The sequence below is a fragment of the Argentina anserina genome, chromosome 7 (genome assembly GCF_933775445.1).
Source record: "Argentina anserina chromosome 7, drPotAnse1.1, whole genome shotgun sequence".
NCBI classification, from domain to species: Eukaryota; Viridiplantae; Streptophyta; class Magnoliopsida; order Rosales; family Rosaceae; genus Argentina; species Argentina anserina.
In genome coordinates this window covers 19,797,267-20,042,271 of record NC_065878.1, presented here as the reverse complement: position 1 = coordinate 20,042,271, position 245,005 = coordinate 19,797,267, and the positions used below count along the sequence as shown (strand labels likewise).

The following is a 245,005-nucleotide window of genomic DNA, read 5'->3' as shown; positions in this document are numbered from 1 at the left end:
AACCAATGTGCATCGAGTAATTTTTGTGGATTTGCGACTTCACAAAATAAAATTATTGTTACAAATAGTTGACGGATTTGAGGTGCTGATCCTATATATGAAGATTCTGTTAAGGCATCACTCCATTCTTTATCATCTCCAATTAAACCAAGAACTCGACATGCTTCTTGATAAGTAGAGTATGTAGTTCCATTGACTGTTTTTATGGAGTCAAAGCTCTTACAACCCTTTTGAATCGCCAATAATATTCTCATGTAATATGTTTCACCTCTTCTTGGATGAACATGAGCCATTCGTCCAATAGTTTTGTATTTTTGTCTTGGCGTCCATAATTTCTTTTGTGAATCCCACACAAATTTGGTAGGAAATTCGGTATAAGTTAAGTTTCTTGCTTCATTATTAGTTCTATTAACTTTAAACCAGCCCGTTAGTGTAGTGTCATCAGTGGCTTGATACTTTATGACAGATTCAATGGTTTTTTTTTCACTAAAAACAACGTTGTGTTCTGAAGGCAGGTGGACAACCAAATATTGAACTGCAGGATATCTTTCGTGAATTGTATAGTCAAACAATCTCCATGCAGATTCATGTGGACTTAGATAACGACAATTAAGATATGTTTGGATCTCATCATGTTTATCTTCATTTAATAAAATTCTAGCTCGATCTGGACCTTTGTTGATATATTTAAACAAATATTTTACTAACATGGATTGAGAGCATAATTCAACATTAATGTGAGCTTTGTATCTCAATAATAATTTAGAATTATAAGGCACAATAAAATTATTTCCAAGATGAACTCCATGTTTTATCACGTATTTTGTATCATCTTTGCGTCTCTTGTAAATCGGTGGTTCAATTCTCTCAAAGGTTGTATTGGCATTAAATGGTCGAGGAAAAGATTTAGAACATTTTCCATCTCTCATGCAAGGAGCTTTTGAATTTGTTGGTCCGCAAGGGCCATGAATCATAAACTGACTAACAATTTTGAAGAGTTCAGGATCAACATTTTTATTAGGTAGTTCAGCTGAAATTATAGAATCTACATCAGTTGGAGTATAACATTTATAGTTTTTTTTCAACCAAAACAACATGTGAGCATGTGGTAATCCTCTTTTCTGAAATTCAATTGTGCATACGTGCGCCTCCACTTCTCCAAAAGGTTCTCCAGATTTAATGTATGTAATCATATCTTTTAACTTAATTTGGAAAATTCTTGAAGTTATATCAGGCCTATCTTCTGGTTTACACATATGATTGTTTTGAAAAAATCTTGTGATCTCCGGCCATTTCACGTTGCAAGTAAAAGTTATAAATAGATCTGGATTACCGTAATGTCTGCAAATTGCCATTGCATCATGGTAATTATTAATCATATCCCGAGGACCACCAGTATGAGAACTTGGAAGGTAAATCTTTTGTCCTATATCACGACTCTCAGTAATTCCAGATGAGGATGCAGTAAAAATATCTTTGCATTTTTCAATTCTATAGTCACCCTGATGAGTTCTAATATAATCCAATTTACTTTCTTCCACAGTTGCGTAAGCATCAACTAAATATTGTTGGAATAGTCTTCCGCCCTTTAGTAAAGTACTTGATTCGTTACTTCTATCATGAATTTGGTATGCAACAAAACTGCGCATTGACATATTTTTTCTCTTATTATTTTTATTCGTAGAAGTTGTTTGAAATTTCAAATTAATTTTAAATCCATCTTCACCATATGGAAATAGTATTGGATACTGTAATGACATGTATTTTGGATGAATTTTTGAAATTCGTTGTAGGTAGTTGTCATAAGATTGGACAATAATATCTTTATTGGAATTAAATTCTCCTATATCACCAACAACCAAACCCGCTAGTTGATCGTATGTGGGTTTTTCGTATTGTTTGCTATCAAATGGTTGTCTATCTATCATTGTCATACTCAATGAAGGTAATGAATCATTTTCAAATTTGTCTCTAACAGATCGAAATTTTTTTGTTAGTTCATTGGTTTGATCAAACATTTGTATTAGCCCTTTCACAATATCTGGATCTATTTTTGGATTTTTATGAGATGGATCAATAGCATTGATACGATTTGAAATTTCATTATGTGTATCATAAACGTATAGTTGTGCGAATTTAGGCGATTCACCATCGGAAGGTAATACAGATCCCATTAAGTGATGCACTTGTCCACATATTTTGAAAACATAAGGAGCAGATCCATCATTAATCTTATAATCAACTTTTGCACCCATTGAAGTGAAACAGAACATGGAGTTGTACACACGTATATTTTCTCGAAAAAGTATACTTTTGGGACCATTTTTTGGATTTAATAGATGTTCGAGAAATGGTGGAGTCGGAAATGGTGTTGGCAATTTCACTTGTCCTTGTTGACAACAACCAGTGTACACTCCTCGTGTAGTCTTTTCATTCTCCCAATAATATGCATTGCAATAAGCACATTCTAAGGCATTATCACCAAAATCCTTGTAGTTAACAATAGCGCCTGCGATATAGATAACAGTGTGTATTACTTTGCTAAATACATTGCCTAACTGATTTTCTATTGTAAGCGATCTGGTTTGATATGCAGAAAATGACAGTGGGTTCATTTTTTATTGGTATATATTTTAGATATAAGTGGAAGAGTGTTATTATAAGCATTGATACTGTATTTGAACATTGCTAGTTCAAATACTTAGATGTAGTGTAGTTTGGTTTGTATATTTATGTTTATATTTGATTTTATTCTAATGTTATAAAAAAGTAGAGTTACATATGGTTATCGACCTTAAAATTGATCACAAAATTTTAAAGTGATTTTAAAATTTCAGTCATGAACTAATTGATGAGTTTTTATTGTCTTATAGGAAAGAAAAGAGCGATGGCTTCTACAAAGTTAGAAATTAATTGTGAAATTGGAATACTATTAACTATATTTTAATTTGATATGTCACATTAATTAATTAGTCATCATGGGATAGACGTCTAACCTTGTTTGCTTTTTTGATAATAAGCTTGACCATATGGAGAAAGATTGCCGAATACATTTCTAACTGCAATTGATGCAAATGTAAACATACATATCAGTATATATGTTGTTATACTATTAAAATGAATTTCAAAAGTAATTGAAATGTTTTGAATGTAGATATGTAATAGGCATTAATGGATACCTGTTATGTTTTCATCATCATTTGACATATTTACATGGCTTGAGACATGTTCAGTTCCTGTCAAACATGAATTTGGAAGGCTATGTTGAATTCCTGCACCGACTAAATTTTCCTCATTTCCTGACATTTGTAGCCGTCTTTTTTTAGTATCAAGTTTGCTTTGAGGTTGCATATCTACAACATAAACAATCATTCCAAATTGTTTTAGAAGAATGCAATAGCAGTTGAAATAAAAAATACATAAAAGATGAATGCATATAAATTACAACTGTGATTAATTCTATATTTAATAACACTGTCAGAACTAAATAATATCTACCTGGCTGTTGGTAGAACTAAGGAAAATCAAACCAAATTAAGGACAAAAAAATCCGGTTAACTTAATTCATCACACCTGTTACGACATTGTCTACTGCCTCTCCAAGTTGTTGTGCAGCAGCATGTTCATTCGTAAAAGTGTATTCTTGGAAAAATTTCATTCTTGCAGACTGTCGTTTTTCAGGAGCCATACCTGTAAACCAAATATATATAATATGATATAAAAAACTGATATCTCATTAAGACGATATAGTCCAAATATTTGCCTTTGTTCCATGTATAATGTCTTTAAATCTAGTACTGATTTGTTCTTGCTCCATTTTTTTATAAATTTATTAGGAATGTCTCTAATTAACTAATAATGATGCAAATACAAATAAGCACATAAACTAATGAACTAACAATTAGCAATGGAATTGAGCAACATATAGTAATGAAAAACCATTTGATAGAAACACTCTTAATCAGACAACTTGTTCAAAGCCTAATAACAGAATGTACATGATTTTATCAAAAGACTATTAACTGACATAAACTCAATAAGTTTCAAAGAACTCAAAGGCTTCCTTGTAAACAATATACAATTTGAACCTGAGTACATGAATTGGGAAATGCAGAACCAATGAGAAAGAATAATAATACCCAAAGAGCTCTGTAAACAGTAATAACTATTAGCATACCAGTTCTTAAGATAAAGATAATGGCAGAACATTGATAAACATACAATTCCTTATTCATTCCTAAAAAGTAATCCTAACATTGTCTCCCTTACTGAAAACCCAAACCGAAGCAGAAAATTAACAATTCAATGCCCACAATGCCTATATCAACAACTATAAATATTGAGCAACTCACCAAGAAACAGAGGTAGCCGTTCAAGAACCAATCAACACAAAATTATCAATTTGTTTAACAGACTCATTATTGAAGAACTCTAAGTGTCTAACCTATCTTATATATTTAAACAACAAAAGGCAACTCTCATTTTTTTCATCCCTAAATACATCGCATAGAAGCGAGAAAAAAAAAGGTAGAAGAACCAATTGAATCCAATGAAATACGGGCTCTTGGAATAGTGCAACAGAAACTAAAATGCAAATTAATTGCACCATTATAGTTAATTAGTTCTATTTGTTAGATCTAGTTAAGATAGCCTTGTTATTTGTATGCAATTTCCAATTTTCTAGTTCATGAAAAACTGAGTTGTACATATCAGCTGAAAACTAACCAAAATCCAAACTCTCAATAATTAGGCCTAAAAAAAGATCACATAAACCACTAATTAAAGACAAACCTAGAGTTGAAGAGAAGCTGAAAAGAAGAAGACTGAGAAGAATGTTCTTACTATAAGCGTCACAGAGAGCTTTACTGAGAAAAATCTTTGGAAGTGGCTTTTGGGTTAATCATGCAAATTCCCTGTCATCTCTGTAGATCAAAGCAATACACAGTAATGAAAACAAATGCAAATGATGACCATCACAAAATAACAACTGAAAATGAAAACCCGGAATTTATCATGCCCATAATTCATCAGTGAAACTCATGAGTTGACCAAATGGGTATGCACTGAAATTCAATCTATAATCACCAAACAAATGAAAGGGTTTTTTGAGAGGAGAAAGACGTCGAGAGAAGGGAGAGAGACGCAAATGGAGATCTAAAGTAAAAGCATTAGTAAAGCCCAGAACCCATAACTTATCATTTGCAACTCCCTCACTTTCTCTCCCTCTCTATCAGAAATAGAACAGACCGAAAAGGAAAAATACATGTATGCTTACAGCTTGTCCTTTTCACCTGTGATAATACAAAGATGAGAAGTAGAAAGAAATCTTGGTATCAGAGGCGAGGAGGTGATCTTGGTCTTCGGATGCAGAAGGTCGAGAAGGAAGCGGCGAGAAGCTGCTGGAATTTGGAAAGAAGCTTGACGCGTGGAGGGCTTAATACTTAGGCTAATGGTGAATTTGTAATTTCCAAGTGAGCCAAGCCGGCACTGTTCATAAGCCGATGAACAGTGTATCACCAAATAATAAGATTTAAATATGCAAAAATTTCACCATCCATAGTTAGTGATGCCTTCTGTCAGCTTGTTTCTCTCACAAGATCAAGAAGCACAAGCCTCACCTGTGAGCCAATCCCTGGCGACATTTTGCTGGTTAGAAGGTTTCCTGATGCTTTGAAAGAAAGTCAGGTTGACTAGAATATAATCCTTCCTTTAACATTCTGTTTCTGTGACTCAGACGCAGCAGATGGAACAAATGATCAACTTGCTGTTGAATCTGGTCAGAGAAGTTGTTAATTCCAAGGTTGATGAACCTTAGAGAAGAGAGGTAGCTAGCCGATGTAAGGTGATGATATGGTTATATGCAGATTATGGCTTCTTAGGTTCAAGGGAGTCACAAGAGTGCCACAAGTAACTCCATGCCATTTGCAGAAGTGCACTGATTTATTTCAGGTTCTATTGCCAATACGATTGGCAATAAGTTATAGGTGATTAAAGTATGGGATCTTCATTCGTGCATCATCAACAGCCCGATTCTTCTGATTCTACTGAGTATTGGTGTCCTTTTACGGAACAAAGAAACAGATTACTAATTCAAGGCACGAATACGAAGTTACAAACCGCTGGAGGCCATAAGGTACCACTCAGATCATCAATCATAGAAGAAATGGCAGAAAGGGTCTTATTGGGCAGTAAATAAACCACAACTCTTGATGTTAATCAATGAACAAGGAACCCTTTGTTGATATATATCCAAGTATTATTGGCGCGCAGATATGAATTCCTCTTTGTAGTTTTCACTTCTTGCCAAACTCTCACTGCTACCCTATGAATCTATGATGTCTATATTACTTGAGGCAAGGGGAAATGGTCTTACTGTAAAGAGGAGCCACAGCTCTTTATGTTAATGAAGCACTAATCATCTTATCAGGAATTCAGGATAGGAAGCCCTTTTACAACTAAGTCTGTAGCCCAAGCTTGTCTGTCAATGAGCTACAAAAGGCAAAGGCTACCCTTCTTGTTCCTCTTTCATTCATTCTGAAATTAATTTATTCTCAAATTTAGTAATTGACTATTGCCCATAACTTTGAATGCATCACGTTTTCATAATTGTCCTCAATAATAATGTATCATTTCCATGTTTTCTGGACACAAGTTTCAGTGCCTTGCAGAGAAAGGCCAACTTTGTATCATTATGTTTGTATGATTGAGATTTCATTCTGAACCCATTTGTATAGTTTAGGAGAAGGTTTGTAATATTGTATTTGAAGATGATAATTACGTTAGATATATGATCCACGTACTTGTGTACATTACTACAGTATTATCCTTGATTCATTGTTTTTTTTTTCTTCTATTTTATTTTTATCAGAGACCATCTATTTTCAGTTTTCTTTTACTCGTTAAACGTCGTGATGTTAATAGAAGTCTTGAATGGCAATGGCATGGGCCGTCAGAGATTCTAAAGAACAGTGCAATTCGTAATGTTCAGTTGAATTATATATTTGTTTTCATTACCTTTGTTACATATTCGAAGTGACACATTATCTAATTTCGCCAGTTGGACTAGCTACCTCACTACTGTCCTCCATTCATGGAAGACGTCCACATAATATGCACACTTCTTAGGTCACAACAACAATATCATCCATTTCTGAGGATAGATAACATCACAAAACTATAGATTATAGATGATATGGAAATGAGTTGAATACATTGTGCTTGTTTTCATATCATATAAGAATAAAGCTTTCCAATGTAGAATTTGTTTGGTCTGAATTTTGTGTGCGTATTAACTATTAACCAAAGTGATGAGGCGAGATTAAATGCTCATAAAAGGAACAAAGCTCATCCTCAAACTCAAAGGACAGTGAGTTACTTATTATATACAGTATTGATCAACAAAATTATTTATTTATTTATTTTTGTTACAATAGAGACCTAAAAGGCCCATAAAACAAAAACAAAAAAACTAAATGTAAGGAGCAGGCTCCAGATCAACAGAATTAATTTAGTAAACTAGGATTAATGAAAATTTCATTAGGATGGAAAATGATTTTGAATTATTTAGTCAACTAGGATTAAAAAGACAATCCCTGACTCGTGAAATTTGCAGAATGCTGCTCACCCCTTCTAGAGGGCTCTATCGAACTTGTTTAACTATATTCAAAACAAAAAGAAAACTACAGAATTTCAAGCCACGAAAAAAGACCCAGTTTAATAATTTTCTTTATCTTTCCTCTATCCAATTAACGTTAATTGACACATTACTAAAAGCACTACAATCCAATTATGCTAATTATAGGTGTTTGAATACCAAATGAATAGTGTATTTATACGCCACGCACTGAAGATTTATCTTCATCACGATTATTGACCTTTTTGCTTTGACGTATCTTGCTCTTTTTCTCCTAAGCCAGAAACATTAAAGGATCTCAATATGTATTTTCTTTTCCTACCAAAGATCTCGATAATCAAAATGAAATCCATGGTTTTGCAGAAATGGATGCCCTCGTGCTTGGACCTCTGAGGAGCCTAGCCACATTTATTTTCGTTCTTCACACACGTGTTGACGTGTTGTGCTTCTTGAAGCTACTATTTGGTCATCTTTGGTTTTCTGTTGGATATGGAGAAACAAATACACATACTTCTAAATCTATAACACGTGTTTTTTTATTCTTCTTATTTAATTATGTTTTAATCATAATTATTAATATAAAATTATAATAATAAATTATAATATATTGTAATTTTTACTTGAATATAAAGAAAATATAATTTTATTGTTATAAACTATTATCACTTAATCATAATTAAATAAAAATACACGTGTCGTAGATTTATGAGAATGGATATGAGTGGGCAAAATTTGGGTGGTCGACAAATTTGATTTTTTGGCTATGTTGCTTTACAACATGCTTAATACTCTTCTTTAGGTTGTACATGAATTCTGGTTTTGTAAATGACAATGGACTTTACATGTTAGCGATCACATTTAAATTCAAATTTAGAGAATCAAGAATTGTAATTATCATCAAAAACACTTTGGTTTTATGTTGGTTATCATATGGTCTGTACTCTTTTATGTAAACATTATCCGGTAAAACGACAATAAATTATATGTCATCTCACGTCTAAAGTTGTATTTACTTTTCAAATTCACTTTTTAATTATTAAACTTATCACGTTTTCTCTTCAAAATTTTTACTTATAAGACAACAAACTTTATTTTATCAATTGAATATTGCGTTTCTTTTGTGTCGAAATCAAAATTAAATAACAATGTGTTTTTCATCTACATTTCCATGTCTTTTGTCATCATACATGTAATCATGATTCCAACAAAACTTATCTATATATTAAATATTTGTATATTCTGATAATTGTCACACGTACAAATAACCGATAGAGATACATTTAGAGAATAATTCAATAGCATATCGTGTTTACAATTTCAATAAATTTCATGAAACTACATGATAATGGCCGTTGCATCTTTACTTCTTCAATATTACAAGCAATTACACTTCCAACAAAACGTAATCTACCTCTTAACTATTCGTATATCCTAAACGCGTACTAATCATATGCAAAATTATTGGAACAACAGTTCAACTTTTCTTTATCTCTTCAAATCAAAACTCATAAATCTCTACTTCACAATGTCTTTAAATGAACATGAAAATCTCATAACCATGCTCGTATTCCACCTTCATTATCATACTTTACACTTCCATAACACTCGATATCTTCTTCAATAATTCAGAGATATCTAGAATTCTACTTGCCTCAAGTTTTCTTTTCCTCCATACAAAGCTTATTATTTTCTCTTTCAGGAAATAAAAAAGCTTATTGTTTTTTAAACACCAAAAAGGGAAAGTCAATCAAGGGTAGAAGAATGATCAACGAATCAATATATAAACGCTGCCTAAGTTAAGAAAAGAAGCCCTGTTACTCTATTTACTACTAGCACCACTTTTCTGAACCTGAAAAATTCTCTCTGCCCCCAAAATCTCTAGACCTTCTTCTTCTTCTTCTTCTCCAATGAAACAAACCAGACGACTTAACCCCACCACTGATGCCGTCAATCCCAATATTTGTACATGACGAAACTACCCTTCTCCGTTCTCATTTCCCTCTTCACCATTTTCTCCACCGTCCCATTCTCCCATGCACTCGGCTCCGGCGCCACTCTCGCCGTCATCTCCGCCTCCGGCGCCGTCTGCGGCCTGGTCTCCGGCCAGCCCACGCAGCGTATAGTCTGCTACCGGCGAGGCCAAACCATCAACGTCGAGCCCAACATCTCCTTCTCGTCCATCTCCGGCGGCCGGACCTCCCTCTGCGGCCTCCGCTCCGGCGGCTACGCCCTCCTCTGTTACGACAATCTCGTCTCCCAAGACTCAACCTTTCTCTCCAAAAGAGTCTACTTTAACGAAACTGGTGTACTGGATAACATATCCGCCGGAGAAGACCATATCTGCGCCACCGTGTCCGGCGCCGGCGCCGTGAAATGCTGGCGGGGAGATACAAGAACATTCAAACTTCCATCTGAGTCGGGCCAATTCGGGTCCGTCTCATCTGGGTCGGGCTTCTCTTGCGGAATCTCGACGAACGGTTCAAGAGTCCGGTGCTGGGGGACCAGTGCTTCTATGGCCGCCGAGATTGAAACTGGGTTCGGAGCAACGGCCATGGCGAGCATTGAAGCAGGTGCTAATCACGTGTGTGGAGTCAACAGTACCGGGTCAATAGTCTGCAGAGGCAACAACGACTCTGGTCAATTAAATGCACCGCCGGGAATTTACACCAGTTTGGCTCTCGGAGATAAACACAGCTGTGCGATCAGGGCTTCAAATCAGTCTGTGGTCTGCTGGGGCGGCGGAGGAGGAGAGTTTGAGTCTAATGTGACTGCTGCGACGTCGTTTCAGGTGATTGTTTCAGGGTCTAACTTCACTTGTGGATTAACTACTAGTAACTTTTCAATTATATGTTGGGGTGTTGGTTGGCCTAGTTCAGAGGTTGAAGCTGAGCTCGGGTTGCCGGAGATTCTTCCTGGTCGTTGTGTACAGTCTTCTTCTTGTAGTGAATGTGGTATCTATCCTCAATCTGAAAAGCTCTGTTATGGTTCTGGGGAGATTTGTAATCATTGTCCGCCGAAGATTTTGGTGCCATTGTTGCCTCCGTCTCCGGCGGTTTCACCGCCACCGGATTCTCCATCCAAACCTTTGAAGACGGGGTTGTTAGTGTTCTGCATTGTGGGTTCTGTAGGAGGGTTTTCGGGGATTTGTAGTGTGATTTATTGTTTGTGGAGGGGTGGTTGTTTTGGGCACAAGAAAGTTCATAATTCAGTTCAGCCTACTATTACTAGAGGTGGTAGTTCCAACAATGGGAACATATCGAATAGCAGCCCTCCTTCGAGGTCCGCCACCATTAGAAGGCAGGGCTCGAGGATCATGAGGCGGCAGAGGAGTGGGACTTCGTCGAAGCACACAGAGAGGGCGGAGGAGTTTTCATTTGCTGAGCTTGCTGCTGCTACGAATGGTTTTGCATTGGAGAACAAGATTGGAGCAGGGAGCTTTGGGGTGGTGTACAGAGGGAAATTAGATGACGGGCGCGAGGTAGCTATTAAGAGAGGGGAAACAGCAACCAAGATGAAGAAGTATCAGGAGAAAGAGAGTGCTTTTGATTCAGAGTTGGCATTCTTGTCGAGGCTTCATCATAAGCATTTGGTTAGGCTTGTTGGATATTGTGAGGAGAAGGAGGAGAGGCTGTTGGTCTATGAGTATATGAAGAATGGGGCGCTCTATGATCATTTACATGACAAGAACAATGTTGAGAAGAATAGTAGTTCGATTAATTCTTGGAAAATGAGGATCAAAGTGGCTCTAGATGCTGCACGAGGCATTGAGTATCTCCACAACTATGCTGTACCTCCTATTATTCACAGAGATATAAAGTCCTCCAATATTTTGATAGACGGAAATTGGACTGGAAGAGTATCAGATTTTGGATTATCACTATTAGGTCCGGAACATGACAGTGAATATAGACCAATGAAGGCAGCTGGAACTGTTGGCTACATTGATCCAGAGTACTATGGTTTAAACTTATTAACAGCAAAGAGTGATGTGTATGGGCTTGGAGTGGTATTGTTAGAGCTGTTGACAGGAAAAAGAGCAATCTTTAGGAACAGTGAAGACGGAGGAACACCCACCAGTGTTGTGGACTACACTGTGCCGCTGATCATGACCGGAGAGTTAGAGAAGGTTTTGGATCCGAGGGTAGGACCTCCGGAAATCAATGAAGCAGAGGCGGTTGAGTTGGTGGCGTATACTGCAATGCATTGTGTGAACTTGGAAGGTAAAGATAGACCAACCATGACTGACATTGTGGCCAATTTAGAGCGAGCTTTAACTCTCTGCGAGGAAAGCCCTGGTGGCAGCATATCTAGTGGCTCAATCGTCTCTACCAAATAGCTGCCTGAGCAACGTCCTTCCCCAAAACCAAGTAGCCAGACACAGTAATTCTTTTGTTCAGTCATTTTTATTTATTCATGTTATTGAAATGGCACCTTTTGGGTTTGGGGTGTAAAGAGTAGAGTTCCCGTCTAACATTGAGCTGTAGTGTAGGATTTCCTGTGCAATGACACCTTAAACAACATGAATTGCAGTGTTGGTTGTCCATTGGGGTGAAATTTCTCTTCATCATTTCCATGCTTTTTAATTCCCCTAAATGCTAGCCTATTAAAATGACAAACCGAGAGCGAGAGTAACGTTGTTCTTGAATGTTTCGGATGAGTACATGAAAACGACATGCTTGGGTGCAAAGAAATGTGAAATCTTGACCATGATGATTGTCCAATTCACACAAATGTGCAAGACACGGTTGTCTGGCGAAGTATGAAGCGGGAAAGGGTCAAAGATTGTGAACACTAGTGTCGCTTTCCAGTTTTGTAAAACCATAAATGTGCTTTGTGCTGCTTTGAGAGAGCCCCCGATTGATGGAACTTTTTCAATCCCCAAACCAATGGGTCAGCATGGTCCAGCAAGGAAAAAGAAGCAACCGAGTTGCAGTCTTTGACTTTGAAATCTAAGAACACCAAATAATAGAGGGAACTAAAAATAGAATAGTACGATCAACCCAACAAAACAATAACAAGTTTGGACAATCATGTTTTTATAGGTGTCTTCATGAAATTTCGTCGCAATTTTCTCAATTAGATGATAAATTATGTATAATTGTCACGGACATAACAAGTAGAAAACGTTCACGTAAACGAAATCCGATAGTTTCATGAAGAAATTAACAAAGAAGAAGGTTGTTCAATAGAAAAAAAAAATCGGTGGCCCTGTTGTTAGAAGGAATGGATTAATTGAAGAAGATGGCAATAGCATGCTGGAGTTTTATATACCCAATAAATTTACCTATTTATTAAACTGTAGAAGAAGTATGAACTCTGGAGATTTGGGATTGGCCGGTGACACCCCACCTCCTCCCTCGTTCGTATTTATTAAAATGTAGAATCAGTTCCCATGTGAATTTGCAATGAATATGAATTTTGTGTAGGGTATTGTTAATCATTATTGTAGTTTATCCCCCTTCTAGCTAATACAATATACATTGCAACTAATTAAAACAGAACATGTATCATGTCATTTATATGTGACAGCCGAAAGGGAAGAGAATGTAAAACTTGGACTTTTGAGGTCGATAACTGAATCTGATTACAAATTTGGAAGATTAAAAATAGTAGCTAGAATCATCAACAGGTGTAGTAGACCAGAATCTGGAAGATAAATGTCCATATTTACCAACTCCCAATGACCCTGGTAACTTAAAAGACTTTCCTTGTTGTTCCAGTCTTGTTTTGATTTCACCCTTCTTTACCGGTTTAGTTCGTCCCGCATGAAATGTATTTTTCTTCTACCAAAGATACAAAAATACAACAACTAGCCAATTGCCACCCCCCCCCCTTACGAATAGAGACTGATGTTACTAAACCAAATGATGTCGGTCTGGTATGAACAATGTTGATCGATTGATTTGTACCCAGATTTACACACAATCACTGCTATATATTTAGAATTTTATAACTAATAGAGAATATAAGTAGCTTCGTTATTTTTAACCATCAGACTCGCTTAAGCAAGACTGAGTACAAAATCGACTAATCAGATGAAAGGGGTTGTTGGCTTCAGGTAATCACCTTTTGACTTTAGAAACTAATGTTGCAAGGAAAATAAAATTTTGATAGCAAGAAAAATGTAGCATCGACGAAGTCAAACTCGTGTAGCAAAACGAACGTGTAAACATTTAACCGAAAATTCAGAACGTATCAAAAAAAAAACCGAAACTCAGTTCAGAAAATTCAACTTTCATTCGAGTCTGCGCCGTCGAAAATAAGCTAAGCAGATTCAGAGATCACAACAGACTAATCAAATCTACTAGAAAACAGAAAAAAGAAAAGCTGCTAGAAATTGAAAGTTCCCCAGACTCGCACAAGACCATTCTACACCAGAAATCACGTTAAAGCTTGGTAACGTCTTGGCTCCAACAACTTGATTTGTATAATCGAAAAACAACAATGACTAGTTGTCTGAGTGTGTGTTGACTCAGACTAACTAGTCAAATTTCTGTTCAAATTGGCTGGATTCTACATGTCACATCAAATCCAGATTATTGTAACAGTTGGGACTTGGGAGTGTAAATTACTTCCGATATACATGGATGTGTGTGAATGAACGAACGATATAAATGAATAGAAACAGTATCAAAATTCTGCCCATGTAAGGCTAGTCTCTTGGCAGCAAGGAAAAGACATGTTTAGTACTCAAGTTCAGTATTGGAGTATAATGTATTACCCTTGTCGATCAGATTCGGGGGTGTCTTCTTTGCCTCCTCTCTTCTACTTCATTCATCCAATCTGAGAGCCACAAAAGACCCTTGTAGCCATAATATGAAACTGCAACTAGGAGCACCATAAAGATGACAACCAGAAGAAATCGCTTCATGCAGGCAACAATTTTCTGTTGAGATAGAAGTCACAGTTAGCTAAACAATAAAGAGGCAGTCTAGGGATTTTCATTTCCAAAGTAAAAGAAAACATACTTGTAGTGTCGAGATCTGTGTCACTTCTTGCCCCCGTTCACGCCTTCTCTTCCTCTTTGGTGCGGCCTTATCAGTCTCTGGCCCCTTCACCTTCAAGATATATGATGGCATTAGGATGATGAAGGGAAGGTCAAATACAAATTTGAAGTTTAACACTCATTGCTGTTCACAAGCAAATATTTTATGTATGATCTAATGGTCTTACCTCCACAACTTTAGGTCTGCGCAAATGTAATTCAGAATCAACAATCTTTTGTTTGCTTTTACAGTTAGATTCACAAGGGAGGAGTCCAAGTCCAAATTGATTCTTAGGTATATCTTTGGGATCACTACCAGCATTGCGATAGGCTGCCTGCACATCATGACATAACCGCTCCCTTTTCAAGGTCTGGCATCCACAACGAACAGTAACCTTGCAGATAAAGTCATAAATCACATCAGATAGATAACGCACATGAAATAGTAATGTTTATTGCTATTTTCCGGACTGAGAACAAAGGAATTGTTCACTCTTCTCCCTAGGTTAAAAAACATGGTATGTTTTGAATTGAAATTACTTCTCTCATACCTTTTTAGAACACTTCTCAGGTGATGGGCATTGACCAGGATGACAAGTCTCTGGGCACAGATGCGTACAATAAGGCAACTTCCTGCATTATCAGCATAAATTCTGAGAGCTCAGTTTTTTATATTTTGGGTAATGCGCTTTTTGTTTTTGTAGGAGATACAATTTTTTTTAAATCAAAACTAAAAAGCATAAAGTGAACAAGACTAACACTCACATTAAGCAAAAACCAAGTTATGTTTTGCAGGACTAAGAAAGAGAACTGATATTAGGATTACCTATGACAAGGGCCCTTACAGGAACGAGCAGCTGTTTGCTCCTCTTCAGATAAGCTAGTATAGTACATGCACTCAAAAACATGGACCATGGAACCACAGTGACATGAACGCTTTATGAGCACTTTGCATGGAGGGCAATCTCCAGGATGACATGACAAGGGGCATCGATGTATACATGCAGGCACCCTCTCCTGAATGGCCACATTTAACAATAATTAGAACAGAGGGGAGAATATAGTAGGGGTCCTAAAGAATTTTCAGTTAAAGTTTTAGTTTCCCTGAATGTGCTCCTAAAAATATACATAAAAGAGGTTCTACAAGAATCAATAATCTGGTCTTCAGTCTAGATACAAAGGAATGAATAACACCTTTTCGCAAGGAAGATGACACACTTCACAAGGCTCACTTCTTGCTTGCGGTCCTGATGGCAAAGACTGATTCTTTAGCGGGTGGCAAGTTTTAGTGCAAAAGTGGTTACCACAAGGTAGAGGATTTCCACACAAGTTATCACAGGCAAATAGTGATTTATCTGAACAGATCATCTGAAACAACAAACAAACAAAAGATGATGGAACTTAGGATGATGGGGCCAAGATGATATAGCAAGACATTAGTGGAAATGATCTGCAAGCAAAAACCAACCATTCTTTCCGCTGCGAAGTGCTGGCCCACACATGATCTCCAAACAAGCTCTGGGCATGGAGGGCATGGAGAACCAGGAGTGCACTCAGTCTGATAAAAAGCCTTCTTTTTCTTTGGTTTCAATGTAAATTCTGGATTTGGAGGAGGTTTAGGACCATGACACCTAAAATTAGGAGAAAAATAAATGAAATTATGAGAATTTCATTGTTAAGAGCAGTATATTACAAGCATAAAACAGAATATTTCAAAAATTAAGACAATGAACTAAAATTCTGCAAACCTTAGTTTGCACTTGTGACCACATGGATATTCTTCTTCACATAGTAGTTTACACGGGTGACAAGCTCCATAATGGCATTTATGCGGCTGCAGAAGGAAACAGCGGAAGTACCATAACATGACTCGTGAGACACATCATCAAAAAGGGCTAACTTTATCTGTAGCTAAAAAAAAATTAGAAAAACTCACAAAACAGATCCAGACTACTAAAAAAATGCAACCTAAACCAGCTGTTCAGCTAGAGTACAATTTAGCTAACAGTTAAGACAAACTGCTTGTGATCACTCCATAAGTTTCAAACTTTCAAGCACCTGGACATCTGTAGGAGAACACCTAAGACAGTATCATAAAGCTCTGATGCTAAGAAGTAAGAACAGGATAACAGAGAGAAATTAAGCCAAAGTAGCTAAACGTACCTTGCTATTTGGTCCATGCCTGCATAAAGGAGTAATAGGGCATGGCTTACGACACCGAGGAGGCTTCTGATCCATCTCAGTACCACATGGAACCTGAATTAAACGCATTAATAATATTGTAAATACATGTTTAGACCAATTATTTAGAGCAAATTAAATGTAGTAAAAATTTATAATCAAACTTCTCTTTTTGGTCAGGCAGTCATCATGCAACAGTGCAACACAAAACGAATTACCACCCAGATCTTGATATAAAAAAGATAAGCTTTTGCATGAGGAAGAAAAAGTTGCAATGCTTTTGCAGCACTCGGAATCAAGTCCACCATTCATATACCAAGTGCATATAGCCTGACAAGGCACTTATTATAACACTAATGTATAGATGAACAAATTGAACAATGATAAAACTCGCACCTCAAAGTGTGTGGCACCACATAAACATGCGATTGTCACCATCACTGGGCAAGGAGCACAAGCACCTCTGCACAAACACTTACAATTATAATCCAGAAATTTTGAATAAGGCTTCACACGTAGCAAGCTGGCATACTACTTAAAGAGAATTACTTGATACGAACACATACCTATGGCAGGGAGATGGGCATTTGTGGTTCCTACAGCGAAGCTTTCTGCCACAAATCTAACAGTTCAACATATCAGTACAAGTTCAACATATCAGTACAAGATACAATTGATTTGTAGACTCATGAAATCCAGTATAAAGGCTAAAAGAAACATACAAACCTCTGAGCACGGTGGACAATCCCCATCACAGCAGCGACGTTTACAAGGATGGCGTCCACAGTCTCTTAATGTCTGACACTTCCTCTCACAAGTCAAATCTTGATGACACGGAACCTATTCTAGACCCAAATACACTAACTTATCAGCTAACTCACAAATAATGCAAACAACCCATTGACAGAACCAAAACATTTAGAGAAAACCAGCAGACACACTACCTCCTTCTTCAAGCTCCCGCAGCGACACCACTTAGTGACAACTCTTCTGCAAGTCTCAACGCACTGCCCGCGATGACACCTCTCCGGGCACCTATGGAATCCACAGCTAAGCATCTTATCGCAAGTCGCCCCACACAGCGGCACCACATCCTTGCAAGACAATCCTTCATGCACTCTCTTCCCACAGGGACAAGTCCTCTTCCCCTGCAACGGACACGGCCCACACTCCCCCTCATGACACCCTTTACTACATTTATGCTGCCCACACCCCAGCATTTTCTCACACTCCTCCTCACACCGAAAATTCAACCTCTCACAACACTCCCTCTCCTCCTCCCTCTTCCCACATTGGCACCTATACCTCGCCCTCACTCGACAGGGAGGGCATTCCCCCACGTGGCAAATCTCCGCGCAGTAATGAACTTCACACAATAGTTTCTTGTTGCACGCATTGTTACACGAGAAGTCCTTAAACCCGCACCGCCTCACGTCTTTCACACCTCCGCAGAAGCAGCGAGCTTCGACGAGCTTCGGGCACGACGGGCAGGGGCCCGGGTGGCACAGCAGAAGGCAACGGTGGCCGCAATTGTGCTTCAGAGGCCGATCACAGACCTCGCCGCACGAATGAGGAAGAATCCACGGGTCATCACTCGCCGGATTCTCGAGCTTTCCACAGAAGCAGCGGTATATCTTAGGGATTTGAGCCTGAGTGTACTCTACTCTACACTTGGGGCAGTTCCAGAGCGACACCTCCGCCGCTTTGCTCTGCGAAATCGGGAGGCGCGTGGAGGCGCGTAGCGCGGATAAGTCGGAGGCCTGGCGCGCCCAGCTCTGGATGCAGAAGAGGTGGAAGACGGAGAAGCAGACGGAAGTGCATGACCAGGTCGGGTCTGCGGGTCGGATCCGCTCTAGGCATATTAAACATGACAGGGCGCCGGAGGAGGATGACGTCAGGAACGATTGGATCTTGGAGAGGTCGGCGGTGGTGGCGGAGGCTTTTCCGGTGAAATCTAAGTAGGATCGGAAAATGGAGTCGGATAGGTCCGAGTGGCGGTGGGCCGATCCGGATTTGGATCCGGATTGGCTGTGATCGGAGTCGGTGTCGGAGTCTGAGTTCATTTTGGGGATTTTAAGGGGAGGAGGAAGAAATATTGGGATCGATTTTTGTGTGAGCGCGGCAGATATTAGAGCCTAGAGTTGAGCGCCAAATGGGCCTTTACATAATAACCCAACAGGCCCAATACAAAAAAATCAGTTGTAAAAAGCCGAATACATTTTAAACCAAATACAGTGTATTTTTAAATGGTCCAGATAAAATTCAGATTGTTATATGGATTATATCGATAATTATGCTATAATACATAATTTTAAAGCTTTAGTGTTATTGTATAATTATGATAAATTTTGTTTTGTTCTTGCATATATGATTTGAAACATTTTTTGATAGTTTTTTTTATTAGATTTAATTAAGAAAATCTGAATTTTGTTATTCTTTGATATAATTTAAAAGTATAAATGTGAACTAATTAAAATAAAAGTTTAAGGGGTGAATTGATTTGAAGTGTTAAATTTAAGGGGATAAACTGAAATTAATTTTTTTACATTAGCAATGACAATCTGATTTGTTTGAAACACTCCATTTTCATCGTACTCCACATCCTCCAGATGGATCAAGTATTTATCAAACGACGCTCTTCGTTCATAAGATATTGAGCATTTTGGACAAGCAGAACGAAACAATATTGGCACGGCAGATGTAACTTCATCTTCTCCAGCTCCTTAATTTCTCAGCTCTTTCACCTTTTCAAAATGGTACATATATTTCCACCACAGTTCCCTCACTGTCCAAAACTACATTCACCTTAAGCCATAAGAATTAATGTATCTCGGTTAACACGAACAATTTGTAGTGTATCACCACTGCGTATGTTGGTGTACGTAGAAGATGACCTGCCCTTCAGCAAGCGAGTGAACGTTGGACCCTTAGATGTCATCAGTACATGCAGTACTTGCGGTACTTGAATTACATCTATTGTATGACCTCGGCGAACCTTATGAAAATGTAACGATTGTTTCTCGAACATGACAGACATTTGATGCATAAAGAGGTAATATGGAGGGAGAGGGATGTCTGCCACATCCAGATGCTTCCGCAGTTCCCTTACAGCTCTGTACTTGTTAACTCTCAACTCCACCGATGCCACCTCTGAGTCCATGATGACAAGCCTCACATAAAACCTGATGTCTTCATCAAACCCTGAGTATGGATTTGATGAGAAAAAGATGTGATTCCCTAAGCACCCCGAATCTCTTTAGTAGACTCTGAGAAGTTAATGCAGTACCCACAAATAAACTTCAATCTTTCTTCAAGGTTTTAATTTCAACTCATAGCTTCTCGCGTCGCAACTTGTAAACCTTGCATCCATAGCTCACAAATGTCTTCACCAATCTCAACACTTCCACTGAGTTCGCAGTAGTATAGTTTTGTCGTTTTTATCACCATGATCATGATGGCATGCCAATCAGGATCAGAGGATATGACCACCTTCTTTTCGGCCAGGGTGGATTTTGAGTTCCGCAGACTATAACACATCTTGCCAATTCCGATGCCTGAAAATCCAACACATTCAGTTTACCTGGTAACGACTCGGGATTCAGCTCTAAGGGCAACGATGTGGAAAGTCGATGCAACAGCAGACAACGGTTTTGGGGCTCGACTTCTCGGACTTTAACAATCCATTCCATTGAACTCGAATTAGAAGCTTTTGAAGCCGGTTGTGCAAGATCATGATGCTCTTGACGAGTGTGTAGACTGAACAATCTTGACCCTGAAGGCGAACTTGGATCGGAACCTTGATCTCATATGGAGGAATAGACGATCGCATGTCTTGACAAATAGAACGAAATCGAGTAGCATCAAACTTAGTATGTGAAAACTGCATGATCCTCTCGATTAATTCATTCGGAAGTTTATCCATCCTTCGGCACTAGGAATAATCGTCTTCGTTCTCACTTTGAGTTAACAGAGGTATTAATTGAAACAAGAGCTGTGTTCTCAAATCATCTTCAATCTTACAACTTTACACACTGGGAAAGCAATTCTTTTACAATAAAATGCATACACTCCTCACTAAAATTTACAAGCTGATTGGAACTCCATAGACGGCTTTGTACTTATTGTTGTTCTCCCTTGCGGTATGTAACTACATCAAACTAAATCGAAGTGCATAAGAAGCTTAACAGATTTGTATTTCTCTCCCTTATGGTCGTGTAAGGGAACTGCTCGGATTCCCCTTTTCAGCTCCGATAGTGGTAGACTCGTCTGTCCTCCAAAGTCATCCTTTTCTGACATGTCATACTCGTGAACTTCAATACGAATCACAGCCAGGTCAGGACAAGTTAATGGAAATTCAAATTCTTCATCCCAAGCAGGGATCCAGTTGTCCTCCAGGGTTTTTGTTTTCTTCATCACAGTATCGGCAGCAACTCCAGCAATGCCCACCTGAAAATGTACATCACCCACAACAGTTCCAATCATTAGATCACGATATCTAGAACGAGTGAAAGCAGAAGGAAACAACAAAACCACAAGACACAGGAAAGTAGGTCCATGCTGAAGTAGATGCATAGTCATATGTCAGAACAGAGATCACATAGCCACAGGAATCAAAGTGATATTTTTGATTAAGGAAGCAAGGATGATAATAGTCATGTAGTTTGTTTCCACTTACCCTTGCATAAAAATCCGGAGGTGAGTATGCATCAAAGTGTGTGTGCTTGAAATCATAATACCACCCTTCTCCCATATAGACTTTCACCTGTCAAGGCAAAATGAAAACGTAACTATTTAGCTCTGGGTAAACTAACATTACAGCATGAAAATTTGACTACAATAAGAAGCCTGGCGATAAAGCCCTCACCTTCAATGTTTTCACAACTGGTAACTTATGTTTAGGATCAAAGACCTCATTATTTGGACCAGCCGTCAACAGAAAATCTGGTTTTTTCACATAGCCACATCCACCATTAGCTCTAAACATTCCTTGCATCACCCACAATGATCTTCCGTATCCCTGTCACAAGGACCGCTAAACGTTCAGATTCCCATATGATGGTAAGGTATATAAGAACAACTATTTTCCTGCTTTTGCACATTGGTCATCCTCTTTGTTCGATAGGCATACAATAATAATATAAGCATGTCACACATAAGAACATAACCTAAGTTCTAATGGTTAACTCCCGAACTTTCACCGGCTCAAATTTATTCCAAAAGGGGAAGCAGTGGTTCATAGTTTGAATTGCCAATAGGGATAAGAAGTTTAACCATTTTAACATGAGTAAATTCCTTACCTGCATATTAAATGCAACCATTTGAGCACCATGTGACCACCCAATCATTGGGTTATAATTTGACGAGTCTACACGTATACCCTTTGGGTACACCCTCAGAATATTCCTCTGGGTAAATCTGGAAAGAATTCAAGATCAGAATGGAAATATTTTTTTTTATCAATTATCAAGCATACAAATCTGCATCACCAAATATCATGATTTTTTTAATTCAAAAAAAGAAAAAGAAAAATGTGACTGCATACTACAAGCATGAAAGTAATACAAGACTGGAGAACATATAACATAAAGAGCACGCAGGTTAAACTTGGCCAAAACTCAATATCTTTATAAAATCTATGTGTGACAGTAATTTAATCTAACGAATGAAGTGTAATATTATCATAGAGACCTCAAAATGATTCCTTTGTAGATAAAGGACTGGTACTGCATAGTATCTATTGTTGCATCCATCCAAATCATGACAATGCATATATTAATGCTTACAGCTATAAGAGTGTACCGCTAAAATCAACTTGTTCACGTACTCATTTTAGATAATATAACACTAATCCAACATGTTCCTTAATGCTGTCATGTATGGTTTGACATATATGTGAGCCAGAAAAGGAATGCAGCACAGTTCATAGAAGATTTTTCTTAAATACCTGACTATATCTTTTCCATAAGTGTCGGATGCCTTTTCAAGCTGTTGCTCACTTAAGCTCAGACGCCGAACTTTATTAGGATCCACTTTGAGACACTCACTTAATCCACCTTTGGGTTTCCCTGCATGAATGGCAATTAATCGCTTATATTCGGGAGCTACATTTTGTGGGGACTTGGACTCTACATCCTCAACATCTTCCTCCTCTTTACTCTCTTCTTCATCCAACTCAATCTGCAAAACATATAAATTGAGTAAGAAATTTGGACATCAAATCAGCAATGTAGCAAGTTACACACACAGCCTCACCACCTTGTCATCTTCTGCAACCGCTCTTTTCAGTTCTGGGACTTCTCTACCCCAGGCTTCCTCATCAGGAGCTAAACTCTTTCCCCTCTTCAGGTCTCCAGCCGCAGCAGCTTTTTCGGCAGCAGCTTTAGCCTCAAGATATTCCTGAGGCGGTTTGGTTGATATAATAACCCTCCTCTTTAGTGATTCCGGGGAGGGAAACTCTTTAAGACACTCGGATCCCGGGGGAGAAAACAGCACATCTCCAAATGTTTCAGTAATCATCTAAAAATCAAACACACAACAGTACATATCACCACTCACCAGTAAACAAAAGGTATGAAGTCCCTGATAAGTGATAACAATCAATAACAAAACAACCTACCTTCGCCACTTTAGCTTGAAGATTAGGGGTTAGATGATCCTCTAAGGTAATCACAACAGGGTACTCAGATGCAACAAAAGCATGTTCCTTTATAGACTGGAAGCATTTGTCAAGTGCCACTGGAGCAGTCAATGTCCTATAACAAAACAACAAACCTAATTCACCTATACAATTCACTATCACATTATTACATCTTTCAATCAGTCCAAATTACACAAAAGATATAAACACATACCCTCCATGAAGTACATCCACATCATCTTTGTTCGAATTGGGCCAAATATCAAGCTCAATCACCCTCACTCCTCTATGCAGCGCTTGTATGATCGGCACATCGCTGCAGTCGCTGCTCAGCTGATTCCCGGTCAAGTAGGAGTTGTGGCCGGTGTGTATGAAATAGTGCGACAAAGGCGCATTCATGTCGTGGTGGACCTAAATCACCACGAAGATTCAGCCCAACAAAATCACCAAAACCACTCACACAAACAAAAAACGAAACCATCCAACGTTGGGGAGGAGATCAAGTGCAATACCTTGGTGTTGATAGGGGAGTTGGTGTTGCCGAAGAGGTACTTGAAGAAGGCCTCGAGGTTGAGAGCCTTGCGGTGGAAGATACTGAGATGGCGGAAGTCGTGGAGGCTGTGATCCAGTACGGCCTGGGCCTCCTCTTTAGTGAGGTCCTCCTTCTGGACGTCAGTGAGGAAGCGGTGGAGGTGATCGAGGGTCATGAGGCCATTCTCGGAGTACTGGTCGAAGAGGGTCTTGATCTCGGCCGGGGCTTCGGAGACGGTGAGGCGGAAGCGGCGGCGGAAGCAGAAGCACACTCGGTAGGTCTGCTTGGACATCGGAGACGGTGAGGGTGACCGGAGAAGACTTCTTTCTTCTTCTTCTTTGTTTCAGGTGAAGGACTGTGAAAAAGAGTGAGGTGAAATGTTGAGAGTGGGGAGAAATCCGGAACCGTGGGAGGAGAATGGGGGAAGAAGTGAAGAACTGAAGGAGAATGGGGTGGGGTCCAGTAACAATTTTGGTTACATTGGAGTTTAATTAGTTTACAACTGCCCTCTGCCACCAACACAATCATTGAGTTGTTCTCTTCTTCTGTATTCATCCATCTATAAATTCTCCTCTAATTAAAAAGGCTAGAACGCTCTTTTTATCCCTTTAGATTTTTTAAATTCTTTTTCCTTTTATTTTCCATATCGGGGAACGTCCTTTTTAATAGAAATGTTAGAAAATGAGAAGTACATTTACTTAGTTAGAGTGGAAATGATTCTGTGTATCATGTATGTGTACTAGTTGTTTACAATGAGTTGTAATGAGATTATCGATCGTCTTCTACTTATTGGAAAATTGATAAATAATTCAAAAATTCTTAGGAAATGTTTGTTTACTTGGGAGGAATAGTTCCGAGGTAAATCAAATTATGTGTATACACATATAAAAACTGCAATTGATTATGCGCAAAATATTCAAATTATAATAGATACAGGAATCCCTTCATTTCCCGTTAGTTTATTGTTGAGTAACTCCTAATTTAATACCCAAGATGGTACACGGGTTCATGAATACTTTACTCATTCCACCTCTATTCTCGTCTCCGATTCATGGCATCTCTGTCTCATATTCAATGAATTTTTATATTCCAATTGAGTAAAATAATAAACGTGGTCAGTAGTCAAATATCCAAATCTTAATAATATTGTAACAATGGATCTTTACCACAACACATGATACACGTGGTGACGGTGGGTCTGAAGTGACAGTGAGCCTAAACTACTTGTATGGATTAACCCCTGACTTCATAACAGCATCTCCAATCAACTAGCCAAATTTTTTGCCGAACTCAAAATTTGATATATGAGATGGAAGAGCCATTTTTAACATAAGTTTGTTCCAATGGATAAGTTAAATTTGAAAATTTTATATTATTATTATTATTTTATTTAAAAAGAAAACAGCTTCTCTCTCCCTTTTCCATCTCAATGATATTCGTCTTCTTCTTTTTCAGTTACATGACTTGCATCTCTATTTTATTTATTCTTCTGGTTTCATTATCAACTCTTTAAAATCAATACCGATAGATAATCATGTTGGATATTTGAGAGATACTGCCTACGATTGTTCAAGGAGTGAGTGGTTTTGGATCATCATCATGGCCGTTTTACCCATGGCTGGGTAAATTTATGATGTTAATCTTTATCCCCAAATCTAAATGAAAATTTAATATCTGCATCTTGTATTGTTTTGATTTGGGTGTTTTGTTGAAACTCAAAATCCAAACTTTGGAGGTGATTTGAGTACATAAATAGGAAACAAAAGCTGAAGTGGCTAAATTGGCAGAGTGTTCCTTTTGGAAATTGATGAAGGATGAGCAAAAATATATAGGACATTTCTTCGTCTTGGCAAATTCCATGATCGAGTATTTTTTTTTTGTTTCAATGAGTCTGGTCAGAGTAGTTCTCAGAGTGGAAGACGAATATGGTATGGGTAGGTCTAAAAGAGATTTATTTTGTTCTATGGTCTGAGATGAAGACGAGGGAGGTAGAGAGATGAGAGAAGACCAAAGAAAGAATAAAAACAATTTGACTCATTCGGTGGCTTGAGTCAAATTTGACATGAAGCTAGATTAGTTAAATTACATGTGTGTATGACTAATGTGTTGGAGTCAGTAGACTTTAGCCAAAAGTAGCCGTGGAGCTGATACGTCAAATATGGCTCTTCGGCTGGAGATGCTCTAACAGAAATGTAATTATAAGTCGGCAAAAGATGAGCAACGCTGGCAAATTCCAACAGGTTAATCAAGGAATAATTGAACGGCATATCCACAATATTTCCACTGTGAGGACAACAACGCATATGCTCATGCTACATCGACCATAGTGGTCTGGTAGCTGGTGCATGTTACCAATTTTAATTGCTTTCAATACTCGTATGAATCCATACTACCAGACATTGACTTCAACATCCAATACAACGACCTTGACGGATCCATCAACATCCTCCTCCTTATGTCGGTAACCTTCTTCTTGTATAATGATTGCTGATCAAGCAGGTGAATTTGTAAAATGGAAAAACACCACTTCCCATTAGCAGTTTTCCTGAGAGAATGTCATGGCTTCAGTACAAAGTAATCCCTCTATAGTGCACAATCAACAATCTCAAACTAATTACACACGGAATAATTATTCAAGTAAATTTATAATGTGGGATCTATTTGTATTATGATTGTGTTTTGGAACAGCATCACTATTTACCCCTAATCATTTCATATAACCAAGCATGCCGTACTTTACAAAAGAATTGATCCTGGATAGTGTTCTCTACTGATTTAGCCTGATTAGATAAAGCCATCACTGATTTGCAAAAGGGGAAAACCCCACTTTCCACTGGCAGTAGTTTTGCTGAGACGATGTCATGGCTTCAACACAAAGTAATATTTTCCAAGACCATGATCAACAGTCTCACTTATTACACATCGAGTACCTGTATATGCTATCGAAACCATGACAAATTGGCCCCCAAAGCCATGATGAAGAAGGATGACCGCTGTGGGGTGTGGTCGTGTGGACTAGGCAGGTGCCAGATTCGACTCGAACTGAAACCGCATCAGGAGCCTTACAGATGTGTATTTCTGGCCCTTATGATCGTAAAGTGGGACTGATCGGATCCCAGCTTTTAGCTCCGAGACAGGCAAACACGTCTGGCCGCCGAAGTCATCTTTATCAGACCTGTCATACTCTCGGACTTCAATCCGAAGTACAGCCAGCTCTGGAACGGTCATACCGAATGTAAATTCTTCATCCCAAACCGGTATCCATTCGTCGTCGATTATCTCTGTTTTGTGCTTGGCACAATCTGCAGGCACTCCAACGATATAGACCTGCGTGTATGCATCCATGAAAATTGGAGTACTTTCAGTACTAGCCAGACACTACTAGACATACCCTTTTCCTAGTAGAATATTCGTCTACAATATCTTGTGGAATAGGCTAGCAGTTCCTAGTTTCCTACTACTATATGATGCCATATACATTAAATATGCTTCTACATTCATGATCAGAGTCCATAGAACACTAACAATTCAGGGTGTTTTCATATAGGAAATGCTCAAATCCATATCCAAAGTCCGAAAACTCAAAGACGACTCTTAAAGGTGGGTGATGCCGCTGATCATTGAGGAGTGAGGACGTTCTAAATATGCTAAGATAATGGAATGAGCATTTTCAGAGACTACTAACTGGGGATTACCAACATGGGGAAAGAAAGAAAAGGCAAAACAGCAACAAACATAGGACAACAAAACAGCAACTTATTATCAGAAAACACAAAACAGATCTTACTGACTTTTGTATAGAAGTCTGGAGGTGAGAATGTATCGAAGTGTGTTCGACTAAAATCCAAGTGCCATCCATTTCCCATGTATACTTTCACCTGTCAATTGACATCAATGCTCTGAGATAATTGCCAATATGCCGAAAAACTCAAGTAAAGTTCCACAAATTGTGCCCACCTTCAATGTCTTTGTCACTCTCAGGGTCCTTTTAGGATCGAAAACCTCATTATTTGGGCCCTTGTGTATCAAAAGGCCAGGCTTTTTCAAGTAACCGCACCCTCCATTCGCGCTAAACATCCCATGCATCAGCTCAAGTAATTTGTCACGTCCCTATTATAAAATTTTATATGCAGAGATCGATTATATTTTTTCTTATGTCATGGATCATTAGGTTCCGTTAAGATTAGCCATGAAACTTCAAAGCTAACCTGCATATTAAACGCAACCATTTGAGCTCCATGCATCCATCCAACATGTGGTTTGTAATTCGAGGAGGTCACTCGTGTACCTTTGGGGTAGATCCTTAAAATGTTCCTCTGTGTGAACCTAGAGACCGTAACACAAAACCAAGTATCAGAATCATTACCTAACAACAACTGCTAAAGAACACAGATAACAGAAGGCTAAGATAACTGCCTGCTGCAGATATTACCTTACAATATCAGCTCCATGATCTTCAGCAGCATTTTCGAGTTTTTGTTCACTCAAACTGAGACGTCTTACTTTTTCTCCAACCTCTAGAGCCTCTTTCAAACCACCCCGCGGTTTTCCGGCGTGGATTGTTATAAGTTCCGCATACTCAGGTGCTTCTGACTGAATAGGTTTGATGTCAACTGCAGTTTTGCTCTCAGTTTCTTTATCACTGTCACTCTGCACCCATTGAAAGAAGTAATGTTAAGAAGCACACACTGATAAACCAACGTGAAGAGAACATAAACTTCATTACTCAGCTCACCGTTTCCGATTCTTCAGATGAATCATTGTCATTACCCTCTCCTACTACTGGTGGCTTGGTTGAGATAACAATGCGATATTTTAAAGCCTCAGGTGATATAAATTCTGTCATAGGGTCTTCTGGCTTTGGATAATACAGTATGTCTCCAAATATTTGGATAACCAACTACACATTAAATCAACAATCCTAGGTAAGACTAGAAACATTGGCAAAGCAACAGAGTTGAACCTTTAACTGAAATAACCATCTTCAAGAACAAATGAAAGCAAGGTACCTCAGCAACTTTAACCCGAAGCTTGGTCGTAAGGTGGTCTTCAAAAGTAATAACAACAGGGTAGGGAGATTTAACAAAAGCATGTTCTTTAATGGATTTCAAGCATTTGACTAGTGTCACAGGAGCCGTCAAGGTCCTGCGTTGTGCAAAATTGGTTCTTACATTGTAACGAAAATTCGAAAGAAAGAACAACAATTCTCAGTTCAACTCGACTTTACTAAGCTGATTAGTACCTTCCATGATAAACTTGAACATCATCTTTGGAAGACGTTGGCCATAGATCAAGCTCTATAACTTTGACCCCTCTCTCCAAAGCCTTGATGATTGGGACATCACTACAGTCACTGCTGAGTTGATTCCCAGTCAGGTACGAATTGTGCCCTGTATATATGAAATAATGCGACAACGGAGCAGTCATGTCATGGTGTACCTGAAACTCCAAAAAAGCACCAAAATTTCCAAACCACATTCAACACAATCTCACCCACCACCAAAATCAACAAACAAAAACAAACACAATCCCGATCGGTCCCTTAAATTCTCATCCTTGATAAACATGTCAGCAATATTTTTTTAAAAAAAAATCAGCAATTCGAAAATTAATGACAGCAACCTCTGGTTTAATGGGGCCGTTGAATTCGTCCTCGAATAGGAAGTTGAAGAACTCCTCCAACGTGACACCGTGTTCGCCGGCGGTTTTGTTCTCTTTGTCGTCTTTGCAGTCTTTCTTGTCCTTCTCGTCTTTCTTGGGTTTCATAGTATGCCGTCGCCGGAGCAAGAACTCATGTAAGATGTGCTTGGCATCGGCCAACGAAACCTTCTCGTTCTGGTGTTCGATCAAGAACGTACAGAACTGGTCAGGGGACATGACGTCAGCGCCGGCGGCGAACTTGGAGAAGATATCCTTGACGTCGGGAGGCGGGCTCAACTCGCTGATCTTGAACTTGCGGTTGAAGAACTTGAACATCTTGTAGTTGTTGGTGGAGGCACTCCCGTCGCCCATTTTGTCCTTCTTCTTGTTGTGTTTCTCCGATGATGAGTCGGAAGCAGGAGTCTTGGTGTCTCCGGTTTTGGATCTTGGGTTTTCCGACGATGATCGGTGGACGTGTGACATTGGTTTTTTCTGAGTTTGTGGATTGAGAGTAGCAGAGGAAGAGGGCCTAGGATTCAGCTGGTTCATTCGAAGCTAACCACCGGCGTCAAACTACGATCGAATACTTCCCTCTTTCACTCTTCAATCTTCTTTCTCTACTCTGTCGTATTGGAAATTAAAAACAAAGAAAATAATGAAAACGATATAATACAAAACTTACAAAGTAGGGGTGGTTGAGTGGAGATGAACCGGCACCGCCTTTAAAAAAAGGAGGGAGCTTTCAATGACGTGCTTCGAAACCTCAACAAAAGTCCTCGAGTCCCATAAAACCGAATCGTACTTGTTGTAATATCTGTTCTTTAGTCATGGGGGTGATGGAGTTGGATCTCACTGATTAACTAATGCAACGATCCATGTTTCCATGACCAAAATTAAAATTAGCAGCAATATTGGTTAGTGAAATAGGTGATGGGAGCATCTCATATATGGAGTTAACACCACCTATTTGTTGAAGGAAAAGATTGTGAAGTTTCACTCGTTTTTCTTTGGATGCTAAAGAGTTAAGACATTAGGTATTTAGTGTGCAATGTTCATTATTATTTGGTTATAGAGGCCCAACAAACAGAAAATTCAAAAGATTAAATATTAGAGCAAGCTCCAGTTTGCAATGTTCATTATTTTGAAATTTGATTGTGATGCAGGATGAAATAATTATATATTATTGAATGATATGGTAGCCTATATATAGGCATTTACAAAACCACAATCCCGTAGGATTCGGAGTCCTAATCTATTACGGAGATGCTAATCTATCTCCTAACAGGAAACCTATTAGGCTAAGACACACATAAGGGTAGAATAGTAATTCTCCCGGAACACTCCCCCTTGTGTCGCATGCCTAGGTTGCATGGTGCACATATTGTTGCCTCGGTAAAAACCTTGTCAAGCAAAACAAAAACCTCTTGGATAAAACAAAAGCTTGATCGAAGGGAAAAAGAGCACAACGCACCAACTACTTAAAGATCTTAACATGTGATGTAGACTCCCCCTGAAGTCTACCAAACTCTAATGTTCCGATAAACGACGCATGCCAATGCTCTTCACATGTTTCACAAAAGTAGATTTAGACAAAGACTTGGTGAACAAATCCGCAACATTGGATTCTGAACTCACTTGATTGATCTGAACATTCAAGAACTTCTGTTGTTGAACGTTGTAGAAGAACTTAGGCGAAATATGGTTCGTGTTGTCTCCCTTGATGAAACCTAACTTCGTCTGCTCTATGCAAGCAGCATTATCTTCATAAATGCACGTAGGTTGATCAGTTGTAGAGACTAATCCACAATAATCACGAATATGGCGAACAAGTGATCGTAGCCAAACACATTCTTTAACTGCTTCATGGAGAGCGATGATCTCCGCGTGATTCGAAGAAGTAGCAACAAGAGTTTGCTTTGTGGATCTCCAAGATATCGCCGTATTTCCAATGGTAAACACATAACCGGTTTGAGAACGAGCCTTGTGAGGGTCAGAGAGGTACCATGCGTCGGCATAACCAACTAACAAGTTGTTTGGAGTCTTTGCATCGGGGGAAAGAGCTGCACAGGACCGGTTGCTGCTCTTGGCACCGCGCACGGTCTCCACGCCATGGCGGCCGGCGGCGTCGCTGTGGCGTACGGCAGCAAGGCCGGGGTCGGCGACGGCGGTGGTGTGGGGAGATACCGTGGCGGTGTTCTCAATAGGGGTAGAACAATCCCATGTCAAGGGAACCTTTCAAGTATCGAAACAAATGCTTGATTCCATTCCAATGACGTAGCGTAGGTGCGGAGCTAAATCTAGCTAATAAGTTCACTGCGAAAGATATGTCAGGTCTAGTGCATTGAGCAAGATACAATAGTTCCCCAATTGCACTAAGGTATGGAACTTCAAGACCAAGAACTTCTTCATCATCCTCTTTAGGACGGAAGGGATCCTTCTTGATATCTAGACTTCGGACGACCATGGGAGTAGACAATGGACTGCATAGATCCATATTGAAACGTCGAAGCATCTTCTGCGTGTAATTTGACTGATGCACCAAGATGCCGTCGACCCTATGCACAAGCTCAAGGCCGAGACAGAATTTCGTCCTCCCTAGGTCTTTCATCTCAAATTCCGACCTTAAATAAGACACGGTCTCTTCAATCTCATCAAGAGTACCGATTATGTTCATGTCATCAACGTAGACCGCAACGATGACGAATCCGGAATTTGTCTTTCGTATGAACACGCATGGGCATAGTTCATCATTCTTGTAACCCCTTTTCACCAAGTATTGATGCAACTGATTGTACCACATTCTTCTGGATTGCTTTAACCCGTACAACGAACGACGTAATCTGACTGCATGAGCACTCCGTGGTCTGGAGGCACTTGATGGAGGTAAAGGTAGTCCCTCTGGAGCTTTCATGTATATCTTTGCGTCAAGATCCCCATAGAGATAAGTTGTGACCACATCCATAAGCTGCATGTTTAGTCTTTCGGACACTACCAGACTAATAAGGTAGCGGAAGGTAATGATGTCCATAACAGGAGAATAAGTCTCTTCATAGTCAATACAAGGTCGTTGTGAGAATCCTTGCGCCACGAGTCTTGCCTTATAGCGCACGATCTCGTTCATCTCATTTCGCTTACGAACGAAGACTCATTTATGTCCAACAGGTTTGACATCTCTTGGAGTCAATTCAACCTTTCCGAAGACTTCTCGCTTCGCTAATGAGTCAAGTTCTGCCTGGATTGCTTCCTTCCACTTCGGCCAATCTGCTCTGCGTTCGCATTCAGCTACAGAGCGAGGTTCAACGTCGTCTTCAGATATGATCTCATGTGCGACGGAATAAGCGAAAACGTCATCAATGCATGTAGTGGCTCGGTTTCGGACCGACTGCTCACTTGTGTAGTTCACTGAGATTTCGTTGTTCTCTGGCATCAAACAAGGTTCCATAGCGTCCCACGGTAACACTTGAGTTGATTCATGGACATAGCTGTAATCAGAGACAACTTCATACGATGGTGATTCATCGTTGATGACGCGCTGTGCCTTAGTCATTCGCTTCTTTCTAGGTTTTGAATCCCTAGAGTTTATCGGTCTCCCCTTTTTTCTTTGAGGAGCCGAGGCCGAAGCTGCTCCATGCTGGGCCATCTCGGCATCGTCGCCACAAGGGGCGCCGGCAACACCACGGCGTACGGTGGTGCCGCCGCCGGCCTCCGTCCCACTGTCAGGGGCGGTACCAACGTTGCAAGGTCCAGGAGCCTGTCTTCCACGCCCGTATTTCGGGACATCCAACCGTGCCGGTACGTTCGCAGCGGGTATGTTTGATCTCGTCACTTTAGCAATATCTATAAAGCCGTCGAGCATCGAATCCGCGACTTTCTGGAGGTCGATAATGCGTTGCACTTCTAACTCGCTTTGAGCAGTGCAGGGATCATAATGAGACATAGTGGGGACACACCACATCAATTCCTGACGTTCATTTGGAATGATAACATTCCCATCTCCCCCTAACGACGGGAAGCATGTCTCATCAAAGTGACAATCTGCAAATCTTGCAGTAAAGAGATCTCCGGTGGTTGGTTCTAAGTAGCGGACAATCGTTGGGGAATTATAGCCAACATAGATACCTAATCGTCTCTGAGGACCCATCTTAGTACGCAGCGGAGGTGTAATAGGCACATAAACGACGCAACCAAAGATGCGTAAGTGTGAAATATTGGGTTCGTAACCAGTCACCATCTGGTACGCACTAAACGCTTGGTTAGCCGCGGGTCGGAAACGAATAAATGTCGCTGCATGCAACACTACATATCCCCACGCAGAGACCGGCAGGTTAGTACCCATAACCATTGCCCGAGCAACAAGCTGAATATGCTTGATGGTAGCCTCTGCTAGACCGTTCTGTGAATGAACATGAGGAACGGGATGTTCAACTTCGATCCCAATAGACATGCAATAATCATCAAAAGTTTTGGAGGTGAATTCTCCAGCATTATCCAAACGAATGGATTTGATAGGATAATCGGGGTGGTGAGCCCGAAGTTTGATGATCTCAGCTAATAACTTAGCAAATGCAGCATTCCTTGTGGATAGCAATGCGACGTGTGACCAACGCGTCGATGCATCAACCAATACCATAAAATATCGAAAAGGTCCGCATTCTGGTTGAATAGGTCCACAAATGTCACCTTGGATACGTTGTAAGAATGGAATGTTCTCGGTTGAAGCCTTAGCAAAAGAAGGACTTCCTTGAAATTTAGCAAGAGAACAAGCTTTGCAAAACGAGCGATGGGCATCAGAAATTGCCATGGAGACATGTGAAAGCACGGGAGGCATCACAAGCTCCTGTGAAGGAGGGGATGCCGCCACCGACGACATGAAAGCCGTGGAGCTGCCGAGTGGGGCATGCTCGGCCACACCATGCGGTGCATGGGTAGGCACGGCCTCACCGTGCGGAGCACGGGTGAGGTGATCCATCAATCGCTTCCGGAACTTGAAAAATGGATGACCATGTGAATTCTTAAGAATTCTAATCATCATATCACGTCCAGGGTGCCCGAGACGGGCATGCCAAAGCATATAAGAGTCAGAATCACAAAAGTTGCGTTCAACCGCATATGATTGAAAGATCCGAATGGAAGTAAGATACAAACCATTCCCAAGACTCTTCATCTTTTCTAAGATGCGGCGATGGCCTGCTTTCTCAGAGGTAACACAAAGATATTCCGCTCCATTCTCAACATAAGTATCTAGGTGAAAACCATTGGCACGTATGTCCTTAAAACTTAGCAAGGTGCGGGGAGACTTCGGCGCATAAAGAGCGTCTACGACGTTAAGAGTCGTACCATTAGGCAACATGAAAGAAGCAGTGCCTCTTCCTTGAATGATGGATTTTGAGCCAATCATTGTAGTCATCGAAGAAGTCGAAAACACTAGATCCGTGAACAACTGCATGTGCCGTAGGACAGTGTGGGTGGTTCCGCAATCAGCAAGACATTCGATTTCACCGCGGGACATCTACAAAATAACAATTAAGAGAGTCAGCCACACGGGAACAATTCTATACAATACGCCGTAGGATATTGTAAGAATGGGAATCGGAACAAAGGTCGATCCCATCGAATGTATCACATGGCAATAATACTACATTCTTCAACTAAAGAGTTGGAAAACATGGTATTGAAGCAGTGAAATACCAAACAGTAAACTAGGGTGGTATAAACCATCTAAAAATGGTGTGGAAAACACACACAAAGAGTACCGTTGAGTGCATATAACGGACTTGGAGAAAACCGGAAAACCATATCAAAAGAACTCAAACCCGGGTGAATTTTGGACGAGGAAAACGTGGCAGCAGGGACTGCTGCAATATGCCGGAAAAATGACGAGAAACGACGGAAAAAAAAAACCGTCGAAAAACTCGTTGGAAAACCGGCGGCACCGATTGTCTGAAAACCAGCCGGCGGCGGTCGGAACTGGCCGGTATGGAGGCCGGAACTTCAGGTCCGACAGGAAACGCCGGCAGGAACTGGGTGGCGGTGCCGGAAACGCCGGGAAATGGCCTTAAGATGGCGAATACGCCGGCAAAACGTGCCGGAAACGCCTGAATAGTAACCGGGTCCGGCTAAGGCAAAACGACGTCATTTTCCGATGTTCTGAGGTTCGTTTTCCGAATTTTAAGTTCCAAATTCACAATGTAGTGCTATTGGGGTCTCATGTGACCCAAAAAGCATCCAATTTAAAAACCACGTAAGTTGCACACGTTGATCATCATGCTAAGTGTCGGATAAATAAAATTCTCAAAGAGATCGTCTTGTAAGCAAGAAATGAGAAATTTTATTGAATGCCAATCTTTAATACATCACACATGAACTTCTAATTCCAAAATCAAAAGACTATTACAAAGTCAATGAAAATAACAATGGCGATCGGCCATAACAATACTTGAATCATAAAGCTAAAGAAGCTAAAACGACTAATCAAATTCGGGAGTATCCATGGTAGCAACCGGAGGCCTAGCCTTAGAAGCAAGGGGCTCGGGTTTCATGGAGATATGGTGAGTCTCGATCTCAGGGTCCTCATCCACATGATTCGATTCGGGTTGTAGAAACTTCTTGTAGGCGGAGTAAGCCTTGATCATCTCTTTGCTAGCGCGACAATCGCGATTAAAGTGCTTGAAGGAGCCACATTTGAAGCATGGAGACTTGCCATTACCGGAAGTGGAGGCATTAGGAGGCGCACGGCCTCCTTGGAGTTTGGGACGGGGACGGCCTCCCCCGGAGGGTGCGGCGCCGCCACCATCACGGGTCCAAGTATTGGACCGAGGCCGAGATCGACCTTGTTGCCTCCCACCACGAGAGTTGTTATTTTGGTGCTGATATGGAGCGTTCCTTGATTGATTCTTTTGCTTAGGAGCTTTCCCATAGTTAGACTGTGGCGTATAAATTCTTTTAGTGCCAACAGGTCTATTGTTGTTGTTGAGGAGAATCTCAGAATGTCTCTCATTCTTAGCCAAGAGTGCCATTAAGTCGGCAAAAGACCGGATCTTTCCTTCCTCTACATGAGTGCGGTACGTATGAGCTTGAACCTCATAGTTGATTGGAAACGTGTCCAATGTCTTATTGAGAAGATCTAGGTCGGTCTTGATGACACCAACAGTGCCAAGATTGGATTGCAAGCATAGCATATCCTGATTGAAATCATCCACTCTCTTATAGTCCAATAGACGGATGTTATCCCATCTAACGGTCAATTCAGGAAGAAGCTTATCATGAACGTTGTTGTACCGCAAGCGTAGTTTGTCCCATAATTCTTTAGGATCTTTTACGTTCAAGTATTGCCTCTTGAGAGTTGCATGGATGTGACGTCTCATGAAGATGAGAGTCTGAGTCTTAGCCATGGGTGGGAAATCAGCATGAGGGTCGGCAAACATGCCTTCAATCCCTCGGCTCTCGAAAGCGAGTTCCATGTCGGAAACCCAGCGGTGGTATTCCTTTCCTTCTAGATCAAGAAGGCCAAATTCCGGTCGAGATGGCGATGACATCTACAAAACGAATACGGAATCGATTAGATTCAAGTATAATAGGAATTAGAAGGGGTGACGTATATGGTCACAAGAAAAATCTATGCAAGCGGCGATACTCATGATCGCACCCAAAACAGCGGTGCACTCAGGCGACCACACGAAAATCGATTAACTTCCCTTTCAAAACAATCGTGACTCCCCCAAGACCGTCACACAGAAAACATCGACCAAGAGGGGAAACCCATCCCTCTATAGTCTCATCGGCGTTATAAGAAAGGCCGGAATTAAGACAAGAAGAAGGCTAATAGTGCCCGATATAATATATCTATACGTTCAAAAGCGGGAACGTTTATGAAAAATTTACCTTTGAAGGTTTGTAGTATACGGGAGTAGCTTCTCTTGAGCGAAGTCATTGTTTGTGAATTTCACGTCTCTTGTGTGAATATGCGGGAGGAGCAATTTTGAAGGCTTTGATGTGGGGACTTGCGGGGCAAAAAGATGTTTTTGCGGAGCGAATGCGGAGGAGACCCTGCGGTGCTGCGGGGCTGCGTGCAGGGCTTGCAGGCAGGGGCTGCAGGGGGGGGTTGTGGCAGGGGTTGCGGCAGGGGCTGCAGGGGGGGCTGCGGGGAGGGGGTGCGGCGGCAGCGATGCGGCGGCGAGCAGGAGGTGCGCCGGCGAGGAGATGCCGGAGCTGGGAATCGACGGCGGCCGGCGGAGGAGAGAGAGAGAGAGAGAATAGGGCTCTAAAAGTTCAGGGTTTTAGGGCAAAGTGCGTGATAACGTGATGCAGGATGAAATAATTGTGTATTATTGAATGATATGGTGGCCTATATATAGGCATTTACAAAACCACAATCCCGTAGGATTCAGAGTCCTAATCTATTACGGAGATGTTAATCTATCTCCTAACAGGAAACCTATTAGGCTAAGACACACATAAGGGTAGAATAGTAATTCTCCCGGAACAGATTGAAGATTTTAAATGTAAAATTACAAAATATTGAAACCGTTAAGATATGACTCATATGATGTTCTTGTTCCTACTAAATTCAGGCAAGTTCGTGCTTTAACTCGACAGAGTCAGGAACCACCTACTACTAAATTTCGGTATTAGGCTTTGGTCGAGCAATTTATGTGACCAAATAAGTAGTGATCATTGGCCTAGCTAGCTAATTCTTGTTTTCGATACTATTGACTACGAACTCATAAATAGCATTACCATGGCTTAACTGCTTAAGTGAAATGAATCACACATTATCCTCACAAATGTTTCGTCAACTTTGTACCAAATCATTTATCAAGAATCTGTATTCTCGTTAGAAAATAGCATATTGGAGTAGAGGAAGACAGAGACAAGAGAAGGCATATGAAGAAAATTAGAAAAATATGAAGAACCAAACAAAAGAAGAAGGTCATAGTCTTGGACTATTGGTACAATATATATATTTTTTGGGGTCATTCTCAAGTCTTTCCAATTTTGTCTGCGGAAGACTGGAAGTCGAAAGCAGGAGAGAGATGCCCAGAAGGTTGGTTTCTGCCGCAGCTCTTTTGTGGGGTTTGCTTCTCTTGGCGACATTAGTTATCATTCTGGTACCTCTCCATCTCTTAGCTTAGCTCCTTCTGATTCTCATTTCAAAGAACTTAGATTTACTCTGTGTTTTAATAATAATTTGTCTAAATTTCAATAAATTTCATATCAGAATCGCTTTAGCAATGATAAAGTCCTATCAGAACCAAACACCCTCAAAAGCAAAAGTGAGATTGTTGAGGTGAGAATAGACTCTTGCTTTAAAGCACCCTATTTTTTTGTGGAAGCAAACATAGCTCATGGTTTGTGTTTCTGGGTTTGGCAGGACAGTGATGATTTGGAACAAGTGACCCACCAAGTTTTCTTCGACATTCAAATCGGTGGAAAACCCGTTGGTATGAATTCTTTAACATATCAGCCAAGTTTTTCGGTGTAGATGCTAATTTGGTCCAGCTTTAGAAAAAAATGTTGAGTCATGGATGTCTGTCTTGTTAAATTGGTGTTGTTTTCTTGATTTCTTCTCATTGTATTGTCTTTCAGGTCGCATAGTGATGGGTCTCTTTGGAAAAACAGTTCCAAAAACCATTGGTAGGTATCTGGGAATCTATATAGTGACACAGTGTAATGTACTAATATTGTCTCTACATGGATAAGAGTTAACCAGAGATTTTTGTTTCAAATGCAGAGAACTTTCGAGCACTTTGCACTGGTAGCCAAGTAACTTTAGCTCCCTTCCCTTACTGTGATCCTATGATATTTTGCTGCTTTTATTCTGTGTTTTCTATGATCAAATGGAAGTGATCGCTTTTGTGTTGTTGTTTTTGAGTTTAACAAGCGCTCGGGTTGCAGGGGAAAAGGGAATTGGGAAGAGTATGAAGCCTCTGCACTACAAAGGGAGTACATTTCATAGGATTATTCCCAGTTTCATGATTCAGGGAGGTGATTTCACTCTTGGGGATGGAAGAGGAGGAGAATCGATATATGGGGAAAAGTTTGCAGATGAAAACTTCAAAGTGAAGCACACTGGTCCTGGCAAGCTAATCTCTTTCTAGTTTCCGAGTTGTTAATCTTGCAGAAGTTCATTTCAAAATGTGGAAACTGCAAATATGTATACACCAATGGCAAATTCTTTGTGACAAACAGGTTATCTATCAATGGCAAATTCTGGCCAAGACACCAATGGATCACAGTTCTTCATCACAACTGTCACAACTAGCTGGTATATTTTCTTCTTTCCAACTAGCCGGGATATCTTTATAATTAAATCTTGCAAATATGGTGTTCTCAAACTGGCAACTTGGTCAATTCAGTAGTAAGCAAGGCTACTACTTTGAGTTTGGACATGAAAATGTCTGAGGGTTTAATGAGATCCTGTTAACAGTTTGCTCTTTTCAGTAGGTTACATTCTTGCATTTGGTGATCCACATTTAGCTCCTTTCGGTAACTTATATTCTTGCATTTGGTGATCCTCTTCTTCACAGGTTGGATGGTCACCATGTTGTATTTGGCAAGGTGCTTTCTGGAATGGATGTTGTGTACAAGGTTGAACAAGTAGGTGGACTGGACGGGGTACCTAAGAGCGAGGTCATTATCAAAGATAGTGGTGCACTTCCGATGTGACCACCCTACCTTAAGTCAGTGATGAAAATGTTAAGATGGCAATGTCAGTGAACTTCCGATGTGAACATGCTACTGTTGTTACAAATGATAAGCACCTATCGTCTTGTTGAGATATTGATTCATTGATTCATACTATCTGCTTATGTTGGGCGTTATTGGCTTAATATTTAGAAAGAAATCTGGTTTAATTACTCGCCCAACAGATTGAGTTGCGCACAAGTCAAAACTTATAGTCCATGAAGATAGCATTTGAATCACTCAATCACGGTATTGTTCATAACGCTTGTAAATTCATTGGCAAAACAATCCAAGAAAAGAAGCACAAGTAATAAGCTTGGAGCCTTGGACGAATAGTGGACCGTTCTTAACAGCTAATTTGTCATTGAACCACAACAAAGCCTGAAATGAGACTAGCAGGATCTAGTAGCCCCAAAATCGAATACGACAGGTAATGAAAAGTAAGGAATCTTGTAGCCAGAAACCAGAATTACCAATCTGCTCACACTTTGAAGTGTTCTGATCATAGTGATTAAATCACAAGTTTCCTGAAACAGAGACACTACAGAGAGTTCAGGAACTAAGAGGTCTAAACTTCTGATGCTCATATCATATCTGGTAAAAGATATGATAATCTCGAATTCTTAAATGGCAACAAAAAGAGTTTCTTCCTTACTATACCTGCAATCAGTGTTTGGTAAGAACATCATCGCAGGTTGATAAAAAACTGATATAGTGATCTTCTACAATACAAGGCAGAGAGCAGATCCCAAATACAATATAACCAAAAAGTATCAGAAATTGCAATTGCGATGATAGTGAATTCCCCTCATAAGAATAGGCGAGAGAAGTTGCCCTCTACTGTCTGCAGCACCGCCAGCACATATTTTTTGTCACCACCCGAACTCAGAGCCTAACTAATAACAAGCTAATTATCTGAAGTTCTGAGCATTCCATGTTAACCTGCTGAGAAGATTTTGCTTACCTTGCAACAAACAAAGCATTGAGCGAAAATATGTACAATCTCTTGGCCATTTGAGCATAACTCGAGCTAAAGAAACGTGCATTGGCATCAAATAAAGTACATGAGCTACAAATATCAAACCATAACTGCCAGAAATGTTCGAAATCAAAGCTCAAAGTAAAAAGCACAAACAATTCCATAAGCCAACACGAATATCCCCCACCAATTCAGCACATGGAAAACAAATCATAGCATCACCCAGTTCATCGACTTATTCACACACACAAGTGACACAAGTCAATCCATCATTCAGAAACTCTAGAATGAAAGGCATTTGATGGGGGCAGATTAGTAATTATACTTCAAAAAACTACTGGCGGCTCTTGTCGTCGTCCTTGTTGCTGTGAAAGACGGTGGAGAAATCAGACGACAGGTCGGAGTAGAGGGAGACGACCTTGGAGATGTTGCCGTTGATCTCCTGGATGAGGGCGACGTTCTTGACCATGTTGGCGGGAAGGCGGGACTGGTGGTTGTCGTTGACTTGCTGGATGAGGGCGCGGTTGCGGTCGAGGACGGCCTGGACCTGGCGGAAGCTGCGGTTGAAATTGTCGGCCCAGAGCTCGCCGCCGGGTTGGGGATCTAGTGAAACGGTGCGTTTAAGGGAGGGTTGGTCGTCCATGCTGATGCTGGAAGAGTCGAGCCCGGAGGAGGAGTCGCGGGTGGTCATGTGAGCTGCTGCATGGAAATTAAGTCGGTTTCTTTTGTCTGTTTTAGACAATAAATACAACTTAAAGGAAAAAAATTTAATAATAGGTATTACGTACTGAAATCAACAACGTCATCCTCCCGTCCGATTTGGCCTCGTAGAAAAAGTTGAGAAGCGTCGGCTGGATTTGGACCTGGATGATTCTCGCACGAAGATTTTATCAGCTCGGCCACTTTTGATCGTTGATTCATTCTATCATATTCATTATGTACGTCAGGAGGCTAATGTCGTGGCTAATCATTTAACGGATTTCGCTCATAATCTTTACTAGCCAAACATTGTTCTCCGTATTCAATGTTCCTTGCATTCTGCTTGGATGAACTATACATGAGTTTTGCTTTGTTTTGTAGAATTGTAGTTTTGCTTCTTTTCTTCTTCTTTTTTTGTGTCAAAAAACAAAATTATGATTAAAAATTTGAGCTATTATCGTGAACGTGTGAGACATGCATTGTAGCATCAGGTTGATGAGCGTAGCTATAAGCTACTAGGGCACTTCCAGTTTGTACTGTAATATTTGTTGACGTAGATTACTATTTATTCCTTTCGGTGAGCTAAATACCTCGTCGATAAATTGCTCTTCACAATGTTATGTTGGGACGAGAGGGGTTACATTCTTTGGAACTTTGGATCTGCAAGAGTGCAAGTACAGAGTTTAACTTAACGAATGAAGTACTGCTCTCAAGCTTATGAAGTTATGTTACATAATAGTGATAATACAGACTTACTATGATTATACACGCGCCAAAAGTGTGTATCAAATTGCTACAATGTTTCAGACAAGGTGAAGCAGAGTAAATATTTCAATATTTCAACTAGTCAGTTGATTTCCTCTTCCTCCCAAGTACGTTAGCTCTCTGTAATCTAGGGCCACCCATCCGCCACTTCTTAAAGGCTGCCATGGAGGATTGAGCCGCTTCATATACTGCAATTATATCCATAACAATTGTCAGCATTCATATAAGAGGTTGAGAAACAATTTTAGAAGATGTGATCAAAACAGTGATAACTCACAGTTGATTTCTTCTTTTGTTAGGAGCGTCAAGAGTTTTGAAGCTGCTGTATATGCTGCAGAATGTGCCTTGGCCAGGACTTCCTGGTACCTGTTCCTAAATGCAGATAATAGGAATGACCCCATATCTCTGTCCCCAACCCTATCCATGATTGAAGAAGAACAAATAATATTTCAGGCTACGAAAACATGGACAGCATATAGTACATAAACTAGGAGGTCAAACAAAATTAGATGCGACAGCACAGCTTAATCATATGCCCAACTTATCACCAAAACAACATAAATAAGGAAATCATCAGGATGCATTGCTTTGATTTTGACATAATATTCAGTTACTCACCATTAAAGTGAATTTGAGTAGCCTATTTCCAACATCCGTTAAAAACATATATTTACCAGTATAACATATAAATTCGAGCTAATTGCATAAATAGAGTGAAAGGGGGCAGGTGATGGAGCAATAAGAGATAGATATCTTTTCCTCAGTATAATGCGAGGAATGTTTTTATTTTATTTTTGCTGATTAGCATAGGAAATAACTTTCCTTTCCCTGACAATTTTGAATAGCATCAATATAAGTACCTAGGAAATTGAGTTTCCTTAGAATAATCTTCACATCCACATTGACAAAGAACCAAACTCACAGTAACAAATAAGTTAATCCATAATTGATTTCTAGGCATGTACACTATCACCCCTCTATCATCAAAGAACATACATATACCCATTGTAACATCACCTAAAGGAATACCCCCAGAAGAAGAAAGTACTGCGAAAATTATGCACACTGAAAGAGAGACTCACAGTGGTGCTATCTTGCATCCAAATTCATAGAAGTATAAACATCGAGATCTCAAGTTCACAGCTTTACCGTCAGCCCCCAGTTCTAGCCTTGTTCTGATAAAGAATAAACCACTGGTGTTAACTGTATAATCCAATTACTATGTACTTAGTCAGACAAGCCATTCTTCATAGTCACACTAAATTTCTAACAATTTTTCAGGTCTACCAATTTATACCATTCCATTATGTAACAACAGAAACATAAACTATCAGACTTGGAATTTCTAGAAATCACATTTCAGAACCTAATAGTATTTTAATGACTGTAAACCAGATAATGGCTAAAAGGGGAAAGAAGCTCAACCCTACAACTTGGCAACTTAAAATGTTAAAATTGAAGTATAAGGATCATTACTGTTGACTGAAACACGCAGGAAGCTTCATCGTTACTACTTGTCGGACGTGTAATTCGTAAGCAAGCCAAAACGGCAGCTTGACTTTTGAACCTGGTTCAACCTGAAAACACACACCCAAGAAGATATAAGAAATGACCATTTCCCCAAGTACCACCTATTCCAAATCAACTGCGGTCACTCACACCATAGGCATCAGCACTAGGATCAATCCCAACCCCATTTGCCCCTTTCTGGAAAACGGCCGACACAAGCTGCGATTGAAACAACAAAGACATTCAGAACACATGTAAACAAAGCAGATGAAATTCACTAATCCGCAGTACAACGAGACGAGAACTAACCTCTTCCTCGGCAAGAATATCGTCAATGTCATAGTAATTTCCCATTATACCAACAAAAAGTTCCACTTGCAGGGTCCTCAAAATCTTCCTTGCATCTCTCCAAGACAAATTCCTGAAGCAACGAACCGGCTAATATATCACACAAAGCACCAAAACCCAAAACGTGGTACAGTTAATATATTACAACTTTCACACTCATTCAACAATCAATACTCTAAACCAATCCGACTTTCTTCGAAATTCTCATATCTCAGTGACACATTAAGGCAGCATTATGACTTTACGGGCTCATATTCAATTACCACCAATTGAATATGTATGAACTAACGCCAATAACCCAGAATGATGAACACCAATATCAATAAGTTGTGAATTCCACGAAGCATTTCCAGATTCAAATTGGGAGCGAAACCCCCCAGAAGCATGCAAAAATCGAGCTGAATACTTAAGTCTCTCAGGGAAAAGAGCTTGAGCCCAGAAAAACCCAACCGGTAAAACATACACATCCCGACTTAAAAACAAGAACCGCAATCGAACAAACCCCAATTGATTCTCGGAAACCCAAAGCCAGATCGGAAATGGGAGAATACAAATATGAAACTGAAATTGATGAGGGTAAAATTCAACACATTGAATCGAAGCTGAGACTTACCTGAATAGTCGCTCGAAATCTGAGAGAGATAGATAGATAGAAATAGAAAGGGAGGGAAGAAATAGGGATCTCAAATTTTTGAGGTTAAAAAAAGGGAGGGAAACTCCAAATTATAGGGCGTTCTCACTTTAAACTATTTTGCTTTTGCTTTGCTTCGCTTCAATTTGGGCCTAACACCGAACCCGATTTATTAAAGCTCGGGTCGGGTACAAGTAGCCTTCTACCTTTGTTAATTCCAACGTTGTTGGCTTCACATTTCTGAGAGTAGTAATTAGGAACAATGAATTACTACGAGAATCTAGAGGCAAACAAGCGAGAATGATTGTCAATATGGGAAAGGAACAGTAGTCTGTTACAAATCAAGTCTTTTACCAAGCTATGCCTAGAATATAACTCTACTAGAACCAAATTGCAGACGCATTAAATATAATGAGACTAATGTTGAGCTACATTATGAGCAGCACCGTGATCAAACTTGTGTTCCGTGCAATACTGCATGAGTTTAGAGTTCAATATGCAACTACACAGCCCCTAAGAGGTGCTCTCTATTTTAAGGAGTTTCACTGGAACTCTCTTTAGCTGATATTTCTATTTTTTTAGAGAGAGTTCCAGTGAAGGTCTCTATAAAACGTCCATTCTGAGGGATTTAACGTCGTCAATCCATCGGCCGCAACGAGATCATATGGTGAATCCTCTGCAAATTCTGTTGGCATGGATTTCCAGTGTAAACTTGGATTCCAATCAGCTTCTCTCAGTACTTTTAGTATCTCCTCCGCCACTATTTTGCTCCCTTCAGCTGATAAATGAATCCCATCTCTGAAAATCAAAATAAAAAACTCCAAGTTAGATGTACAGGGATCACAATATTTCTAACCACATGAAAACAGTTTATTGAGATTTATTTCACCTGCCAAATCATACAATCCAGTGGATATCAGTGCATGTCAAAGAGTGACCATTAGTCTTTTTAAGCAATATGGGATAGAAAATAAAAACCTTCTATTTGGAGAAAGCAGACATTTAGTATTCATGTTTTCAATAGACAGTGTATGAGCTATAAACTAAAAACCACTTCATAGAGGAATAAAGAGTGGTTATATTATTTAAAAAAAGGTTCTTAGAGAGGCATACATGTAAGCCAACATCTGAAGATATAACAGCAAACCAACTGTAAAAAAGTGGCTGCATACCAATAAGTAATCAACCTAATAGGGAATAAAGTGGATTTTGCCGAGTTTGAGGGAACTGAGACCTTATGTCAGACAGTGGATGGTACAAGAATATATCAGCATGACAATGCAAATGTCAAAGGCAGAATGGAAAAGGTGAGAGAGCAACGTAGTCAGGCTAACTTACGTAAAACAGTTCTCTCCTTTCTGTATTGCTGTAAATAGATCAACCACCTTGATATCCATTTCCTGGCATAGCTTTATACAAGCTTCTGAATAATGTTGGCATAGCTCATTCGTTCTTACTAACTCGCTGAGATACGGACTGTTTTTGTTTGTGCAAGAGCAAACACATGCTTTAGGATATCAGATATACGAGAAAAGGTAAAATACCAGTACAAGAGTTGCATCTGAGCACCTTTTATTTGCACGAATCGTAGCCTCATTCACAGGAGGTGAACTAAGAATAATGATGCGTGTTGACTCAGAAAGGCTCTGTTTACAAATACATTGTGTTACAAACTTACAATGCTGAACCATTGTCAGTTATATCTCTGATAATATTTCATAAAGGGTTCTGAATTGAAACATGTTGCAGACATATGCACTTATGCAGAAGTCAATAGATGGTCTAATCCTACATGTACGTTCAGACCTATCTGCGCTCGCTCCACTAAACTGTATAACTAATCAACTGAAAAGCTGAAATATTTTACGAGTGAATAATGTACCTGGAGATGAGTTGCAATCTTCCTCATGTTCTCGACATACTCAGGCAGTGGTACATGAGGTCCTAGCCCAGATGGATGAGGCCCCATAGAATCATTACCGCCAAAATAGACTATCACCAAAGAAGGTTGAACAGCTGCATCCTATATATACATCACTGAGATCAGACAATCTCCATGTAGGTTTTTTTTTTTTCTGTGACAAATGTATCTTACAGGCTTTTAGTAGTACGATACTTTGATGTTTGTGGCAACTGTGGGCTTTGGCAAGATGGGAAAGTGGTTTTAGCCTTTTAGCAATCAATTATAACACACCAGATGGATACAAATTATAAAACTAATAAGGAGCACAAACAAAGAACAAGGTCTCATAAAATGTGTTCAGTCTTCATGTCATCCTATGCTTAAAAGCAACTTCAGCAGACAACCAGAGTACCAGACATGCACAAACTCTGTTATTGGTGTATTAAAATTTCGACAAAATTCTCCAAAACCCATATCATGTTCCTCTCAAGATGGGAAATTGACCAATAATAGTTTTATACTCCCGTGTAAAAGGGTGTTCTCCTCACAAGTTGCCTCCAAATATCATTAATATATGAATTAACATAAGCTTTGAAACACGGCAGTCTGAATTCACCGGAAAAAAAATTACCTTGGGAAAAACTTGATCAAGCACCTCTACAGCACGCCGTGAATTCCATCCGAAGTAACCACGCAGCAATACGTCTGCCTGCAACAACATCACAAACCCAACAAAGGTTTCAAAGATTAGAGCAAAACCCAAAATGAGAGTGAAAATTCCAGGACAGTCTTAAATGGTTCCCACATTCATATACAAAGGAAGAAAGAACAATGAGATTGGGCCTCAAGATTGTTACTTTGCGGGCGTAGAGGTCGGAGAGAATGGCGCCCCAACCGCCGTGGATGAAGCTGAGCTGGACTATGGAGGATCCGAATAGAACAAACTGAGGCCTCGCCGGTCCCACCATTTTTCTCAGACTCTCTCTCTCTCTCTCTCTCTCTGAGCGAATAAGAAAGTGGGAAATGGGTGAAGAAGAAGACTCGCCGATGACTGGTGCTCTTTGTAGTAATGTAAGATATAGGCAGGCACCTAACTCTTTGTTTCGATTCTTACTTTTAGTGTTTGTTTTACTCTTGTTTTTATCGGTGTAACACTATCAATCTGCCATGCGACTCATGCGAGACCATTCAGTTTTCTGATGACACGGGTGAAATTTAGTGATTTACAAGGAAAGCCTAGGCCCGGTTTATATAGAGAGAGGGTAATTAGTAAATACACAGACGCACAAATACACGACTCCTTGTGAATACAGATGTACAAGCGGTCTCATCATATAAATGACTAAGATTATACGTCTATTTGCATGTAGTAAGAATTTCTAACATGACTTAAACCTTCAAGCCTACAATTATGGTGTGTCAACTCTACTAGGGATAGATTCATCTCTAGATATTTAGTTACTATGCTACAAAGTTTCATTCTTTGAAACATACGACATTCTAGGTTATGAGAATATTTTTACTGTATGTATGCACATACCATAACAAAGATTATTAAGTTTTCTCCATTGATTTGAGAACCCCACATGTTGGAGTTTGAAAATCGAGGCTACTGCGGTCGTCTGATGGCAAGAGAAACATAATAATCTTTAAACAGCTCAAAACCCCTCACAATTTACAACCACAATAAGAGTACACATTGGCAGTTTTTTTCTCGAATGATTGTGGTTAATTTTTTTTTTTGAGAAGGCAATGATTGGAGTTAATTGGAACCATACTCAACCTAAAACCCACAGAAAACCTCAGGCATGAACTATATAGCAAAAGAAAAAAGAACGACTTGTAGACCCTTTCTTCAATTATTAGTTGGCATTTACTCTACAAGGAAAACCGTCATGAAAATAAAGCCTACAGTCAGACTGTCAGAGGATCTGATAGGGAAGATGAAGCAGGTGAATGATAGGCCACCCAACCATGCATACACATTAATGTACCTTATATTGGTTCAACGAGTACCAACTACCAGCCAAGGCTGTGACCATGAAATAAATTGTGAATCATATGGTGATCCACATTCTCATCACTTGAGTCACTTCGATCGCAAACAGGTTCAAAATTAGTCAAGCAGTACCTGACGCCATCAGGGTCTCTGCGTCATTAGCTACTTACCCTTTATATTTTCCCTGCAGACATGTTCCATGAGAGAAGCAGATATGCAGCTGTTATATTAGGAAAGTTCAGAAAGAGATGAACCAATGTACAAGAACAGAGCTATAGTCCAGAGCAAACGAAAGCCTTTCCAGCATAGTAAAAAGTAGCAAACTAGCACTAGACAATAGACAATATTGATTGGGAAAGGATAGAAAGGGACAGTAAAAGCCTGCTGGAATTAATAAACAAACTAACAGAAAGTGCGGCATTTATTCTATTTATTTTCATACTCATAAGATCCTGAACAACAAAGGACAGCCAGTGTGCTTGAACAGATAAACCAACCATTGTAATTATTCCATCCAATGCTTTGTTTAGATAAACATGCAATATGCAGCTTGTATGGTAATTCAATAGGATCATTTTTCCACATAAGAATACAATAGTCAAGTTATCACTAAAAGAATCAGTTTCAAAAGTTAATAGGATTCTATGCTTATAAGCATATAAATGAATTCCTGGACAAATAGCCAGTCCATTTTGGTGAGTTTCTGCAACATTGATCAAGTCCCAGAGGATTTTGTCAAGTTTTATATGCACACAAGAATGGTAATGGAATGCAGTTTATGCATTCCTTCATCACGTCAAAAAATCACCTGTCAATCCATACTCAAGAGACCCTTCATGTAGATGGAGATGCTTGGATTATGGAGACAAAAAATGTGTAACCCATTTTTGGGTGAGAACAGAAATGATTTTAGTATCACCAATCCCGAGTTTGTGAGCCATATCTATATATTGAATATCCGCATCATTATTTCAGTGCCAACTGCCAAGACAATCTCCTGAGTCGCAAAAACCACAAGGCTACTCGCATTATAAAGAGGCGAGCTTCTAACCGCATTTCATCTAAGCAGGCGCTCAACCAAGAGAAAATGGACCTCTTTTGTAGTTTTGCCTCAATGATGGCTTCAGAAGAAATCCTTCCAACAATCATGAATGTCTCGAGAGAAGGTTCCTGCAACTGTTTGAAGAAAATTTCAATAAACTGGTTCAAAATTTAGTCATAACTCCTAATATAGACAGATAGGTGAGAGCAATATCATACCAAAGCGTTGCTCACTGATCGTAAACAATCATTAGTTTTCAGCATTAAGAGAATTACACGTGGCAGCCTCCTTAGAAGCTCTGTAATTTGGGGGAAGTACTGAGAGGCATACATCTGCCAAATAAGATACCAAAGTAGTTTAAGCAAGCTATCTAGATCAACCACAAAGTGTTGTTGTATGTTTAAGCTATCCACCTCAAACAGATAGCATAAAAAAAGATTTGAAATTGCAAGGATTGTAACCCTCCTCCATAAGTTGATTCCAGTCCTTGAAAACATTCTGAATATCTAGATTTGTACTATGAGTTAGTACATATTGGGTAATGATATAGCAGCATATGACACAAGTCTGAAACGATAACCACTATGAAATGCACTTTTACCCAATACAAGAGCTCACCTGAAGTTCAGACCGGTCACTGTCATTTCCTTGTATAACCAAGTGATCAACGGATGTGTCAATGACCCTATTCCAAGGCCTCATAGTAAGAATTCCTGCAAACAAAGCATACAGATCCTCTCCGGCACCTAATTTCGCACTATATTTCTTTATTGCATTAGCATCAGAAAATATTAATCCCTGCAATAAATTAGAGAAGACAGCAAAGTAAGTGCCTATAAAATCAAAGAAAGTCACTCCAAGAAAAGCAAAGATGTACCTTCCAAAGTTCAGCATAGTTTGTTCTGGTCTCATCGTCAAGTTCTTTATAAAGACCATGGTCTAGAAGTACCAACTGTGGTTTTCTCTTGCCTGTACATGAGAAGTGGAGGGAAACATATGAGATACCCATGGTGTAGGCAATATTACACTTTCCTAGAAGATATTTCAACAACAGAAATACAACAGTGGTAATACTTTTCCAGTCCACAGCAATATCTGATCATGCAAAATTTCGGGAAATAAATTTATTATGGTTTAAACATTAATTAGTTCTAAACACTCTTCCTGATTTATAGCATATATCATAAATGCTACCAAATTCCATACGAAGTACCAAATAAATTGTCAGCAGATTATAGTCGTGCTCATGATCTAGAAACTATTGCATATCAAAATATCAGAATGCATGAAAACATCTTCTCAAAGGAGTGGGTAGCATCTAACCAATCAGAAATACAAAGCCATGGTTACTAATTAAAATATAAATGATAAATTACTCTTGACAGTGTTTAAAAGCCTTACCTAGAATACTCCTTCTGCTAGATGGTAGAGGACGAACTATCAAATTGGCAGCATGTGGATCACAATGCACAAACCCATGTTTGAACATCATATCAGCAAAGGTTTCACTGACCTGCAGAAAGAACATGGAATCATACTTGTCAGAAGCTATAAAGGCTAAGATTTTATTCTCAAAAGGTAATTGAAGAATCAGATAATGTATCATCTTTACGGTCCTTGGTATCATATCCTTAGATCTACAATCAAAACAATGAATATAATGCACACGACTTGGAAGAACCAACGGTGGGTAGTCAAAGTTGGGCTTTCAATGTCTCCACCACTTAATTAATAGCACAGTCAGTTCTTTATGCGCATAGTTTCTGATCTTGATCTTAAAATGGGAAGTATGTAACTCTAGATGGACCAATCAATTTCTCAGAAACAAGGTCGCCTTAACAGCCAACACCTATTGTCAAAATATGAGAGGAAGATCTTGAACTTACCAGTCTCGCAACTTCATCAGGTCGGATCCCGAGTTTCTTTAGCGTCTTGACATCATTTACATGTGCTCCATCAATAAATTCCATGGTCAACAACTTTGAGGTGCTTAGATTCCAATACACCTTTGGTGCATATACATAAGCTGCAATTCGAGGAGAAAGCTTCAGAAAATTATGCAGGCATTTCTCACTGTTCTTGGCTTCGTTTAAGAAATCTAGTTCCTGATTGCCACAATGACACAGTCAATTGACAATACTGCTATTAAAATTCCCAGGTAAACACATCTATCATGAGACAATGTTCAAATACAACATTAAGACAACATTTAAGATCCTCAGAAACAATTTTATTGAAATTTATTGAATATGAAAGATTTTCTAAAAGACATGTCACAATTTCCCATCATCAAAGAAAATACAAATGGTTAAACACATGAAAAAGAGTGGCAGATATGCCAATTAGATTTCTACCAATTAATGAAGAAGTCAATCAGTTTACGATAGTTAGTAACTTGCCTTGGGTAAACTTTCACGCATCTCCACAATCAACCACCTGTAAATGAAAGCAAGAATGAGAACCAGCAACCACTACCAGTGAAGTTTCATATCTGAAATAGATGCCTCACAATAAAAAAGATGAAACTGCCTCATAAGGTTTACACTTTTTACATGCATGTAAGAAACAACTATGGAATTTAGCATTATGAAACTGGTGTCCCACCAGACCTTGTTATTATTAATCAGAAATCAAGTGAGATGATAAACCGGCAGTTTACTTTAGTCTACATACCTGTAATCAAAAGAAGGGAATACCCGGTGCAACGTGTTCACAATTACATCCACAGTAGCACAGTCTGCAGCTGCAGTGTCTGTCATGTGAGTGTGCTGAACCTGAATGGTGAAATATAAGAAAAGAAATAAACTATTAATATTTTGCAAGAAGCATCCGTGTTTTGAAGTTTCTATACATCTAATATACTACTCAATTGCACTTAGCATAAAAAAACTACTACTCAAGTTGACATTGAGATACTGAACCTTCACAGCAACTTTTTTGCCATCATGTGTGCGAGCGACATGGACTTGTGCGAGAGAAGCACTTGCTATTGGAACAGGATCAAATTCAGAAAATATCTGCATCAAAAAAAAAACTTAGCTCAGTACACCAGAGTTCCATATATTCAATATATACTAACACTCGCCAAAAAAATAAATTCTAGTAAAAATAATCAATCACATACTTTCTCCGGCTTATCTCCAAGCTCTTTCTCGATGACCTCACACACTTGCTCATATGAAGATACCGGACATTTATTCAACATCGACTCTCTCATTGTATGTACATACTCCTCCGGCACCAAATATTCCTATATAGAATCAAACAAACATTAAAAAAAACAAATCACCCAATACTTCTTTAGTCGAAAACTTAAACGGCTCTACAAAGATCACACGAAACTTAAACTAACCCATCTCTATACACAGAAACCGAAAGCATTACCAGTTGTCCGATATGTTGACCGAGCTTGATATATATTCCTCCATTTTTGAAACACAGCTCCTGTAATTTACGCGCAGACCTGAGGTGAACTTCATGCTTAGCCTTCAATCTCTCACTGCTTCCTTCAGCCAATCCCCACAGTGAATACTCATAATCTAAATCACAACGCAATGTCGAAAACTCTGTTACAATCTAACACCACAGCTACTAGCAATGCAATCATATCAAACTAATAAGTACTATTAACTCTATAACAACACCTAATCACATTTATATAATCAAAATTTCACTGCAATTTTTACTTTACAGTTTGCACCAAAACGGCGACGTATTTGTGGAATTGAAGAGCTGATATTGACGAGGTTAAAGAAAGCGGAGAGAGAGGTTTAGAGGTAGTACCGAAGGCGATGGCGGCGGCTGTGACGGAGTCGCGGAAGAGGCGGGCGGGGACGGTGGAGTAGAGCTTCATAGTCATGGAGGGGTCTTCGGAGGTGGTGATTGTCGCCGCGGCAGCGCCGCCGAAGAGGGCGGTTGCGGACAAAGCAAGCTTTGCGCGCCATAAGGATCGCGTGGCCATTTCGTTGGGAACGTCGCTAAATGACGAGAGGATGGAGCCAAATGCATTGCTTATATGACTAATCGCCTTCTTTGTTTTTCTCGAACATTTTTTAGTTTTGGGCTTTTGAAATGACTGTTATCGGGCTTGAGGTGGGCTGGGATCTTTACAAATTACAAATAGTTTTCTTTAGAACGTTCAGAAGTTTATCCAAAAACTCATAAAATTGAAGATTTAGAGGTATAGTCTCATTTACTCAACGAGTGGAAGGGTGTGAGTTCGATTCTTAAAAGACTCGTATGTAAGTGTGTAGGGTATGCGGTGTTTAGGGCACATCAGATTGAGTATATAGTTATCAGTCCTCGAGTCTTGACTAACACATTACGCGAATTAGAAGTTCACTAATATGTAGGGTGGGCATAAACCAAATTAAACACAAAAAATGAACCAAATTGAACCGAAAATATGGTCCAAATAACTGAACCGAAGAGATATAGTTTAGAAAATAAAGAAAATTGAACCGAAACAAGTTTAAACGGTTTGAAAATGGTTTACGTCATCAAACCAAACGATTTAAAACTGAATCGACCGAATTTAATTTAATGATTTAAACAATAATAAATAATGAGTATTAGTACAAAAAATAACATAGAATGTTGTTTAGTGCAGTTAGTAGAACGCATGGTTTTTATATTCTAGGTCAGGAGTTTGAATTCCAACATTGACATTTTGATGTTTTATTAAATATATCTATCAAATGAGGATAAATATAATCTTTACAATGCGTGTGATGTGGTGATTTGTTGCATCATCTTTGGGTATGAGTTCGAGTCTCACATCTTAAAAAATAAAATAAAAATACATATGAGGTGTGAACTGAAATCGAACCGAATTTCGGTTATACCGATTATTTCAGTTCAGACTAATTCATTTTGGTGAATGGTTTGAATGTCTAGAAAACCGAACCGAACTAAAATATGCCCAACCCTACTAATATGTCGTTGAAGTTTGTCTTCTTCCCTATCACATATAATTGCTCCACGATTACTAAAAGGCTGACTAATATGTTGTGTGAGTTAGAAAATTACTTTGTGTTACCGAAGTTAATTTGCCTTCTTCCTTAATCATGTACACTCACTCCACAGTTACTTAGAGTGTACAAACTACGAAGGGCTTATCCTTTATAAAATTAATTCATTTATCACCATTAATATTACAAGAACATAATTATGCTTTCTTCTTTAGGCTCAATGCCTCAATGGACAAGTTAACCTCCTTGCTCCCAAGAGTACGTTATCTAAAATAAATGTCAAAGCTAACAATGAAATTGTCAACTCATATGCTTACTTTCTTTCTTATCATAAACTATGAAAGTTTGCTCATCTTTTCCATGAAAACTGCTTTCCTTCCGTACAACCATGGCGCAAGTGTCATATTCTTATAATGAAAATTTAAAAGTTTATGAAAGAAAATCATTTTGGATTAACATACAAGTTACACATCTCATGACTTCATTAGTAACATATCTCCTACCTAGTTGTATATAGTCCAAGGCTCGATGACCATCATACCTTAAGTATGAGTCACCTTCATTAAAAAAACACATACACTAAAAAAAATTAAAAATCCAATTTGAAAAGCCAATTAGTTGCTTAACACGGCTCCTTATGCAATTATCCACGTTGCTTTCTAGAAATTGTCTAATCGGCTAAGTTATCTCTTTGTCCCCTAATCCAATAGTAGTCTCTATCTTCCGATTGATTTGATTTTCCCGCGTGCTGTGCGCGTAGCCAAGTAAGTACGAGCCCTAGTTTCCCTAACCCAGAATATTATTACAACGCGAAAGCGAAAGGAACACCAGCTTTTCCCAGAGGGAGACAAGTTTTGCTTGTGTTTTTCTCACTTTTCCTTCCATTTTCGAAAGATTAATTCCTCATATGTTACTTAAAGTATGACTATTTGGATAATTTGGTACCTAATGTATGAAAACGAACAATTTGGTACTTGAAGTTCTCATTTGTAAGCCATTTTGGTAATAAGATCAATTTTTATCATATTTTTAGAGTTATTTTCGTCATTTTAGCCATAAACACATTAAATTCACATTTTTCTTCATTTCTGCATATAATTGCCTCTCTTTAGAGATAATTAAATTGATATATCTACTCTACATAGCATCTACTTCGCATATATCAAAAATAAATTTTTGTCTTAATATACTTATTGTATCCTAATTATGTTATGCAAAGGAAATAAATTGCTTTTATGTAATTGTAATTTTTTATTAAAATGTATTTTTTAAATTACTTATAATTAAAATTAATTTAGATTGATAGCTACATTATTAAAAATTATATACGTAAATCATCACATATACTAAGTGAATGAGTTATCAAATTTTTAGTGATAATTTAGAGGCAATTTGGAGGTATTATGAAAAAATGAAGTAAAGTAGAGATAAGATGACGGAAATAACCATGAAAATATGGTCAAAATTGACATAATTACCAAAATGACTTAAATTTGAGAACTTTAGGTACCAAATTGTCCGTTTTCATACATCATATACCAAATTGTCTAAGTAGCCAAATATCAGGTACCATAAGACGAATTTACCCTTCGAAAATTCTTAACTATCATCTAATTTTACAGTCGTGTTAGCATTTCATCCACAAATTTAAGTCCATTCTTTTATTTGACTAACAGAGTTTTATATGTGAGTTATTGATACAAAATGGACACAAGTTAATAGAAGAAAAAAGTTCACTATCGGTACCCAAACTATTGTGGCAAGATAAACGTAGTACCTCAACTCTGAGTTGTACCAATGTAGTACCCAAACTTATAATTCGCTATCAACGAAGGGTCTGAGCCAAATTTCTGTTACGGCTCCGTTATCTCGGTCACATGTCATGCACGTGACCACACAAAAAATTCAACAGCGGTACCCAAACTCTTGTGACAAGGTCAATGTAGTACCCAAATTTTGAGTTGTACAAATGTAGTACCCATACTCGTTTTTCGCTATCAATGAGAGGTCTGAGGCCAATTTACGTCACGGTTTCGTCATATGGATCAAAATAAAAAGGGTATTTACCTAAATAACTCTATATGGGTTCTAAGGCCCTAAATAATAAACTCTTACATTAAATATCTAGAATTAAGAAACAACTTACAAATTGGGAAAAACACTAACTCATTCTCATTATGCTCCAGACACCTCACCACCACAATGTAGCATAGAGGAGCTACACCTCCTCCTTCACCACCAACACCATCTTCGAGCTCCTCCACCTCTCCTTGAAACCCCCGATCCATCGACACGTCATGATCGCAGACATTCACTCTGAGATTCTCGACTGCCGACTGCACCGCTTTACATGCCTCGAATGTCGTAAGTGGAGAGAGAGAAGGTCGTAGGTGGAGGATGTGAGGGAGACGATGTTGTGGCTCAAGGCGGAGCTGCCGAGCTGGGAGAAGTTGTCATCGTGATTGAAGAGTTTTGAAAAAAACACAACCCGTAGTGTTGCTTTGCCTCGAAATCTGAGCTCATAAATACAGTGTGGAAAGAGTGAGACTGAAGGAGAATGAGAAGAAAATGAGAAAAGACAATAAGTTATGACACGTGACCCAGAAGATGGAGTTGTAATAGAAATTGGCTTCAGACCCCTCGTTAATAGAGAAAAACGAGTTTTGGTACTACATTGGTACAACTCAAAGTTGGGGTACTACATTGATCTTGTCACAAGAGTTTGGGTACCGATGTTGAAATTTTGTGTGTGGTCACGTGCGAGACACGTGACCGAGATAACGAAGCCGTAACGAAAATTGGGCTCAGACCCTTCGTTAATAGCGAATTACAAGTTTGGGTACTACATTGTTACAACTCAGAGTTGGGATACTACATTGACCTTGACACATTAGTTTGAATACCGATGACGAAATTAACTCTTAATAGAATGGTGGGTGAAGGTCCACTAGGTGGACTGAAGAACCTTCGATTCTCTTTCTCTGTTTACACACACATTTCCGAGGTCGGTTTCGCCGATAAGGGGAATCGTAATCTTAATACAACACAAATGAATCTATCAATGTGTCATTCTTACTGTTGCTGGTTCTGTTTGAGATTCCTGAAAGCTACAGGAAACAGAATGGCTTGCATTTTCGAGTTTCTTAATCCTCTGGATCGAACACTGTGGTGTGTCTTTCTTTGGTCATTTTGGTTATATGTTGCTTTAAGATATTAAAATCTTGAGGTGGAAGATCCCCGTTTTGTTTCATAGTGCACGAGTAAAGTTTTTGGGGTGAATCAGATTCCGAAACCTGTGACAGCCTCACTCACAGGTCATTGTTGACAGAAGCTAATCAAAATTGGCCGCATGTGTAGGTTATGTAACTAGCTAGTGACTCGAGAGCAAAGTAACAGCTAGGTAGGAAGTTTATGCAACACAAAATATTTTAGTAATCATTAGGCGTACTCGTCACACTACGTGACACTGTTATACGGTATACTCAATCAATCATATTGTGTTATAGTATAATTAACATGCACGCGGTGAAAACGACAAAAGTTTATTTATATATAAGAACCAATCAGAAACAATCACAATAAAAAATGGACCAATAACATTCAAAAAATATGTCACATAATATATATAATAATTTCTGGAAAATGCAACTATATATCAATCAATTTTCACATACTTTCCTTGAAAATAACAAGTAGTGTGTCCGCTTACTCCGCTGTCTACTCTTGATAGATTGTCTTGTTTATGAAAGATATTTTCTGTTTTGTTCTAGAAACAAATGAATCAAATTATGGTTACCAACTGCAAGAATAGTGCATGGTTTCACACCAAAAACAAAAAAGAATAGTGCATGGTTTGAATTGATGAAAGAATGGTGGTTACATTATAAAATGGCATTTTCTAAGTGTACTGTATATGGGTAGCTAGGTAAAACCAACTACAGCATTCAACATTACGATACTACCAAATGGAGTATAATATCATACAAATCCTTAATTAATTAGCAAACCTTTTTAAATGGTACCAAATGGCACGCCATGTTGTTTTCACAGACCCCTCACATGATGTATTTCTAGAATTTGGCCATTAGATTTCTCACATTTGACTCGTTAATTATATTTAACCCGTGCAAAGGCGGCTCCAGAAACAAATGGAAATCACAAATTAAATATGTAAGCCAGACACAGATGACTTCCACTTGGCCAAATTAGCAATAGATTCTCCACCACAAGGGAAGGAACCCAGATCGATTGCTTTGGATTGTTCAAAAATATGAAAACAGCCTTAATTTAGGGTTTTGACAAATGCTTAGGGCTGCTGAGGTAGTCCACCGGGCAAAAGGGACGGAGATTTATCTAACTTGAAGTTTCTTATTACGTAAAAGGGTTTTGCTCTTATCCGGGTTAGTGGTTATATATATATTGATAATTTGATATCTCGATTCATATGTCAAACGCAGTGACGTGATACAGAAATATTTTGTTTGACTAGTGGGATCAGAGCAAGACTGCAGTAGAAATCGATCTAATTAACGTGATTCCACGCATTCAAATCGTCAGTTGGTTTTAAAGGTGCAGACCATGCCATGCGAAGAGGAATCAGGACTGTGTTCTTTTCGATTTACGCTTTCTGCGCTAAATAATATTTTGTAATCCCGCTCTAATCTTTTATTATTTAGATGTAATCTTGTTGTAATCCTTGCTGAAGTACATTTTTGTTATATAATTTACAGGTGATTAAGGTTAAATATTCTTGGGGTGTAGAAATGGTGTGTCAAAACTTCAGATGGAGCTAGAAGGCATGCCTATATTCAAACGAGCTGATAATCTATATTACTATATACGTATAAACAAATGATTGCAAAGATTAATTACTAAGGCCCTATTCAAGCATATGAAATACAAATATGCCTTCTTTTGAGTTTAATTGTAAAGATTAATTACTAAAGCCCTATTCGAGCATATGAAATACAAATATGCCTTCTTTTGTGTTTAATTGTAAAGATTAAGCATATGAAATACAAATATGCATTCTCTTGTGTTTAATTCCATCGTGATGCTCTTGTTCATATTGAATTTGGAGCTCGTTTTCTAGCTAGCTATTTGGTTTGAGGAATAAAGGATGTAGTTGGATGCACTTGCCAAGCACACTTGCTCTGTTTATTTGTGTTATCAGGGATTAATTCCATTGGGATTTCAGATCGAGAATGTTTAGTTGAAACGCTTATGCATTCTAAATTTCAACAGTCAATGGACAAAAAGAAACAAAATTGAAAATCCTGGGTCTGCTAAAAAACAAGTCAACAAAAGGCGCCAATTGGCATTGGTCACTGGCCTCACTAAGTCACTATATCAACACTCCTGCTGTACTCACTTCAAAGCCATCAAAATATTCAAGCTGCTGGTGCTGCTAGCCTTGTAGGGTTACTGTTTCGTAGCACATTTTAAACACCGGCCGATTTGTAAACAGGAAAGCTTATATTCAGAGCTGTATATCTCATTCAAAGTCGAAGCAGAGAAAGCACTAACTCCACTAAGTAATAAGTTGGCTTTGTTTATGTAAACCTAGCTGGAGGTTGATGGAGGACAAATATTCGATATTCATGTTGGTAGCTTCATTATTCCAATATAGTATATTGCATGCAGGCGCCATATTCCTTATTATCTATACAAAGAGAGAGCAGGAAGATAATACAGTATACTTTCACTAGCCGATGTCTAAGGAATCTCATCATAAAACTCTTCACCCGCCAAAGCAACTGCCAGGATAGCATAGGGTCACCCGGCCACAACATATGTAGACATTAGGTGCTTGATAGTTGGCAATATAGTGTTCATTTAGGTCAATCGGTCCCCAATTTCCAATTTGTTGATTTCTTATATTGTAGTGTATCAAGTTAATACTATTGCATTCAAAATCTCTCGTGTATGACCATTTAAATGAAATTTTAGTACTACGAGTATTTCAACTTAACATTGTTTTCGAGGATAAATTATTATTTATACTCGTTACATAGTTTATGTGGCCGTACTCTTTTATTGTTATTAGTTCATTTTTATTGTGTTTGTTTCTGATTAATTACTTGTATTTAAATAATTTTTTATTTTTTCACCACGTGCATATTTACCACATCATGTAGTAATATAAGGGTGCGGCTATTACCATCCTACGATCTACTTTGTTCACCATCTCTATTCATTTCACCCCTCATTTTAAATTTAATATTAAATTTGTTTATTTCACCCACATCTTTTTCTAAGCGTGTCCTTGTTACGACCTTATATGACACATCAAATTTAAAAATAAATTTTTTAAAGATTTTTTTCAATTAATTTACATCAATATAAAAGGAATAATAAAGTTTTCCAATTATGATTCTAGTAATCTAATTCATATATTTCTTCTTCAAATATTTATTTTTATTTTTACAAAAAATAAGTTTAAATGTTTATCTTATATAAATGTCAAAAAAATTCATAGTGTAACAACTTTGAGTTGTAGAAAAAAGTTGTAGATTATCAACTTTGAGCAATGAAAAGAATATTAATTTTGGTGTTAAATTTTTTTTTCCAGATGTTCATAAGGTATTATAAAGATTTTATTAAGTTAATAGCAATTTTTATGATTTATAGTGAATTACGTATAATTATTGAACAAACAAATAAAATTAAAATCGATAAAAATATATAAATATTTTTCAGATTCAGGTGGAAAAGATCAATATTTAATGACAATTTAAATATATTTGTATACATATGATTAATAATTATGTAATTTAGAAAATGAGTGTACTTAGTAGTCATTTTGTATTTGGGTAATATAGTCTTTCAATACTTGAAATATTTGTAGGGCGAACAAATGAGTTGATGAGGTGACAATAGATACACCCGTAATATAATTGACTGGGTACACCACATGAAAATATCACGTGGTGTTTTGGGTACACAAAAATAATTACTAGTTTTCCACATATACATATATACAACCGTGCAACTTAGCTTAGCAAGTACGTACATTCTTTAATTGCGCACTTGTTATAGATATTTAACCTCGATGCGCTTGAAAATGCTTTCACTATTCTCACTACATCACTAATGATGAATAAATCACGTACATATATTTTGCGGTTGAAGATTGATATTAGTTTCAAAGCCGGACATTAGCAGAATTATCGCACTACATGATACATTTTCATGATATCAAACCTCAATACTTTCTTCATAAGATTTCACCGTTTGTTATATGCACATCGCGGAAAGCCGGAAACAATGCTCGGATTTAATTATATTGCATTGGTCAATACTCGGTAACAAAAAATTGAGGATGTATAACGTTATTCAAGTATTGTATCAACTACTCCTGATTATTTCAAATTTTCCTGACCAAACTTTTAAATGCCAACGTGACATTGTATACTTTATTGCTCGATGGCCTTAATTGCAGCAGATATTAGATTGGATTATTGCTCTTTTGCGGTTGCAGATTAGATTAATTGGATTATAATTAGTATTTGGTGTGCACTGTAACGGTTAATGAATACTGGTGGTTGTTATTTAAGAACTTAGCCTCCGAATTACACAATCAAAATTGAATCAAAGCAACCCTCCATATGATTCGAAATGACAAAATGGTAGCATGTGATCACATGCTCTGGAATCGGTCGGTACCCCCATCCCCGGTTCATTTATTGGCAGAATAATCCGAAATGGTAAACCAGTTGTTTGAAGAAAATGGATAAACAAAGTTCAGGGTAGGGCTTTGGAAAAATATTCATGTACACCTCGAATCCATCTGGAAAGTCCCCTGTAAATGGGGCACACGTCAACATCCAATAATAAGCACAATGTACTGACTTTCACCACGTAATTAGAAGAAACTCGGAAATTTGAGTTTGCAGTGGTGTGTAAGGTTATGAAATAAAGGAAGTTATGAAATAACGGAGTCTTCATTACATTGATATTCAATTTCTTTCAGAACCTCCGCGGGCGTCAATATGATATTTGCATTGCTTTTTCCAACGGTCGACTTTTCTTAGATTTTCCCAAAAAACACCTCGTAATCTGACTGGCCGGGTCAGGTTTGGTGTCTGTCCCTCGAAGATATAGAAGTTAATAGTGCCCGGCAAACTTATATTTCAATCTAAAATGCATAATTGAGAGAGTTAAAATAAATGTTTCTACTTAACGAGTTGTGTTTTCAAGTGTCGTAAATGACTAAATTTTAGAGGGTTAAATCACAATCCAATATGTATCTCTATCCGATCAGATCGTCATTGTCCCCCATAGAGCGGAAAACAATGTTCAATTCGCGTAAATGCCCAAGGGAGTTTCAGCTAACCCTTATGGCCACATGCCCACGCAAGCACAGACGATAATCTTCTCAACAATCAAAAACCACATCAAATAAACAATTCGTAGTTGATTGTCGCTTCAAGGGATTTAGGTATTGCCGTTAGCTTCGTGATGAGAGAGAGAGAAAGAGAAGAGGAAGAGAAGAAGAACTGAAGAAGAAAGACTCTTCTATATATATTTGACCGGTAACCCTGCGCGTATAAGATCCCGAGTATCTTTCACCACTCTCCCTCTCGTTTAGCCCTAAGTCCAGTCAAAACATTGCACCTTGAAGCCTGCACACCTCATCTTTCTCCCCTCTCTTCCGATTCTACCCCTCCCCTTAATTCCCCCAAACCCTGCTTTTATTTAGCTCCACCCCATTCAACTTCCCTATATACGCACTACTTCCTTTACATGTATAAACCCCCCTTGATTCCCTCCCACTCTCTCTCTTCCTCAAACATATCTCTCATCGTGTTCTATACCACCCAGAAGTTGTTTTGGAGTTGAAGATCCAACATGGGGTTTATACTGAAGGAGGAGAAGTCGAAGAAGGTTCTCAGGGGCGTGAAGACTGTGTTCTTCTTGATCACCATGTTGATCTCTCTGCTTCTGTTCTCGGCGCCGATTCTTCTCGTCATGGCCGACACGCTTCTCCCCTCGGTTCTTCTCTCGGCTTCTTCCTCCGCCTCTTTCTCTTTCGAAGCTCTATCTTCCCATTTGAGCAACTACGATTTCCGGTACTCGCTCGTTGATATTCCTCTCATCTCCATTATAAGATCCGCCGTTATATTCTGTAAGTACAAAGCTCCAATACATTCTTTGAGCATCACTTGGTTATTTTCTGGTCGAATATCTGTACTGATCAAGTTTTCCGTTTAAAGGTGTGTATAGCTTCTGTGACGGACCGGGACTTTCACACGGGCCCTATTTGGGGATCACGACCATATGCTCTGTTCTATCACTCGTGTTCGTCTCGTTCAAGGCTTCCTTTGTGTTCGGAGCTCCGGCGGTTTCGGGTTCGGAGCAAGGGGGCGAGTATTTGAGAGCCTCGGAGATAGCTCTGTTCCTCTGCTCGTTTGCTTTGGCCGTCGGGCATATTGTGGTGGCGTATAGGACGAGTTGCAGAGAAAGAAGGAAGCTTTGGGTTTACAAAATTGACATCGAAGCTGTAAGTTTCTTGTTTCTCAACTTCTCCATCGGTGGGGCATATATGTCATATTGTCATTGTAGTTGGAAGTATTAGGAGAACTTGTTCCAAAAGGGAAATACCTAAAACTAAAACATGTTCATAGGAAATATCCAGGAAAAATCTTGCCAACCCAAGTTTTTGTTCTTACTTTTGGTACACAACCCACTTTTAGATTTTTCATACATACTTACAAGATAGTCTATGTTTGATTTAAATGTAAATAATGGTTTCTTGGGGAGATAATATCCTCGTTAGCTATCAGAGTTCTAAGCTCTTACCGTAATAGTTTTACACGTTGAAAAATCTTATGTAATTCTGTAATTACATGTGTTTTAATTGTTGGTTTTATTGCTGATTGTGAAAGGGTTGAATTCGAAGTTTTCTTTCTGGAAGGTCAAAGTTTCATTTTTCTTCAAGACCAAGCCAACTTTGGGAGACCTCCATTTTTCCTTTCTTTTTTTGAGGTTGTTGTGAGTTGTGACCATGTTCTTTGTCGAAAATCCCTTGCATTTTTCATGCCTTAGTTTATATCTTCTTGGTGGCATTGTCAAAACAGCATGTCATAGATTTTGCAGTATTCGAGTAAATCCGTGATGGGTGGCCGCTTTCAGTGATGGGCAAGCATTTAGCAACTTGCCCGGCCAACTTGTTCTTCATTTTTATAATTGGCCTATTATCACCACATGACTAGTGCAGCAAAAATCCCTTCTGATATTTTTTTTGTCATAATCAGAATAAACAACTCCCCCAAACAATGAGAATCTCCCTAGATTCATGAGTACCCCATGTTGCTCTGCTCCTGAACCCAAAGTCCATTATTATAAACTAGTAGATGGTCATTATCTTTAGAACAAAGTTTATGATTTATCAAATTCTGATCTGAAAATGCCATATATCTGCAGATTTCAGCTTGCAAAAACGGGTTTCCAAGATACCAGAAGAAGCTTCAAGAGGCCGAAAAGGTGAAGTCATTAGTATAGTAGCCGACTAATCGCCCATGAAGCTATTTTCGTTGCGTGATTCCTTCATTATACAGGTACTTTTCGACTGGTTTTTTTTTCCTTCTTCATCAATTATGCAGTGATTAATTTGCATTATTGCTAATCAATTGTGTTCTTCTAATTTGGTGCAGATATTTATTAGGTGGAATCAGAAATTCACAATACTAGTGGAGGCAAAATGTATGGAAAATTCTAGTAGAAAAAAGCTATAGCAGCCACCCGCAGTTACACGTTGTCAACCGGTGGTTGTGATCATTCATCACATAGTAGAGATCGATGATAGAGCTAGGCTACCATTTCCGGCAGATATTATCAATTTTTGTTTCTATTCACATCAAATGTACAGATAAAAGTTTGTATATAAAGGATAGGATACTAAGGAAGTACGTAGCCGAAGGCTGTTGAGAACTTCTCTGTGAAATTAATGGAATCAGTGTATTCTCATACCGTTTCTCATTTTTAGAAATTACTCGCATGGTGTGATCTTCTTACGAACTTCCCTATTAGCAGGGCTCAAGTGAAAGCTAGAAGCGTTGATGAAAAATTATTGGCCGAGCATAGTCATCAGAATCTGATGATCTGATCAACTCTTCTCACACAGAATGTTTTAGATTCAACATTCAGGGAAAACTGTTGCACAATATTACTAAGCAAAGACGCAGAATCAGTGCTAGAGAGAGCCTAGCTCCCCCTAGCCATACTAACTAACTCTGATAATTCCCGCCTAGCCATACAAATTCGTTCCGCCTAGCGCGCCTAATCATCTCATTTCACTTTTTTACAACCTTAGTAGGTTGGTTTATCTAACCCCTCAAAACGACGCCGTCCGCTCTTTAACTTTCCTCTCTCTGTAAACAAAACCCCAGAAGGGTTCAAACCACAAGCGCCAGAGAGCTCGAGAGAGAAATAGAGCCACTGTTCTACAATGAGGTTCAGCTTCGACTCTGAAGAAACCAAACCGGACCCGACCCGGTCCGCGACGCCCAAAGACGAACTGGAATGGGTCCCACTCCAGCACCACCCTCTCTTCACCTCCACCGCGGGCCCGGCCCACCCGCTCGCCGACTCTCCGCCGCTCCGAAACCTCTTAGCCTGGGACGGAGCCTCTCGGCTTTACCTCTGGGACTCCAACGAGCTCTGCCTTCACCGGATCTCCGTCCGCCTCGGCGAGCCTGAGCCGACCTCCGTCTTCGCCGCCTCGCCCTCCAAGGTTGAACCTCTCTTTTCCCCCTCAGTAATTTTTCAACTTTCATTTCAGAAATTGTAGTAATTTTTAGCAATGCCTGTAGTTATCTTACTAAATTTACCTTGATTAGGTTAAAATGATGATAAAAAGTGTTGGAATTATGTGTAATGAGTTTGTTTACAATGATCTGAATGTATAGAATTTACTACTTATCCAATTCGAAACCGAAAGATAGTGTTAATTGTAAGATTGGGGATATGATTACTGTGTGGTTTTGACTTTGAAATGCTTGGAATTCGATAGATACTGAAACCAGATGTAAAGCTGCACTTTGCTGTTTACAAAATCTCCATCAATAGCAACGCGACGGCGATGCTTCTCTACGGTTCTGACGGTCTCTGCATTATGTATCTTTACGGGCGCACTTCCGCCAGAGATGGTGCCACAATTTGCAGGTATGAACAGAAATGGCAATGTGCATATAATTTATGCGTTTTGATTTTGATGATTTATTTTAAACATGTTGGGTTAAGCTTTATCAGAAAGCAACTTGATCGTGTAATGAGTCCTAATGTGGTTAGATTCTACTGTGGAGTCTCCATTGAGGTTTGGTTTGCAGTAGCAGTAATTTTTGCAAGTCTTGCGTTTGTTCTATAGTAAGCTTGTGGGGGCCTGGAATATTATTTTGGGATCTTATTTATAAGATCAGTTACATTCCCTGGCGATTTCTTACACTAAGTTTGTCTCCCCTAAGCTAAGAATGTCCTTGTGGATGTAGTGCATAGTTTTTTTTTTTTTTTTTCATTTGGCTTGTATTGCAATGGATTTACTTGTTTTCCAATCTGTAAAATTTGGTGATTTTCTTATCTAATTCGAAATGTAAAACTGCAGGACTGTTACTGTTGGCTCACAAATATACTTAAGTGGAACCAATGTCATACGGATACTGCAAGTTTCATGGCACCCTTGCAGTGATACTCATCTGGGAATTCTTTCTTCTGACTCAGTTTTCAGGTAACATGCATTGTGTCGGGAAACTCAGGATAGTTTTGTTTTGTAGTTTCGTCTTTCTTTTAATTCTTCTGTATTGACATTAAAGTGAAAGCAATGTTAATATGACCTGTAATAAGTGAACATGACATGATTGTAGTAACAATAGACTAAATTGGTCAATGTTCACAGCTCGGTACTAGTATGATTTATGAGAAGTATTTTCATATGCTTGGATGCCAACTAGAAAACTTTAGCATGATATTCTCGGAAATGAAACACCTGACTTAGTTTCATTTATGCTATCAAAGTGGGTTAATTGTATAAATACTAACAAATCAGGTTCATCTTAAAGATGCATTCTGTAGAATGTGATTTTGTTATAAATTTAGGAGACGTGGTTTGATAATGCCCACTTCCCAACTTATATCAGCTTGTAACTAGGGTTCCATGGAATAGAGAAATGCATGCACCCAATGGGTATCAACCTATAGGATTCGTCACAAACCTAAGTGGTTAGGGGCCGTAGAAGAAAGGGATAGAGACTTAATCTTGTATTTATGGTTTTCACAAGTGCAAACCTTTTGTTTGAATTCTGTTGGTATACTTTTGCGTTATCTTTCATGCTTCTGTTTGATTAATATCTACCTCTATCTTTTGTAGATTATTTCATTTGTCTTCAGATCTTATTCAACCAGAGCAGGCGTATTATCTGCAGCCTGTGCAACCAGGTAGATCCAGGAATGCCACATCAATTTGCCCAGTGGATTTTTCATTTGGTGGCGATCACTTGTGGGACATATTTAGTGTAAGTTCGTCAAAAACATTTAACACAATTATCTTTTGATATGTTCTTGTATGCATTATATTTCCCCTACCACATACTTAAACTTCTCATGATCATCTCTTTGCCACCACATGTTGTGTGAATTGAATTATAGTGTTTGGTCTGTTCATTTGTAATATATTTTACCCATGAAAGATGTTGCAATGCTTTGTCCATGTTCTCGCTCTGCCAATACTTTTCAAGACAAGTTCTCTTCTTTACTCTAATCTTGTTGCCTTTTACTATCAGCTAAGTGATGAAGAGTTCAAATGACGTTCTACTGTAATTAGTGATGCCCATAGCTTATCTTTGATTTGCAATAGTGTTTATGGTCCCTAATCATATTCTATTATGTTTCAAATTCATTCTATTAGTTGAATCAAATTTGTATTTACACGGTTTAAATACTTTATCACATGCTCAATGCTCATTTATACGCTGCTGCAGGTTTTCATTTTGTTCACCGATGGTTCAGTTTATATCCTTTGTCCAATTGTTCCATTTGGAAGGTAATGTATTCATCATGTGTGGCCCTTTTGCATATATTAGCATATCTTTTCAATTTTATCTAATTTAGAAAGGTGTTTTCTCCATAAGGGCAACTACAGTTACATAGTATGGGTTTTATAGGTTTAAGGTACAAGGCTCTGATTAATGATACCATGAGGGCAATATGGTTTTTACTATTGGTGGTGTGACAGATGTCTGTATGCATCAATTGTAGTCCTATTGGAACCCTTTGAGTATCTAATCTCACTTTCTTTTCTTACTTACTTTTTTTTTACTCTCTCTCTCTCTCTCTCTCTCTCTCTCTCTCATATGTCTTTTATGTCATCTTGAAACAGTGTCTATAAATGGGAATCTATAGTAGATCTATACAGTGATGCTCAGATGTTTGGCCTGAAGTCGCCGAACTCAACGGCTGTTAGTAATTCGAATCAGGCTATTTCATGGTTAGAAGCAACATTTCCGGAAATGGCAGAGCAAACAGATGGAGCAAATCAATCAGTCATAAGAGCTCGTCCTTTTGCTTTATTTGATGCATCTCTCTCCTTGCAGGTAAATATTTTCTAACCTTTGGCTTCATCTATGAGTGTTGTGTGTGAATAGAAATGTCAAACAAGGCATGATAGTCATGGTTAGTAGCATTTTTTTGGGACATCCACCTATTCAGCATCATCTGTCAGTCTGCTAATGTGAGTTTTATGAAACTATGTTTCTGCTACAAGCTTTTATTACAATCATGCCAATCTCAAAGCTGAAAAAACGGTTCCAAAATTTTATAAGCATAGACTGCATTATTTACTGAAAAAAAAAACAAATATTTTCATTTAAAAGTCGCATGGATTGTGAATTAGTAGTCTATGAGCTCTTGATCAGAGTCAGGTATATAGGTGAGAGTCATGGAACTAGCTATAATTGTTGAGAATATTATTTCATCTAGTACTTTCCTGATATGAAAAATGTAATTCATTTGTTAGATTGAGTTGCCTAGTGTAAAAGGTTGGTTGCCTTAACAGATTGTGATTATCTCTGTATTTGTGATTATGAAATGGTCATACCAGATTGTGATTCTCCTTTACGTTGCCAATTTGTTTTCAACAACATGATTGTGGACATAATAATATCTTAGGGGCCTTTGAGGAAAGCATCTCATGGTGAGGATGAAGCAGATGTAGCATTTCGGGGTGCAGAATGTGAAGGTCGAGCGGTCAGTTTTCTTTATAATCTAGTCAGCAAAGATTCAATTATTGTGACTGCTTGGAGTGGTGGGCAGTTGCAAATTGATGCCCTGGCTGATGAAATCCAACCGGTCTGGAATGTCGGTTGTCCTCCTCGCCTGCGTGTTGATTCCCATGACAATATTCATGGTCTTGCAATGATCTGTGAGTCAACCCCAGATAAGCTTTCAACTGTGAAGCTTGATCAACCAGTTGATAGTACTCTTTGGTTGGGCCATCCTCCCCCTCTGCTGAGACTGGCTGTTGTGGATTTGGCTCTGCCTACGAAAACAGGAAGTGATTCTCTTATTATGATGCATATTGATCCCCTCATGCTGGAAAGAATATACACCCTTCATGATGGAGGGATAGATTCAATAGTGCTGCACTATCTCCCATTTACTAGTCAGACCAGTGGCAAGAATGAGACCATGAGAACTCCTTCTGTGCATCCTGTCCTAAGTACTTGCCAGGGAGAATTCTCTTCGCACTCTCCGCTTTCTGGTTTTGTGTCACTATCAGATTCATTTGGGTATTCATGGATAGTTGCAGTCACTGGTTCTCAGGAATGTATCGTGTTAGAAATGAAGACCTTGAACCTGTTGCTTCCCCTTCATGTTGATACGGAGAAGAAATCCATTCCCCTGCAAGAGTCAAAAGCGAAAGATGCACCAGATATTATCATAAGTAAAGAACTCTTAGGTGGACCTAAGGTGGTTCTTGTTCCTCAAACATCACCAAATTTGCGTTCTGTTTCTGCTGATTCAATTGAAGGTCGATCAATGCTTCGTGAATACTTCAAGCTTTTCCATGAAAATTATGTGGAATATGCACACAAGGTAAGATTATGCTAGCAGTTTCCATAAAACCACTTTGTTTACAGTATACACTGATGTACTTGACCGTGTTTTTTTTTGCAAATGCACAAGGGGAGATGTCATCATTTTAGTACTTCCGAAAAGAACTTTTAGTATAATGCCAAGGGATGATGGTTCATCTCTTTGTATAAACTAATATACTTGATGGTTTTTGTGTTTGATGATGCACAAGGAAGATGGTTCATTTGTTAATACTTGCTGTGCATTTAGTAATGTAAAGTCCAGATCATGATTGTCTAATCTAATTTTATAGGTTTACTTTGAACTCAAGCATCATGGTCCGCACTTGAAGAGGATAATCGACAATCAACATGATCGTTTAGGTGGCGCAAAGCAGAGGCTTTTGCAAGTTGAGGAAAAATACTCGGACTTGGAAGACCGCATTAATGATGCAGTGCAGATGCAGAATGATTTGGAGGAGCGCCTGAGACGCTTGCGGAGCTTACCGGGGGTTCATAAGAAACCACTTTCCACGGCTGAACGGGACTTCAAATCTCAGCTTGGTAATGATCCATTTTTCACAAGTTTTATTATTTAACTCATTTCCCTGTAAATGAGCCTGTTAATTATGTCCTATTTCTTGGAAAAGTCCCGCTCACTCTTCTTTCTAGTCCCCTCAATTATATTTCTGCCCTAGCCTTTCTTTTTCTTTTCTCTTTTACCGAAGAATAATTATGGTTACATTGTATAGCTGCATAGCTGCAACTACATTCTTACTAAATGCATTTTGATGTAAGCAGACCAATTTTCTGGAGTTGAGTTGGACGCATTACGCTCTACTGTTAATGCGTTAAGTGCAAGGATGAGAAGACACGCACAAACACCTAAGGGCAATCTATCAAACCAAAAGAAGCTAGTATCAAGGAGGAAAGATCCTGTGCAAGAGTCTCAAATTTCCCAGCTGAAATCGTGCCTGGAGAAACTATCTCTGGTCAATAGTGAGAATACAAAAAAGGTTAAGCTTGTTGAATCTGCATTACGAAGTGAAGAAAGCAGCATATGATGAGATCGCATCTGTTTCCAAATCTGCGGTTAAACTACACCCAATTCCCAGTTTTGAACCTATGCCTGTCAGAGTACAAGTTGAAGAGTTGAAGCCACCAGCCTCTGTAGTTATTCTGCCATGTTAAAGGGGGCCTTGTCCTGTATTGTAGGTAGTGGTTTAGGATATCATATTTTAACAGTAAATCCAAAAAGAGGATCCTAGTGTGAGGGTGCTCTTCATGCCTTTTGTACTACCGAACACTGATTATTTTCGTTCCCGATATGAGAAATGTGGTAGCATCTAAAAACAGCATTGAAAATGTTGACATGGGTCCTTGAAGCATTTGGCCTCTTTTCTTTTTGAACGATTCTACAGAAGTAACATGCATTGGATTGATCTGAGCTTGAAACTCTCAACCCTGGTAGGCCCTGCCACAGCCGGCCGGCGGCCGCCCTAATGATGATAGTGGGGGTGCGGCTGGATACCCTATCGGCTGCAGCAACAAGTGGTTTTGCAGCAGTCCACATGCTTAAAGTTGTGCCTCACTGACCCAAGGGAGAAAAAGAAGATAGAAACTAGAAAGGAGATGGGGTTTTGTTGTCTTGGTGGGGATGCATTAGGCAAATGAAGGTTCGCATTAGAATACCCCCAACCTACATGTTGATCATGTTCTCCTCTTTAGGTGTTGGGGAATATTGCATTGGTCCACGTTTGCATCCAGTACTGAACCACTCATGAATCTCGACCCCCTTTTCCACACCTCAGAAATTCAAATTATCATTTGATACACAATCTCATCTGATGATGAATCCTGAGTGTGAGAATCAAGTGACTCACGATACTGTTATAGCCTGTGCAGCAACCCTCAACTTTGAATCATAGGAGGACTGGCTGAAGAACAACAAAGTTTTCAGTAGCCTCTTCGCGAATGAACCAAAAAGATGCCAACATAGACTTGCTATTGATGCTCTAAAGTCTAAACAGACTAATTTGATTTACATTTACTGATTGGATTTGATCTACAATTTGATCAAATTTATTACAGCTCCGCCCTAGATTCCCTGCCTGCTCGATCAACATGCTCTCCTCTTGTGTCACCGACTCACCGTCTGTTTGCTCTCACTCTCGGCGTTTTAGACTTTACATGTTCTCAGCATCGACATTCCGGGGATACACATTGATAGGGTACTTCTTCTGTGTTCTTGTGGTTGGAAAGAACACCAACTTATCATCCTCAGCAGGAACCCAACTGTGTAAACAATCACAAAATTCAGTTATGTTAATTACAGAATATAGACCTACACACATGACAGTATCATTAAATAAATGAGTTCATAATCTCATATACATACCTAAAACGGGTGACTAGGTGGTGAAGAAAAACTGAAAGTTCTACTCTAGCTAGCTCGTAACCAGGGCACAGTCTCGGCCCTCCTCCAAATGGTGTGAACACACTAATCGGGCTTGGGGGAGCACCACCATTGTTCTGTTAATTCATTTCCGGTCACTCAATATCAGATATAGAATGAAGTATGTTCATCTGCATTGAAAATGTATAAACTGTGTCCGAGTAAATGGAATTTGAAGAGTACCTGCTGCCATCTCCATGGATTAAAAGTGCGAGCCGCCTTGAAATGATCATGGTCTAAATGCACAGCGCGAAATGAAGCAAATACCTTCCACCCTTTTGGTATCGTATAGCCTGCGAGTCAGTAGACATTTCAAGTTGAGATTGAACGTCACTAGCTTAACAGAACGAAGTGAACCATATAGATAATGAGAAGCAGAAGTTGTTACCTTTAATTTGAACGTCTGTCATTGCCCTCCTAAACACTCCACTAATAATGTTTGCAACTCGCAGTGTCTCGTTCACAATCTGTACACAGATAAGCAGAAATAAATACACACAAGAATTGGGTTATTCTCAATTATTCGTATATGTTTGCTCCATCGCAAGGCGCCCCAGTGTTACTCTCAACTATTACAACTTTCTTAGTACTCAAAGGTTGGTAATACTTACACATTGGGTAAATGGCATGGACTTGTAATCACTCCATTCGAGAGTCTCTGATGCCTTCTTCTTCATCTGAATCTGGTCGTGCTCTTCCTGCAATGTGGTGTAAAAAAAAAGTGAGTAAAAACCTCATTTCATCGCAGTTAATAGTGAATAAAAACTCAACGACATGACAATGGTAAATAGGACAGTTTCACGTGAGCGCACAAACACTATAACAAATCCTAGGTAACCAAAAGAGTGCCTTCCCGATTCCACCGTCGGATTTGTTGAGGTCCTAGAAATCAAAACCACACGATTCCCAATGAGGACCAGACCAGGGACCCAATGAGGGTTACGGGTCCAAAACCATAAAGACGGTGCTAACGGGGGACCGAGGTTTAAATGACAAAACTAACCCCACCAGCTGCACGTGAAGCTAGGGCAGCATTGAAACAAGGTGGGTCAAAAAGGACCAAAAAATCTGAAATACTGAAACAGAATCTGACGGTTTTTTTTACTGCGTCTAGAAGGAAAGGTTTAAGCGTGCAGTTCGGACGGGACAAAGGCCTTCATTTTGTCCGTTGGTTTTTCTACGACATGTACTTTCTCCGTCCATATTTGACTAAGCTTGTAAGTTCACTAAGTTGTAAACAGCCAAACCTTGCCGGACAATTTCGACTTCTGATGGTATTGGCCATGAAGCTTGAAGAAGAGTCCATACAAGTACTAATACGAGAACGAGTCTCAGGTAAGACAGTTGTATCACGAGCCTATAGGTTTGATATCTCGCAGTTACAAGATAATAGCTCATGTCACATTCATGAGCTACAAATGATCGAATCAATCATTTACATGGTAAGGCTGTCTGTTCAAATTGAGACTCAATAATATAATAAAAATGATATCATGCCTAATGCGGTGGTAACAAATTACATCGAGAATTTAACAAGATAACACGTTAATGTTTTACCGTATTAACCAAAGTGAGGCTGATATGGAACCAATACGAACTTATGATGGTAGATGCAAGAATAAGGGCCCTAGTAATTCAAAAGCAAAGAACAAAGAAAAGGGCTACCTTGAGTTGCGCATGAGCCAGAGGTGTCTCTGTTAAGAACTTGACGGCAAGAGTCATGATTGTCGACGTCGTTTCATATCCGGCAACCAGCAAAGCTAGCAGGAAATCCACAATCTCCTCGTCGGAGAATCCATTTACATTGTCACCAGCTAACAGAGCACCTAACATGTCCTCCTTCCTCTTCCCTTCCTCGCTTTCCCTCCTCCTCTGCCTCACTATCAACCCCAATGCCTCCGCCACCTTCGTCCTCGCCTTCACACAACCATCCCAGCTCATCATTAACACCATAACCACAAGATTAGTCTTACTAAACTAAGAAAATTAAGGGTAAATTGAGTTACTTTAATGGCACGCCGGTAAGTGGTGGAGAAGAGAGGTAAGGGGACGCTGAAGAAGCCTTCGATGAGTAGGACGTACTCCTTCCTCAAACTTTCCGTCCATTCGCCGGGATCGAAGCTCATTAGCTGCTTCACTGCTAGCTCAAAGGTAATCTGCAAACTTAATGAAATCATTAAAAGCTAATCCACCTTGATTAATTTAAGGTCGAAAGTGAAAGTGTGACATTATATGTTCATGTGTAAAATGAAGATGATGACTCAAAGAATGATTTTGTAGTAATGTCACCCACTAGTCATGGGATCTGAGTCACCACCAGTAATATTGACGTCAACTTATATGAAAATTTCTTACCTATTAGTTTCACACATACATTCGAATCCCATATTAACTCTGTCTCCTAACTTTCTTCAGGAAATTAGAACAAATTCATGATTTTCATTTATGTTTCTCTATTGACCAAAAAAAAATTATGTTTCTCTAGTTTAAGAAACAAGTGAAAAATAAAGATACCGCTCTGATTGTACGTATATCTACTTGAAAATTTGGTAAAGGATCTAACACAAGCAAAAACATGAAACCCTTTTTTCATTTTCTAAGAAAGCTTGTTTTCCTTTCCTATTACATAGAAAATGAGTTGTTACATACCTTCTTGGCCTCTTCCATCAGAAGAACCCGCCCGGTCCAGGAGTCCATATTGAGCCGGATCAACCGATCTATATCGAGCAAAAGATGATCGCGGATAATCGACGAGTTTGCGAAACTCATAGTGAGAGAGTGCATTTTCTTATGGAGATTTCCCTTCATCAACAGCAATGAGTGTTTTCCCAACAAGTTGGATATGGAGCTCGGGTAGCTACACTCGAACAGCTTTCCTTCGTTTTGCAGAATAAACCGGTTGGTCTCCGGGTCTGAAGAAAACACGGTGGGTTCGCCGAACACATGCGTCGTGAAGATGGGACCGAACCGGTTGACCCGCTCGTCGATAAACGGCTCTGGGTTCTCGGTCTTGTAGGCCGAGATGAGCTGCCATGTCTCGCCTATAAAGGGAAGGCCAAGGTTTCCCGGGGGGAGTCTGAGTCTCCGGCAACGAGAGTTCCGGAAAAGAAAGAAGATGGTAGAGGCTGAAACGAGACAAAGAGATAGTAGAAATGAGAAGAGGAAATCCATGGATGGGGTTTGGTCTGTAGGCAAGTATATATTTGTTTATATGTATATGTAATTGTGTGTGTGTATATATAGGGAATTAACGAAGGTGGATGTGAACTGTGAAAGGGTTATTTCAGAAGGTCATTAATGAAGATGGTGGGAAGCACACGGGGGTATCTGGTAAGAAGAGAATCTAACAGAGATAGAGTGCGAGAGAAAGAGAGAGAGAGAGCTAGGAGCGGGATAGGTGTTGGGGGAAAGAAAATACATGTCGGATATTTTCGCATCTGACAACTTCTCTCTTGGAGAGGGAGAGAGCTTTCTTTCCTTCTTTTCTCTTCTTAAAAGGGCAAAAAAACTTTCTATCTTTCTCTTTTATGTCTTCTTGAGATAAGAGTCACAAGACTTTGTGGGGAGAAACATGGAGAGATATAGGGGACGTTTGGTATATTGGATTACCCTGACATGGCTTAGTTTCTTATCTCAGCCCACTCTTCTTAAACCCAGCTTATTTTACTCAAGACTTGACCTATGTATGGTGGAATAGGTGCTCATGTGGAGCTTAAACTAATGACTTCATATGCAACAAGAGTGAAAACAAGAACCCAAGAAGAAGTTCAAACACAAAATTCTAAACCCATTCTTCCAAATTTGTTTGACCTATGTTTGGTGGAATAGGTGCTCATGTGTAGGCCTCATCATTTAGCCCGCGAACTCGAAAAGTCCGCGGAGACCCGCAAGCCCGATGGGCTTTTACCCGACCCGACCCGCGAGAAAACCCGCCAAAGTCTGCTTACGTGGGTAGAGGGCCGGGCTTAAATTAGATATGTGAACCCCCGGCCCGCCAAAAGCCCGCAAGGCGTGTGAGGCTCGGCCCATAAAGCCCGCCAAATAATAAAATATTATACATACATATTTTATTAGGTTTAGAATAAAACTATTGCATTATGAAGCAACTATATTAAGGAAACTTCTTGAAATCGATCGACACCAGTAGATATGATTGGTATATATATTTAGTGACCCTGTAAAAATTTCATCCAATTCGGAATTCGTTTGACCGTCAGAATTTCCGGTAAACCGAAAACAACACAAATATGTTATAAGGGAATACCCATTATCAAAATGCAAACACCAAAAGTCGTTTGCATATCTGAAATCACCTAATTTTTGTCACCGATTGTGTGTGTTCGCACCAAGGAAAAAAATTTGGCAAAGCCCCGGTCAAAGAGGATTTTAATATGTCAAAACGTTTTTTTCTTTGTTAACCGTAGGTACGGACAGTCAAACAATATCCAAAACGGACGAAATTTTTACGGGTTCCCTAAATATATATACCGATCACATCTACTGGTGTCGATCGACCATATTTCGAAATAGAGTTATTGATCGCTGAAGCGTCAACTAATGTATCATAACCTTTATATTAGGTTTTATATTAAAACTAACGCATTATGAAGCGACTATATGAAAAAAACTTGTCGGGATCGATTGACACCAGCCAATGTGATTAGTATATATATTTAGTGACCCTGTAAAAATTTCATCCAATACGGACTTCGTTTGACCGTCGGAATTATTGGTAAATCGAAAACACCACTATTACGCCCTAAGGGAGGACCTATTACAAATATGTGAATGCTGAAAGCCGTTTGCATATATGAAATCACCTAATTTTTGTTACCTATCGTGCGCGGTTGAACTGAATAAATCTATTTGGCAAAGCCCCGGTCAATGAGGTTTAAATATGTCAAAATGCATCTTTTTTAGTTAACCGTTGGTACGAACGGTCAAACCATGTCCAAAACGGATGAAATTTTTACGGGTTCCCTAAATATATATACCGATCACATCTACTGGTGTCGATCGACCATATTTTGAATTTGATTTATCCTCGCCAAAGTGTCCACTAATGTATTATAACCTTATATTAGGTTTATAATAAAACTATCACATTATGAAGCGACTATATGAAGGAAACTTCTCAGAATTGATCGACATCATCCGATGTGATCAATATATATATTTAATGATCATTTTAAAATTTCATGCAATTCGGACCTCGTTTAACCGTCGGAATTTCCGGTAAACCAAAAACACTAATATACCCTAAGGGGGGACCAATTACCAAGATGCGAATGTGGAAATTTGTTTACATATTTGAAATCACCTAATTTTTCTTACATATCGTGCGCGGTCGAACTGAATAAATCTATTTGGCAAAGTCCCGGTCAATGAGGTTAAAATATGTCAAAACGCCTCTTTTTTAATTGACCGTTGATACGAACGGTCAAACCATGTCCAAAACGGACGAAATTTTTACGCGGGTTTCCTAAATATATATACCGATCACATCTACTAGTGTCGATCGACTATATTTTGAATTTGAGTTGTCGATCGCCGAAGTGTCCACTAATGTATTATAACCTTATATTAGGTTTATAATAAAACTAACGCATTATGAAGCGACTATATGAAAAAAACTTGTCGGGATCGATTGACACCAGCCGATGTGATTGGTATATATATTTAGTGACCCTGTAAAAATTTCATCCAATTCGGACTTCGTTTGACCGTCGGAATTATTGGTAAATCGAAAACACCACTATTATGCCCTAAGGGAGGGCCTATTACAAATATGTGAATGCTGAAAGCCGTTTGCATATATGAAATCACCTAATTTTTGTTACCTATCGTGCGCGGTCGAACTGATAAAATCTATTTGGCAAAGCCCCGGTCAATGAGGTTTAAATATGTAAAAACACATCTTTTTTAGTTGACCGTTGGTACGAACGGTCAAACCATGTCCAAAATGGACGGAATTTTTACGGGTTCCCTAAATATATATACTGATCACATCTACTGGTGTCGATCAACCATATTTTGAATTGGAGTTGTCGATCGCCGAAGTGTCCACTAATGTATTATAACCTTTATATTAGGTTTAAAATAAAAGTATCACATTATGAAGCGATTATATGAAGGAAATTTCTCGGAATCGATCGACACCATCCGATGTGATCAATATATATATTTAATGATCATTTTAAAAGTTCATTCAATTCGGACCTCGTTTAACCGTCAGAATTTCCGGTAAACCAAAAACAACACTAATATGCCATAAGGGGGGACCAATTACCAAGATGCGAATGTGGAAATTTGTTACATATTTGAAATCAGCTAATTTTTTTCACCGATCGTGCGTTGTCGTAACGAGAAAACCATTTGACAAAACAACGGTCAATGAGATTTTATTATGTGAAAACGCCTCTTTTTTTTGTTGACCGAAAATTCCGACGGTTAAATAAGGTTCGAATTTGATGAAATTTTTACACGGTCCCTAAATATATATATCGATCACATCTATTGGTGTCGATCGATAATATTTCGAAACTAGAATTTATTTGTGACATTTGTTTTAAAATGTTTTCTAACAATTCTTTTATTGTTTCAAACCCTTAAATTAGAGTATTATATTATTTTTCTAATACAAGCCCGTAAGGCCCGACCCGTAAAAGCCTGCAAGGCTCAGCCCGCAAAACCCCACCTTAGGTGGGCGGGTTTGGATCTTCATATTTTTTAAAATATCTGACCCGACCCAGCCCGCCACTTATTTAAATTTATTAAGGCCGGGTCCCGTTGACGAGCCCTACTCATGTGGAGCTTGAACTAATGACTTCATCTGCAACAACAGTGAAAACAAGAAGAAATTCAAACACAAAATTCTAAACCCATTCTTCCAAATTTGTTTGAACCGTTCCAAACTCATTTGTTCAACCAATCTTCCTAAAAAGTTCTTCAATAGGTACAACAACAATTCACAAGCTCTTCCCCTGTCATTCTCTCATTTCTCAAGAGAAAAAAATAAAACAAAAGAATGTCTCGAAAACCGGACTGGAAAAGCAAAATGGGCAAGGATTTGAGCGATGACCAAGTCGCCTCAATGAAGGAGGCCTTCACGCTCTTCGACACCAACAACGATGACAAGATCGCGCCATCCGAATCAGGGATCCTAATGCAGTCCCTGAGAGGCAACCCGACCCAGGCCCAGCTCAAATCCATAGTCTATGAGGAGAAGCTGACGACGTCGTTCGACTGCAACCAGTTCCTGGAGCTGATGAGCAAGCACATGAAGCCGGAGCCTTTTGATTGCCAACTCCGAGACGCCTTCAAGGTTCTTGACAAGGATGCCACAGACTTCGTTTCGGTGTTGGAGCTCCGGCACATCTTGACCAGCATCGGCGATAAATTAGAGTTGTGGGGTTTGACGAGTGGATCCAACAAGTCGATGTGGCCAGTGATGGCAAGATCAAATATGAGGACTTCATCGCCAGAATGGTCGCCAAGTGAGGACTTGATGGGTGACGGTGAGAGACTTGATGGGCGGCGGTGATGGGAGATGACGAGAAGAAAGAGAGAGAACAAGAGTTCAACGTAAAAGAAAAAAGAAGAAGAACGAGATTTGGACTTCGATAACGACAAGGTTTTTGAGGTCGTTGTGTAAGACCAAATTTTCTCCTTTTTAGGACTCCTCTAGCAAGCTCAGCAAAGTCCCATGTGTTACCAAACATGGGTTATGCTTATCTAAGAAAATAAGATAATACAATCCATAGTAGTCCATGTACCAAACATACCCAATGGAGTCATGTGTAACGTATGGAGTTATGAAAGACTTTAGTTGTGGTTTGATCAATAACTATTTAGATGATAATAATATTTAAAATAATTGAAAAAAAAACAGTATTTTTATTTTTAATTTCTCTTAATCTAAACATTATCCGCAACAACAGAAATGACAATATCTCATAATCTAAAAAGCGGTGTCCATGAAATCCAATCATGTATTAAGGCATCAAAGAACACTAACAGAATTGAAGAGCAAACATCGATCACTCGTGACTTTCTAAGGTACAAATGGACCTTAATGTGTGGAATTCACACACTTTTATAAATTATAGTACAAGTAGAGGCATATTCAGGATCTAAGAGTAGAGTAGGCTAATTAAATTTGTTTTTTTTTTTACCAAAGCCAAAGATTGTTTTTTTTTTTGCAACATTTATGCACTAACCTGCATGAAAGGGGAGATTGATAAGGACATGATAGCTCAACACACCATGAATGACTAATTATTGTTTTCAAACACCATTTGTAGAGGTGGAAAATGGGCCAAAAAACCCGAGCTCGGCCCGGACCCGGCACGTTAAAAATCGGTCCGGCACGGCCCGAATCCGTTTTTAGCCCGGCACGATCCGAACACGATCAATTCATGGGTCGGCCCTTTAAACACATAATTTTATATTATTTATATAAATATTTAAACAATTATCATTATTAAACTTGAATATTATACTTTTTAAATTAAAATCTATTAATTATTTCATTATTTTAACTGTAATATTTCACACATATTATCAAAATACTGAATAAAACATCATTATTTTGAGATACGTAACGTTTTAAAAATAGTATTATGAAATGTGTTATAGTATTTTATTTATTTTACTACTCTAAATAGTTATATAAAATCAATATTCAAAATACATACTATTTTTTAATTTAATTGTGTCATATAATGTTAATGGGCCGGATCGGCCCGCTTCTTAGCCCGACATGGGCTTGGGCCGTTGGTCGGGCCGAGTTTAATATTTAAGCAAATAGTTTGGCCCGAACACGGTTTTGGCCCGTTTAAAATGGTCCGGCCCGTTTGCCACTTTTAACCATTTGAGAGAGAGAGAGAGAGAGAGAGAGAGAGAGAGAGAGAGAGAGAGAGAGAGAGAGAGAGAGAGTATTGCTAAAAAAATAACCAGCAAGAAAACAAAGAAAAGAAGTTGGAAAGAAAATCTTAAATAAAAAAGGGATCGGTTGGGAACGAACGCAGATCTCCTAGACCCAATATCCTCAGCCAACTCAACTAAAATACTATTAAGATTTATGTCTGGTTGCCTATAGAACAGGAGAAATTCTGCTATGACCGGTGGAATAACATGTAGCAGCTTAATTTACTACTCATACCCCCACACTCCCACGTGCATCTAATTACAATACTTCTATCACCATTCAATCTGTATGTATAACATGCAGCTGAACCCATACAACAGCTGATCCGCCCCGTAGTCGGAGTTGAGGATCAGACACTAACTCCAATCAAAATCCGCATCCACCATATACATGGAAAGCAACTTTTGAACTCACATCTCTTTAGACAGTACCCTTGTAAGCATATACTGTATGTTGAGATCGACTTGAGAGGATGCGAGCGCGCGCATATATATATATATATATATATATATATATAGATAGAGAGAGAGAGAGAGAGAGAGAGAGAGAGAGAGATAAGAAAAATTAAAGAAAGGCAAAGGATGTAGCAATGAATAATTTAATAGGTATACTCGTTTCTTTTTCAGCAATCGGCATTCTAGCTCGTTTAGGTTCATCTTTACCTATCTCTTACATTATGTTTTCATTTTCCCTCAGATCCTAATCCTCCAAGGTCCAAGCGTACGTATGTAATCATAAGTTCATACAGTAATTAATCTGAAGGCCAACAATATAGTTTTCTTTAGTTTATATAATATGCATCATAAGACGATATAAAGTTGTTTAGTTTCAACCGACAGAGAATTTTGTGTTTTACATGCATGCAGACATGATATTGTTTTGCAACAATAGATCTGGCGATACATAACTTAGTATCATCAGTAATCAATAACATCAAATTGCCGTAGCATGTAAGGATACTCAGAGCTAGACAAAAGATTCGTGTTGTATGTTGTTGATGTAGAAACTGTCAAACATATAGATATGTACAGATCTTCCATAACACTAGCTAATATAGTTTAACTCACAAGACACTTCTTAGAAACAATAAATTAACCACTTATATGTTAGATGGATCTAATTAATGTAATTATTATATGTAAACTAAAGAGAATGTCATCATACTTGTTAGTTGGTCGTCCCACCCCATTCCACATGTTTTATACATATGTTAATTAAAGTACAAATCAAAGAGTAGCTTTGCCTTCATTCCCTTTCGTTGTGTTCATTAAACAAAAATAAGCCCTGGATTAAGCCAAGTCCGTATATCTGAAGTCTTTGATGAGCAGCCAAGGTGGTACGCGAACCCCACAGATGAAGCTTGTAAAACGATTATAACCCTAGCAAACGATCCACGTGTATGAAAAAATAATGAGGAGATAGTATGGCAGATGCAATTATACATTTAGGGTTTGGACTTAAAATAAAAATTGAGGTGATGAATATGATAGCACGTTTCTACGATCACTTCAATATCCACATTATGGTCCCCATGAGGAACGTGCCTGACAAGTCACGACTCCAAAAAATAATGATCAATCCCTAAGAATCAAACTCTCGCAGTATAATGATTTCATAAATAGTTGTATTAAGTGGGTATAGCAAGCTTTTCACGACAGAATCCATGTGTTTGTGTTGTGCCCTCCAACTTTTTTAGGGTTTCAATCACTTCATTCGTACTGAATCCGATAATGATCCGTAAAACACACATATTCCGTAAATCCCAACCCCGTGCATTATCCCAAAGTTGTGAAACCATGGTGTGAATCATTCTTAAAACATATATTTCTGATTCTCTATGAAACAGATATCTCTTTAATTGATTTGTTAAGAATAAAAATTATTCCTTGCATGAGCTTACTGGTAATCTTGGATTGATGGACTTTCTGTTTAGAGAAGAAAAAATGTAGTGTATTAACTTTGGTCAGAAGTATATAAGTTAATTAAGCATCCAGATACCTAAACAAAGCATGTAACCAAATTAATATAAATAGCGTGAAAACCCAAATTAATTAGAAGCTTAATTGCATTAATCAGGTTATATTTTAATAAATGTAAAAGAAAAACAATTAGAAATACTTTCCGATTGTTCTCTTCACCGAATGGATGAATTCGACTTAACTACTCGGTTTATCATCTGTGAATTTTGATGTAGATCGTGAGTGACTGAAATATAATAATTAATCTCCAATATATATATACATTTCCTATTCAGGGTGAGGTTTCAATTTTGTTACATTTTTCGGTCAATTTTTTTCACCATAAGCGATTCAATATTTATGTATGTTATTCAAGATCATCTCTACAAAATTTCATCTAATTCGGACATCGTTAAGGTATTGAAATTATATTAAATCAATAAATGAATTAAAAATGTTCAACGTGAACCGTTCATGTAAATCTCAATTTTGAATGCTAAAATCATTGTCAAATTCGATGAAACTTTGTAGAGATGATTTTAAATAACATACCTAAATATTGAATCGCTTATGGTGAAAAAATGTGACCGAAAATTGTGCCAAAATTAGAACTTCATTATGTAATTTCAGAGTGAAGCTTCACTCTGAATATGGACTATATATATATATATATATATATATATATATATATAACGTGTTAATAACATCACCTATATCTCATTCCATGCATGATAATCACACTAATTAGTATCGTTATAAGCAATGTCAGTTGTTTCCGGACAGGTTACCTTAATAATTACAATTTTTGCTAAAATTTTACATAAATAATGTATATATTAAATTCTAAAAGTTAAACAGTTAATATGTGAAAATGTATTTAAAAAATGATTCTTATTTTTATGTGGAAAAAGTGTGTTAATAAGATCACCTGTATCTCATTCCATGCATGATAATCGCACTATCGTTATAAGCAATGTCAGTTATTTCCGGACAAGTTAGATCAAGTCCAATAATCATTCTTGAACCATTATATAATTAAACAAGATTATAAAGCAAAAAATATATGGCATGAAATGTTGATTATCTACTACAGAGTCAAAGCCTCTGCCACCCCTTTGCCCAAGAAAAGTTGAAAAAAAAACGTACGAACCTTATGCAAAGTCATGATCAAAGGGCTGTAGTAGTAGAGATGATCGATCAAGCATTTAAGCGTCCCACAACCATCTCAATCTCACGTGTGAAGTGACAGTACTAGAAACCCTCCCAAGGTCCCATTACTTTATACAAACACTCCCAACTATATTGATGTAGGCCTTGTAGGGTGCAATTAGGTTACGATCGGTCGCTGTTATATCCAAATTAGTGAAGCTCGACCGCAATATCAATGATTTTTTTAATTTTTGATCATATATATATATATATATATATATATATATATATTACATATTACATATTTAGAATGAAGTTTCACAATAAAATTACAGAGTGAAGTTTCAATTTTAACACATTTTTCAGTTAAATATTTTCACCATAAACGATTTAATATTTAGGTATGTTATTCAAGATCATCTCTACAAAATTTCATCAAATTTGACAATGGTTTGAGTTTTTAAAATTGAGATTTATACGAACGGTTCACGTTGAACAGTTTTAATTCATTCATTGATTTAATATAATTTCAATAACTTAACGATGTCTGAATAGTAAATAAAATTTTGTAAAGATGATCTTGAATATCATATCTAAATATTGAATCGCTTATGGTGAAAAAATTTGACTGAAAAATGTGCTGAAATTGAAACTTCAATCTAAATATGATATATATATATATATATATATCCACTGCTGTTAGATCCAACTTGCCAGTTGGTACGGGCTCATCAGTCATCCCCACGAGTCCCGTGCACTTAATTTCAACCAACTGTTATTAGATCATACATTTTCTGTAATTTATGATGTTACCATCAATTAACTAGCTTTAATTTCTACTGTAACATGAACATTAACGTGATAATCATCAACTTTTTTAGATCGGAATTGTTACTTGTGATTAAACAATTTTCATGTAAATATCCGCTATAAACGTACTAAGCTAATATATTATGAGACATAGCTCTCACTTTCAACGAAGTAAGACGATGAAATTTAGTGACACACTCTCTGAACGCAATAGCTAGATACTTGCCGACACAATTTTCTTTCGCTAGATATTGTAGAGCGTCAAGAGCTCAGGCTACAATTTTGATTGCCATTTAGTTTAATTAATTTGTTAGCTAGTACTCAATTAACGTGACGGAGGCAACGTTCGTATTCGTTTAGGTGCTAAAACGTCACTGTACCGCAGCTATAAAAGATACGAAGGACCACGATATCTTATCACATCTTAGAGCCATTTATGCTACACTGTGTACAAGGGGACCGAAAATTAATTTCATTTGATTAAAAGTTCAAGATCACAATTCAACTAAGTAGTTCCTCTCTTTTCCTTTCTTCTTTCCATTCAAAGATTTCGGATCTTATCTACATTTCATGTAACGTGGCTATCCCGAGCTAGCTAGCCTCTTTCATTTGCGCGGTCATGATTATTGATATATATAATTGTTTCCCTACCATCATTTTCTATATTATCATTTTCAAGCTGATAACGATACTGATTCGTATGTGTACGTTATTTCAAACGAAAAGACTAATCATTCAATTACTAGGGCGGACTTATATTGTTTGGACATTTGGATTATAATTTAGAAGTATACGGAGAAGGAGTGCATCTTTGTAATCACTGACGAATTTTCATCCATTATTTTGTGTTGCGTGTCAGATAATGTAGGAATATGAATCGGAACGATTTGCTACTTGTCAAGCAATAATGCTAGATTGATATGGCGACCGATACTACTCTAATTAATTGATACATTATATACACACAAACGCACACTGTGAGTTTTCATCTGAACCACTACCCTTTACCGAACTTTGTTAGCTTACCAACTGTTTTAGTTTTCCCGACGACTTTGTACATGCAACCCGAGCCAAAGTGATGATTAGCTACCAGAAAATCCAAAACTTTTAGTCTTCAGTAACAAGAATCTGAAAATGGCCTCTAACGATGTACCAGAATTAGATACAAATGTAAAATTAACTTTTCATGTACAGATTAAAGCGGCGCTAATTGTTGTTCTGACTTCTTGTGCTGTTGAAATTTTCTCACAATTCTTAATAATTAGAATGATATCAAGCTACTCAACCATATGACTTCGTTTATTTCGCGAAATCGAGGGCTTCAGAAAGAAAATTCATTTCATTCCAATATTTGATAAGCATAAGGAAATGAACTCTTTTCCCACGTAAAGGGAAAATATGGGAAAAAACACTTGCTTTTTAGGAACTTATAGAATCAAATTTTCTCCTCAATTTTTTCCATTTATTATTTATTATCTATTATTTTATTATATTAATTATAAATTTTTAGACAAATTTTCTTCTAACCCTTGTGTTACTAAACACCGGAAAAAAAAAATTTACTTCCCACTTAAGTGAAATTCCAAAAGAACTGGGGAAACAAACGACGACTACGTGACGAAAGAAATGAGTGAAACCAGTCAAAGTGGTCAGCTACTGAACACGAGGTCTGAAAAATCACGCGTGTGCAAGCATGAGTGTGAGTGAGAGAGATAGAGAGAGAACACCTTTCAACGTTGTCTGCCCTAAGTTCTGACGTCTTCGCACGAATGGGTTTGTACGTGTGTCAGATCTGCACGTGTGGGTTGCGAGACTATTATTTGTGGAAAATTGGGACAGCCAACCAGTGTACGTGTGTGTCTGATCCTGTACATACTTCCCGACCATTCTCACATGCACTCTCACTCTCAACCCTATTCATTTCTCTCTGCCTCTTTCTGTACGTGTTTCTGGCATCCACATTTCAACCTGTTTCTCCCAAATGCATGCTTTTAGTTTGTTCCAAGTTCCAACAGTAGTTCAGTTAGAATCGAACTTGGTCCTTGGATTTCATTTTGAAATCTAACTTGCTTGATAATCGATCGTAACGAGACATATCTCGTTGCAGGGATTCGATTATGAGGGTTCCTCAGGTTGCCGACATTGCTGAATTAACCTCGAAGCTGAACCCTGCTCCAGTACGTTCCCACAATTTTAATCTATTGTCTCTAAGACAGTTGAGCTCAATTGGCAACTAGATGTATCCGATTGGGATAAAAGATCGCAACTTAGTCTGCTGGTTAAATCTATTCTGACCCTCGATGACTGATTGGGATGGTGTCTCTATCTTTCACATGCAGAGCACATGTCACGTAGCATTCCATGATTGCAAAATGTTCGTAATTAGCTACTATGTCTTGTCTATTTGGCTACTTGTGCAAAATGGTATGGAATCATATTATGCGATCGAGGAGCTAGCTAGCTAGCACATACCGGGATTCTTTGTATGCCTTTTTCTTGAATTTTTTCATTTAAAAAACGTAAAAAGAAGGATGGCATGAGGAACTTAGGAACTGTGGTTTAAAATGAGAGACAATTAGTGTGGCATATATATAACACAATAAAACGTAACTACTTACTTCTCAGAGTTAGCTAAAGCTAGCACGTACAAGAGGTTCGAAAAAGAAGTGTTATGTAGTAATATGCAACATCAAAAGATTATGATTGACCGTTGTATATATGGTAGACGTACAGATCTAATTTTTAAGGCAGACTATAAGGGGAGAAATGGTGTTTTTGTACCATTTGGATGGAAACTATTAAACACACACTATCATACACATTTTATCAAACTTGGGGGGATCGAGTGATAATAAACAACCGAATAAACTCAAGAACGCCCGACTTTATACAAGTACCAGGGCCGGCCCTGGGGGAGGGCAGGACCCAAGGAAACCGACTAAAAGGCTTAGTGTAAAATTTTAATTGTCTGTTTGGACACATTATGTTTCCTAGCAAATAGTCTTGAATATCAATTAAAGATGTTTTGAATCAGATGCTATTTTCTACATAAAAACCATGTCTTGGGCCCATTTTTTTCTCGCAAATTGTATAAGGGCATATTTTTTTTCCGGCACTGGGCCTTGAATCTCTCAGGGCTTGGCCCTGACAAGTATGTATCAATAGTAGTTCCTAATTTAAGACCTACTGTGAAACATAATGTCATTATGAGATTCTTAAGGCTTTATCTATCAGGTTTGCAAGATCTATAATATTTTTCACATTCATGGTACCAAGAGGATGGGAGGCATTCTCATTGGAGATCGATGGACTTGAAAATTTCTTTCCCCCTCAAGGATTTTATTTAGCAATTCGCTCTTAAGGAGTTGGTATTGAAAACATTGATCGATTGACATATACTTGCCAAATCGAGTGAATCTTTGGGGCTAATTCTGTTTCCTTTGTGTTTGTTTCTAATCAACAGTGGCGGAACCTCTTGGTGGCCAGAGGGGTGCATGGTCTCTCCGGCGAAATTTTTTATTTCCCTTAATTTTGTGTTAATATCATAATTAAATAATTAATTGTATATTTAGTGTAAATTAATCATCCGGCAGAATTAATTTATTATTTCCGCCACTAAATATTTGACCCATTTGAAATTTTTTCTCAGGTTCCACCACTACTGCTAATCAATCAAGTGGTATTATGAACCCGAAAATCGCACTTAACATCCGTGATGTCCTCAATTGCACAGATCATAAATTGTTGTAATTCAAGCAGTCATTTTCATGATCGACTAAGCTAACCCTGGAAATGATCAAATCAACCTCACATCATGTTCTCCACTTGTCGATCAAAATAGAGGTTGAAACAGAAAAAGTGAATTCACTTTTGAATTAGAGATATCTTTTTTTACCTTCTTGGTTATTGCTTGAAATATGGGGGACAGATCTGTCTTGCTTCTCTTAAAAAAAAAGGAGAACATAGGTTCGATTTCCCGGTTCTATAGGGTAATTAAATAGGAAAATATCGATCACTTTCGGATAAATTCCACCCTTTGTTGTCTGATTTAGGCAGGAAGATTCATGTCTTCCATAATCCCACTCCCAAGTGTTTGTCGTTTGATATCTTAGCTAGAGATAAGGGTGAAAGAAATTGCCAAAGATATAGTACTAATTGCTTTTCACTCCAACAACAATATCAATAGCGCGCTTATGTCTGTGAATGATATGCAAATATACAATTAGGCGTATAATCGCGTCCCATTTGTGCAAAATTACTATAGAAGTGAAAGAATATATCACCGGATGAGCCCTCGTACGTGTGGAAGCATAAATTTCGACAAGGATGAGTGCCAATTAAGAAATTAAACCAAAATCCTAGCAAGAATAAATTAAGGGAGCTTATTCAAATATTGTGGTGTAATAACTTAAATAAACAGTTAAATTTCATTAGTTATACTTTTTGAATAATTAAAAAAAAATATTATTAGACATCAATCATTGAGATTCTATAATAAATGTTGATCACTTGCAACTTCCTACGTTGAATAATTTTCAGTAGTGTCGGTAAAAGTACAAAGGGATTTGGATTTTGGTGGGCACTGATCGAATACAACAGCTTAGGGCGTTTCGCTTAGCAACAGAACCATGTAATCATTGAATACTACGTTCACTTTCACATTAGGAATGATTAGAGTTGAGGATCGATGCATGGAGTACAATCATAGTGATGGAAACTATAGGATTATACTACTATTAACTATAATGATTAACACGCACAAAGCAAAGAATATGGGTTTTTGTAGGCACGACAATGGGAGGAGAATGTTTTCTCTAGTCTCTGGCTTTGCTTTTTTGATCGATAATGATGACACTTAGAAGTAGCAGACTTGTAGTAACCCACTTGCGACCATGTGACCATCCCATTTCTCACTTTCAGGCGACATGCTCCGACAACCAAACGTGTGAATCATTATGGCTAGCTCCGATCTCAATTTCTCCACCACCGTCAGGATGAAGAAGCAAACCCTAACGCTTTTTCCGTGGATGATCGAGATCTGATGATCCTGTACGTACTACTATCTTCACAGCTGCTGAAGCATCATATTATACGGCTGGGAAAGTGGTTGCCCCTTTCATTTACTCTGATTTCATATCAGGCTTTGACACTCCATTGTATATTTGTATATCAATCATTATGTAACCAAAGACGGAAAAAAAAGAATCAATTTTTCCAAAGACAAACCAAGGTTGGATAAGCAAAATGCTTGATTGGGTTGGGCCACTCTTTCCACAGCTTTCTCTGCAAAATTTATCCATGTCACAAGGCCAGCTTATCCTGAACAATGTCTCTTCAAAAGTAAGTATAATGGATAACATACTGTGCATGATTCTCACTTCAGGTGCATGTTCGACAATTGTTTTATATAGATGTGACTATGCCTCATGCGTGAAGGGCATTTGGTCTAGTGGTATGATTCTCGCTTTGGGTGCGAGAGGTCCCGAGTTCGATTCTCGGAATGCCCCTTCCTTTTTTATGTTATCTCTCCTTGCTACTTGCTAGCAAATACAAGAAAAATGTATGCGGAGTCGATATGGCAAATGAACACACATTAGACAGGATATATATACAAAATCATAGATGTAACCTAACAAGGCTACTTATAAGCTTCAAGGCTTACATTCTTAATGCCATATTTAACTTCAGTGAAAAGATCTGATAAGTGAAAAAGAGGTGTGACAATAGGATACAAAGTCCCAACTTCTGGGCTTGATATTGATGGGACACAGCAACTAACTTCAATCTTCATCATCCTCATCTTCATCATCTTCCTACAATTAGAAAACCCTATCAGGATGAACATAGCAACAGCTGAAACAGAGAATATAGAAAAGTGGATTCCATTTCAAATTTGGTTGATCTATCTCTCAGCAGTCTGAAACAATTTCATGGCAGTCAAAATGTTCCTATATTATCTGTCTTCTATGTTCAACATCAGACTATTTTAGGATTCAGGGCAGTCAAAACAATTTATATATTAAGCCCACCGACCATCCAACCCTGCTCCGTAATCAATATCTGTCTTGTTACTGCAAGGAATCCTGAGGGTTATAAGTTTTTCCAATATGTTTTCTTCAATCAAGCACCAATCACTAGCAATGATTTAGTGTAGCACTTATTTCAAAGATCTTGACTTGTTACTTGCTAGAGCACTCGCAAAAGCAAGAACAAAATCATAAATACTGTGAAACGCAAATGATCTGGACATATACTATAGAAATTCTTATACGAACTAGAAGAGAAGTCGAATTGGATGTCATTAATTTACCATAACATGTTAATGAGAACAAGATAATGCAGCTCCTACATTTAATCTACTAAACCATGAGTTGGATTGACACAACCCTCGAGGAACATGAAATGATGAACAAATACTTTTGAATACCATATTGCATGCAAGATAAGGTGTATATTAAAAATCAGTCTAGTACAAACAAGAGGTCAAAGCATTGAGGATTACCTCCCCACTCTCCTCATCTTCATGGGTTACACTGGCTTTTGGTTTCTCAGGTTCTTCATCATCATCACCATCCGAATCCTCCTGATAGAACAGTGAGTGAGTCAAAAATACAGAGATAGAGAAATAACGAAGGGCAAGTTTCACTCCTGGTACAGGTCACTTTTACCTGTTTATTGTTGTAGGCATTCATTTGTTTTTCATACTCTGTTTTCCTTTTAGCTGCTTTAGCTTCATATGGAGCTTTCTCCTATCAATAACAAGTACAGAGATAAATCGAAAAATATATGCTCGTCCATGAATCTAAATAACAAGAAGGAATCAACAGAAAGATAACTGAACTTGTAATACTCAGATATGATCTATTCTTTGCAGTACGCACTCTTTCAGCCTCTAGAGTATTAATTAATCAATACTTTGAAGTTTCAAACTCGGTAACAATTGAAGATGACAAATTCATATTTCCATTTCAACCGTTCAGGGTGTATGTCATGTAATGCCAACATGAATTATGAATTGTTCATTTCATGAATGAGAATGAGAACTACACACAGAACTGCAAATTTCTCATCACATGGATGATAACGAGAAGTACACACATCCAAGTTTGAAAGTCCTGAAGATTGTTTCTGAGGTACTTGAAAGCGATATTATATAGTACTCACCGCGGCGGACATTGATTTCCACTTTGCTCCGCCAGCTTTCCCCACCTTCACTCAAAACAACCACCCGTAATCACATCAATATTCAATCCCAGAAACCAAATGGTAAATGGTAAATGGTAAACAAAGTCAGATAGCTGCTTACAGCAGACACAGCTTTGACATTTGGGTGCTCCTGCTTGTAAGTTATTCTGAACTCTTCACTGCATCAACATCGAAAGAGGTAGCATCTATTTAAAGTCTATATGGATGGTGTAATACATGTAGTCTAACGCTTAAAATAAGAACATACTTGGTTACTTACAGAAAAACAAAAAAAGCACTAGCAGGCTTTTTTGGTTTGTTGGGGTCCTTTTTGGCCGATTTTGAGTTCTTGACCAATTTTCCGCTACTCTTGTTCACCTCAGCCACTGCCTTTCGCTTTCCCACCTTTCTGAATTGAAGTAAAAAAAAGAATCACACTACCAATTGCACTCCAAAAAGTTATTATAGATAGTTTTATTTGGGTTCAGAGAATTGCCTGTCATCAACCGGCTTCAATACTTCTTTCTTGTCCTTCTTCACAGTTCCTTTGCCTTTGGCAGCCTTCATTGTTGTTTCCTAACTACTAGACTGATTACTAGCACAAAACAATTCAATTTAACATCACTGCCAGAGTCCAACAATAGCTATATTCAGTAACAATTAACAAATTAAGTCCTAACACATAGACTTTATCAGATAATATGAGTAATCATCCTCTAACAATTGGTAAAAATCAGGACCAAATATTCAATTTCCAGAAAACTTTAAACATGTCATACTAATACTATTGATCAAAGATTAAAACTTTGATCAATAGTTCATACCCAGATAAAAGAAACATAACAATTTGCAAAGTAGACTGATCATACACCCAGATGGTCAAAATTGCCAAAAAGGAAATGAATTGTACAAGCAAGTCATCCACACAATAAAAGCTCAAGAAAATAGCAAACTCTACAGAATAAATATTCAAAATTGAAGACCTAAAAGAAGAATCACATACCTCTTGTTTTGCAGAGAAAGGAAAGCAGATGAGAAGAGGAGAGAAGAGACTAGAGTAAAGCAAGTTAAAGCAAAGAGAGGCAAAGACAAAGCAGAAAGGTTAATATACTTGTGTGGGAGGTGATCAAGGTCCAGTTGAGACTAGAGAGGGGATAGATGCAAAGGAGATATTTGTGGGAGGTCTAGTAGATGACACCTGGAGACTTTTTGGAACTATTGAGGTGATTGACCATGTAGGGGATAAAATCCATGCATACATACCCCCAAGCTCAAACACTGGTTTCTCATTGGTCCTCAGTATTAGCGTCTGAGTTGAACCTTCCCGGTCAATTTGAAACATTTCCAATCTATATTTTTCTATCGTATTTTATGATAGTATTCGAAAATCATCAATATGTTGTCTATTAAATTTGCATAGTGAGTTCATTATCAACACTAAGAGTTCACAATATCTTTAGCTTAAACTCTAGAGTTCACAAAATGGGGTTCTTTTGTGTTACACAGATCCATGAAAAATGTCTCTATCGAATGTGAAAAACTAGTAGAACATTCAAATTTGATATGAAAGACGTGGGTGTCATAGTTGCCACGATCACACAAGGCTTAAGAAGGAACAACATTGCAAATTACCATATAGGGTACCCTTCCAGAATCACACACCAACACTTCATATCCCTTCAAGTAATGTGAGGAGAAAAAAAGTTTCGAGCATTCATCCAACAGATAAGGCAAGCCAGACTTTATAAGGTCCAAATTATTCACCTCACACGTCCTTTTCAGAACTTATTCATCACCCTCTTCCCTCGTTTTACATATATAATTAACCTACTCACGCTTCCTCTACGTAACAGTCCCACCAGGCTACACCTCACTACTCAGACCATCCATGGCCACCACAGCTGCCGTCACGTCACATTTTTTTGGAGCTCAACTCCAAAACCCTAGCCCTAGCTTCGGAAAGTTCCAAGCTCTCTTTAGCTTCGGAAAGAAGTCACCACCACCACCACCAAAGAAGGCTCCCAAGAAGCCGGAGACCAACCGGCTCGTGTGGTTTCCCGGTGCACAACCGCCAGAATGGCTCGACGGTTCGTACGTCGGTGACCGCGGGTTTGATCCACTGGGGCTGGGGAAGCCAGTGGAGTACTTGCAGTTTGACTACGACGGGTTGGACCAGAACCTGGCCAAGAACTTGGCTGGTGATGTGATCGGGACCAGGATCGAAGCTTCCGACCTCAACCCGACGCCGTTGCAGCCATACACGGAGGTTTTCGGGCTGCAGAGGTTCAGAGAGTGTGAGCTGATTCATGGGAGGTGGGCAATGCTGGGATCTCTTGGGGCTCTAGCTGTTGAAGGCCTCACCGGCGTTGCATGGCAAGACGCTGGAAAGGTAACATAAACGGTCATTGCCTAATTCATTTACCAGCTAGGATTCGATTATACAAGTATTTCATAACACTAATTAGTCCGTAGTTTGTAGCTATAGTCTCGTCGTTCTATTGTAGGATAAATTTAAGGTTCAAATTTGAAAGATATTAGATTAAAATAATATAAACAAAATATTGACAACTCATTCAATTTTTAGTAACTCGACAATTTAGTTATTTATTTTTCAATTTCAACTGATCACTCCTTATACTTTCAAATTTTAAACAATTTAGTTATTTTGTTAAGTCTCCGTCTAATTACACCATTAAGTTGCTGACTCGATAAACATCACATAAGAGGAAAAAAAACACTTAACGGTGTAATTGGACGGAGACTTAACGAAATGACCAAATTATTTAAAATTTAAAAGTATAAGGAGTGATTAATTGAAATTGAAACATGAATGACTAAATTGTCGAGTTACTACAAATTGGAGGAGTTGCTAGTATTTTGTCAAATATAAAATAACAAACTGTACGCATCTTACGAATGCATAGGTTGAAGGAAAAATTGAGATGAAGTTGCATATAGGTATAAATGTATAATGAACCTTAAATCTCGCTCATCATTGGCTGTATAATTCATTTTCTTTCATGAGACGTGAACCGTATCATGTATCTTGTATGTATATGGACTGAAATACCTATCACAGCTTTATGCTCATCGTGTCTTCTTGTTATCCATACAAGAAAACACCAACACCATGATGGTCCTCACTCGCTCTTGAGGTAAGGTATCATGAATATGATGACAACGATAGGGTCATGCATGACAAATTCAATTTATTTTGTTCTCACTTGGTTAATTTGTCTGGCCATAGATCCCATAATATCCTAGATAACTCTCATAACTGTGAAAACTGAAAAACGATCTAGACCACGATAAAAAATGGACTTGTTGGCTTGAATATTAAAAACTCACGTGTTTCTTATATATACCTGATTAGTATGGTAGAAATGTTACGTGTAAGATGTTTATGGTTGTTTCATTTCTGTTTTTCAACCTCATTTTTTAAACATGGTAGGTTGAATTGGTTGAAGGATCATCCTACCTCGGCCTTCCACTTCCCTTTTCCATTACCACCTTGATCTGGATCGAGGTGTTGCTGCTAGGGTACATCGAGTTCCAAAGGAATGCAGAACTCGACCCCGAGATGAGGTTATACCCGGGTGGCAAGTTTTTTGATCCATTGGGTTTGGCTGCTGATCCGGAAGAGAAGGAAAGACTTCAACTGGCTGAGATCAAGCATGCTCGTCTGGCTATGGTGGTCTTCCTGATTTTTGGTATTCAAGCTGCTGTGACAGGAAAAGGACCCATCAGTTTTCTAGCTACCTTCAACAAATAACCAATTCACATATCAATCGTTTGAGTTCATTCATTTGTCTTCCTTAAATTACCACATATATATATATATTCCATTATATATATATATATATATATATATATATCTCTCTTTTTGTTTAAGCATACTCTTAATTAATTGCTATGTGTATGCTTCTCCGTGTAATATATATACTGCACTTAAGTACATTTACTCAATTTTTAGTCTTTTTACACAACTCTTATGTTGTTGCCCAGTATATGTATTACTTATGACCTTAAATATATGATATTCACCTTCATAATTTATTCACAGCAGAAAAAAAGGCAGGACAAGAATGCACATTATGTACCTCAAAAATGATCCAACAAAATGAATGAGTGTTTGACTTATAGCTAGCTAGGCTGAAGGACTTGAGGACTTATTGGTTGAATGATAAAGGATTTATATTGCAGAAAGGGACTAGGAGCTTCCCTCTATTACCTCCAACCCCAATAATGCACATTCTAGTCATAGACATGTAAAACAATTTGTACAGATTTGATCATTTGGGAAATTTAGTGGGTGCTAGCTTGCCTAAAACATCTTTAAAATTCAATCTTCCCAACCCTTCTAACCCACTCATCCTTCCCAATCATAGCACATAGTTTAATGGACAAGGAGGTCCGAATTTGCTTCCACTAATCTTGGAGTTTTGCTAGAGAATTAACCTATGGATACTAAACAAAATTTATGTGTACAAGTCAAATAATGTGTACCGTACTGTAAGTGGTCATCTCCAAAGACTATGAGATCATTGCGATGTCTCTACAAGCTTCTTTATAAAAGAGCTAGATGTGCCACATTACCAAAACGAATTAAGAACTATGAAAGCCATGAGCATATGAGCATATCCATATTCAACGAAACAGTGACGTCGTTGAAAACATGGCAACATGCATCTCGTTCAGTTGGAGTGTATGCCACAAACACCACCTTATTGAACTGCACATATTCCATTTCTAAATAAGCAATGCTAGGAATCGTAACAAAAAACACGTTTACACCTCATTAACCCGTATCACTGTGGTAATTCATTCTGAAGAATTCTCCCGCAGTCCAAAATATATTTAAGGTTAACAAGTTTTAGAATTTCTAGGCACACTCATGGCACCTCCAATATGTGTTAATTCATGTTGAAGTCGTTGTTTCTTGAAATCGATCAAAACCACACCATTCGCGAAATATAATTTTTAAGATAGTATTTCACTTACTTAATAAATCTTAAATATTTCGAAAACAGACAAGTTTCTGTCATAAAATTATAAACTCTAAACTCAAGAAAAGACAAATTATTCAATCCAACATAAAATCTGCAAGATCAGAGGTGAAAATTGCACACAACACTAAACCATGATAGACGTACATATTTAATCGAGAGAACTGAAAAGTGAGTAAAAATGGCAAAAATACCGGTAGCATACACGTCTTGTCAGGTTCCACCGTTTTTTAACATACGGAGAAAGTCATATACTTGCCAAATGCCATTGCTTCTCGGTCCACATTTCTTGCAACTGGAGACTCCAAATACCAGAACTAACAGAAAAACCAAAGGTAACATTTACAGTGATTCTGTTTTGTCTTTGGTTTTCTCCATTTCTTGTTGCCCAGATTATACATCTTCTTCACATACATAAATATTATATATATATGTTTGGGTTTTCTTGGATTTTAACGACTGCCCTTTATCTGAATCTTCATCTTGACCCCAAAGTATTTAGCTTTTTTGGGTTGAGAGTGGAGGTATGGGAAGACTGTTTGTGCTGAGTCTTGAGGGGAAGATCTATAGCTGCAAGCACTGCCGGACCCATCTTGCTCTTTATGAAGACATAGTTTCCAAGGTTGTTTGATCTTTTTTACTAGCTTTTGATCAATCAAAGACTCGAACTTTGGTGTACATCTTTCTGTGATATTGTCTTGAAATTCCAGTTGGGTGCTGGTGAATTGCTGTCTTCTATTGGATTCAATGCTTGGTTTTGGTTTTCTATATTGATATTGTACTTGCTGTTAGTTTCATGGAATTTTGGATCAGTTGAATTAGGTAATTTGGTTTTCAGATTGAAGATCAATGTTCTTTTGCTTGCTTCTGATGTCCCTGGTTTTACTTTTGTAACTTGATAAGTAAAGGAAGGTGAAATGGCTGTTTAATCTTGAAAATCAGAAAATTTCTGTTAGAGTGGTAGTTGATCCCCATGTGGTCTCTGATGGTGCTTCAATGGTCAGTATGTGCTTAAAATGCTTTTGTAATCTGCCAGTTCTCTTCAAGTTTGTGTTAAGACTAGAATCTAGGTGTTCGATATGGTTTTGTTATGGTCGAGTTGTAGTTTGGTTGAAATTTATTGTAAATTTGGGATGTCTAAAATGTATGAGGATCCTATATCGCCCATGGAGTTCAAATTCTGTGCAAACATAATGCTGCATTTGGTAATCTTTCTTGTGGATTGGAGTTTGCAAAGAACATGAATCTGGTTTTTGTAAAGAGGATAGCAGGGATAACCAATTCTCAACTGAGAAAGGGCATGATGGCTTATGAGAGAGCTGTTAAAAACCTGGTATATTTTACAGCACTATGTGTCATATGACGTGTGTGAGATGGTGTCTGCGGTTGTGTATATTAGGTATAGTTAGAGGCTGTGATCAGCCAGCATAGAAACTACCCGATTTTGATGGTTTGTTGCTTTGAGTGTGTTTTCACTTCTACAGGTGAAGTTAGCATCTCAAACTTCCTAGCAAGAAGCTCATTGGTTCTGGCACATTCCTAAGTTTGAAGTAGTTGTGTCCGATTAACACGTCTAGGTTTTTTCAGACTGGAAAAGGAGTCGACACAACTAATTATTGGACATTTTCTTTTTCTTTTTGTCATGAATGGGTGTACTTCTAGGCCTGCTCATTCTTCTTTGATGCGCTTGTACTTCAATAATGTATTTTCTTTTGGAGTGTGCAAGAACGGTGGCTTGATAGTTTATTTTCAGTAGAAACACATGTTCTGACTAATCTTTTGCTTCTGTTTCATTCAGTCTTTCCAGTCCAGGCATGGGAAGGCTTATCTCTTTGGTAAAGTGTAAGTTTCTTTTGATGTTTGGGAGGCTTTTCCTTGTGTGATGGCTCCACCAAATACCTTCAAGCATTGCTCTTGTAGTCTTATTTGTCATTTGTAGTCTATTAACTTTTGTGAACACAGCAGAAATGTGAATTTATCAATGGGGTAGCTGAGTTACAGTTCTTATAAGAATCAGATATAAGTTATTTAAGTGTAATCTGCGGGAGCAGAAAGCAACATCACTCGTTCAAAATCTATTATTCACGATCTGCTTGCACTTGTTGCTTTTACATGTGTGAGTAACATCTCCATTCATGTTTACAGAGTGAACGTAACTTGTGGAGAGACTGAAGAGAGAGCCATGATGACCGGGTTGCACACTGTCGCCGACATTTTCTGTGTTGGGTGTGGGTCAATAGTGGGGTGGAAATATGTAAGATTAGAAAGCATGAATCATTGAATCATGACTTGTGTTTCATTTCTCCTCCACTGTTACTTATCTTGAATTTCTGGTGGGTTCTTTTAGGAAACTGCTCATGACAAGAGCCAGAAGTACAAGGAAGGAAAATCCGTCCTCGAGCGGTCAGTAATCAGTAGACTAGTGGAGGAAGAAAGTTTGATTTCTAAACTAATTTGATTTAGTAGAATAGGTTATGAGTTTCGTTCTTGAGCAGGGTCAAGATATCAGGTCCTGAAGGAAACAATTATTGGGTCAGCCATGGAGGGCATATTGGTGGCAGCGATGCAGATGATGTTTGATTGACATTCAAGACTTCAATATTCGACTGTACATTCTCCAAATCTCACTGTTCTTTCGTCAATCATGTACAATATCAAACTGTCATTGCTGTCAATTTCAGCTAATTCTATGCGTTTACCTTTAATAACATCAATGTAAAACATTTGATTGTTAATTGTGATTCAGTTTGTATTCAAGTCTGATCATCACTGTTCTTAATGTTTACCCTCTGAAATTTACGTGTTGCTGGCTTCCTAATGCCCTTTGTTATTGTTGTCTCATTTCCTGGTGTTTTATGACATCAAAATGTTAAAAACGAAGGGAAAGAAACATTATTCCATAAAATCTGGCGGGAAGTACAGTATGATCACATTAAAGTGTCAAAACCCAGACGGGCCCACCCAGAAAAATCAATTTTACCACGTTTTGCTTATATATTTGATTATTTGGACACTAATATTATGCCCTTCAAATAAAAATAGATCAATTATTACCCAGTTTGGTATAAAATTTCTGAAAGAGACTAAATTAGGTAGAAGGGACAGAGTCTCATTATTGATTATTCTTTACATTATCATTCTTCTCATATCCGAAAATGATACAAGGTCCAATTCATTAGTTAGAGTAATTATTTCTAAGATAATTGGTGTCTATACCCGCCCGACTTAAATGTTATCAAAGCGATATGAAGAAAAATTGCCCATCGAGAAAAAAAAAATTCAGAAGGACGGAAAAGGGGAAGTCTTTCTGCACTCTCCAGATTTAAAAACACTCACAAATTTACAAAGCTATCATGTACCTAGCAAGAAACGTAATTTTCAACCACAAACGGATTCAGTTGAAACGAAAACTTGAACATCAAGAAACAAACAAACTGCAACATGAATCTGGGTAACAGGAATGTGTATTCTAGTTCACAGGTTTATCCCCAGCTGAAATGATCAGATAGTGACTTAGGGCTAGCCGGCTAGGCCAGAATATTCACTTCCAATTGCAATGTATAAATCTTCAAATTTCTGATTAAAGCCATTAAAAGGCTCTTAAGAAGGCAATCAACTCACTCAATTGAATAAACCATTTGTCCAGCAAGCTCTTCACCTACAACTTCTGTGTATCTACTCAACTGGGATTCCAAGTAACTTCGTTCTGAGGGACCAAAGGCTTGCTTTAAATCCTTCAGCAGAAAAACCAAATGTCATGAGAACGGAACTCCACAGTCAAAAAAGGCTGAAACGGGCTGGGTTAGGTTAGACTGAAATGAAGGATCTGAAGCTTTGAGGATACATACCTTAAATCTCACACGAGATCCCTTCAACCCGATTAAAATGTCACCAGCAGCATCTCCTGTTTCCTGATGCGGTTCATCGTCAGAGCTTTCATATTCAGGCTCAATCATCTCTTCATCATATATAAGAAACTCACCATCTTGGTCATTGTAATCATGTTGAATATCTATGACATCTTCAGAATCATTAATTGATGAGAAGTCCCTATCTTGAGAGACTGTACAATCGGATAAAACAGCATACTTGTTTCTGTCAAGCAAAGGCTTGGATATATCAAACGGAATCCACCTGGATAAAAATTCAGCTTGTCAGCCACAAAAACTTCTATAATGACAGGAACTAGCAAATTTGTAGCTGATCACCTCAACCTATATATTTTTATCAGAGAAATTGATAGAGAGCTGACAAAAATAGAAATGGAATGACTTTTGATAAAGCCCCTCAAATCAAGGTGATAAGAGGCTTTTGAAATCAAGCTCATATTTTGAGAAATGGATGCAATCATCCCTATCCTGAATGCATAAGTAAACTGAAACAATTAACAGCTCTCCATAGTCGGTGGCCAATTGATGCAGGCAAAGAGACACTTACCGGTACCTAAGAGGGCACAGTAGTTCGCATGGGCGATATGCTGCTTTGTATCTCATCTTACTGCAGGAGTGGATGTAGTAACCAAGATAATAGTATTGAAGAGAAGGGCAATGGACTTGATTCTCTTTCACCCAATTTATCTCTTGTAGTGCTGAATATTTCCCTAGTGATAGGAACGCAAAGTCTGGGTCCCAGAATAAATATTTACTGGATAAACATTTAGGGAGAATGTCTATAACACCAACTGCAACAAGTTTGCCATCAATTACATACTGCTGGTGGAAAGAGCCAAAGCCACATGGGGGAACTGTACCATCATTTGTTGGGGGAACATATATTAAGGGAGTATCAACTAAGAAACTCTTATATGAGCCTTCTGTAACATGGTCAGGGGTGTCATTATGCACCATCATTTGATATCTTCTATATAAGGCATACTCTTCTGATTCAAAACTGGACCTTTTAAGTCGAATTTCAAGCCTCCGCCTCTTCACCTGATGATTATATTCAGAGTTACTTTTCAAGCTGCAGTGTTTACTTTCCGACCTGGCAGCGGATCCTTTGGAGTGGCTAACAATTTGAGCACTTCCATGTGAGGAAGCAGGTTTTGTGGCAGAATAAAAATTTAAGTGTCCATTGCAAGCCTTTACTGATAGACTAGAAGTGTTCCCCAACTGATGTAATGAACTTTCTAGCTTTTCAGCAATGAGTTTTGGAGACAACCCATTTTCCGCTGCATTGTGTTCTGATTGTCTTCCCTCGTGGGCTTCCTTCTTATCTGGCAGACACCGTCTCATAGCAGCCGCTAGTTGAAATGCTATATTGCTGGAGTATAAGAGATCTCCAGACCCATCAGCTAATAGCTTTCTTTTTGCCTGTAAAACCTTTTTCACAGAAGCTTTTGGAGCTTGAATGTCAGGGAACTCCCCGCTTTCTAAGCAAGAACGAATTGCTTCATCAACTTGATCTGATAAGTAACTCATAAGTTTCTCATCCCCATCTTTCTCTCCACTGTTTTTGGAAGCTGAGCTTGAAGCACCAAGGTGGCTCTGGCAACGTGCGTCCTTAGAAGCACCTCGACCCTGTGTAGACTCCACTGGCTGTTTACAATCCAAGGCACCATCTAAAAACCTAGCGATAGATACAAGAAGTTACATTCAATAGACACACATGTCTTCTGCGAACTGAATCCTGATATGGAATTCATCGACAAGGGAAAGTCGGAACTGGTTGTAATCAACTAAACGAGAACAACTCAAAACTTACATCATCAGGGGTTCTAACCTTGTAATCAGTTAAGCAACTAATAAATCATTATAAACCCACCGAAAACAGGCTCAAACATACCTCTGCATTCGCCTAGACACCCGAAGCTGCTCTTTGGAATGAACAAAATCGCCAGCTTTCAAACGAATAGTATAAGGAGGGCAGCATGTCCTCTCCATCTCCGGCTTGTAAAGAAAACAACCGGATCTTCTCCACCCCCGGTCAAGAAGATCTGCCAACATCAAAACAACAACAGCCGTCAAAAATCAAGACAACACTTTATCATCACGATGTCTCTTGAATCAATACCACTACATTCACACGAAAATACTGCCCATTAAAAACCAACCTTGATAGTCATTAATCGTAATGCTATGCGCCCACAACCCTGCCAAAAGCAATAGGATCAACCACTAATCATATTATCAAATTCATAAATTATTTTGATTCGTAATTCTTCGTATAAATCAACCAAATTGCGAAGCAGAAAACGAACCGTGAGAGATGCTGGTGCGAGCTTTGGATTTGCAATAGCCGCAGGTGCTTTTGTTCTTGCCGTAATCGACGACGACGCTCTCGGCTCTCTGGTTGTTGTAACTGTTGCTGCTGCTGCTGCTGGCCTCGCTCCGCTTCATCTTCCCAGCCATTTCTGAGGAGAATCGAGATTCTCAGCTCGGGGTGTGATTCAGAGGCATCGGAGATATGAGGTTTTGGCTAAGAAACGACGTCGTGCGGGAGCAGGATAACTACCGTGCGACCCTGGCTCTCTTTCCTTCTCTACTGATTCTCTCTCTCTATGGGCTCCGGGTTTCAATTTTTGTTTTGATTAGTTTTTGGGGTTAATACGAAAATTAAATAATATACTTTCCTTTTGTGTGGGGAAAAGACTAGCATCTTGGGTATCTTTTTTTTGGTTTTATCTATTATTTTCTTAGAATTCCCAACTTGATCTTGAGTTTGTAACACATTTTCTTATCTTGAATGACTAATAAGAATAAAATCTTGAAGTTAGGTGTTTTAGAAGATCACGTTACAACGATTCAATTTTTCATGTGTTAAACAACATACATAGAAAAGAGAGATAATAATTATTTTTCATTCTAATTCACCATCGTTTTTTTTTCTATTAAGCTTTTGACAAAAAATCTTGATTTATCATAAGTCATAATTGGCCGTTACATACCATTTGTATCTTGAAGGAAAATCTTGATTTATCACAAGTCTTGATAGAACGTTACATATTATTTTTCCATCATCGAAAAATAACATAAAATCTTTCATACACACGAATATAAGTGACTTAATGTATATCAAACATTGCATCTACATTATGGTTATAAGTACGTATGTAATCTACGGCTCTACGCAATGAACATATAGATTGCTAAGAATAATGCAGAAGACCCTTGAAGTTTTGGTCCTTTGGACAGAGTTTTGAAATTCTGTGTCAGAAAATACACAAAAGATAAATGGGCTGGAATGCAAATACACATTTCCAAATTCAAAAAACAAAAACGAAATAAATTAAAAAAAAGAGGGCATTATCGTGATTATCCACCCACCTAGTTCCCCAACCTGTAAACGTAGTCTTAAAGTGAGAGAAACGACCCGACCTCTACCCAGCACCTTCATTTCACTTTCCCAATTCGGACTCCAAATCCATCCTTATTTACCATTCAATGCCACTCCTCCTCTTCCCCCCTCACTCTTCTACTCTTCTTCAATCTCCGATCTTCCAACCTCTCTCCTCCTTCTCTCTCCACACCTCGCCTGAACTCCAAGCTTAGCTTCACACCAGTGTCAGCGCTTCCGTCAAGCTCAGCCTCCGTCGTCTTCCAGCTCCAGCACTACCTGAGCTTTCCTTACTCAACAATGGTGGTTCCACACAGCTCACCACTGTCCGAAACCTAATCTTCCTCAGCTTTATTGAGCTTCCACAGAGACTAAGCTATAATTAGTGAAGCGAACTCGCGAATTCGTGGCCGCCGAGATTGATCGGCGTCGGTTCCAGATCTAACGCCGGTGAGATTCGTTGCCTAGGGTTTTGGATAGCGAGGAGAGCACGTTTTGGCTGAAAGGGATTGGTGGTTGGAAATTAGGTGTTAGGGTTTAGTATTTGTTTGAATTATTTATTGTTTGATTTTGGTGGAGATTGGGCGTCGTCGTCGGAGATATGAATCGGAGTTTTAGGGCTCAGGAGTCGCAAATGCAAGCGGTGATGAAGCAGAGGCAGCAGCTGAGGGCCTCAATGAGGAAGGAGAAGGAAGAAGAGCTCGCTTTGTTTCTAGAGATGAAGAAGAGGGAGAAGGAGAGGAACGATCTTCTTCTCAACACTTCTGAGGAGTTCGATGCGCCATTAGGTACATTTCGTCTCTTAATTTTGCTTCTTTCGAATTTCAGAGCGTAATGTAGGATTTTGTATTCAGTTTTGTTGATCCTTGCTTGAGTTGTTTGGAAATGTTAGTTGAATAGTGTGGTTGTTTTGACATTTTCAGGGGCTAAACCGGGAACGTCTCCGATTTTCGATATATCCTCATCGACGCCAGCGCCTGCGCGCAAGACGGGAGCTGACGAGTTTCTGAATTCGGAGAATGATAAGAATGACTATGATTGGTAATGTGACAAGTGTAGTTTACATTTTCTCTATAGAAGTTGTGTTTTAGCTGTGAGAGGGTTCTGATAGTTAATAAGGGAGCTAGTATGAGTAATTTTTTTGTTTCAAAGTGAGAGTTGGCCAAATTGGAAGGCAACTTTAAATTTCAGATATAAGGTTGTTTATGTGATTACGATTCTGATATTTGAGGTAGATAAGAATCTGAGGTTTCTAGACAAGGTCTAATTTTTATAGATATTACATGCTTAATGTGGGTGTTGTTGTGTTTTCAAGGTGGCTATATCTGCTGGTTTTTCCTTTGTTTTGCCTCTCTGACCATATATATCTTCACCACTGCTTAAGTTTGCACAAGTATGCTAATGATGGGATGAATTTCTTTGGAGATTAATGCATGTCCACAGTGTATGGAAGGCTTGTGTTATTCCATTAAGAACATATTAAGATCACATTTTAGCAGATGTGTTGGGTCTATTATTATCTTCTGCTTTAACTGAGGTTATTATAATCATTTTTTCCCTTGCTTCAGGCTTTTAACTCCGCCTGGGACTCCTCTTTTCCCTTCATTGGAAATGGAATCACATAAGACCATGATGAGTCAGCTTGGAACCCCAAAGGCTCGTCCAACTGCACTCAAATCTAGAGTAAGCACTTCCTTAATCTGGAGTGATTGGAGCATGTGCATATATAGTTATTAGACTTCGGAAGTTAGCATTCCGTATGTAATAAGAGTCGTCTTTTCATATGGAATTGATTCTGGATCTCCTGTTTTACTTTCCAAGGAATTAATACGCTTGGCATTTATTCATTCTAAAAAGTTTGCAATAGGAAGGAGATTAGGTCAAAATATATTCATTGCTAAGCTTGATCGACAGTTACATGAATGTCTGAACAATCGAATTCTTAGATGCGAGTCAAGGGCTGCAATCACATTGCTCAACTTATAAATTGCATTTGAAAATTTTACTACTGTTGAACTGCTGAGATCTCTGGAAATAACAATGCACGTCTTTCTTTTATCTGAGTCTTTGAAGTTAGTGTGGATTACGCAGTGATTTGCAGTTGAGGATTTCTTTTAGTTCTAGACTTATAGTTGTGATTGAGTTTCACTTATTGTTGCTAAGTCATTTCTTACTTTGGTCACAGCTAGCGAATCCCCAGCCAGAGCCTGCTGCTAGGAGCAACTTAATGTCTAAACAATCAGCTTCTTCCCCTGGGTTGAATTCTTCTAGTTCAGGTATGCGAAGGCCCTCATCATCTGGGGGTCCAGGATCAAGACCTGCTACACCAACTGGACGCCCCACAGTGACTTCAGCTCCTAAACCTTCAAGATCATCAACACCTACTTCTCGAGCAACATTAACCAAGTCCACGGTTTCTGCAGCTAAGCCCACAGTTTCTGCAACAAAATCCACAATCTCTGGAACCAAATCCACAATTCCTGCAACTAAAACTACAATTCCCTCAAGATCCTCTACACCGTCAAGGTCGACGGCAAGATCTTCAACACCAACTGGCAGACCCACTGTTCCCCCACCCAAATCTGTATCAAGAGCATCAACACCAACTCGTCGACCGTCCATGCCATCCAATACACCTAGTATGTCGGCTCCTACATCAAAGTCCGCACCTTCAGTTTCAAAGCCAGTTCCCCCAGCAACAAGAAATCCGGTGCCATCACGTGGTCCATCCCCGACAGTGAAATCTAGACCATGGAAGCCCTCGGAAATGCCTGGATTCTCGATGGACGCCCCACCAAATTTAAGGACAACACTTCCTGATAGACCACTTTCAGCTTCTAGAGGTAGGCCTGGAGCACCCAGCTCCAGATCTTCTTCCATTGAGCCTGGTCCTCCTGGAAGACCAAGACGACAATCATGCTCTCCTTCAAGAGGAAGGGCTCCCAATGGCAGTACTCATATTAGCGGGAGCTCTGTTCCTGCATTCAGTCGTGGGCATTCTAAAGTTAATGACAATGTGAGCCCTGTTTTAATGGGAACAAAAATGGTTGAGAGGGTAATAAATATGCGGAAACTGGCTCCCCCCAGGCATGATGACAAACAATCTCCTCATGGTAACTCTGGGAAGTCATCTTTATCCCCAGACAGTTCAGGCTTTGGTAGAACACTCTCAAAGAAATCCCTTGATATGGCTATACGTCACATGGTAAGCATTCTTTTGCTGCTTATGATTGTGTACATCCAGGGTCAGTTGAAACTAGAATGCCCAGTGATATTAACATTTTCCCCTGCTCCAACTTTTGACTGCAGGATATAAGGCGAAGCATTCCTGGTAATTTACGGCCATTGATGACAAATATTCCTGCATCCTCAATGTACAGTGTGAGATCAGGGCCTGCACGAAGCAGAACGGTCAGTGTTTCAGATTCTCCTCTTGCGACCAGCAGTAATGCTAGCTCTGAAGTCAGTGTAAACAACAATGGCCTGTGTTTAGATGTGAGTGGAGTAGAAGATGCTATTGGAAGTGAGAGAGATGGTCGATCTCCTGCCAGTGTGCAAGGTAGGTGATGTCTTTGAGGCTTACAATCTCACGAAAAGTGCATCCCAGATTTTTCATTCTTTGTTTTGGGTTCTAATCATCTAGATAATCAAAAGAAAGCCAATTTCCTGAGAGCTAACCAGAATTGTGCCTCGATGCTTATTGTAAAGTTTACTGGAAATATTGGCAGCGATGTTCATGGATTTGTAATATTTTAGGGAATCTAGTATTCTAGTCATGTGCTTAACAGTCTTTCTCGGTCCATTTTCTGCGGATAGATGTATTGAAAAGTTCAACCGTGTTACTGATACTCAGAGATCATACTACATCGCATTAGAAATAGTCAAGTTATCGACCTCATTTTGTAATTCACTGATATCATTTTCCATTCCAAATCCGCCAACTCCAGTTAGCGATGCAAGGGTATTGGTGATCCTTTAATGAGGCATTGTGTGACATCATGTAAACTAAGAAGGTTGAGTATGGAAGGTGGGACTTCAAGTAAACAAAAGAACTAATACTGCAATCATCTCTTTCATCCGCCTCTAAATATCTAATACATGTCTCTCAACGTCAACAAATCAATAATAACCGACACGTATGTGTTTCACAGATTCGGCTACTGTGCAACGCTGTACTGTATGCAGCGGGTATTATTCACATATGTTTTTACCGTAGGGACTATTTAGGTAAAAAAAAATATTTTTGACGGTGTATGGTGGACCTTGATTTATAAGCTTGTTTATTTACGTATTACAAATATATAAATTCATCATACACTTGAAGGTAAACATTTATTTTTTATCATTATAGCAATTGCAATAACATCTAGACTTGAATTATTAGCGTTTGCTAAAATTTCTCAAAAAGAACTTCAAGAAGAAAAAAAAACAATATAAAAAGTTAATAAACTATAAGAATAACATTCACATATGTTTTTACCGTAGGGACTATTTAGGTAAAAAAAATATTTTTGACGGTGTATGGTGGGCCTTGATTTATGAGCTTGTTTATTTACGTACTACAAATATATAAATTCATCGTACACTTGAATGTAAACAGTTATTTTTTATCATTATAGCAATTACAATAACATCTAGACTTGAATTATTAGCGTTTGCTAAAATTTCTCAGAAAGAACTTAAAGAAGAAAAAAAACAATATAAAAAGTTAATAAAATATAAGAATAACATTTCCAAAAATATAAAAAATTATTAGGATATTATATATACGAGAAGAAATGCCGATGACAGGAAATTCCAGAAACCATTAGGGAGTGTGAGTCTTGAATATCTTTACCTACAGAGGAATCTCATTCAAGGTACAATACCTTCTTCTTTGGCTTCTCTGAGAGGTCTGCAGTCTCTAGATCTTTCAGAAAACAACTTGTCAGGAAAAATTCCAAAAGACATACAGAGGCTTCCATTCTTGATCTATTTGAACTTCTCGTCCAATAATCTGGAGGGTGAGGTACCGAAAGAAGGAGTGTTCGAAATACTACTGCAATATTATTGGATGAGAATCCCAAACTTTGTGGTGGTGTTTCAGAATTGCAACTACCACCATGTCCCATCAAAGTCCCAAAGCAGAGGAAGTTGCATGGTTTCAAACTAAAGTTAACAATTTCTTTAGTTGCTGGATGCTGTCTTCTGTTTGCAGTCATCTTTGCACTTTATTGGAGGAGTAAAACTCAAAAAAAGAAACCAGTATCTAAAGTGGCATCAATCAACTTCCTTTCAATAGTTTCATACCAGACACTTCATCAAGCTACTGGTGGATTCTCTCCAAGTAATCAAATTGGATCAGGTGGTTTTAGCTCTGTATACAAAGGGATTCTCAATCAAGAGGAAAACAGCATTGTTGCCATAAAAGTACTCACACTTCAACAGAAAGGAGCTTCCAAGAGTTTCACGGCAGAATGCAATGCACTGAGAAATATCCGGCACAGAAATCTTGTGAAGATCATAACATGTTGCTCCGGCACAGATAACAATGGTAATGACTTCAAAGCCCTAGTATTTGAGTACATGTCAAATGGAAGTTTAGAGGAGTGGTTGCATAGAGGTAATCAGTCTATGAGTTTGACCCTACTTCAGAGACTGAATGTTGCTATTGATGTGGCTTCTGCACTGTGTTATCTCCATGATCATTGTGAACCACAAATCATTCACCGGGACTTGAAGCCGAGCAATGTTCTTCTTGACGATGACATGGTTGCTCGTGTCAGTGATTTTGGGTTGGCAAGACTCATATCACCGACCGCCGACTGTTCTGGAAATCAATGTAGCACAGCTGGGATAAAGGGAACGGTTGGTTATGCTGCTCCAGGTTATTATCTTTCACCATAGAATTCCTAGATTTGTGTTTACATAGCTTATTTAAGATGAAATATGATATGGACAGTAGTAGCATAACTAGCATTGTAGCTTATAGTTAGTGTGACACAATTTCATTGAAACCAACTTAAATTTTAAAACTTACGGACTCGTTATCAATATAACTATACAAGATAAGAAATCTAAAAGATTGTACCAAGATAACACATATATCATCAATATCTTTTCTCTATAAGACAGAAATTATACTGATGATGGAAATGACCGTCTTTCCATCTCAGTCAAACGGTGAAATTCATTTGTTTAGCAGATTCATACATTACTAACTATTGATAATGGAAATATTTTTCATACTAGTCTGATCAACCAAGAAAGTTTGAGTACTACGTACAGTAGCTAGCTTTGAAAATGTACATAGAGAACTGATATTTATACCTGATTGTTTCATGAATAACAGAGTATGTAGTTGGTATTGAGCCATCAAGAGAAGGGGATGTATATAGTTATGGCGTCCTTGTGTTGCAATTGTTCACGGGAAGAAGACCCACTGATGAAATGTTTGTAGACGGTTGCAATATTCATAATTTTGTTGAGATGGCCATACCAGGAAGATTAATGCAGATTGTGGATCTTGCACTTCTTGCCAGCTTAGAAGTAACCACACCTGCAAGAGCACAGAATGAAGTGAATTACAAAAACGATGAAATTGAAGCAGCTGAAGAAAACATTGACAATGAGAATTTGAGCAAGATGAACACTTATGTGTGGAAGTGCATACTCCCAACCCTTAAGATTGGACTTGCCTACTCGGAAGAATCACCGAGGAATAGGATGTCTATGGAGGAGGTCCTTACAATAGTATTGACATCCGTCGACAGAGGCCTAGAAGCTAAACAAGAGGTACCTCTATTTTCTTCTTCAGGACTAGTGCAACAAACTGGTACTTTTATTACCTTCCTTTTTCTCATTTCTTTTTTTAGATATTGATTCTTTCATGTCCTGTATAGGACTCAGTATGGCATCAGAAGCAAGGTGCCAATATTATGTGAGTTCTACTACTGAAGAGTGAAGATTTATAAAGCCAGGACACTAGTCTGAGAAGTGTGGAAGAAATAAGTTGTAGCTATTTATAAGTGAGAGTGCTTGTCTAAGTTCTAATGAAGACTATCTTTTTTTTAGTGTGTTAACTATATTATATCTAATAATTGATGCTTGTATAATCCAATTTCTGAGAATGATCAATACAGTACAAGGCAAACCCAGTCCCGTTCATTGCTACTATGTTTTTGTTTCGCGCAAATGTACCTTTCTTCACAAAATGAAGCAGTCAACGGTTCCAACTCTAAATATCCAAACTTACCGAGGCATAATTCTAATTACTAAAACTCTCACAATTTTTTCCGCGAAAAAATATTAATATATAAGTGAAAATAAAAATACAATAAAGTCCGACTCACACAGATATTTCGATCTTCTTCTTCAGTTCTTCTAATCAGAATTCGATCCCACTAAACTCTCCGATGGCGAGTCTATGGCGGGCCGCGACGGGCCTGACCGACAAGCCAGCCGACCACGACGGCGTGGAGTTCTGGTCAAACCCGGAGCGGACGGGGTGGCTAACCAAGCAAGGGGAGTACATCAAGACGTGGCGTCGCCGCTGGTTCGTTCTGAAGCAAGGCAAGCTCTTCTGGTTCAAAGACTCCACCGTCACGCGCGCGTCGAGATCACGCGGCGTGATCCCGGTGGCCAAGTGCCTGACGGTGAAGGGCGCGGAGGACGTGGTGAACAAGCAGTACGCTTTCGAGCTCTCCACGCGCTCCGAGACCATGTACTTCATCGCCGACTCGGAGAAGGAGAAGGAGGACTGGATCAACTCGATCGGACGGTCGATCGTGCAGCACTCCAGGTCGGTGACGGACTCTGAGGTCGTGGATTACGATAGCAACAAGAACTAGAACAATGCCTTTTAGGTTAGTTTCGGCGCGTGCATAAATGTGGAGTCCTCTAACTCTTTTCTGTTTGTTTATATTAAATTATCATTGTGTTTCTTGGTTATGGTTGGGTTTGCTAAATTTGTCCTGCTTTTGTTATTAGGTTTAATCCCAATTTGGGATTGTTGATTAGTTTTTATTTGATTGGTGTGTAAAGTTTGGATTTTTAAGGGAAAGATTAGTGCTTTGATATATATAATCCAATTGATCTGGTATCATTAATTTGGGTTTATCAAATTTGGATATTTCAGACCCAAAAAAATTAGATATGAATCTGGTAGTACTTAGTTTTTGGTTATCAAAACTGGAATTTTTATGCTTTTTTTGGCTGCTAGAATCAGATTCATTTTAATATCCAGGGAATCCAGAAGTTGAAACCTGAGGTGATATGAGTAGAAGCTGTACCAAACCCTTGTTTCTAAACAGAAACTTTAGGGAAATGTCATTTTACACATGATGACTTCCATACTACTTGAAAGTTCGTACTTTCTTAAAGAAACAAAACTATAATAACCATAATTCAAAGATCTGGTCTGGTTACTGAAAAATACATTAGCTAGTAATAGAGCTCAGGCTGTTCTGCATTCATTGTACGAATGCTTCCTCTGCCAAGTCGATGGCACGGACGAGACCGGCGGCTTTGTTCTGGCACTCTTGGTTCTCATCGGCAGGGTCACTATCAGCAACTATTCCAGCACCAGCTTGGAGATATGCAACCCACTCGCGGCGGGTGTCACCATTGTTGTAAGAGTACATTGTGTCGAACCGGGGTGCTGTTGGGAACACTATGGTCCTCAGAGCTAGTGCAATGTCCATATCGCCTGAGAAATAAACTGCTCCAAATCCGCCACTGTATGGTCCCCTGCGGTTCACCTCCAATTCATCAATAAGCTCCATGGCCTTTACCTGCATTACATCATGATTCACATCATACAGTTAATGAGAATTCAAATATATATCAAATTTGGAAGGTGAAAGTATAGGAAAGTAAACAATAGTCGAGTGACAACCTTTGGCGCTCCACTCACAGTTCCCACCGGCAATGCAGCTCGCAGAGCGTCCCAACAGGTGAGTCCATCTCTTAGCTCTCCGGTAACCTACATGATGCACCATCACCTTAGCATCTTATTCCACTGGTTTTAAGGTAACAAACACATTGTATCACTGAAAGACTAGCAGTCATAGAACTAAACTTAATCAATTCAGAGAAAGAGAGATGGTGACAACGTTTTAGTAATCTGGTCTGAGCAGCTACAGATAACATTTATAGCAGCAAGTCATGTTTTATCACATAATAAGTAGTTCGTTAAGTCGGTGGTGCTCACCGTAGAGCTTATGTGCATGACATGGGAATATCGTTCCACGTCCATTAGTCTTTCCACCTTCACCTAACCAAATTTTGCTACCTGCATCAAATTTTCAGATGTTCCAAGTTCAAACTCGTGGTGTATGCAAAACATGGAAAGAGTACTTGCAATTTGCATTCCAGTTATACTGTCCTACAGACAAAAATTAATTTCCACACTATTAGACAATGCTTCACAGACAAACCTTCCCGACGTCGTTTCTGCCCAAGTCCACCAGCATAATATGTTCAGCGCACTGCTTCTCATCTTGGAGCAGTTTAACCTCTAAAAGTGCGTCCTCTGCCGCGGTTTTCCCTCTTCTGGCTGTGCCGGCTAATGGCCGGTTCACAATCCTTTTCTGTTCACATCATATCAAAGAACATTCTCATTTGTATACACTTTCAGCCATCACCAGAAAGAACAGAAAAGAAGAAGAAGAAAGAACGAACATGACAGCGTGTAAGCTCAGATGATGATAATAACAACTTGGAGGATCCCCCAATAAAGAGCATCTAAAGTAGAAATAGATATCTATCTGTTAATCAAACTTCGGTACTCATCTAAATAAATCAAAACTAAGAGAAGAAAATTTTAGACAAGGTGTAGCAAAATTATTTACCTTCTTTGCACTCATAAGAATTTCCGGACTTGAAGCAACCAGAATACACCCACTAGCCTGTTTCAAGTTTCAACAGAGATTTAAAAAACAAACTGCCAATTTTAGTTAACATTATCAACCAAACCAGTAAATATAGAATACATTAAACCACAAAGACATACACCCTGACCTGCAAATATGTCAAGTATGGACTCGGATTTACAGTCCTCAGCGCTCTATAAACTTCAAATGGATCAGCAAATGTTCGACGTTCAAATCGCTGACTTAAGACGATTTGGAAAATATCCCCTGAGAGTATATGCTCCTTTGCCTTCTTTACAATGTCCTTGTATGCCTCACTGCTCATGTTTGAATTCGTTAAAGGAGGACCAAAATGGTGAGTCTGCAGATTCACTGCACCGGGAGATATCTTTGGTCTGACAATCGACATTTAAATCAATTAGCTCTAAATCAAAGTACAAATGATGAATGTAACTATAAGCAACAAGTACTATAGGCACTCACGGGTCGATGTCGTGTACACGAGCCACTAACTGCTCCAACCGTCTTACTCCATCGAGGTAGGCTTTCTCAACCGAGGAGTATCGGTCGAGCCTCACCCAGTGAATGATATATGCTTTCTGTAATGAAGGCAGCAAAAAGATCTCATAAGCACCTCAGGAATCCATAAGTAGTACTGAATCCAAGTAAAACAACTCATAAGCTGGCAGCTAAAAGTTTTACAAGAAAGTATGTTGCAGAGGTAAATGTAATGGTCATATATGAAGATAATACATATAGCGCAAGTGCGCAACAGGAAAAAACAGTTATTTCACAGTTTATAATTCCACACTGTTTGTTTCTTTATAGCAGTCTAATAATAACACCAGAGTTCCAACCTTTAACATTAAAGTTGAACCAAAGTTTCATGCAGAAAGACTGGAAATTTGAATATGTACCTTCTCTACGTGATCAAACACTATAACATCATCATAGAGTCCTAGATGCATATCTGGAAGATTTCTGTCATCCTCGGGAGCCTTTGAGAATGGCAGTCTTCTCTTTTCCGCATATCGAACTGTGTCATATGAGAAGAATCCTACCCAACCACCTGCCCATAAACACTTTATTAGAGGTTGTCTTAGGCTAGTCTTATAAGAGGAAAACCTTCTCTTAAAACGAAAGCAGAATAGTAGATTGTAGCAGATCTGCAATGAAGGAAAATAAGAAACCATATATGCAGTTTTAAATTTCAGCGGCATATAATCTAGCAGAAGTGTCTTAAACTCAGAACTGTGAGACAGTAATTTGCAAGCAATTATTATGATTAGTACTTTGTAACCTGTTCCTTACCACAAAATGCATCTGGAAGTTCATCAATAAGTTGGGGACTCCAATTCTCTGAGATTCTTTTCGGAATGACCATGGGATCTTCAACAAACTCCTCTACTGAACACCCTGCTTTACCGTCACCTTATTTTCTTTTGCTACAATTTCCATTGCTGGTTGAGCTCCAACAACGCTATATCGCCCCTGACATAATCAATTCAACACAGTGAGTCATAATAAATTACATAAAACAACTACAATCTCAAAGGCCATAGATATCAAAGCATGTCTATGACAGTTCAAGACCTGGGTGCTCTGCTCAACCGACTCGAACAGAAAACTGGGAGCTTCTCTATCATCTTCCTTCACCAAGCATCGATATGCAAGAACCGGTGTGAGCTGGTCCAAGAAAATGCACTTGTACAAGGGAACCAAATTTCCATTCTTCGATGCTTCTTCAAACTTCTTTACATCAGTAACTGAAATGAAACCAAAACAAAAACATCATTTCCAAAAACACCACCAGAAGAAAAATGCACTAAATCCTGAAACTCCTTCAACCAAATTCCTCAAACTTTTTTTCATTAATATTCACATATAGCTAAAGAAAACATAAGAGAAAAAAATACCCACATTAAAGTTCGTATCTTTCTTACAATGTTTTTTTCCTTTTTTGAGAATGTATCTTTCTTACATTTTCTGCCAAACATTCATGAAAAAGAAGAAGAAAGAAAGCCAAGAATTTCGAATCCAAGACATTCTCTTTTAACCATGAGTGAGCTAAATTCAACTGGTTGTGCTTACATATAAGAACACAAAATGACAAAAACAAGAGCCAAGAAGGAATTTCAAGTCCTTTGTCACCCTCAATTTCTAAACAACCAAAACAGTGAAAAACAAAACAGGGGACGTTGAATTAACCCAAGGACGGATTCTTCTCAGAGCAGCATTTGATTTCTGGGACGCATCTGAGTTTTGGAACACATGAAAGTGACGAGCTTGCGGTTCTAGTGAAAATGTTAATGGCCGGCACCGGGGACAACCGGTGAGTTGCCGGCGTAACTAAGCGGTGTGAGAAGCCGAGAACTTGCATGTCGGAGAAGAAACGAAGACGGTCGGTAACTGAAAAGTTGCAAGGAAATGTGGGTTTTATTTTAGTTTTCTCTAAAAGACTAGAAGCTTTGGACAGTGGTGAGATGTGTATGCATGGTTAGAGGGTCTATTTATAGTCAATTGGTCAGTTATAACGTTTTACTGTAAGCGAAAAAACAGTGTATAAGCCGAGCCGCTGGAGCTAGTACTATTCATAAACCGAATAATAAGCAATAAATAAGTAATGATTTCATTTCTATTTTTCATTTTAAATTTTGACATGTAATTTTGATTTTCAATTAAAATAGATAAGAAAATTGGGGGAGTGGTGAGAGTTCAACACATTGAATTTTCACCTGCTACTAGTTACCATTTGGTTCTTCTTTCCTTTATCTGCATAATTGCTTGTCTGAATTCATATTGGTGACCAATTGGGATATACCATAAAAGAGATTTCTCCAAATTAAATGGCATTATCATAGAAGAGTAATTTCAATGAAATCATGAGTACTCCTTTTTTATTAGAGAAAATTTTGCTTCTTACGTATGTAGTTTGAGTCGCACATATACTATGTAATGCATTTTATAATAAATCTAATTACTAGGTTACGATACCCGCGCACTTCCACGGCCGGGTTTCACTATTTTTTTTTACAGTAGTTTATTAGTTTAAGATCTGATTGTAAGTTAATTAGAGTTTTTAAAACTGGTTTAAGTGGAGAGCATAGCGAAGAAAGCGAGTTACAGAAAAAGAGAGAGAGAAAGAGAGAGAGGAATCGAATCAGAATTAGATGAGAGAAATAGGAAAAAATACCCAGTGGCGGTCAAGTAAATAAGCAAAAAAAAAGGCATAAGCTTAGTTGAGTCGAGCCACCACAGGTTGCACTGTTTCTTGACAGTTTTCTATTAGTTTAGAGTCTGATTGTAAGCGAATAAAAAAATTTAGAACTGGTTTAAGTGGAGAGCATAATAAAGAAAGTGAAATACAGAGAAAGAGAGCAATCGAAATAGAAGAAGAGGAAAGAGTGAGGAACAAAATTTATACCCAATAGTAGTCAAATAAATAACCAAAAATAAATAAATAACAAAAAAAAAGACATGAGCCGAACCGATAATGTTCATAAGTCGTTTAACAGTGCATCACCAAATTTAAGGTCTGATTTTAAGCGAATTAAAGTTTTTAAAACTGGTTTAAGTGGAGAAAATAGCAAAGAAAGCGAGATACAAAAAAGAGAGAATAATCAAAGGAGAAGAAAAAGAGATAGACTAAGATAAAAAAAATTTATAACTAGTGACAGTCGAGTAAATAAGCGAAAAAAAAAAGGACATGAGCCGAACTGAGTTGAGTAAAGCCGCTGGAGCCGACGCTGTTCATAAACCTTATGAATAGTGGATCAACAAATAAAATATAGTAAACTGGGTTATGATACCCGCGCGCTGCCACAGGTTTCAATATTTTTTTATAGTCGTTTATTAGTTTAAGATATGATTGTAAGTGAATTAAAGTTTTTAGAATTGGTTTAAATAGAGAAAATAGTGAAGAAAGCGAGTTACAGAAAGATAAAGAGAGCAATCGAAGAAGAAGAAGATGAGAGAATGAGGCAAAAAAAATTTATACTCAGTGACAGTCAAGTAAATAAGCGAAAAAAAACAGGAAATAAGCTGAGCCGAGTCAAACCACCGCAGGATTTCTTGACAGTAGTCTATTAGTTTAGAATCTGATTATAAGCGAATAAGAGTTTTTAGAACTAGTTTACGTGAATAGAATAACAATGAAAACGAGATATATAGAGAGAGAGTGCGCAATCGAAAGAGAAGAAGACGAGAGAATAGGACAAAAAAATTATACCAAGTGATAATCGAGTAAATAAACTGAAAAACATGACATAAGTCGAGTCGAGCCGAACGGGGGGTTGTATTAGTAGTCTATTAGTTTAGGGCCTGATTATAAGTGAATTAGAGTTTTTTAGAACTAGTTTAAGTGGAGAAAATAACGAAGAAAGCGAGATACAGAGAGAGAGGAAACGAAGGAGAAAAAGAGGAAAAAATAAGGCAGAAAATTTTTTATACCCGGTAGCAATCGAGTAAATAAGCGGAAAAAAAAGATATGAGCTAAACCGACAATGTTCATAAGTCGTTGAACAATGAATCACCAAATTTAGAGCCTGATTGTAAGCGAATTAGAGTTTTTAAAAACTGGTTTAAGTGGAGAGAATAGCGAAGAAAGCAAGATACAAAGAGATAGAGCAATCGAATGAGAAGAAGAGGAGAGAATAAAATTAAAAAAAATTTATACCCAATAATAGTCGAGTAAATAAACAAAAAAAAGACATGAGCCCAGCCTAGCCGAGTTGAGCCAACCCGCTGGAGCCGGCACTATTCATAAGAGAATAACGAAGAAAACGAGATACATAGAGAGAGTGCGCAATCGAAAAAGAAGAAGAGGAGAGTATATGACAAAAAAATTATACTCAGTGACAATCGAGTAAATAAATTGAAAAACATGACATAAGCCGAGTCGAGCCAAACCGGGGGTTGTATTATTTTTTGACAGTAATCTATTAGTTTAGGGTCTGATTGTAAGCGAATTAAAGTTTTTAGAACTAGTTTAAGTGGAGAAAATAACAAAGAAAACAAGATACATAGATATAGATATATATATATATATATATATAGAGAGAGAGAGAGAGAGAGAGAGAGAGAGATGAAACGAAGGAGAAAAAGAGGAAAGAATAAGGCAGAACAAAATTTATACCCGGTAGCAATCGAGTAAATAAGCGGAAAAAAAGATATGAGCTAACCGACAATGCATCACCAAATTTAGGGCCTGATTGAAAACGAATTAGAGTTTTAAAAACTGATTTAAGTGAAGAGAATACGAAAAAAAACAAGATACAAAAAGATAGAGCAATCGAATGAGAAGCAGATGAAAGAATAAAATTTAAAAAAATTATACCTAATAACAGTCGAGTAAATAAACAAAAAAAAGACATAAGCCCAACCTAACCGAGTTGAGCCAACCTGCTGGAGCCGGTACTGTTTATGAGCCTTATAAACAGTGGATCAACAAATAATATGTATTAAATAAACTGACACACGTACTGTACGTAAAAAACAACAATCGATCGGTCTTAGATCTTCTAATTGTAACATCTAATAGGCAATCATCCAATAACATTTGGAACTAGATCACACGTACACTATGTATTAGAATGGAAATTACTGATTTTCTCTCCAATTCTTGATGTATTACAATCTTGAATTCCGAATGACAATTCAAGTCTAGTAAACGCCTAACTAATCTTCTTTCAAGTTTAATTAAACACCTCATAAATCTTCTGAGTTGGTTTTTGCTTCTTTCTACTACTTGTTTTCGGGGTCGGAATTGGGTCCACGTACAAATGACGGTTCCACCAAAGCAAACAGAAATACACAATCAATGAGAAACGGTCGAAGTTCAAAACACCTAGGGTTTCTCCCTTCAATTTAACTGAAATGGCCATGCGACAAAGTCCGCAACACAGTTTAACTGGGACCCAATTTCAAACGTAAAACCAAGAAGAAGCTTTGCTGTAAACAGAAATGAATATCACATTCACAGTCAAGGTCTCACCTAACTTCAAACAAAGCTTGATATGATGAGGTGAAGAACAGTCCATGGTGTGCATTAGACGCCACTGTGTTCAATTCACAAACTGTGATGCAGACACTTACTTGATCATTGAAATGGAGAGTTAACAGTCTCTGCATGCAAGTGATGATGAGCTTGAGGTTCTGGTACCACCGGTGGAGATGCCGTTAACCTGCCGGTGAGTTGCTGACGGACCCAAGTGCATGGTGAGATTGAGGTGCAGTGAGCTTGCATATTGAAGAAGTGAAACGGTCGGTAACGGAAAATGAAGAGGTGCAAGAAATGTGATCGAGTTTTGTTTGTTTTGTGAAACTGGGTTTTGGAACTCGGAATTTTTGGACAGTGGTGGGGAAGTTCGGCATGAGAGACTGTGAAAGAGTGTATTATTAATATATACTCGTTCATAATACGTTATGAACGTATGACATCAAATTCTTTCAAAAAACAAATATCATCTTGTGTAAATTTTTTTGTAATACTTTAAACAGGAAATTTGGGGGAATATGGTGAGTCTTTGGGTTTGGCTTCTAGTTACCTCACTTACCTGCATGGTTCTTCTTTCCTAGCTTTATCTGCAGAATTGCTCATCTGATTTCTTCAGTGATATGTAAAACGTTATTACCGCAACTAGAATAATGCCTCAATTACTCGCGTTATATTAGAATAGTTTTGATGATAGTTTCAAATCGTACATTAGGAAACGAATTTGATAATATCTAATGATAGATTGACACCTGATGTAAAACAGTGTTAAGTATTGAATCATCAAAATGTAAGATTCAATAATACTAGACAAAGAGTCTTGTAATCATTGGTGCACTCACCGTAAATTTGCCATCAAATTGTAAATAAATTACAATAAATTGTAATGCTTCCCTTTTTAAAACATGTAAGAATGTAACATGACAAAAATAGAAAGTAAAGACCCAAAATCCTTTTTATTTTTATTTTATCAACCTCAGTCTATTCTATTTGGCATATTATTTTAAACAATTTTTCCAAACACTTTTTATAATGAGGGGAATTCAATTTATAGAATAGAAAATCTCGATTGAGTTGATATATCATGTCAAATTTACCGTTATTATAAATTTCGGATTACACAAATAGTGCAATAGCTAGTGGTTCATTCCCCCTCTCCATAAGTGTTAATCATAGAATGTCAAAGCAATCCTCTGACCCTATTATTAAGTATCATAATATCGTAGGATGCAAATTAGCCGACTATTTTTTGTTTGTCCATCCAATATCCATCTCAAATTAATGATACATGTCCTTTTTTAACTCAAGTTTAATCAAGGCTAACAGTATATCTATATATATCATAAATAAAATTATATTTTGTTTGATTTTAGTTTAACTCAATTTCTGCTTTTATTTTCTTCTAAAAAAAATTCTGCTTTTATTTTGTTTTGGGGAATTCTAGTTTATTGGGAACTATGTATACCTTCTTTAATTTTTATCAAATTTTATTACCTCTTTTACCCTCTCTCTCTCTCTCTCTCAATACTTCTTCAGTTCTCTACTGTACATTCATTAATTCATATATATAATCAACTCACCATATGCCAAAATTTCTTCTTAATCCTTTTGCTTTGGGCTTTCTATTCTTTGATTCCTTACCACACCTACTGACCTAATTTCAAAATCATACTGCTCCCTTGATATTGTAATCACTAAACTTCACCCCTCTCTGCGTTTTGTTTCAAGTTTCCACAAGCACTGGCCGATTTCAATTCTTCTGACAGAATACTTTTATCAAATTAATTTCTTTGCCCACAAGCCAAACCCTATGTATCTACTAATCGATGACTTCAATAACTAACATGTTGAGTGATTCTGAGATTAAAGACGCCATGTTAAGGTTTAGATGGAAGTAAAATATTTGTGAACCAAGATTTTTAATTGGATGCTGAAATATAAAGAGATGGAAAATTATAATTTTTATATAAATCATCGTGAAAATCGTTGGGTGGGTTTGGGGTTGCACAGATGAAAACGCAAGAAATTGAGAATAGATTTCTTCTCTCCCCCGCCCCCCCCCCCCGCGATAGCAACACCATTAACCGATTTATCATATGTTCTTGTTTTGTTAAAGGGTAAAAGTGGAAACAAAATTTTACAAAAAATTGAGATATACATAATAAATTTGGAGGTGCAAATAGAACGACCCTTTTATTTTTATAGAAACAAGAAATTAACCTCTAGTCATTATAGGTTAATGAACCCATATCGTGGATCTCTTCTTTTATTCTCATGAACATCCGCAATTAATTAATCCTCCCTCATGAACGCTTTTGTAACCTCTCTGGGGATTACGACATTACGTAGTATAAAATTCAATCAAAGAAATAGTAATAATTTTCAAAAAAAAAAAGTAGTAGTTTTTTGGGTAAATTCCTTCTATGATACTTGAAGTATGACTATTGAACACTTTGGTACGTAATATTTTAAAGATTACAGTTTAGTATCTGAAATTAGGTATTATAGGAAACTGTAGTACATATCTTGACTAATATAAGGGTAAAATAGACATTTAAATATATTATGTATAAAAATACAATAAAAACATGAGTTTTATTTGTTTATTATCCTCAAATCCTAATTGTTTTATACGTTTAAGTTAATATTTTTTGGTTATGTTGATAGCATAAGTCAATTTTATATTTATAAAATTCAATCGTCTCACAAAACTATTATGTGAGGCTATATTTAATTAATTAAAAGCATTCTCGTGGGTATTTAAATAATAAATTCTATATTTTCTAAACAAAAATCCAATTTATCACCTTCAATTAAAGGCTAAAATTAATTTATATTTATTTTCTCGCAAACGGTACAAAAATGACGTATACCAACGTGATAGAAATTAGTCTTGAACCCATAAAATTCTATTTGTATTTGTTTTTGATAAATAATATGTAAATGTCAATTTTACCCTCTATATTTAACAAAGAAGTCAATATAAGTACTAAAGTGACATAAAATCTAACTTCAAGTACCAAACTGTTCTCTTTGAAACATTGGGTACTAAAGTGTTCGATTGATCATACCTCATGTACCATAAAATGAATTTACCCTAGTTTTTTTTGGGAGAGAGAGTGATATATTTGATTTTTTATTTCCAGAAATTTTGTTCATGATAATTATTTAACCATGGTAAAAAAGAAGGACATGTGTCAGTAAGATAAGAAAATTGGCATTTTAGTGGGCATATTAAGATGGTCAAATTTACTTTTATTGTAACAGTGTTCACCTGTTTGAGAAGGCCTTTGCTATCCAACTCGACCACACGTCCAAGCCACAATGGATTAAGGTACGCACATCTAGAACATTCATATATTTGGAATTGGAATATGCACATGTAGAATGCCAAAAACATTGATAAAATGTTTTAAGTTTTGGTGTGCATCTTATCGTATTAAGGGGAGGGGTTCTAACATGGCTACTTTCTAGCCACGAGGATACCAATTCTAAATTGGATCCCACGCGCAAAGATTATGTTAGACTAATATCCATACATAGGATAAATGACAAGCATGAGACACATCCTTGTGTCCTGGTTCTTCTTTTGCTCTAATCAATTTCCAGAACTTGTGGATTCTTCGCTACTTCTGGCAACCAGCAGTTTGCATTTCATTTCCTTTCACAACAGGAAAGCTGTTGCGACTCATAGGAAGTTTATAAAACAAACAAATACAGTATTGACATTGGAAAGTAAAGAGTTCTGAGATATCAAATTTCAGGCCAGATTGTTGTTCAATCTATTTGTAACAAGCAAACAAACAAAGACTGGTACGATTTTGGGACTGTTATTCGGCTTGTGCAAGAGGCAACGTGATGGCATTGAACTATAATACTATACTATATTGCCGAAATCATGTAGCGTATCTAAAATTCATTTAGTCCACTATCACTGATGACACTTTTACCAAAATAAAACCTTCAATGATAATCTTAAATGCTTGTATTTCATGGCTAAGATATACGTGGTTCTTAGGCTTTAATTAATAAACACATGACTGAGAATCTGACTCCTATTCCTTCTTAATTTATTGAAGTCTAATAAATGTCATCCTAAAATCTTCTCAGCTATTTCCAAACCATTGTTTCCACTTTCCTTGAGCTGCAAGCAGCCTTATATAATGATAATCAAGGTAAAAAGAAATAAAAAAAATTACTGCCAATATCAATACAAGGTGATATACTCAAGTATCCATTGACGTGATCGGTGATGTATGTGTCAAACTAGTATCTGAGCTAATATGTATGTATCTATCATCTTCTCAGATGAACCTACAAGAAACAATGCCTCAGAGCATATCCGTTAACCCTGAGAAACTTGAGATACTTGTCATGTCATCCATGAAAGGAAACGGGTATGGTAAGCATACCAGCAACCCCAAGAACAAAACTAACACGCCCGCGGCAACATATTTGTCATCAGGATCTGTAATCTCCTCAGCAAGAGGAGCAATTGGCCCCCGCTGTAAGAAGAATATCAGAGCTACCCAATAGAATGCCACATCATTGATTAGTGAAGATAATCCAAGCAGCACGATACAGAAACCAGTGAAGCGAGCGGAAGCCTGTGAGAGGAGACAATCAAGTGTACTTTAATCACATTTTAGCTCTCAAAGCTTTAACTCGTAACGAACTTGAGAAGGTGCATACCTTTCTTCCCCAAATGGCAAAAGAAATTCTTCCCCCATCAAGTTCTCCAGCAGGAATGCTGTTAATGGCATTGATCAGGAGTCCAGCCCATGCCCAGATCAACAGAGGATTAACAGATATGGGTGCGCCTTCCTTGAGCGCATCACCAAGAAGAAGTTTTGCTATAAGAGAAATTAATGTCACAGTCAATGTCTCATCTAACTTAAGACAAAGGTTGAGGGGAAAAGGTCCAAAACTTGCTTGGTAAATAATGTTATGCACTAGAAACTGTTTCCCACACACTGTTATGCAGACTGGTGACTCAAATGGAAAGTTACCAATATCTGTTCATGCAAAGTTGCAAACTCATTACCAGTGTCTGCATGCATTTTATCTCGGATGCAAAGTGCTTACCAATGGCCCCGGCAAGAAAGGACTCGTGAAACACAGAAGCATCAACAATGATTCCAACACCATCATTAGGTGGTAAGATGAATCCTAAGAGCAAAAGAATAATGCCCAAGGAAAACCCAGCCAAAGGTCCTGCTGCTGCAACTTTCAGAAGATCTTCACGCTTGGGTACAATATTTACAATTCTTGTAATTGTACCAAAAGAGCCTATCTGCCAGCAATAGCTCATTAGAATGTATATACGTTTTGAATAAAAGAAAATTATAATATATTAGCATCTTATGCACCTACAAGCACAATGACAGACTTATATTGGAGCGGGCATTTTGTAAGTTAAGAATATCCTTTGTATATCACTCCTTAGCATCACTTTGAACTCGTGACAAGCATATCATAATTATCATCACAGATGACAGTCTATATGATAATTCCACATTGTCTAGCAGCCAACAGTTGTTCTTCAATATGAGTTTTTTATTGACACACCGCATTTTAACTTATCAAAAAGATTAAAATCAACTTTATTATCAGTCTTTATGGCGAACAAGGTAAAAGCACTGCTTCACACACCTATACAGAGATTTATTTACTAGATGAAACATAGTGTTAATCCTAGGGGGTTGGAGGACCATTCTGCTTATGATAATTACCTGCCAACTGGGGACAAAATACGGCACTCCAAGCTTGATTCCAGTGTTGGTTGCAGCTAAAATGTGGCCGAGCTCATGCACCCCCAAAACAAGTGCAGTTACAAGGGCTCCGGGTAAACCTTTGTTTAACAGCTCAACATTATCAAAAGCGGACCTGGGAAAGTACAGAAAACTATCGTTAATCAAATGACAGAAAATCAGTCAATGGTTCCTAGTTAGTCTTCACAATATCACTTAAATGCATAAAAACCACAACCTAAAGTTCACAACTTCAGCTTTCACAAGAATGAATAAAGTAATAATTCAACAATGACAGATATAAGTAACTGGACTATCCAACTTGAGGAAGAGAGCACACTAGGAAATGGAGCTGAATTTGTATTCTTTTTCCTTCAACAACACATTAGGCTCAAGGTAATCACATACATGCAAGCGCACACTGAAGTATATTGGCATAAAACATTATGCATATAACTGCATCAATGAAATCGGTAAAAAATTCCCTAAAGTGGTCATATATGATGATGGTTCACTATATTCAAAAGCATAAATAACAATGTGCAACAAAAGGAACTGCGTACAATAAGTTGGCCTGCAATTCAGGAACATTCCGAAGAAGTAAAGTAAACAAGGTGACCAGTCCAAATGCACCAGCTGCGACCCACTCTGGGACAGCTGCAACAATTGTCACCAATTCATCAATCATTAATGAAGCATAAGTTCCAGAGACTAATACCGCCAATGAAAATTCCTGGAACAAAGAAGGAGCTAGATCATCACCAGTTGTCTCTGGCTGCAATGTCCTCCGTGGAACTACTACCGCCACTGGTTGATCATCCTCAGGATTGACTAAAAGGAAAAGCTTGTACTCATCTCGAAACTTATCCTGCAAACATAGTCTGCAGATGTTGATAAAGAATCAATCATATATTTTGAGCAGTAGAGAGAGCTACCTTCATTCTCTTTGATATCTTCTCGTAACTTTTTGCAGCCTTCCCTCGTAGATTTCCTTTAAACAACACTCCAGCCTTGAGGATATTACACAATAATCAGACATGTAAACCCACAGAGGCTACATAGCATATGCAAATAATAATCCCATGATTGACACTTTCTCATTCCTTTCTGTATGAGACGTTTAAGTCCAATAAGCAAGTACAACTTCCAGATCTCTCTTTAAAGTATAGAAAGAACTTCATTAACAGGTAAAGAAAGTGCAACCAGTCAACTCACCTCATATGGATCCTGGCCGGTTACGAAAAAAGTATCAAAGCCAAAAACTTGGTTCTTGAGAATTTCAAGTGTTTCTTTTGGAATCCGGATTGATTCACCCTGCTGTGGCTGTTCAACAAAATTATAAAGATAAAGATGTTATGAAATGGAAAGAAGATACATCTTCTAGATAGGAACAGCAAACAAACTTTATAATCACCTTCACACCTGGCAGAGGTGATCCACTAGCAACTTCTGCGTTATCAGCATCCTGTATCAAAGACAACCTTGGCACAATAAGAATCAACAGAGTTCATTTTCAAAACGCTGCTCATCAAAATACATTGCGTATTCTCACTTCAGGTGGCATACGAAAGTTAAAAAAAAAAATCAACTTTCAGGAAGATAAGCTCTCCTTTTACTGATATCTAATAGACAACTCGCTTATAGATGAAGGTGTACGATGTGAGATTTCTATGCTGAACCACTCTTATTCGAATATCTAATAAACATTGCATATAAAAGTCCAATGACTAACTCCCTAAGTCTAGAGTCAGTATTTCCATGCATTACCATTAAACATGAAACACTTAGGAACACACTAAGTAGTTCCATATGAAAAATACAAATCAACGAGTTTGTCTAATTTCTCCGGATAACACAATCTCTAAGTCAAAATTCAAGAAACTCCAACATGTAATGTGAAAGATAAAATCTTCAACTAACAGGCAATACCTGAACACCCTCTTGAGGCTTAGTTTCAACCTCATTGTTTATTTGGTTGGCAACAATCGGCTGAGAATCAAGTTGCGCCGGCACCTCACCAGAATCTCCACTTGCATGTTCATGACCTGCCTTCTCCTACAACACACAAACACAAATCAGAAACCCACCAAATCAAAGTTACAGACTTTCAGACTACAAAAATTGCTAAACCCAACAAGAATATAAACCTCATCATTATTGTTATCTGATTCCTTCTCTGTCTCACTAGCTCTACACCCTACTTCACGCTTACTCAAATTCCTCAATTGACCTCTATAAACCAAAAGCACAACCATCATTATTACTGTAACAAATACAAAAATGAAAACTTGGGTAAATAAATCATAGAAAAAAATGGAACTTTACCTGGAAATGTGGTGGAGCTTTGCATTAGTCGTACGACACCGTTTTGGCCAAGAATCAGGAGAAGCAGAACAGGGCTGAAACCGAAGATCGCAGCAGGAGCTACACTGAGAAATGGGGACGAAATTCCCGCGGAAATTGGCGGAGAAGTTCATAATGGAGTAATGGGTAGCGAAAAGGTTTAATCTTGATGAGACCCAATTGCCATTGAAGCTGAAAATTAAGAAGGTTCGGAAAAGTCTGAAGCTTTCTCAGTGTTTCTCTTATCTCAAACGAAATATCTGTTTTCTGCTTCGTTGGGTTAAATGGGCGCGTAAATCATATCTTTTTCTTTCTTTCTTTTTTGTCTTTTTTATTTATTTATTGAAGTTGAACCTTCTTGGAATATTACTGGAATCAGAATCACTTCCGGGAATCTCAGGTAATTATCTGTTTGGTAGGAAACTAAAGTAAATATTTTGATACAACCTTGCATTCCGGTGAAAGCATCTTCGAAAAAAGTGTTCTGACATATATTTTGTTGACGACAAATTAGCGCATAAGAGTTAATTAGGTAAGAATAATGCTAGATGAATCACCTAATATGAACTTCTGGTGTGTCAAAGGAAAGCCGATGACAATCATTCTTTCACATAGTTAAAACTTTTGGTGTAGTGGTTTCTGACCGCGACAACTCTTTAACCAGAGTTCTAATGGGCCTATTGTAGCGAAAAACTTGGTCGTGTTGGGTCACTGGAGGCATTACTGTGGCCAAGGCGCCCAGGCTGTAATGGTCTGGGTTGGAACCATTTCACATGGACCCCATCAGAGATTAGATCTTCGGTTGTGAGGATACCCTGATGTTCCGATTCTGGACTATCTCTGCTCGTAAGAGCCACATGAGACTAGGAGCCCCTATGTCTATGGGGTATGGTTTCTTACCGTGAAATATAAAAAAAAAAAAACAAAAACTTTTGGTGACGAAGAATGTGAGATGGTGTTCTCACATAAATTACCAGTTTAGTAAACAAAAACTCAGTCGCAAAACGTAATTTCCAAACCACCTACAAACTTTAATGAGTTTCTGTGGCCCAAAAGCTTCAAGCACCATATACATTTTGTTTCTCAATTCTCTTTATCTAAAGTTGGCACCGGTTAGCAAGAAGCAAACATCAAATGTGCATCTATCTGCCACCAAAATATCTGAATATCTGACTGCTAATCCACGGCCTAGTTAATGTGTCACCAAAGTTTGAGATTTTATATACAAAGATTACATTCCAGTAGAACTGTTAAAAGCTTGGGTAGGATGAAAGAGCAGATCAGGTGAGCTTCACATATCCTCAGGCTGCACATCCCACCTTCTCTTGCGCTTTCTCTTACCAGAATCCACATTCAGAATAAACACTTTCTGCAACACTTCTGACAATGGAGCGGGTGCTTGAATCACAAAATCATAATCATCATCATCATTGCGGCCAACCCAACCATGATATGGTCTCCGCCTCCTTGTTAGAAAAGTATCCAGTTGTCGTGCGGAGTGAGCAACAAGAGTTCCTTGCTGGCCTTGTGAATCTCCTTCAGTAAGTAGCAGAAAGTTATTTGCATCTGCAATACAAGGGAATCTTCATAATCTAACAGAACTGAAGTCATAGGAGCATTGAAAATTTTGTATAAAAAAAAGTGTAAATTAGCAACTACGAAACAAGTGCATACTAGGGAGACTTCAAATTATTCTCTGCTTACTGCAAACTGAAAGTATTCCTATGACTAGAATGTCGGAGTTAACTAGCTCAGTATTTTATTTCTCTCTGGGAATTTGTAGTTACAACATCTATGAGAACGGGATAAAAGTGGCATCAGCTTTGCAGACAATTGCCATTGTGAGTCCAGTGCACCTTATCCCATGGTTCAATAGTTTCAATTTTAACAATGATTCCTACGCTCATAGCAAGATGGACAGCTATACTAATACTCTAAGAGGGGAGTGATTCTAGATGCAGTCACTCTGATAAGAGGGCAATAAATTCAGGAAAGCTATTTTGATACTTCAATTGTAAACATAAACAAATTACTAGAAATAATTAGATAATATTACCAGGCAATTGAGTGGGTGATGCAGAGTCCAAAGGTTTGTTATGTGATGAGGAATCCAGATCATCCTTGCTCCTAACTGTATTGTTCACAACCTCAACGTTTGAGCATGGCAAGATAATAACCTTTCTTAAAGAGGAGGACAGGGGTTCTGATGTTTCCACCACACTTCCACCACTCGGATTGTTTTCTACAAATGCAACCTAGAAAGATAAGAATATAATCAAGTTAAGCCAGCAATGTCACAAAAGCTAACATACTGTTTACATTGAAGGTAATATATATAACCTTGCTTATGGAATGTCCAGCTCCTGAAGTTTCAGTATCAACACCTCTTGCATCAGTTTGAGGTGATACCTCCTTAAAAAAATAAAAAATGAGGTAAAGTAAGTAAGGTACACATGTGTAATGCTATTGATGGGTAATATACTACCTAACATTGAAGGTATAGTAACCTTGCTTAATGGTCCGGCTCCTGAAGTTCCAGTGTCCTTTCCACAGCTAGATTTTTTTGGAGAAGCAACCTGGGAAAGTATAAAGTTAACTGAAGCTAACTGTAAGCAACACCATCCATGGTAATACGTCATTATACATGAAAAGTAGAATAACCTTGCTAGAGGAGGGTCCATCAGTTTCAGCATAATTTCTGCCTTTTGACTTTTCCAGTGAAGCATTCTTGTAAAGAAAAAATAAGATATTAAGTAAGCTAAATGCATAGTGTTAACATTGAAGGACTCAAACCAGCATTAAGGTTATTAATGGCATATATCAAAGAGTCGCATATGAACCACTACAACAAGCTAGTACATCTACTGAGGAATCGTTTCAGCAGAATAAAGCCAAAATGATCACAAGGGATGGGTGATAGAAAGAGAAGAAACATTAGGAAAAGGACAGCAGCACCTAGAAGTACTGTGACTAGTGAAGAAACTGAAGTTTGATCATAACATAAAGACTGATGACTATCTGTTTAAACTTTAAAACGACATACAACAGCCTATTCAAGAGGATACATTACTGAAGAAAGAAAATTTATGGAAAATACTTTAAAAACCAATTAGTAATAAATAATAATGTAAAGCTGGACAGACAATACAAAGAAACACAGATAGTATACAGTATACACAGAACCATAACACTGATAAAAAAAAATTCTTGATTACATGTTCATAGCTTTGCAAGGGGTAGTTCAGGACATACCAATATAGTGAATGCAGTTTTAACACCAAGGTTTGATTTTCAATTGATTCCATGACAATATCAATCCATTTACTGGGGGAAAATGCCGTGTTTCCCTACCGAACAAGAGCAAATGGTGTTTCGTACTCCAAATATCAGTAGGGTAAACAAAAAGTATCCCCATTACATGATAGTCAACTGAGGAAAACAATTGGAACTATATGCTTTGATGGCTCAATATCCACTAAAAGCACAATGGAGGCAAGATCCTCATCAAATATTCAATTCACAAACAGATACAATCACTAGAGAATCTTTCTCAGATGAAAAAATTGGTACTTCTGTAAGGGAACAAAAAATTTCAATTCTAAGTAAGCACACAAACAAATGGCCCTCTTTCTTCATATCAATTTGAAACCACTAAACAACACAGGGAGGCAAACACACAACAAAGAAACACATCAAGTGAAATCCATCAAGTTCAATAAAGATGCCAACCAACAAAGTCCCCATCTTTTCAGTAATTCACTTCAGACAAGCATCAAAACAACATACCTCATTCTCATCACCATTTGTTTGATCCGGCGCAAGTGCATCAATTAGTACACTGTAAGAAGCCTCTTCTATAAATCTCCACCCTTCTTCTCCGTAAAGGTCTTCCTGAAACCAAAACCCTTCTCACAGTTCAAACAAAACCCCAAAGCAACAATCTTTCACATAATAAAAGCAGGGGATCAGAAATTCTCAAAGGCAACAAAGAAAAAGTAGTACCCACTTTCAGTAACCGGTTCACTTTCTGACGAACCAGTTTAGCCTCAAAACCCATTTCCACCATGGCCTCAACGGCAGCAGCCATACGAGAAGCCTTCAAAACAAGAAGAAGCAATAAATAAAGGAACCATATATAAAACAAGCAGAAAATGCAGAGAAGTTTTTGAGAAAATTGATAACTTCCCAACCTGGGATGGTCGACTTGGACGTCTTCTTGGAGCCATTGTGAAGCTGAAGGTAGTCACTCTGAAACGTGAAGAACAGTGAGACCCAGAAGCCAGTAAAGCACAGACACTAAACTACTTTATACTTGAGGTGATGGTCGTTTGAGTGACCATGAATCTCACAAATAAATTATAAATGTTTTTTATAATAATTATTGTTATAAATTTATTAAAAAAATAATACTTCACATTTTTTTATAAAGTGAGCGTGAAGTAGACACGGGAGCGATAAATTTACTTTATTTAATTTAAGTTTGTTCTTGTCAAGGTCTAAACCCTAAACCTTCACTTTCTAGGTGCTGTGTAATAATTTGTTTCTGGATAATTTTTTCAGTTAAGCTTTTTGTTGTGATGACACTTTGCTAATGGAATACAATTAATATTTTTCAGAAAGAAACAAAATAAGATGAGTGAATTTGATTATATAGACAGTTTACAAGATTGTAATTATAAACGACATACATGGATGGAAGAATTATTAAGCACGTACACAATGGCCGCAATTGTCCGAGTAATGATGAGTCCCCGAAAAGTCGTGTGGACTAAGGTGGAAATGCAGAATACATAACGAGTATTGTGATACATGAATATTTCAGAAAATTACGTGCGTCTTAATTCACTATTGTTAGCCTTTAGGGATTCATCGTATAAAATCATATTACACTTTAGGAAGATCCTCTCAAATGCAAACCCGTACCTCTCTTTAATTATCGTTATACAATTGAGATAGTTTTTCACAAATCGTGGCATTGTGGAAAACTGAATGGCTTCGATGGCAATCATGGCATACCCAACTAATATCAGTACCTCACACACTCTTATTCCACATTATGAGGCCATCAGAATCCATATTGACGGTCAAACCTTACTAAAGGACGATCATGAAGATTTGATGGAGCAATAAAAACATGCATCAGCCAGGACATCAAATCAATTTTGGTTCTAGCGTTTACTTTTATCTTCTTCTTTTTTCTTCTGATTTGAGTTTAGCTGGGAACAGTTTGTAAGCAAATACGAACACGAGAAACTGCTAGGTGAAAACCATGGTCTAATAAGCAGGAAGGTAATCACCAACAATACTAAACGAAAAAAAGGCAAATGTTTGTTTAGTCCCTTTAGTTTTATTGGTCATTCATTTAGTTCAATATCATCTATATAGTCCTTCAACTTACAACTTTTAATTTATAAAGTCCATTTCGTCAATTCATCCGTTAACATGATGAGATGGCCGTTAAATATTCTCCAAAAAACTGTATAATTACCAAAATATTTTTATATCAATGTTTCCTTTTGTTTTTTTTAGTATTTCTTTTTTTAATGTTCTTAATATATTTTTAAGAGATGAATGTTTTTACTTGACAAACTCATTTATATTATTTCTTTGCGTCTTCATATAATTTAACTTATGAAGAGAATCATAAATTTATTAGATAATTGAAGAAAATTTTAGAAAATAGTGATCTACGAGTATTTTTTGTCATTGTACACTTTTTTTTGGAGATCTTTATAATTGTCATCTTATCATGTTAATGGATGAATTGACATAGTGAACTTTCTAGATTAAAAATTACAAATTCGAGGACTATATAAATGACATTGAAATTTTAAGGACTAAATGAATTACCGACCAAAACTATATGGACTAAAAGAATGTTAGCCCATGAAAAAATTATTTACAATATCTCCCATTTGAATCTCACTACAAGTGGCTAGCTTAAAATCACAATATCTCCATGCCAAAATCTTTTCCTAAAATCAAATCTCCATGCATGGATCCATGCAATTAATAGTAACGATGATAATCATATTTTCATTTCATGATCGTTTCTTTTTTCTCATTAGTGCAACCTCTGCGCGCGGGTATAAATTTGGGGCTCCCCAACCCTATGAAACCACAAACTCTCTTGAATCTTTTAAGGGTTAGCACATCGTCATTGTTCCAGTTCTCTAGATCGTAGCTTTTAGTCTTCCACCATGGCAACCTTCTTGAGTTCTTGTTGCTGACCCTTGCTCTGACCCTAACTCTAGGCATTCTCACTCCCTTGGTTTTCTACAACTCTGAAGTGGATGATTTGATCAAGTTTAAGCAGAGCTTAACTGATCCGGACAACTTACTCCAATCGTGGGATCCGACCCTTGTCGATCCCTGCACTTGGTTTCACATCACCTGCACTGACAATGGCGTTACCCGAATCGATTTGGCTGATAACAACCTCGCCGGCAAAACTGGTACCTGAACTCGGAAACCTCCGGCAACTTAAATATCTAGAACTCTACCGAACAAACTTGAAGGACCTATTCCAGCCGAGCTCGGTCAGATTACGAACCTCGTAGCCTTGGACTTGTATGAGAACAACTTTTCAAGGGGCGTACCTTCTTCATTGGAGAACTTGAAAACAGTCAAGGTTTCCACGTGAGTACGTGTTAATGACAACAAGCTATTATCCGGGCCGGTCCCTTCAGGTCTTCTTGGTGTTGTAGGCCTCAATATAACAAACACAGGGTGACAAAATCCCCAGCCAGTAGGAAATTGTTGGAGAAGATGGACTGTATCTTCTTATTATCGTTTATTTTAAATAAATAAATTCAATTATGTTTGGAAACTAGCAGCAGGGCCAAATAAATTAACCAGCTTCATGATGTCACTATTTAGCATGCGCCATGCAACTCATGCATGTCTTTCGAATTCTTCATGTATGGACTGGTAATTCATGCATTTTTTTTCTTTTGTGAAGCGATCAGCTCGTAGAAATTGAGTTTTATGTTCAAATCAATCATATGTCATGTCCAAGCAATTACATACTTCATTCGCTTTCTCAGTACGCAACACGAGCAGGAGCAGCAAAGCTAAGAGGATAGGTTTTCAGTTTTTGGAATTATGAACATCGCATTTGATGGTAAAGTGTCATAGAGAGTATATATAGGATTGTAACCAAAAGTAAAAAAGACGGCAGCTTTAAAATTTGTAACCCAGGGCACCATCCAACTTTATATTAAAACCCATAATAACCATTGATACATTAGCCATGATTACTTGAAACAGAACACAAACAAAAACAGCTTGACTGAACTCTAAAAGAGACGCACCATTCACATTCACAAAAGAGTACTACTGCCTATAATTAAAGGCTACACAAAAGATGGGGAAAATGCATCACACCATGTACTAATTGACGATGAGAACTGATCTTAGTGATGCAATGGATGTGGTGGTGGAGCAGCTGAGACTCGCGGTGGACATTGGTAACACTTGGCAAACAACCCAAAAGTGTCGACTTGCTTGATGAAGTTGGTCATGCTAGCCCATCCTCCGAATCCAAACCCGACTATAAACACCCACACCACTATAAATGCATTCACCACGTACATTCCAGTCCAGCTAGGGAGGAAGAAGGGAAGCTTCTCTGCCGCATTCTGCATAGACAGATTGGAGTCACATAGTTAAAGTTATGTTCGATACATACAATTCAATGGAGTGAACTGGACTGTACTAATTTACCTTTCGAGCAGAGGCAGATCGGAAGGTGAGCATATGAGCTGAAGCAGGTATAATGTAGACAGTGAAGCTGACGAGAAGAGCTCCAACAGCAGAGTTAATGGGACCAAAGAAAGGAAATATGATGGCCAAAAACCATATGGGAATCACCACAGGTAACCTGGCAAGCGCCCTTAGACAAATGCTCTTTGTGTCATGCATTCCTATTACTTTCTCCCACACGAAATACAACGGTGTACAAGCAAACCCAAAAGTGATAAACTGCACATATACACCGAGATGGTGGATCGAAATGAATCAACATACATATGAAGAGATATCAACTAGTGCTACACTGTGACATGTTATGTTCCGAAAATTAAATTAGTTTGAAAAGATCGGAAAGCAACAATCAATCACCTGGTGAATGAGCATCAGCACAACCCCTGCATCACGCCAAGCATTTCGAGGAAGGAGGGCGAAGGCGTTCGAATGAGTGAGGAGTTCGTCACCAAAGGCCCAGTACACAGCACTAGCAGATGGAAGGGTTAGGGTGAATACATAGAGGGTTGCAAACAGATAGACGTACTTAAACTTCTGAGGCTTCCACATTGCATGCATGATCTCCCTGGAAAAGTATCCCGTAAAGAGTTTCATCAGAGAAGTAATAGAACCTTAAGTATTGATATGATGACAAACTGTAACCTCTGCATTTCTTCAAAAGCTACTGAAAAGATTCAACTTTACGATTCAACATTCGAACTTTAGATTAAACCTTAAGGTGTGTTAGTGACTCAAAGTCAATATATGATCCATATGACAAATGTAGAATCTATAAACGTGTACCACAAGGTCCACAATCACCATATTGTTCCAGCTATTATATTCCTTCATTCACATTATATATGATATCTCATATTCATTTTTCCTATCATCATATTCTCTTCTGCACAGTTGCACCAACCCATTAATGGCAAGCAAAAGCTGTAATCTTTAAAGCAGCTGTGTGAAAATTAAAAAACCCACCATCTTGAAAAGAAGACCAGAAAACACAGCGGGAACATCATCATTATAATTCAACTAAGAAAATTAAACTCCAGAAAGTTAAGGGAAACACTCACACAGTGACGGCGTGCCCGCCGAAAGTGTATAGTATATTTGTGGCGCCAGTGAAGTACAAAACCAACTTATCTGGTCCTGAGTGTTTTACACCCTCAGCCTGTGAAACGCATTCAACTCGTTTCAAAACACATTGAACTTGAATGAATGGAGAAACAGAACATGAAAACTTATCGAAAACAGCTGGGATCGTTTGATTAAATCACCTGGCCATGAACGATTGCTGCAATGGTCATATACCAAGCAGTGTAGGTGGTCATTCCAAGACCAAGAAATGACCAAATTCTGTAGTTGTGGAATGAGGGTATGAACACAGTGGTGGCACAACAAGCTCCAAATATGTATGTCCATGTCCTCTTGTCCAGATGGTCGTTTATATAGTAGATATTACTGTGTGATTACACGAACACAAATTAGTGCATAAAGAAAGTAAGGTTTAAATCTTTTGTTGTCCTTTTAGTTTTGGTCAATTCCATGCATGTTTACCAACTTGGCCTTTTTGATCATTGTGTTTTCCATATTCTGCAATATTAGCTTCCGCCAAATTCCGTCAAATCACTAGATTAAAACCATTTCAGCTTCGCCGGGGAATTTGACAGAATTTGGCACCGGTGACCAAGATTGATATATTGCTTGGAAACACGCGACCAAAAAGAATCAGATTGAAAAATTGGACCAGACGTCCAAACCCCAAAACAAAGCATCTTCCTTCTTCCCTCTAGATTATAATGAACATTAGAATTGTGTTGAATTTACAAATTACAAACCTTGCACAACCTATGAGCTGAATGACAGATCCACAGAGGAGGAAAGTACAGTTGAAGGCTAAACCAACTGCTTTCCAGTATGGACCCAACAAACCATCTAGAACTTCAAACCACTACAAACAATTTTCAAAAGAAAACAGAGGAGTGAATCAAGAATGGGTATTAGGCCATTTGCCATTAATGTAAGAAATTTCAATTTAGGCTTATTTTGGAAGAATAATGCTAACCTGGATGACATGGTTCTTGAAGCTAACATTTTCTTTCTCCTTTCGGCTTCGGTACTCAACATAGAGAATACTAATGAGATAAGCAGTCCAGCTTCCCAAAATGCCATAGAACACTTGAAAGATGATGCCTGAGAGCATACCAAGTTGAGAGAAAGAGTATGGCAATGTCAGAAGAACTTGAGCGACCTGCAAAAAAATCCAAAACCCAATTCTCAGAATAGAAACGGGTACTCGATAATCATATACTCGAGTTGTGAGTTTGTCAAAGACTCATACTTGATTTGATGCACAGCTGAACCAGGCGTCATAAACAGAGCCACCATGCCAGAGAAAGTTGCTGATGCTGAAACCAGTTTGAGTTTGATCTGGGATTACTTCGTCCCTGTCTTCATGATCAATGATGCTCTGGTTCACCATGGCGTCCTCTGCTTGCTTCTGAGGTGATGAATGCGACATTGCTACTAAGAAAATCGACCTGAAAAAGATTCACACATACTGTTAAGTTAAATGCCCCAAATAACTAAAACAAAGCGTAAAGAAGGGTGAAAGCCAAAATCTTTCACACACCCAGAAGAGAATGAAGGGTCGTTTTACCTTGTTTAGAATGACTGGCCTTGTATTTATAATATGTAGAAACCTGAGAGATTTTCAAGGTTGCTTTCAGTGACTGCTAAATACCATTTGCCAGTAAATAACAGAGTGGTGTATCTCGTTTTACCTTTGAAATTAACGAAGAAAACCAGAGCAGTCTGTTACTCTTTCCTTTTTTTCCTGCAGAGTATTATTGAACTTTCAAGTCCCAAGAATTTACGTTACACAGAGTAAGAGACTTAAATATAAACCTGTAAGTTGAAAGACTTGTCGTAGTGTCTCAGACGCAGCCAAATACACTATTGAATGCTGGCTTTTCGGTTTGAGAATTGAATTGGCAACAAAATCTGGGTTGATTGTCAAGGAGATATTCACAGGTAAAAAGGTGTATCTGCCTCTTAAAGACTTTGAGGAGAAAAGGAGGGACTCAGGGACTGGTGAGGAAATAAAAGCTTTGAGGGGTCTGGTTTTTCTTGGGGATATATTGATTCCTGGGGTTTAGAGGGTAGGGGGATCTGACAGAAAAGGAGAAGAAGTAGAGCAGTATTGGTTGAAAATATAAAAGACTATCTTCTTTCTCTGTCTGTGTTTCTGTTACACTGTTGCAGAGATTTTACATAGCTTCTGTCAGTGTACCTCTCTCTCTCTCTCTCTCTCTCTCGGTAGGTTGAATGATGGAGCACTTTTGTATTGGCTGAATTGGGGTGAAGGCTTGGCAATAAAGCTCTCAAGGAATTCAATGGTGCCAACCAAGCCAATTCTAATGTTTTCTGTATGTGATTTAATGCATTCAAAATTGGAAGGATAAATAGGGGCAAAAATGTTTATATCAGGTGAAGAGGGGTAAGATTAAATGTATAATTCTGTATTGTGTCTTGATACATGGATTCTGTTTGTTGTGACAAAAGTAGAAAAATATCTTGTGCAATTTATCATTACCTGCCATATTAGAAGAATATGTATGAATCCTCTTTGTCCCTCTTAAGATTTCTATTTCTCTCACTATTTCAAAATGAAAACAACAAGAATAGTGAAGAAAAATGTAAAATAGTGAATCATTTAACATTTGTCATTAGAACTTAAGTCATCTACATATCATCGTCAAGTCGTCATCAACCTTGTGTGGTGATGATGGTCAAGCTAGCGACTGAGATGAAACCCCCATTTCTAGCGTCCAGGTCTCAATTCTCACCATTATTGGCTAGCAAGTTTAAAGAGTTTCCGTATTTGTGTACATGCAGCGAAAGATTAATCTATCTTTGATTTGTGGCAATGTCCTCGATTCAAATACCGATTAGATTGACGTGTTACTAACTCGCTACCTAAACGAGGTGATTGCTACTTCAACCCCGACCTGACTCCGAAGAAAAAAGTATTTCCTCTTTTGATACAAACTCATTATGAAATTTCATTCATGAGTTTTATCTATAGTGAAGTGCGATGAAAAAAATCTATTCCAAATGCAAGTTGATTATGATAATTGATCATACTAGGTTCAAATTACACTCCAAGCAAACAACACAATCAGTAAATCTCAAATATATTAACCTCAACTACAAGGTGATTATGATATTTGAGCTTAACTCCTAAGAAAGCTCTAATTAGTGCTTGTTAAGAATTTAAGTCACCGACTTACTGTACATGTATGTATGATTAACAAGTGGATAACTTGTAACTATGTATGTCTACTCTGGAGCCATAATGCTTCAGAATTGAAGGTGTTTTTGTAGCGGTAAATATTTTTTAACGTCAACAACTTTGTTTACTTAGATGTTGATAATTATGTCTGCCGGCCAAGAAAAGCATTTTTTTTATAGGTCATGACAAATTCACAAAAGTAAATATATGTTTCTACGTGACTATGTGTAGGAAAAATGAGGTTTTTTCGTGATACTAATTTTGAGTAGGGTTTGGGATGAAACGAAGCTCATCCCACTCTTTTGAAACAGGACCAGAATTTGTGAGAATTCATCTCATTTAGGATTAATTCCGGTTGTGATCGGGATGAGACGGACCTAATCTCACTGTCTCGTGACTTTAATATACTTAATTTCTCAATTCTCACATATAGTTATCATTCAACATTTCATGTAATTCAACTATGAATTAACAACATCAAATCATTTAAATAGTCATAACAATCTATCATAAAATCCATCATAAACATAAAACATTAATCCATCACAAACTTAACTATTAAGTTAGTCACAAAACAAATATGAAACAGAGGTACAAACTTAAACATTGATTACATTTGCAGCCGGTACAGACTTCCCATTTCCTTTTCCTTTTGGAGTTGGAGGTGGACAATTCTTCTTATTTGAAGCAGTGTGCTCATGATCTTCAAAAAAGACAAAGAGTCCAAGGGTAAGTTTCTTAACTAACTAAGTGTATCAACAAAATGGGCGTGGTTGTAGATGTTGCATGTGACTACTAGCCAAAATTAAACCCAGATTTAGATTTGGCAGGATGAACTTGATACCTTGTAATACATAAGTCAATTTAAGCATAAAAATAAACGAATAATGTAACAAATTGCACATGACTTGGTTGCTAATTTAGTAACTACGATTGTTCGAGTATCATAATGTGTGAGGACAATAAATTTCATACTAACTTTGATATGGTAGCATACTTTTTTTTTTGGTAAGCGTAGAGAGGAACAACATCCTCCTACGAAAATTGATTGAAAGGAAAAAACATACAAAGAGGAACAAAGAATGACAAACACAATTATCCCTCAGCCAACTAAGAAAGAGGCTAACGAAAATGAAAATTAGGAAATCATAATCGATCTCTATAACAGTGACTCGCCATAAAATTTGGTATTGAATCTCACCAAGTAAAATTATATGAAGAAACACTGAAATTAACAAGAGCATCAACAACTTGATTGCCCTCTCGAGAAATATGGCTCGATCTAAAATGCATTTTGGGATATTCGATAAATAATTGGACCATTCCGCACAAAGACTCCAAAGAACTGGATGAGGAAACTATAGATAAAGAAGAATAAGAGAATAGTCCACCTCTAACCATATGAACTTTCAGTCTCGAACCCAAACTAGTTCAATAACTTTAATGACCGCCATGACTTCTTCAGCACATGAGCTAGGGATATCAAAAGTATAAGAGAAAGCACCTAAAACCGTACCTATGTTAGTCTATATAAACACCACCATAGTCTACTTTATTAGAACTAATTTTTCATGCTCTATTAGTATTAACTTTGATCCAACCAAAATGAGGGGTTAACTAGATCACCTCAATCACTCGAGATGCTGAGCAAGGCTTGCAACTAGCACCCATACTTTTAATTACACAAAGTTCTTGAACATTATTAAATATGGCAACATACCTCTCTACAAGAAATTTAATGCACATACCATCTAATTAAAAAAAAATTATTATGCGGGACAAGACGAGACTGATGGAGTGAGATAAAAATTATTCATCCCATTATTATGAAAATGGACGGGACCAAGACGAAACAAACGTTTTTAGACATCCGTCTCATCTCATCCCTATAAATTTTCGTGATAGGATCATGATTTCAACTTTTTATACCCACCCCTAATTTTGAGTCATTACCGCGCATGAACATATAAAGGAAGTTATACAAATTTGATTTGAAAATTGATGAATTTTAGGCATTGCAAGTGGAAAAGATGCATGCACATTAAATTCTTTTAACTATTTTTCAAATGTAATTATTTATAATTATAAATAATTACGTTATGTAAATCACAATCCCTCAAAACAAGAGGTGCATGTTTTCAAACTGACTTGAAAGTAACCGTTGATTCAAATTCTCCAAAAAACACCTTTGTTTCTTCAACAATTTGGTGAACAACAACTACCTCAGTTGACATGCGGTCAAAAAGTTAGCCAGAGAATCCAATTACACCTTTAAATGAGTACTTTAATCTCTATCAATATCAACTAAAGTCTATACTTAAGCATTATCAAGGGATTAATGAACATAACACAACATGCTTAGTGGGTGGAGGGTCCTCTTCTTTCTCAATTCTCTTAGTTCCTCTCCATCTTTATCAAAGTTTTTCTCTTCATAATATGCTCTTTGTCTCCCTTTTTCTCATATGACTCGCACTAATCATTCATCTTAATCAAACTTATTTTGCATGGCTCACCATATAATTGGTCATCCAGGGCAACTCCAACCATAAACTCTATTTGGTGTGCTATATTTATTTTAGCATCTCTTATTGCACTATTTATATATGACTTATTTCTCCATTTCCAACAATTAGGTGTTATATACACAATTATTAATTAAAATATGATTTTGAATGTTATATGAATGTATTATGATATAATTGAATTGATGCGGGCCTAGTGCACTGTTAAAATCTTGATTTTGGAAAATAGCTAAATATAAGACTTAATTTAGGTTTAAGTCTTATTAAACCAAAACCAAAATCCCTTGAAACCATATGTTGTAGATGAAAAGTTATATTTTAAAACGAAAACCAAAGTTTAGGTTGGAGTTTGGGGTCGGATTCATAGGAAAGTAAACCATGTTTACCCTAGTGAATTACTAATGTATATATTACATGCCTAACAAATACAAAGACAGCTTTAGTTTTGGGATTGATGAGATAAGAAATGATTAAGAACAGTTAGTAGTACAATTGTATAGTATGTTTATCAAGCATAAATAACTTCCAAAGCAATGCTACAGGATCATATATACTTAGTGCGTATTGCACTCATAAATCAACAGCATCATTCTCTAACCACACATACAGAATATATGCAACTTATCAGTTATCACAAATCAGAAGCCAATTGAGTCCGGACTCATATCCAATGGTGGATTCCTTTTCCATTTGAGAAGATATATATCAGGATAGACGTAGAAATAACTAGCTGCAATTGTGTATTATGAAGATGCAATCTCATAACAAAGAAGACCACAAAACATTACTGGGATGAAGGCACAGATAGCGAATCAATGGGATCATAAGCTTAACAGATTCATCATGATATGAACTTCAGAATTTAATCGAAGCACATATTCAAGATTGATACAAAATGACTTCAGTATGATACATATGACGACGTATATCTTGTTTTTTCTACTATGATCATGTATAAGGGATAATAATACTTCCTGTTGAGAATCGGCAGTCACTTTATAATTTCATATCACCAAATTTAAATTATACTAGAGATTACGTACTACTAGTAAGATAGAGTTCATATTTATTTTTCTCATGACTTCAAAAAGAAAAGTTAGGTCGACTAAGATGATTATACAAGTGATCACTCCACCATCACTATATTCACAGCAAATGTTCCCACCACTTCATCTCTAATCATACCAGCATGAATTTTTGTTATGGTGAACGTACAAGTGATGGATTTTCCAAATACCAAACTCAGTAAGAAAAGGGTCCAACCATGTCATGATTGATTAGAAGGAATTCATATCAATATCTCACATATGGAAAACCCCACAAATAGATATTTCTTCAAAAAAATACTGACTAAAAAGAATAGATTGGAATTATTTGGCTTTTGGTTTCCCATATCTGCAAAAGCTTCTCTTTAGGATTTATCTCCAAAATGGAAAACAGTAAGCTTCAAGCTTTCCTCTTTGTATTTCACTCACTTTTTTCTTCCACTCGGAATATTCCCCCTTGTTGATCAAGCATCCTAGGACCTAGTACACAAAATGGACTTAGTAAAGGGTGTTATCTTTAATCAAATTTTCTAATAAATTGATTTCAAAACAATGAAATTTGATTATTAGGGTAGGACCAAAATCTATTAATGCTGACTAGTGCTTTCTATCATTTCCATTCCATTCCAAAGTGCTTCACAGGGCCACACCAAAAACTTAATCTGTGATTACAAGAGCAGGAGGGAACATTTGATGCATATAATCAGTGATTGGAATAACTGTGAAGGGTTTATTCAATTGCTTATGCCTTTGATTCCTGAAGCTGTTGACGGTGCAAGATTTAAAGAAGTGGGGACAGGAAATGGACACATAGTTATGAGTACGTACTCGATCTATGCTAACGGAATTGTCTGTAATAATATTGCAGATTCTCAAGGAATTGTAATGTGGCATAGCAATGATCATTATATGAAGCAGCATGAAAATCTAGCAATCACGCTCTTCAATCTACATGATTTGCAGTCATCCCTGCATTTACATATCAGAGGAACTCCGCTCCTTGGTTTTAATCAATTAATCCAATTTCTCACAATTGGCCTAACTAATCTCAGTTATTTCCCTTTCTTCAGACTAATGCATAGCGATAATATATGGTCGGTCCTACGTACTGAAGATGTCCTATATACACACACACACCTAACCGTAGCTTACTTGTATACAAATGTGATATTTGATACTTGACATGAAAGTTAAACTGTTAAAGGCTAGCAACTCAACACACCAACCACAGAAGAGGACAAGCACATAGTGAAATTAAGGAGATCCTCCCATAAGCAACCGAAAACAGTCTTTAGTTTTAGCAAGTTGCTACACAACCAAGGAAAGGTTACATCAAGTTTGCACTCGCCATTTCAAATCAAGGCAGGCAGATCAGAGATCGACCAAAGTCTTCTTCGATCTCCATGTACCCTTTCCCCACTACAAACAGATCCATCCTTTTGACCCCTGCAATATATTATCTTTCTTTCTTGCACTACATTTCCAGAAGAGTACCCGTTTTCCTTGCTTGGCCATGTGTTAGCTTGCATGAATCTATTCAAAGGGCACCTTCAGCTTCAACCACCTAGCAATACCATGAACACTAAACTATCTATCATGGGGGTTGCAGACTTTGAATTTGTTGGACCTGTGTCTGCCATTAACGCCTTCCCGTCGGTTTTGCATCTAGCTCATATAGTCCACAGAATAAGAGCAGCAAAAAATCGTGATATGCCATTTGTCGTATTGTAGTTTCTGTTCTGAGTGCCGACCTAGCTAGCTTCCTCGTTTTGTTGAGTTCGTACGTGCTTCCCACTTCAGCATAAATGCAACTACGCAAGCCCTAGCTTGTAATTACAGATCAGTTGCTGTCTTCTTCTTCAGGTTTCATTGGAAATTTGGAAGCCAATATAGTAACGAACAAAAGAGGAAACATTCAGAAGCATTGGGAAAGAACATGATATTCAGAATCATCATGGCGATATTTGCCTGACTGCTACACTTGAGAAAGAGAAAGCTTGTGCACGGTCTAATAAAACGCTGGAAATAACTCGGAATCAGAGTGGAAGTTGCATATGGTTGATCAAAACTCTCTAATTAGAACATTCATTCTCTAAACCTTTCCATAAACCATGATGTAAATCGAACACCGCTAAGAGTAAACCGGTTCCTTACTACTACTTTGTGGATTTTTTCACCTCTATCATGTAATTTAATGATCGGAACCATTCATTCTCGAAGTCTTTCTATATAAACTTTTGGCAAACACATCATCTATAAGCAAACTCGTTTAAAAATAAAAACATCATAGAGGTTACTGTTTTTCTACCGAAAATTTTGTTTGCAAAGTTTAGAGTCTTTAGACAACTCCAAATGTATGTTGCTATCCATCTGTATTGTGTGAAAAATGTGTCATTAGTCCCAAAACACTGAACTTAAGCTGAAGGCATGCCTTGACTAGTACCCACCCCTGAATTTGGACAACAGGTTCACATCAAACACCAAATTTTCGAGATTTTGGCACTAAGGGTCGGACCAGTTCATTACTCTGATTGCTTTATATTTGTCCTTTTGACATGTACTTATGTATGATGCATACTGTACGGCCAATTTCGTCACATGAAGAGTTAGGTTTGTGGGTCCAAGAAAATTAACCTACAATCTAATTTGGTCCATTTTTCTTCCTAACAGCCCAAGAAAACAACAATCATTTCATACATACCCACAGTAAGAACAGTTTCTCAACAAATCACAAACTGCAAGCTGTCTCTGTTGTTACAAAAGCATACCATACCTAACGGTTGCTCTATGGTCTGTATGTGTGATGTTAAGAATGATACTACTACTGCTGTTACTACTACTATTGCCAGCTAAGAATAATAAATTGGGAATGCCCGTAAATATACAGAACAAAGGATCACTTTGTGCTTTCAACAGATGAGGCACACGCGACACAGAGACGCCTTAGTACACCTTGTAGCAAGAGTTCTTTTTGGTTCAGAGATTTAAGCCACAAAGAAGATGAAGACAATCAGGAAAAAAATCAAAATAAAAAATATCTTGATGATCAACCACCTATTTGATGATATTCGGTTGAGATTCCTCAGTAAGGCACTGTGCGCACCCTCAACATTTGTCAATGATTCATCCATGTTGTCGTCGATCCTGCTCAAATCAACGAAGCAGATTTGGTATAACATGGTCCAGCCTACTTAAACTGCAAAACTTGTCATATTAAAAGATAGGAGGACAGAATTTCTCATAAGCAAGAAGATCAAACCTGATTGCCAGTTCCCCTTGATGTGCAACCATGGTAGCCAAATGTGTAAATACCCCACTCAGTTCAGAAATCGTTGATTCTACATTTTGAAGAGCTGTCACCCGACTTTCACTATAATTTTCTTGCCGTGGAACTACCTGTTGTAACATGGACATTTCCATCTGCTGTGACGGAGGATTATCTCCAGCCAACCTTCGTCTGATTTGGCAAATGTAAATCAAATAGTTATTCTCCATAAGAATCTCTATGAATATGAATACAGCAAACAAAATCATTCAACCTAACTTCCGGTAACTAGGGAAAGTATTCAGCCATATGGAAAATTCAGAAGCTTTTCATGACACAATGAAATCAAAGTTACTTATATACAAGAAATGGAAGTTGGAATCTAACAGCTGAACACCACTTAATCACGCCTTTGCTAATTGAGCAATCACCAAATTGATGAAGGCCCTCTATAATTTTGAGATGCTATCAAAAGGTACTGCATTATAAGCAGAAACATAGCTGAAAGTCTAGTTGAGGGGATATGAAGAAGACATGGCAGCCAACAGTCTCAGCAACTAGTGATCATATGAGAAAGTATTATAGCTTTGCATACACTCTGATTAGTATAAAGTATGTCATACAGTGTGAAATTCTTCAGTTCTGCATTTGTTCACTTATTCTCTTTTCCTTTTCTTCTAGGGGTAATATATTCTTGTTCTGTTACTCAATTTTTACCATCTTAAAGGAAGCAATGTGGTAAATGCACATTAACGCAACAATAGAAGATAAAAGTAAAACAATAGTAAATAACGGAGTTATGATCAGCATTTGTGTTAATCGAATATATGATTGAAAGTGTATGCAATGCATCTAGCAATGCTCCAAGTAAAGCTTGTATGGGGATCATGATATTAGAAAAGAAAAGAAAAATCAGGATGTCCTTTGGAGCCGGCATACCTCAGTTGGTTTCCAACTTGAACCTCTGTTGATGATCTGGAGAGAGTAATAAAGCAGTTAATAATTCACCAACAACTATAAAGTGGAAGGTCTACGCAATTTGGCACAGTAATGACTTTAATCTTAATTGATCGTTTATTGAAAAACTTACTGTGATGGCTGTCCACTGCCAGATGCACTTGATGAAGTTGACCAGGGTGGAGGTTCAGTCACAGTTTTTGCAGGACTCTTAAAAGGGTTTTCTCTTGCTGTATTGGTGGAATATATCTGTTTCCTGTTCTCATGGGTCTTAATATTCTGCAGGGAAAACAAACCTTCAAAACTTAAAGGACGCCCACAATATTATTGAACCCAAGAAACACTTTGTGCTGAACAAGTTCACATAATAAAAGTCAAGCTAGCACTAACCTGTGTTCTAGTGGTTAAAACATCCTGAAGCTCCTTCGTAGCCCTCATAAGTCTGCTTTTCAAGTCATCACAAACTGTCGTCGAGTGAACAACTTTATCCTGAGAGTAATTCCCATCAGCTATCTCCATGTTCTGGATAGTATGCAAATCCGTAATAGCCGCATCCAGAGCCGTAATATCATTCTTCACTATAGCAGTCAACTCCTGAATCTCCATAGACGGATCATTGAACATGGTCGACTTCTTCGCCACTGCATATTAGCACACACAAAGCGCAAGCCTTACCATCAACACAGCATCAACCAGCCAAATAACATCTCAAGTAACATAAAAATTGCTTTTAGCAGTATAACAACACTATGATTTCGAGGCGAAATTCTCCACAGGCAACACACCTCAAATAGTCGTAACGTAAACAGTTTAAGAGGTCAATAACAAATCAGAACAAAAAATGTGATTCTAAGTTCCCAACGCTATACATAGAGCAAAAACTAAGTAAAAGTACTAATAAACTCTGACAACAGCTCTCTAGCTAAAATTAACAACCGAGATTATCATGCGGCTCTCACATTGAACTGCCTGAGTTAATCTAAGCTGAGTTTTAACTTTTATTTCGCGGTAAAAGTAAATTGAAACGCTAAACATGAATTTCTCAGCTAGAGATGAAAATCAAATCGAATGAAAACCATGGAAAAGAAAAGAAGAGAGGGATGAATTGGAGTTACACTGAGCGAGGCGTGAGATCTTCTGAGTGGTTTCGTTGATGCCCGACTGGATCCGGGAGGCCTTCTTGTTGAATTCGGATCCGGAAGAGGTTGGGACGGGAGATCTGGACGGTGAATGAGCATTCTGAGATGGACGGACGGGTGTGGATCCTCCGGTTTTGTTGAAGGTGTCGGAGAGTGATCGGAACTCGGAGGTCCGATCACGGTAAGTGGAGGCCATTAAACACGAGTGGTACGACGTCAGAGCCTCAGACGCGAAGTGGAAGAGGGGAATTTATACGTATGGTCGTTCTATGTGGTGGTTGAATCATATGCCCAATGAAATTCAGTCACGTTTGCAAAGTTCTAAGGTTAACGTGGTTAAAATTGATTATTTTAATATACATGGATGTTTGGTAAATAAAATACATATACGGTTATGATGTATTTGTACATCATGAATACAAGAATTTCTGAGTACTTTTCCCCCAAGTGCTAGTTCTTTGTATATAGTTCAAGGTCGAAAATTGTGAGCTTGTAAATAAATGACATGTATATAATGAAATCCAAGCCCAATATCAACAAAAACCACAAATAAAAACCAACCCACCCAAATCACCCAACCCGCCACATCCATCAGATCACAAAATTTTAACAACAACAAACCACACCCGTCAGATCTAGGTCACCCACAAAACCCTACTCACTATATATACCTCCCTTCTCACATCTTCACCTCCCACGCGCCTCTACGTCTTCACAGAACTCCCAAACCCTAACCTTCGTCCCTGAAAAGAGAGAGGTTAAAGAGACAGCCGCCGCTGTCCGCCTTGACCGAGCCCCAAAGCCTCGTTCTTGGCCCTCATTTTCCCACCCCCTCACTAATCCTCTCATCTTTTCACTACTAACCCCCGACTCCCACCATCACAATGGGCAAGCTATCCAAAGCCGAGAAGAAGATCAACTACGATGCCAAGCTCTGCAAGCTCCTGGAGGACTACGGCCAGGTCCTCATCGTCGCCGCCGATAACGTCGGCTCGAATCAGCTCCAGAACATCCGTAAGGGTCTACGTGGAGACTCCACAGTTCTGATGGGGAAGAATACTATGATGAAGAGGACTATTAAGATCCTTTCCGCCAAGACCGGCAACGATACCTACCTCAACCTCGTGCCCCTCCTTGTGGTGAGTTTTGAGTTTTGTTTTACCGGTTGTTTTTACTTTTTACTGTCTTGTTGTTGTGTTTTTACTGTTAAGGTTGATTCAGTTTGTTTCTGGTGATTAGGGCAATGTTGGTCTGATTTTCACCAAGGGTGATTTGAAGGAAGTGAGCGAGGAGGTTGCCAAGTACAAGGTGAGCTTGTTCGGTCTTTCGTTACAGAGTTATACTGGTTTGTATTTGACTCCTGACCGGTGCATCGTATTTGTTGAATTGGAAATCATATTGGTACTCTGTAGTGTATATAATTTTTCTCTTTGGGAATTTAGGTTGTTACAGATGGTGGAATACATTGTTAATGATATTGACATTGCGGTTGAAATGGAAGACATTTAATTGGATATGTGGTGATGAATAAATCATAATAATAATGATTAGTGGCACGTGCATTGTTTACTTTTCTTGAGTATGATTGGATATTTGATAATTTTGTGGAGATTCATATATGAAAGGTGAATCTGTGATGGGATATTTTATTTGGATATATTTACTGAAATCCTTGTTGGGTACCACTGTAGTTCTTTATTGATTGAATAACTGATATCTACTTGAGGTGGAGTTACTGAACTTGGATAAAATTCATAATCAACTCTTTGTGACACTGTATTATTATGTTTCATAGCTTAGGCGAGGGATGAGTTTGTTTGCTTTGTTACTTTTTGTGGTTTTGTATGATCCTTTTTTTATATTGGTTTGCAATTTTGGGTGTTGCAGTTTTTGTGAATTTGCGTTATCTCATAACTGATTTTTATGATTGTTTAGGTTGGAGCTCCTGCTCGTGTTGGTTTGGTTGCTCCAATTGATGTGGTGATTCCGCCTGGCAACACTGGTCTTGATCCATCCCAGACCTCTTTCTTCCAGGTTTGTAACATTGAGGGTCACTTGTCCATTTGTTTTGCAAGGACTTTGGAAGATTTCACTGACACTGTTTTCCATTTCAGGTGCTTAACATTCCCACCAAGATTAACAAGGGTACTGTGGAAATCATAACCCCTGTGGAAATCATCAGGAAGGGTGAGAAGGTTGGGAATTCTGAGGCTGCCCTTCTTGCCAAGCTCGGTATCAGGCCATTCTCTTATGGTCTTGTTGTCACAATGGTTTATGACAATGGATCTGTCTTCAGCCCAGAGGTGCTCGATCTTACTGAGGATGACCTCATGCTTAAGTTTGCTTCTGGTGTCTCCAATGTCACAGCATTGGCAATGGCCATCTCCTACCCAACAATTGCAGCTGCACCACATATGTTCATCAATGCCTACAAGAATGTGTTGGCTATTGCTGTGGCTACCGAGTATTCCTTCCCCCAAGCTGACAAGGTCAAGGAGTATCTGGAGGTAAATTAACACGTCCTACTATTCTTCTAACTTTTAGTTTGGTTGCTTATGTGATACGTTATTTCCTTGTTTGTGTTACTAATTGTGGTCAATGAATGCAGGATCCTTCAAAGTTTGCTGTTGCCTTGGCTGCCCCTGCTGCAGCCTCCGGTGGTGCTGCTGCCCCTGCTGCAGCTGCGAAGGAGGAGGCCAAGGAAGAGCCAGATGAGGAGTCAGATGAGGATATGGGACTCGGCTTATTTGATTAGGTAGTATGCTCTAAGTAGTTGCAGGTTACAAATACTTGAACAATTAAGTTTGTATTTTGTTTTGGGATTATTATTTGCTTAATTATGCTTTGGATGTTACTGGTACTAAATTCAAGTTTTTGTTGTTATGCGGTTTTATTGTTACCAATTGTTTCTGTGATAACCAAATCATGATTTTGCATTGGAAACTTGTGGTGATATATAGTATGGGATGATTTTGATTGTCCTCTGAAATTCTTGGACTCGGTGGTTTCTAGTTTACTCCAAATTAAGATATAAGCTGTGGGCTTGTAGCCTCGTACTAGATGAAATTGACATTCAATTCTTATTCTGACATCAAGCAAAAACATTTTTTTATCAACAATTACGCAACAACATTTCTTCTTGCTAGTCTCTAACTCTTGGGAAATCTATAGTACTTCTCACTTCGATGCTGATTTCTTGCCTTCGCACATCTCCAGTATTACGAGACATAGTGTTCACAATTCTTCCCATACTGTAATTTGCACAAAAACGTAGAGTTATGCAGTCATTAATAGGGGAAAGGGAACACTGGAGTGAATGAACAAACCTTTTCAAAAAGGCCTAGAATTACCAATTTAGCTACTTATTTTTTTTCCTCTCACTGGAGTGAGCATTTTTTGATGTGGTGTAGCTCCCTGAGAACCTCCTCCATAGTCATTCGATTCCTTGGTGATTCTCCGGAGCATGCAAGTCCAATCTTAAGGATTGGAAGTATGCACTTCCACAAGTATCTGTTCATCGTGTTTAAATTCACAATGTCAGTGTCTTCTTCATCTGCTTCGATTTCATGTTGTAGCCACTGATGTAGTTCACCTCATCTTGTGCTGTTTCATGTGTGGTCACTTCTAAATTGGAAAGAACCGTAGGATCTACAATCTGTATTAGCCTTCCTGGTATGGCCATCTTGACAAAAGTGTGGATATTGCAATTGTCTACAAACATTTCATCGGTTGGTCTTCTTCTTGTAAATAATTCCAACACAAGAATCCCATAACTATATACATCCCCTTGTTTTGAGGGCTCAACACCGACTGCATACTCTGCAAATCATAAAACAATCAAGTATTGATCATAACCACGGTATTGGTCACTCTAGTGTGAAGCTACGATGCTCCAATTTGATCCACTTCTGTTCATATCACACACATAAATCTTAATTAAACTTGCAGATTGGAAGTATGGATTCGTATAACCGAAAATTGTTGCCTGGAGCAACATAGCCAATGGTTCCCTTTACTCCGATCGTGCTACTTTGATTTTGAGAGTCCGGGGTCGGTGAGATGAGTCTTGCTAGCCCAAAATCACTGACACAAGCAACCATGTCATCATCTAGAAGAACATTGCTTGGCTTCAAGTCTCGGTGAATAATTTCTGGTTCACAATGGTCATGAAGATAACACAATGCAGAAGCTACATCAACAAGAATATTCAGTCTCTGAACAAGGCTCAAACTCCTTGATCCGGTATCTCCGTGCAGCCACTCATCTAAACTTCCATTTGACATATACTCATAAATTAGAGCTTTGAAGTCATTACCATTGTTATCAATGCTGGAGCAACAAGTGATGATCTTCACAAGATTCTTGTGCCGGATATATCTGAGTGCATTGCATTCAGCCATGAAACTCTTGGAAGCTCCTTTTTGTTGAAGGTTGAAGACCTTAATGGCAGCAACACTGTTTTCTGTTTGATCAAGAATTCCTTTATACACAGTGCCAAAACCGCCTAATCCAATTTGATTGCTCTGAGAGAATCCTCCAGTAGCTTGATGAAGTGTCTGGTATGAAACCTTTGAAAGGAAGCCGATTGATGACACCTTAGATAACAGTTTCTTCTTTTGATTCTTTCTCATCTGATAAAAAACTACAAGGATTGCAAACAGAAGAGAGCATCCAGTCACTAAAGAAATTGTTAACTTTAGTTTGATACCACTCAACTTTCTCTTCTTTAATGCATTGATAGGGCATGCTGGTAGCTGCAACTCTGGAACACCACCGCAAAGTTTTGTATTTCCATCCAATGATATTGCACTTGTGTTTTGAAACACTCCTTCCGGTACCTCACCCTCCAGATTATTGAAAGAAAGGTTCAAATACATCAAGAATGGAAGTCTCTGAAGATCTTTTGGAATTTGGCTGAACAAATTGTTCCCTGAAAGATCTAGATGCTGAAGACCTCTCAAAGAAGCTAAAGAAGAAGGTATTATACCTTGAAAGTGGTTCCCTTGTCGGTACAGAAATTCAAGGCTCAGACAACTTCCAATAATTTGTGGAATTTGTCCAGTCAAATTATTATAAGAGATGTCCAGTCTGTTGACACTTCTCAACTTACCCACTTCCACAGGCAGATTGCCAGTCAGTGAGTTTTGTGATGAGTTGAGATAATTAAGTGAGGACAGACTAATGAGTTGAGACTCTCAGGTATCGTTCCCACTATTTGATTGGCCCCAAGGTAGAGTCCAGTCAGGTTGGTTGAGAAATTGGCTATGGAGTTGGGTAAAACACCTCCAAATTGGTTTGCACTCAAAGAAAGCATCTCTAGACTGCTGCAATTTGTCAGGGATGTTATAAATTCCTAGTCACTAGATGAATTACTACCTAGATTATTCCAAGCGAAATTGAGCCACTGGATATTAGGAAGGTTTCCAAAACTAGAGGGAACTTGCCCTACAAAATCATTTTCCCAAACATCAAGGTGCTGAAGTTTGGAAGCATTGGAAAGCGAAGCTGGGATTTGTCCCAAGAATCCATTACCCCCCAGATACAATCCCTGTAAATTAGGCATGCTAAGGCCTATACCAGGAGGAAAACTTCCCTTAAACTTATTTTCCACAATTGAAATGATTATTATTGATGACAGGTTATAAATGGAGGGAGGTACCATACCAGAGAGATATCCTGAGTTTAGCTCTAAAACACGGAGGTTTCTGAGTCGTCCTATCTCCTCCGGAACTGTGCCCTCCAAATTGTTCCCTCCTAAGGAAAGTTGAATGAGTGATGAAAGATTTCCTAAGGAAGTTGGGATGCCTCCTGACAGATTGTTCCAGTCTATGTTAAAATGCACAAGTTTCATCAATGAGCCAATCTCTGATGGAATTTTTCCGGTAAGGCGGTTTTGTGCAATACTTATGACATTTAGTTCCTGACAGAAGGTCAGGTTGACTGGAATTTCCCCCTCCAACATGTTGAAAGTTAGATTGAGACTTCGCAGTCGGAACAAATGAACGACTTGTTCGGGGATCTTGCCGGAGAAGCTGTTGTTGCCAAGGCCGAAGTTCCTGAGAAATGAGAGGTTGCCAATGCATGGTGATATGGTTCCATGCAACTCAGCGTTTTGTAGGTTCAAGACTGTTACCCTTTGATGTCGTCTGCCACAAGTAATTCCTTTCCATTTGCAGAAGTGAAGGGAGTTATTCCATGAATTCAAAAACCCGCGTGGATCAGAGACTATGGATTCTTTGATTTTGAGCAAAGCCAAGTGATCGGTTTCATTGCCAAATGAACTTTCAAAAGTGGCAGGTTGGAGAAGGTTGATGCAAAGGAGAAGGGTCAGGACATGTAGGCATGGGAAGTTCGTCATTCTGTTTGTATAGGCAGCGGGAAGCTGATTTGGGAGTGATGAAAAATGAGGCAAGGCCAATCGAGTGGAGCTTTGAAAATGTGCCAAGTATATAACAACTGATAAAACTTATCAATTGTTAACAGTGTTGTTGACGCGGGCTTAGTTAACTTTTCTAGATCATGCTAGAGACTACACTAGCAACTATAGAGCTATAGGCTGCTCTCGATTAGTGTTGGAGAGACTTGGCAGCCTCGCGCTAAATAAGTTGATCATCTATCCGACTTACAGAAGGCTACCATCATAGCTCTGCATTATTCGGATACTTGCAGATAAAAAAAAGAGACTTTGAATTAGTTGGAGGTCTGGAAAACTCTGTAAAAAATGTAATCACTTGCAGACTAGCTGGTACTTAATGTCTATAAAGATCGAAAACAAACTGAAAAAGACTGCCCGACTGTTACATCGACTTATGTTGAAGCTACTGCAGGCAGGCTGAACAAGTTTTAGGCTAGGGCCTTTACTAGATTACTAATTTACTATGAGACAGGAAATGAAATGGCTAATAGAAAGAAACAAAATGAGAAATTAAGAGAGTTTTCTTGCCTGCAAGTATGAGAAATTTATGCTCAAAAGAAATAAGGTTCCAACCTAATTTCAGATGTGTTGAATGAATTTAATTGCAGAAGCAGCAGGAAGCTTGTGGGGAACATGATGGATCAAGACGCAAAGTCGAAAAGTTTAGGATGCTGGAAAAAATGGATTAAGACTAATTCATGAAAGTTACCTAGTGGACTGATCGAATATGTGAGGATGGTGGACCGAGAGTTCCAATTATACGGTGTAAATGACCAGGCACTCAACTCATAATTAAGTCATAATTAACCAAGTTGCATACTATTGCATATGAACCAAGTTGGACATAAGCAGAATATATGAAGCTCTACACTTGGCCCAGGATTCCCTGGTAACTATAATAACTGGATCTCAATGACGTCAGAGTCATTTTACTAATCGTTTGTTTTTTTTCTTTCACATAATGACTCTTCACGTAATCTGCAGAAAACGTTATATGCAGGTAAGGTGTCTGAAGAAATGTTTCTTAGGGAAAGACTTGACTTTACCTCCAATGTGGGTTGAATTGGAAGTGATGATTTTTCTCTACCGCCAATGTAAAGAAAGGTACGCCTGTACTACTAATTGGTTTCCAACTATCCATTTACACAAAATAAAACAGAACTGTAGCTATGAACTGGATTAATACATATGCATCGTTCATTACACGTTATCAAACTACAACATTGCTCGTCTCCATCTGATATCGGTGGGAGGTCGACACAAGTCACACAACAAAGAACAAACATCTCATATCCTAATCCCTAAATCAATCACTTACTGAGCATAGTGTCACGAGCTTACTCTTTTGATATGCAACTCGTGCGGCCTTAGCAACTCCCTTATGCTAAGTCAGCCTTAAACTCGCAGACGCCCTGCTAGAACAATTGAAAGGCAAGAGAATATTTCGAAAGAGAACTTATATTGAACAAGAGAACTTACAAGTTTACTTGATAGCTTGCTTGCTAGATTGCTTGATGATCCAAATGAGAGGGGTGCCTTGCTATTTATAGGCCTCCTCATCCTACTTTACAAGTTCTAGATATTTCTAGGACTAAGTACATAGTAGAGAATTCTAGAGAACTCTCCATAAGTCTACATGACTCTACATGACTCTAGATGATCCTTGAGTATTCTAGAGAATTCTTGAGTAGTCTAGTTCTACTAGCCTCTCCAAGGTTCTAGAGATTTCCGGAAATGTCTCAAGGCTTCTTGAGACTTCCATCGTCTTCTAGGATCTTCTATGACCTTCTAAGGTGTTCCGCCATATTCCGGATCCGTCTAGAATGCTCAAGGTAAAATTTGGCTAAGTTTGGCGGGATGTGACATTCTCCCCCACCAAATCCCGCGATGCCCTCATCGCGCTTCATTGTATCGCTGGATCATGTCCTTGAACTGCCAAAGCGTATCCTCGGATTCCCAGCTTGCTTCCGTATCGGGCAGGCCTCTCCACTTGATGAGGTACTCTTTGTAACTTGGTATGCCTCGACGTCGAATGACCCGATCTGCGAGTACTTCCTCGACTTCCTTGTCAAAGTTGGTGATTACCGCCGTAGGTGCCCGATGCGATATGCCCCTTGACGGGTCTTCCTCGTCCTCATTGTATGGCTTCAACATACTCACGTGGAAAACCGGATGTATCTTTAACTTGGGCGGGAGGTTGAGCTTGTATGAAACTTTGCCGATGCGCTTGATAACTTCAAATGGCTCTTCGTACCTGCGGATCAAGCCTTTGTGCACCTTCCTAAAGGCCTTGAACTGTTGCGGCAAGAGTTTCACAAGTACAAGGTCGCCTTCCTTGAACTCGACATGCCTCCTCTTTTTGTCCGCCCACTTCTTCATCCTCTTGGCAGCCTTGTGCAATGCCGCTCGAGCTAACTCCGCTTGCTCGTGCCATGACTTGGAAAACTTGAACGCGGCTGGACTCTTCCCTTCATAGGAAGTGGCAAAGGATAGAGGGGTTGTAGGCTGCTGTCCCAAAACGATTTCAAAAGGACTCTTGTTGGTGGCCTCACTTTGCTGCAGGTTGTAGGAAAACTGCGCCACATCTAAAAGCTTGGCCCAATCCTTTTGATTGGCACTCACGTAGTGCCGTAAGTATAGCTCCAAGAGAGCATTGACGCGCTCCGTTTGACCGTCGCTTTGTGGATGGAAGCTTGTTGAAAAGTTCAAGTCTGACCCCAACATCTTGAACAGCTCCGTCCAAAATCTCCCCGTGAAGCGTGGGTCTCTGTCGCTGACAATGTTCTTTGGAACTCCCCAAAGTTTGACTACATTGCGTAGGAATAGCCTTGCTGTCTCCTCTGCAGTGCAGTCGGCTGATGCGGCCATGAAGGTTGCATACTTGCTGAATCTGTCCACTACCACTATGATGCTCCCAAACTGCTCGGACTTCGGTAGGCAAGTGATGAAGTCCATAGAGACACTCTCCCACGGTCTCTCCGGTATGGGTAAGGGGTCAAGCAAGCCCCCCGGCTGCTGCTGGTCTACTTTGTCTTGTTGGCAAACTAGACATGTCCGCACATACTCTTCGACCCCGTCTTGCATCCTAGGCCAATAATACATGGACTTTAACAAGGCAAGTGTGCATTTCATACCTGGGTGGCCGGCCCATTTGGAATCATGGCATTCCTTGGTTAGCTCTCTTCGTAAGCTGCCCCACTTCGGTACATAGATGCGGCGGCCTCTCGCGTAGAGAAGGTCGTCGTCTAGCCAAAACCTCCGAGTTTTGCCTTCCTTTACTAAGGTAATGAGACTTTGTGCTTGAGGGTCTACCCTTAGTCCCTCCTTGATCTTACTTAGCAATGGGCTAGTGACTTGAGAGATGCTTGCAAACTCCGCCTTGCGGCTTAGTGCATCCGCTACCACGTTCACCTTCCCGGGCTTGTACTCCATGGTGTAGTCAAACTCCGCCAAGAAGTCTTGCCACCTTGCTTGCTTTGGACTTAGCTTCTTTTGAGTTTGGAAGTAGCTTGTTGCTACGTTGTCGGTCATGATCACAAACTTGGTCCCAAGCAAGTAATGTCGCCACACTCGAAGGCAATGGATGATGGCAGTCATCTCCTTCTCTTGCACGGTGTAGCGCCGCTCCGTGTCATTGAGCTTCCGACTTTCATAAGCGATTGGATGCCCCTCTTGCATGAGAACTCCACCGATGGCAAAGTCGGAAGCATCGGTGTGCACTTCGTATGGCTTGGCATGGTCCGGTAGGCTAAGTACGGGCTCCTCGCATATTGCCTTTTTCAAGTCTTCAAAGGCTTCTTGACACTTTGTTGTCCATTCCCATGCCTTGTTCCTCTTGAGAAGGTCGGTTAATGGTGAAGCCCTCGCTGAGTATCCCTTGATAAAACGGCGATAATAGTTAACTAGCCCAAGAAAAGATCTTAAGTCATGTACCTTGGTGGGTGGTTCCCATTCTTGGATGGAATGCACCTTGCAATCTTCCATCATAAGCTTGCCGTCCTTAATCTTGTGCCCCAAGAACGACACCTCCGGCTTAGCGAATGAGCATTTCTCCATCTTGATGTATAGCTGGTTTTCCCTCAAAACCTTAAGAACTTCCCGCAAATGCTCCACATGCTCCTGCATGGTCTTGCTATACACCACTATGTCGTCCAAGTAGACGACCACAAACCGATCCAAGTAGGGGTGGAACAATTTGTTCATCAAGGTGCAAAATGTCGCCGGTGCATTAGTTAGACCAAATGGCATGACCAAGAATTCATAAGAACCATACCTTGTGATGCATGCGGTCTTCGGCTCATCTCCTTCCGCAATGCGCACTTGGTAGTACCCCGAGCGAATGTCTAACTTGGAAAAATATCGTGCATGGCCCAATTGATCAAAGAGATCGGCAATGAGAGGGATAGGGTACTTGTTCTTTACCGTGATCTTGTGCCCTATAGTCGATGCACATGCGTAGAGATCCATCCTTCTTCTTTTGGAATAATACCGGGGCACCGAACGGGGCTTTCGAAGGTCTAATGAATCCCGCGTCCAAAAGCTCCTTCAATTGCCTCCTTAGCTCCGCTAACTCCGGCGGCGCCATGCGGTATGCACCCATGGCGGGTGGCTTGGTCCCTGGTTCCAACTCGATTTCATGGTCGATCTCTCTCCTTGGGGGTAATCTCTTGGGCAGCTCCGTGGGTGATACATCCTTGAACTCTTCAAGAACTGCTGCTACCTCCTTGGGCATGTCATCTTGTGGCCTTGGCTCCTCGTCATCGAACTCACTAAGGATGGCCAAATAGCTTTCCTCTTCCCTCTTGATGCCTTTCTTGAATTGCAATGCCGACAAGACCTTGATGTCTTGCTTTGCTCCTCGGGTTGTTGGCACCACACACGACCTCTCGCCATCCATAATGCATAAGCTATTGGCGAATGGTACCGGGAATGCCTTGACTTGATCATGGAACTCCAACCCCAAGACTACCTTGTAGTCATCCATCGGTACTATCGAGAAGTCTAGGCTCCCACACCAAGCTCCCACGCTTGTCTTGACTCCTCGAGCTACTCCTTGTATGGGGCGGGCAGGTGAGTTAACCGCCTTGATGGAGCCCCCTCCATTGCTTGCCTTTAGTCCTAGCCTGCGTGCCTCCTCAATGGAAATGAAGTTGTGGGTTGCCCCCGTGTCGAGCATTGCCGTTGTTGGCTTCCCACCTATGATGATGTCCGTGAAGAGTAAACCTTTGGCTTGGACCTTGGGTGTAGAGCGGATTGCATTAAGCACCTGCAAAGACCCCAAGTGTGCACCTCCATTGCCACCCTCGGCTTCACTCTCGCCTTGATGACTTCCTAAGAGTGCGCTTAGTGCTCTCCTTTGTGGGCAATGCCTAGCCCAATGCGGACCATCGCATAGGAAGCACTTGTTGTCATTTGGCTTGTCCGAGCTCCGCATGTCCCTTGACTTGCCTTTATCCTTGAACCTTGCCGAGTAGCTCTCACGGCGGGGCTCCTCCTTGCGTTGGATTTTGTCTCCCCCACCTTTGGCATAGTTGCTCTTCTTCTCCTTTGGCTTGGTGGACTCTCTTGAACTTGAGAAATCAACTAAGCCTTCGGCCACGGCTATGGCGGTAGCAAGGTCTTGCACTCCACGTCGCCTAAGCTCCGTCTTGGCCCATGATTGGAGACCATCCATGAAATTGAAGAGAGCATCCTTGTCGGATAGGTCGGGAATCTCAAGCACCAAGTTAGTGAATTCCCTAACATAATCACAAATTGGCCCGGTGTGCTTGAGCCTTCGCAAGCGAGCTCTTGCCTCATCCTCGGCATTCTCGGGATAAAATTGCTTCTTGAGCTCTTTAACAAAGTCATCAAAGGTAGAGATGGTGCACATACCTCTTTCGACATCTCCTCGCCTTCTCCTCCACCACAACATGGCGGTGTCGGTGAGATAAAGAGTCACGGTCTTTATCTTGGCATCCTCCTCCATGATGCCTACGGCCCCAAAGTATTGATCTAGCCCCCATAAGAAGTTGCCTACTTCTCGAGCGTTGCGCATGCCTCCGAAGCTCCTTGGCTTTGGCACCTCGATCCGCTTGGCTTCCACATTGCTGCTGGTACTAGCCCCCGCAGCTAGTGCGCGCTTGCATAGGGCAAGGTCTGCCTGCATTGCCTCCATGCGTGCAGAATCTGCCTGCATCTCCTCCATGCGTGCAAGCATGCTATTGTGCTCCCTTTCTTGCACTTTACGCATCCGGGCGAGTTCCCCCATGAACTCCTCGCGAACCTTGTCAATCTCTCCCCGCAAGGACTCCTCTAGCTTGAGCATCATGCCCTTGATCGCAGTGTGGATTGCGGCGTCCTCCGCCTCCAAGTCTTCCACCTGGGCTCCCATGCCACTCACGCTCTCTTCCACTTGAGCTAGGCGTGAGTCGATTGCAGCTAACATGTCCTTCACTCGTTCCTTCTTTGGAACCGTCGGGTTGACAAGTTCTTCATGACCCTTCTCTTGCGTGTCGTCGGAAACACTACCAACAGGATTGCCATTCTTTGCCATTGTGTCGAGCTAGCCTCTTGATCGAACTTCGGCTCTGATACCAACTGTCACGAGCTTACTCTTTTGATATGCAACTCGTGCGGCCTTAGCAACTCCTTTATGCTAAGTCAGCCTTAAACTCGCAGACGCCCTGCTAGAACAATTGAAAGGCAAGAGAATATTTCGAAAGAGAACTTATATTGAACAAGAGAACTTACAAGTTTACTTGATAGCTTGCTTGCTAGATTGCTTGATGATCCAAATGAGAGGGGTGCCTTGCTATTTATAGGCCTCCTCATCCTACTTTACAAGTTCTAGATATTTCTAGGACTAAGTACATAGTAGAGAATTCTAGAGAACTCTCCATAAGTCTACATGACTCTACATGACTCTAGATGATCCTTGAGTATTCTAGAGAATTCTTGAGTAGTCTAGTTCTACTAGCCTCTCCAAGGTTCTAGAGATTTCCGGAAATGTCTCAAGGCTTCTTGAGACTTCCATCGTCTTCTAGGATCTTCTATGACCTTCTAAGTTGTTCCGCCATATTCCGGATCCGTCTAAAATGCTCAAGGTAAAATTTGGCTAAGTTTGGCGGGATGTGACAATAGGCTACAAGACTAAACTTAATTATTTCTCCACACTTCCAAGCTTTTAGACGTCTTCAGTTGTACAACTCGATCAGAGTGTTGACACCTTCCCATGCATGCCATGCTGTGTTTGCACAAAATCATGAGAATTGAGCGGTAATAGAAGGAAATGAAAGAATAATAATAAAAAAAAACCAAACATAAAAAATATTTTGTTGGATTGTTTTGTTGTTTCACATATAATGAACATAGCATGCACCTCTGGTTTAGCTTCTTTTTGGCCTCTGTCCAGAGAAGTCAAGACAAGTATAAGCGTTTTTAATATGGTGTAGCTCCCTGAGGACCTCCTCCATAGACATCCTATTCCTCGGTGATTCTTCTAATTTAGTTTGTTTTTGAGTTTTTCTGTGTTAAATAGGATGTAAATAAAGAAATTGGTGGTGATGACATATCTGAACTATAGAACCAAAAATCCAAAATGGATACAAACTGGGAGTGAAACTCCATTGTTGGGCTGGGCTCTCACAACTTGGTAACATTATGGGCTCTCTCGGGCTTAACTCTCAAGCTCTGAGAGTCTCAGGTAATGCTATTTGACAAATCTCAATTTATTACGTTCCCATTTTTGCTCTGTTTCAAAGCAACCTGCAGGACATTTCGGACTGGCACCTTGGCACTTTGAAGTTAACCCGCCGGTACGTAGAAACAACTAATGTACGTGTGATGCATAACTCAACGAGACTTGATGTCTCCTCTCGTCTCGATTGATCCCAGTTTTGCACCGAAGAATAAAACTCTGAACTGTTATTGATTTCCTAGCTATAGCTTCCCTAGTTTCTTCTCCGGTGACGGAACATTCCTACGAGGGTAATTTCTCGATTAGTACACATGACACTTTTGTTTTAACACAGAACTTAATTCCAAATTTCCAATAATGTATATGTCCATGTCACATATATATATATATGGAGAATTTTCAGGTGCGGACGTCTGTATCTTAGGTAAGGTACAGATTTGCCGATTCCGGCGACGGCAGGACGCAACGGCGGGGCGGACCAGCACAGCCGCACTCCACACCTCCCGGCGATCCCATGTGTGCCGGTCGGAGCTCCATCGGCTAACCACGGCGGCCGAAATCGCGAAAACGTCGGAATCTATCCATAAACGTGAGTTTTGCAGATTCTGGCCATCCTGAGTCGTCGATTGAGCTCCAATCGGTACAGACGGGATCGCCGGGAGGTAGGTAGTGTGGTTGTGCTGGTCTAACGCACCATTGCGGCCTACCGTCACCGGAATCGACGAATCTGCACGGTGTGGACGTACGCACGTGAAACGACTTGTATATATAATTATATATATACTGCTTTTTAGGTATGGACGTTTGTACGTGCGGATTCACCGATCATCCGTACGTGCGAATTCGTCGATTCTGGTGACAACGAGCCAGACCGGCACTACCCACTGCCTAGCGATCCAGTCTGTGCCGGCCAGAGCTCCATCGGTGAACCACGGCGGCCGGAATTTGCAAAAATCAAGTTTCTGGGAAGATTTCGGTGATTTCACATTCCGGCCACCGTGAGTCGCCGATGGAGCTCTAGTCGGCACAGACGAGACCGCCGGGAGGTGGGGAGTGTAGTTGTCGTGGTCCGCCGCGCTGTTGCGGCTCGCCATCGCCGAAATTGACGAATCTGTACCTTACATAAGGTACGGACGTCCGCACTTGATCACCGTCGTGTGTATATATATATATATACAGTCCATATCCAGAGTGAAGCTTCACTCTGAAATTACAAAATGAAGTTCCAATTTTGACACACTTTTCGGTCAAATTTTTTCACCATAAGCAATTTAATATTTAGGTATGTTATTCATGATCATCTCTATAAAGTTTCATCCAATTTGACAATGGTTTGAGCTTTCAAAATTGAGATTTACACAAACGGTTCACGTTGAACAGTTTTGATTTATTCATTGATTTAATCTAATTTCAATACCTTAACAAAGTCCGAATTATATGAAATTTTGTAGAGATGATCTTGAATAGCATACTTAAATATTGAATCGCTTATGGTGAAAATATTTGACCGAAAAGTGTGCCAAAATTGGAACTTCACTCTGTAATTTTAGAGTGAAGCTTCATTTTGAATAGAAACTGTATATATATAGCTTGGCGGGGCTTGTTTAGCTAGATAGTGAACTTTTGCTTTCATAAGATAAGGATGTAACTAGACATAGCTCGTTAATTTCTTTTACAACAGAATTGCAAATCAGAAGTCCTGAATTGCTTAAGGACGAGTTATGAGTCTGTCGGAGATGAAAAACCTAGCTAAATTGCAGGAGGTCAGCTCCTAATCCTCTAAAAAAACATGACATAAAATATGGTCGGGACTGTGCCTCATCATTTCCCTTATTTCGGCCCCCGTCGGTTCCCTCTTCCTCCGGCCGAATACCTTATTTTTATAACCCTTTGAGTCTTTGACTCTCAAAAGCTAGGCAAACCGATGGCAATCCCTCCCAGCACGTAATGTCTACCATTTCCCATTAAAACATGCATCATCGAGCTGTTAGAGACTTCGACATCATCAACATCTAAGGTGGTATGGTCTTTATCCTGCTTTATTTTTCTCTTCGATTTATCATGCAGCCACAACACGATTAGTTAATTATGGGTGGTGGGGTTTTTGATAAATACATTAGAAGTTATCTCACACAACAACTAATGTGCATGCCATGAAGTTTTTAATCTTATTTAGCATAAATAATTTGTTATTTTATGATGTTTACAAGTATCGTGCATGGGTCATGACGCAAGAATAGCGGATGTCGAAATGTTGAGCTAAACAAGAAGAAATCGTAACTAAACCGGCCAACGTTGTTGATCTCTATATTCTAACTTCTTCAATTAGACAAACTAATTGACTAATTGGCCTGAAAAATGGAAATAGACACTTGTGGAAAGGATTTAAGATGTGCAAGAGAGGATCGAGTTTGTGTTCTACACGGATTATAAAGTTATATATAGTACGTATTGTTTTTTTTTTCTCCTTTATTCTGGGATATTCTTTGGGATTGCTTCTAGTACTACCGCGCTAAAGAAGACAATTGATGGGGCAATTAACCAATATGTAAGAGGTAAGAGAAGTTTAATGGGTATATATATAGAGGGTACACTTTTGGAATTTATTAATTAGAGTGTGATGGAGATGTTTGAGAATGATCTCTTTTCCTTTGTATAGTGGTTTGATGGTAACCAAATTTTACGTGAATCTCATTTGTAAATACCAATGTTTTAAAGCCGCCTAGGCGGCAGCTTACCGTGTCATTTAATGTCAATTCAGCCATGCATGGCTGTCTGGAGATTAGCCGGTCTTAGGTGGTCTTAAGCAGTCATAGGTGGTTTTAGGCAGCACTAGTCAGTCAAGATTGTTCAATTTAAAAAAAAAAATTACAAACGCAATTAACTTTAAAACAGTGATTTCGGCATTAGGGCTTGAAACCGAAGGACTTAGGGAATGATTTAGAGAAGAAGAACTTGCGATTAAATCTTACTTTTGTTTTACAATTTAGCTTTTGTTCTAATACTATTGTATGAATTTTGGATTTAAGTTATATTGAGTTAAGACTATTTTGAAAATTGATATTGAGCATTATTATATATTTTTAATCATATAAAATATATGTATAAAATAAGTAAATATTTAATCATTTGAATCCGCCTAGGAGGTAGCTCTCCGCCCGATTGAATACCGCCTAGCGCTTTTTCAAACTTTAGTAAATACTATACGAGTGAAAAGTTAACAGGATTATAAATGTTCGAGTTTGAGACTTGTAATAACTTTATGAGTCAAAATTAACTGGATTATAATCGTTTGAGTTTAAGACTTGGTCTTTTCTTCATCAATCAACACTACAAAAAAACATTAGCAATAATCACATTCAAATGTGGCTCCTTCGTGGATGTTAACCATGTGGCCAACCCCCAAAATCTCACAAAACTCCAACATAGTTAACACCCACAAAAGAGCCACATTTGAATGTTCTTATTGCTAATATTTTTTGTATTGTAGATCTGAATAATTAGTTTAATGCCGGAACGAAAAAAGATGATGATAACAAGAACTTATATATTGTGTACGTATTCAAACGATAAGAGATTATCCAAACATGGCATGCGAGAACAAATACTTGTGTTTCCCAGCGTGGCATTTGTTGCGTGAATGCTTCATACATTGGATGCAGAGTTCTAACAATGAATTTCAGTGAATGTCTGTACTCATATGGTCATTTCTCTTCTGCGATCCTCTCCGATCTCCCACTAATCTCTATCACTTTCAGATCAAAGTAGATATAGTTCTATACAATAATACATAGCACATTCATTTCATTCGCGAATGGTAGTCAATTTATTTCTTTTAGAGTTGTCTATAATAGTAGTTTAGTGGCGATGGTATACTATAACTCAAGTCACAAAACGTGGACATGGGCAAACTGCTGGTACAAAATTCGTCGACCTAGTTAGCTTAATCTCCATCTCTGACATTTCTCTAGTTGACTACAATCAAGCCATCACAGAGTTGCCATCTGTACAATTTTCTCATCCTCAGACATCATTTTCATAACATTTTTGGTTCTGGTCAAGAATTTAAAATATATAATGCTAAGCTTAGCTAGATGCTTCCGAAACAGACGAGCTCTAATACATCGTAGCAGATTGAGATTCCGATTTATTCCTATCAGCAGAGGTAGAATAGAAAGCAACTGGATAGATCCGGAATTGTGGAAGGGAAGGAATTAATAATTATAGCCCCAATCTCTGCCTCAAAACATGCTTCCTTGCCAGGAAACCACTCCCAGCCCACAATTGACTTCTCTTCAAAAAGTCAAATAATGCAGCACACGTTCTTTGTCCCCAGTCATCTTTGCTCATTCATTCTCAAGAATAAAGAAAAGAAAAATTTAGTTGTTGAAATCCAGTAGAAAATCGCTCTATTTTGAATTTATCAAAATCCCCATTTGGAGGATATCCATTGACATGTTCTTGTAGGCTGGAACATGTTTTGTAGCAGCTAATGGCAGCTGCGTTATCCTTAGGAAATAAATTTCAGAGGACAAAAGACATTATCAATCCGGTTAGAAGCCCTTGGATTACCGAAGCGGTAAGTGAGGATTACCATTTGAGTTTGTATTATATTAGATTTAGGGTTTACATACAAGAGGCAAACTAGAAGTTAAATCATGTTAGAGCCCTTGGGTTACCGAAGTGGTATGAGTAAGTTAGTATTAAAAATTGAGTAAGAATTAAGACGTGTACTGGAGTTCTCAACGAGAAATTATGAGATCCTAATTCAGTTATGAACATATACAATAATAGCAACGTAATTTTGACATAAATTCTTATACTAGAACAATTACGCTATCATATTACGAGTGATTGCTTGCGGATGAGGCAATGTACGTATAACATTCAAATATATATCGACTCATCGATCCATCAATTACTACTCATATGTAGAAGCCCCCAGAATCGAAATCCTTTTGAAAACTAGGATCGCCAAACATCTGGCATTCTCTTTGTGTGCTTTGCTTTTTTTTATGCGTCGGCACCCATGCCAATACCATACGCGAGTATTTACGTCTAAGCCAACGAACCATTAACCAATCGATCACCATCTTTCCAACCGTACATGAAAACCCTAGTTAATTCCCCACGCGGCCGCATCAGAAATGGGCTCGGCAGGCACCGCCGGTGAACAGCGATCTACCCACGTCACCACGTGTGCCTTTCCGACATGTGAAGTGGATCAGAGTGGGTGGCGCACGTGACGGCCACGCCACGTGTCGGCTCTCAACATGTGGCTATTCTCCCCCGCGTGATTAGCTGGCAGAGTCGCAGAGTTGGAGGACACTAACGATATCGAGTCTCTCGACCAATCATGACTCGACACGAGTGGCGGAAGGAAATAATCGGTGGTAGTTTTGAAGCGGTAAACGCGGGAAACGATTAGGGGATTGAAGAAGAGGATGGAGCTGAGTAGTCACCAATGGAGCCAAAGTGAGGTGAAGGTTCGAACGGCGAAAGCCAACCTTTGGAAAATGGTGGTGGTGGAGGGAATGGGACAAGGACTAAAGGGAGGAGGGTTATCCAAAACCCAACGAAAAGAAATGGCTAGGGCTAGCTGTGCCCCTTATTTTGAACTTTGAATTGAATTTTTCCACTAGGGTTAGGATATTTTAGTCCACCATTCTGCTTGGCTTGTTTTTCCATTATGACTTCTTTAGTCTTTGCTCTTTCCATCGAAGTTTTACTGTATATGGATAGGGAATTTTTAGAAGCTATGTGGATTTATTGATATTGATATTTCAATGGGAATTTTTGTTAGAATTGGGACGAGAAGATGATTTTATGGCATTTTGAATACGTTAACAACAACCATCTATTGTATTACAACGAATTTCATATGATATCGGCTGGTGGATTATTATTTTTTTATATTTTGAATGGAGGACTAGTGCGGTTACCCTCAAGTTTTTATTAATGAAATTGTCGAATACAAAAAGAGACATGAAACATAAATCTCTGATTACAAAAACCTAACATAATATTAAAGATCCTTACAAACAAGTACAAGGCACAAACTAGCAAAGAGTACCGGCCGGTGGATCTATAATGTACATGATTAAATTGTGTATGCAACTCTATGTTGATATGTTTTCTTGAAGTGTAAAACTATGATTCTTGACTTTTATTACATCGATAATTGAGGATGGTCACCATGCACAATTGCACAAGTTAGTGATCAATCGTAATATAATTATATAACTCGTGTTACCTCATGATTAAATGATTAAATGAAGAAATAGTCAGACTGTAGAACACTAAACGTGACATTTCATGCATACTACTTACCGAAATTCTAGTAAGAATAGTCAGGCTATACTAGGAAAGAAGAACCTACATTTCGGACTCTGCAGTCAAGTAAATTATAAAAAGAGAAACAAAAAATTCCAATCAACTTGATGCATGCGGTATGCATATCAACTTGATGTATGCATGTACGAAATCATCTTACGACCAAAACTGATTTGCAATATCAATCACACTAGCTATATAGGCTCGAATAGATGATAAGATTGCCAAACAATAACAAACTTCTGAAGCCTAATCCAAATTAATCCCCTACTTTTGTATAACCCAATTGGCATTTTTGTCTTCAATCAATTCCTACGAGCTAGCCAGCACCCCGGTTTTAGGGTTTGTGGATTACTCTAGATCGAAAACTGGTTAACAGGCAACTTCGAACGCTATATCGAAACGCCATTATCTCAGATTTTCAATCCAATTCGAACATGGGTTAGTGCGTAATTAAAAACAAATAATAGTACTCATGTCACCTTTTTAACATTTTGACTAGCAGTTATTTGATAGACCACACTTTTTATTCTTCGAAGACAAAAGAAGAGAGAACCAAACGCCAATTTTGGAATGGACAAAACGTGCAGAAATACCAGGAAAAGGAACTATCCCAGGAACGAAGGAAGCTTCAAGAAAAACGTTTATCTGGAAATTGACCAGAAATTTTCAGGTACAAACCTACAACTACAACTATTGACGTGCTTAAGATATACTGTTATAAAACTTCATTATATATATTTATTTTCGATACAAAATGTAAATTAAATGGTTGAAAAAATTGCAGTCTATTTAAAATTGTTTCCACTATCTTGGGAACCTATGCATCTCTGGCTTTTTTATAAATTTATAATTAATATTCGTAAAATCTGTACGTTGTCCTTATTTAGTAGCTCAAATTGAGATTTCTATGAATTTACGACGATTATAACAGATTGTCCACATTTGTTTTCAACCTTTTTATCCTCTAAAATCCCTTGCAGATAAGTTGATGTATTCTTCTCACTACGTGATTACAGATAGGATCAGATTTCTCTGGGGTTTGATTACTTTTAGTTAAAAAAAATTAATGTCGGGTAATTTTACATGTTCAAAACTGTTTTCTCTTTATTAAAAAAAACTGCCATTAACTCAGTGTTTGAACAAATATAATTTGACCGGAGTGAATGCAAATTTCTCATACAATAAGACATATTGCACCTCTTACTTTCACTACAAATATTCACATGTAGAGTGTATATCGGTTGATGTCATTTCTGTGTTTAGTCATCTCACTAAACTTTTTTAGGGACCGATTACATACATCACGCTCGGTTAAGCTAACGAATCCAATGATCACTTTTAACATTTTGATGTACTAGTGTATTGACTGCGCACATACACGAGCTGGTAAAAAATAAACTTCCAGTTTTAAAACTACACTTTAATTCTGTGAATTAAATGGAATATTGATCAAAATTATGGATAAGATTACAAAGGGGATTTCGTTAGGTCCAAAATTATAGCCGGTGACAACTAAATAGTCCAAAGAAAGCTGTATGGTAGGTGCGCTTCATCGAACCAGACCTAACAATGTGACCAAGGTCCAACTTCTAAAATACGGTTCGTCGTATATTCCTCTCCCAAGAACAAATTCAAACATATAGCTCACATTACATCGTTACAGGTCGGTCGTTTGGTCATATGGATAAACTTCATGCCCCCTAATATATTAATTTAATTATTTTTATAAGGAAAACCGCGACTTCCAAATTTTGCTGCCCATTCCACACGCCTTTATATTTTGCGCTGCGCTATAAATACCTCTCCCATATCCATAACTCTCCTCAATCAACTCAAATTTTGACCTAAACAACACTAAAACAATTTCTCCTTCCTTTACATTTCAACATTTCAAAATCTCTTTCTCAGCTAAATATGGTTGATTTGGATTGGAAAGCAAAGATGGTCTCCTCAGATATACCCAGCAAATCTCCCAGACTCTCCAACAAGCTCAACCACCTCTCCATCCCCACCTCCTTCCGCGCCGCCCCAATCCAGCCCGATATCTCCGCCGCCTCGGACCAAGCCTGCTCCACCTACGAGCAATACCTCCGCCTCCCGGAGCTCCGCAAGCTCTGGTCCTCCACCGAGTTTCCCGCCTGGAAAAGCGAGCCCATTCTCAAGCCGGCTCTTCAAGCTTTGGAGATTTCTTTCCGCTTCGTCTCCACCGTCTTCTCCGACCCGCGGCCCTACGCCAACCGCAGAGAGTGGCGGCGCCGCCTTGAGACCCTTATAACAAGCCAGGTCGAGCTGATCGCTTTGCTCATCGAGGACGACGAGGAGGACAGCGAGACCCGCGGCTCGGCGCCGATCGTCGACTTGACGACCTCCGGCGGCCCGTTGGCCCGTGACGGGAGCTTCGCCGAGGTTTGGAAAGGCTCCGGCGAGAGCACTGTGGTGAGCCGCACCAGCGAGGCCAGTCTGCTGCCCCGGCTCGCTGCGTGGCGGAAGTCGGAGGCGGTAGCGCAGAAGATCCTTTACTCGATCGAGTGCGAGATGCGGAGCTGTCCGTACACTCTCGGCCTCGGGGAGCCGAACCTAGCCGGAAAACCCTGCCTGGATTACGACGCCGTTTGCAAACCGTCGGAGCTGCATTTACTGAAGAAAAGCCCCTACGATAGCCACATCGATAACCACGAGAACCAGGCAGTGTACACCACGCACCAGGTCCTAGAGTCGTGGGTGTTCGCCTGCCACGCGCTCTTAAACCGCGTGAACAACCGCGTGGAGGCCGCCGACTTCGAGAGCGCCTCCACTGACTGTTACCTAGTCGAGCGCGTCTGGAAGCTTCTCGCGGAAATCGAGGACCTCCACCTCCTGATGGACCCGGAGGACTTCCTCCGCCTCAAGAACCAGCTCAAAATCAAAACCGTCGACGACAGAGAGTCGTTTTGCTTCCGATCAAAAGGACTGGTCGAGATCACCAAGCTCTGTAAAGACTTAAAGCACAAGGTTCCGCAAGTGCTGGGGGTCGAGGTGGATCCGATGGGAGGGCCGAGGATCCAGGAGGCGGCGATGAGGCTGTACAAGAAGAAAACCGGGTCGGGTGAGATCCACCTGCTCCAGGCGATGCAGACGATCGAGTCGGCGGTGAAGAGGTTTTTCTTTGCGTACAAGCAAGTGTTGGTGGTGTTGATGGGGAGCTTGGAGGCGAAAGGGAACCGGGTCCTGGTGGGACCCGAGTCCGGCGACGCGCTGAGTCAGATTTTTCTGGAGCCGACGTATTTTCCGAGCTTGGACGCCGCGAAGACGTTCCTCGGTGACGGTTTGAGTCACGAGAATGTATCGGAGAGACGAACGGGGAGGTGGTAGGGGGGTTGACTGGGCTGGGTTGTGGAAGCCGGTTGACCAGGACATGTAGGATTATATATCATTCTAAAAAGGAAAAAGGAATTCTTTTTTACTTTTATTTTTGGATTTTACCTTCTCTACCTGGAATTTTTTGTTGATGTATGATGGAAAGCTTGTAAAATATTACAGTTATTTATGAAATATGATTTTTTCTAATCTAAAGGTTTTACTTTTACCATAAGCTAGATGGCGGACGAATGCAATGCATGCATGTTCATCCTAGATTCTTTGATGGCGGCTAAGCAAGAGAACAGATTCTTGGACAAAAGAAGCAAACACTACAAGGTCTACAAGTTTGAAATTCCAGTCTTGCTAAATCAGTCATGTGGTGGAGGATATTTCAAGTGATTCTTGAGCTTCAAAGTTGAACAAGTTCAAGGTTGGGAATCAGTAATTTTGAAAGGGGTAACAATCCAAATGATTGGACCTTCAACGTGAGCTGTAATGTATATATGCGAACCTTGAAGCTCCATAGTTAGGAGGACCCGAGTTACTTCATTTGAATGTGAGCGTCAAGATGCGACTATTATTGTGCATTGATGAATCCATAGTTAGAGGATTTCAGTGTCAATGAGACAATGAATCGATAGTTAGAGAACTTGAGCCAGTTTCAATTTACAGCCCTAGACTTGTTACTTCTCACCTAAAGGCTATCGGGTAACTTAATTTCGATCTTTTTGTTTACAATTTGTTTCCACTAAACCATTAGTAATGGCATGGGGTTATGATTTATGTTTACAAATTGAAACTTGAGTCAGTTTCAATTTGCTGCTGAAGTTACTGTACGTAGGATTCACGCTGCTCAATTCGTATATGATACCTCCAGTTGAAGCCATTCTTGCACCTTTAAAAAAAGCTGAGCAGAGGTGCTCGTCGATCTTGTCCTTAAATATATCATTGTGATCTTTTCAAGTGTTAACTGGCAAGAATGTACGATAATTTTATGGTGACTCGTAATTTTCAGTAATTATTCATGTTTTGGTGCTTACAGATTACAAAGCTTTAAGATGATAACAACAGCACTTCGGATCGCCTTATCAAATCGAAAGAAGCAGCTTTACTTGAGGCTGAGAGGACTGCACGGAAGTTGCCTTGGTTAAGGCCACCATGACAACTAGATGACCTTCAAAAAGAAAAACCAAAGCTGAGTGCGCACCATGATACATTAAGCCTTTTGCCTTATTAATATTGACTTAATTATCTGACTGATTATCAACAATTTGTTATGTGAAAGTATGTTGATCGCCATTTCAGGCTTTGAGTAATTTGTTCTTGATCGATCAAGAACAAATCATTTTAACTATGGAAGTAGCTGCTTGATCTCTCTGAACTTGCTCACAATAATCTTTTGGCTCGAAGTGTGACCTTCACCAAATATCAGCTGCAAATGAAATGATTAAAAATCTCTTGAAAAATATCGGGAATTCTACTGGTTCACAGACTGATAAGATGATGAAAACAAGTTAAATAAGTTGTCGACTTTGTTGCTAACTCTAAACAGAAGAGGGAAATATGTTATTGATCGATAATCTTTGTGTTTGTGACCTGAAAGATTTAATCAACCGCTTGGATATGATCGACAGCAGCTCAACAAGATGAATATGAATCTAAAGAAAGGAAAACAAGAATAAACAACTATACAAGTTACACCTCATGATAGCGTCCCTTCAACAAGTTATGCTTGAGCTATTGCCGGCGCTTGTTATTTTTCTCTCAGGGGAGATTCAGCTTCTTTCATCAGCTCATCTTGGTATTTTAGAGTTGTCATGACATTTGATAAATTCATCCGTGTAATATTATATGGTTCCAGAAAATGGATGAGGAACTGGACGAAAATGAAAAACGGATAGATGAGAGAACAAAGAAAGCAATAGCAGTTGCATTACCTCTTGCAAATGAAATTGTCTTTAAATTTTTCATTACAAATTCCTAATGCATTTGAGAATTGAGACCTAATTTGTGAGTTTATAAGGATCTGAGTCACTTCATCAATTGACAATTAGTTTTGAATGTAACTCCAGATCACTTTGTCATGGTATCAGAACGGATTACATATATGAAGCCCAAAAATAGTCACACACACTTCACCACCCAAGATGTTTTTCACGTGTATAACTTGAAAATTCGCCACACGTGCGGGGAGGGGGGGGGAGGTGCTGAGAATATACATTTCACTTTGGAAATTGAGACCGAACTTGTGGATTTATAAGGGTTTGAGCCACTTCATCCATTGTCAGTTAGTTTTAGATATAAACTCAAAATCACCTAATCATAAATAAATATGAAAATGGTTCCCAGTTGTGCAAATTTCCCATCCTCTCCAAAAGAGAATGTCCTAGTGAACTCAGGAAACAAGAGTGCTGAAATCACCAGATCGATGGATTAGGGCTCGTTATCGGGTCGGGCTCGGCCCGGTCTAGCCCATGAGTGGCGGCCCGTGCCTTAGTACATTTAAATAAGTGATGGGCCAAGCCGGGTATTTTCACATATATGAAGATCTAAGCTCGCCCACCTAAAACGGGTCTTACAGGCTTTTGCAGGCAGGGCCTTGTAGGTTTTTACGGACCGGGCATTACGGGCTTGTATTAGAAAAAAAAACATAATACTATAATTTAAGGGTTTGAAACAATAAAGAATTATTAGAAACATTCTAAAAAAAGTCACAAATAAATTCTAGTTTCAAAATATTGTCGATCGACACAAGTAGATGTGATCGATATATATATTTAGGGACCATGTAAAAATTTCATCTATTTTGAACATGGTTTAACCGTTCATACCTACGGTCAACAAAAAAATGTGTTTTGACATAATAAAACCTCATTAACCGGGACTTTACCAAGTAGGTTTCCTCGTTATGACCACGCACGATCGATGACAAAAATAGGTGATTTCAAATATATAAATAACTTTCCGCATTGGCATCTTGGTAATAAGTCTCCTCTTAGGACATATTAGTGTTGTTTTCTTCATAAGGGCGAAAGGTTTATTATAAAAAATAATATAAATGTTATGTTACATTAGTGGACACTTCGGCGATCGACAACTCCAGTTCGAAATATGGTCGATCAACACCAGCAGATGTGATTGGTATATATATTTAGGGAACCCGTAAAAATTTCGTCCGTTTTGGACATGGTTTGACCGTTCGTACCAATTGTCAACTAAAAAAAAGCATTTTGACATATTGAAACCCCATTGACCGGGGCTTTGCCATATGGATTTCTTCAGTGCGACCGCACACGATAGGTAACAAAAATTAGGTGATTTCAAATATGCAAACGGCTTTTGGCGTTCACATATTTGTAATAGGTTATCCCTTATTAGTGGTGTTTTCGATTTACCAAAAGTTCTGACTGTCAACCGAGATTCGAATTTGATGAAATTTTTACATGGTCACTAAATATATATACCGATCACATCGGTTGGTGTGGATCGTTCTTGAGAAGTTTCCTTCTTATAGTCGCTTCATAATGCGATAGTTTTGGAACCCATTTTGTTGCTAAAAGATCATTTAAAAATCACACTGAGATAGTGTCAAACATGGACTCAGAAAACTCTGAGCCAGGAGAAACACTCAATTTTCTTGAAAATGAATCAGATTCACTAGAACTAGAATGCTCAGATGGAGAAGAGGAATATATCAGAGAGCATAATATGAAGGTATATGCTAATAGAGTTGAGCAAAAGAAGGTGCCGAATGTTGCGGAAATAGAGAATTTTGATAAAACCAGTAATCAGCAAAGATCCTCAACTATACTGGGACAATGATCCAATATATTGGCAGCTTAAGATGCATGATGTCAACGCCATCTGCCATGTCAAAGCCATCCCTCATTATAAAGATGAAGATAGGAAAGAGATGGAAAGTCAGATTCAAGAACTACTTGAGAAAAGGTTAATCAGACATTTAAACAGTCTGGATCATGCTCCAGCTTTTCTAGTAAGAAACCATGCGATACAGGTTAGGGGGAAAAGCTATAATGGTTATTGATTACAAATATGTTAACAAAAAGACCGTAAAAGATGGTTATTAGATAGCTCAAGTAAGGGTCCTTATAAATCGTCTCAAATGAGCAAAAAATTTCTCCAAGTATGATGCTAAATCAGGATTTTGGCAAGTAAAAATGCATCCATATTCCATAACCCTAACGGCTTTTGGAACACCACAAGGGCATTACGAATGGCTAGTTATGTTGTTTGGTCTCAAGCAAGCTCCTTCTATTTTCCAAAGGAAGATGGACAACATTTTTAAGCCATATTCAGAATTCTGCATAGTTTATGTAGATGATATCTTAGTCTTCTCAAGAACTATAAATGAACATCTGAAGCACCTGGAGCAGGTATGTAAGCTTATTGTCCATAAATGAATCATTTTGGGACAAAAGAAGATACATCTGGTCAAATGAGAGATCGACTTTTTGGGTATTCATGTTAAAGATGGAGAGATTCGTCTCCAATAACACATTGTTAAGAAAATCAGCCAATTCGAGGATCAAATCCCTGATGCCAAGTCATTGCAAAGATTTTTAAGGGTTGTCAACTTTGCCAGAGACTTTATACCTCCACTAAGTGGTCTTACTACTTTACTCTCACCAAAAACCAATTCCAAAAAAAAAAAATGGTGTTTCACGGAGGATGACAGTAATACTGTCAAAAAGATCAAGGAGTTAACCCAAAGTCTACCCCCATTACAATTGCCAAAAGAAAGAGACTTAATCATTTTGCAGACAGATGCAAATGATTATTATTGGGCAGGAGTAGTTTTGGCCATGACCTCGGATACCAATCAAGAAAAGATCTGCAAATTCATATCATGAAAGTTTAATGCGGCGGAATTAAACTATTTCACTGGGGATAAAGATGTGTTGGCTCTAATCAAGAGCATCAAAGGCGCTGAAGCATTCCTAGAAAACAAATTTATAGTTAGAACTGACAATAAAAGAGTTAAAAATTTAAAAAACTACAAATTAATTGATGCAGCAGATAGAGGAAGGGTATTAAGATGACAAATGTTTTTATTCCAATATGAATATGATGTGGAAATGATTGCAGGTAACAAGAACTTCTTGTCAGACGCTCTTACTAGAGAAATGTCAACATTCATAAGAGAAGATGGAGATGAAGATGAAAGGCGAAATCCTAGGAGCAGGAAATCAAAACCACCTAGTCTTTGGAACAAATACAAAAAAATGAGACAAGATTGTTGGACCCCTACATGATGGACCAGGTTACCAATTCATTGTGTTTTATGATGCAGCGGCATCGGCTCCGGCCAAAACTGAAGATAGGGTTCAACCAGGGGGTTGGGATCAAGAATAGCTCGGAAAAGAATATTTGTTATGTCCAAAGGATACAACCTTAACTGATCAGTCTCAGGGTAAAAGACCGACTAGCCCGTCTCAAACGACAGACAGTAAAGACTTATCAAGTCCGTTGAAGGCTGCTGCTTTACCAAAAAGCAGAATAGCCCATTTTAAGGGAAAAATGGTTGAAGTCACTGGTAAAAAAAATATTCATGACTATCCTTTGAAGATATTTACAGAACCAGTATTCAAAACGGAGAAGCTATTGGCTTTGAAGCATAAGATTGTTATGGATAATATCCTACAAGCTTTCTATGAAGAAGACGAAGAACATATGTTGAAAAGTCTCAATGTCTTGATAGAGGAATTGTATGGAGTCCATGCAAAAGAAAAAGAAAAGGAAAAAGAAAATTCGAAGGAAAGAGGTGCAATGATCAAGTATATGGAAGGTCCTGAAAGTGCGCGAGTTCCTATTTCAGCCCTAAAGAAATTAGCCTGGTGGGAATTTCACTATAAAATCGGAGACTGTAAAATACTTCCTTGAACCTTGACAATAGTTTCTGGCCCATATTATGTGAGATATCTTGTAAATGTTCAAGCCGAACACCCTCAAAAGCAGAAGCTATGGCTCATTGAGAATGTATTTGTGCACAATCTTTGGACTAAGTCAAACGAGAACCTAGAGGGTTTTCCAGAAATCATAACTCAGGCAGTAAAGAATATTCGTCCATATGGATTCATCTTGAGACTGAAATTCATTTCTACCCCTCTAGAATGGGAAGTGGTGGATGGACGCAAAAGTTACATTTCTCCATATAACTATGTGAGAATTATTCAGGGTCTGATCAAGAGTTCAAAAGGTTCAAGGAAAAATGGTAATCCCAACAATAGCATTTCGTGGATGAAAACCATGGCCATAATGTACATCAAAAACATGGTTCAAAGAGATTATGAGTCTAGTCTTTTAGCTAATAGAGAAAAAATTATAATCACATGCTACAATCACCCTCCACCAGATGCTTGTGATTTCCTCTCTGCCATCATGAGAAATGAAATATATGGAACTCCAGAGACAACTACATGGCTAAAAAAGGTAGATAAAGAAAAAAGAATACATAATCCCTTATCATTTTCCCTATGACTCAGATCTGGATGAAAAAGAAGACAGAGAGCAAGAAAGTGACCATAAAGGCCAAGATTCTTTTGGCAGATTATGACTGTGCAGATGAAGAAAACTACAATGTCATAAACATGATGGAAAAGTAAGGTGCCGACACATCCAAACAAGGAATGTGAAGCTGGCGACACATTCAAACAATAAAAACGTCTCTTTCTGCTGAGCTGCCGACGTATCCAAACAAGGAACATGAAGCTGCCGACACATCTAAACAATAAAAACGTCTATTTTTGCTTTTGTAAAATAGTTTGTCGACGCATATGGACAACCAGCTTTAAAAAATGAGAAGATTATTTGTCGTCCATTTTCGAAAGCAAGTTTGGTTTGATGCTTAGAGTCTGAGCTCTATATAAGGATGAGGAACTTCTTTGGGACATAGGAAGTTGATAGGAAGAAAAATCATAAGACTTTAGCATAAGTTTTTTAAAAAAGGGTGTCGTTCTACTAACAGTTTTTAGAGTAAAAGAGATAGTTTGAGTGAGAGTGTGCTTAATAATTGTGTAAAATATCTTATGCTGTATAAATCTGGTGTGGAGTACATTTTTCAAGTAAGTTTGTATTTTAATTATGAGTAGCTAAACACTTGTAACTGTTTACCTAAGAGGAATGCTCTGAGTTTTATATTTGTATTTATGTTGAATAAATAAATTTTATTTGGTACCCTAAAATCCGTCGCAAAAAATATTTAATTTTATTTATATTTTTTTAATGATTGCATATGAGTATTAAAAAATTTCATCGATGTTTATTCTGCTTTATTAAAACTCAATTGTTTGCTCTCTAGAACAACAATGATTCTGCCAGAAAGTAACCGTTTAGACAAGGAAATCGATTAGGTGAAATTAATTGGCATGTTGAAAGTTAGTTCCTAGAAAAACAAAGATATGTTCATAATAAAGTAGTAATAATTTTTTACTATCTAGTTTTTACATTTTATCATTTTACATTTACTGTGTACGAATACTGTTCATCACTATTCACTACTGTTCATATGTGTTGTTCACTACCGTTCATAGTCACTATTTATATTGTTTATATTCACTATTCACGGTGCATCGTATGTAGCACTTTATTATAGAATTTTCCCAATTTTACTACTTATTTATTAGATGATCAAATGTCATCTGTTTAATGGAGCAACGTGTAGGGTGACTCAAAACCACCTACTAATCGTATCAACTATAAAGGGGCAAAGACGCTTCTTTAGTTGCAGGCATGTGACCCGGCATAGTCCAAAACCCTGTATACTCAGTCATATTGCAATCAGATACATAACATAAAGATCTGTAATTTCTCATCTTTTTGCATAATAAGCAATCCTAAAAAACAGGGTGCTTCAAATTTAACAAAGAAATATTAAGCTCGTTAGCTTTCATTCACTTAACTCCGAGAATTTCGACCTTTGTATGGCCATTAAGTTGTTAACTTTCTTAGCAGAAAGGAAGGCTCTAAAAAAGTTTGTATTTATTTTATCTCATCAGACTTTCTCAATTCACACAGAAATTAACAAAGCTCCTATCTGCAACTGAAGTCTCCTCCTCCATGTTAGAGGAATTTTCGACGAAAAATGGTGGTGGGAAGCCATTCCAGCCAAGCTGAAGATCATCTGGGTTGCCCTGCAATCATCTACTATGTAAGTATGTATGTATTCTCCAATTGCACCTTGATATTTTTCATTTTGGATCATGGGTTTTCCATTTCAATGGTTTTAGAGTTTTGATTGGGATGCGGGTTTGTTCTAAATGCATGGAGTCGGTGGAATAGTTTGATGTATACTAGAATTTTCCGAATAGTTTTGACTAAATGCATGTTTGCTTTGCCTTTTGCTCAATACAGGTTGGATTAAATGAAAGCATAAGCGACCCCAACTTGTTTATCAAGAAGAGAAAACGACTCCTAGAGCTAAGTTAGAGACTTTTTGGCGGTGGATCCAAATCTTGATTCCAAATCGAGGAAGTGTTCCTCATGATTAGGCTTTTTCTCTATTGCACGCTTTAAAGTTTCAATCTTTTCTTCAGTTTCAGTGTTTTTGTGAATCTGGGTAGTGTTTGTTTGAGGTAATTCTCGATTTCTCTGTGTTGAACCAATCATGGGATCGGGGTTTGTTGCTTCTGGGACTTGGCAAAGCATACATATTCCAATTTCTCGTTCAGTTTATTGTGCTTCTTCTAGTTCAAAGCCATCGTGTTTGGCTTCTTTGTCTTCATTGGCAAAGCATAATGGAAGAAGTGGAGGCTTGGGGAAGGGTTTAGTTCATAGTTCGGTGTTGTCAGGGTCGAGTAAGTTAAAAGGTTCTAGCTTGAAGCAAGCTTGTACTGCTAATTTTGAGGAGTTTTGCTATGATGACATGTCTGATCAGGTTGAGGAATTGTCTCGGAAGTTGGATGTTGGTAGTCGTTATGACGAATATCAAGAGGGGAATACATCTTGGGCTATGTCGAAAGTTTCGAGGTCTAGGTGGTTGGCAAGAGAAAAGAGGAAAGATGGTGTTCTTTCAATGCAGTTTTCGAGGTTAAAGCTTAATGCTTTAGAGCAATCTCTGCTTGGGATTCATCCTGAGCCACCAGACTGGCCAGAGAGAAGTGAAATTCTTCTAGCAGACATTGCACGGAAGGCAAACAGCCTCGAATTTCCTACGTCTCTAAGGTTGTTGAAGAAGAAGCATCAACAATGGGAGGAGAGTTCCAGACAAGTAGGGGAGTACACTGCTTTTAGCTCTGTGAGCAAGGCCTTTTCGTCCATGGTATTTATCATCCATGAGCTTCATAGCTATGCTTTAAGTATAGGGGGATGTCTATACTGTGAAGACTTTAAGGAAATTATATCAAAGGTGCAGAGTGAAATGAACTCTTCATTCGTCTGGTTGTTTCAGCAGGTCTTTGCAAGGTCACCAACTCTCGTGCTGTATGTGATGATCTTATTGGCGAATTTCATGGTTTATTCAATGAATGGTAAGAATTCTGTTATTTCAGATACTACTCCTATGCCTGATGTGGCCTGGACTTTGGGTAAGTTTCTGCAAGAACCGCTGGAACCATCCATATGGTTTTATGACGGGGACGATGATCCTTGTGAGGAAGGCGAAGTAAGCCCAAGTGAGAGTGAAAATAAGGATGGGGCTGGCCTTAAGTTGTTCAAGTTTCCTACTGAAAAGATATCTGATGTTTCGTCGTTGAATGACGAGGAGTTGAACTTGTGGAACTCAGTCCTGGAAAAAGCTTCTAATATGCAGGCAGAATTGAGGTCTCCTCATCTTGACCATGAGACCGTGAAAAACTTTGTGTCACCTGTAACTGTGAATCTCGAATCAGATGATTATGACTGCTACTCTAAGACAGATATTTTGTACCAGATGAGCTTAGCTCGGGAGCCAGATAATACACTTTTACTGTCAAACTATGCACAATTCCTCTACCTCGTGGCTCATGATAATAACAGGTAAATTAACAAATTATCTGTTTCAACTTACTAGTTTCTTTTATTTTTGTTGATGCTTGCTTATCTAAACTGAACTTGATTCTGAGGAAAATACCATATTGGTGAAAGTGAACTAATTGTTGCATATATATCAGAAGTGTCTTAATGTCCATGCATACAACTTCTTATTTGTTAGGTTGGACCAGGAAAGAACTGATAGATATTCATAAAGACAATGTACGATTGGATAATTTGTATTTTGCTGCATGTTTCTGCTTTGACAATATTTAAATATGGTGGGATTGGGTATGAGACTTTTGTAGATTTTGCTGCTCTGATTGAGATGGCTCCAGGAATTCAAGTGCCGTACAAACTTCATCTTTGTATTATTTAAGATACATGATTTCTGAGTCATAGTGTTACAATCTCATTTCTAAAAACAAAAACAAAAACAAAAAAAGGTGTTACTAACTCAATTTATGTCCGAGTCATGACTGATGTGATTCATGTGATCTATTTTGTTATGCAGAGCGGAGGAATGCTTTAGGCGAGCAGTGCAGGCTGAGAAACCTGATGCCGAGGCTTTGAGCCTGTATGCAGACTTCTTGTGGTATGTGCGGAACGACATTTGGGCTGCAGAAGAGAAATACCTGCAATCACTGGCAGCTGAGCCCTCGAACCCCTATTACGCCTCGAGGTATGCCTGTTTCCTTTGGCGTACTGGGGGCACTGACACTTGCTACCCTCTTGAATCCTATGATAAAGTTTAGTAATTAGCAACTAAAGATACTGGGCTGTATATGTTCCTGGTGCTTTATTACTCACAAAATCTAGTAATGAGCTGCCGCACTAAATAGATTAGTTATCAATACCAGAGTAATTCCACTGAGGAAATAAAAATCTTTCTCGTTGGAGACCAGATTAATTGCAAAATTAGTTAATCCAGTTTCATGACCTCAGTCAATCCAGAATTAGCTTGTCCAATTTTGTACACCAGGTTGATCATAATAAGAAATGAGTTTAGCATTAAGTTTTTTTTACTGGAATTTACACTTATCCCTATGGATTCGGAATGAAAATGAATTATGCTTGTTCACAAACATATCGTTTTCAATTGGATATACAGTATGTTGGTGAACAAGCATAATTCACTTTCATCTATAAATCGTTTTACCTACAGATTCGGAATGAAAGTGAGAATTATGCTTGTTCACCAACATATAGTTTACAATTGGATATACAGTATGTTGGTGAACAAGCATAATTCACACTCATTTATGTTTCATTTCCCCTACAGTAATCAATTGGACAATGTGATTAGAATTAATGGATTAAGCCACAAAGTTGCATTATTGTCTAATGTAAGTACTGACTAATGATACAATAGTCAATTGTGCCTACAGCAGACTTGTTCCGAGGTCTAACATTGTTGATCTGGAATTCTATTGAGAAGTAAACTAAGATATGGTCCCTTAACATAAACGATCAGTAAGTTCACAAAATATGACTAAGACAATGACTAATAGCTGATGCATATTATGAGTTTGGTTCCTAAACAGATCAGTCCGAGGTACTCTTTGTATTTCATATTTTCATATAGAACTGTTACATTTAGGCATAAATGCCAATTTGCACCCTAAACTTGGCTGAAATTGTCAATTTGCACCCCGAACTTGCATTTGAGTCAATTTACCTCCTAAATTTGGTAAAAATTGCCGATTTACACCCCGAACTTGTATTTGAGTCAATTTACCTCCTAAACTTGGTAAAAATTACCGATTTGCACCCCATCCGTTAAATTTAACTGTTTCTATCCAATTTTGCGTCACATGTCATGCATTTAAGGGGTAGTATTGTCATTATATATTTATTCATATTTAATAATGAAATAAATTAATAATATTACTTAAGAGGAACACTTGCTACAATGTTTGTTTTTTCGAAACATTTTATTGATTTATATATTTATTATTTTATGTGATATGGTATGTTAAAAGATATTAGAAAAAATATAAATAAATAAATACATTGAAAATTAAAAATAAATGTGTGTTCCGAGAGAATTACTATTCTACCATTATGTGTGTCTTAGTCTTATTAGGTTTTCTGTTAGAGATAGATTCGCATCTCTGTAATAGATTAGGACTCCGAATCCTACGGGATTGTGGTTATGTAATGCCTATATATTTGCCTCATTATCAATCAATAAACGGTTACGTTCTGTTCTATTACGTCGTTATTCTTCTCATTTTGTTCATCCTCTAACAATGTGTACATATAAAAATATATTTATACACAACACACTATATTTGAATGGGTGGGTATATTGAATATATAATTCAAAGTAGGGTTAAGTAGGTAGAAAAAAAGATGTAAATAAATAATTTGATTAACAAAATAATCCTCATTTTAAAGAATATTTTTATTTGTTTTTAAGAAAAATATAAATATATAATGACAATACTACCCCTTAAATGCATGACATGTGACGCAAAATTGGATAGAAACAGTTAAATTTAACGGATGTGGTGCAAATCGGCAATTTTTACTAAGTTTATGAGGTAAATTGACTCAAATACAAGTTCGGGGTGTAAATCGGCAATTTTTACCAAGTTTATGAGGTAAATTGACTCAAATACAAATTCGGGGTGTAAATCGGCAATTTTTACCAAGTTTAGGAGGTAAATTGACTCAAATGCAAGTTGGGGGTGCAAATTGACAATTTCAGCCAAGTTTGGAGTGCAAATCGGCTATGATCAGTTTGGTTACCCATCTGTTCGGTTTCCCTGTTGCCTATTTAAAAAACAGCAGATATCTGTATCTACACTTCTACAGTATGTAATAATTTGCATGTCCGAATGCAATTGCATAAGTTATGATCGAATACCGGGAGCATATCACTGAACCACTTGACATGTTCACTGTCAAAATGTATGATCCTTGCATCCCTTAGAAACCGCAATCATAATTTTTGGATGAAACCGCAATCACGATATCGACAACACAAACTATTGTTTTTAGTTATCGTAGGATGTACATGTGAATAAGGTCTGCACTCATGAGCCAAATGTAATATACAGGGAGTGCGAGCTTACTGGAATCTAATCAACAAACATTATATCAATCAGGCCTGTAATTGACAGTAACTTGTTACTGCATCTTTTACATCTGACGAGCAATTCTTCCTGCCTCTACAACAAACATTATATCTTTGATCATTATGTATATATCTTCTAAGCATCATTCGTCCGTGAGTCATGACTAAATGACTAGACGTTCAAATGTAGAATTAGCTACTTAATATTAGAAGACTGTAGTCACATTGGCAGAAACTAAATAAACAGTGTGCTCGTATCTTTTAGCTGCTGAAAATTAAATTTGGAACTTGATATATGCTAGACCCTAACATTAAGTTGCTGTGATTGATGGACTGCTTGATGGCTAAAAAAAATGGGCATAAAGTTGAATTTTTTAACGTGATGTACCAGAAAAATATTCTTTTGAAAATTCATAGGAAAAAAAAGTGATGTATATTCCATTTTGAGTCTTGACACTACAGTTTTCGGACACAAAAATTCTTCTAGGGGTACTTAGACAAGATACGTTCTAGTGGTTCTACAATCTGGAACAGATTAGACTTGGAAAATTATATCTAACCGCCTCGTGTTAGATGGTATCAATACAAGAAATTCGTCTAATATGGGCGTGCTAATTTAGCTACTGTCACTAATATTGTGGAATGCAATATTATACAACTCAGGAACCAACAAGCATCGACAGTTATAGCCTATTGTAATGTCCTACGCGGAGCTCAAAGACTGGAAACTCTTCCGGCAATTTGATTAAACAGAATGTAAGCTTTGAAATCACCAAAACCAGATGTTGCGACTGTCAACAGCTTTCACCGAAGTAGGTACCAATGGCATCCGCCCAAACTCAGCAGCAAATCTATCAACACAGTGAGTTCTTTTTTCAGTATGGCCTCCCATGCTACTGATTCCAGTTGATCCAATCTCCAATATCTTGCCTGAATAAAAATAGAGCACACAACGAGACATATTTAAGACATAAACAAAATACAGAATCAATCATCAATGCTAAAATATTGCTCTGCTGCATCAGCTTGTTATTTATTCAATTCCCGCAAAGAAATGCATGTTTTCCTTCAAGGGAAAAAAAAAACAGGTGTACATAAAACCAACCTCCTAAGCACCTAATCATGGAGGACTTGGGACATGTCTGACACGTGATAACCCTAGATACATAAATATTTCCTCAAGAGTAGCAGTTTAAATCTAAAGAAACAAGAAACTGTCACTCAAGCCTATTGTGTCAACTGTCAACTAATACTGGACATTTGGTCCTGCACAACCTAAAGATGAAGTGTAGGCCTAAGATGACTTCAGAACACGTAAAGAGTAACATCGTTGCACACAGCAGGAGGACACTTAACTCAAGTAGAAGCTATAGATTAGATACTAGAAACTGAAAATTAAGTATCACGTTCATAAGTCATGATCAACACAGCCCCACAAAGACCAGACAAGTAAATTCAGCTTTAAACAGTCCAAACTGTAACGATGAAACATGGACAAAGGTAAACAACCGAATTTGTCATTCATGGCACAGCATAAAGTACAAAGGCACACGGAGATGCAAGGATTCAAACTTTCAACTATGTAAATTATAGGATATAGGATTACCTTTAACCCATATAGGAGGAGCACCAGTCACATTTGCTACAAGAAAAGACATAGCAATATCTTCACAGTTCCTGGTGGAATTTAAGCCAAGGTTCAGTTACATTTGCATACACAACTGAAAATAAGAGACCTGCAAGAAAACTCAAGCAACAAATGACGAACCTGTTCTTGGTTATAAAGTCTTTGATTGATGCTGGCATTTCATTTGTATAGAGTTTTAGGTACTTCTTGTGGAAGAAGGCTGCCTTAGACAGTACCATACTGTATGTACCAGTCCACCAAACCGACCACCACCCACCATATATGTAATGATCCATACGACCATTCTGCACAAAGAGCATATATTTGTCGAATGGTTGACCAAGTTTTCCATCAAGAGTTTTCTTGAATGCTAATGGTCATCAATATAAAAGTTGCCCAGCCTATAAAAGTACAAAGCAATGAACTTAAATAACAAGAGTTTGTTTCAAATTGAGACATACCGTGGGATCAACCCAGTGCATACGAGGCACAAAGCCAACCATAGAATCTGATGCACTTTGCCAAACATCAAAAGCGAATTCTACAGAAGAGCAAGGGAATATGACATCATCGTCAATAGAAAAAACAGCATCCGTTGCCAAATCCGGAATCTCTTTAAATCTGTTGTTCAAACTGTCTTCCTTATTGATATCAAACTTCAATTTAACCTGTCGTCCATCTCTAGTGTTCAACTCTATAATGTGGTACATAATCTTCTTCAGAGCATCTGATGGAGGATTCGGCTCACTCCACACAATATGTATCGAATCAAGCCGAGGACATCTCGAATAGTGAGATATAGACTGCTTCAGGAGATCGTATCTTTTCCATGTGTTCATAACAATAGCATATCCTTTCCTGTATACAAAATTGCACATTACACCGTGAATCTCATAATAACTGGTATCTAGTTTGTACATATGACATTACGTCGCGGGAGTCTACACCTTATTTTCGGTGAAGTGAACGACTGATATGTTGAAAATTTTGCTTTATTTCTATAAATGTTACATCCTACTTAGTTCTGCAACTATCTAATATGGAAAGTTTCCACCAAGTTGTTTTCTATTTTCATCTAACTGGAAAGTACTAGACTCCACAATTTGAAGGATTCAAAAACTCATTAAATGAGAGTTCCAGATTTGATTACGCAGGATGTAATTTAGCTTAAATTAGCTCAAATCATGGAAAATTAAGCGCTCATTTGCTAAATATAGTAAATTCAATTAAAACTAATCAAAATCTAAGCACCGAGCTAATTACCAAGCATAGATTCCAATTAAAGCAAAATCTGAACTTGAATGGCTGCTAATCAAACTAAGCAACTAGCTATTTTACCGACCTCGAATCGGAGAACCGTTCCAGAGAAGCACTGCGACTCGTCGTCCACCCCATAAACTCCGACGCCCTGCCGGCGAGAGCGATAAGAGTGAAGCCGATGCAGAATCCGAGCACGAGCTTAATCTTGACCGATCCGACGGTCGAGATCAGCGCCTGCCGGAACCTCTGAACCCCTCGCCGGTTCATCAGGCTCCCCCTCATCGCGCCACGTGGCTTCGCGAACTCCGTCTTGACGATCTCGCGGAATCGGAGTTAGTTGCTTCACGCGGATTGAGCCGGTCTAGAACTTTCCATCCAGTTCTGTATACAGTATACTGGCCGGCTGTGGTGGAGGAAGAGCACAGGTGGACGGTTGAGATGAGATTGAAGTGGGAGGTAAATGAGCGTCGATCTCGCCGTCCGGGGTTTGGTTCTGAGATCGGAGGAGGAGGGAAGCTGAGAGAATGAGAGGGCGGGGTTAACGACGGCGGCTTTGGTTGGAGTGTTTAAATGGTGGACGGAAATAATTTTGTTTTTTTGGTGTTAAATTGCGTAACGGTTAATGATGTGGTGATGAATTAAGAGAGAAAGCCCCTCATTTTTGACATTTTCATCATTTCATGGAATCTGGATAGAAATGAGGAGACTTTTGTTTCACTTGAAATGCCCCTGACGGCGTCATTTTAAGTCTGTGCAGAATCTACCGGATGTAAGACCAAGAGGTAGGTATCTCATTTACCACAGGGTAATTAATTCTCTTCTTTTAGAAATGAAGGTGGTGAAAAACCATGAAATTCAGGTGGATTCACCGTTCACAGAATACGTAGTAAATGAACTTTTTTGTTAATGAGAATTGCTAATGTTACTTGAATTTAGATTTTGAGTCCGGTATTAGTTTATGGTCTTGAACGAAACCGGATTAGCGATTATTTTCTACGATAACAATCATTAACATTTTGTGCTCATATTTGAATTAGGTAGTTCAAAGTTGTTGCTTTTATAAGTACGTTGAAGTATATATTGTTGTTTGTTTGAACAATGGATGTACACTTCGTTGTTGAGAAGAACACAAACCATAATTGAGTGTTCGTTTTTCTTGATTTGATGTGATTTGTGAAGTATGTAATGTATTAAATTTCAAATTAAGCGTGTAGATTAAAGGTCAACAATGGGTCGGGCCGGGCTTTAACGATTGTTTTCAATTTTTCGCGTCCGGTCGGACCCATTATTTTTATGTGTAATGTATATTTTTATTAAAAATTAAAGAAAAAAAGATACGGTAATTATTTAACTAAATATAGTATAAACGATAAGAAATATAACAAAATAATTTAACATATACAACAAATAAAGACATATAAAATTATTAATTTTAAAAATAAACGGATTTTAGACGGACTTTTAATCGGACTTTTTAGGGCCGGACCGGACTTTTGCCTTATTGGCTCCAACGGGCAGGGCTGAGGTTTTAAACTTTCGGCCTCTACCCGGCCTTATACCCACAAATGATGACCCTTGGTGTAGATAGATTATTGTCGAAAGTCTACAATAGTGGTCAACTAGCCAATTAGAAATTCCGACGAGTCCATATGGCTGTGTGATTTAGGGTTTAGTTCAACACCTATCTTTCCTAACACGAATAGACCTGTGCAATCTTGAAGACTTTGAGAATCTCACTGTAACTATTGCTCAAACATTTGTTTTTGCTCTTACATACCAAATTTAATTGGGCCTCAAAGCCACTGGCCCAGTGAAATTGCCAAGACTCCCAAGAGTGCACGACTATCTACCGGATTTGGAGCCTGTTGAGATATGCAATTTTAACGGAACTTCAATTTTTAGTTTTGACATGGACTTATGCCTGGCCGTAATCAGTTCAGTTATGGCTAATAAGCCTAATATTGCAATAACCAAACAAGCAAAAACTAAACTCGTTACCACCAAGAGAAATGAAGCAACTACTTGTAAACATCAAGCCCGCAAAGAAGCTTGCATAAGCTATATGAACACATCAGGCCCATCATTTCAGGTAAGGAACGAAGTAAGTCCTCCCACCCCTATAAAATGTCTACTTCTAACTCAGTCTTAACTAGGCATTTGCTACATACCTACTGTTACTATGTCAACACAAATACATTGGCTACATCAGGCATTAGAGTAGCAAATACCGCCAAATGTCATCTCCATTCCTAACACCATTATATATTTCATTTGACATATACCGACAATCAAGTAGTAAAGGCCACAGTTGATCCACTATTTGCAAATAATAAGCATATTAGTTAATTGAAGTGGATTAGTGCAAAACATAGTTAACAACGTTAGCGAATCACATATGAAGTTGTTTTTTTCTTTGTTGACTTTACTTGATCGGGCTCATGGTACGTATCGACGTATGGGTACGTTAGAGACTTCGAGTACTACTTCAATTTTGTGTTATGTCCCGTTTTTTATATGTCATGTTCATTTTATGTTGGATCTGCGCATATTATTGTTTCATATCGCCAAATTTGTGTCATATCTGTTACCGCAACATTATTGGAAGTTAGACTTTAAACAACAAAGTTTCAATGGATATATGCGGCCATCCTTCGCTTTCCTTTTCGAGCTATGCCTACAAGTTTGCGTCGACAGCATAAAGCCACGAGTTTGGTCAAAAAAAAAATTTGCTTCGAATTGTTCTTGATATTCATCATTTGGGAAGAAGCAAAATGATTTTTACGCAGTACATAGTATACAAAGTCGAGTGTCATTTTCTTCTAGCATGCCCGAGCAATTCCCATCATACACATACCACTGGGAACAGTATCGCCCACTCACTCCTTTGAATTTTAAAACACGATTCCATGAGCATCACAAAGGGAAGAAGAACACTTGTAACATAGGGCGGTGTAAGTCGGTGTTACTATATTTGCATTATTGCTGCTGGAAGAAATTTAATCTGTTTTTTTTCTCTCTTCAAAATCAGTCGGCTGGTAACTATTCCTGGGCTTCTCTGTATCTACCGAGACCTATGAGAAAAATCCAAGCTATATATATTCTAGGTACGTACACGAACAATTAATCTCTGTTATTGTTTGGACCTAGCTATTCTCCGTAACCGAGCTTTCAAGAACGAGTTATGATCAGTGGCGGATCTTGTACGGGTGTTTAGGGGATGTTTGATTTAGAATTGTAATTTATGGAGGATTTGAAATTTGGCCGAAGCCAAAAAATTTTTTTTAACAATGTACTCAAAATACTATGTGATTTACTTTTGAACTGATTGTTTTACATTATCTGCATCAAAATACCTCCAAACATATATAACTGAGGGTGGATGGAAAGCAAACGTAGAAAACTAGAAATCCCAAATGGGAAAATCCCCAATTCAATCATGACATCCAGTTCTCACTAGAGGAGTGGAGGCCGCGAAGTTAATCACTCTAATTTAAGAATTAAGCTTTTGTTTTTAGGGTTAGAGATTTAATTTTATAGAAAAAAAGAAGGGAGAAGAAGACACAAGAGATAAAAAGAAAAAAAAATTGGTGGTCCGTGTGAGATTAGAGAAGTTGGTGTGAGAGGAAATTGAGTGTTGGTGTGTGTATGTATAGGTGTTGGTGTGTGTATGTATAGGTGTTGGTGGAGGGATTGAGTGTGAGAGAGAGTATGGGATGCTAGTCCTAATTAAAAAAAAATTAATACCAATTTTTTTTTATCTTTCTAAGTGACTTGGGGATGCTTGAGCATCCCCAAGCTTGTAATAAGATCCGGCCCTGGTTATGATACTGTTTCGTAATCTTGGTTGACGTAAAATCTATAGAGATATTGTTTTTGCTTTGATCTGTTTATGACTTGATCTTGTCAAGCAGTTCATCAGTAGTGACGTCGATCGAAAGGGTGCATCTCAGTTTATATATTACTTAGTGTTAATTATACTGTTGGATAATTTTTCAGTATGATGGTGTCTTCCACACGGATAGTTTAATCACCGAGTTGCTTGCAATCTAAGCTCAAATAAATCCCATGTTCATTATTCAACATTCATCATATATTCATCAATCTCTTCGTATGTATTCTCTTCGTCTAGTCTTCTTCCCACCAAACATTTTTTTTCGCCATTAGATTTTGGTTTGTCTATAGTTTTGTTTTTTTAGACCTAAAGTTAAAAATTATATAATATGATACTCGAAAGAATCACACATAAAAGTATCTACGTTCATGTTAAGAACAAAAAATACACATCATTTCTTCGTCAATTTCTTGAAAAGCAGATATATAGATATGATGGAGTTAATCTGAGCCACAATTGGTTACGATCAGAATTAGATCGAGTTATTATTAGCATATTCCAACTAGAGTATAGGTCCGTTAATATATATTACACTAAATTATCTTTTGCCCTAGCTAACCTCCTTAAGCCTTATCATAATTGTTGTTTATTTATATTAAGTAGGGTGATGGAATCAATCACCTACTCCTTCGTCTTAATTTTGAGTGAATATGACAGAACATCTCACTTTTTGGTTGCAATTCTATAATTATCGTTGCTCCATTGGTTTTATCCATAACGGATCATTCTTCGAATTATGTGAGTTCTTCGACTCCATGTTTTGAAACGGGAAATGTAATTATACGCAGTGAAAGAGTAACCCTATCTGGCTGGTCATGGCTTATTCCAGAGACGTCGCATGTGCTGCCAAATCAGCAAATAAGGCATTGGCCCTAATTAAATGGCCGGCGGGTAGCAACCAAATTATTAGAATCAAATAATTCTAGGAGATTTTTGTCACCATTTATTGAGCATTAAAAAAACTAAAACATTATGGTTTTGGCTTGGAACAGTTGTCTACTCCCGAACGATTATCCACATAGTATATGCTCATTAAAAACGATTTGAACATATATGGCCAGATCATCAATTAGAAAGAAGGGCACAAACTGGGTAAGACAAGTCATTTCATCTTAGGTTGTGCATTGGAGCACAACAAAAACCAAACTCTACATGTCTCTATTTCAATCGGCATTAGGCTTAATTCAAGCATGCAATCAATTTAACGCTTAATTTAAGCACATAATTAAACAAAATTGAAATACGAACGTCCAAGAAACATTTAAATCTAACACTTTTTTGGTAGTTGATCTATGCCGAAACTAAACCCTATGCATCAAGACCAACCCCTATTGAAATCATGGTCGTCTTGCATTAACTATTCCACTACAAAAAGTACGGACAAATGGCACATATGTTTTGTAGTTTTTAGACTCACACTTCTCATGCAAATGTGGCTAATTATTATTATTATTATTATAATAATTAGCCACATTTGCACGAGAAGTGTGAGTGTTTTTTACATGGTCATACCACTAAAGTCCACAAAATATATGTGTCATTTACTTATATTTTTTGTAGTGTTCATCCTTTTGTAACCATAGAAGTCCATTAATCGGATTAACCAAAGTGTAACCCCAAACTAGTGACCCCTAGATAATCTAGGGCAAACTAAGCTTTGAGAAAAGGTGTCACTATGGTGCACATGTGGTCCAGATGGACGAGACCCCCGACCCCATAGTAGGTCGATGATGAAATTCCCTTATATCTGGCTCTCTTTAAAGCCAGCAGTATTTAGCTTTGAAACGTAATTATATAAATGAAGGGACAGATAGGACATTCAAATTCCACCCATGTGATGCTTATATCTTCTATTTTCTTAAAAAAATGGCTTATAATTCTGCGCCACAACTTAGTTTGAACTATATTAAACCTTATAAAAAAGTCATATAGAATTGGGAGATTATTGCTAATGCAACAACGACCGATACGATTATTTTTCCTTATCTGCAAATGTCACTGCATGAAATAAACTATTTAGGCTACTTCATTAACTGGCTAGTCTGTATGAATCATATTATAAAGATTGCTTAATGGATTAAACCATATTCCATGATGATTCCCACCCTAGCTTGTTAATCAATTTGCTCAGTTGTTGATTGTTTTCTAATCAAGCAAAGCAGCTCGGTAGAGATTACATTGTTAGGTCTATTTGGAATGATTAATTTACCAGTTCTCACTTTGGTAAAACTTTTAATTTGCTAAAATAAGAAAGTTTCCATCTAACTATTCAACACGAGTGTTTTTTCTATTTTGGTAAATACGTGCTTCGAGGTTGAAGGATGCACTTTAGTCTCTAACTACAAGTTTACAACAAAATCCAACATTTATATAAATCGGAGTTCATGAGTTTGTTCATCGATATACATGTTTTTACGAGTGATATGGACTCTTAATCTCTTATAGAAGCCTAAACAAAAGAGATTTCACACTTCAGAAGCATCTATCTGATATCGCCTAATATAAATCTTGAACAATAACAACCAACGTGTGTGTATAAAATGTTCTTTTTCATACCATATGAGCCAATTATGTAATAATGCATCAAGTAGATTGCGGACATTTTAATCCTCTTCTAAAAATTCTAAGCGCAATATTAGCTTTCCTAAAATGAATGTGATACATGCACGAGAGACTGAGAGTTATTCAAGATTGAGTGGGAAGAAAAAAGCTTAGCAAGTAAGAAATTGATCATCTTAGAACGACAACCATTTTTAGTAATCGTTGATCAATATCTTGCTAAATCAAACAACTCTATAAGTCATCCACGTAATATATAGATGAACAAAAACGAATGACAGCCATTGTTTTTCATCGTTTATTCCTTCTTGTACCAAATTCAAAGAAGAAGAGCAATGATCTGTGTTTCAGTTGCCATCTATTAAATTTAGCATAAGCTTCGATTATGTATGTCGTAACAGAACAAGCTAAATATAATTGCATGCAGGAGTGATCGTGACCGATCACAGTCCATACACGATCACACCTCACTGTAACTAGAACTGTTCCATACTTCTGTCTTATTCTCATCATTCTCGAACCAGCAAACATGGACTGGCCGGTGCTCTATTCATCACCTCCTGCGCCAAAACCCAGTGGTGGTTATAATTCCGCCACGTGTCCACCCTCTCCCCAGTTTCTTCCCGTTAGAATTCTAAAAAAGAAATTTACGTCCCTTTCCAAAAACACTTAGGAAAACCCCGGAAAATGATTGGTCGGCCACAAGATAATAATAAGAAGAAAAAAAATAAACTAAAACTAAAACCCTAATTCACCATTGTAGGCCCCGCCACTTCCTTCCCTCCCGTTCAGATCAAACCCAAACACTGCTATATAATCATTCACCACAGCACTACTCTCCACTCAACACCCACTACTACTCTCACAGTATTCTTCAGTCCCATCAAACGCAGGCGTTTTAACAGCTCTTTCTATCTTCTACTGCAATCATGGAGGCCAAGGAGGAAGATGTGAGCTTGGGAGCCAACAAGTTCCCGGAGAGACAGCCCATCGGAACCGCCGCTCAGACCCATGACGACGGCAAGGACTACAAGGAGCCTCCCCCTGCGCCTCTTTTCGAGCCCGGCGAGCTGACGTCATGGTCCTTTTACAGAGCCGGGATCGCCGAGTTCGTCGCCACCTTTCTGTTTCTCTACATCACCGTCTTGACTGTGATGGGAGTCTTGAAGGGTGAGACAAAGTGCCAAACAGTAGGTATTCAAGGGATCGCTTGGGCTTTTGGTGGAATGATCTTCGCCTTGGTTTACTGTACCGCCGGAATATCAGGTAACTTTTTGCCCTAACTCCTCCTTTGGTGTTTAGTTAACCTAAAGTATTCCAGTTGTGAATGTAGTTTGGTGTTATGGTATGCAGGAGGCCACATCAACCCGGCTGTGACCTTCGGGCTTTTCTTGGCCCGGAAGCTGTCCTTGACAAGGGCTGTGTTCTACATCATCATGCAGACCCTTGGCGCCATAGCCGGAGCCGCCGTGGTGAAAGCTTTCGAGCACAAGAACCACTTCTTTGAGATGAACGGTGGTGGCGCCAACAGTGTAAACCCTGGCTACTCCAAGGGCAGTGGTCTTGGTGCTGAAATTGTTGGCACCTTCGTCCTTGTCTACACCGTCTTCTCCGCCACTGACGCCAAGCGTAGCGCCAGAGACTCCCATGTTCCGGTATGTTACCGTTTCGTATAAGTTGTTCACAAGTGTTATCGAGTTTGCTAATTTTGAGATTATTAATTTGGCGCTAATTTTTCCGGTGATCGATCAACAGATTTTGGCCCCGTTGCCTATTGGGTTCGCCGTATTCTTGGTGCACTTGGCTACCATCCCCATCACCGGAACAGGTATTAACCCAGCTAGGAGTCTTGGAGCAGCCATCATCTACAACAAGAGCAAAGCCTGGGATGACCATGTAAGCTAGCCTTCAATTACACTTCTCACTTCAGTTAATTTTCACGAAAATTAGGTACTTATGTTAAATGCCTTTTATATTATTGTCACAGTGGATCTTCTGGGTTGGACCATTCATTGGAGCAGCACTTGCAGCTTTGTACCACGTGGTTGTGATCAGGGCCATTCCCTTCAAGAACAAGTGAATGCTAAGCAGAGAATGAGAGGGGGGGGGGGGGGGTTTCAACAATCAACAGCTTTGTACCTTTGAACTATCTATATTGGTTTTAATTTAAGTTTACTAAGCAAAAATTGTAATATTATCCGGTTCTTCTTCTTCTTCTAGATAGGCCTTGTTTGCACTCTCTTTTTTAGGCAAAGGGGAATGATCATTGTATGTATTGGCTGTGAATTTGTGTATTGTCAATTCAGAAATAACACCCACCATTTTCCAAAATCAACAGCTTTGTACCTTTGAACTATCTATATTGGTTTTAATTTAAGTTTACTAAGCAAAAATTGTAATATTATCCGGTTCTTCTTCTTCTTCTAGATAGGCCTTGTTTGCACTCTCTTTTTTAGGCAAAGGGGCATGGCTTTATGTGAATGATCATTGTATGTATTGGCTGTGAATTTGTGTATTGTCAATTCAGAAATAACACCCACCATTTTCCAAAATCTCATCATCATGTGCAAAACACTATCACAGCTAAGAGTTGTTGGAGTTAGTTGGCAACCTAGCCAATGAGGGCCACGGGGTTTGGTTTTCTGGTCGTCCTCTATCGCCAGTGTGTGCATAATTGAGGTTAAGCATGACCGTTTTGGGTTTAATTAAGTAGATGGTTTGGTTAAGGACCACTAACCATACACTTATGACGTATGAATTGAAAATATAAAATTTACCGCATGTCATCAAGTGGCTTAATGTGTTACATTAACTTATGCTAATTGATAATTTGACTATAGTTTGATGAGGAAGGTGGGAATCTTATTTAGTGGCGAGTTACGCTAGTAGATGACAACAGAACCTTAAGTTATTTTCATGTTTTTGATATAGTATTTAGATACTAAAGTCGATAAGGATATTGCCATTTTGCATACGAAAACAAGGATCAGCAGCTTCTTATACTATCTCCAAGTGATTAAGGCAAGAAGGCCGGTAATGGTTACGAAGTCGTATGAAATGTTATAGAGGCATGCTTCACAGTTCTCACTAATACCATCGATCGACATCTTTGGCATTAGAGAAACAGATATTGGTTGGTCGAATTCTTGGTACCACCGGGAGATCACTTGCACAGGTGTTTGTGCAATTTGTGGCTAATGTTCCTGATCAAGGAGTGAGGATGATGAAGAGGAAGGATGGAACGGAGACCACTCAAAGAACGGATCCAAAGCTGGCCAAGAAGGCAAGAATGATGTCATAGTGGTGACTGGTGAAGATAGGATCCTGGCTACTGTTGTTAGGGCTGCTGCGGTGAATAAGAAGGCGACGTTGCAACTCACAGTTCCAGTTTGTTGTAACGTTAGAGACAAAAGTAGCTAGTTGCAAAACTAAGAAACATTGGCGACTTGTCGGTTGCTCTATATTAGCCGCGGACTTCACAGATCAACGCACGTCGGCAGCGCGCGCTCCCTCTCTATAGGGGGAAGTGCGTGCGAAAGAACATTGATGCGTATGTTTGATTAGGCCTAGTATGTGTAGTTGTCCCTAGCCCCATACTGTTTTTTGAACAATGCTGCTTTGTTCTTAAACCTTGCTATTAATAGATTTTTGATGCTTCATAGGCATGTTCAAAATTCAAAAGGTCTTTATATACTAATTTCAGACACCTCATTTTTCGATAAAAATGAGATTCCAACACTAGTGTCAAATTGATTTTCTACAGAACTTTTGTTCTTTGGGAGAAGTCATCATTTTTTTTTTCCTTTTCTCTTTAGTTTGTGTATGTGTCCTGCTAACCAAGACTGTAAACTCTTAATAATCGATATAACTAGTAAATATGTAATAATATGCTTTATATTGATAAGATGAGAACCATCAAACATAGATTTCAGAAGCGTTGGACGTGGCTACATTGGTTTTTGATCCACCGGGAACCACCCTACCTACACATGGGGGAAACCCCAAGATCAATATAAACTAAGGCAGCCCTAGAAAAATCCAAGACTTGAATCACAAGCGTAACCACAGCAGGCCTCGTCATTTAAGTCGCGGACATGATAAGTCCACGGAAGCCCACAAGTCCGAAAATATTTTTACCTGGCCCGGTCCGGCCCGTGAGAAAGCTTGTTAAATTCGTTTCCTTAAGTAGAGGGTCGGACTTAATTTAGAGGTATGAAACCTGGTCCGGCCCGTAAAAGCCTGCCAAACAATAAAATTTTTTACATATATATTATATTAGGTTTATAATAGAACTATTGCATTATGAAGCGACTACATGAATAAAACTTTTAGGGATCGATCGATGCCAACTAATGTGATCGGTATATATATTTAGTAACCTTGTAAAAATTTCATCCAATTTGGACCTCGTCTGACATTCAGAATTTTCGGTAAACCGAAAACAACACTAATATGCCTTAAGGAATGATCCATTACCAAGATGCGAACGCCAAAAGCCGTTTGCATATTTAAAATCACCTAATTTTTGTCGCCGATCGTGCATGGTCGCACTTAGGAAACCCATTTGGCAAAGCCTCTGTCAATGAGTTTTTAATATGTCAAAATGTCTTTATTTTTGTTGACCATAGATACAAACAATCAAACTATGTCCAAGACGGACAAAATTTTTACGGGGTCCCTAAATATATATACTGATCACATTTGCTATTGTCGATCGACCTTATTTTGAATTGGAGTTGTCGATCACCGAAGTGTCCACTAATGTATCATAATCTTTATATTAAGTTTAGAATAAAACTATCGCATTATGAAGCGACTATATGGAAGAAGCATCTCCAGATCGATTGACACCAGCTGATGTGATCGGTATATATATTTATTAACCCTGTAAAAATTTCATTCAATTCGGACCTCATCTGACCGTCAAAATTTCCAATAAACCGAAAACACCACTAATGTGCCTTAAGGGATGATCTATTACCAAGATGGGAACATCGAAAACCGTTTGCATATCTAAAATCACATAAATTTTGTCATGCACGGTCGCACCGAGGAAACTTATTTGGCAAAGCCTCAGTCAATGAGGGTTTAATATGTCAAAATGCATTTTTGTTGTTAAAGGTACGAACGATGAAACAATGTCCAAAACAGACGAAATTTTTTACTGATTCCTTCTACTTGTGTCAATTGACCATATTTTGAACTGAAATTGTTGATCGCCGAAGTGTCCACTTATGTATTATAACATTTTATATTAGGTTTAAAATAAAACAATCGCATTATGAAGCGACTATCTGAAAGAAGATTCTATAAATCGATTGACAACAACATATGTGATCAGTATATATATTTAGAGACCCTGTACAAATTTCATCCAATTCGGATCTCATTTGACTGTTGGAATTTCCGATAAACAAAAAACACCACTAATATGCCCTAAGGGATTATCTATTACCAAGATGCGAATTCCGAAAGCCGTTTGCATATTTGAAATCACCTAGTTTTGTCACTGATCGTGCGCGGTTGCACCGAAAAAACTTAGTTGGCAAATCCCTGGTCAATTATGTTTTAATATGTCAAAATGTTTTTTTTACGTAGGTACGGATTGTCAAACCATTTCCAAAACAGATGAAATTTTTACGGAGTTCCTAAATATATATACCAATCACATCTGCTAGTGTCGATCGACCATATTTTAAATTAGAGTTGTCGATCGCCGAAGTGTCCACTACTGTATCTTAAACTTTATATTAGGTTTAGAATAAAACTATCGCATTATGAAGTGACCATATAAAAGAAGTTTCCCGGGATCGATCGACACCAGTTTATGTGATCGGTATATATATTTAGTGACCCTGTAAAAATTTCATCTAATTCGGACCTCGTTTGACCGTCGGAATTTCCGTTATTCCAAAAACACCATTAATATACCCTAAGAGAGCACTCATTACCAAAATACAAATGCCGAAAGCCTTTTGCATATTTTTGAAATCACCTAATTTTTGTCACCGATCGTGTGCGGTCGCACCAAGGAAATTGATTTAGTAAAGTCCGGGTCAATGAGGTTTTAATATGTCAAAACGTCTCTTTTTTGGTTGACCGTATGACCGTAGGTACGGACAAATTTTTTACATGGTATTTAAATATATATATCGATCACATCCGTTGGTGTCAAATCATGTCCAAAACTAGAATTTATTTGTGACTTTTTGTTGAAATGTTTTCTAAGAATTCTTTTATTGTTTCAAACCCTTAAATAAGAGTATTATGTTTTTTTTTCTAATACAAGTCCGTAAGGCCCGGTCCGCAAAAGTCCGTAAGGTCTGCTTTAGATGTGCGAGTTTGGATCTTCATATTTGTGAAAATACCCGGCCCGTCACTTATCTAAATATACTAAGACCCAACCCGTTGACGAGTGCTAAGCCCCATGAAAGAAACCATGCTTGATTGATTTGGACACCCAACCACCAAAACCACCGATGAAAGGCACACGAGAAATCAGCTCCACCTCGTGGATGTTGAGTAGCGCAATGCCTTCAGCCACCTTCCTCCCGCCTCCGGCAAAGTTAATGCCGACAGAACACACCAATCCGCCGCCAAAGGCTTAAAGGTTGCACCGAACGCTAAGGCCACCACCAAAGGCAGCCGCGCCTCCATTGCTTCATAAAGAAAGAGAGAAACTTGTGAGCTTTTAATTAGCTTAGACATGTTTCAGATCCTGGAATCGTCTCAAATGAAATAACTATTTCCCGACAAATTACTCGACCCAAATGGTAACAATACTTGATGGGCCATTTCTGCAGTCACTTATCCGTCTTCATTGGCCCAACACTGAGAGACCCAAAAGAGATCCCCAAATATAATCCGAACCACCTCTCCACTACTCTCTTCCAAAACCCTAATTTGCTCGCGCAATCCTCTGCTCTGTTAGCTTCACACTCTCTTTTAGCTCCACCGAAGCTTCAGAGAGAGAAAAATGGCGAAGACCGAGCGCACAGTGCTACAGTTCTCGCCGACATTGACGGCCAAGGTTCATCCTCTCGTCATCTTCAACATCTGCGACTGCTACGTCCGCCGCCCTGACCAGACCGAGCGCGTCATCGGCACGCTCCTCGGCTCCGTCCTGCCCGATGGCACTGTCGACATCAGAAACTCCTACGCCGTTCCTCACAGCGAGAACTCCGAGCAGGTCCTCTATTATCAACCTTGTGTAATTTGATTGAATCTGTTGACAGAATTTTGGCCGATTTGATATGTTCGATTAGGCTTTTGAATAATTGATTGATCTTGGATATGGTTTCAATTTGATTTTGCTGGTTTCGATTTTCGGCTTTGGTTGCTAATATCATTATCTAGTTATCTACTCACAAAAAATAGTTACGAATGTGGTGAAGATACTTTTGACATTGTACTTGGACAGAAAGGAATGAATTGAATTGAAGAGTGAAGATGACAATTAGGGTTTGTTAGCTTAGAAATGTTTTTATTTCCTTCTTGAAATTGTAAAAATCGTACATGTGGTGACGTTACTGCTGAAAATGCATAGAGAAAGAGAGGAATGAGTTTAATTGAAGAGTGTAATGTAGCTAAAGCTAGGGGAGGTAGCAATTTTGTTATTTCTCGTAGGTTTTGTTGATGAAATTTTGAACAATATTCAACATCCATTAGTACTATAGGATACAGTAGATGCAATTAATTTGTTAAACCATGGGAATTTAGTGGTGTCTTGTTACAATTGTTGTTACTTCTTCATATTGAGAATGTTGGGAAGGTGCTTAGAGAGTTTTTGTTTTGCCTATTTTGCAGGTTGCTTTGGATATTGATTACCATCACAATATGCTGATATCTCAGCAAAAGGTGAACCCTAAGGAAGTCATTGTTGGATGGTAAGTTATATTGCTATAGAAACCTTTTTGTTGTCCTTTCTTTAATATATGAAATGCTAGTCGTCACCCAGACAGTTGTCGTGCAACTTACTCTTGTTATGCCTATAATAATTTCCGATACATCTTTCTTCCTCAGTGCAATTTATGTTGTCAGTTAAACAACAAAATAAGAATCGGTAAACAAAGAAATGGATGAGAGTATGAAATATACATATTCACGCTTCCTTGATGTCTTTACAATTTAATTATTTTATATTTGTATTCTCATGTTTTGTCAATTTTTGTAGGTACTCAACTGGTCTTGGAGTTACTGGTTGTAGTGTGTTAATCCATGACTTCTATTCTAGTGAGGTTCCCAATCCAGTTCATTTGACCGTTGATACGGGATTCAGTAATGGAGAGGGTGCACTAAAGGCATATGTTTCATCAAATTTGTCTCTGTCTTTTGGAGAAACAAAGCAAAGGCAAGGAGATCGTCAACTTCCTCTAGCAGCACAGTTTCAAGAAATTCCTCTTGATCTTCGCATGGTTGAAGCTGAGCAAGTTGGATGTAAGACATTTAACTATCTCACATTTCATTTTTTCATTAGTTTTGTTGATAAATGTTTTCGCTTATATGAACACAACACGTTAACTTCAGTGTGGGATTATACCCACTTCAGTTGGTCGAAATGAGGCATTCAATCTTTTGTAAAAATACAAGGGTCTACTTCCTGAAAGGACATTTTTTTCCCGAGTTCTGTTGAAATATGTATGGATGCACGTAATATTATTGCATTTTGTAAGGCATTGAGCTGTGCTTTGCATAACGAACACTTATTATATGTATATGTATCTATACATGCAAAGAAATCAAAATAGGGCCAGATCTCCTCTCATTATCCAACAATATAGATTCCTCACATGTATTGAGATCAGGTGAATCTAAGTTATCTATATATGATCAAGCAGGTCATATTCTAGCCCTTATATAAGGACTTCTATAGGGAAGACTTTGGATTTATATATGCATATATGTGCACACATTAGATCATGGTATTAAACTTAAGTACTTTTGCATGTGATGGTGCAAGATGGGTGCTTCTCTTTTTTTTTTTCTTGTCTGTCAGAAATAGGATCATGGGTCTAGTTCGGAATCAGTCTAGTGGTTGAACTTAAGTACTTATGCATATGATGGTTGGATTTCAAGCTCTATGTCAATTTGTTGTGTAACATATATTTTTTATGATGGCAGTTGATATTCTCAAGCCAACAATGACTGACAAGCTTCCAACTGATTTGGAAGGAATGGAAGCCTCAATGGAGCGGCTACTTGCTTTAATTGATGATGTCTATAAATATGTTGACAATGTTGATGTAAGTTTGAAAATTGTCAATCAATCTTGGCATACTTGTCCACGAATGTGATTCTTCAATGTTGACACAAGCATCTTCTTTTCAGGAGGGACGTGTTGCACCGGATAATAATGTAGGGCGGTTTCTATGGGATGCTGTAGAATCTCTTCCAAAATTGTCTCCAGCAGTTTTTGATAAGCTAGTGAATGACAGCTTGCAGGTATGATGTAGTGTTTTCTGTTTGTTTTGTCTATAATGAGTAGTTTACATTATAGAAAATGAATACGCTTTCAATTTTGTAGTTTAATCATATCCATGAAACTTTCAACATATTGAACTTTTATGATATCTCTGCTTGCAGGACAATATGCTTTTGTTATATTTGTCGAGTATCACCAGGACACAGCTTACCCTAGCTGAAAAGTTGAACACAGCTGCTCAGGTTCTGTAAGGCCTATCCACTTAGAAGATCTATGTCCCAAAACAATTTTTCATACAAAGTCTTATTAGTGATATATGGCCTTCTGTGGCCATAATTTTCTGAGAAGGTTGTAATACTTTTGTTTTATTTTGAATATAGGTAGGGATTTCAATGTTATCAAGAATTTCTTCTGGTTTAAATCTAGGAACATGACCTCTTATTGTTTGACTGCCTAAATTGTTGAGATGATTTGAGAGTGCAAATTCAAATCAGAGATGGTGTATGTTTCTCTAATGTTCAGGTTCTTAATCAGCAAATCCACATCTTAATAACAGAAGTGGCACAGAATACGAATCTATTTTTTGTCCATTTTGTATGTTTAAGGACTTGAAGCCTTTGTTACATCAGTGACTTGCTAGAAAGTCACCAAAAGAGATGGTGACGGCATGTGAACATTATGGTAAAATACCAAATTGGCATAACTGGAGTAAATGCCGGCATACCTAACTGTTCTTGCTTTTTTGGAAACCTTTTGCCAGGACTCGGACACCTTTAGCCTTCCTAGACATGAGCATCCTTAGTCTCACTTTACACTTGACAGTAGCCTCCTGTATTCATAATATGCCTGATCATATGAACTTAAAAAATCTTGACAGTAGCCATAAACTATAAGAACTTACAAGGTGTGATTATGGGGTTGGATGATAGCCCAGTCTTATCGGGGAAAAGACAGTTTCTATGGACGTATATCGATAACACAGAAAATATTGGTTAGTTTTTAACCATGGTGGATCAACACCCAAGTATATATACTAAAGCAAAAACTTTTCCGCGCAGTGCAATAAGGCTACGCATTATAGACATTTGAGACGTGACCTAGTCTCGTAAAGTTTTAAGGTGAAGTGCATACTATTAAGCGCCAAAGCGCACTATTAAGCAACCTGCATTTCCATTTAGTTTAGTTGCATAAAGATGTTCCCGCAGAAGAGCATACTATTAAGCCAAAGTGCTAATTTGCTAGAAATGACATGCATGCCAGCAGGCAGCAGTCACTGGCTTTCCCCAAAAACCATATTCTCTTTCACAACTAATAAACCTTTTATAACGTATAAACTAGGAATGATTGGTGGCTTTTGGCCTTTTTGTCTGGATAATGGCAGTGAAGCTTCCACTAATCCTCCTCTGCTGAGTGCTTAAATTATGAGCAGCAATGGCAATGGAGACAAGAAAATCGAAAAGAAGGGGAAGATTTTCTAGTGGGTGGCCTGGATTTCACGCGTGCCCTAATTCTAGCAAACGAAGACGATTACTTCTCGAATCTCTCACATCTTTCTCATGTCTCAAAGACTCTAACTCATCTATATTATTAACACCTTCACTCTCTTTACTATCTTTATAGAAATGATCGAGTTCAAAAAGTTTGTGTAGCTAGGATGGATGGACAATTACAAAGGACACACAAACAAGACACCATGGCTCTTTTACCAACTTCTGAGTTCTTACCCTTCAATTTACTCACTCATTAGGTTATGAACTTACTATTAATATATACGTACAACTGGTAGATTCAAATGTTTGATTTCGATCAATTTGAGTTTGGCTTCGCTCATTGATCTTATATTGTAACATGCATTGATCGAGAAGCATGCGTTCCGTCAAGTTACGGCCATTTATGAGGTTTTGGAGCCTGGGATACCCAAGGTTCCTCAACCCTCTCATAGTCAACAGTACGTATATGATGTATAGCCCTAGTCAATCGATTTCCTTTCTCAGAAAGAAGGGGAATACAGCTGATCGATTCATCAAAGGTTAGAAAGCTCAGAAAGGCCTTTTTGTTTTATGCTCTTCCATTAAGAGACATGTTCAAGGTTTTGATACTGATGATGGGTTGGCAGAGGCAAATACCCAGCAAACCCTAGTGCGCAAGTACCATAATTTTAGTGTCCTGGTGATCATGTTATTATAGTCATCGATCGATCGCCTGCATACTATATGGTGAATCTATCTATGTTTGTTTAATCTAGTTCAAAAATGGGACTCCTAGGAGTTAGATCAGATTCATTCACAGACAGCAGTCAGCAAACTATTGTGTTCCAAGTGCAAACAGACAAATATTTTGCTCATCGTGAACAACATCCTTCGGGAATTGTACAAAGTGCCCAAAACAGCACAAGTTGCCACTACTGCTCTTCGATCTTGACTGGCAATTCTATACATTATTCCACATCTTCAGACCAAACCATGCATGCTCGAAGACTTTCCTTGGGATTTTGTCACTTTAAAATAGGTGATCAAAAACCATATTATCTTTACAATGTTGAAAATATTGCATTTCAAGTTCACGAGCTTTTATTTAGGAATTATTTATCATGATATGAGAGCGGGATTTGATATGTAGTCATCTCCTCAATTAGACAATTTGGCCGATGAATTCAATTACGGAATTACCTCAAGTCTCAAGAGGATGAAAGATATGTAGCTGAACAAAGCTAGCTAAACGTAAAAACGGAATGATTTGATATTGTTCACTGTTGTTTCACATTCGTAACAATATAAATCTTTTTTAAGAATGCACTAAACCTCTAAGGCGTGGGACTTATAAGGTAATCCAACCTACACGTACAGGTACGTTCACCAAGCATGAAAATTTCAAACAGTTAAGGAAACCTAATATTATCAAGCGCATTTATCTTTTCAAACCTCATGATATTCATTACCTGTATAGGGACAAGCCCCAAAATACAAACTTTTCACCTATTACTTTTGATCGCTCCCAGAATTTGTCACCTTCAATCAAATGAGAAGCTTCTGTCCAAAACTTCTATAAGTTTGAAATCAAAATCATGAACTTGCAAAACCAGGTGACTGGAAAAGGGGCACTGTAATTTGCTTACGACAAGGAGCCACATGACATAACAAAATCCAATCTGTCTCCCCCTTTTGGCCGATCTTGAGTTGTCTTTTATCAGGATCTAATTTCAATTTGATGGTTTAACTGTCCCTTTCTTTATGTTCCCATTCCGTTAACCTCCGATCCTTAAAATTAAGGAGGTTCATCCTACACTGCTTGACTGAGCGTCAACCAACCTAACTCAGTATCTTTGTCAGTCTGCTGCGATCACAACCCTCCAATCTGAATCAGACTGTGTAGTTTTGACTTTCACTTGCATCGATTTTACATTTAATCTTTTGGCTGAATCACCCAATTAAGATAATACTGTAGGTTTGGGACTGTTCAATATGTTTCTTAGCAGACACCATCTGAATTAAATATGGTCATGCTTGGCTTACTCCCATGTCCTTGTGGTGTTGGCCTTATTGCCGTATTAGTCTACTGAAGCTAGCATATATATGCATGAGAATTACAAAACTAAACCCAATTCAAGATCAACAACATTAATAATAGTAGAATATATATCCATGTTTTACTACAAAACCCTAGCAATGAACGAATGAAGTCATGAAGAAATTAAAATGTGCACTGATAATTCTGATCAATTTTTATTCTTAGAGGTCGAGATGCAGAACTCGCTGGCCAGATCATACCGTTTTCGAGTTGCTATAGTCATGATGACCTCTGTAAGGGAAGTTGTCCGAACGTCTTAACTTTATGGCTCAACGAAGTATTAATGAAATAACGATAGCAGAACGCAATATGCTCAATTTAATTCACACTTCGATCTGTGTCGCTGCAACTGCATATATACATGAATTGAAAGAGACTTTCTAACTAAGTTAAAGTAGTCATGAAAATTTCATTTGCCTCTTCTCGCCGACCAATGTTGAATAGTGGCAGCTTTGGCGCATGTTCCTCTATCTAGAGTGCACAAAAACCAGGGAATAGATATATAAGTTCGAACAAATCCATATAATTCAATCTCAAATTCCCTAAAAACAAAGCAGACTGAAATTAATTAACATAGGTTAGCTGATTTCAATAAAACATCAAGACCAAAACCTACTCCATAAACAATACAGGAATAAAGATTATTAAATTGAACTAGTCGCTAGCTTTAGGGTATCATATATGCACACGGGTTCACGCAGTTAGTTCAGAAGCTCAGAATGAAAGTTTGAGAAGCAGCAGAGACTTGGAGACTTCTTCTTTCTAGGCATTTGAAGCTGAAAATGGATGAAAGCATGTCAGGGTTCTGTAAAAAAAGTATTCGCGGTGGCGGTGGCGGTAATGGTGGTAATAACAAGTGTGGCCGTTGGAATCCTACTACTGAACAGGTCGAAATTTTGACGGACCTGTTCAGGTCTGGACTCCGAACGCCTAGCACTGATCAGATTCAGAAAATTTCTACTCAACTTAGCTTTTATGGAAAGATAGAGAGCAAGAATGTATTCTACTGGTTCCAGAATCACAAAGCCAGGGAGAGGCAGAAGCGCCGCAAAGTTTCCATTGATATCGACAAGGAGTTCATCCGTCCAGATCATGAGAAGATTTCTTCTCCAAAAGGTAAGTTAGTTCACATGAAAGTTTTCTTGTACTTAATTGTTTTTATTTCTATATATATGCTAATTGGAGCTCCTTCTATCAATGTTCTTCTTTAATTTGTATGATGATGTTGTACTCGATCATATGTTCCATTTTCTTTTCAGAAGTGATAACTGAACTGAGTTCGGAGCCTGCAAGAGTGATTGAGACGCTTCAGCTCTTCCCGATAAACTCGTTCAATGAATCAGGAGCAGAGAAGCTGAGATTTTATGCAAATGAGTTTTGGTGCAAAGAGAGTACTAGAGGTTTCACTTACAATACTGTTGGGGGAGAAATGGATCATCATCCACCTTTGGATCTACGCTTAAGCTTCTTTTGAACTTTATGATCGAGTAGTACGCTGTAGCCGGCCAGTGGCCGTAGAACTTGGGGTTAACTGGCATGCATGATGAACAGAAAGGAAAGGTTCGGAGAAAGGGACGAAACTTGTAGCTCATCAATATTTTAAGTAATGAAACTGATTTCTCATAAAAGTTTTGTTGTTTGAAATTATATATTGAGCACTAGTCTTGAACATTCTCCTCTCCCTGCTCAGAAAACTTTGTGGCAAATTCCTCTGTGAATTACTCTGTTGATTGGATTCTTGTTTCTGTGAATGCTTGGAAATTGGATTTCGCTTCCACACACATGAAATGTCTTCTTGGAATGCATAAATGTTCAGGTGTTAATGTAATCTGATGGTTATGTAATTGTCTTACAATTGGCTTGGTCTTACGGTCTTACCCATACTTACCTAGGGTTTGCTTCCAGCTTTGATTTTCATGTGCTAATCTCTATCTAATTTCCACACCCTGCCACAACCTATTGGTTCATGTTCTCAGATCGAATCAGTCAACTGTGAGACTTGACCCATAATGGAATCAAGAGTTTAAGTTGACCCCATTAAACACTGTTTAACGTACATTTTTGTAGTTGATCATCCAGCAATTTTTGTTTGCCAATATCTTTATTACGCCCGAAACCGTCAACAATGGATCAGAAAATTAGGGTTCGATATATAAAGTGTATACTCTTAATTACATTTAACATTTCACGATACTCACATATAACAGAGCTTACTTGAAGAGGTAATCCTTCCAAACTTACTTAAACCTCTTGAATCTATCTATACTTCATTTTAAATAAGAAAAAGAAAACACTGATGACACCCCGACGTCTAAAGCAGGCCCAACCTCTGACTAAGCATCGTCGCAAGTGGAGCCCAATTATTCAATACAACTGGCCCAAAAAGGCCCAACTCAAGCTTCACTACAAATGGAGGCTGGGTGGGTGAAAGAAAGCGAGAAACTGAGAAAGCAAAGAGAGAGAGAGAGAGAGAGAGAGAGAGAGAGAGAGAGAGAGAGAGAGAGAGTCTTTGAAGTTCTGTGAAAACTGAAGTTGAGGTTTCCTGGAGAAGAAGCCACTCGAAATCCAAAATGGATGTGATTAAAACGCAGCAAATCTCAGCGAGGCCGATTGAGAAGGTCATAGTCCACCCTCTCGTTCTCCTCAGCATCGTCGACAACTACAACCGCGTCGCCAAGGACACTCGCAAGCGCGTCGTCGGCGTTCTCCTCGGTTCCTCCTACCGCGGCACCGTTGACGTCAGCAACAGCTACGCCGGTGAGTGTGTATCCTCTCTCTCTCTCGGACTATTCGCTTCTGCTTTTGCTATTCGACTGTGTTTGGATCTCGTTGTTCTCCTTTTCCAAAGTTTAATTTCGCCTATTTGGATCTGATTAGGTCAGTTTTGGTTAGTAGATTGTTTATTGTGCGGAAATTTTTGTTTGTTTCTTTTGAATTTGTGTTTAGGTTATGCTATTTAGTGTGATTTTGACAATTGCTATGAGCTTCAGCTGAAAAATTATGATACTCGTGCATCGATACGATTTGTAGAGTTAATTGAGTGTAGACATGCAATTGAGCTCTAGCGGAATCGAAGCATTGTAGCATAAACATGAAATTTGGTGCTGTTGAAAGCTTTAATAGTGCGTAGAATTGTAAAAATGAACATAATTTATGAGATTCTTAGCGGTATGACGAGCCTGCTTGGATGTTGCATTGCAGGTTGATTAGACTGTCTTTGTTATAATGCATTACTGTTGTGCTACTTTAGCTTTGGTGTCTTGGTTAGCTTATAGAAGGTTTCTTAGTTTTCACATCTTGATTTTGTAGATCTTGTATGTTTCCATATCAAGCACAGTACTTGTGAGTTGTGACTGATATAAAATTTGAATCTTTTTCCACAGTGCCGTTTGAAGAAGATGACAAGGACCCTAGTATCTGGTTCCTTGATCACAACTACCATGAAGCCATGTATTCTATGTCGAAAAGAATCAACGGTACTAGGATCATATTTGTCTTTATGTGTTTTTGTGCTGTACAAGATATGTGTGCTATCTGCTATGATGGAAACTGACAAAGAATTTTCTTTCAGCAAAGGAGCATGTTGTGGGATGGTACAGCACAGGCCCAAAGTTGCGAGAAAATGACTTGGATGTTCACAGTTTGTTTACCGAGTAAGATAATCAATCATATACAATGTAGTTTTCCTTGGTCTTAATATTTAGTGTGATAACAGTTTAGTTGGAGGGACAGCATTCTACAACTGAGGTGTGAGTTTGATGTTGTTAAACTTGAAGCTAGATAAAACCTAGTTAGATTTCAACGGCTATTAGTATATTTGTACTTCTCCTCCCTGTCCCTGTAACGAAACAAATACAAATCACAGCACACTCCCTCCTTTTATTTCCTTCCATTATGCCTACTGCTTAAATAAAGTTCGAACCTTTAGACAAAAGAATAGTTGCATTTAGCAGCAAGAGTGACTGTCTCCTTTCATGCTATGATCTCTATATTTATATCCCTTATTTATTTGATATTAAGTTGCTTTACTTTTGGTTTGTAGCTATGTTCCAAATCCTGTCTTGGTCATAATTGATGTCCAACCGAAGGAGCTGGGAATACCCACAAAGGCTTACTGTGCTGTTGAGGAAGTTAAAGAGGTTGATTACAATCTTTACACTTCCCTGCTGTGTTGCCTTGTATTGCTAGGCTGCTAGACATTGTAATCTTGGGGTTTGGCCTCTGATGTTTTGATTTGCTATGTCCATAAGTCTATTTTGTGATAGAAATGTAATTTATTTCATTGTAATTACAGAATGCTACCCAGAAAAGCCAGAAGGTGTTCGTTCACGTGCCCTCTGAAATTGCTGCACATGAAGTTGAGGAAATTGGTATGTCCATTTGATGAGAAGGACATCTATTATATTTCCTGCACCGATTACTGACATTGATTTTGGTCATGGGTGGGTGGTTATTAACTTGACTATGTACTTCTGGATTTCTGGTTCTTATAATTTGTTACCTTCTTTAGGAGTGGAGCACTTGCTTAGGGATGTGAAGGATACAACCATTAGCACTCTTGCAACAGAGGTTTGTTTTATCTATTTTCAGTTACCTTTCCAGATATTCACTTTTTCAAACCTTTCCAGTTACCCTAATACAAGATACTTAATTTTCATGTCGTGTACAGGTAACTGGGAAACTCACAGCTTTGAAGGGATTGGATGCAAGACTCCGTGAGATTCGAAGTTATCTAGACCTTGTTATAGATGAGAAACTCCCATTGAATCATGAGATTTTGTACCACCTACAGGTAGACCTTTGACTTATAAGCTTAGAATTGCTATTACTCTGTACTTCAGTGATGTTTTAGTTGCTAGCTTGGTTATATATCTTTTATTTCGCCTGAATGACTTGTGATGTGTCATCATCACACTTCCCCATATTCTTACATTGCTGTTCAAAATTTTTGTAGGATGTGTTCAATCTACTTCCAAATCTTAATGTTTCTGAGTTGATTAAGGGCTTTGCAGGTAAAGCGACCTTACTGCTATTATTGTCTGTCTATTTACACGACTTGTTTTTGATTGTTTGATTCCTTCCCAAGTGCCCGTGTTCTTACTGTTGATTCATGCTGATGTTGTGATTGCAGTGAAAACAAATGATATGATGCTGGTCATCTATCTTTCCTCCCTCATCCGAAGTGTTATTGCTCTTCACAACCTGATCAACAACAAAGTAAGATAAAAATTCCCTTGAATTCAGAGTCTTCATTTTATGCTTCCCCTATTGCTTCCTACCTATATTATGACTGAAACTTTATGGCATATTTCAGATGCAGAACAAGGAGCACGAAAAGGCAGAAGACTCTAAACAAGTGACTGTACCAGCCGCAGCGAGCTAGAAGAGTTTAAAATTACGACTTTCAAGGGATGCAATGCGGACTTTCAGTTCTATCCAGATGTATTTCATGTTTGAATTGGAGGAATGCATATAGAACTTGCCCGATGGTGCTTTATGAACAATGATGTCCGGGTTATCTATTAATATTGATAAACCATCTTGTACTTTAATCTGCATCTTTTTACACCTTGTTTATCCATGTTCTCTTAACCTTATGAAACCCTTGGTCTAGTCCGATGCAAACTCATTTTATTATACAATTGAAACTGCAATTCATGCCATGTTACATTCCGTGTTTATGTAGCTCTATTTGCGTTACAGACAAAATGTTAGTTTCACTTTCTCCTATCAATCTTCTTCACCATCATACTGAACCGATTGCCTGAACTCGGCATCCATCAGAACTCCATCCATAACGTGCACAACACTCCCCTTCCTCCCGAGATCAACTCTCTCCGATCGAACCCCATTCACAACCAGCCTTCCATCTTCATCTTTGGATACATGCAGCACAAACCCCGATATCGAATCATACGACATCTCCTTTCCGAACGCCACCGAGTCGGAACTAATACTCCTTGGCACGGCGGAGAACCCCAGCACTCTGGACACCACTGCATAAGTATCATTCATCTTCTCCCCGACGAAACTGTCACTCGGGTCCAGCCTCAGGTCGCGCTTGAAAGCTTTCTCCGATGGGAGAAAGACAGTGAAAGCTAGATAGTCCGGCAACATTTCCATCATCATCTCCCCGAACTTCCCGATCTTTAGCTTGTGGGAATGATGAGTGGTAGCTCTCATGTTTGGATCTGGAAGACGCAGCATTGTGAGTGCGAGTATTACAAAGCAGCAAACCAATACCACCACCGATACAAACGCGATTGGATTCCTCGAAACCCGGGTTCTGCTCATCGTCGTCGACGATCCAGCACGGCCACTTAGCTGGAATTTGAGAGGTGGAGGTGGAGAAAGCCAATGATCTGGGTTTGAAATGGAGTTGAATCCAGAAGCTTCCGACTGTTGTACGAAGCTCTAAAAATAGACTATGAGTTCAGCTGTTCGGAGCTGATTAGCAGTAAGCTTGAGATTGACGAACGAGGTTTTACAGCATGACAGCATTTGTAGAATGTAGACTCAAGTAGGCTAGATTAAAAGCCCATTTTGTTTAAAAGACACCACAACATTTTTATCGATTACAAAAAATAAATACGGACCGAAAAATAAGGTCATATCTAGTAACTAATAAACTCTCATAAACCCACCACAAGGCCACAAGTATATAACACAAACAATGGGGGAAAGTCAATCATGGTCATACTAAAAACCGTTATACGAAAGCTAAAGAAGAAGACAACAAAACCTAAACTCACACAACCAAACTTAGACTGTCACCTCTACACAAAGGAGTAGAGCTAAAGAGCAAACTACACAAAGGCAAGCAAACCCAACCAGCCCAGCAAACATACAACCCAAAGCCTTCAAATATACAAGAAACCCAACAGGAGGCAAATCCCAAAAAGGGAAGCAGCATGCAGCACACACACACAACGCCTTCCATGGTAGCAGCCACCAGGCACAAGTTGGAGCTGAATCTTGAGGGAGAAAAAGCGAAGCCGACCAAACAAAACAAAGCAGACACAAAACTAAGTATCGAAAGAAGGAGCATCAAGGGTACAGAGCATCCAAACACTGCCGCAAACAGAGGACTACACACCAACATGAAAACGTGTTCTAAAGCCCATTTTGTTTTGGTCTCAATGAACGCCCAAACTAATTTGTGCACTAATTTATGTATGATTTTCATAAAATATCTAATAGCGAGTAAGAGTATTCAGTATACGGCGTATAGATAAGCATATCATATGAATAGTTTTGATTTATAACAACCGTATCCTTACACGTCAAGTATATATGTATTTTAGCAATTTTCATATAGTGATAAATTACTGAATATAATATAAGGGTAATTTGGCCTTTTGCAACTCTACAAATATCCTGTATGTATTTCAAATCAGTATGACTCGTCTAATTACAATGAATCTAGCGAAATAAAATTTTAGATTAAAATTGGTAATGTCATGCAGCATAAGTCCACTCTATTCTTAATCACATTATTTCATAAAACATTGAGAATCAATTCTTAATTTTTAACAAAATTATGCTTCAGATAAGTACTAAAGTACTTGACTCGTCACTTCACAAATCATCATCATATAGCATGAATCGGCACTTGGCAAAGATAAGGTTAAAATACACGTAGTTGTTAACAAGCATAATACATTATCTAAAATCTAATAGACCCCCAATGTAGGTCAAAGATGCTAATACCCATGAGAAATACACAAGATCAAAACGTAGAAAAGAGAAACTAAAAATAGTCACAAATAGACGAGTCCTAGCTCAAATCAACACCGTCAACGCAAAGTCAACACACCACAGTAGACAATACTCCAGTGCGGAACTCCACCTGACTCTTCCCCCACCTCTTAATTTGACACATATTGCATGAACTCCAAATCAGACTCCAACAAGGACATCGTTCCCGGCGCCAAAACCACCTCCAGATCAACCGTCCCAGCTCCATCCCTCCCCGGAAAAGCCGAGATTTTGCCGTCGAATTTATTCGCCCTCCCGCTCCTAACGGCCAACGGCCGGCCCCACCCGAAATCGTTATCGTACATCGGAAACCTGGGCGAGCTGCCCATCGTCATTGATGCACCGTCAAAGTTCCCCAGCGGAAACACCCTTGGGTTCTTCTCCCAATCCTCTACGCACTCCCTCACCCTATCATTACCGTGCGCCGTCACGTTCTCGTTCAGCTGCTCCGCGCACCACCTCAGATCACGAGCCGCCACGTCACCGGCTGACGCGTACGTCGGGATGCTTTGGATTGCGTTCCCGAAGTAGTACGCCTCCAGCTTCGGCTCCAGCCTGTGGCGGCAGTTCACCGCCATTCTGAACGTCGTCGTTTTGGACTCGGGCAAGTTCCTGGCGCGTGTAACGGCCTTCCATAGAAGCGCACAGAGCGACTGGAACGACGAGATTTCCGCGGTTCTGTTATTGACGTGGTCCGTGATTTGCGGCTTGGAATTCTTGATCAACCAGTTTTCGATGATGGCGGTTACTCTGGCACCGGTGTCGTTGCTTTGTTTACCGAGGATCTCGGCGGCGGTTGCGATTTCGTCGTTTTGTGTGGTCCATTTCTTGTTGTTGGTTCTGGCTTTCAGTTTCAGAATGGCTTCTCTGCTGAAGCTGAAGATTCTCTCGGCCAACGGCTCGTTGACGTTGAATGTGACCTTGGGGCCGCCTTCCGGCAACTGAAGCACGGCCTTGGAAATCAGAATCGATTCGCGGGTGAAGTCCGGCTTTCTCGAGAAGCTCTTGCCGCCGCGGCAGACCTCGGCGAAGGTGTTGAAGAAGTTCCAGAAGGATGTGCCGTCCGTGACGGCGTGGTTGACTGCGCAACCGATGAAGACTCCGTCTTTGAGCTCGGTGACCTGGACGGCCAGGATTGGGTTGTGGTGGCCGGTGTAGCTTACAGTCCTGTCCAATGCGAAGAAATCCTTCACCGACTCCGGGACGTGATTTGGAGAGAGAATGTCACAAACAGAAAATGCAGTCGCCGTTGCGTGGATAAAGTCGACTCCGGCGTCGTTGCAGGTGATGTATATGTAGCCATCTTTGTCAGTAATCAACCTCCCGGCCAATGGCGGGAAGCGACTGAGAGTTTGGGAGAGGCCGATTTTCAAAAGCGAGATTAATGATTCAATTGGGAAGGAAGGCTTAGTGAAGAGGCCACCCTTTTGGATATAGTGGCAGGAGAGCATGGGGAGGTCAGAGACTGAAAGCTTCAGGTCTGCTAGGGAGGAGGTCTGGTCAGGAAACACCATGGATTCCGAGACCACAGACAAAGATATCGGCAAAGAAGAAGGCATTTTGAAATTTGTCCTAGTTCCAAAATCGAATGCCGAATTCTGGAATGGAGGGACTGAAGAGTGAAGAGTAGAGTATGTTATGTGATGTACAGGTGTTGATTTGGGAGTGAGGAGTGATGGGAGATTGAAGAGGTATTTATAGGGTGGGAGGATGGGGTTGGGTACTCGGGTTCATGAACGTGCTGACGTAAGCCGGTGCTGATTAGCTTTCCCTTAATTTAGTGATTTTGATTGTTATGGAAATTTTTTTAATTAATTAATTTCTCTGAGATTCCATGTATGGGTCTGCTGATACATTGACTCTCATTTCAATTTGCAGTGTTAAGTAATCAAAGGTTGATGATGACTGGAAAGCCACGTGTGTTTCATTAGCTTCTTCAAGTGAATTTAAAATAGGGCCATTTTTATTGACTCCAATTTCTGTTTTGGGTTCTTCACTGGTGGCGAAAAAATGAGCTCGATCATCTTCCTGCAGAGATGGTTCGGATCGATGATGCTGATGAAGAGTACTGTCAAGTCGTTGTTTATGGACTACTGATTTACAAGCACCTGTGTTTCCCAAGCATCGTGGCAACTTCATCAGCGTCGAGGGTTGCAACTGAATAATGTTGACCGTTGACCTCAAAATCTCAGGTTTATTAACAATTATTAGGTATGACAAAACCAGCTAGTAATGACTAATGAATATCATAATCCCCGTACTAGATTTGTAAATACATTTGGCTTATGATATGTGGAATGCCAGAGAGATTTTGTATGGTCCCAAACAGATATCCAGAGTGGATTTTGCTGATTGATTACTATAATTAAGAATCTGTGTGAGATATTTAGCTGCTTTAAGAATATCTATGAGATTTTTTCTACATAAAATCTCAGCAAGAGCTCCAGCAATATCCATGGGAGTCCGCCTAGAATTACACAATTGCTATATATAGGAGATAGGCATCCAACATCGCGTACGATTCTTTGTAATACTGTAGTTCACATTGTGTGGTCAAAGATTATTAACGACCAAACTCTCAAGTTTATGGTTATTCGGGAAATGGCGAAATCAACATTTGGAATTTAGATCTATATTTTGATGTTTCACACTTTCACTTTGTCGATAACCTCGGTGGCTCGATTAATAAGAGGCTTTTCTCTAAACACTAATTATGCATGTTTTCTCGGTCTAGCTAGCATTATTAGATGATTGTCTTTCACAACTAAAAAACTAAAATGTTAAGATCCAAATTATACTATACATGATCAATATATGTGGAATAACAGATTAACCACTAAACTTAATTAAATGCATTTGCTACCCTTTTTTAATAGTAAATTTCAAATATTTTCTTCACTGCAACTTGCCAACTAGTATGATCGATCCATGTGTTTATACAAGTATATACTGTATATGTATAAGAGTTAATTAGAATATGTTTCTATATCTTCTATGCTAGCTAAAAACTCCTCCTATAGGGCCATATTAAAACTAGTACTACCATCGTGTTGCTTAAATACTACTCAATTGCCAGTTAGCTAGTGTACTAGTGTGAGTTAATAACATTGCATTAATGCAAAATTAAGTATTCGTAGAGCGCCGACTATTTACATTCTGGGTGTTGGCTGTCATTCTCTCAATCCCTATAAAAGTCGGCTCCAAAGAATTTCAACTGTTTAATTAATAAACCTATATTTAACTACTGCATGTCTTCTCAGCGTAATCAAATTAATTAATTATTTATGGTTTCGCTAGCTAGCTTGCGAATCCTCCATTTGATTATAGAGATTGTTCATGTCTGAGATTACCTGATAAAAATGGTCGGTTAATGAAAGAATCTTCTCATACTCAAACCGTCATTTCTGATCTGTCGGCGTGTGGCAAGTTTTAATTGTTAGGATTAATGATTAAGCACATTCATTCAGTATAAGGAGTAGCTGAAAATGTATGTGGCTTTTTTAATTGTTTGACTTGGAAGTTTCATTTGCTGCTTTATTCTGAAAAATAATACTATTCTGCAGTACCAAAACAAAGTATATAGGATAAATGCCAGTTCCACACCAGCCATGGTGTCCAAATACTAGGACCCTGCCCCCTTCTGCATATTGGCATTACGGTTTTATATAGCTTCAGAGTCCCAGGATCGTGCCACGTGTATGACAGAGGGAAGATCAAGGTGTTGCAGTGAACCTGGGTATGTGCCAGTTACTTGGTTCTGCCCCGGAACCACCATCATCGGGTGTTGCAGTCCTTTGAATCTAAGACAGTAATCCTCCAGGAGGCTAAGATGCAAAGGACTTGTAACAAGGGCACAATGGATGCAAAGAACTTAATGAGCAATGAACTCCTTGGAGTTAAGGTGCATGGGTATATATTACAATTCATTAGCTAACTTGCTAGAGGTTTAAAGTCATAGTTTGCGCTTGGATTAACCAGTTACACACATATATAACTATAAAAGAAAGAGACTTGAAGGACATAATTGCCTTCAGGGACGGAGCTCAGTGAAAGCTTACCTAGGCTGTAGCCCGGAGACATTTTTGGCCACTCACATTACTACATGAGGAAGATTGTGCTAAATACTAACTTCTTAATCATTAGCCCAACCAATAAATAAGGATTGTGAAATAATTGTCAATTACTCGTTCCTAACAAACAGATGGATGCCTATTTAATTAACACATAATTATTTCAAAATCTTGGTATTTTTATCATTGCAACATAATTACCATATAAATGCAATTTTGCTAGTTAATTTGAATTTGGAGCGTGATGATCTTCAAGACTATGTATGGTATTTTTCTTTTTTAGAAACTTTATTTTACCTTTTAGAAGCATATATACGCATCCTTTGCTGATTACATATTGAAAAAAAAATTATGAAAAAAAACCCATCGGCTTGTTTGATTATGAACGAATAAATAGGCTTAATTTTTCTAAAACAAAATATGAGGTACGTAATTTTAGCCTAGGACATTTCAAATTTCTAGCTCCGTCCCTGCGTCATGTGTATCCTGTACATGATTTGTGTGATCGATCTATTCAGATCATTCTTTACTGAAATCGTGTGCAAGCACGTTCTTTAACAATGTTATTACTAATTAACAATTCAGTATAGCTTCCACTACCAATAAAAAGGGATGTCACTTCCTCTTTTTACGAAGAAATCATTAAATCACGGAGTGTATTGTAGTGTTATGAAACCGTGTAATATCGTGGAACATTAAAAAACTGTTGTCGCTGATTTTGTCTTCAGACCCCACATAATGAAATGTCTGGAAATTAGAAATAAAAAACAATTAATCAGAACTAATAATTCCCACTTAATTACAAATAATGAAAAGGACTAGGGTCGGGGCGAACGCACGTGGGGCAAATAGGGGCAGATGACCCACTCAATTTTTTACATTTGTAATTTTTTTCTACTTTTACTCTTAATTAATGTACAAGTATTCATTCTAATGTAAATATATATACATATATTATCGTGTGCTATTATTCATATTGGGTGCGTAATAATCAACAATTCTCTCCTCATATTTCTTTTATTTCTAAATCAATAATTAGTTTTGATAATTCTAGCCTAAGTTGGTATTAGGGATTTAAGTTTTAGTTTATGTTGTATTTTATTTTTTTCATTGAAAAATTAATCTCTTCTTCCTGATTAAGAATTGAAACTAAACAACTATTCTCCTCATACCTCTCATTACTTAATTTTCCGTTCAATCCTCCTTAATTAAAAACCAAATCTATCTTGTAGATAGTATAATGTGGCCCTCTTTCCCGCCCAATTTCTCTCTGTTTTCTTTTCTTTTTTCCTTTCACTCCCAAAAAAACTCCAAATTAAATTAAACTCTGGTTTTTTGCCTCCACTTGAAGAATTTCCTACGTCCGCCACTAGGGTCATTTTCTTAACTTCTCAGAGAATATTTACACCTGATATTCAGATTTAGGGGACCTTAACATGATTAAGTAAAAAACAATAGTATATGATTATGCACACGTAACATTGTTAATTTATTTGGCATTCTAAAAGCACAAACAAACATTGTGATTACTATGTACTATCATATTCATACACTCATACCCACTAATATATATTACCTTTTGATTTCTACGATTAGTATTAAGAAACGTTCTATTCAATTTAATACAAAAACGTGTTGTACGTGCATTACAATATATGCATATGCCAATTTAGACAAATTGCAAGTGTTAGATTGTAATTGATCGATGATGACAAAGAGCTCACCATTTGTAAATGAATTTGCGGTTCCAAACTTCCAATCATATTCATATGGATTTCACTTATCGCTTTTTGGTTCATTTATACAATACAAAGAACCCTCAAGATCAGCCAATCGATTCAGGTCAAGGAAGGATTGCAGTACACTGAGATGGACAGTAATAGTGTAGCCTAGTATGATAAAGTAAAGGCCGGCCATGAAAACAAGAAGTCTCCATGCCAGTCGATCCGCTAGATTATCAATATAAAAAAGAAGCAATTGCTAGCTTCATTAATGTAATTAACACATGTACTTTCTTCTCTTCTAATCGATCTTTTACTTTTCTCCTTAATGTACCTACGTATTTTTGTTGCATTCGATCAGTTGGATATAGAATCTAATAGATGGTAGTAAATCATCGATCTCAATTGTCTTAATTGGTTAATTTTGGCTAAGTTCGAAAGATTTAATATTTGTTATAAGCTAGCGTACTGTGTCACGGCCCAGTCATCCGGTTGACACACTTGGTCCATGTGATGCTTCATTGCCTAGAAACCAGTCGTATCCAATGAGGCAATGCACTGGTTTCGCCTTACCTTCAAACCCTAACTAGTTTGTGTAGGGTGGCATACTCCCTTCTTCGACGTTAAGTCTGTGACTAGTGAAAAGTTCCCCAAACTTAACCAGGTCGACATGTCTGAACCCCTAAGAAGGGTAGCCACCAGGGGCATATCTATGTTGTAGGCTTTATGAGCTTAAGCCTAGACAAAACTCTTGTTAATTATTTATGTACATGAGATATTTTCAGGTGATTCTTACTAGTTCAGTTGGCTCAGTTTTATTTTAGACTTTTATTAATTTCTCCATGTCTCTAGTTCGAATAACCCTTTGAAAATATTATTTTTTTTCCTTTCTTTCTTTCTAATTTTCTTCTATGTTTCTATATTGTCTTCTTTTTGCTCTCACAATGTTCTTCTATTTTCTACTAGTACTTCTTACATTTGTTCTTGTTTTCTTTCCCATACTTCCTTTTATGATTTCACTTCACAAAATAATACTTCCTTTTATGATTTCACTCCACAAAATAGGGTGTAAAACTATTGATATGAACTTCACATACACTTTGATTAAAAAGGAAAACAAACGCACCCCTAAAAAAAAAATAAACACTTGAAAAACAATATTGGTAAACAAAAGATCCTTTAAGAACTCTTAATTAGCCTAGAGGGAGTTCACATCCTGGATTCGCCCTTGGTAGCCACATATGCATCCACACTCCCTGATCCTTGAGCAATTCCACATATGCATGAAACTCATATAATAAGTGACGCCCACGATTGACACTCTTGAAAACGAGACGTGACAGTACGTACGTTAGTCTAGATCGATCATAAGCAACTCGTATTTAGCTTAAGAAAATTAGCATGAGACTCGACTCAATTAGCTCAGATTGACCAACCTCCATATATGCATTGATCAATCAAACATGATGAAATAAAATCTCCATCTTAGTTACGTTTTCGTTTTCCTCCCTAAGTATCTGCCTATGTCGGTATGTCCCTGTACGTAAATGGCGGAGCCAACTGCATGTTAGCATAGTTACTCCACCGACCTATTTACATTCCATGGAAAACTGCAAGTCTGCAGGAAGGCACATTTTGATATATACTGTTACGGCTACGACAATATATGCCTTACATTCATGAACCGGAAAGAAGGCACATTTTGATCGCTACGGAATCTAATAACGGCAAATACAGAGACATGTACAGACAACTGACGACGCCGTTTTCCGAGTTTACGTGTATTATTTGCATGAGCATCACATAAAGAGGTCAAAATGTTGACGATCTAGTGCGTAAGTTTATATTTATACGTAATTAGGTTTAATCGTCACGTAGTGGCTTAGCTAGCTAGTGAGCAGCTTTCATGCATGTACCTGCTGCCTGCTAGGTTTGGAAATTAACTTCTTGTTATTATTAATTAATGGGTGAGTAGTCGCGCATAAATTAATATTCTCTTTGACGTTTGGTTCTTTGAATTAGGGCTTCTAGTTAATTTGTATAGGCCGGTCGAAAAAATTAAGAGACGCCCATTCTGAAAGAGTGAAAGGTTCATCCTACCAAACTGCATCATGTTGAAGATAAAACACAAATTATAATGTTGTTGTTGTTGTTGTTCAATGAAGAACATTTTCATGCATGTTGGGATGCAAAATGTATAGAGTACAGATTTAGGGTCGTCTGTTTTCGATAATTTATGTAAACGTTAGTGATGACCATGCTCCACCAAATTATATATAGAAGACAACAAATTAATAATTTGATGGTTTAGTACGTTGAAAGTATAAATTAGAGGCTTTATTATTAGGGAGAAAGTATTAGAGGCGTACTATCTTAATAATGCTCATGTAAGAGTAGTACTCTACCAGCAACAATATTGATGTTCGTGTTCATAGTACCGCATCATATAATAGGAATCACCTTGTGATTAATTAGTGATAGACTGATAGCTAGAATGAGCGGTTAGGACGTCGGTCGAAGAGGTTTTGAGGGCTAGCTTTGTGATAGTTTCAATTTTCAAACACTTAAAATGGTAGTTAGCTTAGGTAGTTTGGATTACGAATGAAAAGTTTAATAATTGAGACCAGTAGCTAGCTTGAGATTCCATTATTCCAAAGCACAAATATGTTCCCACGCTTTGAAGGTCATGTCTCATGACCAGGAGTCTAAGAGACGCACATCCCCCCGCCCCTCCCTCTCCTCCTTAACTCTTAAGAGGAAGGTTCCATTCTTCCACTCCAACATGAGATTATGAAAATTTTTAGGAAGAAATGAGTTGGTGCTCGGGACATGGTCGTTTTGTGTCATCCTCATCAGATCAACTGCATAATGCAGACAATTAACCAACCAAGCTAGCTAGTACCATTCAGTACGCCCCTCAGCATATACTTTGACGTCTATACATGCCAACATGCATGTATTTTCTTATTCCTAAATTATGTCAATGTAGATAAGAATACATTAGATCGTTTACCATCTAAAACTAAAATACAATAGCTGTTGACATTTCTTAAACCATGCCAACTACAAGCAGCAGATACCATAGTTTGGGTTAACTAGCTTGAGCTTAGAAAGACAGACCTTCTAATTAACACGAGTACGTAATGAGCATAATTAATAAAATGATAATAGAGTTAAAAGAACTAATTAATGGTGCATGTAACTTGCACACGTACTATTGGTCCAACTACACCGTTGTGCGTGGAATCCAATCTCATTTCATAAACCCAAATGCTCGATATATTCAGCAGCTTGCATTTGAACCTCTAGCTAGTTCGACTGTAGATTAAGTTGCATGCCGCCACATATTTATATAATGTTGTAGATCTTAATTAATCCCCGTTTAATGTGCTGGACTTCAATATTTTGTGTCTGTAAGACATCATATTTCTTCAAATAAGTTACTACGAAGTCAGACACTGCGGCCAAACAATATCAGTGCATGCATATACATCATCAGCTATAACATACGTAAGAATTTTGCATTCTAAATCAAACCGGAACCTGGACTTGGAGTCTTGGAGCTAGTTGTCGAAGGTATATATGTTAACAACTTGAGAAGGTTCTTCATCATACAGATACATTCGGCAACCACTTGCATTATTGAAATCATTGTCCATGGTTTGCAACTTGGTTACAGAAGTACTGAGAAAACAAATTTATCCTTTAATCAACTACAAAATAACCAATCTAGCTACCTAGGGCATCTTCGAAGCAGACAAGGACCGATACACAAACTTTACGTTTTTAAAACTCTAGCTAGCTATGAGGTTCATGCACTCAGCCAGTTTCAGTGGTGGATCTTGTATAATTGGTCAGCTCTAGCTTTCGATATTGATGGGAGGTCGGTTCTAGTTATATATATACCAGACACTACAGTACGTTCATTACTCTTCGTTTTCATGTTTTTCTTTCAGCAACTACGTACAATTTGGAAGGAAGGGGAGAAGAGTGGGCTTCTGTGGTGCTATGTAGTTCGATCATGTTCGTGCTCATAGGCGTGAAACTACTACAGCTAGCTAGCTTAGCAATAAGGGACCACGAATAATGTGGATCATACTTGAACTTGCTTGATCAATTTGAAGTAAAAAACGTCTTGATATATAAGTATAATATGTAAAGCATGATTAATTAGGGTTCGACAAGGACAACGCAGGAGACTTCCCATCATTTCAGTCATCCAAATGCACGCATGCTCTGAACCATCAAGAACTCGTAGACGTTGTGTCCAAATGCGCGCACAAACATGTTATAATCAGTTTGATAGTTTTGATTAGGGGTGGGCATAAAAAACGGAAATCCCAATCCCGTCTCGAAATTCATAGGGACGGGACGGGACGGGACGGGACGGGATGGAGGTCTAAAAACGTTTGTCCTGTCCCGATCCCGTCCCGCTTCATAATAGTGGGATGAGACGTGGGACGAATAATTTCTATCCCGCTTCGTCCCGTCACGTCCCGTCCCACCTTTAATGAAAATTTAAAAATTCTTATATATTTATATCAAAATGAAAATAATTTATGTTCTTAATAACTCTAAAATTATATCAACTCAAATAATAATGGTAAATTATAATATTTTTAACATAATATGTATTTTTTTGTTAAAATTTCATTATTAAATGTTACTTTGTTATGAAAAAAAATAAAAATATAGGTTTTTATTTAACTTCATAGGAAGATGAGATTTGTCCCGTCCCGTCCCGATCCAGTCCCGTCCCAACCGGGATTAATCCCGAGTCAAATGCATTCTTAAAAACCTTCGTCCCGTCCCGATCCCGTTCCGATTCAAAAAAGTGGTACAGGACGTGGGATGAGCATTGTCCCGTCTCATCCCGTCCCGTGCCCACCCCTAGTTTTGATTTGCAGTATAATATATATAATGGTGATGCACTGATGATCGAGAGCTATCTATAATTCTATATTATACAGATAAATAGGAAGCCAGTACAATAAACATCAAGGAAATGAGAGTTATCTATAATATACAAAGCTAAGTCCATTTCCTGAAGACATAATATAAATATCAATTTATGATGATCGAAAAACCGAATATTTAAAGACAACTAAGCCAAACCTAGCTAGCCAGGTAGAAAGAGAGATTAAGTATGTCAAGGGAAAACTGCACTGCATGATTGCAGATTGCATCACATTTTGTTGGTGGGGAGGATCGAGTGGAAGATGAATAGAGCAATTGGTTATACCGAGATGAACTAAAGAGCTCTAAAGCATTGGCTTACTTATTCAATTATTAACCGCAAAGCTTTCCACGAGGAGCCCAAAAAAGTCACACTAATTTCAGAATTAGGGGTATACTAAACCGCTCGCATCGAAAGAATTAATCCGGAATCAAGGAATTGAACCCGGATAAAGCCTCTTACCTGTTACCGATCCGATTACCGATTCATAGGATTAACCAGAAGAGAAGGGAGTTAGGACCGGCTGAAAGAAGGACAGCGGGGAAAGTTCTCTAACCCCTTAGAATAGAATCCGTCTTTTTTGGACGGCGCGAAAACGAAACAAGAGGATCATTTAATTTCAGGAAAGAATGTGATGATGACCATTCGCTAATTCAACGCAACTGGTATAGGATATGGGAAAATCTATCCTACGCTGCTGTATGTTATACAACAGCACATCAGACCACACAATCTCACTACAACCACTGCGTGTAAATTCTGATAGCCCCTGTCAGCCGTCTATCCCCTGCTGTATAGTATACAGCGATGTACCACAGACGAACCCATAAGATATGATATGATATGATATGATATTTTCATATGCTCTTGTTCGTACCCTTCACTGCATCGGAATTCGGAACTGATTCTGTCGATCATCGCTAGAAACCTCCACTCAGAATCAATGAAATCTGCTAATGATAATTTGTCTGGTCCGTGCTAGCTATCAGGTCATTTCAATTATATTTGAGATTCTCATCTCATATATTAAGAGTGATTTTATCAGCGTATGATTTCAAATAGCTAGCTTTTCGTTTCAGTTTTTCAACTACATACGTACTCCAGTTTCTCCTGTCCACCCTTTTTCTATCATAAGCTTATTTTGAACATTAATTTTTCCAACTCAGACATGTAAAAGAAGAATGGGGCAGATCAAGGTCACTTAATTACTCACAAAATCAAACCGTGCACATATATTTGAAAAACAAAATTACAAACATTCAGTTATGCAATTTCCACAATAGTTAAATAATTTAATTTTCGTAAATAGTTATTCTGTTTGCTGTTTGACAGATGAATTGTCATCTTATTTGAGTACTGTGTTTGTTTCTTGTAGCCAGCCAGCTTTGCATTATCACCACCTTTGGCTTATGGTTAAGGCTACCTCACTCTAAATATCTAATATTGTCACAATCAATCCAAGTCAATGAAGAAAACTAGCATATGAAAATCGCATTTGCTGTATTAACATACATTGAAGGGGAGCTATAATTTAAGCTCGTACGTACCCTCGAGTGGATAAAGGCAAATTTCTTTAACTATTTGCCATCGGTCGGTTAATCTATTGAGAATTTGTTATTTGTCCCATCTATTGGTGTCTGCTCGAGCATCAGCCCAAATAAGATAGGGTTCTTGGCATCAAAGGTGATTGAAATTCAATTCCATCCAGTTGCGCATTCTTTCCAAAATATAAATATATATATAAACTTTTGGTAGTGTACATTGAATGCGATGATTGTGCTACAATATATGTACAAGAATATTGGAAATGCATGTATACATTACAATTTTTTGGAAGCTAGGGGTCCCTCGCCCAATATGTGTTCCACTTCTTTGGAATAGGTTAATCTTGCAAATTGCAATGGTCAAAATGAGTTGATTGAAGGCACCTGTATTTCATTCATTCAGTATTTTATCATCATTTCTGAAGATTTATGAATCTAGATGTGATTTGAGATTGTGCTGTTCTGTTTTCTGTTCTGATCAATCATTTATTTTTTGGGTTTGCCATTTGGACAAGATATGTGTATGGAATGGGTAAATAGTTTAAGTGGATTACTCAGAAGAGTAGTGATCTACAACATGAACTACATTATAGATTTACAGGATAAATAAAACAGAACAGAGATCAGATGGTGGAGAAAACTCTAAATCTGGTGATAGCCGCGACATAGTCATTAGAACCCTTGGGCCATCTCTGTTTGAATATCACTGAATTAGACGAGATATAACAAAATTATTCATTTTACCACCATTAACAATTGGTTTAGAGATGATGCGAGAATAATTCACCAATTGAGAGTTATTATAAAACCCGGAGTTTGTAAGGACGAACTTGAATATGAACAAATGACAGGACAAATAACAATCGAATTAAACGAGATCGAGCGGAACTATTCATTTTTCATCGCTTATAACAATTGGTAAAAAGATAGCACGGAAAAATTTAGCACTTATTTTTTATGAGAAATATTAAATTTGTAATGAGTTTTTTGGTATATCAGAATCCGAAGTTGCCGAAAAATTACTTCTTATTGGCGGCCCAAAATATACACCAATTTTTTTGGCAGGTAAAAGATACTCCGAGTCCTGGCTTGGTTTATGATTTCTTATGCCTAAGGGAAATGAGGACTGGACTCCAATTGGAAGACAATAACAATCCTAGAGGAAATGAAGATCAGATGGACTCTGGAAGACGATAACAATCCTAGGTCCATCAACCAAGTTCAAGTAATCAAGTTTGTTGAGAGTATTCCTTAATTCAATAGGAAGAAAAACTTTAAGCTAGTATAAACTCATACTAATAATGTATATACTTCGCAGTCTCGGACACTCAAATGCGTGTATTAAAATGACTCGTATAAAGCCACTCCCACACCAACCAACACAACACGATCCAAACGATGTGCTAACCTTCTTGAATGAAAGGGAAGAATGTGCATACTGATACACATCAAGGCTTAAGCTATACACTTGTAATGTCAATTATAATGATGTAAATAAGGAGAATGAAGTATGCATAATGAGTCCTGTCAATACATAGCGCGATCCGTATTGTAGTCCGGGACAGAGATTCTGAACGTACCAAAGCCAGTAACATAAATACTGATTTGAGATGTATAACAATAGAACCCCCGCTTATAAAAGATGATTAAACGCTGAACAGGTTTCATTTGACGTGGTTTGTCAATTACTAGAAAACATCTTGTTAAACACATCATTTGTGATGAGAAACGTGACCTAAAGCAAGTCACCGCCGTGAACTTACACTTCATTACCGCTTGTAAGTATTCATACACTAACAGAAAACTTAATGCCTTTGTATCACCTATAAAACGAACATGTGACATCTAAAGCCAAGTTCAAATCCAAGTTCTACGACAATAGACAACCCCCCACCCACCTACCCACCCACACACACGCACACTCCTCTTATGTGTTGAATTAATGCTTTTGTCCGCCAAGTTAACTACCTGTCTTGAGCAACCCAAGTAAACACTAACCAAACTAACTAAACCTGCACCCTACCAAGTACTTTGGCTCCAATCGCTCATTACTTGCAAAAACACCAAAAAGGTAGTAAAAAAAACATCTTTCCCCTTTCACATAAGATTGACTTGTATAACTGTCCCCGACTTGCTGAAGAAACCAACCACCCAAACACACAAAACCAACCTATATATATATATATATATATATATATATATATATATATATAACTTCAGAGTGAAGTTCCAATTTTGACACACTTTTCGGTCAAATTTTTTCACCATAAGTGATTCAATATTTAGATATGCTATTCAAGATAATCTCTATAAAATTTCATCCAATTTGACAATGATTTGAGCTTTCAAAATCGAGATTTACACGAACGGTTCACGTTGAACAATTTTAATTCATTCATTGATTTAATCTAATTTCAATACATTAACAATGTCCGAATTAGATGAAATTTTGTATAGATGATCTTGAATATCATACCTAAATATTGAATCGCTTATGCTGAAAAAATTTGACCGAAAAGTGTGCCAAAATTGGAACTTCACTCTGAAATTCCAGAGTGAAGCTTCACTCTGGATAGGGACTGATATATATATATATATATATATATATATATACAGCCCCCTTCCAATGAGGAATCCTTTTTTTTGAGTTTTTTAAAGGGATAGCTCATTAACCAACTTTTCAATTACATTTTCAAATCACCACCGTTCAACTTTTAGGGTCTAATACACACACACTTATACATGATATACTCCAAATTGCATTAGGCATTTTGACTTGCAAGCAGAGATACAAATTAAGAAAATTATTTGCTTTCTATTTAAGGATGACCAGATGGATAAAAATTTAAACTTCTCATAACAACCAGCACTGCATATCTGCAATGTAAATAATGTTTAGAGGAGAAGCGTAGAGTTTTGAGTTTAGGGATGAAACGATTAAAAGTTTAAAACCCTTAACCCCAAACATAAAAGCATCAGAAAATGCACCATACAAATGCCAAATGCAGGCAGCTTCCAAACAATTGAAAGACATTGCAATTTGCAAGTACACCAGCTCAATATGAAAGTCAAATCAATCACACCCTTACTCCTAAGTCCTAATCCACTCTTTAGTGAATCCAACAGCGGAACAAATCAATCAAAGCCTGTAGCAAATATAGAATACCTATTTAACAGTGGCTCAAGTACTACCACAATACAAATAGTCAAATTTTCTATTTGATCAAGTGACCTGTTTGTAATGAGATATGACTCAAGAATCTTGAACTTTCATACACCTCTTCTTCTCCTTCTATATACTAAGAGACAAAAACGTCTCTGCCTTTCGAATAACTTTAAGTTTTACCATATTAGGCACAGAAAATTTGTTATCCTCTAGTCAATTAAACTGAAAGTTGGGATTTGAAGTTGGACTACTAGAGATCATCTCATGCTGGCATCACACCAAGTTATTGGAAAGGTTTACACTAAGCCCTATCCTATATTCAAATGCTCCACTCGACAGGATTTTATTATCTATTTGTTAACAATTCTTATAACAGTCTCTCTTGGTTACATAACAATGCAAACAAGGATTTGAAATCGATCCTACAGACATGCATTCATTCTATTCAATAAGAAAACACATGCTCTATTAAAACTAATAACAAAACATGTAATAGTAATTAGTAAGCAAGCATTAATTGATTATAACAGAACATTGCATCCATAAACACTTTGTCTCACTTCAACCACTCAAAGCAACACAACACTGCATCAAACTTCAACATAAATATATATATACACAAGCTCTGCGAAACCATTAAATAATCAATGAGCTTCAGTAATTAAAGCGTACCTAAACTCCTTCCAATTATCAATAATCACCCCGATAATTGCTGTAATCGTCGCGAATCTGCTCCCTCTCCAAGTCATTCTCGACCCTCTCAGCAATCTTATCTTCTTCATACCTGATCCTTTCCTCCAATGCTAGTCCACCTAGAGCTCCGGCCACCGCGCCCACAGCCAATCCGGTTCCCAGCCCCATCTTCCCACCACTCTTCGGCTTCTGATCATACTGTGAGTACTCCAACGGCGCCGAAGGCCCGCCGTAGCTCAATGGCCGATCCAAGAACGGCCTCGGCGGCATCGGCGGCGGCGGCGCGCTGGAGTAGTACCTATAGTAATAAGGATCCGAATAGGAGCTGTAATGGTACGGCGGCGGCGAGGCCGATTGAGTTGGAGCCGAGGCTGGGACAGATGAGCTGTACGGCGACGGCGAGTACGAGTTGTTGTAGTCGCGAGCGGAGGGCGGCGGAGGCACAGGGGTAGAGGAGTAGAAATAGCTCGGAGGAGGAGGGGCAGTATGGTAATCTGGCGGGGGAGGGCGTTCGCGCAACGCGAGCTTTACGCGGATCTTACCCTGGGGGCGACCCGAGGGGCGGAGGAGCTCGAAGGAGCGGATTCGGGTCGGGTCGTTGAGGAGGTCGCCGAGGGGGAGGCGGAGAGAGCCGACCAAGGGTTTGGGAGTGTCGGAGGGTTTGCAGTGGAAGATTTCGAGGGTGAGGAAGGAGTCGCGGAGGGAGAGGGAGAGGGGGAGAGTGAAGCGCTCGTTCCAGACGGGTCGGGTGGAGCCGGAGTCGTCGGACTTGGTGGCGAGGCGGCGGTCCGGGTCGACCCAGAAGACGGCGTAGGGCTTGAGGTCGCCGTTCTTCCAGTTGACGTTCTTGAGGTGCTTGGCGGAGACGATCGTCAGGTCGAGATCGAGAGGCTTCGGCGGCGGAGGGCGGGGGGAGGCCATGGCGGTTTTTGGGTGTGCGCGGGTTAAAGCGCGTGGGGATAAAAGAAGGGAAGAGAGAGGTCTGTGTTGCGAGGCCCAAAAGAAGGGAACGTGATGGCCCAATGATGACTATATTGCCCCTGTATATCTGGAATTTCTAGTAAAATAGTTTGTCCTTTTCCAATAAAAAAAGTGAAATAATTTATTACCGGCAATTCTTTACAGATACTTCTAGTAAAATAATTTGTCACAGACTTACCGGCAATACTTCAAATTAGGGGTGGGTATAAAAAACGGAAATTCCGATCTCGTCCCGAAATTCATAGGGACGGGACGGAGGTCTAAAAACGTTCGTCCCGTCCCGTTTCATAATAGTGGGACGAATAATTTCTATCCCGCTTCGTCCCGTCCCGTCCCACTTTTAATAAAAACTTAAAAATTCTTATATATTTGTATTAAAATGAAACTAATTTATGTTCTTAATAACTCCAAAATTATTTCAACTCAAATAATAATGCTAAATTATAATATTTTGAACATAATATGCATTTTTTGTTAAAATTTCATTATTAAATGTTACTTTGTTAATGAAAAAGTAAAAATATAGGTTTTTATTTAACTTCATACGAAGTTGGGATTTGTCCCGTCCCGTCCCGATCTCGTCTCGTCCCAACCGGGATTAATCCCGAGTGGGATGCATTCTTAAAAACCCTCGTCCCGTCCCGATCCCGTCCCGTGCCCACCCCTACTTCAAATCTTCAATGATGAAACGCAAATGTCATCGATTTAGATTTGTAGAACGAAATTTGCACCCAGTTGTCGACGTTGCCAATTGAGAAGTTTGACAATCAGAATATTATTCATGGCCGATGTTAATTTATTGAATTGATGTGTGAAAATTTGAGTTTTCTAAAGGCCTGAGAATTCATCAATATATTATATTTGAGATATTGTACGTGTGAAATGCGCTTTGTTTGTTTTGTTTTAAGCATATCAAATTGTTTTGTTGGTACCTATTTACAATTTACATGCATTGATAAAAAGAACTTACATGCATCTGAACCGGTATACTTCTCAACTCAACTTGAATTAGGACTGTACATACCACTTGAATATCCTTATGAAAAGAGTTTAATTAACAGTTCTACAATTGAATTTCTAAGCAGGGAGTAGTAAGGCACGAAGGATGAAACAACACAAAATTGAAAGAAAAATGATATTGAAACGAGTTGATGCATGTAAATCGGCCTTGGCTGACATTGAATGAAAGAGCTGTTCATAAATTCATATCACAGGCTCACAGCAGTTTCATCCATCTGAACAGAGATACTGGAAAAAAAAAAACTTATCTATTCGATACTCAATCTCGATCATGAGGTGTATCCTCAAGTTAAACGGGTATTTTCCCTACTTTCACCGTGACACAGATATGCCCTTGTGCGATGACTCCAATCCCATCAGTCTTCACAAGTCCAAACCTCCCTGATATTTTCGTACCAAGCCTCGGCAGAGGGATCTTGGCCCGGCTCACTGACTCTATGCCGTACTCAGTCGCGCCGTCAGTTCCCGGCTTTACCACAATCTCTTTTCCCCACTGCACCACAGTTGCTATCCCACCGGAAGTTCCCGTCGCTGACTTGCCTCGCCTCCTCATAACTTCCACGTGAATAAAGCCAGGCCATATATCTTTATCGTATCGTTGATTCCAAACTTTTCTCCATGCAGGATCGAAAGGCTCTCCCGGCGCGGGATAAGGAGCCCAGTTCTCTAAGCCTGGTACGAGCCACCACACCAAGAAGTATGTCCGCTCCGACACGGTGGCACTTGGGGGGTCAATTTCATCGCCGCCGTGAATGACGAAAGACAAACCGATATCAAAGTCTTCTTCTTCTTGTATGATGTTCTTGCCGTCGTCTCTCATCCAAGAAGGGATTGTACTCCTAGTGTTGTAGCCCCCATTCAGATTCTTCCTCTTGTTGTCCATACGCATCTTCGTCCTCTCCTCCATAGTTGATCAACTAGGTTTTGTGAGTCTAGAGGAACTAAACGAGGAAGATGATTATGTATGAAGTGTTTTTATATGATTATATCTATGGGAGTTTATATAGAAGAGTAACTCTGAACAATTCCTAAGCTAGGCCGGACTACCAATCTTCTCATCTTCCCGGATGGACCTCCAATTTCTTTTTTCATAATTTAATTATTTGTTTTTATGAAAATTTTGGTATTTATGTTATATTATTTTTAGGAAAAAATGAAGTAAGAAGTTTTGGTATCGGTTACGTTGGCAACATAGTAACACACCTACCTAGCCAGAATAGCCACTATTCAGATCGAGGTCCATGGAGGTATCTTGATCACCAATATCATACTAATCTTCCACTTGTCTCAAACGCACAAACATGAAGAACTTCAAAAATTATTGGGCATATATATATTTGTGACTTGTGAGAAACTGAGAATTGAAAATTAATCGAGACTCGAATAATAGACATAAGGATTTCATGTCACTCCCGTTCGACAAACCTCACCACGCTATTAGGTGGTCAATGCCCGCATATATGTATACTTAGTAAGGTCTATCAACAAAACGTTGAATGTGACGTGACCTCTAAAGTTTCATTCAAACTTCCATCAAGGCTAACGAGCAAGAATATTTAATAGGTTAATTAAGAAACAAAATCTTCAATAGATCATCAACGATTTGTGATTAACTTCGGGTATGAGAGTATTATGTGATTCTCATCAAAACAATGTAACAAAAACGCTGTAACAAACTAACAAAGAGGGAGACACGAAAGGAAGAACTGTAACAACCACATAACAAAGTTAGTAACACATATATCCAACATTCGCACCAAACTCCACGTGTATCCCACCAAAACTTTAACCCTCCTCCGCACGCTCACTATCTGAATGGAATGAATGCCTCTAAAACCTGTTGATCCTTATACAATTATACTAGTGAGAACTAAGACTTGACTACTTAAGCGTTAGAAATAGAGTGCACGTTTGGTATCCTGGAGGTTATCACTTAACGTTATGTTAACTGGCAGACTTGACTAGGTAAAAAAAAACAGTAGAATTTATAGTGTTTTCCTAGTAGGATGGCATTCTAACTGCCCCAGAATTCCATAAACCATGTCTGCTTGCTGAAGCCTCTCAATTGCTGCTATCTAAAAGATCAAGTTTCGAAAGAAATAATTTGAATCAAGATGGCTCATATAGATATGCAGGTATTAAGCATGGGATCATTCTATATCAGAACATAAGATCATTTCAATTCTGACAGAAGGAAGCAATTCAAGTATATCACAATGTAAAATGAAGCAAATTACAATAGGAAATTTGGATTTGCAACTTGAATATTGAACATGAGGAAGCATGTATGGTATATTCCAACTACACAGAAACCCAACCACTTTCCTAATCGATCTAAACATTGGACTCATGTTCTACAATTATCAATGACTCCAAATTAACTAAAGGACTTAACAAAATGACATTCAAGACAACACCACCACCACTCATGTTGCGACAGACCACTACCAAAAACCCAGATCCTCAATATCTTCAATCCTCAACCAAACAGAAACCCAATTATATACAACAACCCTTCTCTAATCCCTCAAATCCCTCCTTCATCATCCTCTCCCCGTCGTTTCTCGCCACTGAGATCAAGAAGGCGGCGGTCTTCGATTTTGGTCTACTAGAGAGGAGAATTGTTCACCAGGGCCTTCAACAAGCAAAAAGGAATGAATTCGTTAGGGAAGCTTTCGTTGATTTCACCAAGCCTTTTTACCAATAGTTTTTTTTTTCACCTTTCACTTGTATATAAAAAAAAAGGTGACACCATATACTTTAGGTGTAAAAACAGTTTTGTCCTTCTATTTTTAAATTTAATATGTATATCCTTTAACTTTTATTTTTTAACAGTTTTGTCCATTCCGTTAGTTGACCGTTAAACCATTCCGTTAAGCCGTTAAAATGTCTAGAATACCCCAAATTCAAATCATATTTTTTCTTTTTTTCTTATGCCTTTTTTATTTTCTCTTTTGGTATTTCTTTTTTTTTTCTTGTTTTTAAATTTCATTCATCATATGTGCTATCAAATATATATAATTGTAAACAACACAAATTATCAAATTAATTGTAAACATCTTATAATCAATTGAATAATGCCTAAAATGACATGTGAGTGTCAGTACTCAAATCCAGTTATAAACTTCCTTTATATTATGATGCTCTACAAATATATTTTGATTAATTTCTATAATGTTAAGACAAAAAAGACTTCTACTATCATATCCATACTTTGATGCAAAAATAGTTTCAAATTATTTATTTCCAACTTGATGTTAAGCAATTGTCATTAATTCTCCTCTTGTTTACAATTAATTTGATAATTTGTGTTGATTACAATTATACATATTGGATAGCACATATGATGAATTAATTTAAAATCAAGAAAAACCAAAAGAGAAAATAAAAAAAGCATGAGAAAAGAAAGGAAAAAAATCTTATTTGAATTGGGGGTATTCTAGGCATTTTAACGGTTTAACGGAATTTTTTGACGGTCAATTAACGGAATTGACTAAACTGTTAAAAAAAGAATGACAAAACTGTTAAAAAATAAGAGTTAAAGGATGTACAAGTTTAATTTGAAAGTAACAGGACGAAACTGTTAACAAATAAGAGTTAAAGGATATACAGATTAAATTTGAAAGTAGAAGGACAAAACTGTTTTTACACCTAGAGTATAGGGTGTCACAAGTATTTAATCCAACAAAAAACGTTAACATACTAATGTTAGATTCAATGTTTTCAGAGATGTGGCTGAAATTGTTAAACAACGACAAGCATGGCTCATAGACTAACTGTACTGATATTGTCCCAACTTAGCTACTTCACAGGTGTTGGGTTTTAATCAAAAAAGGCCTCGGTACAATTGGTTATTATCCACCAACTTATAATCTTTATTTTCTTTGTCACTTCTTAGATGCGGGATCTCTCCTCTCCAACACGCCCCTCACATGCAACCTAATTTTTAAGTCTGCACGTGACAAATTAACATCCCACATACTGAGACGAAATAAACCAAGGTCAAGTAACCAACGACACTTGGTGACCATCCAATCGGAAACTCTTCGATGACATGATAATGACACCCATCTTGGGCCCATGAAAAAGTGGCACCAAACTTGAACCCGCGACAGATTGGAGGCGCAACTAGAGAAAAACCCGCTTTGATACCATGTTAAACAGCGACAAGCGTGGCCCATGGACCAACTGTACCGATATTGTCCCAACTTAGCCACCTCACATGTGTTGGGTTTTAATCACAAAAGACCTCGGTACAATTTGTTATTATCCACCCACTTATAAACTTTATTTTCTTTGTCACTTCTTAGATGTGAGATCTCTCATCTCCAACGGTAATTGTGCCATGTAAGGTAAGGTGAAGGTTCACCCTATGAATGGAAGAATTTTCGTCATTTATCCTAATACACCTTCACATCAAACATTGGCTTAGCTTCTTAGTACTTCTTATGTAAGGTAGTACCACCTTGTACTTGCTGCCAAACGTGCACATAAGTTCCATGTCAGACCGGTATACCAATCTTGAATTTTTTTTTTGTGAAACCTTTTTTTATTTATTTAACAAAGGAGGTGGCAAAACCTGACCTCCTATGTTTGATAAACTCTAACAAAGATGATAAATAAAAGCTCAATCCGGCATGTCTACACCCACACATGCAAAACTATAGATATAAAAACTCTAGTAAATAGCAAACTTTCAGCCAAGAAACCCTTAAGTAGTGGTAGGTCTTCTTAAACTAAACATTGTTCAGTAAAATTTCTTTTACTTTAGTATTAGCCTCTAAACACACACATCCTACATGACTACTAATTTGTTTTACACAATTAATAAAAAAAATGATAAAGGGGTTGTGGTTAGAGGTAATGGCCAGGTGAGTAAAAGTTCCTCCCACATCCTAATTTTTTTTCTATTTTCTATTACAAGGTCAAAATGGTACATTGTTTTATGTTTTGTTGAGAAAACATGTTTTGATTATAATAATATATAGATGATGATTTGTATAATGAAATTTGAATGCCAGATGTATTGTTGAAGTGAAAATAATCACAGTTATACAACCTTGCAATTGGAATATTGGATCCTAATCATCCTATTAATGTCTATGGAAGGCCTGGCGAAATCCTAGGAGTCTTGTCATGAACTCATATATAGATTTTATTGCCGGGAAAGAAGCTTTTTCGTCTTCGTAACTGAGTGATTTCATCAAATTACATGATATCATGCATGTTCATAAACTAATTGAAGCAAAAAAAAAAAAAAAAAAGACAGAGAGTATGGACTTGGGGGGTTACGTAGGACGACTCTACAAAATTCGACACGAAAAGTAACCTCGATGTCAACTCCCATAATTTCCATTGGTTGTACATGTAAATTTTTTTTATCTTGTTACGGCTGCGTGGTTTCTTGCTCCAGGTGGTTTTAGCAAAATAACTGTGACTATCACGATTTGTCTTCATAGTTGCGAAGTTGTGTGTGGATCGGAAGATAAATATGTGAGTTGGACAAAAATTTAGCTTAGAATTTTGAGGTACTCGTGATCTAGGAGATTTAAGGAGTAGTAGAAGACCCGGTATTTTATAATGGGTGCTGCTAAATGTACCGAGCAAACTTCTTATATACCCAACAAATTTTATACATTCGCATAATTATTTACTACACCTAACATTTTCTAATAATGCCATTCTTCTATCAAACCCAACAAAATCACACCCCGCCCCGTTTTTGTCCCAAACACAGAAAAAATCAATCACACCCGCTCCTTCCTCAGTCATCAATTATCTTGCTTGCAAGTTGAAAGGATATAATATTTGATTAAAAACGTAGCATACCCTTGAGCTCTAACACTACCCTCCGGTCTCAGATCTCAAAGCAATGTCGATGTTTCTCCACCCAAATGAATCTTTTGTTGTTCTCTTCCCAATATCAGAATCTCAACTAGATGGGGAACCATAGCTTATTGCTCATGTCAACAACAGTGAGTTGAGGGATGCAATGATATTAGATAAAAAAAGTCTCACTACGGATTTGCAATCCTCCTCAACTACACACTCTTCCATTGTAAAATGGTGGATTAAATCTCGATCGGATGTACAAGGTAAAGAACAAATAAGTTTCATTATTCATGTGCACCATGTATAAGCACCAATGAACCATTAACTTTGGTTCACCTCCTCAACCATACACTCTTCCACTATAAATGATGGATTAATTTAATATATCTTGTGTTTTTGCTTTCGATGATAAGAGAAAGACGATGACTAATATGAAGAAATAGAAAACAACTAATCTAAAAATAATTACGGAGGGTTCGATTGCCATATGTTCGTTACGCATCACCAGAAGAGGCATGTGTGATCGAATTTTGCTAGGTGTTGTACAAGAATGGGGTGTGATTTTGCTGGGTTTAATATAAAGAGGGCATTATTGGAAAATATTTGGTATAATGAATAATTATGAGGGTGTACAAAGTTTGCTAAGTCTACTAAGAAGTTTGATGAGCACATTTAGCAGCACATTTTATAATTAATTAGCATTTGTGGAGTAGTAATGTTGTAAGAGAAATCGGAAGTTCAAGATTCACCTTAATTATCATCTCTGATGGATGCATCAAACCTTTTCCTTCACTCTAGCTAATTCTTTTAACAAATCTGCTATTCAGATTCAGTATGAACTCACTCATCATGCTCTCTTATAACTATTTACATTTAAGTTACTTGAATAATTGCATTTAACCCCTCAGAACAAGCACACATGATCAACAAACTCTATAGATACTTAGAAACTGAAAATGGGACATGGTTCCTTTCCAACTGACTGAAGGCTTTCTTCACACCCATCTGTAATATATAGTCCTTGGTCCATGTCTCCAGTGACATCAACAATTCTACAATCCCAGCGGGACTAGCTCATGTTCCCGGCGGGCCGGTTCCATCAGGCTTCACAAGTTCATACTTCATACCACCCATGTATATTGTATATATCTTCGACCTCTCCGAAATTTTCGGGGGCCGCAGCGGCGTGTCTTGCTGATATATCCCAAAACCTCCAAGTTCACAGTGGTTCTCACACATTGACTGATCCAGGATTGAAATCGGATGAGACTTGAATTTAAATTTCAATGGTACTCTAATATTAAAAATGAAAATAAGCTCAATATATAGATAGTACATAGTCATCTTAATATAATCTTACTGTTTTTACACTAGAAAAAAATATAGATATAATGTAAGTCCCACCCAAAAACTAATTGAATCTACGAGTACCTGAAGTGGAGACCTTGGAGTAAGGAGAGTGACTGGTTTTGAAGAGCACAGTGGTAGTGGCATTGCACTGAGCAAACAGAAGAATTTGCTATGGTTGGTAGAAGATAGATCGACACCTTTCACCTTTGTTTAATTGCAGCTAAGTTGACGGTTTGTTTTGAAATTGATATATAGTGGGTTTTGGGATGTTGTTATTAATACATAATTGTAGGACTTGGACTTTCTGTTTTGGGTGGGAGTTAATGTATCTAACAACCCAATTACCCCATATAATATAGATATATAAGATCTAGTATTTTTTTCCTCAAACTTTTGGGTGGGACCTGAGTCCCAGCTTACTGATGTAGTTCCGCCCCTGACTCACCCATTGGGTTTTGGATTGATCGAACTTCCCACCTTTCGCAGGGCCCCGTTTTGGGTTTGGTGATCCTGTAAACCTTGACAGACACTTGGTTTTTTCCGTCGGGCTCAATCCACCACACCTCTTGGTAGCACCGTTCGGGAGGTGGTAAAGTCCAGAGACTTGGGGTAGGTATGGGCTCGGGATGGGACGGGGTTTATCTCACTCTTTTGAATCGGGACGAGATTGGAACGTAACAAAGGTTTTTAAGAATGCATCTTACTCGGAATTAATCCGGGTTGGGACGGGACGGGACAAATCCCACATTTTCTATGAAGTTAAATAAAAACCTATATTTTTACTTTTTCATTAACAAAATAACATTTAATAATGAATTTTTAACAAAAAAATGCATATTATGTTCAAAATATTATAATTTACCATTACTATTTGAGTTGATATAATTTTGGAGTTATTAAGAAAATAAATTAATTTCATTTTGATACAAATATATAAGAAATTTTAAGTTTTCATTAATGGTGGGACGAGACGGGGCGAAGCGGGATATAAATTATTCGTCCCACGTCCCGTCCCACTATTATGAAACGGGACGGAACAGACGTTTTTAGACCTCCATCCCTATGAATTTTCGGAACGAAATCAAGACGGATCGGGATTGGATCGAAATTTCCGTTTTTTATACCCACCCCTTTTGGGGGGTCAAGTTACTCAATTTCAAGGTGAAGCCACAAATCGACACCGTCAAATCTTTTATGTCGTATAATTATATCTTTTTCCTCTTCATCTGGGCTATCGCTCTGCACTTATGCTGGTGTTGTTGTTCGAGGTCGTTTTTGCAGAGTTGTCATAGCTTCTCTTTATAGCTGCGTTAGTTTATTATGTCAGATGAGGAGAAGAAGAGTTTCCCTATCGATTTTTTAAAGAAAAGTACGAGTCTAACAGCACAATTAGATCGATCAACTTAACGAGATATCACTCATATCAGTGGTTTAAAAGCAGACCAAGGTATTTAGCTCATATATATGAAAAAGAATACGTGCTGCATATGTTTTCAATAAAAAAAGAAGAAGCTAATTTGATTTAATTCTTGAGAGTTTCAAGGATGGTACTTCTTCAAAATATTCATAGTGACGATGAGACCTTTAATCAATAACATAAAAACTGTACAAGCGATCAATCAAAACTCGCAATTGAAGAACTACGACTAGTAAATCTAAGGTAACAAATAGAGTTAAAAAAAATTAAGGCTCATTCATTCATAATAGATCCCTTCTAGACGCATTGCCAACTTTATAAACCCTTCAGGCGTGATGTTGCCAGATCCATCATGCTTCACAAGTTCACACTTCCGTTCTATTATCTGATTGATCATTGCCGGCAAAGGAATCCTGACCCGACTGACAGCCCCTATGCTAGGGCAGTCAGAGGTTCCGGGGTCGGTGAGATTTTCCTCA

At 38.4% G+C, this 245,005-nt stretch overlaps 36 protein-coding genes, 1 non-coding gene and 2 pseudogenes across 51 annotated transcripts; 19 read left to right on the top strand and 20 right to left on the bottom strand.

The window, feature by feature from the left end:
* The first annotated feature begins 9,460 nt into the window (after positions 1-9,460).
* Positions 9,461-12,176, top strand: LOC126802091 (putative serine/threonine-protein kinase-like protein CCR3). Its single transcript, XM_050529634.1, has one exon. It carries the CDS (start codon positions 9,600-9,602, stop codon positions 11,967-11,969), a length of 2,370 nt encoding a protein of 789 aa, XP_050385591.1. The 5' UTR covers positions 9,461-9,599; the 3' UTR covers positions 11,970-12,176.
* A 1,811-nt stretch (positions 12,177-13,987) lies between these two features.
* Positions 13,988-18,881, bottom strand: LOC126801593 (NF-X1-type zinc finger protein NFXL2). Its single transcript, XM_050528991.1, has 13 exons — positions 17,744-18,881; positions 17,526-17,639; positions 17,366-17,421; positions 17,196-17,262; positions 16,782-16,874; positions 16,367-16,452; positions 16,087-16,249; positions 15,813-15,986; positions 15,445-15,635; positions 15,170-15,251; positions 14,807-15,013; positions 14,602-14,691; positions 13,988-14,519 (listed from the first exon to the last, which is right to left on the bottom strand). The coding sequence occupies exons 1-13, from the start codon at positions 18,860-18,862 to the stop codon at positions 14,364-14,366; spliced, it is 2,598 nt and encodes an 865-aa protein (XP_050384948.1). The 5' UTR covers positions 18,863-18,881; the 3' UTR covers positions 13,988-14,363.
* Positions 18,882-20,791: 1,910 nt separating this feature from the next.
* LOC126804000 (phosphoinositide phospholipase C 2-like) lies at positions 20,792-24,363 on the bottom strand. Of its 2 annotated transcripts, none has more exons than XM_050531742.1 (9): positions 23,949-24,363; positions 23,651-23,847; positions 23,416-23,551; positions 23,052-23,315; positions 22,744-22,976; positions 22,097-22,214; positions 21,664-21,816; positions 21,475-21,561; positions 20,792-21,245 (listed from the first exon to the last, which is right to left on the bottom strand). In XM_050531742.1, exons 1-9 carry the CDS (start codon positions 24,258-24,260, stop codon positions 20,952-20,954), a joined length of 1,794 nt encoding a protein of 597 aa, XP_050387699.1. In that variant the 5' UTR covers positions 24,261-24,363; the 3' UTR covers positions 20,792-20,951. The 2 variants fall into 2 exon arrangements, with proteins under 2 accessions (XP_050387699.1, XP_050387700.1); XM_050531743.1 differs by having other exon boundaries at positions 23,055-23,315; positions 23,949-24,362.
* Positions 24,364-26,686: 2,323 nt separating this feature from the next.
* On the bottom strand, positions 26,687-30,379 carry LOC126804168 (phosphoinositide phospholipase C 6-like). 2 transcript variants are annotated; one of them, XM_050531942.1, is made up of 9 exons: positions 29,591-30,379; positions 29,211-29,413; positions 28,978-29,113; positions 28,704-28,868; positions 28,401-28,618; positions 28,177-28,294; positions 27,926-28,078; positions 27,760-27,846; positions 26,687-27,295 (listed from the first exon to the last, which is right to left on the bottom strand). In XM_050531942.1, the coding sequence occupies exons 1-9, from the start codon at positions 30,155-30,157 to the stop codon at positions 26,984-26,986; spliced, it is 1,959 nt and encodes a 652-aa protein (XP_050387899.1). In that variant the 5' UTR covers positions 30,158-30,379; the 3' UTR covers positions 26,687-26,983. The 2 variants fall into 2 exon arrangements, with proteins under 2 accessions (XP_050387899.1, XP_050387900.1); XM_050531943.1 differs by having other exon boundaries at positions 29,211-29,407; positions 29,591-30,378.
* Positions 30,380-38,588: 8,209 nt separating this feature from the next.
* On the top strand, positions 38,589-40,358 carry LOC126801646 (peptidyl-prolyl cis-trans isomerase CYP20-1-like). 2 transcript variants are annotated; one of them, XM_050529066.1, is made up of 7 exons: positions 38,589-38,715; positions 38,826-38,894; positions 38,979-39,048; positions 39,194-39,241; positions 39,339-39,362; positions 39,503-39,872; positions 40,135-40,358. In XM_050529066.1, the coding sequence occupies exons 1-6, from the start codon at positions 38,641-38,643 to the stop codon at positions 39,703-39,705; spliced, it is 489 nt and encodes a 162-aa protein (XP_050385023.1). In that variant the 5' UTR covers positions 38,589-38,640; the 3' UTR covers positions 39,706-39,872; positions 40,135-40,358. The 2 variants fall into 2 exon arrangements, with proteins under 2 accessions (XP_050385023.1, XP_050385024.1); XM_050529067.1 differs by lacking the exon at positions 40,135-40,358 and having other exon boundaries at positions 39,339-39,370; positions 39,503-39,641.
* A 949-nt stretch (positions 40,359-41,307) lies between these two features.
* LOC126802992 (protein EARLY FLOWERING 4-like) lies at positions 41,308-41,977 on the bottom strand. Its single transcript, XM_050530717.1, has one exon. It carries the CDS (start codon positions 41,959-41,961, stop codon positions 41,605-41,607), a length of 357 nt encoding a protein of 118 aa, XP_050386674.1. The 5' UTR covers positions 41,962-41,977; the 3' UTR covers positions 41,308-41,604.
* Positions 41,978-42,785: 808 nt separating this feature from the next.
* Positions 42,786-45,211, bottom strand: LOC126803091 (DNA replication complex GINS protein PSF3-like). Its single transcript, XM_050530843.1, has 7 exons — positions 45,205-45,211; positions 44,553-44,664; positions 44,394-44,462; positions 44,211-44,311; positions 43,817-43,909; positions 43,012-43,151; positions 42,786-42,922 (listed from the first exon to the last, which is right to left on the bottom strand). The coding sequence occupies exons 2-7, from the start codon at positions 44,595-44,597 to the stop codon at positions 42,813-42,815; spliced, it is 558 nt and encodes a 185-aa protein (XP_050386800.1). The 5' UTR covers positions 44,598-44,664; positions 45,205-45,211; the 3' UTR covers positions 42,786-42,812.
* A 311-nt stretch (positions 45,212-45,522) lies between these two features.
* Positions 45,523-48,146, bottom strand: LOC126802655 (GDSL esterase/lipase CPRD49). The gene is made up of 6 exons (XM_050530309.1): positions 47,983-48,146; positions 47,757-47,834; positions 47,105-47,245; positions 46,792-46,868; positions 46,561-46,698; positions 45,523-46,020 (listed from the first exon to the last, which is right to left on the bottom strand). The coding sequence occupies exons 1-6, from the start codon at positions 48,091-48,093 to the stop codon at positions 45,801-45,803; spliced, it is 765 nt and encodes a 254-aa protein (XP_050386266.1). The 5' UTR covers positions 48,094-48,146; the 3' UTR covers positions 45,523-45,800.
* A 1,270-nt stretch (positions 48,147-49,416) lies between these two features.
* LOC126802371 (putative ABC1 protein At2g40090) lies at positions 49,417-54,137 on the bottom strand. The gene is made up of 12 exons (XM_050529991.1): positions 53,950-54,137; positions 53,551-53,705; positions 53,291-53,416; positions 53,088-53,183; positions 52,840-52,940; positions 52,566-52,602; positions 52,053-52,271; positions 51,568-51,679; positions 51,044-51,135; positions 50,785-50,964; positions 50,385-50,498; positions 49,417-50,300 (listed from the first exon to the last, which is right to left on the bottom strand). Exons 1-12 carry the CDS (start codon positions 54,125-54,127, stop codon positions 50,091-50,093), a joined length of 1,620 nt encoding a protein of 539 aa, XP_050385948.1. The 5' UTR covers positions 54,128-54,137; the 3' UTR covers positions 49,417-50,090.
* Positions 54,138-63,825: 9,688 nt separating this feature from the next.
* Positions 63,826-66,106, top strand: LOC126801467 (uncharacterized). The gene is made up of 4 exons (XM_050528825.1): positions 63,826-64,263; positions 64,352-64,638; positions 65,562-65,695; positions 65,792-66,106. The coding sequence occupies exons 1-3, from the start codon at positions 63,987-63,989 to the stop codon at positions 65,637-65,639; spliced, it is 642 nt and encodes a 213-aa protein (XP_050384782.1). The 5' UTR covers positions 63,826-63,986; the 3' UTR covers positions 65,640-65,695; positions 65,792-66,106.
* A 428-nt stretch (positions 66,107-66,534) lies between these two features.
* Positions 66,535-72,925, top strand: LOC126801465 (nuclear pore complex protein NUP88). The gene is made up of 9 exons (XM_050528823.1): positions 66,535-66,870; positions 67,150-67,301; positions 67,738-67,860; positions 68,500-68,644; positions 69,110-69,171; positions 69,508-69,721; positions 70,296-71,222; positions 71,515-71,764; positions 72,002-72,925. The coding sequence occupies exons 1-9, from the start codon at positions 66,586-66,588 to the stop codon at positions 72,262-72,264; spliced, it is 2,421 nt and encodes an 806-aa protein (XP_050384780.1). The 5' UTR covers positions 66,535-66,585; the 3' UTR covers positions 72,265-72,925.
* Positions 72,926-73,066: 141 nt separating this feature from the next.
* LOC126801466 (cytochrome P450 90A1) lies at positions 73,067-77,125 on the bottom strand. Its single transcript, XM_050528824.1, has 8 exons — positions 76,305-77,125; positions 75,662-75,811; positions 75,321-75,572; positions 74,267-74,353; positions 74,044-74,122; positions 73,839-73,948; positions 73,599-73,732; positions 73,067-73,495 (listed from the first exon to the last, which is right to left on the bottom strand). Exons 1-8 carry the CDS (start codon positions 76,824-76,826, stop codon positions 73,387-73,389), a joined length of 1,443 nt encoding a protein of 480 aa, XP_050384781.1. The 5' UTR covers positions 76,827-77,125; the 3' UTR covers positions 73,067-73,386.
* A 3,587-nt stretch (positions 77,126-80,712) lies between these two features.
* Positions 80,713-81,155, top strand: LOC126803158 (probable calcium-binding protein CML13; annotated as a pseudogene).
* A 10,781-nt stretch (positions 81,156-91,936) lies between these two features.
* On the top strand, positions 91,937-92,008 carry TRNAP-UGG (transfer RNA proline (anticodon UGG)). Its single transcript has one exon. It is a non-coding gene; the product is annotated as a tRNA-Pro (tRNA).
* A 67-nt stretch (positions 92,009-92,075) lies between these two features.
* LOC126801744 (high mobility group B protein 1-like) lies at positions 92,076-94,834 on the bottom strand. 3 transcript variants are annotated; one of them, XM_050529191.1, is made up of 8 exons: positions 94,690-94,834; positions 94,183-94,281; positions 93,967-94,095; positions 93,808-93,865; positions 93,666-93,710; positions 93,170-93,250; positions 93,004-93,084; positions 92,076-92,314 (listed from the first exon to the last, which is right to left on the bottom strand). In XM_050529191.1, exons 2-8 carry the CDS (start codon positions 94,251-94,253, stop codon positions 92,282-92,284), a joined length of 498 nt encoding a protein of 165 aa, XP_050385148.1. In that variant the 5' UTR covers positions 94,254-94,281; positions 94,690-94,834; the 3' UTR covers positions 92,076-92,281. The 3 variants fall into 3 exon arrangements, with proteins under 3 accessions (XP_050385148.1, XP_050385149.1, XP_050385150.1); XM_050529192.1 differs by having other exon boundaries at positions 94,183-94,310; positions 94,690-94,823; XM_050529193.1 differs by having other exon boundaries at positions 94,183-94,274; positions 94,690-94,785.
* A 740-nt stretch (positions 94,835-95,574) lies between these two features.
* Positions 95,575-97,506, top strand: LOC126802908 (chlorophyll a-b binding protein CP29.3, chloroplastic). Its single transcript, XM_050530623.1, has 2 exons — positions 95,575-96,075; positions 97,138-97,506. The coding sequence occupies exons 1-2, from the start codon at positions 95,575-95,577 to the stop codon at positions 97,456-97,458; spliced, it is 822 nt and encodes a 273-aa protein (XP_050386580.1). The 3' UTR covers positions 97,459-97,506.
* Positions 97,507-98,891: 1,385 nt separating this feature from the next.
* LOC126801598 (protein yippee-like) lies at positions 98,892-101,452 on the top strand. 2 transcript variants are annotated; one of them, XM_050529008.1, is made up of 6 exons: positions 98,892-99,027; positions 99,188-99,314; positions 100,491-100,534; positions 100,838-100,946; positions 101,040-101,095; positions 101,188-101,452. In XM_050529008.1, the coding sequence occupies exons 2-6, from the start codon at positions 99,219-99,221 to the stop codon at positions 101,270-101,272; spliced, it is 390 nt and encodes a 129-aa protein (XP_050384965.1). In that variant the 5' UTR covers positions 98,892-99,027; positions 99,188-99,218; the 3' UTR covers positions 101,273-101,452. The 2 variants fall into 2 exon arrangements, with proteins under 2 accessions (XP_050384965.1, XP_050384966.1); XM_050529009.1 differs by having other exon boundaries at positions 98,972-99,027; positions 99,195-99,314.
* Positions 101,453-102,232: 780 nt separating this feature from the next.
* LOC126802009 (arginyl-tRNA--protein transferase 1) lies at positions 102,233-105,208 on the bottom strand. Of its 2 annotated transcripts, XM_050529524.1 has the most exons (7): positions 104,892-105,208; positions 104,745-104,783; positions 104,477-104,627; positions 103,130-104,260; positions 102,675-102,826; positions 102,541-102,603; positions 102,233-102,426 (listed from the first exon to the last, which is right to left on the bottom strand). In XM_050529524.1, the coding sequence occupies exons 1-6, from the start codon at positions 105,040-105,042 to the stop codon at positions 102,581-102,583; spliced, it is 1,647 nt and encodes a 548-aa protein (XP_050385481.1). In that variant the 5' UTR covers positions 105,043-105,208; the 3' UTR covers positions 102,233-102,426; positions 102,541-102,580. The 2 variants fall into 2 exon arrangements, with proteins under 2 accessions (XP_050385481.1, XP_050385480.1); XM_050529523.1 differs by having other exon boundaries at positions 102,541-102,826.
* Positions 105,209-106,008: 800 nt separating this feature from the next.
* On the top strand, positions 106,009-109,813 carry LOC126801756 (uncharacterized). The gene is made up of 5 exons (XM_050529212.1): positions 106,009-106,755; positions 106,891-107,008; positions 107,536-107,650; positions 108,153-109,172; positions 109,277-109,813. Exons 1-5 carry the CDS (start codon positions 106,569-106,571, stop codon positions 109,532-109,534), a joined length of 1,698 nt encoding a protein of 565 aa, XP_050385169.1. The 5' UTR covers positions 106,009-106,568; the 3' UTR covers positions 109,535-109,813.
* On the top strand, positions 109,743-112,890 carry LOC126803755 (receptor kinase-like protein Xa21). The gene is given in 5 exon segments (XM_050531496.1): positions 109,743-109,928; positions 110,724-110,994; positions 110,997-111,833; positions 112,299-112,741; positions 112,849-112,890. Coding segments are annotated over 5 exon segments (1,779 nt in total).
* Positions 112,891-113,313: 423 nt separating this feature from the next.
* Positions 113,314-114,059, top strand: LOC126802745 (pleckstrin homology domain-containing protein 1). Its single transcript, XM_050530427.1, has one exon. The coding sequence runs from the start codon at positions 113,362-113,364 to the stop codon at positions 113,794-113,796; it is 435 nt and encodes a 144-aa protein (XP_050386384.1). The 5' UTR covers positions 113,314-113,361; the 3' UTR covers positions 113,797-114,059.
* Positions 114,060-114,417: 358 nt separating this feature from the next.
* On the bottom strand, positions 114,418-118,198 carry LOC126802656 (anthranilate synthase alpha subunit 1, chloroplastic). The gene is given in 12 exon segments (XM_050530310.1): positions 114,418-114,738; positions 114,843-114,929; positions 115,158-115,234; positions 115,380-115,536; positions 115,798-115,854; positions 115,967-116,213; positions 116,302-116,417; positions 116,736-116,887; positions 117,130-117,240; positions 117,243-117,309; positions 117,412-117,584; positions 118,027-118,198. Coding segments are annotated over 12 exon segments (1,737 nt in total).
* A 7,782-nt stretch (positions 118,199-125,980) lies between these two features.
* Positions 125,981-130,137, bottom strand: LOC126802541 (probable zinc metalloprotease EGY2, chloroplastic). Its single transcript, XM_050530185.1, has 12 exons — positions 129,886-130,137; positions 129,708-129,792; positions 129,490-129,615; positions 128,975-129,025; positions 128,776-128,883; positions 128,496-128,570; positions 128,323-128,428; positions 128,124-128,217; positions 127,543-127,696; positions 126,896-127,103; positions 126,503-126,663; positions 125,981-126,417 (listed from the first exon to the last, which is right to left on the bottom strand). The coding sequence occupies exons 1-12, from the start codon at positions 130,035-130,037 to the stop codon at positions 126,142-126,144; spliced, it is 1,596 nt and encodes a 531-aa protein (XP_050386142.1). The 5' UTR covers positions 130,038-130,137; the 3' UTR covers positions 125,981-126,141.
* Positions 130,138-131,050: 913 nt separating this feature from the next.
* LOC126802853 (uncharacterized) lies at positions 131,051-134,227 on the bottom strand. Of its 3 annotated transcripts, none has more exons than XM_050530562.1 (7): positions 134,094-134,227; positions 133,910-133,999; positions 133,690-133,794; positions 132,565-132,630; positions 132,411-132,479; positions 131,960-132,315; positions 131,051-131,469 (listed from the first exon to the last, which is right to left on the bottom strand). In XM_050530562.1, exons 1-6 carry the CDS (start codon positions 134,127-134,129, stop codon positions 132,184-132,186), a joined length of 498 nt encoding a protein of 165 aa, XP_050386519.1. In that variant the 5' UTR covers positions 134,130-134,227; the 3' UTR covers positions 131,051-131,469; positions 131,960-132,183. The 3 variants fall into 3 exon arrangements, with proteins under 3 accessions (XP_050386519.1, XP_050386520.1, XP_050386521.1); XM_050530563.1 differs by having other exon boundaries at positions 131,051-131,439; XM_050530564.1 differs by lacking the exon at positions 131,051-131,469 and having other exon boundaries at positions 132,253-132,315; positions 132,389-132,479.
* Positions 134,228-134,622: 395 nt separating this feature from the next.
* Positions 134,623-136,636, top strand: LOC126803754 (leucine-rich repeat protein 1-like; annotated as a pseudogene).
* Positions 136,637-137,116: 480 nt separating this feature from the next.
* On the bottom strand, positions 137,117-140,957 carry LOC126801950 (auxin transporter-like protein 2). 3 transcript variants are annotated; one of them, XM_050529448.1, is made up of 11 exons: positions 140,560-140,957; positions 140,436-140,488; positions 140,312-140,354; positions 139,994-140,192; positions 139,718-139,903; positions 139,491-139,603; positions 138,930-139,113; positions 138,726-138,823; positions 138,025-138,232; positions 137,629-137,886; positions 137,117-137,543 (listed from the first exon to the last, which is right to left on the bottom strand). In XM_050529448.1, exons 4-11 carry the CDS (start codon positions 140,171-140,173, stop codon positions 137,319-137,321), a joined length of 1,452 nt encoding a protein of 483 aa, XP_050385405.1. In that variant the 5' UTR covers positions 140,174-140,192; positions 140,312-140,354; positions 140,436-140,488; positions 140,560-140,957; the 3' UTR covers positions 137,117-137,318. The 3 variants fall into 3 exon arrangements, with proteins under 3 accessions (XP_050385405.1, XP_050385406.1, XP_050385407.1); XM_050529449.1 differs by having other exon boundaries at positions 140,436-140,572; XM_050529450.1 differs by lacking the exons at positions 140,312-140,354; positions 140,436-140,488 and having other exon boundaries at positions 139,994-140,175.
* Positions 140,958-148,296: 7,339 nt separating this feature from the next.
* Positions 148,297-151,102, bottom strand: LOC126801792 (syntaxin-31). Its single transcript, XM_050529251.1, has 6 exons — positions 150,852-151,102; positions 150,127-150,377; positions 149,870-150,015; positions 149,719-149,754; positions 148,774-148,971; positions 148,297-148,658 (listed from the first exon to the last, which is right to left on the bottom strand). Exons 1-6 carry the CDS (start codon positions 151,069-151,071, stop codon positions 148,499-148,501), a joined length of 1,011 nt encoding a protein of 336 aa, XP_050385208.1. The 5' UTR covers positions 151,072-151,102; the 3' UTR covers positions 148,297-148,498.
* Positions 151,103-151,561: 459 nt separating this feature from the next.
* On the top strand, positions 151,562-153,760 carry LOC126801793 (60S acidic ribosomal protein P0). Its single transcript, XM_050529252.1, has 5 exons — positions 151,562-152,014; positions 152,115-152,183; positions 152,811-152,909; positions 152,990-153,382; positions 153,484-153,760. Exons 1-5 carry the CDS (start codon positions 151,760-151,762, stop codon positions 153,628-153,630), a joined length of 963 nt encoding a protein of 320 aa, XP_050385209.1. The 5' UTR covers positions 151,562-151,759; the 3' UTR covers positions 153,631-153,760.
* A 257-nt stretch (positions 153,761-154,017) lies between these two features.
* LOC126803751 (putative receptor-like protein kinase At3g47110) lies at positions 154,018-157,233 on the bottom strand. The gene is made up of 5 exons (XM_050531495.1): positions 156,252-157,233; positions 154,861-155,877; positions 154,516-154,694; positions 154,257-154,453; positions 154,018-154,126 (listed from the first exon to the last, which is right to left on the bottom strand). The coding sequence occupies exons 1-5, from the start codon at positions 157,231-157,233 to the stop codon at positions 154,018-154,020; spliced, it is 2,484 nt and encodes an 827-aa protein (XP_050387452.1).
* A 15,882-nt stretch (positions 157,234-173,115) lies between these two features.
* On the top strand, positions 173,116-174,850 carry LOC126801714 (nematode resistance protein-like HSPRO2). The gene has a single exon (XM_050529154.1). The coding sequence runs from the start codon at positions 173,219-173,221 to the stop codon at positions 174,653-174,655; it is 1,437 nt and encodes a 478-aa protein (XP_050385111.1). The 5' UTR covers positions 173,116-173,218; the 3' UTR covers positions 174,656-174,850.
* Positions 174,851-182,450: 7,600 nt separating this feature from the next.
* Positions 182,451-185,619, top strand: LOC126802246 (uncharacterized). Of its 3 annotated transcripts, none has more exons than XM_050529844.1 (3): positions 182,451-182,810; positions 183,014-184,615; positions 185,124-185,619. In XM_050529844.1, exons 2-3 carry the CDS (start codon positions 183,267-183,269, stop codon positions 185,362-185,364), a joined length of 1,590 nt encoding a protein of 529 aa, XP_050385801.1. In that variant the 5' UTR covers positions 182,451-182,810; positions 183,014-183,266; the 3' UTR covers positions 185,365-185,619. The 3 variants fall into 3 exon arrangements, with proteins under 3 accessions (XP_050385801.1, XP_050385802.1, XP_050385800.1); XM_050529845.1 differs by having other exon boundaries at positions 182,451-182,814; XM_050529843.1 differs by having other exon boundaries at positions 182,451-182,818.
* Positions 185,620-188,226: 2,607 nt separating this feature from the next.
* Positions 188,227-191,197, bottom strand: LOC126802299 (glycosylinositol phosphorylceramide mannosyl transferase 1). The gene is made up of 5 exons (XM_050529908.1): positions 190,661-191,197; positions 189,780-190,176; positions 189,460-189,623; positions 189,298-189,368; positions 188,227-188,621 (listed from the first exon to the last, which is right to left on the bottom strand). The coding sequence occupies exons 1-5, from the start codon at positions 190,858-190,860 to the stop codon at positions 188,461-188,463; spliced, it is 993 nt and encodes a 330-aa protein (XP_050385865.1). The 5' UTR covers positions 190,861-191,197; the 3' UTR covers positions 188,227-188,460.
* Positions 191,198-197,879: 6,682 nt separating this feature from the next.
* Positions 197,880-199,586, top strand: LOC126801475 (aquaporin PIP1-2). Of its 2 annotated transcripts, none has more exons than XM_050528837.1 (5): positions 197,880-198,295; positions 198,383-198,684; positions 198,785-198,925; positions 199,017-199,113; positions 199,158-199,248. In XM_050528837.1, the coding sequence occupies exons 1-4, from the start codon at positions 197,959-197,961 to the stop codon at positions 199,107-199,109; spliced, it is 873 nt and encodes a 290-aa protein (XP_050384794.1). In that variant the 5' UTR covers positions 197,880-197,958; the 3' UTR covers positions 199,110-199,113; positions 199,158-199,248. The 2 variants fall into 2 exon arrangements, with proteins under 2 accessions (XP_050384794.1, XP_050384793.1); XM_050528836.1 differs by lacking the exon at positions 199,158-199,248 and adding an exon at positions 199,365-199,586 and having other exon boundaries at positions 197,881-198,295.
* Positions 199,587-203,947: 4,361 nt separating this feature from the next.
* Positions 203,948-206,908, top strand: LOC126802418 (eukaryotic translation initiation factor 3 subunit F). The gene is made up of 6 exons (XM_050530042.1): positions 203,948-204,218; positions 204,836-204,915; positions 205,203-205,465; positions 206,150-206,271; positions 206,357-206,470; positions 206,612-206,908. The coding sequence occupies exons 1-6, from the start codon at positions 204,006-204,008 to the stop codon at positions 206,699-206,701; spliced, it is 882 nt and encodes a 293-aa protein (XP_050385999.1). The 5' UTR covers positions 203,948-204,005; the 3' UTR covers positions 206,702-206,908.
* A 3,891-nt stretch (positions 206,909-210,799) lies between these two features.
* On the top strand, positions 210,800-211,491 carry LOC126803750 (WUSCHEL-related homeobox 5-like). Its single transcript, XM_050531494.1, has 2 exons — positions 210,800-211,133; positions 211,277-211,491. Exons 1-2 carry the CDS (start codon positions 210,800-210,802, stop codon positions 211,489-211,491), a joined length of 549 nt encoding a protein of 182 aa, XP_050387451.1.
* A 1,001-nt stretch (positions 211,492-212,492) lies between these two features.
* LOC126801682 (26S proteasome non-ATPase regulatory subunit 7 homolog A) lies at positions 212,493-215,569 on the top strand. Its single transcript, XM_050529109.1, has 10 exons — positions 212,493-212,774; positions 213,401-213,493; positions 213,589-213,670; positions 214,060-214,156; positions 214,312-214,387; positions 214,528-214,586; positions 214,687-214,809; positions 214,972-215,029; positions 215,149-215,234; positions 215,332-215,569. The coding sequence occupies exons 1-10, from the start codon at positions 212,588-212,590 to the stop codon at positions 215,398-215,400; spliced, it is 930 nt and encodes a 309-aa protein (XP_050385066.1). The 5' UTR covers positions 212,493-212,587; the 3' UTR covers positions 215,401-215,569.
* Positions 215,570-215,696: 127 nt separating this feature from the next.
* Positions 215,697-216,485, bottom strand: LOC126801683 (fasciclin-like arabinogalactan protein elcF). Its single transcript, XM_050529110.1, has one exon. It carries the CDS (start codon positions 216,309-216,311, stop codon positions 215,748-215,750), a length of 564 nt encoding a protein of 187 aa, XP_050385067.1. The 5' UTR covers positions 216,312-216,485; the 3' UTR covers positions 215,697-215,747.
* A 1,400-nt stretch (positions 216,486-217,885) lies between these two features.
* Positions 217,886-219,450, bottom strand: LOC126801469 (uncharacterized acetyltransferase At3g50280). Its single transcript, XM_050528826.1, has one exon. It carries the CDS (start codon positions 219,332-219,334, stop codon positions 217,886-217,888), a length of 1,449 nt encoding a protein of 482 aa, XP_050384783.1. The 5' UTR covers positions 219,335-219,450.
* Positions 219,451-233,723: 14,273 nt separating this feature from the next.
* Positions 233,724-234,896, bottom strand: LOC126801470 (proline-rich receptor-like protein kinase PERK2). Its single transcript, XM_050528827.1, has one exon. It carries the CDS (start codon positions 234,845-234,847, stop codon positions 233,924-233,926), a length of 924 nt encoding a protein of 307 aa, XP_050384784.1. The 5' UTR covers positions 234,848-234,896; the 3' UTR covers positions 233,724-233,923.
* Between the last annotated feature and the right edge of the window lie 10,109 nt (positions 234,897-245,005).

Bases quoted from the DNA above. Each gene is read 5' to 3' on its own strand.
- LOC126802091 (XM_050529634.1), top strand. From the start codon at position 9,600: ATGACGAAACTACCCTTCTCCGTTCTCATTTCCCTCTTCACCATTTTC.
- LOC126801593 (XM_050528991.1), bottom strand. From the start codon at position 18,862: ATGAACTCAGACTCCGACACCGACTCCGATCACAGCCAATCCGGATCC. The intron at 16,453-16,781 runs GTACGTTTAGCT...TTCCTTCTGCAG, and splicing joins GGCATGGACCAAATAGCAAG to CCGCATAAATGCCATTATGG. The intron at 14,692-14,806 runs GTAAGACCATTA...TATATCTTGAAG, and splicing joins GCAGACCTAAAGTTGTGGAG to GTGAAGGGGCCAGAGACTGA.
- LOC126804000 (XM_050531742.1), bottom strand. From the start codon at position 24,260: ATGTCCAAGCAGACCTACCGAGTGTGCTTCTGCTTCCGCCGCCGCTTC. The intron at 23,316-23,415 runs GTAGGTTGTTTT...TTTGATTTTTAG, and splicing joins TTCAAGCTAAAGTGGCGAAG to ATGATTACTGAAACATTTGG. The intron at 21,562-21,663 runs GTGAGGGCTTTA...TTGCCTTGACAG, and splicing joins CAGTTGTGAAAACATTGAAG to GTGAAAGTCTATATGGGAGA.
- LOC126804168 (XM_050531942.1), bottom strand. From the start codon at position 30,157: ATGAACCAGCTGAATCCTAGGCCCTCTTCCTCTGCTACTCTCAATCCA. The intron at 29,414-29,590 runs GTTGCTGTCATT...GCTTTTTTGGAG, and splicing joins ACGGCCCCATTAAACCAGAG to TTTCAGGTACACCATGACAT. The intron at 27,296-27,759 runs GTCAGTAAGATC...GCATACACGCAG, and splicing joins CTCCAGACTTCTATACAAAA to GTCTATATCGTTGGAGTGCC.
- LOC126801646 (XM_050529066.1), top strand. From the start codon at position 38,641: ATGCCCAGAAGGTTGGTTTCTGCCGCAGCTCTTTTGTGGGGTTTGCTT. The intron at 38,716-38,825 runs GTACCTCTCCAT...ATTTCATATCAG, and splicing joins CGACATTAGTTATCATTCTG to AATCGCTTTAGCAATGATAA. The intron at 39,363-39,502 runs GTAGCCAAGTAA...CTCGGGTTGCAG, and splicing joins CTTTCGAGCACTTTGCACTG to GGGAAAAGGGAATTGGGAAG.
- LOC126802992 (XM_050530717.1), bottom strand. From the start codon at position 41,961: ATGACCACCCGCGACTCCTCCTCCGGGCTCGACTCTTCCAGCATCAGC.
- LOC126803091 (XM_050530843.1), bottom strand. From the start codon at position 44,597: ATGGGAAATTACTATGACATTGACGATATTCTTGCCGAGGAAGAG. The intron at 44,463-44,552 runs GTTAGTTCTCGT...TTTCAATCGCAG, and splicing joins ATATTCTTGCCGAGGAAGAG to CTTGTGTCGGCCGTTTTCCA. The intron at 42,923-43,011 runs GTGAGTTATCAC...ATATAATTGCAG, and splicing joins AACAAAAGAAGAAATCAACT to TATATGAAGCGGCTCAATCC.
- LOC126802655 (XM_050530309.1), bottom strand. From the start codon at position 48,093: ATGGTGGGACCGGCGAGGCCTCAGTTTGTTCTATTCGGATCCTCCATA. The intron at 47,246-47,756 runs GTAATTTTTTTT...ATGTATATATAG, and splicing joins TTGATCAAGTTTTTCCCAAG to GATGCAGCTGTTCAACCTTC. The intron at 46,021-46,560 runs GTAAGTTAGCCT...TTTGATTTTCAG, and splicing joins AAAGGAGAGAACTGTTTTAC to AGATGGGATTCATTTATCAG.
- LOC126802371 (XM_050529991.1), bottom strand. From the start codon at position 54,127: ATGGCCACGCGATCCTTATGGCGCGCAAAGCTTGCTTTGTCCGCAACC. The intron at 53,184-53,290 runs GTATGTGATTGA...TTTTTGATGCAG, and splicing joins TTGGAGATAAGCCGGAGAAA to ATATTTTCTGAATTTGATCC. The intron at 51,680-52,052 runs GTAAGTTCAAGA...TTCTTTCTGCAG, and splicing joins CTGATGAAGTTGCGAGACTG to GTCAGTGAAACCTTTGCTGA.
- LOC126801467 (XM_050528825.1), top strand. From the start codon at position 63,987: ATGGGGTTTATACTGAAGGAGGAGAAGTCGAAGAAGGTTCTCAGGGGC. The intron at 64,264-64,351 runs GTAAGTACAAAG...TTCCGTTTAAAG, and splicing joins AAGATCCGCCGTTATATTCT to GTGTGTATAGCTTCTGTGAC. The intron at 64,639-65,561 runs GTAAGTTTCTTG...ATATATCTGCAG, and splicing joins ACAAAATTGACATCGAAGCT to ATTTCAGCTTGCAAAAACGG.
- LOC126801465 (XM_050528823.1), top strand. From the start codon at position 66,586: ATGAGGTTCAGCTTCGACTCTGAAGAAACCAAACCGGACCCGACCCGG. The intron at 69,172-69,507 runs GTAATGTATTCA...ATCTTGAAACAG, and splicing joins CCAATTGTTCCATTTGGAAG to TGTCTATAAATGGGAATCTA. The intron at 69,722-70,295 runs GTAAATATTTTC...ATAATATCTTAG, and splicing joins ATGCATCTCTCTCCTTGCAG to GGGCCTTTGAGGAAAGCATC.
- LOC126801466 (XM_050528824.1), bottom strand. From the start codon at position 76,826: ATGGATTTCCTCTTCTCATTTCTACTATCTCTTTGTCTCGTTTCAGCC. The intron at 75,812-76,304 runs GTATGTAACAAC...TTAAGTTTGCAG, and splicing joins TGATGGAAGAGGCCAAGAAG to ATTACCTTTGAGCTAGCAGT. The intron at 73,949-74,043 runs GTAACAACTTCT...ACTGACTCGCAG, and splicing joins GACAGACGTTCAAATTAAAG to GCTATACGATACCAAAAGGG.
- LOC126801744 (XM_050529191.1), bottom strand. From the start codon at position 94,253: ATGAAGGCTGCCAAAGGCAAAGGAACTGTGAAGAAGGACAAGAAAGAA. The intron at 94,096-94,182 runs GCAATTCTCTGA...ACTTCAATTCAG, and splicing joins TTGAAGCCGGTTGATGACAG to AAAGGTGGGAAAGCGAAAGG. The intron at 93,251-93,665 runs GTGAGTACTATA...TGTTATTGATAG, and splicing joins GGAAATCAATGTCCGCCGCG to GAGAAAGCTCCATATGAAGC.
- LOC126802908 (XM_050530623.1), top strand. From the start codon at position 95,575: ATGGCCACCACAGCTGCCGTCACGTCACATTTTTTTGGAGCTCAACTC. The intron at 96,076-97,137 runs GTAACATAAACG...TAAACATGGTAG, and splicing joins CATGGCAAGACGCTGGAAAG to GTTGAATTGGTTGAAGGATC.
- LOC126801598 (XM_050529008.1), top strand. From the start codon at position 99,219: ATGGGAAGACTGTTTGTGCTGAGTCTTGAGGGGAAGATCTATAGCTGC. The intron at 99,315-100,490 runs GTTGTTTGATCT...TGTTTCATTCAG, and splicing joins ATGAAGACATAGTTTCCAAG to TCTTTCCAGTCCAGGCATGG. The intron at 101,096-101,187 runs GTCAGTAATCAG...GTTCTTGAGCAG, and splicing joins GGAAAATCCGTCCTCGAGCG to GGTCAAGATATCAGGTCCTG.
- LOC126802009 (XM_050529523.1), bottom strand. From the start codon at position 105,042: ATGGCTGGGAAGATGAAGCGGAGCGAGGCCAGCAGCAGCAGCAGCAAC. The intron at 104,784-104,891 runs GTTCGTTTTCTG...TGCTTTTGGCAG, and splicing joins TCGCACCAGCATCTCTCACG to GGTTGTGGGCGCATAGCATT. The intron at 102,427-102,540 runs GTATGTATCCTC...TTTCTGCTGAAG, and splicing joins GATCTCGTGTGAGATTTAAG to GATTTAAAGCAAGCCTTTGG.
- LOC126801756 (XM_050529212.1), top strand. From the start codon at position 106,569: ATGAATCGGAGTTTTAGGGCTCAGGAGTCGCAAATGCAAGCGGTGATG. The intron at 106,756-106,890 runs GTACATTTCGTC...TGACATTTTCAG, and splicing joins GGAGTTCGATGCGCCATTAG to GGGCTAAACCGGGAACGTCT. The intron at 107,009-107,535 runs GTAATGTGACAA...CCCTTGCTTCAG, and splicing joins GATAAGAATGACTATGATTG to GCTTTTAACTCCGCCTGGGA.
- LOC126802745 (XM_050530427.1), top strand. From the start codon at position 113,362: ATGGCGAGTCTATGGCGGGCCGCGACGGGCCTGACCGACAAGCCAGCC.
- LOC126802541 (XM_050530185.1), bottom strand. From the start codon at position 130,037: ATGAACTTCTCCGCCAATTTCCGCGGGAATTTCGTCCCCATTTCTCAG. The intron at 129,793-129,885 runs GTAAAGTTCCAT...TTTGGTTTATAG, and splicing joins AAGCTCCACCACATTTCCAG to AGGTCAATTGAGGAATTTGA. The intron at 128,571-128,775 runs GTGAGTTGACTG...AATATCCTCAAG, and splicing joins CCGGCCAGGATCCATATGAG to GCTGGAGTGTTGTTTAAAGG.
- LOC126802853 (XM_050530562.1), bottom strand. From the start codon at position 134,129: ATGGCTCCAAGAAGACGTCCAAGTCGACCATCCCAG. The intron at 134,000-134,093 runs GTTGGGAAGTTA...CTTGTTTTGAAG, and splicing joins GTCCAAGTCGACCATCCCAG to GCTTCTCGTATGGCTGCTGC. The intron at 132,631-133,689 runs GTATGTTGTTTT...TTTCTTTACAAG, and splicing joins CAAATGGTGATGAGAATGAG to AATGCTTCACTGGAAAAGTC.
- LOC126801950 (XM_050529448.1), bottom strand. From the start codon at position 140,173: ATGTCGCATTCATCACCTCAGAAGCAAGCAGAGGACGCCATGGTGAAC. The intron at 139,604-139,717 runs GTTAGCATTATT...AATTGTTTGTAG, and splicing joins TCAAGAACCATGTCATCCAG to TGGTTTGAAGTTCTAGATGG. The intron at 138,233-138,725 runs GTGAGTGTTTCC...ATACTTTTCCAG, and splicing joins GGCGGGCACGCCGTCACTGT to GGAGATCATGCATGCAATGT.
- LOC126801792 (XM_050529251.1), bottom strand. From the start codon at position 151,071: ATGGCCTCCACTTACCGTGATCGGACCTCCGAGTTCCGATCACTCTCC. The intron at 149,755-149,869 runs GTAAGTTTTTCA...TACTCTCTCCAG, and splicing joins GGCAGTGGACAGCCATCACA to ATCATCAACAGAGGTTCAAG. The intron at 148,972-149,718 runs GTATGCCGGCTC...TTGCCAAATCAG, and splicing joins CAAGTTGGAAACCAACTGAG to ACGAAGGTTGGCTGGAGATA.
- LOC126801793 (XM_050529252.1), top strand. From the start codon at position 151,760: ATGGGCAAGCTATCCAAAGCCGAGAAGAAGATCAACTACGATGCCAAG. The intron at 152,015-152,114 runs GTGAGTTTTGAG...TCTGGTGATTAG, and splicing joins ACCTCGTGCCCCTCCTTGTG to GGCAATGTTGGTCTGATTTT. The intron at 152,910-152,989 runs GTTTGTAACATT...TTTCCATTTCAG, and splicing joins CCCAGACCTCTTTCTTCCAG to GTGCTTAACATTCCCACCAA.
- LOC126803751 (XM_050531495.1), bottom strand. From the start codon at position 157,233: ATGACGAACTTCCCATGCCTACATGTCCTGACCCTTCTCCTTTGCATC. The intron at 154,695-154,860 runs GCAACAATTTTC...TATGATTTGCAG, and splicing joins CATTGGCTATGTTGCTCCAG to AGTATGCAGTCGGTGTTGAG. The intron at 154,127-154,256 runs GTGAGAGGAAAA...TGCAAATTACAG, and splicing joins ATCAAAAAATGCTCACTCCA to TATGGGAAGAATTGTGAACA.
- LOC126801714 (XM_050529154.1), top strand. From the start codon at position 173,219: ATGGTTGATTTGGATTGGAAAGCAAAGATGGTCTCCTCAGATATACCC.
- LOC126802246 (XM_050529844.1), top strand. From the start codon at position 183,267: ATGGGATCGGGGTTTGTTGCTTCTGGGACTTGGCAAAGCATACATATT. The intron at 184,616-185,123 runs GTAAATTAACAA...TTTGTTATGCAG, and splicing joins GTGGCTCATGATAATAACAG to AGCGGAGGAATGCTTTAGGC.
- LOC126802299 (XM_050529908.1), bottom strand. From the start codon at position 190,860: ATGAGGGGGAGCCTGATGAACCGGCGAGGGGTTCAGAGGTTCCGGCAG. The intron at 190,177-190,660 runs GTCGGTAAAATA...TTTTGTATACAG, and splicing joins GAACGGTTCTCCGATTCGAG to GAAAGGATATGCTATTGTTA. The intron at 189,369-189,459 runs GTTCGTCATTTG...AAATTCCACCAG, and splicing joins GACTTTATAACCAAGAACAG to GAACTGTGAAGATATTGCTA.
- LOC126801475 (XM_050528836.1), top strand. From the start codon at position 197,959: ATGGAGGCCAAGGAGGAAGATGTGAGCTTGGGAGCCAACAAGTTCCCG. The intron at 198,296-198,382 runs GTAACTTTTTGC...TATGGTATGCAG, and splicing joins CTGTACCGCCGGAATATCAG to GAGGCCACATCAACCCGGCT. The intron at 198,926-199,016 runs GTAAGCTAGCCT...TTATTGTCACAG, and splicing joins GCAAAGCCTGGGATGACCAT to TGGATCTTCTGGGTTGGACC.
- LOC126802418 (XM_050530042.1), top strand. From the start codon at position 204,006: ATGGCGAAGACCGAGCGCACAGTGCTACAGTTCTCGCCGACATTGACG. The intron at 204,916-205,202 runs GTAAGTTATATT...CAATTTTTGTAG, and splicing joins AAGGAAGTCATTGTTGGATG to GTACTCAACTGGTCTTGGAG. The intron at 206,272-206,356 runs GTAAGTTTGAAA...TCTTCTTTTCAG, and splicing joins AATATGTTGACAATGTTGAT to GAGGGACGTGTTGCACCGGA.
- LOC126803750 (XM_050531494.1), top strand. From the start codon at position 210,800: ATGGATGAAAGCATGTCAGGGTTCTGTAAAAAAAGTATTCGCGGTGGC. The intron at 211,134-211,276 runs GTAAGTTAGTTC...TTTTCTTTTCAG, and splicing joins GAAGATTTCTTCTCCAAAAG to AAGTGATAACTGAACTGAGT.
- LOC126801682 (XM_050529109.1), top strand. From the start codon at position 212,588: ATGGATGTGATTAAAACGCAGCAAATCTCAGCGAGGCCGATTGAGAAG. The intron at 214,388-214,527 runs GTATGTCCATTT...TACCTTCTTTAG, and splicing joins ACATGAAGTTGAGGAAATTG to GAGTGGAGCACTTGCTTAGG. The intron at 215,235-215,331 runs GTAAGATAAAAA...GGCATATTTCAG, and splicing joins ACAACCTGATCAACAACAAA to ATGCAGAACAAGGAGCACGA.
- LOC126801683 (XM_050529110.1), bottom strand. From the start codon at position 216,311: ATGAGCAGAACCCGGGTTTCGAGGAATCCAATCGCGTTTGTATCGGTG.
- LOC126801469 (XM_050528826.1), bottom strand. From the start codon at position 219,334: ATGCCTTCTTCTTTGCCGATATCTTTGTCTGTGGTCTCGGAATCCATG.
- LOC126801470 (XM_050528827.1), bottom strand. From the start codon at position 234,847: ATGGCCTCCCCCCGCCCTCCGCCGCCGAAGCCTCTCGATCTCGACCTG.